At 40.4% G+C, this 288,358-nt stretch overlaps 2 protein-coding genes and 2 long non-coding RNA genes across 6 annotated transcripts; 1 reads left to right on the top strand and 3 right to left on the bottom strand.

Annotated features, from left to right (window-relative positions):
• Positions 1 to 63,284: 63,284 nt before the first annotated feature.
• On the bottom strand, positions 63,285 to 67,220 carry LOC132428068 (uncharacterized). Its single transcript, XR_009520064.1, has 3 exons — positions 67,179 to 67,220; positions 65,376 to 65,485; positions 63,285 to 63,550 (listed from the first exon to the last, which is right to left on the bottom strand). It is a non-coding gene; the product is annotated as an uncharacterized lncRNA (long non-coding RNA).
• A 22-nt stretch (positions 67,221 to 67,242) lies between these two features.
• Positions 67,243 to 70,339, bottom strand: LOC132428452 (uncharacterized). The gene is made up of 3 exons (XR_009520121.1): positions 70,314 to 70,339; positions 67,698 to 67,877; positions 67,243 to 67,306 (listed from the first exon to the last, which is right to left on the bottom strand). It is a non-coding gene; the product is annotated as an uncharacterized lncRNA (long non-coding RNA).
• Positions 69,230 to 238,665, top strand: SPATS2L (spermatogenesis associated serine rich 2 like). Of its 3 annotated transcripts, XM_060016346.1 has the most exons (13): positions 69,230 to 69,438; positions 91,238 to 91,286; positions 152,708 to 152,768; positions 177,336 to 177,444; positions 180,614 to 180,663; positions 183,373 to 183,619; positions 201,335 to 201,541; positions 202,897 to 203,032; positions 222,466 to 222,524; positions 228,788 to 228,897; positions 231,561 to 231,663; positions 234,352 to 234,572; positions 237,761 to 238,665. In XM_060016346.1, exons 3-13 carry the CDS (start codon positions 152,730 to 152,732, stop codon positions 238,154 to 238,156), a joined length of 1,677 nt encoding a protein of 558 aa, XP_059872329.1. In that variant the 5' UTR covers positions 69,230 to 69,438; positions 91,238 to 91,286; positions 152,708 to 152,729; the 3' UTR covers positions 238,157 to 238,665. The 3 variants fall into 3 exon arrangements, with proteins under 3 accessions (XP_059872329.1, XP_059872328.1, XP_059872330.1); XM_060016345.1 differs by lacking the exons at positions 69,230 to 69,438; positions 91,238 to 91,286 and adding an exon at positions 142,634 to 142,779; XM_060016347.1 differs by lacking the exons at positions 69,230 to 69,438; positions 91,238 to 91,286; positions 201,335 to 201,541 and adding an exon at positions 142,634 to 142,779.
• Positions 238,666 to 252,978: 14,313 nt separating this feature from the next.
• Positions 252,979 to 281,555, bottom strand: KCTD18 (potassium channel tetramerization domain containing 18). Its single transcript, XM_060015605.1, has 7 exons — positions 281,421 to 281,555; positions 278,813 to 279,048; positions 277,036 to 277,247; positions 270,975 to 271,168; positions 269,776 to 269,870; positions 263,535 to 263,637; positions 252,979 to 254,652 (listed from the first exon to the last, which is right to left on the bottom strand). The coding sequence occupies exons 2-7, from the start codon at positions 278,970 to 278,972 to the stop codon at positions 254,145 to 254,147; spliced, it is 1,272 nt and encodes a 423-aa protein (XP_059871588.1). The 5' UTR covers positions 278,973 to 279,048; positions 281,421 to 281,555; the 3' UTR covers positions 252,979 to 254,144.
• Positions 281,556 to 288,358: the final 6,803 nt, after the last annotated feature.

Genomic DNA, 288,358 nt, shown 5'->3' with positions numbered 1-288,358 from the left:
GGGCTTTCTCTAGTTGTGGCAAGCGGGGGCCACTCTTCATCGCAGTGCGCGGGCCTCTCACTATCGCGGCCTCTCTTGTTGCCGAGCACAGGCTCCAGACGCTCAGGCTCAGTAGTTGTGGCTCACAGGCCTAGTTGTTCCGCGGCATATGGGATCCTCCCAGACCAGGGCTTGAACCCGTGTCCTCTGCATTAGCAGGCAGATTCTCAACCACTGCGCCACCAGGGAAGACCTCCTCCAGCACTTTTAATTCCCGTCTGCAGTGTCTTCCCTCACAGTGGTCATCTCTAAACTAATCTTACCCCAGCACCCTCCTCTTCTACGTGAGGGCAGATAGCCACATACGCAGACTAGGTGTTTGTCGAGACATATTTTGGGTGTTGCTCCAGCTCACAGAGACTCTCCCTCCTTTGACAACTGCCACTGCCCCACACCTACTCCCATGGCCACCACCATCTTGTCTTACTCTGTGACTGCCCACGGCTCTGGCTGATGGACACCTTTCTCCTAGCTGACCTAGTCAGAGTCTCTCTTCTGAGAAATGAAAGTAGAATTCCAAGGCAGCATGTAACCTTGGGAGCTGTGGGCAGCCATATTTTACCACAAAGCCTGGAGAAGTGGTAAATGTCAGTCTGCAGTATGATAAAAAGATGGATGAGAGACGGAGAGAGGTTGTGATGACCTTCCAGCTGCTTGGCCCAACCCTTCCAGAGGCCAGGATGCTTTCTGGCACTTGAATTCTATGAGACACCTTTGATTTTTATAACTTGACCACTCTTAATTTAAGCTAATTCTAGCTAGATTGTGTTCCTTAAAATAAAAAGGTCAATATATATCTGTGGAATTTTATTTCACTGACCTGATAGATGGTCACAGATTGTTTAGTGACAAAGTGAGGGAGCTCTTCAGCTATAGCAATTTGATGGAACAATGACATGGGTTAAGAATTTCACACACTCTTTTTCTTTCGCCCTTGTCCCAAATTGTGTCCTCTTTTGGCTTTCTGTGATATTTGTTGTCTGGGGCACTCACTTGACATTTAGCATTTTCTGCCATATTTGGTCAGTCTTCACGTATAAATCTAGCTCATAAACCGTAGTGGGGCATGGCTCTACCTTACTTATCCTCCTTCCCAAAAAGTTGAATGAATCCATTGGTACGTTAGCTTTTCTATATTTGCATTGGGAATAGCCTGAACTATCACAGACCAGGTTTTGTTGTACTAATTAGGTTAATACCATGATTGAGTTTATTTATAATTCGATGTAGTAGAAAACTGAAGTCCACAGATGGCAAATAAAGAGAGAAAATGTTATACTTTCTTTACCACCTAAAAATCCTGACCTGAGAAAGAAGGAAACACTAGAAGTGAGAATGTTGAAGAAAAATAAATTTCAATAACTGATTAACTTTAGGCCTTAATGTGAAATTCTCTCTCAAGTGTGCTGTGCAATGGAACACGTATTCTTCTGTTTTCTGTGTTCAGCAGACAGCTGGAAACCCACACAGGATGCCAAAACTATGTGACTTACATTTGCAGCTAGACGGCCTTTGCTAAAATGAAATCTAAGATTTAGAATCTTTTAGTTTATATTTCTTTGGGAGTATTATGTGTCCTGGATAATGGGGTAACGGATGCATTCCTTTTTTTTTTTTTTTTTGCTTCCAGATTTTTAAAACCATGTTAATCTGTCTCTGCATTATTTAAAAACAAAACACAAAAACTCTCACAGTGGCTTTTTCAGGTACCAAATATTAATCTACTAAAATTTTAACCATATTTCTGCCTTTTGGGAATTAAGGTAAAATCTGAAATAAACCAAACTTTTGGCATTCTGATTCACATTGGCTTCTTGTTAGTGTGGACGAAATAAATAAAGCTAAATCATTAACATCACAGTCAGATTCATTTTCTGCTCATGCAAAAGGTTTGTGAGTACACTTTCAGAAGTTAAAAGCAAATGTTTTAAGGAATACACTACATTCCCATGGGATTCCCTAAATGAACCAACACAGATCTGGCAACTAACTCCTCAAAGTGGGCATAGAGTTCGTTTTGATAATTGTGGTCATGTTGGAGGTTGACAGAAGGTATTTTTCTCCGAGGCTTGGTCCTTGAGAGATTTCTCTTAAAAGTCAAGATCTGTTCTGAACCAAAGTGTTTACATCCTCTGACTCTCAATCCACAAATTGAACAAATTTAGCCTAAACCTGAAGTGACCACATAACCTTGCAGCCTTTGGTGTCAGCTCACTGTAAAATTTTTATTTTCTCAAAGTTTTAGATGAAATTAACAAGCCATTTCCACATTTCCATGGCTGTCACTTCTGTCTGGAATGTCTTTTCCACTCCTCTTTATTATTCCTTCCCTGCTCCCCCCATTCAACTGATCTGCTGAAATCTGTCTCAAAGGTCATTTATTTGGGAAGTCTTCACCAACCCACCCAAATTAATTATTCTCCCCTTAGTGACACCCACAGCTCTGCTTTCATGTCTGCAGCTCTTACAAATCATACTGGTAAATGATTCTGTTCCCTTTCCCAGTGGGCTGCCCCTCCCTAACCCCCTCTTCCAATATATGACCTCCTTTTGGGATGTGGTCCTATTTTACTCATCTTTGCATCCTTAGTACCCAGCCTAGTCTAACAGAGTTGCAGAATAAAAGTGAATTAGTTACTTTGCTACATCAATCATGCACTCTCTCTCCTATATCTCCCCTGGCTCTTTTTCCTATGCCTATAAACAGCATGTGTCTTTAAAAACAAACCGTAGTAAATTATTTTAACTCTTTGAATGAATAAGAATCCACGGGTCCACAGTGACATGAATGAATAAGAAATTTAAAAAATGGAGAAGGGAAAGTTCTTACTTAGACCATGCCAGTTAATGAATGTAGAAGGAATGATGAATTTAGAAAATTAGCATCTTGCAACCAATATAACAATAATTGAGTCAGGAAATCACCAACAGATGCTATAGCTGGGGTAAAAAAATTGAAGAAAAATGAGACATTTACATAGTCTCAAAATATCGCCCAGAAGATTCTTATTAATTACAAGAATTACAGGAGAAAAACAGTATGTTTACAGTGAAGAAATCTAGCAAATACCATCACATTGACCAAATGATTGAATTGGCCAAATGATTGAAAAGTACTAGGACCAATCAACAACATACACCTCCAGATACGACGCACTGAGAAAGACACGGCATCATTTCTACAGAATTCCTGCCATAAACGCATTACCAGGATATATTCAGGAGGAAACATAGACTGAGCAAGATCAAGAGACATCCTACAAAATAACTGGCCTATTCTCTCCCAAAATGCAAATTCTTCATGAGGTATGAAGAAAGACTGATGAACTATTCCAGATTAAAGGAGACTAAGAGACGTGACAACTCAATGCAACACATGAGCTGTGATTTTCTTTTGCAGTAGAGGACATTATTAGAACAATTGTCGAAATCTAAATAAGGTCTATAGGTTAGGCAATAATACTGCATCCTTCCTGATTCTGATCATTGTGTTGTAGTCAGGTAAAAGGGTATCCTTGTTTTTTAGTAAATACACTGAAGAATGAGATGTAAAGTAGCACCATGTCTGTGATTCACTCCCAAGCAGTTCAATAAAAACTATAATGAGAGGGAGGAAGAGACAGAGAGAGAGTAAATGTGTAAAATGTGATAAAATATTAGCATTTAGGAAACATAGGTGAGGAGTATACAGGAATTGTTTGCACTATTGGAAATTCTCTGAAGTCTAAAATTCTGTCCAATATAAAGTTAACAACAAAAAAAAAAGCAACAAACTAACAACCACAACAAGCCAACCAAACTTCGTTTCATTTCTGGTCCTCCAATCAAGGTTCTAGAAGGAGGTATCTGGCAGTGTCTGCACTTCTCATTGATTCTTGCCCGTGGCAATCCATTAACCTTATCCATTATCCAACTGAAATGACCTTGATTTACTCTCCAATGATCTCGGTGCTACCAAATCCAATAACATTTTTGTCCTCTTCCACTTTTCTTCTTCTCTGCAGCGTTTTATTCTCTACACTTTATTTCCAGAAGTTTAAGTCCTTAAGCTTAAACACAGCTTATGATCTCTTCCTCACCTAACTTTGTAGCTTCCTTCCTACCATTCCCCACAAGGATTCTTCTTTATCATTATTTGAAGTGTAATATCATTTATGTGTGCCTCTTTTTGTATATTTTAGTTTTAGTTTACGCTCGTCTTCAATTAGCAAAATCAAACTCATCTACCAATTGTCAGTGCACATAACACCTCCTTCGAGAAGTCTTCTCTGAATGCCATGTTGAATTTTTTCTTTCATGTTGAATTTTGATGGTACTTGTACCCTGTGATTCCTCTCCATAACACTTTGCATCATGTAATATAGTTGTCAATTTACTTATCTTTCTCCCCACTGTAAAATCCTGAAGGACAGAGACCATAGCTCATTCATCTTAATAATCTCAATACCTAGTACAGTTCCTGACACAAAGTAAGGGCTCAGTGTGCAGAGGATGAATAACTGATTGACAGAAGTGACATGCTGAATCTGAAAAGAGAATCTGGGTTTTTATTCCTAGACTTCAAAGAACAACATTCATTCTAAATCAGAATGTTGTAGTAGGAAGAAAGCATTAGTTGTGTGTGTGTGTGGCATGTTTTATAAGTGGCATGTTTTAAGTGGCATGTTTTTAAGTGGCATGTTTTATAGTTATGGCTATTTAGTACACTGAGACTCTAATGCCATTTGTGGAGCTACTGTCGGGCTCCTATAATAACAGACCAAAATGAGCGAGTAAAAGCTTTCTAAACAGACTTTGCTTGATTTGCGGGCCTTCTCAAGCTTAATGCCAGATATATTTCTTTTTACACTCTAGTTTTCTAGAGTTTTCCATTTTGTAGAGAAAATGAAGTTTGGCAGAGGACATAAAATTTGTTCATTAATCTTATAGTAGTTTCAAAATGATGCTTAGATAGTGGCTTTATTCTTCTGATATAATATTTGATCAAATTGTTGAAACAAAATGAAACTCTGGATGAGTTTCACGGAGAAACTACTTATTTTTGTCCCCCATAAGGATTCATCCCAGACACCAGCATTCATAATATCTTCTCCCAAGTATAAAATAATTTTTAAAAATCCTAAAATATAGCTTAACTCTAAAACCATGAAGTCGAAGTAAAGATAACACTTTAAGCCCTTGATGGAGGTTATACCAGGTGATATCTTACAGAATAACAAATTTGATGTTCCCGTTCTTTTTTAACAGTAACAAAATCGTTACTTTTTTTTTTTTTTTTCTGGTTATGAGGAAAGGCACATTCAGAGCTAAAATCGGCCTGGAGCCTAGTTTCTTTGGGTTGGAGTTAGTATCCTTCTGTACTTTTGCTTCCTCAGTTACCTTAAGGAAAACACGGCTTCAGCCTAGTGTGGTTTTGTGTTGTGTGGATTTGGATAGGCATTCTGGATGAGCAATAAACTATAAAAGCACATAAAAATCTCGGCACACTGGGAGGGAAGAGAATTGCTAAGAATTCAAGGGTTTTTCTCAAAGAAGAGAAAAATTTAAACTCACACCCAAAATTTAAAGTCAAATGTCACTCTTGCGCAACACTCTACACATAGAGAGTCAATATTTAGTGATGGTGTCGATTTAGAATACACACAGATTCCAAACTTATAAAACTGGAAGTGTAATAGAGCCATCTTTCTTGCACCACAAGAGTACAAGAAGGAGAAAAGGTGACAACAGGACCAGTGTGGAAAATTAAGTATTTGAAAACTAACTTTAAAAGGAGAGTACAAAAAACATAGGAGAACACTTTGTGTCCTTGGAGTAGGCAAAATTTCTTAAACAGGACACAAAAATTATGCTGAGCATAAAAGAAAGATGGATAAGTTAGACTTTATTAAAATATAGAACTTCTGTTTATAGAACAAGATAAAGAACTTCTGAAAATATCATTCACATAAAGAACTTGAATCTAGAACATTTAAAAAGATAAAGGAAAAACAACCTCCTACAAATCAAGAAGAAAGAAAACAGAAAACTCAGTATAAACACTGGTTATTGACTTCACAAAGATATCCAAATGGCCAATAAACATATGAAACGGTGTGCAACCTCACAAGTCATCAGGAAATTAAAATTGTTAGTTCAACTTCAAAGATAAGTATTTCTGTGTTTGCTCATGTGTATAACTAAGCCTCTGAAGATGTGGTAGTAGATCCTTCTACTGTTTCTATTTTATTTCATTCTTAACTTCATAGAGAAGAATAAAATGGATTCCAAGGTACTAAGGCTCTATCCCAAGTAACAATGAATGAGTCTTGAGAACAGATCTAAGACGGTCATCAACGGACATGGATTTCACTGAGGAAATAGTCCTCTGGTCTCTCTTTCACATGCATTAGTTTCAAAATAACCATATCTCAATCACATCAAACATCTAGATGAATATACTGTCTCAAACCATTCTCTTTAAAGTGAAAAGCAAAAAAATAAACAAATAAAAGCAAATCTTTAAAGTCTAAAAAGACAAATGATTTATCCAAATTCCAATAACAAATAAGAAACTTTAGAATTTAATGATTCAATTATAATTTGATCTTTCGTTCAAATAAATAATCATTCCTTGAGCATCTACTACCTACCAGGCACCATGCCAAGGGTATAAACTTGTATGGCAGATGTGAAATTTTCAAGTCACTCACTTGGATGAGAACAAATGCAATTTATTTTTGGCTAACTGGATTCAGCTTCTGTCTGTCTGATGGCATGTTCCTTAATTTAGTCATCTCCAGATAAAATCAGTTGTTTCAAGCTCTACTTCCAGACTTTCCCTTTCCCTCTTTTTCTTCTTCAGGTCATGAGGTTCTGATTTCTCATGAACTAACATAGCTGGTATAGTGGGAGGAGGAAGAGGGATCTGATTGGCAGCCACTCTCTACTCTGTGCGAGCATCTGCCAAGGTGACTAATCAATTGCTTGGTTTCTCAGGCATGGCCACACTTCCATCTGGCATTAATAAGACAAGTTCTGTCTTCAGTCCACACTCTTTTGGGTCCTCCTCATCTGGGTGTTACAAGCCTGTCAATCACTTGCATGATCCTCTTGGAGCAGAAGAACTTTCGGAAGCTCTCTTATGCCTTTGGAGGCAGTCTTAAGCCTCTCAGTGAGCACATACTATGATGAACATTTCTACTTTATTGGTACTACACTGTGGTAAATTGGATTATTTTTCCCAGTTGCTCTTTCCCACCCCTTGGGTGTGGTGGGGCCATGTTTGGTGACTTGGCCAGAGGAAGATCAGTGTTCAGAAGAAGAAATTCAGTGAAGTCCATGGTGGGGGTGGAAACCCCTTTATTAGTAAATCAAAACAATGCCCCAGTGAGTTGTCTCAGAGAACTGTATTAGGTACATGTATGTAAGGAACTCATTGGAATCCAAAGGAGAATGGTAAAGTCTATCAGGAGAGAGGAGTTGAAAAGTTTCATGGAAAATATGATTCCAAAATAAAATTTAAAAGGTGAGCCTCAATCCCCCGGTGATGAGTTAGGACAAAGACATTCTGGAAAGAAGAAGAAATATGCACAAAATCTGAGGGCTTTGTCCGAGATACATTCAATTTTGAAAGAAATGTATTAAAATCTCCTATTATAATTTTTATTGTTTTCATTGAATTCCCAATGGATTTTCCTTTATCTATTTTTTTAGGTTGTTTGGTGCATATGAGTTTATAAGTATTTTAAATTCTTCATAGATTGTGACTTTTATCATTGTATAATTTGCATCTTTGTCCTATTTAGCACTTTTTTTTTTTTTTTTTTTGCGGTACGCGGGCCTCTCACTGTTGTGGCCTCTCCCGTTGCGGAGCACAGGCTCCGGACGCGCAGGCTCAGCGGCCATGGCTCACGGGCCCAGCCGCTCCGCGGCATGTGGGATCTTCCCGGACCGGGGCACGAGCCCGTGTCCCCTGCATCGGCAGGCGGACTCTCAACCACTGCGCCACCAGGGGAGCCCCTATTTAGCACTTTTAACCTTAAATTTCAGCTTGTCTGATATTAATATTATACTTGTACTTTCTTGCTTTCCTTTTTATCTTTTCTGGTTTTTTTTTTTTTTCTTTTCTTTTCTTTTGCAATTGCCTGGTATTTCTTCCCCTAGTCCTTTATTTTTATCCTTCATTGTAAGTGATTCTCTTGTAATTAGTACATCACTGAGTTTTGTTTTAGCCCTAATTTAATAGTCTCTGTCTTTTATGGGAGAATTAGATTTATTGCCCATGTACTGTCATCACTAATGTAATTGATTTTATTCCTTCTATCTTATATTTATTTTATATTATCTCTTTTCCTTTTCCTCCTGTATTTCTGATTTGATCAAATTGCTTTTCATTACATTTTTTCCCTGGTGAGTTCACAATATTTTTCTACACCATTTAACTCCTACTTCTTTTATCCTTTTCTCATCATTACTCACCTAATTCTTCTATTATTTGAAAACAAAATACGCTTTTCACCAACATGATACACTGTTTCCTCATTGATAAATTCTCTTTCCCTTCTGTTTCTCTTCTGCTTCAGTAGAATATGACTTTTAGAATATTTTTACTTCCCTCTTATGCCCTCCTATTCCCAGTTCCTAGGTTTTTATCAGACAACTTAGCACGTTAAATCTTGGACTGCATTTGAATTTCACCTGAAGTGTGTCATTGAAGAGTTTTAATCATGGGATTGAAATGGTCAAATTTGTATTTTTAAAATTTGTATTTGTATTGCTCCACTGAAGCACTGTGGCTTCAGTGGAGAAGCTGAGATAAGAGAGAGATATATTTTATAGCTCACATTTTCAGATCCTCCATATGCAGAGTATACACTCAATAATAAATGATGCAAGCATGAATGAGTTAAGTGCAAAAACATGGATATTGTTTCCAGCGGCAGGCATGTTTTTATATTTTGTGCTTTACAAATATTCTCTCATAAACTTCATAAAGAAGTGGTAGATAACCTAGAAGGAACTGGTAGAAATTCAGATGATGATGGGCTCATGAACTGAGGAACTTAATTTTCTGACCCTTATCTTTAACTCTAGAATGCCATCAGCTTAGCTCTGGAGCAAAGAGAAATTAGAGTAGTCAGGGGGAAAAGCACTAGCCTAGAAGTCTAAGGATACCAAAGAGATTTAAATGAAATGTCTGATTTTACTTCTATTTCCTGCAATTTTTGCTTTGTTTTCATGGGATATGTGCATATATATCCTATGCTATATTTAAAGGAACCATGAGATATATTTTCTTCATAAAAAGAGTCACAACGTCTCAAGATAATTCTAATTATCTCAAAGGATAGTAATGATAGTAATAGTATCTAGTGTGTATTGGGTGATTACCATACGCCCAACGTTGTTCTAAGTGCTTTATATGGATGTTGTCAAATTGCTTGAGGAGCCTGAAACCACAAGCATTTCAATTCAGGCTAAGTAAAAAATACACTGTGCCTAATCTTTGTTGGAATTTAGCCTAATACAATGATTCAGAATATGGAAAATACTATTTACATTATTATGACATTGCTCAGAAAATGAAACAATAGGGAAATAATTAAGTAAAATATGGCCTATCCACTTGATAAAATATTAGTTATACATGTTAAATGATCATACAACTCATCATACTTTTTTGTGATTCTCTCTTTAATGCCTAACTGCCCTTATAGAATGTAACCAACCTATAATGTCTGTTTTCTCCCCTACCATATTCTTGGTAGCTGCACAGTGTCTTTACATGATTGGTGCTCAATTAAGGATTGTTAAGTTATTAGATGAGCCATATAGGTATATGAAAAGTGCTTGTAACCCAAAAGGTAATAAAACCTAGGGAAAAGGTCACAATACTGAGTTTACAACTACATAAAATAGGCCTGGAGTAGGAAAAAGAGTAGGAATAGAATACTTAAGATGATAATGTCCCTGTAGGGGCGAAATTATGGAATTTACTTTCTCCTATTTGCACAATACTAAGATTGTAACAGGAATCTAAATTCAGCTTTTCTAGTGTATAAATTGAGGCTGAGAGCAATAGCTGTTAAGTGCTCACATATCCTCATGAAGGTTCCAAACCATGTGTGTATGACTTCTAGGCTCTTCTGCCTCAGTCTCAAAGGTAAGAGTGAGGAGAAGGTTAGTGAAGAAGTATTTTAGGAGAGATTTGTCAGAGGGCTGTGCTTTCCCCAGCCACCTTCAAAGGAGAAGGGGATTTAAGGATACCTCTCAGGGGGCTTGATGTGGGTCCATGAGGTTTAAAGGGCATAGACCCACACCCCCTTTTCACTTAAATTTCAGTCTGCAGTGAGGACTCTGAGCACAGAGGGCTACAGTAGTAGTCTACACTTCCAGAGTGTGTCAAGGCAGATATTCCTGGTGCTTCACATGGAGAAGAGTGGCCATCACAACAGGTAGCCCAGTATGGTCTGTCCTGGGATGACCTCATCCCCGAACCTGTGAGAAGTGTACTGCCAGAAGCGGAAACTGTGAGTCACTGCACTGCGCCCCTCCATGTAAGATACGGTGGTTCTGGAGGGTAAGCCATGGGCAACCAGGAAGGGTATGGTGGAAGGCTCTGAGAGAGGAAGGTCACCAAAGAACCCCAAGACAGAAAAACATCACTTAGACCTCTGCCACACAGAGCCAGATAACTCAGACCGAAAAGAGAAAAGAGGACCCCTGTGTCCTCCATTCCTCTGCAAGGATTCAACCATGGATCAGGTGAAGGTATTGGCAGCAGAGGCAAAGCTTTAGATTGCAAGAGACATGAGAGATTTTGATCTAGATGAAGCTGGACTTTTTAATACCTGAGAATAGCACTGTTTATTAACATGTGGAAGTGACTGGAAAAAATGACGGTGTCTGCCTTATGTATCTTTCAGTGATGGAAAAAGGAGAGCAGGTAGAGCAGTTTTAGAATATTGTGGTGTAAGAAAATAAAGCTGTTTCACAAGGCCATTCCACAGACCCTACTCATTCATTAAATTGGCTCTACTGAGCGAAAGAGAAAACTATGCTTTATGCCTTTTAATTGTGTGTGCGTGCACGCACGTGTACATGTACATATATACCTTGTGCGGAGTTGTGTTTCCTACAGAAAAACACAAAAGTAAGTAACGGGCATCTTGATTGTAAGGAAAAGAAGGAGGAAGGAGGTGTATAGTAAATTATGGTATAAAAGTGAAGAGAATAAAGAAAACAGTCCAGTCGCCAAGTATTTATTTATCTTCCTGTGCTAGGACTCTTTGTTTGCCTCTCCAGACCTACTGTCTACTATCTCTTCCCCCGTTCTGAGTCCCAGGAGGCTGACTTCTTGAACAGTTTCACTCGGCCCCGGTCTTGGTAGATTCATCCAATTAGAGGCAATAATAGTAGGTCAATGGGCAGGAGGAGACAGATGCTGGAGTATTTATTTCCTGCCCCACACTCCCAAGCCTCTGCCAGTCCAAGGGTGTAGGCAGTGGTTGCATTCCCCTAGGTTCCTCCAGGCTCCTTTCTTTATGTCCTCAGCTTCTCTTAGATGGTTCCTTCTCAAGGACTCGGTTTGCACTCTGTTCCAGTAATAGCACGCCCTTTCCCCTTCAGGCTTAGGGAGGATGTGGATTCCTGCTAATTCCTGGGTGCCTCACCATCTCCTGTTGGAGTTTTTTTACCCTGCCCACATCTCTGTAAAGAGAATTTTGTTAAAATCTATCCTTAAGCCTCTTGAGTGGACCTTCTTGTTCTTTCTGGGAATCTAAATAAAATAGTACCTGTCCTCAAGATCTCTTACTATTATTCAAGAGAAGAAACAAGATAATTTCCTTTAAAGAACTAACTTGAAATAAATGAACAAGTTTACTGATGTGCCTGACATGATAGTAGGCACTAGGGTGGAGGGAGGCATGAGCAGCAGAGGTCCCTGTTATTATAACAATGAGCTTGTAATCAGAAGACCTGGGTTTGGGTCTCAGCTCCAACATTTACTGACAAAGCAATTACCAAGGAAAAAGAATTCCTACCCTAATTGTTTCATATGATTGCTAGAGGAAGAAAAGAACATGTTATACATGACAGTTCTTTGCACATCAGGCATCAGCATCTTTTCAGAGCTTTACAAGGATATGACCACAATTCATTGGCTTCCATTGTTCCCTAGCAGAGAGGGAAGCTAATTCTTAGTGGAGAGCACTCAAAATGTGGGTGAAATAATGGTCACGGGAAAATGTTCACATCACGGACGTTTGTCTAGGAAGGGTCAGGAAGGGATTAAAAAGAGCAGGAGAAAGAAATGTGACTTGGATTTCCTGAGGCTCCAGCCTTTAGGCAGACACTCCTACAACCTCACCCTGTAGAGACACTCACCCTCATGTCTAAAACCAACAGACTCTGCAGTAGCTCTGCCTTTGCCATCTTTCTTCCAGCATTTGAACGATTTCTTGCTTTTCCAGATTGCCCACCATTTCCAGACCTCATGTAAGCCACGAGATACAAAATTATCTGATGTAGATACCACGCATGTATGCATTTTGTGGACTGTAGGAAACCACTTAGACAGATGGTTCAGACAGAGAGACCTTCACAAACATGCTGCCTGCTGGGTCTGTGCCACTGCCATTCACATGCTCTCCGCTATCCTAAAGTTCCAAAGACACCGTCGCCTGCCTCCTTCAACCATGAGGGATGGCAGGGACCAGATGAGGTGACGGTCTCTGAACATATTTATTATGAGAATTTTTAAAAACGTACATCATTTTAAACCACTCAGAAAATTTTAAATGCTTGTGGTTGAGAGGCTATTAATTTTCATCACGATAAACTCAATTGGTTTAATCGCATGCCTCAATATTTAAGGATCTTGGGGATTGATACATGCCAGCAAGGAGTGGACTTTTTTTTTTTAGTAGATCTTTATTGGAGTATAACTGCGTCACAATACTGTGTTAGTTTCTGTTGCACAACAAAACAAATCAGCCATATGCATACACATGTCCCCATATCCCCTCCCTCTTGAGCCTCCCTCCCACCCTCCCTATCCCACCCCTCTAGGTCATCGCAAAGCACCGAGCCGATCTCCCTGTGCTATGCGGCTGCTTCCCACCAGCCAACTATTTTACATTTGGTAGTTGTATATATGTTGATGCTACTCTCACTTTGCCCCAGCTTCGCCCTCCCACCCCATGTCATCAGGTCCATTCTCTACGTCTACCTCTTTTTTTTTTTTTAGATTCCATATATATGTGTTAGCATATGGTATTTGTTTTTCTCTTTCTGACTTACTTCACTCTGTATGACAGACTCTAGGTCCATCCACCTCGCTACAAATAACTCAATTTCGTTTCTTTTTATGGCTGAGTAATATTCCATTGTCTATATGTGCCACATCTTATTTATCCATTCATCTGTCGATGGACATTTAGGTTGGTTCCGTGTCCTGGCTATTGTAAATAGTGCTGCAATGAACATTGTGGTGCATGTCTCCTTTTGAATTATGGTTTTCTCAGGGTATATGTCCAGTAGTGGGATTATAGTTTTGATTTGCATTTCTCTAATAATTAGTGATGTTGAGCATCTTTTCATGTGCCTCCTGGCCATCTGTATGTCTTCCTTGCTGAATGTCTATTTAGGTCTTCTACACATTTTTTAATTGGATTGTTTGTTTTTTTGATATTGAGCTCCATGAACTGTTTGTATATTTTGGAGATTAATCCTTTGTCTGTTGTTTCATTTGCAAATATTTTCTCCCATTCTCAGGGTTGTCTTTTTGTCTCATTTATGGTTTCCTTTGCTGTGCAAAAGCTTTTAAGTTTAATTAAGTTCCATTTGTTTGTTTTTGTTTTTATTTCTGTTACTCTAGGAGGTGGGTCAAAAAAGATCATTAATTTGCCCTTTAATTTTTAATCCATGTGGTTCTTAAGAAAGAAATTTAATATATTGATTTGAAATTTTGTTTCAATGAAAAATTAGCTCTCTCTGGGCTAAAATTAATCATCAGTGAATTTATTGAGTCCCAGCGAAGGACCGAAATTTCCATTATATGGGTGGTGGTGTGTCATTAAGAAGCCTCCTGCAAAGTGGAAAAAGATGCTCTTGCAATGCAGGGTGAGTGAAATGCTTCTAGAATGGAATGAACTTTATTGAAGGGCTGCATTGAGCATGCATACTTAAATAATGAGGAAAATAAATAGTAAGGCTATTTTGTAAAATAAGAGTGACTGAAAAAGACAGGTAAAATACCGCCACCACCCTTTTCTTTTCATTTGGTACTTCTTTCCCTTCTAAGATCTCTCTAAGAGCTCCAATTTTTAGGTCATAAGTCAAACCCAATTAAACTTTAGATAACTTATCCAAATTATATGCCATTTCTTTAAGTGAAATCCGTTCGTTTATTTAACAAACATGTATCCACCACCTTCAACGTAGTATTCAATGAGGTATCACATAAGAAAAATTGGGAAAGTAATTTTTACAGGATTGACTCTTGTGTACTGGTTTGAATCAATGAGTGTGGGCTTGCTTCCTTTGTTAAAATACCCTGGCTTTAAAAAAAAAGTATCACTTGAAACTGAATCTTCTAAGACATTTGTTTACACCTCTTAAGAATATCAGATAATTTACCCCTCTCTTCTTTAACTTGGGCTGCATATGCTTAGATCTGTGTTTGTTATCTTTATTTATCAGGAACAGAATGTAATCTTTAGAGTTATCTTCTGAGAGGGAGGGACACGAGAATCACCCTCCCCCAGCAAAGAAACTGATATTAGAAATAACAAATACTGAATCAAATCTGTCACTCCAATTCCTTCCTAAGATTAGTCATTGGATTCATTTTTCCCTTTTTTTTTTTCTGAGCATAATCCAATTACTAAATGGTTTAGAAAAAAAAATCCTAATGAAGTAAGAGGAAGTTAAAGGGGAAGGAAAATTAGACTTTGAAGTACAACCCCAAAGACTGATTTTATTTTTTCTGTTTCTTTGCAAGCATGATGTTTTTGCGTAATTTAATTGGCTCATTTCTCATTTTTTGTCATCTCTTTCTTGTTGCCTAGCCGAGGGGCAGAACACTGTGCTTTACATCATTGTTTTAGCCTCTATCAAAGGCCTTATTATGCACACCCCATCATAAGTAATATCAAAATCCATAATCCTTACCTTCAACTGAGTTAAATATAATTGGACTTAAAACAACCAATTATGTCCTCAATTCGGCTGGTGTGTAAGGTGCAGAATGTAATTTCCCTGGAGGCAGTGGCAACACCCTGACTCTATAAAGTACTTTTAAAAGAATTTTATCATTGTTCCTGTTCCCTGCCACGCCTGTCTCCCACTGCACCTCCCCAGGCACAGATTCCATTCATGATGTTACCCACTGGTCCCCAGAACACCCCACCTCCTCCCCTACAGTGCTTTTGTTCCTTTCTTCCTCTGTAGACAGAACGTCTTTCTGCCCTCCCTGTAATTCTCCAGCTGAAATCCCACTCATCCTTCCAAGCCCAGCTCAGCTGCTACAACCGTCTTAAAATCTCCCCCATCCCCAGAATTATTCCTCCCTCTTTTTTTGCTCCTATAACACAAAGCATCTCACATCAGGCCTGATTTTAGAGATGTTCGTGGTCTCTTCTGTTTCATTTTCTAAATTGTAAATTCTTGAAGGGCAGGAATTTAGAAATTTATGTTTAGATCTCTTTAGCCCCTCTCATGTTGCCTTTGGCCTGGGACGCATTCCACAATTGATTTTAGTGAACAATCAACCCGTCTGCATACTACATCCATCATGGTTCTCTTAAGTTCAGAATCCTTGCTGAATAGAATATGTTTTTCCTTCTCCCCTCAAAATTACTGATAAGACTTTTTTTTCCCTGCTCACGTTAATAGGAAAATATAAAGCTGATACAGAGGGAGAAGCTAATGTTGGCTTTTATTTCTTCCTGTAGCAAATGCATGTCTAGAAAACCATTTTCCTCTAATCATTGCAATGAACATGTAATGTACTCTGGTAAACACTGCTGTCTGATGTGAGCCTTTCCTGATGTAGTCAGCTCCAGCCGCGGTGTTCATTAAACTGTGCACCATGCTGGGAGCTGTATTTTGCATGTGCTATGACCAGGACGCTTTATAGGCACGTATAGGATGGTTTCAGAGTAGTGGTATTTTCCATCTCCTTAATTATTGAATGTGAAGGTAATTAACATATGTTTATTGGATTGGTAATTTCTTTTAATTCGGGATTCAAGAAGGAGTCTCTTAGAGGATGCCCAGCCCACGTGAACTCAGTCTCCGAAATGGAAACGTTGTAGACATCAAGGCATTAAATCAAAGAATGTGCCTCTCCCACCCTGATCTTTGGAAGAAACTATTAACGTGCACAGACATGCATACACGCAGACACACACACAAAATAAGTGATTTTTAGAATGCTTTATCAGTTGAGCTAATCTAAAAACAGAGCAGAACATTTGGCTTTTACATGTATTGCACTGATCACCAAACTAGATTGCTCTAGAATGAAAGGCACATTTCCTTATGAACCAGTTTGAGAGATGTCCCAGTTATAAAACATTTGCAGTAAGCGCCAAGCTCCCAGCCACCATTTTCAGACGCCTCAAACTCTCCTGTGGCAGTGGGCTGAGTTACCTCCAACTCTAGCTGTTAACTTTTCAGGTGAACTTCGGATCACACTCTCAAGAATGGATCCACTGACTCTTTTGGTTCTTCCCCAACAAGATGTGCCCCACATGGAAGCCAGGTTGTGCTGCTCCCCACTCCTCAGAAGATGGTCTCTGGGTTGTGCTACAGTCACCCTGTGACACAGCAGAACACTGCAGACGTTTCCCTGCAAGCTTGAGACTCCACTGTGTCCAAAAATAACTAGACAGGCCAGGTTTGGATCTAGGAAACTTTTCAGCTCATAGACATATTTAATAATGGAAACACTGGTCTGAAATTTCCTACAGAGACCTCTGCTTTGGAAATGGTTTTATTTATACATAGTTACAAAAATACCATTTCTGAAATAGTTATGTGGGGCTGAGTATTGAATATTTTGGGGATTTCTGGAAAAGTTCTTTCAACTGGTAAAATCAAAAGCTCTTCTGTTTTTCCTCAACAGCTACCTCAGTAAGTGTAAACAAGGCTACAGAAAGCAAGTAAAACAGAGCCCGTTCGTCTGCTTACGACTTGGCGCTTCATTGATAAGAACTTTTCTTCCCCAGAAAATCCGGGCGCATTTTGTTCTGTTTTACACCATCCTGTATTTAAACATGCAAAAATAGTTGTGGATTTTTTAATTTCATTTAATGCTTAACAATGCTGTGTATATTGTCATTATGTGGCTTAAAACAAATTCTGTAATTCCAAAGGAGTTTTGAATTCCCTGGAAAACCGTGCAAAATTGTTTAAATGTCATTAAATCCAAAAACTACTCTTTTTAATCAGCAAAATGTGCACCACTCCACTTTTTGCTTTCTAACACGACTTTAATTGACTCAGCTCTCAGGTCTGCTGTCAATGCCCCTTGTTGGATGTAAAAAAAAAAAAAAAAAGAGGCTTCTTCCTACTGCAAAGACAGGAGGTATTTGAGACCAAACCAGGGGAAGCAGTATGAGATCTTTATAACGTTCCAGGCTGGCGCTGGAAACAAACAAGACCCAGCCCTTTATGACCTCAGAGAAGAAAAGGATTTGGACTTTAAAGTTGTGGCATTGAGGTGCTGACTCCGCTACTCTTGGTACAAACCTTAAATTACTTAATTTCATGAAGTCTTTATTTTCTCATCTGTAAAATGGGGCAATTCATTCTTGCTTTCCTACCACCAGGATCGTTGACAGAATCAAGTGATGTATCTTATACATACAAGTGCTTTGTAAACTATGAAGGATCAAAGAAACAGAAAACATTACTTTAAAAAAAGACAAATGAAATGTTTTCAACTAAACCTACTATGATTTTCTTTAGATGATGGAATATATTATCTTTTATTTTCCTAATTATTTTTCTAATTGCTATTAAGAGGCTGTCTCAGCAGAAGAAGGCTATTCTGTCTATCCTCTAACTTTCTGATGGCTAGACAGAGGAAACAAATCTGTGTCCAGAAAGTTTTGGTCAAAAGGGTTATGAAAACACAAAATGACTGAACACATATTCTATTAGGCCTTTGACATGCAGCATAAGGAAGATATACCAGTAATTCAGTACTTCCAGCCGCTGGATGTCTCTGGATTAGTGAGAGTAACATTCTCCTGACAAGCAGACGCTCAACATGTATAACGGCCCTCAAATCAATGGAATTTTATTCCTTGCTCATGTGAAGACTGAAACAGGTGTCCCTGAAAGGTAAGGGCTGTTCTCCAAGCAGTGTCTGAAGCACCAGGCTCCTTCCATCTTCTGGCTCCACCATCTTCATTCAACACAGCGTTCCCAAGGTTGATATGTTTGTGTTGAGCCAAAGCAGACAGGGAAGAAAAGCGTGAGAAAACTCGCAGGCTCCTTCACCTTCAACCTGGAAGTGATGTATCATTCTGTTTACACTTCACTGGCAAGAACAAGTCGTGCGGTCTCACCTGGTTGGAACAGGAGCTAGGAATTATAGTCCCTGGGTGCACAGCCGTGACTTTGTGGTATGGAAGGGAGCATTAATTAGGGTTGACAATTTGTTTGCAATCCCTGCCACCCTATCACTTACACAACAAGCCTAAAGGATATCAAGAATGTCAGAACTAGAGGGCACCCTGGAAGTTATCTCCCTCAGCATTTCTCAAACTTTTTTGACGGTGACATACAGAATAAAATAAATTTTACATCATAACCCAGTACACCACACGTGTGTGTGTATCTGAAACAAAAGTTACATAAAATAATACTTTTTCCTCCTATGCATTATGCAGATACTTTCTACTCTTTGATTTTAATTTTTTTTATCACTACTTTTGACACATAACTTGATTTCTCAGCCTAATAGTGGATTGTGACCCACTAGATCTAGCTCATCACTTTAGAAATGACACACATGAAGTTCTGAGGAGTTAAGTGATATAGTGGAGGTCACAGGTAGTTGGCAGCCACTTTGTGCTCACACTTGTGAGCACTAGTCATTAGCCCAGGGATTATTTTTTTAAAACAGTATACATTTACTGGTTTAAATTTTAGATGCGAGTATCTTTGCTGGAAAATTTGAATGTATTTGAAGTAGACAAGTGCTTACCTTATCTACTTATTGTTATTATTGACTAATATATTATTCAATATATTATTGAATTTTTGAATAATATATTATTCAAAGTTATTATTGAATAATTATATTGAATAATATATTATTCTCTAAATCTACATATTTTTAAAATTTGAAGATGACTGCCTATAGAAATATCAGCTGTAGTTTATAAATATTTAGGTATTTTGAATCTTGAGTGAGTTGAAAAACAAGGATTCAATTTTGCTTTCTCTTTTATGCATCTGTCTTAATACTGAACTCAATTTTCTCTCAAAAATATTTAAATTCTAAAAACGTCTTGCCTCAGAAATTCTAAGTTTACTTCTGAATCTCCACTCTTAAAAGAAAAAAAAAAACCTTTCTAAACACACAGGTATGCAAAACTTTAAAATGATATGTGTGCTTCTTTCTTGTTTCACAATGTTATTTTCTAATTATAGGGTCACTTGGAAAGTTGAACTAAAGAGTAACCTTTGGAGACAGATTAGGACTATCCTCATCAGACACACAGCCTCTTGATCTTGAAGGAAGAATGATCATTAAGAAGCAAAAACAATCTCTGAAATGAACACACCCTCTTTAAATTCTGTTGTATTTTTATTTTTCTTACATTCTGTGCAAGGCTTATGATGTTCTTATGATCTCTTGCCAACTCTTTTGATTAACAAGATTGTGTGGGGAAAAAATGCTTTTCTGAGCACACATCATACATTTTCCTCAAAGAATTGTACTGCACAGGGTAATTAATGTTATAAATAGCGAGTGTTTATTCGTATGAGGAAGCTGCTAGGTGTGGGATCCAGCTGGCTAGGTGAGTGTTTACTCAACTGAGAAATTCACACTGTAGGCACAATAGCATCGTAATGCTACATGGGTGGGATGGAAGGGGGAAACGAAAGGACTCTAGGAGAAGAGATTCCCATCACTTTCTCCAAGTTACCAGGAATTGGCTTATGATCCTGGAATTTGACATCATTTTCTGGTAGCATCAGTGTGGTATCAAGTGGACGTGTTCCAGTCCTGACTCTTCTTACTATCTAGGTGACTTTGGGCAATTTGTTTAACCTCTCCGAATCCTCCATTAATTCTGTAAACCAGGAGTACCTACGTTATAGGATTTTATGGAGATTAAATGAGATAATGCATGTAAAGTACTTGGGGAAATGTCTGGTATATGGAAAATGTACAGCGAATACTATTGTTAAGTTAAATTTTAGGACCCAAGAAGGAATTTAACAAATAACTGTGAGGCTTTTTTTAAAATCACTCATGAGCAGATCCCTTTTGGTTAGAGAAGCATTATTATTCTTATAAAACTCCATATTTATTTAGAAAGGCCTCTATAGACTGAATTTGGCCCTCTCCAAAATTTAATGGAAAGACCCTTTACTGGCATCATGTGGCAAAATAATACAACAGATTAATAGATATTTAGAGAGGAAAAAGAGGCATCATCAGTGTGCTGTAGCAAGCTATAGATCATATTCCAGACTGTCATTCATTGAAAGGAGCCTGCCTGTTCTCTCTTGATCACTTGTCCACCCAGAATCCTTGACAAGGAATTCTTTGGGGATTTTGTAGATCTCAGCACGACACACTTCAACAGATTCACAACCCCTGGTTTGGTGATTTGATGCAGTTAACGGTAAATCTCCTTACATTGTTAGCAAATCCAGAGAACTAAATGACACTAAAGAAGTTTCACGTGATCTAGCTTATCTCTCAGGTCATCTTTCAAGGTTGAGAATTAAGACAATTATCTAGATAATCCACAAGTCACCTTGGTCTCCCGGAAGGAAATCAGGGCTTTTCTCGACATGATTTCCCTGTCGTCATCCGGCTGATGAAATCCAGGTTTTTTCCTGACTCCTAAGCTATTTAAATCTTAAAGACGTGGGAATTTCTGAACTTCAAAAATTATTTTCTATTTAAATGCATTACTTATTTTGAGAGAAGATTTCACCTGTATTAAAATGTGATCTTTTCTGCCTTGGGGGGAACTTTCTTTTTTACTCTAAGGACAAAATAATAGCGATCCTATATTTGTTGGTAACTTTCAATTCCTGCATTATATAGCATTGGATTGGCCCCATGAAAATACTTTTATTTCAAAGGCAATTTCACAGGAAATGCCAGCTTAACTCTTTGGCAATGACTCCACTACGGCTTTAACGGTTTTGTTCACTGCTGCATCCCAGCACCTAGAACTGTGCCCAGCACATACTTGGTACAAATAAATATTAGTTGAATATAATAATAATTCATTAAATCAATCTTAGACATATAATTATATCCCAAACCATAGTTTTAAAATAAAGTTTTTTATAAGGTCATATGGAATCAAAATAGAAATACTGATTATTACTCATTAAAATAAGACCATTGGAATACCTTTATTGGATGTCACGCATTTTTCAAGAGTCAGTAGTATATAATTGAACTGAAAAATCAGCCAAACTCTTTTACAGAAATAAATCTTTGATTCTTAAAGTTCAAAGTAAAAAGCATCAGACACTATAAATTCTTTTGATCAACTGAAACTATTCCTCTGCTCCAGGAACTGCTCCAGAGAACAGAATTTTCTTGTTTGCAATTTTCAGCTGGCAGATGAGAAACGCATGAAGCTTTATCCAAATGGAAAACTCAGTCATTCTTGGTAAAGTAGAGGGAAAGAAAAAAAAAAAAAACCTTTCAGCTCTTAGAATTTGTCACTGGGAAGAATATTAGGTGATGCAACTTATTTCTTTGAGCAGGAAGAGGCACAGACCGACGGACTCCTAATTTTCACATTTAACTTCACTCTGATCACGATTATCCTTCCTCACCCTTCTCCTGGGTCTCCTACAGCACAGAGCTACCCACACGCACGCTCACATCTGGGGATTTTCCAGGGATTTCTTGATGAGATTGCAGGATTCTCTCCCACCTGTGACCTCAGCCAGACCTGTTCAGCCTAGGATTCATGGAGAGGTGAGGCAAAGGTAGCTTTTGTGACACTCCTTCTGGATCAGTTTTCCCCTCACCCCCCTGCCTTCAAGTTACATGGGAAAGCGCATATTGCTGGTGATTGCAGAGGGCCTCCTGGGAGGAAAAGCAGTGTTTACACAATTATTACTGAGCTGGATTCCAAACTCTTTATTGTTTTAGTTGCCTGTTTTAAATCACACAGAGATGATTAGGAAGTACTTTGGAAAGCAGCTGAAAAAGAAAAGTGACATGCACTATTGCAGTGGTTCCCAGACTCTGGGGTTTCATGGACCAGTAATATGTCAAAAATAAAGTTGGGAAACCAAGAGACAGTGGCCAACTTTTATTGCCCAAGTAAGACATTAAAACAATAATACAGTGTCTTATTATCCACAATCACTAGGTTTTCCTAAAAGGAGCAACACTAATAACAAAAAAGCAGGAAGAATGTAACCTTGGAATAAAGGACTATTCTTCCTAAGAAAGGATGGCTGGTAGCCTTAAACAACAAAGAGAGATAGATAGAGAGAGAGAGAGAGAGAGAGAGAGAGAAAACACTGTCAGGGACTCCCATGGTCATCCCAGATCTCCTCAGCCCCCTCTTATTTGTTCTTTACCAACACCACCCCTTCTGTGCTTGGCTTCTGACCACATCTATCAGCAGCCTTCTTCAGAGGACTGCCCTTGGGCTTCTGGAGTTTCTTTGGGTTCATGTACAGAAAACCAGAAGTGCCTGGGCATGCCTGACTGCTGCTTGAGTGTGAAAGCCTAGATCCCTTCCTGAGAGGTGGACAACATCTGAGGGGTAATTTACATATGATCAGGCTGAGGCTGGGCTTGCCTCTGAAGCCATGGCCCTGCTTGGCTTCCCTCCCATCCCATCCTGCTTCCCCTGCTCCTTTCCCGCTTTCTCCTGGGAGCCATTCCTTAAAATTTCACTTGCATGTAAACCCTCAGGGTAGCTTCTGAGGAACTTGACACTTGGGTAAACATTTCTTCCCAGATCAGCGTCAGCATGTTCATGGCCTTTGAGGGAACCTCCAGAGACTAGACTTGGATGAGAGGAACTGGGTTCAAGTCCAAGCTTCACCACCAACCAGATGTTTGCTCTCGGCCAAGTCCCCCAACCCTCAGCTTTTCCAGTTTCCACTCGTGCTACATGATGGCTAGAGGGAGGATATGGAATGAGAGTGAAGTGGGACCAATTCCACAAACGCAAGTAAGGAAAAAATGTTTTTTTTATCTCCTAGAGCTGATTCAGTCTCTCTTATAAGGCCCTGTCCCACTGTATAAGGAGGACGACATGAAATTCCAGCCTAGTCAACACTGTCTCATCCAATCATTTAAATATTTAGACTCTTTAGATAAATCAATCTTTATTAGGCAACTGCTATTCTTTCAGATGTCCTACTCCTGGTCCGGGAGAACAGAAGGAGGGTGTGTTACCGCCGAGTGGCAGTAGAAAGGAGGACCTCAGAGCTGGGCATCAAGGGCTCAGACCTGTCTGCCTGCTGCCTGGTCTCTTAGCCCTTGTCCACTGGCTGCGGGGCACCCGGCTGGCATTGGGTGTTGATCTAGAACGCAGGAATGGGCAGTGGCTGCCTTGGCTCAATCAGGGGATAACCCACTCCTCTGCTGTCTACACACCCCAAGTATCTCCCTGGCATTAAGACATCCTGAAGTTTGGCTGTGACTTCCATTTGATGGCCACCCTGGATGGCGCTCTGTATAGGTCACCATGTCCCTGCTGTGGTGACACCCTCTGGCAGGTTTCCCAGCCAAACTCTCAGTCCCCAGGTGCTCTGACAGACCATACAGACCATTCAGATCTCTGCAACGCTGCTCAAAGGCAGAGCAATGCTAGTACAGTCTTCCTCTCTGCCCAGCCACACTGTGCCATCACTTTACAGTGAGTACAAGGTACGTGCTGCAAGGGGGTATCCTCCTAGAGTCCCAAATAGGAACAGGGGTAAATATCCCCTTCTTTGGGCTTTCCCTGAACTTATCCAAAATGCCTCACGCTCTGGGATTTCTCTCTGAAAAGGAATGATCAGGACTCATGGTTGATGCTTCTTTTACTTCTGTCTTTCTCCTCCCCACAACCCCCTAAGGACCAGAAGGATGAGCTATTTTTTTCCTTCTTCCAGTTTAGCAGAGTTTAGCCCTATGTTCCATCAGGGGCCACCATGGGCAGTCACACAGAATATGGCCTGTGCAAGAATGAGACAACGAGTGGGATTCGAAATCCAGGCTGTCCTCTGCTCACCCAGCAGCAGCCCTGGCACTGGGCTGTATCTAGAGCAAGAAGGTCCTTTTTCTACTTTTCACAAAAGCACTGTAAGTGCTATCAGCAGCTCTGGTCAGAAACATCTTTTCTGAAGGCATTACCCATCCCTTCCCTGGAGCTTACCATGGCTGTCAGAGGACACAATTTACGAGGAGAAAAATGACATGCACGTTGCTTAATACTTTCAAATATGATCCGCATTCCAGATGCTGAAGCACTTTGCCATGAATCAACACTGCGCAAAGACTGGGAGATGCAGGGGGATGGACCCCTCAAGAAAGGAAACTGGCGTGAGCTTTAGGGAACAATGCAAAAAAGCAAGCAATTAGGCAGCAGCCATGCAGCATGGGCTTCTGTCCTGGGGGGCTTCAGGATGGACACAGGCCCATGAGATCAGAAGAGTCCAGGGAAGGCCAACACCCATGACTGGAACACTGGCAGGGGTGACCCTGCTGGTGTCTTAAACACAGCACAATCTGAGTTCTCATTTCAGAAATCGTTATCAGTCTTGGACTTTTCTCTGTCATATCTATCTTTATTCAGTCCCTTAAAAAATGGAGACAGGGCTTCCCTGGTGGCGCAGTGGTTGAGAGTCCGCCTGCCGATGCAGGGGACACGGGTTCGTGCCCCGGTCCGGGAGGATCCCACGTGCCGCGGAGCGGCTGGGCCCGTGAGCCATGGCCGCTGAGCCTGCGCTTCCGAGCCTGTGCTCTGCAACGGGAGAGGCCACAACAGTGAGAGGCCCGCGTACCGCAAAAAAAAAAAAAAAAAAAAAAAAAAAAAATGGAGACAAACTCAGCTCCCTGAGGTGGCTGCTCTTCATAAACATATGTAGAACAGGAAGGTTGCTGGGCTTCTGTCATGAGGAAAGCAAACACTTCCACAGATGTCAAGCTTGATTTGTTTTTCCTGGTCTGAAAAAGAAACTCAGACCTGATTATTAAATTAAAACTTTAAGTGGAGAAAACAATGCCAAGCAACTGGGTGTTAAATCCCACCTCCTCAGTATGACGCAGTCCTTCCCCTACCATTTAGTTTGTCCTTCCCCTACCCCCGCCCCGCCACCATCTCATAAGACACGGGATGTCTCTAGAAACCTTGTTTGGCCAATGTTCATAGTATGGACATCTGAGCTGTTATGGCCAGGTCTCTTCCTTTTTCATCTCGGGTATATTCCTTGGGCTGTCAAGGGTCATGCCTTTAAGCACCCCCTATATACACGTATTGTTGCCCAAAGATAATTTGTGTCAGTCAGACCAATCAGTTGACCAATCAGAGGTGAGTTCTTAATCTGCATAATGGTCCCCCAAAACCTCACAGACCAAGGAAACGTCAGGTCATGTATCTGAACAGGCTGCAAACTTAGGAGAGTCACAGAAATCTATGAATGACTTGTTCTTTAGTGTACTAAGGTCCATATCTACTTATTTCTATAAATAAATCTAGTTATAAATCTATGTAATGTATATAAATATTACGGATTGTTTCTAATGAGGCGAGAGAGAGAAGAGAGAATAAAGAATGTTTTGCTAATAAGGATGATAAAAATGTATATTTATGGCTCTTCTCAGAATATGTTTTTGGGTGCTTTTTCTTTTTCTGTATCTATCAGAATACACGCACTACGGAAAAATAATGCACTACATAAATTCTAGTTATGTTAGCATAAAAATGAAAAGTAATCACAGGAAATGATTACAGTATAAGTGTGCTTATAAATTCAATATTTTTCTTTGTAAAAGATGCAGTGTGTGATTTCTAGTGGAAAAAAAGAGATGTTTACTTTATATCTGAATATAGACTTTTGTTAGTATAGAAATGGAAAAACTATCCAGGATGCTTAATGTGAGTTAATAAAATTACAGTTACTCTGAACAACTCTCCGTACTGCTTTGAAGCACTCACCAACATTTAACAGAAATGCCAAGCCTGGTGGGCTATTAAATGAGAATAGTAATATTCATACTTGCCCCTGCCCATCCCACAGGGCTGTCCTGGGAGATAAAATGAGCCAGTAGTATGTACAACAGGGGTCCAACCCTGCACCAGCACAAAGGCTTTTTTTCCATTCTATCACACAGCTTCTGGTTGTCAATGCCTGACACCATCTGTATATAGGAGGAGGGGTCCAAGTGTCTTGGATCATTGAAAAGGATGAGCAAACACACAAGAGAGTTTGGTTGGAGCTTGGCAAAGTCTCAGAGATGTGCCAGCTTTCTTCTGATGGGCAATCCAGGGCTACTGTGCAGGCAACTATGGATAAAAGAAACATACCTCACACCTCAATGTTCAGAGCAGCATTATTTATAATAGCCAAGATATAGAAGCAATCTAAGTGTCCATCAAAAGATGAGTGGATGAAGAGGATGTGGGGACACACACACACACACACACACACACACACACACACACACACACAGTGGACTATTACTCAGCCATAAAAAAGAATGAAATTCTGCCATTTGCAGCAACATGTACCATGGAGGGTTATTGTACTTAGTGAAATAAGTCAGACAGAGAAACACAAATACTTTGTTATTATTTACATGTGAAATCCAAAAAGTAAAACAAATGAGTGAATATAACAAAACAGAAACAAACTCACAAATATAGAGAACAAACTAGTGGTTACCAGTGGGGAGAGGGAAGGGGGAGGCGTAAGATAGTGGTAGGGGATTAGCAGATACAAACTACTATGTATAAAATAGATAAGCAACAAGGATATATTGTATAACAGGGAAATGTAGCCATTATTTTGTAATAACTTTAAATGGAGTATAATCTATCAAAATATTGAATCACTATGTTGTACACCTGAAACTAATATAACATTGTAAGTCAACTATACTTCAATTAAAGAAGAAAAAGAAAAAAAGAAACATACCCAGGATCTTGAAGCGACAGCTAATATGGCTCTTATCCCTGGCTAACGTGAAGTGCTACCTCTAAGTGTGACAATGAGAAAATAAAGATCAGTATTTTAAGATTTCATCTTGAAAAAGACTTACATTTTTGTCCTCTCAACTTCTTCTTCTCCCCTACTTTACAAATAGTCTTCTTTCTTGGCCAGCCCAGGTTCCAGGTTCTAAGAGTCAGAATGGGGTAAATGAACAGGAGAAAAATAGGACCAGAAATGTACGAGGAAGTGGGGAGGAGACCAGGGCCATGGGGGCTGAGACACAGACAGAGAGGAGAGCTGGTGAGAAGGTGAGGGGTAAGTTAAAAGAATGAGAATCTCCTCATTTCTTGGTGTTTGAGAAAACTGGAGAGGAAGAAAGACTCTCAGGAAGGTTTCTAAAGGTTGTGAACTAGATCATAAAGTAAAACCATTAAATAACTGGATGATAAAAGTTCTTTGAAAAACACAATTAAAGATGTGAATGGCTCTTTAATTACCTTTGGATGCTAGGCTGTGGGGTTTTTTGGATAATACACTAAGTAACATTGGGCCACGGGATGCTGTAGTTTTTATTAAGTCACTCTGGCCATAGTATTTTTTTTTTAATTTATTTTTGCCAGCGTTGGGTCTTCGTTGCTGTGCGCAGGCTTTCTCTCGTTGCGGTGAGGTGGGTGGGGCCACTCTTCACTGCGGTGCGTGGGCTTCTCATTGCGGTGGCTTCTCTTTTTGCGGAGCACGGGCTCTAGGCGCGCGGGCTTCAGTAGTTGTGGCGCCCGGGGCTTAGTTGCTACGCGGCATGTGGGATCTTCCCGGACCAGGGCTCGAACCTGTTTTCCCTGCATTGGCAGGTGGATTCTCAACCACTGCGCCACCAGGGACGCCCCATAGTATCTTTTGATGGCATATATATTGTCTGAATGATAACATATCACTGACAAAACTCAAATGAGAAATCTAGTGAGATTTTAGTAATGAGACCTACCTCACGGGCCTCAAAAATTCTCGAAATGACAACTAGAAACTCTTTCAGATCTCCACAAAGACACAGAAAGCAAAAGATTCTGTTTTACGTGAAAGTGAGTGTTTCTCAGGATGCAACATGGTTTAGTAGAAATTAACATGTGAGTCATGTGCCTTGTCATCTATTTCCAGTTACGACCACAGATTTTTTTTGCTTTGGCGAAGTCATCCTCTCTGACTCTTTATAACACTCCCAAAGATGTAGTAAGAGAACAAATCAGATTATCCTTTGTGTCTGTACCATTTGTGTCCTACTGAACATTTCAACAAAATGAGCAATACTATCACAAGGCTGGTACGTTAGTCAGGGTTCTAGGCACCCCATGGCCCAGTCAAGATGACCCATAAAATTAACCACAGCTGGGTTTATAAAATTTTAAATAAAACGATATTTTTATTCGAAAGAGTGTAGTATGAGATGTGTCTCTGCCTGTTTGCCTGACAACCAACCAGGAATTCATCTTCTGGGGCAAGGACATGCCCAACATTGAGGGATTCGCCTCACAGCTGTTTTCCTTCTTTCGGCATCTCTTCTGAAGGGCCCACCTTCCCACCAGTTGAAGTGAATGGATGACAAATGCAGAATCAGCAGCAGGCTGAGAGCAGGGTGGGTAGGGGGCACGGTAAGAGCCTCTAGGGGCTCAGTGGGATGTCCGAAGAGGCTTCTACCTGGGTGCCTCACTAGAGCACGTCCACAGAGACCACTTCTTCCCGCATGAAATGTCCCAGACCTCACACCTCCACACCAGAGGTTCAAGAGCTGGACAACCTTTGTTGGACACAGAGCTAAGGGAACAATGAGGCTGTTCAAAGACAAAGCAAAAGGGAGCTCATGGCTGGGCTTACGGGTCAGCCCTAGAGAGCCGATTTCTCTGCTTTGCTTGGTCCTTCACAGCTCATTTCATTTTGTTTTGCAGTCAGAAATACATTGCAGTCTAAAGTCATACCTGAGCTGCACCCTCCCTCTTACATCAGGGTGCACCAACTCTTCCCAAGGCTTAATCAGGCAACGGTATGCCTTGCATCCAGGTGAGGAATCCTTCCTGAATATGATTCTGGAGTAATAGCTTCTTTATAATAATGACTTACAAGTAACTCATTACCTTCTCACCAGCCAAAAATATGCACTTCTCTGGGGTATATCTACAGGACAGTAAGTAAATATGGAAGGAAAAAATTAACTGCTTTACATGGAAACGTGCATTAATTTCTCTTCATGCAAACCAATTAGACAAACTGATAGTTCTACCCTGATCCCCCAATAGGTAAGAGTTCTTAGTTGGTTAATTCTCATAACAAACAAGACTCTGGCATACTAACTTGTTGCTCAGTCCTCCAGCTGGAACTAGTTTCTTTTCTTTTTCCGTAGTATTCGTCTACACATCTCTTCTGGGTTATGGGCCTTGTGGGATAATTACTGAAGGTAAAGTCTTCAATCTCATCTCATCTTTATGCTTTGCACAGTGCTCAGCACCCTACTTTGCTTCTGTTAAGTTCTTTATAAATATAAACAATATAATGAGAATGTGTATTTGCCATGCAAAAGCCAACTAACACTTACTAAGCAGCTACTAAGTAACCAGCACTGTGCTATCCCTCTGAAAGGACATGATCTCCAACAAGGAGGGATTTATTTAAACGTTAGAGAAATGAGAGTTACTTATACCTGGGGCAACCAGATATTTTGCATAGAGGCCATTAGTGAGCTACCTTCAGCTTCTGTTAGTATCTTCTCCAGCTTAGTGCAAAGACAAATACTAGAAATTGTTCAAAATAAGGGATACAATATTATGTAATATATGGTTTTTATAAATATCACTGCAGTGTATTGAGAAATATTGATTTATGTATAGGCAAGTAAGATAGTAAATATAAGTTAACTAGCAAAATACTTCTGTTTTAGTAAAAAACATATTAAGTATGAGGGCTTTAAGCTGATTTTAAAGTTCATATGTAAAAAAACAAGCTAGAATAGCAGGGGAAAATCTTTTAAAAAGGATCAATTGTAGGGGAGCTGTAGTTGAATCAGTTATTAAAATATGTTACCAGGCCTCTATAATTAAAATTGTGTGGTATTGGCATATGAAAAGAGGGAAAGACACATGGAAAGGAATAGAAAATGCAGAACTGGACTCAATTGCATATGAGATTATAATGTATGATAAACTTGACATCTTAAATCAGTGAGGGGAAAATGTATGTTTTAGTCAATGGTTAGGAATAATTGGAGAATTACAAGGAATAATGTAAGATTGGATCCATTCCTCATACCAAAGACCAGGATAAATTTCAGATGGATAGGAGACTTAAATGTAGAAAAGTAAAGAGAGTTCCCTGACAGTCCAGTGGTTAGGACTCGGCATTTTCACTGCCATGGCCCAGGTTCAGTCCCTAGTCGAGGAACTAAGATCCCTGCAAGCCGTGCCACACAGCCAAAATAAATCAATTTTTTAAAATGGTAAATTTTTTTTAAAAAAGTAAATCCGTATAATAACTAGAAGAAAACAACATGAGTGAATTTAAAATCTGGGAATGGGGAAAACTTTCTCAACTAGAACTCAAATACCCAGAGCAGTAGGGGAAAGATTGATGTATTTGACTATATAAAGCAAAAATAACTTTTAAATGGCAAAAATACACTATAAACAAAGTATGAAGACAAATGACAAAGTTGGAAAAAAATTTGATATCACAAAGGGTTAATATCCCTACTACATTTGATGACATAAAGGAATCATTGTCAAATCTCTAGGTGGTTATGGTTTTGAAAAATAGTCTTTATTGTTTAGAGATACTTTTTCAAATATTTATGGATAAATTATAGGCTGTCTTGGATTTGCTTCAGAATAATCAAGAGGAAGGAGGAGAGGATAGATGAAATTAGCCTGGCCATGAATTGAAAATTGTTGAAGTTGGATGAAAAAGTACATAAAGTCTTATTCTACCATGATCTCTCCTCTTGTAGACATTTCAAATTTTCCATACTTAAAAGATAAGATATTTTCCAAAAAATATTTATCTAAAGCACACAGTTAGCTTCAAAAATCTCTTATCAGAGTCATGCTCGATTACATGTGTGTAAACATGTATAGAGTAAAAGAACAGGGTCTCGCACATTTGGCCTAATAAATCCTTGTCTATTGTATTTTTAAAACAAAGGTCATCACTTCCATCACTATGGCTAACTAGATGCTCTGAGGGACTCTCTTGCTGCTAAATCCTCTTGAAGGCACACTGAGACATGACTGGCTTCACAAGAGACAGGGGATGTGTTCAGAGATCTTTACCCCCCAAATCACCTGAGAGTAGAAGTAGCAGGAGCTGGGGCAGCTGGAAGGGACAGGGTTACTGAGGCTGGTTGGACAATAGCATGGCCCACTGTGGCAAGAGTAAAAGGAACTTGAGAATCCTTGTGCTAGCCAAGACCCCCAGGGAGGCTGAAGTGGTCCCCTGCACAGAGCCCGAGGCCACCAGCAGAAGCGAACCATATCTGGGGAGACACGGCCATGCCCATTTGTTTATATATTGCCTGTGGCTACTTTTTGCTGCAAGAGCAACTTTCAATAGTTACAACAGAGACCATTAAGCCCACAAAACCTTAAACATTTGTCATCTGGCCCTTCAAGAGAAAGTTTCCCAAGCTGCTTTAGATCCTTAAAAGTGACATCAATCTCTACTACCACTCCCAGAGAAGCAGTTTCAGAGGACTTCACTTTGCCTTCCCCACAGGCAAAAGATCCAATATGGGAAGTATTGTAATTGCCATGCATAGGAATTCTAACTATACATTCCGAGACCAAAGAAATGACTATAGAGCAGGTGAGTCCATGAACCCAGGGGACCCGCTGTAAGTTGACTTTGGCTAGGGCTTCATTCATTACCTGGCCTTACTGTTCTCCACGCTAATAGGCCATGATGACACCTATCCAATAGTCCTAGGAATATTTAGGTACTGCCCTTTCCCAAATATACAGTTACCAGAGTAAATGGCCATAGGTCCCTGTGGGGAAGCTCTGGGCTAGTCATTACCACGTACATTCGCCATGGCATACTTAGTTCTTCCTCCTGGGCACCTGGTCTTCTCTTCACTTTCTAGGTTCTAAGTTTGAAAACTGGTGCATGTACAGAAATTAAGCAAAAGATTATGACATTTTACTGGGGCTACTACCCTTAGTCTTTTGTTCCTTTATCTTTGTTTTTTTTCTGACAGTAAAAACTGAGTAGTACCCTTGTCAGCTGCCCATCTATTTCGTGTCTAAGAATGCCATGTTCTATTACCCTTCTCTGTAAGTCTTTGTAGGGTAGTCTCCTTTGACTGTCCCTCCAATCTAGCCAGTCATTACAATAATTGTGTCCACCTGGCTTTTTTTATGAGAGCCCTTCGTCAGCTACCAGGGAAGCCCTTCTGTTTTCATACCAAGCTTTTCAAATTACTTGTTCATCACTTACAGCGTTTCATCATTTTTTTCTAGGGCATCAACAGTAGCAATAGCCATCCAACCTCATTGCCCTTAAAGTTACCATTTCCCCACATACTTCTCAGCTGCCTGTTATGTCACACCAGCTAATGTTCTACACCCACCAATACAGCATCCCAATTCACCTCTGGTGAGAATGTTAACCATGGCTCGCCACCTTGGGCCAGGTACTGTATTTATTCCTCCTACCTCAGTGATGGGGACCTCATTGCCAGTAAGTAGGGTATGATCCAGCTTCCAAATCTCATCTTATCACCCATTTTCTCCAACCACTCCTGGTACCACAGCTGTCTCAGGTTGGATTACCTTTGCAGGAGAAATGGGGGCTATATAGGAAAGGAGCAAACAGATATATGGAAATTATAGCTAGTGTTCCTGTTCTTGGGTGGGTGGCAGACTTCTGTTGTTTATTGTATTATCTGGTAATTTACATATATTTACATACAACCTTTTGGGTATATCTAACAACATTTTTTAATGGTAAGAAGGCAAAAAATACATTGTTTATTAATTGTTTATATTGCATAACATGTCATGCTACCATAATTAGAAAATTATGAAAAAACATTACTGTATTTAAAATTTTTCTTTTAGGCTTCCAAACACTTTAAAACAGTATATGTGTTATTCTGTTGTTGTTCAAAGTATATACGGTCTGTTGGAATTAACTAAGAATAGTTAATTTTTTAAAATGGTAAATTTTTTTAAAAAAGTAAATCCGTATAATAACTAGAAGAAAACAACATGAGTGAATTTAAAATCTGGGAATGGGGAAAACTTTCTCAACTAGAACTCAAATACCCAGAGCAGTAGGGGAAAGATTGATGTATTTGACTATATAAAGCAAAAATAACTTTTAAATGGCAAAAATACACTATAAGCAAAGTATGAAGACATTATCTTTGTCACTTTTTAATGTAATTTTGGTAATTAATTTGAATAGAAAAATGACTCAACTTTTAATAATATAGTCTGCTTAGCTTTTAACTTATTAATGTTTTAAGTCTCCATTTTGAGGTACAGATAGAGATTGATATGTCTCTATAAGAAGTCATGATCTTAACAGGATTCTGATATAACTCTCTATGTAATAAAGGATAGTTTCCTAGGCTAAGTTCTAATAAATTGTGCTGATCTTGCTTCACTAAGTTTCACCTATCTATAAACTTTGTTGCAATATTAATGTAATGATTCTCAATTCTTTCTTAAATATTGAAAAGATTTTGCATGGACCAAAGTTATCAACAAAAATCTTGGATGACTATCTTTTGGTTTTTAGGCAAGGGGGTAAATGATTATATCTATGTTTGTAAAAATAACATTTCTGTTCCATGGATAATAAATGGGAAAGAACAGTGTAGGGAAGGAAGGAGAGAAGCCATGGTGAACTCTTACCAAATTCAAAGTGAAAAAGAGTTGTGTCTAAATCAGACAGTGACAGTGATAATGGAACCAAGAAACCATTTGGATATATCCTGGCGAAGTACTTGGTGATCAATTTGATATAGAGATAAGGGACAGGACTAGTCAAAGGTGACTCAAGCTTCTAGTCAGGTGGACTGGGTGGAAATAGTGCCATCAGCACAGTTTGGTAATCAATGATGAATTGATAGGTTTGGCAAGGAAAAGATTAACTCGAGTTTTAGCCATATTGATTGTGAGAACTCTATCAGGCATAGAGGAAGAGCCAACAGGAATTATCAAGCAAGGACATTTGCCAAAGGAATGTAAGATTTTTTTAACCCTTTTAAAAACTTTTCTCTGCCATTACCTGAGTTATGCCTTTCTTATTTCCCTAGAGGAAACCAGACAGATCTCTTAGACCTGTAGGAAGGAAGAATAGACAGCCATACAGATAGCCTGAGCTAGAAGCAGCCCTAGGCCAATCCTAGTACCATGTGCAGGTCTATGGAGGTCTAATATGGGACTGAATTTTTTCCATACTATTTTAGACTTTATTCTTCTTAAAATCATAGTACAAAACACTTTCAAAATTATGAAAATCCCAAATTTTTATAAGTTTTTATCACATAGCTCCTACTAAAAACAAATGATTATGTACTGAAAACCTCACAACCCATAATTTCCAGTTGGGCCGATACAGAAATAATCAACATATAACAACAGGCCTACCAGTTATCAATATACAACATCATACCAACCAGTCCTTTTATAAATGGAATGTATAAAGCATCAGCAGCAGGCCTACACTGGGCTTAGTTTACCTTTAAATAGATTAGTTTACCTTTAAATAGATTTGCATTGGGAGAAAGGTAAAACTTTCTCAAGTGTAACAGTACTTAATTCAACACAAGTCATTAGTGGTGGGAGGTTTCTCTGGAGAGACTTTTTATATTCCAATAACACATTTTAAAAAAAAATTTGATACTAAGCTATTTCTCTGAAATTTTCATATTCTAGTAAAGTTTTAAATGTGTCTTTGGGTTTAATAAAAATGTCACTGAATGGTGTTGCCTACTCAGAGCTGTTCTCACCTCTGGGGTTAGTTTTTTTCGTCATCTACTCTCAGGTGATGGTGTTTCACTTTGATAGCTATCCTTGCAATTTTGTTATGATACCACCAGATGGCGATAAAAATAATATTTGTGACCAAAGGTAGGGGCTGCACCCCAAGGATGCAAGATGGGCAGGAAATTAGTTGATTAAGGGACACATCCTCTCCACCAGTGATTTTAGCTTTTGTAGTCACCACAACACATTGTTGTGGGCAAGTCTTAAGTGAATGAATTTTTGTGGGCAAGTCTTAAGTGAATGAATTTTTTTTCTGGACCTTCAACTTTCTCATCCAACCTTTTACCACCCTAAGTACTTCTTCCATCTCCTGGCCCATCTATCAGTACCTGTCTCTGTTCCCTCAACAGCAACCACAATATCTGTCCATTTGTTAGGTACCAGATTTCTGAAATATTATTTCCATTATTCCACATATCAATCTGTGAGGTAGGTATGGTTGTTACCCTTTCACTGAGGATAATAATGAGGGGAAACTGAGGATCCAAGAGATTAAATAACTTGCCCAAGGTAGTCCAACTTACTGGAAATTTTATTAAAATTGGAAATTTTTTATTGAGGTATAATTGACATATTATATCAGTTTCAGGTATATAACATAATTTGATTTGATATTTGTATATATTGCAAAATGATCACCATAATAAATCTAATTAACATCCATCACCATACATACTTAGAAAAATTTTTTCTTGTGATGAAAACTTTTAAGATCTATTCTCTCAGCAACTTCAAATATGTAGTACAGCATTATTAACTATAGTCTCCATGCTGTACATTACATTCTCAGGATTTATTTTACTTTATAACTGGAAATTTGTACGTTTTGACCCCCTTTATCCTTTTTGCCCACCTCCCCACTCCCTACGTCTAACAACAACCAGCCTGTTCTCAGAATATATCTATGAGCTCAGTGCCTTTTATATTTTTTATTTTGTTTTAGATTCCACATATAAGTGCAATCATACACTATTTGTCTCTCTCTCTGTCTGACTTATTTCACTTAGTATAATGCCCTCAAGGTCCATCCATGTTGTCACAAATGACAGGATTTCATTCTTTTTACAGCTGAATATATTCCATTGTGTGTACATACCACATTTTCTTTATCCATTCATCCATCGATGGACATTTAGGTTGTTTCCATGTGTTGGTTATTGGAAATAATGCTGCAATGAACATGGGGGGTGGGTGCATATATCTCTTCAAACAAAATTTCAAATTTTGTTTTCTTCAAATAAATATCCAGAAGTGTAATTCTGAGTCATAGGATAGTTCTATTTATAATGTTTTGAGAAACCTCTATACTCCAAGACACTGGAAATTTTAAAACCAGGTCTAACTCTAAAAATTCAGCTATTGCAATATGCTGACCTCATATGTTATCTGCTTAGGCTCTTCAAAGGTCTTTAGCTAAAGGGAATCTTTCTGAAAAAAATCAAATTTTTGATATGGAAGAGTTTGGGGGAACTAGAAGTTCTCAGAGGATGTAGGTTCTTTAGCTATTGGATCTATTAAACCCCCAGACAACATGTCTGCCTACTTGATTCAATTCAACAAACAGTGATCTGAGGCCTCTATGTGCTAGACACGGTGCTCATTGTTATAGGAGAAACAAAGATAAAATGAAACCAAGTTCTATCTCCCAAGAAACTCATATTTCTGTCCATCTTGGTCTATCAAACATCACTGGAGGGCTTCCCTGGTGGCGCAGTGGTTGAGAGTCCGCCAGCCGATGCAGGGGACACGGGTTTGTGCCCCGGTCCGGGAAGATCCCACATGCCACGGAGCGGCTGGGCCCGTGAGCCATGGCCGCTGAGTCTGCGCGTTCAGAGCCTGTGCTCTGAAACGGGAGAAGCCACAGCAGTGAGAGGTCCGCGTACTGCAAAAAAAAAAGACATCACTGGATGACATGCTATCGTAACAGAGGAATTAGGTTTAATGAAAGTAGCAGCAACCTAAGGTTTATCTGTTTCTTGGATCCAAGAGTCCTGACTTTAAAAAGAAAAAAAATCTATAATATCCTTAAACCCTGCAGTTAGTGGCGCTGCAGCCTTAAATCTCTGAGGGTAACGAGATGCAAAAGAGAGGGCCTGGTGCATATGCCCTGCTCTTCATTTGCTGTGCCCAGAAGAACACCTCTCTTGGGTATGAGTTCACTGTGTTTCCCAGGTCTCTTCCAAAAAGACGTGGAGCAATCCCTGCCACTGTCCTTCAGTATCTAGGATGTTACTGAAAGCAGCATCTTGGAATCCTAAGCAACCAGGCAGCCTTCACCTCCCTATTAGCAATTTGAACGGTTTGCCCTCAGGTCTTGGGACTTGACCATTTTTCTTTGCTCTGACTCCCTGCAGATGCTGAGCAATGAATTGAGATCACTGATCTAAGGTTTCTACCTCCACAAAAAGAAATATTTTCCCATTCCTCTCTGTGTTGAATAAATAGACTTCCAACTATGAATAATCTGAAAATCAGCATTTTACAGGCCCTCACTGACCATTGTTAAATTGGTAAGTCATTAATCAATTTCAGTTACCTGGCAAGATGGGAGGATGAGGTCTGGAAATCATCGTCATGGCTGATAGGCAGTCTGTGGTGCCCTGGTCTGGAATTCAGCTACTGAAAACACATGCAAAAAGTAGCTGAGGTTTCAGCCTCACAAGCTCTGATAATTTACCGCTAAAAATAAACATGTGCTCAAGAGACAAATACTATGTCAACACTCCCAGAAAGATTTTTCAGCATCTGCATACAGAAGCTGCCATCCAATACCCAGGGATGCTGAGGGCACAGCACACAAAGAAAGCTTTATCTTTGGGGGGAGCCAGCATCTGCTGAGGTTGAAGGAAAGGCAGGACAAAGAGTTGCTTCTCTTGTTCAGGCAGGGAAATGAAACGTGATTCATTGTTCTGTCTTAAGCAGTCGCACGTTTACTGTTCCATAACCGCGCTAAATATTGTAGTTTGCCTTTCATTAGAAACATGTCCATCCTCAGCATTGGTGTCAGGCTGCAAAATACTTCTTGGAAGCAGAGTCATCAACACATCTCATTCTCACTGAGTGTGCCATGTCCAGCATATTACCTGACACTTAGTGTGTGCTTAATAATTTGTATTTCCCCCCCCAGTTTTCCGTTAATACCGTCTACTTTATGTAAATACGATTTGTGGAAATCAGAACCTCATAGGCTGCTAAATTAGGACACGAATACTGTAAAAGCAAAGGACTCTTTACTGCAGGATGATTTTAAACTGAAAGTTGCCTCTTTCGGGGTGCATTTAACATGCACAGTTCATATACAACTTTTCAGTGATACTTTGAGGACGTAAGAAACAGGGCACACATTTGTGTGGGCCATTTTGCTTCCATTTGGATTTGTGAAGGAAGGGCTAGAAGGAAGAACTGACCAAAAGAACAGCCGTTTCTTGAAATAGGAAGTTGAAAACTTAAAAAGCTTTTAACTTAAAATTAGGTTTGGGGATTATCTGAGGTCTTCAAATATTCATACAAATTGTATTCTTCATTATCACAGGTCATAGGAGAGAATGTGCAGTGCATAAGAATTTACTGCCCAGCGTTGTGACAGGAAAACCTCCAGAATCATCAATTCATAGATGTATGGGGTTTGAATATGAATTTTTGCCACAGGTCACACACTCATCGTGATGGGGAGTTCCTCTGGCTGAGCTGTGTGAGACACAAAGACCCCTGCCAACATGAGGAGGTCTGGGGAGTCCTATGTGGAAGGGAAAGGACTGTGTGCTACTTGATATCCTGCTTTCTTCACTTGTCTGGTAGTCTGGAAGCCTAAACTTGACCCTCAATGTAGATCAGCCTTCCTAGAATAGACTAGCCTCCCAGTTGAGCCAAGTTCCTTGCCAGCCCACCCCTGCCCTAGGCCGTGGTTATTCCCATCTGTACTACACATCATCATAGTGAAATCCTCACTCCAGACCTAGACTTGTGTCTCTATGGGTGTCTTTCTAAATTTAGCAGATGGTTTAGTTTCTTTTCTCTTGCTTTGAGTTTGTTTATGATTCTGTGATTTTATACTGTTACACATAACATTATTTAAGGAAGACTGAGGTTTTTCATGGTTCCTGACGACCTGAGGTCTGATTCTTTCTTTCAGCAGTTACTGAGTAACTAACATTTCTGACTACCAGCTAGCTCCTTCCCATTCTTGCTTCCCACATCAGAATTAATGAAAAACCATCACCTAATTCTAGTGTTCAGTAAGTCTCTCATGGGGACTAAATGTCAGAAGCCCAGAATTTCAGAAACAATCCTGACTAATTAAATCCATAGGCTTGAGCAAGTCCTGGAGTCGAGGACTCTTGTGATGGTTAATTTTATGTATCAACTCGGCTGGGCCACAATGTCCAGATAGGTGGTCAAATGTTACTCTGGATGCTTCTGTGAAAGTGCTTTTGCACTTTGTACTTGTGGACTTTGTACTTGTGGACTTGTGGACTTTGTATAAAGCAGATTGCCCTCTGTAGTGTAGGTGGGCCTCATCCAATCAGTTGAAGGCCTGAATAGAACAAAAAGACTTACTCCCTGGAGCAAAAAAGAGCTCTGCAGCAGACAGACAGCCTTTAGACTTGAAATGCAGCATCAGCTCATATCTGGGTCTCCAGTCTGCTGGGACTTGCCTGCCTCTATACTCATGTCCTTAATCTCTCTCTCTCTCTCGTCCTCTCTCTCTCTCTCTCTCTCTTTTTAAGTTTATTGGTTCTGTTTCTCTGGAGAACACTGACTAATACAACCCTCTTTTTTTCCATTTTACATTATGGAAAAAATTGAATCCATTCTACAGACATCATGGTGCTATGATGAGCTAAAGAAATAATATGTACAAAAGAGATTTGAAATAAACAAAGCACTGAACAAACACAGGATTTTTTTCAGTACACCTTGAACTCAAGAATTTATAGTAAATCAGCAATTTACTTAAAGATGAGCACCAGAAATTTCTTCTGCAAACAGCCCTTGCATGAATTTCTAACCTTGGATCAGGTCTCCACCAGTGGGCTCAGACAAGTCTGACCCAAGTGTGGCCTCAAGGGTCTCATGAAAAGTGGTGCTGTTTTAAGGTGAATGTCAAGGTTGTTCTCCCTGTGTCATTAACCCAGTTCTTAGTGGGAGGGTGGTCCTAACTTGTCTCTAACAGGTCCCCATTCGCTTTACCAGGGTACACAGAAGTTTGCCACATGACCTCTGATTTCATGTACACTTTACTCACTAAGACCAGACTGATGACACAGTGACCTCTTTGTTCATTCATTTTTTAAAAAAACCTATTCCTCCAACAAGGCTTTATAGAAAACCCATCATATGCCACACACTGAGCATCCAAAGATGATGAAGACAAGATTCCTGTCTAAAACAATGTCGGAGGGAGATGACCTGAGACATTCTCGTATTCCTAAAATCAGGAAAATGGAAATGCCTTTATAGCTTCGTTTTTTTTTTTTTTTTTTTTGATCAGGGTCACATAGAACCTCCTAATATTTTCACACCACAAGTAAACCACTTTTTCAACTTCAAGCTTAATATCTTTTATAAGGCAGTCACTCTTTCCTTATGCATGGAAACAATTGCTGTGTTTGTTATATGTTTGCTCCTTTTACCAGAGACATAACATAATCAGCGATGAGCAGAGGATTAGTATAATTAATGGGTCAGCAGTTTCATCCATTTACCTGATAACAAGCCTTGGACCTGAAATCCAAGCTCATAATTCAAACAATGGAGCTGATGCCTCAAATCTACATATTGACATTTTTCTGTCCCATAGTTGACAAAGTATGTGTTAAACGCTTGCATGTCATGAGTAGACCACAAAATACATCTTAGTTCTCCTGCCCAACTTGGCTCTCTGGGTGCTGATGCCTTTCTGTCCTCTGGGATCCCACACCTTGCCTGGTCATTCTTCGTGGTGACCTTTGCCCTCACCCACCACCAGTGGTCTCCATTTATAGGTCCCTCTTCCCACCCACCCTGCCTCCACCCCCAACTGAGAAGCTTTACAGATTTGCCAGATTCTGCCGGCTTGTTCCCTGTGCTAGTCACAATGTTCCATTTTAATTCAATTTCAAGCCCTGACAAGAAGCTAGGCCAACTGTTTTATTATATTTGAAGTAAATAGTTGATTTTCCAGCAAATTCTTTGCTTTTTTCTACTGTATTAAAATCTTCAATATTATTTTCCTTTCCAGCTTAGCGAGCAACCTTTTTATTTCATCCTTTGATGTTAATATGACACGACACAACGCAGAAAAATACCCAATCATAATTGTTAGCTCAGTGAATTTTCAAAAAGTGAACATATCTGGTGTGTAGCCAGCACCCAGATTAAAAGATAAAACATTATCAGCACCCCAGAAGAAGTCCCCCTTGTATCCCGTTCCAGACTCTACCTCTCCCTAAAAGTAACCACTATCTTGGCTTGTCTGTTTTTTAAATTGTATGTAAACAGACTCAAATAATATTATAATGGCCATGGATATGTGCCACTCAGATCTCCCTTTAGGAGAGAACCTGCAGGGAGGAGTGCAGTAAGCCGAATTTATACCAAGACCATGCTTTCCCTAGGCTGCACCCAGCCAATGACTTAGCAGGGTGGGAGTACCAGAGCCAAGCTATTTCTGCTCAAAGCAGGACCCTCTCATGGTAAGCTGTGCTCTAGGGAGCCCTATCGGCCTGGCAGTCCTACAGTCTGAGTCTCTTCTTACCAATACTCCTTCCTTCTCCTCTCCTTTCACAGGTGTCACAGGTGTCATTGTACCATGACAGCTCACCCTGCCTGTATTTCCACCCCCTCTTCCCTTTATTTCACACATTGTATCTCTTGGACTTTGATTCCATTTTGGCATCTGCTTCCTAGAGGACCTGAATGGACACGTTTTTGTGTCTGGCTTCTTTCACTTAACATTATATATGCTAATTCACCCATGAGCAATCTTTTTTAAAAAACCTAACTATATACCAACAAGGCTATTAAAATTATATATATACATATCGTATAACTCGCTGTAGTCTCTTTCTCATCTTTGTGATTGAATCTACTCTCCCAACTGCCAGCCTCCTTGAAACTCAGTCAAATCTCACTGAAGCTCTAACACAGCCTGAAGTGCATCTCTGATAAGAACAAGTCCCAGATCAGCTCACAGATTACTAACGACTCATTCATTCATATAACAAATATACATTAATACCTACACTGTGCTAGACACCAGGAGAGGTACTCCTTGACAGGTCAAATAAATTTCAAGTCCAGTAGCCTGGCAGTTGAGGGCCCTACAGTGTGGTTCCAGCCTTCTTTTCAGGTGTGTCTTCACATACCACACACTCACCCTCAAAGACATTATTTTCCACGTTCCAAGGATTCCTTAGGACTTCTCACTTGTACCAGTCTCAACCTCCAGGCGGGTATGGGCAGGACTGGAATCCCTCCCTGTTTGCAACACCAAAGGGAGAGCCAAGCTTTGACTTCAGCCCTCAGGCAGCACTTGTGATGCAGATAATATTGGAAAAAGGCCTTGGGAAAGAATGGGCAAAGCTCTGGGCTGAGAACAGAGAGAGCAGAGTTCAAGACCCTATGTTTCCTATTATTGCCTTTGTGATTTGAACTAGTCACTTAATCTTTCTGAGCCTCATTTGTATAATAAAGAGATCAAACTAGATTGATCTAAAATCCCTTATGGCCCTAGTGAAGACTCCAACCTAAATGATTAAAGAGAGAAGATGACGAGACAGTACTGGTACGTTAGACTGCATAATGAACCACAGCATTTACTGAATGGTTCACTTACTTTCATTTTGTCACTTACTTGGATATAATCTTCTGCGTTGCCTTGCCCCAAATACTTGGTAACCCTGATCTCCATCTGGTACCTATTCTGTGGGCATTTCAGGAACTTTCATTTCCTGTATTCAAGTCTGGAATCTTTGAGAGCCCTAATTTCACTTTGGAAGGGAGTAAAACTGGCCCAACATTTCTGAACTTAGAAAAGCTGAACATTCTATGATCCATTTGTGTCATAAACATGTTCACACACAAACACCCATAAAGTCCAATTTCATTAATATGTAACAGCTGTTCTGCGTAATAATAACCGATTTTTTTTTTAACTTGTAGGTTTATGCAATTGAAACTTTATACCATTTTGTATGAGTCTAACATTTTTAATTGGAAGAAACAAATTCATAATTCCAAGACTGCAAGATTAATCATTTTAATAATATTCTTTTGGTTAGAATTTCTGCCAATGATCTAAAAATAGTTAAAGAAGTTCTTTTACTTTTATTTTAAATATGAATTCCTTTTGACTTAATCATCTGTCATCTGAGACTCCTAGCTTCCCTCTGAATTGAATTCTGTGCATGGATTTGCAATGCCTGAAAATAGTAGTAGTTAAAAATGTGAGTATCAACAACATACACACAACTATGTTCAAGTTAAAATGCCTACCATTAATGCATGTGATTATGTAATATTTTAAGCACTTAATAGCACTTAAAAGGTTTTGTCTTCATATAGCTCTAATTTTCCCTTGAGTTTTAATTCCGTTTTCCAAGCATATTTACTTGCTCTTTTAAAAATGGCTAGAGAAAGCCAAGATAAATATGTGACCAGAAATTTAATAAGTTTCTTTAAGTTTGTTATACAACAGGGAAAGAAAGGAAACAAACATTTATTATGTGTATATATGCTAACTTTTATGCTAGGTACTTTCATACATTTTCTCTCTTTTAATTATAGATAAAAAGCTTAGAGTAAAACAAAGGAAAAGTAATGAACTTTGAGGATATAACAGAAGTCTGATGATTCTTCATGAATTCATGAAGATTTTTTTAATACCTTATTCACTTATTTATTTATAATTAAAGTATAGTTGTACAATATTATGTTAGTTTCAGGTGTATAACATAATGATTTGACACTTAAACATATTACAAAATGATCACCATAAGTCTAGTAGCCATTGGTCACCATACAAAGTTATTACAGTATTATCGACTGTATTCCTCATGCTCTAAACTACATCCCTGTGACCCATTCATTTTGTAACTGGAAGTTTGCACCTCTTAATCTTTCTCATCTATTTCTCCCCTCTCAAGTTCTCTCTGGCAAACACCAAATTACTCTCTTTACCTATAAGTCTGTTTCTGTTTTGTTTTGTTTGTGCATTTGTTTTGCTTTTTAGGTACCACATATAAGGGAAATCATATGGTATTTGTCTTTTTCTGACTCTTTTCACTTAACATAATACACTGTAGATCCATCCATGTTTTTGCAAATGACAAGATTTCATTCCTTTTTATGACTAATATTCCATTGTGTGTGTGTATACACACTATATATATATACACACACACACACTATATATATATATATATATATATATATAATATATATTATATATATCAGATCTTCTTTATCTGTTCATCTGTCAATAGACACGTTGCTTCCATATCTTGGTTATGATAAACAATATTTCAATGAACATAGGAATGCATAAATCTTTTCAAATTAGTGTTTTTGTTTTCTTTGAGTAATACCCAGAAGTGGAATTGCTAGACTGTATGGTGGTTCTACTTTTAATTTTTTGAGGAATCTCCATACTACTTTCCACAGTGGCTGCACCAATTTACATTCCCACCAACAGTGCACAAGGTTCCTTTTCTCCACATCCTTGCCAACACTTGTTATTTGTTGTCTTTTTTAAAAAATTAATTAATTAATTTATTTTTGTCTGTGTTGGATCTTTGTTGCGGTGTGCAGGCTTCTCATTGTGGTGGCTTCTCTTGTTGCGGAGCACGGGCTCTAGGCACGCGGACTTCAGTAGTTGTGGCACGTGGGCTCAGTACTTGTGGCTTGCAGGCTCTAGAGCACAGGCTTAGTAGTTGTGGTGCATGGGCTTAGTTGCTCTGCAGCATGTGGGATCTTCGCGGACCAGGGCTCGAACTCGTGTCCCCTGCATTGGCAGGCAGATTCTTAACCACTGTGCCACAAGGGAAGCCCTGTTGTCTTTTTGATAATAGCAATTCTGACAGGTGTTAGGTGATATCTCATTGTGGTTTTGATTTGCATTTCCTTGATGATTAGTGAAGTTGAGCATCTTCTCAAGTGTCTGTTAGCTATCTTTATGTCTTCTTTGGAAAAAATCTATTCAGGTCGTCTACCCACTTTCTAATTGGAATTGTTTGGTTTTTTGATTCTATTGAGTTCTATGAGTTCCTTACATATTTTACATTTTAACCCTGTATGGAATATATAATTTGCAAATATCTTTTCCCATTCAGTAGGCTACCTTTTCATTTTGTTGGATGGTTTCCTTCCCCTTGCAGAAGGTTTTCAATGCCTACATAAAGGTCAAGTTGAATGATGAGTATTTATTTGAACTCCCTAAAAACATTACCTCTAGTGTATAATTAAAATAAAACCTCCTCGGCTACCCTGGATAACTAAAAATGTGTTCAGCATTTTGACTCTATTTCTCCTATTCTGTCATGTTCATTCAATATTAAAATTACATTTTATTTAGTCCTCCCTTTGTTCAGCTTATTTTCTAGGAAATCTGAGAACAGATTTACATTAGGTGTGATATGTTCTTTGAGTGTTGCAAAAGTGGATTTCATTTCATTGATATCTAATAGACTCCATTGACATAAAGTAAGACATTTTTAGAGAAATATAAATCAAAACTACAATGAGGTATCACCTCACACTGGTCAGAATGGCCATTATCAAAAAATCTACAACAATAAATGCTGGAGAGGGTGTGGAGAAAAGGGAACCCTCTTGCACTGTTGGTGGGAATGTAAATTGATACAGCCACTATGGAGAACACTATGGAGGTTCCTTAAAAAAACTAAAAATAGAACTACCATATGACCCAGCTATCCCACTACTGGGCATATACCCTGAGAAAACCGAAATTCAAAAAGAGCCATGTACCAAAATGTTCATTGCAGCTCTATTTACAATAGCCAGGACATGGAAGCAACCTAAGTGTCTGTCGACAGATGAATGGATAAAGAAGAGGTGGCACATATATACAATGGAATGTTACTCAGCCATAAAAAGCAACGAAATTGGGTCATTTGTAGAGATGTGGATGGACCTAGAGTCTGTCATACAGAATGAAGTAAGCCAGAAAGAGAAAAACAAATATCATATATTAATGCATATATGTGGAATCTAGAAAAATGGTACAGATGAACCTATTTGCAGGGCAGGAATAGAAACATAGATGCAGAGAATGGACATGTGCACACAGCATGGGGGGGAAGGGGAGAATGCGACGAATTGGGAGATTAGGTTTGACATAAATATACTACCATGTGTAAAATAGATATCTAGTGAGAACCTGTTGTGTAGTACAGGGAGCTCAGCTCTGTGCTCTGTGATTACCTAGATGCGTGGGATGGGAGGGTAGGAGGGGGGTCCAAGAGGGAGGAGATATAGGTATACATATAGCTGATTCACTTCATTGTACAGCAGAAACTAACACAACATTGTAAAGCAATTATACTCCAATAAAAAAAAATTGATCATCAGAATTTGAAACTCAAAAAAATAAAATAAAATAAAATAATCTGTGTAACTGATGTTCCTAAAAAAAAATAGAAAACACAGATAAGCCAGGAGGAGAAAGCAAAAATCATCTGTTAACCTCCTGGCAAATATCTTTTTTCTATGATTAGATACATAGAGAATACTTTTGTTTTATTAATAAAATGTTCTCTTACTGTAAAAAAAAAAAGTAATAGCACTTAAGTAGATCCATTTGTACCTTAAAATTGTACTGAAATTGACCAAGCATGTGACCATAAAATAGAAATTATTAGTGGGGTAAAAGCTATTTTATCCTGATTGGCAATGAATAGTTACCAAGATAAAAGACTTTTAAAAATCCTTCCTTGTAAGGAAAAAACAAAACAAACCCTACCCCTTCTAGGAGCAATTTGTGGAAGGTATAGTATAAGAAGGTATTCTTTAATTATCCATAAATAGAAAAACATGGATAAAAGATGAATAAATATTTTCAAATATTAAAATTTACAATAGCAATGTCAGTGGCTTTTTTATTGATTGAAAGTTGGCATTATGAGAAATTGATGCATACCATTTAGTTTACTAAAGTGGAAATTTAATAAATGGGATTCAAGTGACTCAAAAGATTTATGTTATTAATAACTGTTATTGACATTTGGGAGGAAAGAACCATCACATTAGTTTCTCATTTGATTTTGCAAGAGCCCAGTAAGTTCTCTACCATCATCACCATTCCCTTTTTACAGTTGATACTGATGTTAGAGGCAGGCCAAGATAAGAGTGGCTGGTAACTGATTTTAAACTCCCTGTTGGCCCCATTTTCCAAGAGGTTTAATTGGGGGCATCAGATGGACACGATTATTTACTTTTGTTATATCTCACCTACATTCAACTCCTGTTAGCTTAACCAAACTCGAGAAATTTTGTGGATTATAGGCAAGTGCTTCTCAAACTTTAACCCATGTAAAAATCACCTAGAAAGCTTGCTAAAACACAGATTCTCAGGCCCAAACCCTAAGGATTCTGATTCAGTAGGTCTAGGTGAGACCTGAGAACCTACATTTTAACAGGTTCTCAGGTGACGCTCTTGCTGTCAGTCCATGGTCCACTATTTTTATTTTTTTTTGAAGTATAGTTGATTTACAATGTTGTGTTAGTTTCTGGTGTACAGCAAAGTGATTCAGTTATATATATATATACATATATATATATACTTTTTCTTATTCTTTTCCATTATGGTTTATTATAGGATATTGAATATAGTTCCCTGTGCTATACAGTAGGACCTTGTTGTTTATCTATTTTATATATAGTAGTTTGTATCTACTAATCCCAAACTCCTAATTTATCCCCCCTGACTCCCTTTCCCCTTTGGTAACCATAAGTTTATTTTCTATGTCTGTGAGTCTGTTTCTGTTTCGTAAATAAGTTAATTTGTGTCATACTTTAGATTCCACATGTAAGTGATATCACTGTATTTGTCTTTCTCTTTCTGACTTACTTCACTTAGTATGACAATCTTTAGGTCCAGCCATGTTGCTGCAAATGGCATTATTTCGTTCTTTTTTATGACTGAATAGTATTCCATTGTATATATGTACCACATCTTCTTTATTCATTCATCTACTGATGGACATTTAGGTTGCTTCCTTATCTTGGCTATTGTAAATAGTGCTGCTATGAACATTGTGGTGCATGTATCTTTTTGAATTATAGTTTTCTCCAGATATATGCCCAGAAATGGGATTGCTGGATCATATGGCAACTCTACTCTTAGTTTTTGAAGGAATGGCCATACTGTTTTTCATAGAGACTGTACCAATTTATGTTCTCACCAACAGTGCAGGAGGGTTCCTTTTTCCCATGGTCCACTCTTTGAGTTATACTTTATATGCTACTGGTTTTATTTAATGTAGTGCCTAATAAAGGAATAGATTGCTAGAGCCATAAGGAGATATCCAACAGGTCAGCAATAATGGCTTTAATGCTAACAGGGCCATTTGGTGTGAGTGTGAGCTGAACAACTACCACTTCAGTTTGCTACCAGGTTTGACACCTGATACAAACCCACAACTCTGAGTATGAAAGCATCAGATGAGCAGGTTTTGCTGAACTCAAACTCACTGACTTGTCGAAACCATCCTCTCTTCCTCCTCCAAGCTTTCATTCCTTGGCCCATAAAGTCCACTGCTTTGAAGGTAATGGGAAGAGAGTGTCTGTCTTCATTTCACCTCAAGGAAGGAGGAGTGATGTATCTAACTGATGAATTTGGGGAAAGGAACAGAACTGTTCTTAGCTTAGTTCTTTGTGCTTTTGGTATGGTGAGTCAGCAGGAAAAACAAATTATCCTCTTCTGCCAGGAAGGGGCTTGCCTTCCATGGGGGAGAATCTTATACTTGCGTTGGGGAGCTGAGTAGGTAGTCTAGTTCAAAACCGTTTAGCTGCTGTTGCAAACCACATTCTCCCATTGGGGTCCCAAAACAAAAAAACAGATGGTGCACTCAAATGAGGATAATTTGAAGAGGGTATATTTACAAAAGGACAACGTACAAAGATGGGAGCAGAGTGTAGGAAAAGTGCAAGGGATTGTGCCAGCACAGAGCTCCCCAGCGTGGGTGGCAATCCTCCAATCTGTTGAGGGGCTGAAGAGAACAATAAGACAAAATGTTGAATTTGCTCTCTGCATGAGCTGAACATTGGTCTTCTCTTGCCCTTGGTATTCCTGGTTCTCAGACCTTCAGAGCCAGACTGGAATCTACAACATTGGTTCTCCAGCCTCTCAGGCCTTAAAACGACACCGCTGGCTTTCCTGGTTCTCCAGCTTTGCAGACAGCAGATTGCGGGATTTCTCAGGCTCCATAATCACATGAGCCCATACCTTATAATAAATCCCAGCCCCACCCCCATCTCTTGGTTTTGTCTCTTTAGAGAATTCCCACGGATACAAATATGGTAGGGGAGTCCCACTCACATTATCTTGCCATTTTGGCACCGCCCATTTCAATGCGTGCTACTCAATGGCATCTAACTGCAAGCAATTGCAACTCTTTGTCTGATGGATTTCTCAGACCAATAGAATCTACTTGACTTGCATACTGAGTCGCTGAAAGTGCAGACAGAGAGTGGGTTCTGCTTGAACCCCTCAGTCAATGACTGAAAGGAGTTGAAGGACAACTATCTCAGCCCCTTGCTCCTCAGGAATAATTCCAAGGCATCTTCTACACTATCTTCCAGAGTTCCCCAGTAGGATTGAGTCCTAGGTGTCCACGTTGGCAATATGCTTGATAGTACACTCTTTATTAGGCTCCTTGCCCTTCCTTGTCTCATTTCCCCATTGTCCTACCTGTACTTCTAAGGATTACCTCCCCAATAAACTATTTTACTCAAGTCTTTGATTCAGGTCTGCTCTGGGTGCACCCAAACTATACCAGTAGTACATACAGGGTGAAAAGAATCAATAAATAATTGACTATGGGAGTCTAAGCATATTATTTAGAAACATAGAGGACAGCACCAGAAGAAAGAAGTGAAACAATTCAAAGTGATTGCTCTGGGGAGGGGTTTTGGGAAAAGGCTTGGGAAACAGGTGGGTAAGAAACAGCTGGTGTCTGTTAAAACTCTGTAATATTATTTGACTATTTGATACATGTACATGTATCTCTTTTATGAAGATAAAAGATAATATTAAAACATGCTTTTGATTTACTTTCTGAATGGAGCAGCAGGGGAGTAAAAGCAAAATAAAGAAATATAGGCTGCTTAAGCTGGAGGAGGAAAGAAATTTCCTTGGGAAAAATGGGATCTTAGTAATCAGGCTAGAAAGATATGAAGAGAAAAATAATATACTAGAGGCCAGACAATCTATAAAGTATGGAAAGTCTAACCTGTTATAAATATAGGAGTATAAAACAGGGTGATGTTTTAGTCATGGCTAGCCCTTGAGAGGCTGATGGGGCCCAGAAGAAATGTGAAAGAGGAAGACTCAAGATTTCAGGGAGCAAACTAGAATGGCATTCCTTGAGAGAATTCAGATGCAAGAAGTACCGAACAGCATTCCCTTAAAGCTATAAATAGGATGCCCATAAAAGTGCAAACTGGGAAGTACCCCTTGGAGAATGAAATGGCTCTACCAAGTGGTAACAGAAAACTTGGACAACTTGGAGAGAAAATGTGTGAAAAATCAACATAGAATATACAAAACATTGTTAGGTACGTGAATTTCACAGTGATCCAGTTATCGTAGCATGAATCCAGAAACTGCCTGTTTTATGAGAGAACACATTCCAAAAATTCAAGAAGTAAGACATTCTGCTTCTAGAAATAGGTGAGTAAGCTCCTATGAGACCATAGATGATAATTATAAACTCCAGGAAAAATATAATAAATAACAATCTGAAGGTTAGAGAGTGAATAAAAGAAGATAGATTTTGGAAGGGAGAAGATGCTTGGAAGAAGAGAATGGCATACGGTGAATTTTCCATTGTTATGGCTTTCAGCCCAGGGATAGGCTGCAGTTGGCACCAGGCAGAGCAGCTAGAACTCTGATAGGAAACTCAGTTATTCTGCCCTAAAGAACCAGAAGACAGAGTGTAGAGAAATACAGCCGCAAGAAAATAAGAGAATTATCCCAGAAAGTGTTTAGATAGATGGAGTTAATAGTCTACACACATCTCTGCCAGACCCCTCAAGTCTAGATAACAATCAAAGAACTGAACTGAGATTTGAACTGCCACCTAAGGAATGGAGTTTGAACTTTGAGTCTGGCCAAGTCAATTGCCTGATAAACCAAACCCAGATGAGAAAAAGTGAAAAGTCGACACTCTTCAGAAGAATTTATTACAATCTAGTCTCTACAATGTAATACAATGTCTAGGATACAGCCAAATACACCCAACATATAAAAACCAGGAAACTGTGACTCAGCCTCAAGAGAAACAACAATCAATACAGACCAAACCCAAAATGATTCAGAAATTAGAATTAGGAGACAAGAGTTTTAAAGCAGCGATTAAACTAGTTACAGATTGAAGAAGCTCAGCCAGGTCAAGCACAATAAATATAAGGAAAACCATACCCAGATGAGAAAACCCACACCCAGCACATGATAATCAAACTGCGAAAAAGAAGAAAATAAAAGTCTCGAAAGCAGCCTGAGATAATCACCACATTTCATCTAGGTTATTGCTAACTTTGTATCTGAAACAATACAGGACAGAATACAGTGGAGTGACATGTTTAAGGTGCTGAAAAAAAATGTATATCCAGTGGAAATATCCTTCAAGAATAAAGATGAAATCAAGACATTTTCAGATTTAAGAAAAGGAAGCTAAAACGATTCATCATCAGAAGTCCTGTACTACAAGAAATACAAAGGACGTTCTTCAGGCTGAAGGAAATGATACTAGATGGAAACTTGGATCCTCAGGAAGGAATAAAGAGCATTGGAAATAGCACAGAGCTGGGTAATTATAAAAGCCTCTTTTTTCTTCAACCTTTAAGAATTCATACAGTTTAGAGCAAAAGTTATAACACTGTCTTGTGGGACTTATACTATATGGAGATGCAATAAATAGGGCCATTATAGCATAAGGAAAAAGGGGGTAAATGCAACCTCTATGATTTCAAGGTTTCCTCATTTTACATAAAATAATAAAGAATAACCTAAGAGGGTCATAAAAAGTTAAGAATGATATTGTAATTGCTAGAGAAATTAGTTAAGACATTTAATGCAAAGAAGTATAGCCAAACAGCCAATAGATAGATTAAAATGGAATTCTAAAATATACGTGATTCATCCAAAAGAAGGCATAGAAGGAGAAATGGAGGAACAAATCAGCCACAAGAACAAACATAAAATGAATAACAAAGTGGTAGCATAAAGCCAACTATATCAATTCAATGGAGAAAGGAGTCTTTTCAATAAAAGACACTGGAATCTGCATTATCCATATGTGGAAAAAATTGACCCCTAGCTCACACTGTACACAATTATTAATTTGCAGTGGATCAGAGATGAAAATATATAAGCTAAAATCATAATGCTTTAGAAGAGAATCCAGGAAACTGGATCCATGATTTGGGGAGAGGCAACATTTTCTTAGGATGCAAAAGCAATCACTGCTTTGGAAAGATGATAAATTAGACTTCACCAAAAACAAAGACTTCTGCTCATTAGAAGACACTGTTAAGAAAAAGAATAGATAAGCCACAAACTAGGACAAAACTGAGATTTATTTAGCAGAGGACTATTTATAAGGGTGTAATAAGGATATAGAGGAACCAAGAGAGATAGTGCCAGACCAGAGCTGGTAACAACGGAGGGCAGGGGACAGTTACCAGAAACCACAAAAAGAGACTCATATAGAAAAGGTCGCCTTGAGAGGAGCTGTGATCTTCAGACTGCAGAGCAGTGGCCTTTGGTCGAGGGACACAGCCAGCCTAAGGCAATCCCATAGGATGGGAGCCAGGGGCATAAATAGCCTAATATTACTCTCCTCCATTCTCTCCCACCTTTCACGATGGCTCCTTCTTGACTGAACCCAATCAGGAGACAAGGACAGGAAAGCTGGTTGATAGAATCATAGGAGACACTGTCAGGACCCTGCCCACATCACCCTGGCATCTACATTCCCATGTGATTTTTGTCAAAATCATATTTCATCATTTTTATCATATGATTACATAGGAATTGCCAACAAGACCATTCCAGAAGTTCCTACACACACAGTCAGATCCCTGGCAACTCTCAGCTCCCTGGCTCCTTCAGGTCTCTCACAGTACCCATCACAAGTGTAGGGATTCCAGAAAGCACACTGCTTGGCACAGCCCACGCACGGTGCCTAACAAGACTCCCTCCTGAGAAAGCTTGGAGTGACTTCCACACCCACAGCCTACAGCTGAAGATTTCCTTACCCCTCCTCACCCTGCTTTTTAACCCTGCACCTGATTATCCACCAGGGTGGAGTGGGCCAAGCAGATATCTATGTTTGCCAGTGATGTTTGAGAGGGGTTCTGGAATTGTAACCAACTGACTGAACTCAAATATGAATGTGAAATAGAGTAGAAGAGAATCAGGTAACTGGTAGTATTTGGACCGGAAAGCAGCTAAATCACCAACATAGTAGAGCATCAGAATAAGGTTAGATACTAATTTCTGAGGAGATTTAAAAAAATTAGATTTGGGCTTCCCTGGTGGCGCAGTGGTTGAGAGTCCTCCTGCCGATGCAGGGTACACGGGTTCGTGCCCCGGTCCGGGAAGATCCCACATGCCGCGGAGCGGCTGGGCCCGTGAGCCATGGCCGCTGAGCCTGCGCGTCCGGAGCCTGTGCTCCGCAACGGGAGAGGCCACAACAGTGAGGGGCCCGCATACCGCAAAAAAAAAAAAAAAAAAAAAAAAAAAAAAAAAATTAGATTTGCTCAAGCTCATCTGTTTCTTGAACCAATTTTTAGTTTTTCAGGAGACCTGCTGAGGTGTTGTGCTTTATCCTCATAACCCTGAGGAAACCTGAGCAGATCTCAGTTCCTTGCAGCCTTAAGCTACGCCATTGTATCTTTCTTTCAGTTAAGTGACAGCCATAAAAGAAAAAGGAGACGTATTGCCTCACACAGTGGAACAATCTTGAAGTAATCAAGTGAAGTTTGGTCCAGCAGCTCAATTATATCACCAAGAACTTTTCTCATTGAATATCCCTTCGGCCATCTACAGTGTTGGCTTCATTTCCAAGTTTGAGATAGAAGTTTTCCTCTCCTGGTGGCAGCAATTTCAGCCCTTACAATTTTACAATCCAGTGCTTGGAGGAATAGGGAAGAAACTTCTGGTAGTTTCCACACATGTCTTGAGATTCACTCTCACTGAACCAACTCGTGAAATAGTCCCATCTGTGAACCAATCTCAAGGGCCAGGAGCATTGAAAGAGCTAATTGGTCAATGTTCCACAGCTGAAGTTAGAGGTGGGCTCAGCTTTTATGGAACTTCACGACTTCCCAAAGATACTGGGGGCTATGAAGAATGGGATAGTGGAAAATGAACGCTTGGAAGTAACACAGTATCTACGTATGTCCACTACCTAGCCTAAATGGCTACCCAAATATATACCTCTTCTATTGGCTTATTGAGCCCTAGTATTCCAACCTTAGAAAGTCCTTTGGTTAAGGCTTGGTCCTCTGCTAATGTGCAAGTATCCCTGTTACATAATACATTCAGACATAATCATCAATCATGGGCAGGTGTAGATTTGTGAAAGGGAGAGAGCACTCAAAAGCATGAGAGGCTTCAATACCTGAAAAGGAGAAGAAACTACCAGAAGGAGAAGTGAAGAAGAGACTTAGGATGCTAATGACAAATTGTGTCTCATTTTTAAAGGTGGATACTTTTTTAATGGTCAAAATTATTTCCCAGTACCCACAATAAGGTTCCTCGCAGCTGCACTGAGCAGGCAGTGTCATCTCCAGTCTGAGAACGGCTTTAGGAATTCACAGACCACTCTAGATACTTGAGTCATTTTTTATTAAACTCTGGTGGGCCATTCCAAAGAAGGAAGATGGGTTTGTCCCAGGACTTTTCTCTCTACTCAACTGAAATAAACGAGATCTGTAATCAGCCATCTTCTTCCTGCCTCCTAATAAAATACACAGACATACACATACTGTTAAAAGTATTCCATTCTCTCCTGGGTCAAAATCCGTACAGAAAAGATGCTTCATGCAATAATCCTGGAGGCCCCCTAATGTGCCAGTTCAGAGTTATGAGCATTTTAATGAGGCATCAATAAGGTACATTTATCCCTAGTTCATGCCTACCCTGCTTCCCATTACTCTTCTCCCACCCTGAAAGGCCTAGGAACAATCTGGATCAAAGCAAGCTAATAGAACTCAAACTTGATAAGCTGATAAGCCAATAGGACACAAGACATAAATGTCGACTTATTCTTTTACTATAAAAATTTAAAAGTTTGTCCTACTGTATAGCACAGGGAACTCTATTCAATATCCTGTGATAAAACATAATGGAAAAGAATATGAAGAAGAGTGTATATATATATATATATATATATATATATATATATCTGAATCACTTTGCTGTACAGTAGAAATTAGCACCACATTGTAAATCAACTATACTTCAATAAAATAAATTTTTAAAAATTTAAAAGTTGAGATACCTTGAAAATAGAATAAGTAAAGAGTATGTTTTTAAAAACTAGGCAAACAGTTTGGGCTGTTGGCACATTATTATTATTTATTTTTTTATCTTTTGGTTGCATCAGGTCTTAGTTGCAGCTTGAGGGCTCCTTAGTTGTGGCTCGTGGGCTCCTTAGTCGTGGCATGCAAACTCCTAGTCTTGGCATGCATGTGGGATCTAGTTCCCTGGCCAGGGATCAAACTCCCGTCTCCCGCACTGGAAGGCAGATTTCCTAACCACTGCAACACCAGGGGAGTCCCTGGCACACTATTTTTGATTTAAAAATTTTAAAGTATAGGTTTCCACTGATTTACAATAAAGACAGACACCCTTATAGTTTGTTTAAATGTATATGTTTCAACAAATTAAATATCCACATGGAAAACAATGAACTTCAATTCATAGCTCCCACCATATACAAAAATTAACTCAAGATGGATCATAGACCTAATTATAAAATCTAAAATTTCTGGAAGAAAATATAGGATATTTTTGTGACTATTCTTTAGGTAAAGATTTCTTGAACGTGATACCAAAAGCACACTCCATAAAAGAACAAAATGAACTTCACCAAAATTAAAAATTTCTGCTCTTCAAAAGACACAGTTAAAGGAATAAACAGACAAACCACGGACTGGGAGAAAATATTTGCAAACCATATATATATGATAAAGAACTTATATTCACAATGTATAAAGAACTCACAATAACACATTTTTCAAATGGGCAAAAGAAGTGAACACTTTACCAAAGAAGATATACGGATGGCAAATAAGCTCATGAAAAGATACTCAACATCATTAGTCAATAGGAAAATGCAAATTAAGACCACGGTGAGATACCACTTCACATTTATCAGAATGGCTAAAATTAAAGCCACTGACCATACCAAATGTTACTGAGGATGTGGAAGAATTAGAACATCACAGACCGCTAGTGGGAAAGTAAAATAGTACAAAACATTAGGAAAAGTTTGGGAGTTTCTTATAAAGTCAAACGTATACCTACTATATAACATAGTTATTCCATTCTTATTTATTTACCCAAAGGAAATGAAAGGATATGCCACACGAAGACTTTCCCACAAATGATTCATAGCAGCTTTATTTGTAATAGCTAAAAATAGAAACAACACAAAGGTCCATCCACAGGTAATAAATAAACAAATGGTGATATACCAACATAACAGAATACTATTTAGCAATAAAAAGGGAGGAACTCTTGATACATGAGGCATAAGTACAATTAAAACAATTATGCTGAGCAAAATAAGCCAGGCCAAAAAAAGAGCATATAACGTATGAGATAATTTACGTAACATTATAGAAAACGGAAACTAGTATAGTGACAGAAATTGGATCACTGGTTGTCTGGCAGTGGGAAGGAGTAGGGAGGACAGAAGGAGGGTTCACAGAGGGGCACAAAGAAGAAAATTTTGGGGGTTATGCCTTTGTTCTGCATCTTGACTGTGGTGAAAGGTATACACATGTTAAAACATCAAACTGTACACTTTAAATATGTGCAATTTACTGTATATCAATTGTACCTCAGTAATATATTAAATAAATAAATGAAATTTAAATATACATTTGTTGAAAATATCCAGCCATATTGTCATTTGACAATATTTGCTGAACCTTCCATGCACTGAGGCTATAAAAATAGGCATGAGTTGTAATTCCTATACTCTAAAGGCTTTGGAAGTTGTTGGAGAGTTCTAATTTTGGACTTGTGGAATGGAGTTGTTTGTGGGACATAATTACATAGATTTAGGATCCAGAAGTCTAGAGCCAAGGACAGAGCTGTGAGCTGAAGATAAAGATACTGGAGTTATCATTCGTACAGAGCAAATGAAATTACTTACATGGAGGAGGTCATCTAGAAATAGAGTAGAGACTCAGGAGTGAAAATACTGAGGACAGAACACTGGGAGTACCAACATTTAAGAGGCAGGAGAAGGAAGATGCCCTAGTGTGAGACCGGAAAGAGACCATCCCAGAGCTTGAATGAGCTCAGAGTGATAACACAGGGGAGTAGAGTGTTTTCACAAGGAGGACAGTGTCAGATCACTCGAGGAGGCCAGGGAAGATAAGGGGTAGACACTGTCAACTGATTCTGGCACATAGGAAGTCTCTAGTGACCTTGGTGGAGAGAGACACTTCGTGTGTCATTGCAGAGAAGAAGCCAGACACCAGTGCTCTAATATTCTCACCTTGCAGTTTGGTTATTATAAAGGAGGCAGAAAAGAAGCAGTTGGACATTTGAATCGTCCCTTCTCAGGATGTTACAGCACACTGGAGCACTGAAAAGATGACGTCTGTGTGTCTAGACTTCTAGCTTTTATTTCTCTGCTTTTTCTTTTCCCCAGATAAACACAGTCATACTCCTAATTTTGATCAGAATTCATGGCAGTCGTCACTTCATTATTGTTTTTCCCCTTCACTCAAACCCCTAGGTCACTTACTTCTTTCTAGCTCCATCTCTCCACTTCATGCTGCTAGAAAAGGTGGTCCATGTCCATCGTTTCCACTTCCTCACACTCCCTCTGCTCGTCACCATCTTCAGGCATCCAGAAATTTGGTCCTGATATGTTGGGGGGGTGGGCAGGGAAAGGGTTGTACTGTCAGATCAGGGGTAGCCTAGAGAGTTTGGTCGCTAAGCTGTGAGAAGCTAAGTGTGGTTTGATTTTCCAGCCGAGAACTATACTGAAATGTCTGAGCTCTTCACAACCAATGCTCTTTACTCTTTAGTATAATGACCTACCTGTTCCCTTGCCCTGAGATGGCCCTTTTCTGCTAACAGCTGCAAGCACTTGATCGCTATCTGTAGACCATCTGTTCTGCTTGTGGCTTACTGGCTAAAGGGGATCCTTGGTGGAAGCCTTTCAGATTTGGATTTAAGTAGCTCTCTTTCAGAGAAGTTGACTTTGAGTAGGCTTGTTATTTTAGGTTTTATCTTATGTCCTAGTCTCAGTAACTGTACTTCCTCCTTCTTCCTCACCTTGTACTAGAATTTTTGGAACAAAATCCCCACTCTGCTTCCTATTCCTTAGTAGCTGGCTTCTTAGCTGGCTGTATCAGACAAGAATTTCAATCGGTACGGAAACACATCTGGTCTGAGGTGAGCGGATCCTCACCCTACTTATACTGCAGCATCTTCCCCCCTTCTCCTCCTTGTCCAATCAGTCATCATCTCTGGGATATGCCCCTGCGTCCAAGCCTTTCATCCCCAGTTTGGTAACTAGATTGCTACCTTCCAGAATTTCTCCTCTTTGTGGCCTCCTTGGCTCAAAATCAGTTCTGGCTATAAGTCTTCAGTCTTGGACTTCATCTTAGAAAATCTGATTTCTTGACTTTCTCCTTCACCTGCCCTGTCAGACACTCATTCTCATTAGTAGCATCTCCCGGCTCCATTCTGAGACTACTCATAAACAAGTTAGTTTATCTCCAGGGATTCGATGGAGCAAGCTTATGCTGGCTTGATAGAGCCAGCTGTAAAATATAAATATATAGTAAGGTAAAATAAACATAAATATATAATGTTGTCAAACTGTTGGTACCTTGAAATTGGCCATGGTAGGAGTATTTGTAATATGGAAATCGGCAAATGCTACAACTGGGGCCTTTTCCCCTTCTTAAAGGTGGTTTACTAGCACACCAGTGCTTGTTTCTCCCCATAATTGCCCCTGCAGAATTGCGCACGCAGTGGACAGCCCTAATTCCAGATCCGCCAGATTTCAGTCTACCTTAGCCTCCAGCTGCGGAGAACCCTTTCATACCCACCTACATCCAGGGATTTGACATTTTGTTTCCTACTTTAAAACATTCACTTTTAACATTTAATAATGGAATATATATTTTGAAAATACCTTCGGGACTTTAACTAGACGTATCCAAAACTACTGACCACACTATTTGAGAATGCTAATGTAGTACATCTGTGTCTTCAGAATAGATTTAATCACATGAAGCAGTCATTCGTGGGGGGGAACCTACCTACTCTGATGTTTCATTATAGGGAATTCATGTGTCAGTATCATAGATGACTCATCACAGAATATTAACTTCTGTGAACTTCAGAGTGGAAGGAAGAGGACCAGTTAATTATTATAGTTATTTCAGAAAGGCTGGTACAGACTGTGCGGTGATGAAACTGCATGAGCCAACCAAAACATCAAGTTGTTTGCCTTTGACAAGATTCTTCTAAGATCATGCTGTTAGTTCATATTGATCTGGAGTTCTGTTACATATTTCTTCCATTAATAGCAATGAAAAATAAATTATTACTTATCATTGCAGTATTGTAGTAAATAAAACCATTCAAAACACGGAAGGAAAACAATAATAAAAAGGATGTTGAAAGGCTGGGGGCCATTAGACTATGAAGTTTTAAAGAGCATGACAATTTTTTATTTTAAAAAAGCTAATATTTAGTTACTATAAACACAGAGAGGTTGCTAGTTTAGTGACTAGACACACAGGCTCTGGAGACAGACTGCCTGGATTTGTATTGGGGCTTTGTCACTTACTATATGATGTGGGGCAAGTTACTTAATATCTTTGTGCCTCAAGTTTCTCACCCGTAAAATGGAAAAAAAAGCACCTACCTCACGTGATCGTTGTGAAACCAAAATGAAATAGCACATAAGGTGCTTAGAATGGTGTCTGACATGTAATTAATTAATTAATTACAATTAATTAATTAATATTTGCTCTGTGTTCATTATTTATGCTATTTCTGGAGTGCTTACAATGTGCCAGGAGCTGTACTACATGCTTCATATTCAATCTCCTATAACCCTCTGAGGTAAAAATTAAACCCATTTTATGAGTAAGGAAACAGACTCTCAACGAAATGATGTAACTTTTCCAAGGTCTCATGGCCAGTAAGTGAAAGAGCTTGGCTTGATGTATTTTAGGAGTTTTCATTTAAATGATAGAAAGATGTAAAACCACAGCTTGTATTGGAATCCAAGCCACCCGGATATTTAGTATTCTATTGGGAAACGCTTCCTTCATAGTCAACCAAACCCTTGCATGCTGTGGCATAAACTATGCTGGTTCTGTCTTCAGCAGAGACAGGAACGTTCATCAACATCCCTGTGCTTCCACTTGAAGACTGTTGCTAAGTTGCCCTTCTGACTTGGTTCTGTGTTCTCTTGGTTTTAAAAACACACAACTCCCATAGGCCTTCCTCATGAGCTCTATTTATTAACCATAGAATAATCTCCACAGAAGTATTTCCATTTTCTCTAACTGTAATTTTTAACTTAGACTTTAAATCTGAAGTTCATTATTAATGTAAGTAGGGCACAGTATCCTTTGGCTGAACTTGCTTCACTCATGAAGTAGCTGCATGTAAGGACACCCCCATTTTGGACTTCCTTATTCCACCATCCCATCTAGAAGCTTCTATCCACAATGTGCCACAATATACTTAATAAGGATTTTTAAATGTTTCAAGTTTTCATGCCACTTTGTTTCACAGGGCTGAGTCTAGATTCACTTATATTTAGTTGTGCAATCAGGAAGACGAATGTGGCAGTGTGGACCGGCAGTCTTTACAAGATAGATGTTGTTATCCATTCAATCACCTTGTCTGGGTCAGGCACGGTGCTAGACACAGGAACAAAAGACACAGTCCCTGCTCACAGCTAGTGCTGAAGTCTCATCAGGGAGATAAATGCCCAATTACCTCATTATTACATTAGAGAAATGCACAGGTATCAACAGGAACCCAGGGAAAAGGGCAGGAAGACAGCATGGAATGCAGAGGTGCGGGGTCTGATAAAAAAGTCCTGGGTAATTAGTCAGAGAGCCAGGCTCTGACCCCACTTTTACTATTAACTTCATTATTATGCCATCAGTTGTTGTTGAATTGTCCTTGCTTCCCTGCCCTGAAAAAATAAAAAAAAGAAAGAAAAAAGATATGTTGGGGTCCTAAGCCCCAGTAGCTCAGAATGTGATCTCATTTGGAGATAGGGTCTTTAATATGAGGTCAGTAGGGTAAGCCCTAATCCAATATGGTTGGTGTCCTTATAAAAAGGGGAAATTTGGACATAAAGACAGATGCATATGGAGGGAAGCCAATGTGAAGAGACACAGGGAGAAGTCAGCCATCTATAAGCCAAGGAGAAAGGCCTGGAACAGATCCTTCCCTCACAGCCCTCGGAGGAATCAACGCGGCTGACACCATGATTTCGGACTCTTAGCCTCTGGAGTGTGAGACAATAAATTCCTGCTGTAAGCCACCCACCTCGTCTGTGGTACTTTGTTATGGCAGTCCTAGCAAACTAATGCACCATTTCCTTGTTACCAGCATACCCCCATGTCTCAGGTTCCACGCCAGGCAAGGCCAGTCCCACATGTGTGAAGATCTGGGCAAAAGTGCTCAGAGTACAACCAACAAGAAAAATGCCTGAATCTGCCTGCCTTTGGCTCATTCCTATGCTGTGACCCAGAGGAATCGCGAGATTTCTTTAAATAGTGGGTTTGGGTTTACAACAAGTTTCCTTTGTCCTCTCTGGTGTGGTATCCAAAAGCGGCACCGGTGGGCTTTTGTTTATAAGGTAAGTAATATACAATAATGTGGGGAATTTTAGTGTACAAGCTATATCCAAGAGATAAAATAAAACTTTCTTTTAAGTAACACATCAACAAGGCATTACTTAAAATAAATGGTTAATAAACGTACAAGATGTTCCATCTCACTACTAATCAGACTTGTGACAAAACTACTCTTGGTCAACAGAAAATGCTAATACACATCAGAGAACGAATGAATGAAGGCATCCTGAATTAGTGACAGTGTGTACACCTATAACACACACCGGGGCCATTTGTCTTCCTGCTGGCACAACTAAGGTTGAATGAACCTCAAATTATCTTCCTAGAATACACAGTGACATGTAACCTTTAAAACCAAAAAAAAAAAAAAGAACCCCTTCTATTAGGTATATATTCATTTCAGCTCCTGAGAAGAGAAGATTTTTAAAAAAATCTGAAGAAGTGAAAAGATAACCTAATATTTAGCACCTGTATAGACTAAGAAAGTTCAGCCAAGGGACATCATTTGTTTTTTGTGTTTCCAACATGTTTTGCCCTCAGGCCGGCAAGGTTATCCTTTCTCTTCTCACCCCAAGTTTTCCGCTTTCCTGGAAAATTTCCAAGCAGAACCCCTGGTTCCAGATCATAGCCACTCAATCTGCTGCCATTGGAACGCCACGGGAGTGACTCATGCCTTTGGATTTGCCTCAGCAGGTCTTCAACAAGTCTTTGTTCCTCTGCCCATCCATCTCTCAACCTCTCGGCGTTGGCCAGGGTCCACAATGGGCTTTTCTTTCAGTCTCTCTTGACTTCTGTCCTTGTACCTTTTAAAGAAATTGTAATTATAAAAATTATATACAAAGGGAAAAAGAGAAGTGTACAAAGTTAAAAATGGAAAAGCCCTACCCCAGCGGCTACCAATGTCAACAGTGTGCCTATCCTTTAAGATACGTAGATTTCCACCCTCCTTGCCCTCTTTTTAGAGCACGTACTGTACATATTGTTCTGACTTGCTCTCATCACGCAAAAATATATCATGAACACAATTCCATGTCAACACATGCATAGCTCCCTGGTTTTCAACAGTTATTTACTATTCCACAGTGTACATACACTCCATTTTTTTTAACAATTCCTCTATTCATAAATGTTGAGGTGGAGTCTAACTTTTTTCCTCCTGCAAATAATACTATAATATTTGTATTATATGTATATAGACATACATGTAAATATATTTCTGCACACTTAGTATTTCTGTAGGAGAGACTACTTGTAGTGGAAATGCATGGTCAAAATATATATGCATTTTTAATATTTACAGATAATACAAATTGCTTTCCAGAAATGTTTATCAATTCATACTATAGTCAGTAGAGTATGAAAGTTGTTATGTTTTTATACACACTCACAAACACCTTATATTAAAACACTTCTTTGCTAATCTCATAAGTAAAAAATGCTGTCTTGTTCTTATTTACACTCTGATCATTGATGAGGTTGAATATGTTTCTATATGCTTATTGGCACATATTCCTTCTTTTGAAAAATTACCTCTTCATATCCTGTGTTCGTTTTCTTATTTTGCTGGTTCTCTTTTTTGTATTGATTTCTAGAAGCTATTTGTTATTTTGCATATTAACTCTTTCCTATTGTATATATATGTTGCGTATAGTTTCTCCCATTAGTTAATATTGTTTATGGTTCCTGTCACTGTATAGAAATGTTTGGGTAGTTTATTTGTTTTGTAGTCAAATCTGTTTAATCTTTTCTGTTATAGTTTCTGGGGGTTTTATCATGATATTTCTAACTAGTTTTATTAAGATAACCAATACTGTAAAAGAGTTTCCTACATTTTCTTTTAGTATTTTATAGTTTTCTTTGTTTAGATTATTAAGCCATCTGGAATTTTTTCTGGAATCTGGAATAAGATAGCATATTAGTTATGCTTAACTCATCAGAAGGCTGCTTTTTTCACTCAGATAACATTTCAATGTGTGTGTTCAGCAAGTAAATACCATAGAGTGACTCAGAGATTCAGGCTCCCTCCATCCTGTGTTTCTACCCTCCTCTAGGTAAGGAGTCAGCAAATTACCACCCCCAGGACACGTAGACCCACTGCCTGTTTTTGTAAATAAAGCATTATTGGAACACAACCATGTCCATTTGTTTACAAAGTGCTTATGACTACTTTAAAACAGCAGATAGTTATGACAGAGACCTCATGATCCACAAAACCTAAAATATTCACCATATGGCCCTTTATAGAAAAAGTTTGCTGACTCCTACTCTGGAGTCTCAGAACCCTTCGTTTCCATATGGCAGATGGAGACTGAGAGATCATGCAGGAGGTTTTCCACGGTTGGGGCTGGAGGTGGAGCACAAAACTTTCATCTACATTACACTGGGCGCAGTTCAGTCACATGGCCTCACCTCACTACACAGGAGGTTGAGAAATGTGAATTAGTTGTGCACCAGGGAGAAAAGAGAAACAGAGTTGTGGAATTATTAGCCATTCTCTGCCACAGTATGCCCTGCAATTATTTGTTTCTTTTTCCCTCCCTACTTGTAATCAGAATAGGCTAGATTATACTGCAGAAACAAACAACCCCTAAATCTCAGTGGTTTAAAACAACAAGGTTTATTTCTCACTCATACTCCTGTCCAGGAAGGGAAGGTCAGCAGGGGTGGCATTGCTCTTTATCATCATGCACTGCAGTCCAACGGAGCAGCTACCACCAGGCACCTTGCTGATTGTAGTGCTACAGGGGAAAATAGAACACACACTAGCTGTTAACTTCTGCCCAGAGCTGATTTCATTGGCTGCAGCAAGTTGCAGAGCTACCCTGTACTTCAGTATGCTGGGGACACACAAACCTACCATATGCTTTGAAGAAAGCAGAGCTGGAATATTTGTAAACAGCTCTAATGAACACCACACTCACACACACAGAACACATTCAACTCCTCCCAAAGGGAGATCCCTCAGATTGTACCCAGTCCCTGCACCTAGTCAAAGTCAAGGATCTCTAGATGAAAGGCCTTCCAGTAGGTCTGGATAGCGGCCTGGAGCCCAGCGGTCAGTGGTCTGGAGCCTAGCAACTAAAAATCACTCTCTGTCTCCATACTTACTCGGATGCCAAAATTCTGATAAAGACAATTGACCATGGCCTAAAACTGGCTTCTGGGATCTGAGCTGCTTCCATGAATGTGAACCCTGCTCTGAATGGCCATGGCTAGAGAATCAGGACAATCTAGGAGATGGAAAATAGGAAATATGGCATTTTGCTGAAATCTTTCAAGGAAAAGGTCAGCCTCATTGCAGGATATGCATTTTTCCCCCACGCTTACAATTATGCACATCAGATAAGGGGTGTAAGTGACAATATGGAGGAAAGCAGCAGACACAGATTAAAAATACCTATATGGAAATATTATAATATACAAACTAACATACTCTGTTCATCTCTCAGAAAATGTCTACTCTTTTTTTTTTTTTTTTTTTTTTTTTTTTTTTGCGGTACACGGGCCTCTCACTGTTGTGGTCTCTCCCGTTGTGGAGCACAGGCTCCGGACGCGCAGGCTCAGCGGCCATGGTTCACGGGCCCAGCCGCTTCGCGACATGTGGGATCCTCCGGGACCGGGGCACAAACCCGTGTCCCCTGCATCGGCAGGCGGACTCCCAACCACTGTGCCACCAGGGAAGCCCAGAAAATGTCTACTCTTAACGATTCTTGTTTGTTTGCTGAAGAAAAGACTTTCACTTTTCCATTTAGCTTAGAAAATAGTAAAATGAGATTCACAGATTATAATCATAGAGAATCATTTTGAAAAAGAGTCATGTTAGCATTATACAGATAACCTTCTGATCAAAATTTCAAATAACGTAATTTTTCAAATAAATTCTCAATATCTGGTGTCAGCACCAATACATATCTTTTTCATATTTTATTTCTTTGGATTTTTATATCTCCACGTAATTATAGGAATGTAATTCATATATTTTAAAAATCACTTATGCTTGACTCATCAAAATACTGCTTTGTTAGTTATTTGATGTCCAAGAAATTTTCAAATGCTTATTGAATAAACCCTCTCTCCGAGAAAGTTTTCACTTTTTTTTTCCTAAGAGTAGATTAATTTGAACAGCAAAAGGTTTAAGTTTTATTTGAAACTCACTGTGTATAAACTTTTAAAAGTCTGATTTCTTTTGCTAGGTCCCTTAATAACCCTTGAAAGTTGTAATTATTTTCTTTAGTTACTTTATAATTGTCTTTTCATGGACTAGGCGTCCACTCCATTCCCAGTAGAAAATTAGTTTTAGTCTAGTTTGTGGTACAGTGGCTACTACTATACACCCATTCTCCATTTATTTATTTTTCATCAAATTCAATGCTTTAATATTTTCACTCTCCATATACACACCAGTTATTCTTGTGGTTACTACCTACTTACTGGGAAACAGCCCTTAAAGGTAAAAGGCCATGTATGGGCTTCTGAAAACCCTTTCTTCCCTCTGGTCATATTCAGGTCTTGAAGGCTTTCTTCTTTCAGACTTTACTAAACAAATTAGATTTGGAGTCCTAGGAAGTAATGAAGTAGTAGAAGAAAGGAATGAAGACTGAGTTCAATGTTCTTTCCAAAGCCCTTCCTAGGAAAACAATAATTTATTACTCATTTTGGAATTCTAATTATGAGGAGAAACTCCCCAAAACTTAAGTGAATTATTTTGCCACAGGACCTAAAAAGTGCATCAAATTCCAAGTCAAATTGTTACAAGTTACCTTTCCGTCTTAATTCAATAAGCAATATGATGTTTATCCTTTATATTTACATGTAATATGGCTTCTAGAAGCAGGTTTTCCTTTCTGTAGCATAGGGGGGCCAGATTGTGTAGGTTCAAACCCTCCCTCTAACATTTCTCCTCTCCATGCCTCAGTTTCTTTATAAAAAAAGTTCAAAAATACTACCTACCTGATTGAACTGTTTGAAGGATTAAACAAGTTAATACTGGACTTCCCTGGTGGCGCAGTGGTTGGGAGTCCGCCTGCCGATGCAGGGGACACGGGTTCATGCCCCGGTCCGGGAAGATCCCACATGCCGCGGAGCGGCTGCACCCGTGGGCCATGGCCACTGAGCCTGCGCGTCCGGAGCCTGTGTTCCGCAACGGGAGAGGCCACAACAGTGAGAGGCCCGCGTAACGCAAAAAAAAAAAAAAAAAAAAACAAGTTAATACTTATAAAGCACTTACAAATATTTTTAAATAAATTATATGATCCATACACCCATCCAGTGCAACAAGAACCGCCACCACAAGTCACAAAAGAAAATAGGTTCCTTGGCTTTCGGCTCCTTTATCCCTTATTAGGGCTGTGCTTTGTCCACAGGGGCACACTATGTTAGAACATTTGAACTTTACCAGAAAGGTGTTTGTATCTAATTTCAAATTATGAATTCCTAAACATCGGATCATATACCATTCTGCTGTACACTCAGGGGCCCCTTAGAGTTTGGAGCGCGAGAGGCGTTAAGTAACTCCGGCCTGCGTATTTGCAAGGGGCTTTGACATCCAAGGAGCCGCTGAGAATCGGTTATTGGTATTGAGAAAAAAAGGAGGTTAAGTCACCCTGAAAAAACAAAACAAAACAAAACTGGAGAGATGCCTGCATTTCACTCTACTGCCTCTGGAAGAGGTGTGTTATCTAAAGTGCTTCCATCATGAATAATGATTGAGAAACTGCCTTTACTCTCCCGACTACTGTACTCCCAGGCAGAAATCCATGGGCTGGTGCCCACGGTGTCTATCTGGAACTTCGTTATCACGCACGTTTAGAGCAACCCGTCCTCCAGCCTGAAAGGCAGCGAAAGGGAGGAGCCGGGATACTCCCGGTTAGCCGCGTTTCTAAGGTCAGACCCAACCAAACCCAGTACCGCGTCTGGTTCTTCAGGTCATTTCGGAATCGGCTACCTTTGTTTACATTTTGAGCTTGGCTCAGCACCAGAAAGCATCAGTGCTTTCTAAAAATAAAAGCATCTTGCATTTGTAGACGGTGCTGGGGGGAGCAAAGTTCATTCTCCTGGGTACGGGAGGATGTCTCTCCTGCAACACGTGCGGGGTGTGGCAAAACCTTTGAATAACAGTGGCAGTTTAAGTGAGGCGGGGGTTCGGGGAAAGGCGAGGAGGTTGGTGTGGGGCAGGCAAAGCGCGGAAGCTGTACGGGGATTCTTCTAGAAAGTGGGGTGGGAAAGGAGCTAGGGAGGGCGTGTGGAGGGAAGGGATCTGTGTCAGAACGTGCGTGTGAGCGGATACAAAACCCGAGAGAGGCGTGAGCAGCGCTGTGTGTGCGAGCGGGAGCGAGGGGCGCCGGCTCGGGGTGTGTGCGCCTGGGTGAGTGACACCGAGGGGCGGGCTGGCCGGCCGGCCGGCGGGCGGGGGCAGCCTACGAGGGGCGGGAGTGTCCCTGCGTGGAGCGGGCCGACCCGGAGTTGTGTCAGTGAAGGAATCTAGCCCGGGGGCCGAACCGGCTGCGCCCTCCGCCGCGAGCGCCGGCTGCGCGGGGCGAGCTCCGGACGGCGCGCGGCCCAGGCAGCGGCTCCTGCTCCGCCCGCCCTCCGCGCCGCAGGGGCCGCCACCGCCGCCGCGCCTCCACCGGCGACCGCGCCCCCGATCCCTGTTCCCCGGCCCGGGACGGAGCGGACGGCGCTTGGCACAGAGGTAAGCCCGGGATCCCCGGCCGCCGCCGCCGCCCGGGACCCTCTCCCCGCCAGCCCGCCGGGCCCGGGCCGGGACGCGGGGCTCGGGCGGACGCGGCGGGGCCTGCGCGGCCGGGACGGTGACTGAGCCTGGGCCGCGCCATCCGCAGCCTGGGCCGCCCAGCCCCAGCCACCTCCCGGGGCGCTGGGTGTGGCCCCCGCTCGGCGCCGAAGCGGGCTGGCCGAGCGGACCGGACGCGGAGGTCGCCGTCCTTCCTTTCTCGGGCCGGCACGGGCGAGCTAGCCGGCTGGCGGGAGGAGGCGCCGGGTGCGGCGCAATTCGCGCGCCCGGGGCGAGCGTGTGGCCGCCGCGCTCCGACGTGGACCCGCCCGCCCCGGATCTGAATCGGCCGCGGTCCCTCGCCTGCCCTCCCCCGCGCTAGAGTCCCCTTCCACCCGCCCGGCGGACGGAGACCCACCCCCTCCCGCTCCGAGCCGCCTCCGCCGGCAGCGTCTCGCCCTTGATCGCCGCCCGGCCCGGGGGCCGCGGGTCCGGGGAAACCCGCGCCCCTTGGGCGCCAGGCGGGAGTAGGATGCGGCGACCCCCGGTGCCGGCAAAGTCGCCGCAGTTGCCCGCGGCGTGACAGGAGTAGATGCCGAGCGACCCGGCCGCGGGACGAAGCGGTCGCGCTGCGGCGTCTGAGCGGGCGGACCCGGAGTCGGCCGACAGCGGCCCAAGCCCAAGACAGCGGTGGCTCCGGAGATGCGAGAGGGTCTTCCCGCTCTCTCTACATGCTCGACTTTTCCGAGTCTTGGAAGATCGGCCTCGCTCTCTCCCACTCTGTTCGGCGGTTAATACTTACTGCAGACGTAGGAGGTGAAGGGCTGAGACTTTACCTGGACGGGGATGCGACTGAAACCTCCCATCTTCTCAACTGGAGGTTTCCACCTCTTGGGGGTTTGGTGTGTGTGTTTGTGAACTTCCTGAGCCTTCAATTCCCAGCAGTCCAGGTTTTAGCAGATGCCAAGGTTTTGGAGACCTGACATGTAAAGATTCTTTCTGTGCAGCATTTTCCTTTGAGTGTATTACAGAATCTGTAGGTTGAGAGCTAGTGAAAAACCTTGAACTTCAAACACAGTCTCTTTCTTTACATAAAATATTATGTGTAATATTTTTCACTTATTTACATTTAAAGAAACATTATATTGAAAACTTTTACCAATCGTCTTGCAAGTAAGAAAAAAAAAACGACTCTGAAATTTTAGAACCTATGCAGAGGAAGAAGCTTTATGCCAGTATTGAAAAGGGTAAGGTCGTGTAACCTTTATGACCGGTTTAGTTTGTCTTCAAGGAACGATTCATTGCCATTATGATTGATTTTGTTTTCTAGAGATAAAGCAGATGTGCAATATGGCAGGGAAAAGAAGGGACAGGAAGTCAGAAATTGCTTCATTCTGGAAAAGAAAGAAAAGAATATTCAAGTAACAAATACAGTGACTTTGAAAGATACTCTGAAAGTGAAGTCTGCAGTTGCCTTCTGGATAAAGTATTTGATTGGCCTTATCAAATTGTATCAACCAGAAAGCAGTGTGTTGTATGGGTGGGGGCAGTTTTTAATCAAGTAATTGTAGTGTTTTTTTTTTAATTGTAGTGTTTTTTAAAAAATCTGTGTGTGAAAATATTTGTTGGAGCTCTAAGTGGGGAAAAATCAACTTTGGGAATGATTTTCTATTTGGACAAGGCAAATACTGCTGCAGTCTCTAATTAGAGTTTTGGATTAAACTCAAGCTTTGTTAAAATCTATTTTATGGGGCAGCAGAACAAAAAATATGTCCGATTCTTTGTGTGGCTTTAAACACACACACACACACACACACACACACACACACACACACACACACACACACACACACGACTAGCTCCAAAGGATAATTTGCATAAAAATACAATCACTTGAATGCAGGGAATATTTCAGAGGATAGTAAAAAAACCTCAACATCTGGGGAAGGAGTATATTAATTGGAAATTTTCTTTCTTTCTTTAATCCTTGCCTCTGAAAATATTAAATAGTTTTTCTAGGAATCAACTTAGTTTAAAGTACTTAGGCAAAATGATCAAGACTCCTTTTGTATTCGTTTTGTTTTAGGGAGCCCCATAATGAAAGCCTTCAATTGACTGTTTCTGTGCTTGCACTGATTTTCAAGTGGCCTTTGTGGGGATAGGTGTCTGTGGGGTTGTGAGGCTGCTTGGCCAACCGCTGTAATGATCAGGAAAAGAAAATGCTTAGGCCACACCATTTCAGTCTTTGATGCGCTGCCAATAGGAAGCGTCTCAAAGACCTGCTTTGCCGTGCAAATGGAAATACTTTCCATCAGAAGTTAAGCTTTAGAAACGTTTCATTTTTGGTTCTAAGTTTTATCAGTTTCTCAGCCTCTGATCATAGAGTTGTGCTGTTGTCATCAGTGAACATTCATTTATGGCTTTTGTGTTGAAGGCACCTAGGTGGTCTTCATCCTGTTTACCTTTACACAGCTTTAATCAGTGTCTCATGAGGCAGGACAAGAACTTTTGGTTACAGTTTGATAAATGGAAGAAGTCGAGGTTGCTCACGGTAAGATCTAAGCTGCTACCACCTGTCTCGCCATATGATTAGAGTGGAGTGGGTTTTGGATTAGACAGATACTGCTTACTCACTGCTCCCTTGTGCTTCTTTCCCAGGCATCTTCTGTAGACCCTTTACTGTTATTTGACTGTGATAATTGAATCAGATGGCTGTTATAGTTTTTGTACACAGAACAGTTGCTTTCACAAGCATAACATAGGACATGAGGGCAGATACATAATATGGGCAGATTTAAGTGATGGAGTCTGTTTATTGATCTCTGAATGATCGTGCATAATTCAGCCAATCAATTCATTCCATCACTGTTCTGTCTTAGAGTGTAATCACACAATTGAAATGTGATTTTCACGATACAAACAGTTAAAAACCCAGTACACATAATTCTAGAAGAAAAACAAACCTTTCTTTTTTCTTCCATTTTCTTGAAGTAGTCTGCTATGAAGGTGTTATTTCCTTGACACATCAAAATGGCTAATTTGGAGTTGTGATGCTTGTTATGTAAATAGGCCATATGTTGAATTTCTATAGAAGTTTATTCGTTCAGTGTTGTGATAATGGATAGGATCCCCTAAGTACCATAGCTAAGAAAAATATCTGTGAGGATGCATTTCTCTCTACTATTTATATCCTTCCCATTATTTTTGTTTAACAGCTAGAGTTCTTATTTTCTAATAAAAATATTCTTAAATGTGATGGTGTTATTTACCCTTATACATACAAATCTTTCTCTCTAGTCCTGACACAAACTCTATTCTCATTTATGCACCTGTTTAATAGTTTTCATGGTTGATGTCCTGTTGTTAGGCCAACGGCTGCATGCCTATCAACTTTTTATATCCTCTGCTAAACCTCTTCCTTTCACACTGTAAAGACTTTTCTTTTCTTCATACTGTTAGCGTTCTCTTCATCACCCAGACTGGAGACCTAGGAACCATCCCTGACTCTTCTCTCTCTCTCGTTCATTCCAGTAGTAAAATCAGGCACCAAGTCCTGTTATCTCTTCCTTTGTAAGAGTTTTTCCGAGCCAGCTCCCACATTTCCTTGGCATTCCTCACTCCCCACACCCCGATAGCCCAGGCCCCCGGCCATCCCTATTCTAGGATGATTGTAATCTGCTACATACCGTCTCTCTGTAATTGAGTTCTCCCCATGCTTCGCACTTCATCATATCAACCTTCCTAAAGCCTCTTCTCCTTAGAATTCTTATCCAAGGATTGTCTCACAGGAAGTCTGAGTTGAACTCAGATTTGTCGGATTCCAAAGCTAGTGCTCTTTTCACTAGTTCAAATTCTTTTTATACCCTTCCCCTCCCCTCTCCCCTCCCCTCCCCTCCCCCCTCCCTTCCCCTTCCCCTCCCCCTCCCCCTCCCCCCACCTTTGGTCCAAGGTCTCAACCTGGTTTTATTATTTTTTTAAATTAATTTATTTATTTTTGGTTGTGTTGGGTCTTCTTTGCTGCGCATGGGCTTTCTCTAGTTGCAGTGAGCGCGGGCTACTCTTCACTGCGGCGTGCAGGCTTCTCATTGTCGTGGCTTCTCTTGTTGCTGAGCACGGGCTCTAGGCGCGCAGGCTTCAGTAGTTGTGGCACGTGAGCTCAGTAGTTGTGGCTCGCGACCTCTAGAGCACAGGCTCAGTAGTTGTGGTGCACGGGCTTAGTTGCTCTGCGGCATGTGGGATCTTCCTGGGCCAGGGCTCAAACCTGTGTCCCCTGCACTGGCAGGCGGATTCTTAACCACTGCGCCACTGGGGAAACCCCTCAACCTGGTTTGGATATACCTCACTCTTGCCCAAATTTTACTTACTAACCGTATTTTCTACTTTTCTAACATGAACCTTCTATTCCTACTAATTGGATCTCACTGTCCTTCTAAGATGACTTTGTACCCTTTTGTTCATGCTCTCCCTTTTAGAATGTCTTTTCCTTTTTCCTCTGACCTAAGCACAATCTCCAAGTTAAGTCTGCTCGCCCTAATCATGTTACTCTCATTGGATTCTTCCTCTTCTGCCCTTTTGTCCACATCATTCTTTAGACCAGTAGATACTCTCTTATAGTATTGTGTTCACAATTCTTGCTTTCCCAATGAGATTGCAAGTCCCTGGAGGGCACTGATGTACCTTGTATGCTATCTTTGAACCATCTACAAGCTTTGGGCATAGCAAGCCCTTGATAAGTAGACCTATAGAATCAATAAACTAGAAAGGTGAATTTTTTTTTTTTAAAGATGGGCTTTGATATTGCCTGTGTACTGCTCATCAGCATGTCCTCAGAGCCTAGCTTGCAGCTTGACACCTAGTCATGACCTCAATAAATATTTGTTAACAGAGAAATTAATGTTGACATTGGATAAAAGGGACAAGCGTTTGAAGGAGGCATCTGTCAAGGAGTTTTTTCCCCATTTTTCTTCAGTGGTTCTAATGAGCCTCTCCATTCATCAGCTGTGAGGATTCTGAGGCCTTGGCATTTTCCAGAGTTGAGGTACTGATGGAGGCTGGCAATGTGAGTTAGAATTAAGGAGGCTGTCATTATTTTAAGGTGGAGTGATGAGTCCCATTAGTTAGCAAAAATGAAAGGATTGAGGCCTTATGCCAGTATTTTATACATAAAACAATTAATCAGTTTTATAAACATTCAGCTAATCGGCTCCAAAATCCAAGACTGTATTGCAGAGCCACCCAACTTTTTCATTTAAAAGCTTCTTGTACATTAAATAATAAATCATCTGGGGATCCATCTAGGGATGAAAAGTGAGGTAGGGAAAAATTGCCACGCCCATCATATAGTATTCAGGACAAAATGCAGTTCCTTCAACTTTTAACAAGACTCACTTTGTACAAGGCACTGTTTCTGCCAGGAAGGAGTTTATAGTCCAGCAGGAGAAATAACACATGTATCTCAGAAACAAAGGTCTAAGAGAGCTCAGAAGGGAAAATTTCCTTCAGATTGGAGGGCGGTGGGGACCTTCCTAGAGTGACAGTTATTTGAGCTGATTATTGAAAGGCTTTGGGTCAGATTTCAATAGCTATTATTGGGAATATAGAGATGAGGGAAGGGCAGCAGGGTTGGGAGGAAAACAGGCCAGGCATTCCAGGGTGTTTTGACTCTAACATCGGTCCTCTAATATACTACCACTGCTTCAAAAGCTGAAATGCCACTAGGACTCTCCTGGGTACTGGTGGTCTGCAGTGTTCCGTAATGAAACTTAAAGGAGATACAGAGACCTGAAATAGGTACTTTGGTGCCAAGTGCTGAACTGACCATGACATAAAGCGCAAAATAAGTCTTGTAAGCCGTATAACTGGTGCGTTTCTGGGTAGCATCCAACTGGCTTAGAATGCTTGAAGAGGTCTCCTGCGGTATGGAAACACCACTGAAGATGGACACTTTCATAGTAATGTAAATAGGAAGAGGTCAGCACTGATTGTGGTCCCAAGTAGCCAGCCATCTGTGGGACCCTGCCCAGTGATCCTAGCAGAGCTCAGGAAATGAGTAAACATACTGTTATAGTTCCCAGATTCTGATTCTGTATAACTACTCCATGGACTGTAAAACTAGGACCGATGGGTGTGAGTTTCAGGGAGACAGATTTGGGGTCAGTATAAGGAAGATGGTGGTCCTGTTATGGACTGTGCTAGTTCATGAGGTGGTAAGACCCCATGATTAAATGTATTTAAGCATGAGCTATACCATATACCAGGCAATGTCTCAATACATGCATCATCTCTGTTCTTCCTCAAAGCAGTGCTACTGCCCCCCACCCCCGCCATTTTACTGACGGGCAATACTGAAGCCTAGGAAGGTTGAGTAGTGAGTACATTGTAGAGCAGGTGTCAGCCCAGGCAGTTTGAGGGCAGCAACTGAATATGTACTGGATGAAGAAAGGATGCAAACGTCAGATGGCCGTTAGGAATTTTAGGGGCCCTTCCTAACGCTAGGATTGAGTCTTTAATTCTCCTTGGGGGATCAAGATGCTAATTGTTGCCAAGCACTAATTCATTAACAGCAGCACGCAATTCCTAGAAATTCAGAACAAAGTGAATACGATCATCGTCATCATCCTGATGGCCACCACTCAGTGATCATCTCATTTAAACCTAACAGCTATCTTGCAAGGTAGAGATTATGTATCCTTTTAAGGAGGGGACTCTAGGAAGTTACATAGCTTGATCAATCTGCAGAGTTGATCAGTGGCTTTTTTCTTACACCACCTTTTAAGGTAATTCGTGGTGATACGGGAAATATTTACCTATCAGTTCGGCACAGACACCGACCAATCAGAGAGGCCACCAGCTATATACCACGCTGTGGCCCTTCCCAGTGATGAACGTCCCCTGAGGTGATGTGGAGGCTAAGTCCACAGGGATGTGAAAGATTTGGTAATACACCAAGACCACACATCTGGAGCTCCAGAAAACTAGTGACTTTTATCTGATTTTATACATGATGTGTAGTACTATTAAAGAAAAAAAGCCTTCACCTGTAATTATATTTCACATATATTTCTAAATAAAGAAAAGTCGTTTTGCAATGGTCACGTTGTATCTTCCTTATAAATGGCAGGCCCTTCTTCCTCATTCCTTTTCTACCTTTTACTTTCCTCCAGTCAGAGGCTCACCTGTCTGGACAGGGATCTTGCTCCATTATCTCGCTTTCCTTCAGGGTCTCAACCAGCCCTCTCTCTCGTCACATAAGCATTCATAAGCCTTTCCGTTCTTTAATAACAAGAGAAGTCAAAAACAAAATCCCTGCGGCCCCTTCCCTGTTGGTCTGGTCACGTTGCATCTCCCTCCTGGGCTTAGAAGGCAGCTCCTTGAAGAACAGGTCCTCACACAACACCCACACCTCCCCAACCCTCTACAGCCCTGTCCTCTCATAATGGCCACCTCTGTCCTGCAGACCGCCAGCTTCATTGTGCAGGAGTCTCTGGTGTTACTGATCACTACTCCTTGAAACCTTGCCTACCTGTTTTCTGAGTCATTCCTTTCCTGATGTCTTTCCTGTTGCTCAACTGCTCTGTATTAGACTTCTCTGCTGGTTCCTCTCCTCCTCTCAGACCTCGGTACCCTCTAGGGTTCCCCCTTCAACCCTCTGCTCACCTACTCTTTCCTTCTGCTACCACCTATATGCCATCGATTCCTAAATCTGCAACTCCGAACTCTTCTGACATCTGCTCCAGATGTCTTAAACTCAGGGAGTTCAGAACCCTTACTTCTGCAGCCAGCATGTTTCTTCTGTGTTCTCTACCTCAATTAATGAAACCCACTTGACCAAGTTTAAAATCCGGGAGCTGTTCTAGGATCCTCACTCTTCCTCAACCCGTACTTTTCATTGATGACTAAGCTGTGTAAAAACTGTCTTCTCAAACCCTTGAGTCTGTGCTCACCTCTCTAGGCCATTACCACCACGACTGCCTAGGTTCGGGCCCTCATCACTCTCTTGAGGGTTACTGCAGTAGCCTTGTAACTGGTCTCCCTGCCTTCTGCCTGGCCTGCTTCCAATCCCTTCCCCACACTGCCGCCTTTCTAAAAGGCAAATTTGATCATGGACTCTCTGCTGCTTAAAATCCTTCAGCAGAGTCACTGTTTCTCCAGGATAAAATCTAAGATCCCTAGCCTGGCACAAAAGCTCCTTTGTGATCTGGGCTCTCCCTTCGGGTGTGTATCAAAGTCTTCTCTAATGATCCAGGTCCCCACTGACTACCCCTCCCCACAGCATCCCTACTAAAGGAAATGAGTTGTTACAGGAGAGGAAGGAGAGGAGGGATGGGAACAGACAAGAGATTGAAGAACTATGCTGTCCAGTACCGTGGCCACTAGCTGCCTGTGGCTGCCGAGCACTTGAAATGCACCCGGTCCAAACTGAGATGTGCTATGAGTGTGAAATACACCACGGGTTCAGACTTGGTACGCAAAAAGGAATGTAAAATAGCTCATGAACAAATTTTATTGACTACATGTTGAAACAGTAACATTTTGGATATAATGGGTTAAATAAAATATATTATTGCAATTAACTTCATGTTTCTCTTTATGTTATTTTTTTTTTAACATGGCTACTAGGAAATTTTAAACTACCTGTGTGGCTCGCATAATAGTCATATTGGACAGCATCGTTATAGAACATCTCCTTGTTCCCAGGAGATGCATCCTGTTATGAGCCAAGCCCAGGAGCTTTTTGAATGATTAAGTCAGCCCTACAGGTATAGAGAAGCAGCAGTTGCTCAGTTTCTTAAGTCCACAGATATTAAAGTGTTTTAGATAAGATTCAGAATCAGAGAGACAGTTTGTGAAAACTACTGTCCTTCACACAGTGTGCACGGGGCTAAAATCACGAGTCTGGCACATCTGTCTCGCCAGGCCCACCCAGTCACCATCAGGAGAGGGAAACGGGGATACTGTGTGCTAGAGGGAGGATTTGAGGTAGACAGGAGGAGCTAGGGCAGGGCAAGTGGAGTCCCGGGAAGCCTCTTGCTTGTGAGGTACAGACAAAACACCGAGAGCCACACCTAGGTCTCTGAGATTCCCCCATCCTGCCATGGACCCTTTCCCAGGGGGAGAAGTCCCAGGTCCTCCAGTGTCTTGAGCCTCAATAATATGTACATGATAAAGCCATTGTGCATCAAACAAAATGACGTGCCCAACAACTAGTACTCCTCAGTTATGCCTTAAGATACTGAGGGCAGCAGTCTGTGGGTCATTTGGCCCAGAAGGCTTGAGGAAGGTATACAGACCTTCCTCAGGGTCCCAAGGACCTTGTCGCAAGGACCCAGAAGATCATATGTCCTTAGAGATCTGCAGAGCTTTGTTTTCAAGTGGAAAAGCCAACCAGTGATGGGAAACCAGAGCTTACCAGGATGGAGCATGAGGGAGAAACCTGGAGGTGAGGGGAAGAAACCATGACTATCACGGGAAAAATTCAGGAATCAGGTGCGGGTGAGTCTGATAGGCAGTGGGACTCAGCGCCTCTCTCCTGGTGGTTTGTGCGCTGTGTTCTGTTGAGCCCTTTGGTTCTGAGAAGAATGCCCCTGGGCAGTTGCTTTGATTTGCTTTTACATGTTAGACATTAGTATAAGATTCTGGTAGGAGGAAAGGTTCTTAGGCTAAAAATAAAAGTTTGAAAGTCATACCTGTACAGAGACTGGCCTGAGAAAGTGGTGACCACCCTGGTGTGGTGATTGCTCCCCCAGTTGCAGGATCTGGGACCAGTTTGGGCGCTTGGCAGGAGCTACAACTCCTTTCCACCTGTACCCGAGTGACTCTCCATTGGGTTAACCATGCAGTCTGTCTGGCCTTACCTGGGAAGCCAGAACTGTCTCATTCTTGGGTACCATATTTTCACTTTGTGCCCCAGGTTCTCTCTCACATTTCCAAGTCCTGATTTGAGGTCTTGTGTAGGAATCTCAAATTGCCTTGCGTAAGGATCCCATCACATATCTCCACGCCTTCTTAAGCCAGTAGTCTTGCCTCTGAGATACAAGCCCTAGAGTGAGTGCCTGCTGCTCCCTTTCAAGCTTCTATAACACCGGCCAGCAATGGGCAGGAAACTCAGCTAGTTTAATAGGTATTTGTGGAATTGAAGCGCTTGCCTGATACTGGCTCTTCCCTGATTCCAGACCCCTGACACCAAACACTGTTTGGCTGCCCCACTGGTCTCTGGGTCCCATTTGTACCACATGTGCAACTTGGGAGGGGAAGGGGAAGGCAAGTGTAGGGCTGATTTTCCTAAATTATGGTACATCCACTTCTTTGTTCCCTGTGAGAAGGCTGGTCTTAAGTGTGGGCAAGAAAAGTGGCTGCCTTTATGGTGTGATTTCAGAATTCATTCTGCTCAAAAGGGCTTTTCAAATATCAACACCTTCTCTTTCCTGCTCTCTAATATGCAAAAGCCTGCGTGATAAAAACTCTATTCTCTTTCCTAAGACCAGTATGGTTTAGAAGAGAAGGAAAACAGATTTGATTTGATGGTTGAGAAGCCTGGTTTTGACGCATGTAATTGGCTGGCTGTAATGAACTTGAGCCAGTTATTTAATCTTCCTGAACCTCAGTTTTCTCATTTATGGAGTGAAATTAATAATAGCTACTTGCTTTGTTATGATTTTTTACGACTAAATAAAACAAGGTATAAGATGCCCAGCACCAGGGCGTAAAATGCAACGCTATGAAAGTGGTAACTTAAACTGGTCAGACATGTGCTCCCTAGACTGAATGATTTTATAGACCCTTCCCTGAGACTGATAAGAAGGAGGTAAGAAACCTGGGCCAGGAGGGTCAGAATTCAGCCATCCCTGGGTGAAAAAGGACAAGAAGGAGGTTGCCTTCACATTCTGCTTAAGGCCTGTCCTGCCTAACGGTTTGCATTTGTGAAAATATTCGTCTGGGATTATGAATGCAACATGAAGCCATGGGAAAAAAAAGGCATGTTTACATCCTCTGCCAGGGTAATATAAGAATAGACAAAGCAAGTTTTCGAGTCTCTGAATAGTCAGGTGCACTGCCATCAAAATAAATTTTTATTTCTATTCTTTGCTGATAAATTATAGATAAAGGAAGCCACTAAAATACCCTGAAAAGGAAGATTCATATACAAATTAGATACCAGGGACAGATTTCACACTTACTTTGTAGGAGCCATTCTTTCCTTAACTGTGGGTGTTTGGGAAGTTCTTTTATTGTAGCCTTTGTTGCTTACAAGAAGGGGGAAAAAGCTTTAGTATACTCAGGAGAGAATGGTTTTGATTGGAGGCAGTGTTGTTCTCAGTGAGGGCTCACTTTCCTATATTGTAGTGTTTGCTAATATATAACCGAGAAAACCCATACGCGACAGTAAGATAGTCTGATCTGACATACCGCCACTTATGATCGACCTGTTTTTATTACAGGAACGTGGGCAGCCCTATAATTTTTAAAGGGGAAAGTGGAAGATGTTATGCTGGCTACTGTGACTGCTAATGTCCTGATCTAGAAGGTCTTTGTCCTTTCTCATTCATTTCTCCTGTGAAGTCTGAATGGTGGGCTGGATTCAGTACATGCAGGGGGCTGCCAGTGACTTCCTGGGCTCTTGATGTAATCTTGATCGCCCCACTGCAATACCACAGCCTCAGTATAGTGTCATATTCAACCTGAGAATACTCAAGGAGAGAGTATAAACCTACTACCTCTAAAATTAAAAATAAAAGCATTAAAAATAGTATTTAGTGCTGGTTTGTGGCACTGGATATATAAACTCATTTATTGTTCTGGTAGCCCCAGAGCAAGAACTGTTGCAGTTGCAATGGGTGATATCATCTAAGGTTGTCATGACAACATTAATTTATCATTTCCAAACTTTGGTAGGATTTCACCTTCTGAATCTCCTGGATTGTCTTTAAGTTTATAGTTATTTCTCATTTATTAAGGCGAGGCATATTTAGCTATTGCTTACATAAATGCACTGAGTATCTTCGTGAATTTTACTGATGTGAAATTAGAAGCGTAGAAGGTGGGCACTGGAAAGAGACAGTGGATGCTGTGGCCTAACGGTCCCCCCAGAAGAAGGAATCCCTTCCACAGTATCCCAGTCAGCCAGCTGCCGTTCGAACCCTGCCAAGAATGAGGTGGTCACAGTTTTGTGACACTGAGGACTGCTGCCCACGGTAGCCTGCAGTGCTCCTAGATCTTGAGCCCCTTTAGATTTGGACCTTGTCTCATTTGTGGTTGGACCAATACTCATTATCACGCACATCAGTTACTGAAATCTGCCTCCCTGTAGCTTCCCTGTTCATCTCCTATCGCCCTTTGGAGTGCCACAGAATAGTCATGCACCTGAGTGTGGTAGGTCTTCAAATATTTGACCATCGCTATTGTATCTCCTGTTCGAAGTCTTCTCTTTTCAGGCTCACGTGGTTCCAGTGTTTCGGCTGAGATTCGCCATCCTGTTAACACTCTGGTCGCCCACCACTCTGCCTGTGCCATTTTAAAAGCGAGGCATCTTGAACTCAACACCCTGCTCCTGAGTTCTCTGAGTGGCGGAGGACACACGGCTGCCGCTAACTCCCCGTCCAAGGCACCTTCTTTTGCTGATCTGGTCAGATCCTGTGTTGGCCTCCATTTTAAATGAGGGGCAGCACATTGTTAGTTTATATTCAAAGTCAAGTAAAACTTCCCAGTCTCTTTCTAGATAGCCCCTACAAAGCCAGCTCTCCCGTATTCTGTATCTGTGCAGTTAACCTTGGGAACACACGTAGAGGACTTTACCTTTATTCTTGTTACATTTTGTCCCATCTCGGCAGATCATTTTTCCTCTCCATCAAGACATTTTTGAATACTAATTTCTAAAAGTTCAATCTCTCAGTGGTCCATTTTTCACTTATTTGTCAATTACACTTTTTGAGAAAGGTACTTCCTCTGTCATTGATAAAATGTGGACCAAGACAGAGAGAGCCCTGTATCTTTCTGCAAGAAACTTCTTGACATCCATACATGAATTGTATTAGCTGTTTTTTGTTTCTTTGTTTGAACTAGTTTGATCATCTCGCACTTGTGTTTACTTTCTTGCCCCCAAGCTCTCTAAGAGGATACAGTTAGGAAAGACTTAGTCAGATGCCTCAGTGGCACTATCGTTATTGATCCACTTATTGCCAATCATAGAACTATATTACAAAATGAAACGAGATGAATTGGAGTAACTTTTAGATTGCATTCATTTTTCCTTAGAAAAGTTTACTAAAAAACATATGTAAATATTTTTAATTTATTAAAAAATAATTTTGTAAAGTAAATTCATACTTATAAAGTAAATTCATACCTATAATTTCAATTCACGTGAACTTGTTTGGTTCAAAGGAATTGCTTTTTTGTATATCATTCAGTTCTCTTTATGGAATCATTGCTTTGGAAACTAATTGGTGGTGGGACAGGAAATCACTCCTTAGGTGTCACTCCAGCACATCATTATACTCACATCTCCTGGGACAGACAGTAATCAGGCTGAATCATGTCCAAATAGCATGCTGGAGTCTATGTAAATGGATCCATGACAGTTTCACTAACTGTGACCATGACAGAGGATGCACTGATGGCATCATGTCACTAATGGATGTGTTTTCTCTAAATGGAAAATCCTGTATTATTCAAAGAGGGTTTTTTTTTCCTTCTCACACAAACTCTTTGACTTTTATATTAATATCAAATGTCTGTCACTTATACATATGGTGTTTGTGTACTATGTTTTGTTTTACTTGTGTACAAAATAGTCTTTTACACACTTTTTACCTTGGACTGGATGGAAAGAAAAAATAATTTGAAAGAATAGTAGCACGAGGAACTTAAATCTGTAATAAGTCAAGGAATAAACTCTTGCTTCTTAAAAATACTACTCTTTGGTAGTGCTTTAGATTTTCCAAAATACTCTCACAAGTTTTTTTTTGAAAAACGTTTTTGCTGACTGTAAAAATAATTGCATACTCGTTGAATTTGGAAAAAGTACTGAAATGGATAAAAGAGAATTAAAAGTCAGCTAAAATTTCACCACCCAGAGATTGTCATTGTCATTGTATCTGGTGTGTTTTCCTTCCAGACATGGATGTATGTGTAGTTGTGAGTACGTGCATACGTGTGTGTGTGTGTTTAAACTAGCTTCATGGTGGACCTAGGCAGTTTGTACTGAGCAATCAGTGTGACATAGTAGTTAAAAGTGCTTTGGAATCAGACACTTGGAGATTTCAGTCCTGGCTATGCTACTCATGTAATGACTGTAAATTGCTTAAACTATCAAAACTTCAATTTCTACTTCTATAAAATAGGGATAATAATAGCATGTATCTAGTAGGTTTATTGTAAGAATTAATAAAATAATGAACGTAAAGTACATAGCATGGTGCATGCCTTATAGTAAATGCTCAGTAAATGTGAGCTATTATTGTTATTATACAGGTTTTCTTGTCTGTTTTCCTCAGTTAAATTCTAGGGTAGTAATTTCTCTTGTCAAAAAATGTTATTTGAGAAATATTTGGAATGACTGCATACATTTCAATATGTGAATGTACCTTAATGTAATCATTTCCCTATGCTTAGACCATTTCCAGTTCTTTGCTGTCATAAAGAGCAGCACAGTTAACATCCTTTACATTTTTTGTGTGCATAGACAACAAAATGAATGACTAATGGCATTTTACAGAGAGGCAGAAAAAAATGATCAATTCTTTAGTATCTCCTTAATATGCCAGGTTATATGCTTGTTTTTTTAATCTCAGAATTCTCATTGAACTCTTCCACGACCCCGTTGAGGTACATCTGTTACCCCTATTTTTGGATGAAAAAGCTCTGAGGGGAGACAAGTAGTTTGCCCAAGGTCACAGAGATAGTGGTGGTAGAGATGGTATTTGAAGCCAGCTGTCTGATTTCAAAGCTTAAGCGTTTCCATTCTGGCAGGCAGTTCATGCCTATCTTTTTAAGGCTGGCGGCATGAATAGTTACCATTGTGCTTTTCACAAAATGTCACTTGGTGCCACATAAAAGATAGGACACTTGGCTGGAACTCTGGGCTTACTCAATATAGTACCTCTTGTGTGCGTATGTTCTTATATGTTTTGGAATCAAGCCTCATTAAAATAAGGTGCTAACTAAAGGAAATCAAACATTGGTATGATGATTTGATGAAAGCAAACCTCAGGGAAGAAAACATTTATTTAGTCAAAAGCACAAAAGTCATCTTTGTTTTAGTTGGATGGACTAGGCCAGAATTACTTATCTCGCTAGGAATCAGAGTATTTCACACAAATCAGTATAGGAATTAAACAGTAACAGCCAAAGTAAATTGATGCTGTCAAAAGGGGTTATAAGTTTCATTACTTGTATATTAGGGGTTGAAAGGAAAAATCTTTAGCCTTAGTTGTAAGATGCTGCATCAGGAAAGAGCTGTAACAATTGCTGTAGGTATAAGTATAGGTATAGGGGAGACATAACATTTACTGGGACAAACCCCCAAAGAATTATTTGGTGAACTGACAGGTTGTCTTTAAAAAGTCAGCCATTCGGAACATTTATCTTGGCAGCTCTCAAATCTGACTCACAGCGTGTAGTGTGGCAGTCAATTTTTGAAGGAAAAACGCATAATTAATATGAAAATCAAGGTATAAGGTATTGCCAGTCAGTACCCAACACACAGTTTCTTAGAACAAAGGAGCAATTGAAGTTGTCTTTTAATAGGGTAATCCTGGTTTGTCATTTTGTAGGTTTCAGTTCTTAGTAAAAATGAAAGAAAAAAAACCCCTAGTAGTAATATTTCATATCCAAGAGCTACTTTGTTGCAGAGCTCATACCCAACTCTTGTCTAGTCAAGAAAGTTATCTTTGGTTTTTGAGTTCTTGAATTTTCATAGCCCTTGAGCTTACACATTTGCCTCAGAAGTGTCCCAGCGTTCCTTCGGTCATTTTAGTTCTTACAAGGGAGGAACGGTGTCCGTCGTAGCCCAATGACTAAGAAGGTTTGTATCGACACAGCACGCCCACCAGCTTGGCCTGTGGAGAGCCTGTGCCCCATCGTGGTTTGCAGGTGGGAAGGGCCCAGCGAGTTCAGTTTGGGCTTGCTGCACAGCTAGTGAGTAGGTAGAACTGTGCACAAGACGGTGGGTGTGAATCTGTGGATGGGATCCGAGATGTGACTCCGTGCAGCGCGCGCTCCGTAGCTGTCTAACACTAGGCAAAGTGCTTTACTGTCTCTGAGCCTCAGCTCGCTCTGCTCTCACGCAGAGATAATGACTCCTGCACAAAGGTCATAGGGAGGATTAAATGCATTGAGCAAACCAGTGGGTGAACTCAAAAGTGCTTTCATGGTTAGCTCCCAAGTTATTAATTAATGGCCACAGGTCGTGCCTCCCAAGGAGAAGCCAATTTACCATTTAAAATATTTTCAAATGAATAATGGGAATATTTGTAAAATATATATTTGTAATATTTGTAAAATATATGTAAATATAATATATGTAATATATTATATGTAATATATGTAATATTTGTAAAATATATGTAAAAATACACCACTCCTGGGGCTAACCTCTCCAGACCCTCCTAACTCTTTGCTTATACTCTATCCAATAATAAAGGGACAGGCCCTTTCTCTGCCCAGGAAGCCCCCAGTGCCCAGCGAGCTTGGCATCTCTCAGAGCTTAACTACTCACTCCCGTGGCACATCCCTCGATGAGGGAAGGAAGCCCTTGGCATCAGTAGGTGGTTCCTTTGAACACAGAACAGACCTTTATAAAAATAGCCATTTAGGTCTATTATGTTGTTCCAAGATAGAAGCAAAACTTGTATATTTGATGCATTATTTTAGCTTTCAACTAAAAAAAGGCTCACAATAAAAGACTATCAGATAGAAAAGCATATTCCAACAGGGTTGCATTATAAACAATGATAGGAAACTCTTTGATTATTAAAGCAATCATTTTGCCAGAGGGGAGAATGAAAGAGAAGAAGTTAGGAATTTTGACACTGGACATCACGCATACTTTCCTGAAGTCTCCTGTGGTTTTCCCCCAGCCCCTGGTAACGTAGGCAAGGGCTCAGAAACTGCCTTTGAGTCAGGCTGCCAGAGAGTCAATCCCACTCCAGGGGCTGCGCTCATTCCCTTTCCCCTGGGGCTGCTGCCGGCTAACCTGCCTTCCCTTCCTTGCCTCCCAGGTGGTCGTGGTGGCCCTTTCTCTCTGTCCTTTAAAAGGACAGGATTTGTTCATTGGCCACCCCAGCCTGGGCTCACTGTAGGACCCTTATGAAGGTGCTTCAGGTACTTAATGACTGAAATGTCTCCGTGGCATTCCTCGGAGATCGGCGGGGTGTGGGTCAACCAAGTGCTGGATGTTTTATACAGACCCCCATGAACACTTAGCAGTAGGGAGCCAACAGAGGGCCCACGGAGCCCCGGACTCCTTGAGCCCGCTAGCTGGGAATGCTAACCCTGCTTGCTATACTCATCTTGAATCAATTTCTAAATTTTGTTTCTCCTTCTATGCAGGAAACTATTCTGAATTTCCCTTATTTGCTTTGGTACCGCATTTCATTCAGCTCATTTCTTCATCAGCTATGTTTTGAGCGTCTGCTCTGTACTAGGCAAAGTGAGAGGAACAAAAAGCAACCAAACGTTGAAAAGGAGAGAACAGTTCACACCTCAGGTAGAAAGCAAAACATGCCTCCAGGGTTGAGAGAGAGGGAGAGGTTAAGTATGTCATGATTTTTTTTTCTTTTTTGAGCCGTACTTTCTACAATAAATTGTACTGCCTAAAAATCTATACCAGTATTCATTTATGTAGCAAATCCCATTGTAGTGAGAAGTCCTGTTATCTATGATTGGGACAAGCATCATTTAGAACACAATTTTAGGGAAGCAGAAGACTTTGGACTGTCCCTTGGAGTGAGTTGAAATGGGATTTGACCTATATATCAAGCTTTTCCTTGATATTTTTCATTTCCATGTGTCAACAAATACTTGACTTGATACTAAAGCCAGTTAAATCAATATTTCTTGCTGTAGTCAGGTACAGCAACATATAACCAAGGGCAACATACCCCCACCAGCCATATTCTGTTAGGTACATGTATTTTATCCTAAACCTACTTGACTGAACTACTTTCATATGAATAGGATGAAAATATCAACATAACTACCATTAAAAAAAAAGAAAAGCCAGAGAATCTCTGATCTAGTCCCTCGCCCTTCATTTAAGCAATCCCATAGTTTATTTTGCTCACTTTCATCATAAGGAATGACAATATGGAAAAGATCTTGATTGTGGTAGCTGTGGTTTCTTTCTCTTTTCTCTAAAGTGTTCACTGTAACCCATTCTCCCAACTCCCATCCCAACCAGAGGATTTCTGAACACAGCCGCAAAGTGGCAAATACCAGTAAGCCCAAGTCTCAGACTGTAGGAATCTAATCAATGTGATGAAAGGGAGAGTGAGGTGGAAGCCTCTTACTTACTCTTTTTCTGAACTTTTAATTGTTAGAAAATTTCTGAAAATTATGTAGTAAAAACTCAGTGTTTCCATAAACAAACGGCCTGAAGCATCAATTTATAAACACCAACAAATTTATTTACTGTTATTAGAAGAGCCTAACTTCTCTTGCCTGTGTACTATCAATGGAAGAGTGACTGTCATTTATTGGGCTCCTACTCTGTGCTAAGCATGTACAATATCTCACCTCTAACAGTCAAAATGATGCTTTAATCACGTATTATTATTTCCATTTCATGTTCAACTTCGGCTGCTGAGTAACTTATCTAAGGGCACCAAGCTAGAAAGGGTATAAGCAGGGATTTGAACCCAAGTTTGTCTGGTTCCAAAGCCTTTTCACTTTTACATCAGGAATCTTGAGAGTGTAAAAAGATTTTGTTTTCAAATTGTTAAAGTTACACGTGCTCATTATAGGAAGTTTGGAAAGCAGACAAAATTATAAAGAAGAAAAAAATCACTCAAATTCTTCACCCCGGGGATGATCACTACTAAAATTTTATTTTTCTTTCTAGGCTTAAGAAAGCTATAATTTATATATCCAAGAGGGTATTGTTCCTCAGAGCTGTCATCCTTGAAGTTTATTCATGTTCTCTAACAATGTTGCCATTGCTTAAAGCATTTGTGGAACCAATTTAGGAACTAAATTCTCTGTAGACTCCCATGCACTGGGTACTTCGGTAGAGACATAGCAAAGAGGGTGTATCCATTACCTAAATACCTGTCAAAATAATACATTTTTATGTTCTACCTTTTTGTGCCTTCTAATGTTATATGCTGCAAATATTTGACCATCCTGTAAAGAATACCGTCATTGCCCTCTCTAAGAACCATAAACATCTTCTGCGACTTCAATTGTGGTAGGAGATGGAATTTACCAAAATGCTGCTTCCTCCCATGTCAAAGATTGATGGACATTTTGGGTTATGTTTAAAAGTCTTTATTAAAAATTAAATCAATAAATGTTTAATGTCTCATTTGACAACTCATGTTATTTGTTACATTGTCCACACAACAATGTTTGCCTTTTGTGGTACATAAAGAAAATCAAAGAATTGTTTTTGTCAGAGTTGGAAAAGCACATTTTAAAATCAATTTCTTTTTAATGGAAGTGTTATACTCACTGAATTATTTCCCTCCAAGGAGTTTCTGTGAAAGCAAATATATCTTAAGTGTGATGAACTGATCTTTAAATAAAGTCGGTAGCATCTTTTGTCGAAGTGTTTCGCAAAGAAGCAGGCACGCGTGCGCACTCACACACACATACATAAAAGATCGCTATCAAAATGGCCATTGGTGTACTTTATCAAAGTGAAGAAAGTCAAGTAATTAAGTGCCGGCTGAGTTCTCATCTCTTTGGTTTATTGCACACAACACTATTACTTTCAGAAAACAAACCTAACCCTCAGCTCAAGCATCTCCCTGGTTGTCTGGCTTGTGCCTTATTTTTCACAGACATTCTTATCTGCCCCATAAGGTTAGCATGCCACCCCCTTCCCAGATTGCTGGGCACCTGGGACACCGGGACCCTGGGTCCTAAGATTGGTGCAGAGTCCTTCGGGGCCACACCCAGAGCCCCGATGGGGGCCCACCGGGCACGCGCAGGTGTCCTAAGGGCTGCCCTCTTCCCTGGTCTTCCGATGGCCGAGATTTCCCGTGGTGAGACTTCATCGTGCTCTCAGAGCTCATTACAAAGTGTAGGCTTTGTCTTGTGTTTTAATCCTGGGCGCTATTCACAGTGCCTGGCATTGTGCTCAGTCAGTGTGTTAGAGAAACGAAGGGTTACAATATATTCTCGCAGAAATGGACTGTTCGGAGGAAAGGGAGTCTGATTACAAGAGAGTCAGAATAGAATGGTGGATTCGAATCTCAGGGCTTAAGGGCCTCTAGGTCAGTCCTCTCGCTTAAAGATGAAAACCGGAGAGGTCAGCTGACTTGGAAAAGGTCACCTAGAGAGATGGCGCCAAGCCAGGCACAGCATCCAGCATCCTGAGGTCCTGTCCTGTCCTTCCCAGTGCTCCCTCCTGTCCTCGTTCCCCGGTTGTTTCATGGAGGTTGAGCTGACTTTGCAGGATCAGTGACCAGAGCATTTGAAGCCCCACGCGGTGCTTAACAGAGCAACGGATGCAGAGGGGTTCTCAGGGAACGCTTGAAGAGATTGTTGACTTAGTGAGTGATTGCCTGGTTGACTTAGGAGTCCAGCACCTGTCTCTGTGCCTAAGTGGTTACTAGCTGAATGGTGAGTTCCCTGGGCTTGTGTGGATATTACAGGCTATGTTTTGGAAAGGAGATCATTACAGAAACAATAATGATAATAACAGTAACTAACATTTATTTGTGGTAAATTAGGCAGCATATCCCTGTGGTTTAAAGTCTAGGCCCTGTGGTCAGATGGTCACAGAATCCCAGCTCCATCACTTGCCTTGTGTATGTATATATATATATATATATATATATATATATATATATGTATATTTTTTAGATATTGGGGGTAGGAGTTTATTAATTAATTTATTTACTTTTGCTGTGTTGGGTCTTCGTTTCTGTGCGAGGACTTTCTCTAGATGCGGCAAGCGGGGGCCGCTCTTCATCGCGGTGCGCGGGCCTCTCACTATCGCGGCCTCTCTTATTGCGGAGCACAGGCTCCAGATGTGCAGGCTCAGTAGTTGTGGCTCACGGGCCTAGTTGCTCCGCGGCATGTGGGTCCTCCCAGACCAGGGCTCGAACCCGTGTCCCCTGCATTAGCAGGCAGATTCTCAACCACTGCGCCACCAGGGAAGCCCCTTGTATATTTTTATGAGACAGGTGCTTTCACCTTTTGGCGCCTCATTTTCTGTATCTGCAAAATGCCAGTGGTAATAGTGCCTACCTCAGAGTATCGAAGAGTTAACCCATTGAGGCCCTAGAACAACGCCAAGCACCTTGTAAGAAAGTAATAAATGTTAGCTGTTGTTATTAAAATATCACTACTATGTGTGCCAAATTCATTGCACAAATTATATACTATCCAGTCTTCCCAACATCTCTGTGAGGAAGCTACTATTATTGATATTGTCCCCCATTTTACAGTTGAGTAAACTGAGGCTTTAAGTCACAGGTAAGACCCAATTCCTTGTCTGCCTGACTCCAGAGCCTGTGCTTGGGTGTGGGTGTGAGGGAGATGAGTGGTATGGCTTTGAAATGTGAGATCTGACTTCCCAAATTTCTTTTTCTCCTAGAGCACTGCAGACTCTGACCACTGTCAGGAATATCTCCGTGGATTCCCAGGTAAGCAGAGCTGATCCCTCCCTTCTCTGTATCCTCCTGCTGCCCACATGGCTGGCTGCCCCTGCACCTGCAGCTGACTCCCACAGCTCTTGTCACAGTCTGTCAGCCTTTCAGGATTTTAGCACCACAGTGCTCCTGTCTAGGTGTACAGACCGAAGAGACAAGTCGCTCATGATGGGGTGGGGGATGGGGGTTGGAGGCAAGGAGCAGAGGACTGGAAGCAGTCCTCCCCCACCCACCTGTGCCCTCTCCACCTACATCACCTACATCGACGTTTCTATGGATTTCTGTAGTTTCATGCATGCGAAATACCTCAAAGTACCAGGGGAGAAAAGTCTTTATTTATAGAGATCGTTGTGTTGTAGAAAGGAATTATGGTTAAGAGTGGTGGGCTCTGGGGTCAGACTACTTGGCTTTCCCTCCTTGAAGTGATGACCATTTTTGCTGTTGTCGAAGAACTTGGTCCAGTGAATCTGGAAGTCTGGCTTGCAGTCGTCAGTGCTCACTCAGCATTGAGTGGGGAGTGGAAGGACACAGACTTTGAGCCAGACAGCCTGGCTTTGAATCTTGCTTCTGCTGCCTAGTAACTGTACAGTCTCTGCATGTCACCTGCCTCTCTGAGCCTCAGTTTCCTCCTCTTTAATATGGGGATGATTATACCCATCTTGCAGAGTTGTTGGGATATTTCTAGCTCATGTATGTAAAGTGGACTATATAAGATTGACCTTCAGTTAAATGGTAATTATTATTGTTATCAGTTATTGGTATTTGACTGGGTTCATCACAAGTATTTGTTGGAGGGGAAACATGTTGTTATTTTTCGTTCCTCATACTTTACAAAAATATTTTTATTTTTATTTTTTTCCCCCCAGCAGTCTTGCTTGTTTAAAGTAATTTGCTTAGCAAGCCATTTTTCACTGTGAAAAGATCACCTCTGGTCTAGATCCTGTCAAATGATTGTAAATTCCAAATTGAATTAGTCCAAAATAATGAGGTCTTATTGTACCTGGATGTTTCCATGAATGTTTAAACTTGATTCTTTTTACATAACCCTGAAACTTCAGTAGTAAGATGACTGTAACTTTTTGAAAAGAGCCATTAACGTTGGTTGTTTTCCATGAATGGAATAGAATACTTTACTTCCTCATATCCGAAATCTGAATCACCACGAAAACATTTTCTTTATTGTTGTTCAGAGAGAATTATTATGGAAACTACTGGTTGATTCTTCCTCTCTGTCTCTGTCTCTGTCTCTGTCTCTGTCTCTCTCTCTCTCTCTCACACACACACACCCCCCTTAGTTTTTCTTTCACACACACACACACACACACACACACACACACACACACACAGCTTAGTTTTTCTTTCCATTAGGCAACTGAAGAGTTACTATGTAAATTCTGGCAGCCTTCTCCCCATCAGACAAGCAAGGGCACAATCAATTCCTGTTTTCTTGGAACGTACCAGATAATCAGAAGCTCTGATTATTCTGATGGAAGGCAACAAACAACTTGATGGAAAGACGTACCAACTGAAAACAATTCTGATCATATTTTTGTCAGGAGAATGAGATGCCTCCAGCTGCCTGTCACTCATTATATTAGAGGTAGAAAGCAGGAACGTTTTGGCCTGCGAAAGATTACGGTTGTCTCACGCTGGAACGCCGGTTTTACTGGCTGCTCATCCCCGAACAGTGACATTGGACGTCCATTCTGTAACTCATCTTGCCAGTCGGTCGTAGTCTCAAACCCATGTCACATGAGCACACTTAAGGAATTTTCTAATTATAGTTCAAAGTCTTTACTTTTATCTTTTTACGCTCATTCTGCAGACATCACTGATTGAAATGATTTCTCCCTCAGCATAATCCTATTGCCGGCAGTCACAAAAGAACAGGGAGATGGCAAATGAAACCCACAGTAACTGAAGAGGTGTCCGAATTCAATTAGGAAGCGACCTCTCCCATGCGGACGCATAAGCCATCTAAATGCATTTTAATTGTGAGCTGTGGTACTTATCTGGCCATGTTTATTTGGGATGCAAGTGCCAAAGCTGGATTTAGACCAGAACTCCGATCTTCAAGCTCTAACGACTAATTTGGGTATCCATCGAATCCCTTAATTCATTTCTTAATTAGTTCTCCCAGAATTAGAGTTGCTTGGTTACAATCATTTCCACAAAAATTTCCAATAAAAACAAACGTACATAGATTTTTTTTCCCCCTTTGGTTCACACATTTGCCCTGGTCTTAAAGAACTATTCTTCTTGGTAATCAAAATTATAACAACAATGACAACAACAAAACTAACATGTTGCCAGGCAGTAGAGTGTGAACTGAGGCACCAGGAACCGGTTTGATTCCCAACTCAACCACTTACAGCCATGGGACCTGGGTCAAGTTACTTTCCCTCTCTGGGCTTCAGTTTCCTTTTATAAAATGGGAAGGATAATAGTACATAGCTCATAGGGTTGTTTTAAGGATTAAAAAGGCATTGCGGGCTTCCCTGGTGGCGCAGTGGTTGAGAGTCCGCCTGCCGATGCAGGGGACATGGGTTCGTACCCCGGTCCGGGAAGATCCCACATGCTGCGGAGCGGCTGGGCCCGTGAGCCATGGCCCCTGAGCCTGCACGCCCGGAGACTGTGCTCCGCAACGGGAGAGGCCGCAACAGTGAGAGGCCCACGTACCACACACACAAAAAAAACAGAATAAAAAAGGCATTGCATGTAAGAACTAATAGGCAGTCAGTGCCTGGCATTATCATAGATGCTAGTTATTACGTTTTTTGTCAATAAGACAGTGGGAGACGGAGGAGCAGATTTGCTGGTGCCACAATGTTGTCATCCAAGTATGTCCCATTTCTGTAGTCCATTTGGAGGTCACTCATGATGGTCATGAAACATTGGAGACTCTGAGGTTGGAATTAATCTCTATTGTTTGTATTTGCACTCCTCAGTTTAGCTCAGGATTAACATTTTTGACTTTCCATGCTTGATCAATATGAGTGCTAACTTGAAACCTTTTGGTGCAAACTTGCTTTAAAATTTGAATGAACATTTTGTTCTCTCAGTAGACACAATATTGGCCCTCATTAAAAGGAAAAATGCAATTACAGTATGTAAAAAATATATATGTGGTGGGGAAAGGAGATTTGGGGGTATTGGCTTCAGTAAATTATTGGAAATTTTCAGACTATTTTTTAACAGAGTTAAATGCATTTAATGTCTTGGTTCAAATTTAGTCAGTGTGCAGAAGTGAAAGTCTAGGGAAAGATAAATCTAGTAATTTAATGAACTTTCCTCATGGCTACATAAGAGTTAGTTTATATTAAAATTGATTTCTAAGTGATTCACTGGAATTAACCTTTCTTAGGTTTTTGTTTTGTTTTGTTTTGTTTTAGAAACTAAGGTCCCATCCAGCAATTCCACTCTCATGCATGCACAGGTGTGCACTTGTCTGTGTATTCTAGAGAAATGTACACTTGCGTACATCCAGAGATGTGTAAATTGTTCTTAGCAGCATTATTTGTATTCATCTCAAATTAGAAACACAGAATATCCATCAATAGTAGAATGGATGAATAAACGGTGGTGGAATCGTAAGGAATTATGATGCCTATAACTATATAGCGGAATATTATGCAGCAATGAAAAAAGAATAAATTAGTGCTACACACAAGAAGAGGGATACATCTTAAGACGTAATGTTAAAAGAAAGAAGATACTAAGTATACATAGCAATTTTATTTCATTTATGTAAAGTATGAAAACAGACAAAACTAAACTCTGTTGCTAAGGGTTACAGACATAAGTGGCCAGGAATTTATTACTGAAAGAATCAGGATAGTGGTTCCCTCTGAAAGGCATGCTGGGGGAGAGAGAGGAGTTGCGGGGCTCCTGCAAGTGCTGACAATGTTCTGGTTTTTGACAGGGGCTGGCAGTTGCATGGGTAATACACAGTATATACATCAAACATTAATGTTTCATGTGCTTTTCTGGTTGTGGCTTAGAGTTCATAATTTTAAAAGTTTTTAAAAAGGCAAAATAAACTCTTTCCAACCCAGGTTGGTTTATCCTTGTCCTGCATAGTTTTAGGCCAAGAGATTCCTGTGATTATAAGTGACTCTAGAAGTAAACTACTGCCTCACTGCCTGGCAAAGTGGCCTCCAAGATAGGATATGTACCCACAGGGAGCTCTTGAGAAGATTCATTTGGTTGAGAAAGACAGTGATTAGAATTTTCATTTACATTCATTTTATTATCATGAAGCATTATGATAACAGATGGTGACTATATTGGCACTGGCATCATTCCTGGGTCCACGTGTCAAATGGTCGAGTATCACCTGGAGAGAGGGAGGTGAGGCCTCCTCTTCACAGTGGCTTCCCCTCTGGCTCATCTGCTTTGGTTATTTTGCGGAATATATCATGCCTGGTCAACTGTATTTACAAATTCTGTGTTTTAGTTTTAACAAACCCTCACAGAGTCTTAAAAAGATTCTACAAAGAATTCCCATAAATTGAAGATAATTTTAATATTGCAAGCAACAAGAAAATGTCAAAGTTTAACATGAACTCTGTCGGCCCTGTTATGAGGTAATGACAGTGTTCATCTAATCCGATCTTGCAAGAAGCTGGCCACCAAAATTCTAAATTATCTGGAAGACGTACAGATTTATATCCACTGTGGTTAATTAGTCATGAATCTCGTCCTGGGTGTATTTGACTTGAGACATCATGGTTAGCAAAATAGTACATCAATTCTGTCATTCTATTCTATTTTTTTATGTTTTATAATGTATATACAATAATACATGTATATGAATTGTAACAAATGATTATATGTAGTTAGTACAATAATACATATATATGAATCATAAACAAACAGCCAAACCTTTTTTTGTTCAAACGTGTAAGATGAAAATACCTTGGACGCCACTGCCCTGTAGTTCAAAGGCTACTCCCTGCTAATAGTTAAAATGTGTAGGAGAAGGTAAACTTACTATCCGGGTCAAAAAGAGGCACTTCTTGGTCTTAATGTTTTTATTGACAAATATCATCATAAGGCAATAGTTTATATTTTTTACTTTATTAAGACTTTCCCCAAGCCCTTGGTTTGGAGTTGGGTAGGAAAAAATGAAAAGATGTATATACTCAGAATAGCTCTGTTTTTCTGTTTTGCTTATATTCCCTGTAAGATTCCTTTATGGTTACATATATACATACACACCGAGGTGTAGTGGGAAGGGTGCTTGACCAGCATTCAGGAGACCTGGTTCTAAGCCTAGTTCTGCCACTTGCCAGCAATCAGGCCACAGCACGGAGGCAGTACCCTCTCTGAGCTGTCCTTGCCTTTTCTCTCTCCTGAGGGGATAATAGCAACCCTTCCCTGGCCCTGACAGTGATCACATGTGAGAGCATCTGTAAAATGGAGTTTCCTACAAACAGAAGGAATTATGGTCCTGTCCCTTCTACTTCACCTTTAACAAAACGTAGCTTCTTATTAAAGTACTAACGTCCTTAACCTACAGGGCTGTTTTGATTGGAAGCTACAGAAACTGACTGGCTAGCTTAAACCAAAACAGAATTATTTTTGAATTGTTTTATTGGCAGGATCCTGGGGCATCTATAGCATTGAAGGGATGGTAGAACCTTCAAACTGCATGAAGGGCCACCACCAGGGAAGGCCTTGCAGACTCGACATAGGGCTTTGTGGTCTCTTCTCTAAGGCACTGCTGTCAGTGTGATGGAGTGCTGATGACGTCTACGTGCTGGGGTTCATAGTTCAAAGTCTGAGGCTCCAAGAAGAGGGAACCTAATTTATCCAACTTAGGTCGATGACCGCCTTTTGACCAGTCAGCCTCAGGTGAGGGGAAAAGGTCACATAGGGTAGACAAGGTTCCTGGGAGCTCTAGCCCTGCATGTCTGGGCCATCTCAGGAAATGAGGCATCCCTGTGAGCTTCTGCCTACCACTGGTATTAATGTTTCTATAGTTGCTACTGACTCAACTCTCTTTAAGGGGTTTGAATAAAAGGAATCAAAGAAATTTAAATACGGAAGTATATATGAGCATTTTCTTCAATACATGTCAATGCACCTAACTGAGTCTGGGCTTCTATTTTTCTTGAGGTGAACACTGAAGTTGAAATCACTTTCATTAGATGTTGAAAATTCTCTGTAGGTCCCAAGGGGTCCTTCTGCCCAGGCTGCTTCTCTAAGGTTTGACTCCACTTCTACCTTTAGCTAGTGCTTTACCTCTGGTCAGAAAGAAGGCATTAAATGAATTTTAGGATTCTTAATGCTGATGCAGTCTTCACTGACAGCCTGACTTGACCTAAAATTTTATGCCAATGTGGAAAGAAGGTAAGAGAGGTACACAGAGACTGTGTACCACAAGCAAGTCATCATACCACTAAAGGACCTTAATTTTTTTCTCTTGTGAACCTATTAAAGTATATTGGAATATATCACAGCCATTTCTAGACAGACGTATCCAGCTGTTCCTCACACCAGTGGGTATTTGATACATAGCATTTGTTCTACCAGGGCTCAAGCAGTTACTTATAATATTTTAATAACGGAAATGATGAAAATGTTTATATCCCTGAAAAATCGATGCATATCTTCCCAAACAAGTTAAATATTGCTATCAAATATTGCCCTGGCAAGTCCTAAATAGAGTATTGTCCCCTTTGGAACATTCACTATATAGCTATACAGAGTGCAGAAATTCTTTGTTTTTAAAGCACATACACATAATGTAAGAACCAAATTTTATGTTGTTAACAGACAGTGAAGTATCTTTATGTAAAAAGAAAAGTTCTTTCTACCACCGAAGAAAGAGAAGTGGTAACAACAATCATTATTTTACCCGGTCTCCATTTTCCCAAGTGCTGAGTTATAATGTAATCTGTGGTTTATACTTTTTAAACCAACTCTCAATAGATTACCAACCCAGTGCCTCACACTGGTTAGGTTATGAGGATGATTTATTATTTGTCAGATTATACGTGCTGACCCATGAAATGTTAAACTTGTATTGACAGCTGTTGTCCAAAGGTTTGCAGGTGTCCTGACTAATGCTTTGAAAGACCAGCATTAGCAATAAATCACAGCGTACATAATTTTTCGATAAAGCAGTGGAAAGGATTTTGCCTTCTAGGTCCTCTAAGCTTTGGTATTTGGAAGTTACTTAAACGGGAAATTAAAGTAAAGGGGTAAAACATTCTCAGGCTTTAACTCTTGAATTTTGGGCCAGCCATAGGCAACAGCTAAAGCATCTTGGTAGCTTTGTTCTCCTAACCCTGAGATCTCTTGGCTCTGGGAACTAACGAAGTGCCGAGCATAGGCCTAACTGCATTCCTAGTTACTGAGACAAAAATCTCACAGGAATTTTCCTTTTTTTTCAAAGGCGTACCTTGCGCATTAACATTTTCTGGAATAGCAGAATTGTTTATAAGACTTCTGCAAAGCTTTCTGAAAAGAGAGCTTGAAGAGGGCTCTGGCAGCCAGTTAAGAGGCATGCAGTTGCTCACCTAGAGTGACAAAGAGTTAGGGAGAGGAACTCAACAAGTAGGAGAGATGTGGCTTTGTCCTCTAAGCTTGCTCTCTGCTAATGAGTTAATGTTCTCTTTTCTTCTTCTTTCTCTATGGTCTGCTCAAAGATTTAGCAAAATGGTGCATGACCTAGTCAGCTAGCCCCATGGTAGACCACCGGCTGACTGTAAGTTCTGTTCACTAGTATTTCCAGTGCTGTGACTACTGCTTGATACATAAGAAATGTTCCATTAGTATTTGTTGAATGAAGGAATATATTCAGGTAGGTCTTTCTGTGATCTGTATATTGGTGATTTATATATTGGGCCAGATATACTCTGGGCCACATTACTTCTGATCAAGGAATCAGTATCCAAATTTAGTAGACTGGGACCTTCCAGTATGATGGAGAATAAGGGCTTGGAGAAACCCAAACTTGGAACAACCTGAATACTCAGCAGTATTAAAGGAACTGATACAACCTTCCAGGAGGCTTAATTTACTCCAGAAGTTAGCATATCCAGTGAAAAGTTTTAGCTTATCACAGTTTTTCTTAATGTAAATAGGTTTGCAGAGTTCTTACCATACTGACAGTATCAGTTTCAACTTTATAGAATTTTGCTTTTAATACATCAGTTGGCACGCACCCAGTGCCAAGACCAAGGGTTAGCTCGCTGCTTCACTTCCTTCCTCCAAGCTGCAACTTCTCTCACAACGCCAGGCAGCTGTCTCCCAAATGTATGCTGTCAGTAATGTAGGAAACCAGATGACCCAAAGAGGGTAAATCAGCACAAATTTATCATCAGAGCTGAGAGAAAGAACCTCAAAATGAATGCTCTGCTAACTGTAGGTCAGAAATGTTATCTCTGTATCTCAAGGACAGGACGTTTTTGTTTTCTTGGCTGTGTTGGGTCGTTGCTGCGCGCGGGCTTTCTCTAGCTGCAGCGAGCGGGGCTACTCTTCATTGTGGTGGCTTCTCTTGTTGCGGAACACGGGCTCTAGGCACACGGCTTCAATAGTCGTGGCATGTGGGCTCAGTAGTTGTGGCTCGCAGGCTCTAGAGCGCAGGCTCAGTAGTTGTAGCACACGGGCTTAGTTGTTTCGTGGCATGTGGGATCTTCCTGGACCAGGGCTCAAACCCATGTCCCCTGCATTGGCAGGCGGAGTCTTAACCACTGCGCCACCATGGAAGTCCCTCAAGGATAGAACATTTAATATAGATTTGGGTACAAAGTACACATCACCCTCCAGGCATGCTCAACTGTGTCAACCAGAAAAATTTCTTTAGTGTTTATAATTTTCCCTTTTTCCTAAATTAAAAAATACTAACGTGAACTCTTGACTCTCAACAACACGTTATTATTGTATATAGGGCAAAGAGTAAATAAGACACTTGCCTAATGACAAAACAGTTCCTTTTAACTCAGCAAACTGGGAGTAATATTAGCGTGTTATCTTTTTTCCATGCTTCTTTGTGGAAATAGGCCACAATCATTGTTATTCCATCATTCTTCATTACCTTATAGCAGGCTTCCTGTTTATGCTATGAAGAGCTGTTTTTAAAGACCCTTGAGGGGTCTTTCACCTATAGTACCCCTTTAGAATATCTGAGGGTTTGGAAATATAGAAACTTCTCTTAATGAAATATGCTTAATGGTCTGTGCAGAGTATTGCAATATTTACACCTCGTTCAGGTCATGTAAATTATATTTAATTAGTCATTCTGGGAAAGTAGTAGATATTTTAGAATAGATTCAGTACCTAGAACCCACTGTTTGCCTATTATGTATAGTACTTCAGCTAAAATTCTATGAGGACTATTTATAGATTAAAAAAAGTGTTTGCAGTAGCATAAAGCCAATTCTTAGGGACTCATAATAATACAAAGAACATGTCATGTTGGGGCATGAAAAGCATCCACGTGGGACAGACTTTTATAAAACTTCTTTGTAAACTTTAAAGTGCTGTACACATGTAATCATTATTTTTACATTTGTGACATGCAGAACTTCTGGGCTGAATGACAGTCCATAACTTTGTGTTTTAATGCTGAATATGTTCCTGTTTCAAGTGAGATTTCCTTTTTCACATGTAACCCTTGTGTCAGAGACTCCCTGAGTTCCTTAATTGGATTCCTTCACACTGTACTTGACTTTTGAACCCTCCAGACCATGCTTGTGCCAGGAGAAGCACACTTCACATGTTGCTTTAGAAGGTGGTATGATTTCTAGGAAGGAACCTCAACCTGCATCACAACTGCAATCTATAGATGACGGCTAAGAGCCCCACCGTGGTCATCTCCCAGTCCCTCCTGCGTACTGGAATAGGACTGAGAAATCACTCATTCCTGGCCTTATGTGGCCCCCCTTTATGGGCCTCTGACATGCCTACTTTTCCAGAACTTCTCTGCCATGACACTCTGCTGCTTTGGTATCTTCTGCAGACTGGTCCTTTTTTGGTAGTTATTCCAGCCGCCTGCGCTTTTTTCCTGCCATCACCGTGTCTTGGTCGGTCGCTCTGTTTCTCTCTGTCCTCCCAACACCACCTTCTCTGCGCTTCAGCCTCCTTTTTTGCCCCCGTGGCTGCAAGAAACTAGAAACAAGAAAATGTGTCCTGGTAGTATTCCTCTGCCCATTTCCCACTGCCCTCTCTCTTCCCTGGGTGAAATTGCTCTTTTCTCCAGCACTCCAGCGTTGCCAGCTGCATCTTTGTTCCCCTCTCTTGCCCGAGAGCTCGCGTGGAGTGGGCGCAGGGCTGGGGGGAGGACTGGCGGGGGGGCACAGCCCCTTTCTCCGCGGCTCTAGAAGTGCCTCATTTGTCCGCACCCAGGACCAGGCCATGGGAAACAGACTCCCGGACAGTCACCATGGGCTATACAAATATTACTTCCATTTAGCTTGACCTTTCATTGTGCTCTAAAATGACTGAACATACTTAAATGGTATGCAGTATGTTTCCGGAAACAAAAATAAATGGGGTTCTTTTAAGAAGCCACACTTGAACTTTTGCCCTCTCCTTCCTTTTTGAGTCATTGTATCCAGTTCAAGGTTTCCTTTTAGCATGTCTTTTTCTTTGGTGAGAGATTGCTAATTTCTGTACTGATAAAAGTATGAATCATGGAAGCCACGTGAAGATAAGGATACCTCATCTGGCCTTAAAACTCTTAGCTCTGGGAATTGAGTCTTGCGAACATTTCTTAAGCGCCGACTGTGTGGCGGGCACCCGCAGACAGACGGACTAGTTCTGTAACCGCGTTAATGTACTAATTCAACTAATCCTCACAGCGGCCTTGTGAGGCCGGTAGTATTGTTATTTGTCTGTGTTTTAGGATGTAGACACTGAGGCATAGTGAAAACAAGTTAGTTGCCCAAGTTCACACAGTTAGCATGGGCAGGGCCTGGACTTGAACCTCGGGGGTCTGCCTCAGTGCCCACGTTCTCAACTACTGAACTAGCTGCCTGAGTGCCTTGAGTGCATCACGTAACCCCTGGGAGCCCGATTCGTCATCTCTGAGGTGGTACCAGTAACACCTACCTTACTAAACTGTGGGGAGGATCAAATGAAATGATTATTTGAAAGGGCCCGGTGTAGATTGTGAAATGCTAAAACATCAGGGTTAATTTTGGGCTAACTGTCGATAAGATATTTTCTATTGGGGGGTCTTATTGTTGAATCTGGCCCTTGCTCCTTGGATATACTGCTGGTTCAGATGAAACACTGCATGTTTGTCTTGAGGGTTTTTTTGAAATTTCAGAAAACCCCAGGTTTCACAATGAAAATGATCCTTTTATTCCTAAATGGTAGCATCTGGGAGTATTTAGAGCATAGGCAAAACTCAGTGTAACACTTTTAACATGCCAAGTAAGTTCAATGACATTCGTTCCCTTTAACCCCTTTAACATTAATGTAGCACTAACACCCCTCCCTTTTTTTCTAAATCACGCAAAATTTATTTTCTTCCAAGTCTTCTGTTTACTACATACTGAGTACTTGTCATGAAGGGTCCTTCAGTGTAAAACATGGGGTCTGGGACCATGCTTTTCAACACCCAGCCCTGAAATAGGAGATATCAGGCAAGATTTAGGCCAATGGAAGAGAGATGGAAATGGAGTCTAAATTTAGAAAGACCACAGGCTGGGGCTTCCCTGGTGGCACAGTGGTTAAGAATCCGCCTGCCAATGCAGGGGACACGGGTTTGAGCCCTGGTCCAGGAAGATCCCACATGCAACGGAGCAACGAAGCCCGTGCGCCACCACTACTGAGCCTGCGCTCTAGAGCCTGCGAGCCACAACTACTGAGCCTGCATGCCACAACTACTGAAGCCTGCGTGCCTAGAGGCCATACTCTGCAACAAGAGAAGCCACCGCAATGAGAAGCCCGCGCACCACAACAAAGAGTAGCCCCCGCTCACCACAACTAGAGAAAGCCCACATGCAGCAATGAAGACCCAACACAGCCAAAAATAAATAAATAAATAAATTTATTTTTAAAAAATGGATCTCCATTTCCTTATTAAAAAAAAAAATAGAAAGACCACGGGCTGAAAAACCCCATGTTTCAAAATGTGGGACAGGACACCAGAGCCAGACCCCCGAGAGGTCTGATGGGTGGTGCTGGAATAGAGGGAGGACTTGGGAAGAAGCAGAAAGAGGAGACTCAGAAGGACAAGCCGAGCGGGAGATGGGTGTTTCCTGCAGCTGGTCCAGGGGAGATGGAAGCTTCCCTCCTCCCGGTGATGCCCGGCCTGGCTTTCCCTGCTCTCAGGCCCCCCTGTGTGTTTTTGGGTCTCACAGTGTTCTCACAAGTCAAGATGCTGGAGCTCTGTGTATTTACAGTCCCTTGGGAGAAGTGAATCCCCAAAGGCCTGAACTTTTGTGATTTAATGGAGCTCTCATACATCCTAGAAATGGAGTTCTTCCTGGTTTCTTACGAGACTTGCATTTCATACCTAGGGCGTGCTGTTTGGAGGGTCTTCCAGGCAGGAGTCATGATCATAATGAGTTATTTTTTCCTCTTTTCTGGATAAGAACAATATCCTTGCCATTCAGTTTTCAAATATAGCAAGCAGTCACGGTAGAAGGATATCCTTATGTTAGGAAAGAAGTTGGCAGCCTCAGTGATGTGAAAATGTCCAATTTAGAAGATACTTTTAAAAAGAAAAGCTGCTTTAAGTCCTTTTTGGAACCAGGTAGAATAAAAATGAATAAATAAAAAATTTAAAGTACAATGTGCAGCCTGACAACACATTCTACTTCTTCTCTTTAGCCTTGTAGGTACTTGTCAATTTTGCCTGAACTTCAGGTGTTGTTTTTATCATTTCCTTAAAATGTCAAACTGCAAACCGGTTCTGCCATCTAATGGGGAGCATAAGTTGGATGATAGATTTTCTAGCTGATGCATGTAATCAGTGCACTACAAGAATGTTGCCAGGGACTAAACATCTAGAATCTCTTTAAGAATATTGGTAAGTGTGTAAAAAGAGTACTTACACAAGAGGGGGAAAAAGACATCAAATTCCAAAGAAAGAATCAAAATGGAGTGTATAAGTCAGCCGTGACTGGAAGTAGATAAAGAGAGAGCTTCTAGTAAAAACAATTATCTAATTGATTAAGGTGTTTGCAGTTAACACTCATCAGAATTATAGATAATAGCACATCTATTACACTTCACCAACCCAAGCCTATATGGTTTCTCTTCATGAAGTGCTGAACTGATCAGAGCACTTGATTTGCATGTAACTCAAGTAAATTAAACTATTGACTCAATTGGTGGAGGCAATATGTATTTCTAAAAGACCTTTAAAAATGTGTTCACTGTTTTGTCACAGAAGTTTTATTTCTAGGAATTTATGCTAAGGAAATAATTAAAGATATGTGCAAAGGTTTTGGCCACGAAGGTGTCAATCACACCATTGTTCATAATAGGGTAAATAGGAAATTACTTACATGTACAACAATAACAGATTAGTTAAATATATTATGTTACAAATAGTGAAATACTGTTCAGCTACTATAGATGATATAGTTAAATATTGATAATGAAAAGATGTTCATCATATATTGTTAAGTGATAAGATCCCATTATTAAAAAAAACAAGTATGCACAGAATGATCACATTTTGGTAATATATGGATATATTCTTAGAAAATGACCTGGAAATATATTTAAGGATTTTTTTTTTTTACATCTTTATTGGAGTATAATTGCTTTACAATGGTGTGTTAGTTTCTGCTGTATAACAAAGTGAATCAGTTATACATATACATATGTCCCCATATCTCCTCCCTCTTGCATCTCCCTCCCTCCCACCCTCCCTATCCCACCCCTCCAGGCAGTCACAAAGCACCGAGCTGATCTCCCTGTGCTTTGCGGCTGCTTCCAACTAGCTATCTGCCTTACGTTTGGTAGTGTATATATGTCCATGCCACTCTCTCACTTTGTCACAGCTTACCCTATTTAAGTGTTTTTATTTTTTTTATTTTTTTTATTTTTTTTTGGCGGTACGTGGGCCTTTCACTGTTGTGGCCTCTCCCGTTGTGGAGCACAGGCTCCGGACGCGCAGGCTCAGTGGCCATGGCTCACAGGCCCAGCCGCTCCACGGCATGTGGGATCTTCCCGGACCAGGGCACAAACCCGTGTCCCCTGCATCGGCAGGCAGACTCTCAACCACTGCGCCACCAGGGAAGCCCTATTTAAGTGTTTTTAAAGTGGTTCTCTGGGTAGTAAGATCCATGAGCATTTCAAATGTTCTTCATTTTTGTGTGTCTTTAATTTCCTACTCTAAACATATACTGCTTTTCCTAATAAGAAAGAACCAACAAAGTTTATTTTTAATTGAAAAGAGGAAAATATGAGTCAAACCGTATGAAAATGATGGGTTCTAGACACCTCATGTGATGCTCTTCAGGAGAATATATTTGTAAACGTACTTCAGCTGAATATGCCATGATTTGAGAACAGTAACTGCTCTTTCCTACACCTGATTTAGCAGAGATTATAAGCTTTCTTCCTAATCTCTGCAAAACGAAGGAACTCAACCTATTAGACCATCTCTGGGGTTCCTTCCTACTCCCAAATGCTAGGTCTGAGAAACTGCTGAGTGGGGGACTTACTGCATTTCTCATAATTACAAGCTGCCGTATGATGGAAGTGTATTAATAAGAAGGATTCATCTTATTATTTGTAGTACATTCAAACCAACCCACTCTGAAAGGTTTTTCGTGATTCTGTCTTCTGATGCTTTGGAGAGAGACCTTCACATGATCTAGTTTTTCCATCACTTGTTGATTACCCTAGTTTTGAATGTTTGGGGAGAGCTTAAGGTAAGGGTCACGTTGCAGGGGAATGTGTTTCAGGGGAACTTCAGCAGTAGGTGGGAAGCAGTTGAAGGAAAGAGTGACAGAGAATTAACCTCCACTAGAAAATAAAAGTCCCGCCAGCTGTTAACCCTTACAGCCCCTCAGCCTCTTCCTTTGGTATCAAGGAAGGCCTCTATGTCCATACACCCTGGGCCAGGTTTAGCTCAGTGAGGCGAGATGTCATATATTTTTCTCATTAAGCACTCTTGGCAGATGTCATGGTATTACAATCAGTTCCTCCTACCTGTAAAACTACAATTTCAGAATGAGTTCACAGTCAACATAGAGGTAAATTACAGTGCACATCTGGCGGGTTGACTTCTTAATTCTGTAACTTCTGAATGGAAGTTGGTGGAAAGACTATTGTGCCACGAGTTAGGAAAGCAAACTGTATTTTGATCCTGGCTCTTCCATGAATTAGTAGAACCTTAGAGTTTTTTTAGGTCCAAGTTTTTCTCCTCTGTAGAGTGAGAGGGTTGAATTCAGTGATTTTCAAGCTTCCTTCCAGTACTGAAATTATATGAAAATGATTTACAGACGCCATTTATTGTTGCCTGCATGACTCTAGACCAAAGGCAGGATGTCTGTTAACAATCCAGCCTTGTGAGTCCTCAGTCTCTTATCTCCCTTGGTGCAATAAATGCTGTTTTCTTGTTTATCTTGCTTTTCTTGTGCCACACTAAATAATTTCAGAGAGCACCTCATTTTGGCATGCCGTATATCCTCTAATGTATGATGTGTCTTTGTGACTAGTGAAAAAAAATTCTTAATAGCAGCTGCTTCTCTAGTTTTTAAAGCTATCGCCTGAGAACTGAATGTCAATTCAAAGATTCCCATACTTGTTACCATTTCTAACCTAACCTATAGAATTCTAAGGCAAAATTTGAAACAGAAAAATTCCTGCCTTGAGACAGTGAACTCATAAATATGTAGTATGATTTATCCCTATAATTTAAGAAGAAATTAGGATATTTAACATTTTTAGCAACATTTTTTTTTCAGTAACTACACTGAATATGCAAAATTGGGCCGCTGCACATGCCTGCTGATCCTGCACTTTTAATTGTAGATACCGTATTTTAAGATTGAGTAATGATTTCAAATGAATCTACTATAAAAGGAGAATCAGGTTACCCTAATGAAAGATTTTATAAATCAAACACTTGTGTGTTTTTACTTTATCTCTAATTTGTAGACTCCTTTACATATATAGGATCTCTGTTTTCTATAGTGAGCACAGAAAACCCAACCGAAACAGGCCACAGAGGAGACTACCAATTGCCCCTCCGACACCCTTTCTTTCCTTCTTCCTTAGTAGCACACCCTGGTTTTATTCAAGGGCATAGCGTGCCCAGCCAAAAGACTGCATTTCCACACCTCCCTTGCAGCTAGGGGTAGCCAGTGGAGAGATCGTTAGATGGGACTTTCAGGAAACCTCTTTGGCGGGGGTTGACTGGGCTGTGATTCTTGACTCCTGCTTCCTCTGTGTTCTTTTGTGTACTCTCCTCTCTGAGCTCGTGTTCACAAGATGGCTAAGGCAGCTTTAGTTCCATCGTCCTCTTCCATTCAAGCCTAGCAGAAAGAAAGTCCAATTTCCTAATAGCCTTAAGCAAAGCCCTGGATTGGCTTCTCTTTGGCCTGAGTGCCCATTTGGGGTTTTGTCGAACCCATAACTGAGACATATGGAATGATGTGCTGATGGGTTCATCCTGGGTCATATACCTCACTCCCCACCCTTTCTGGAGGTAGCAAAATGGAGCTTTTGTGGCCAGGAGAATTGGGAGTGAGTAGATACTGGATGATGACCAAACCACAAATATCCACCCCACCAAATCTGCCAGTTTCTTCTCTGAGTTCTAGTCTCTAGTAACGAGGTAGATGATCATTTGGTTTGCAGAGTTACACTGAATAATGATTTGGTCTTTGGGTTCACTTATGGTAAGTGAAATTGAAGTCTCAAGGCCATACCATGAATCCAGATTAAATATCAAAATATATATCTTTTAGTTTTCCAGATTAACGTCTTGCAATAAGCCATATAACTTCCCTTTTTCATTACCACCCTATTTAATGGCCTTCTAAAAGGGTAGAATCAAAGTTTGCCAAAAAAATGTTTAGACCCCAAATAATGGTATTTTCCAACACAGCTTGTTGATGCAGCAGAGGACATTGTCTCTAAACATAAAGTTATATAACAAGTTAGAGCTAAATGAAATTTAAAATGACTTGTGACAAACCCTGAAAAAGTGGTACTTTAAAATAGTAAAGTCAGCAAGCTGCCTATTGTGTAAGCCACAACACCAGTGCTCTGAGTTTAGGTGGAGGAGTTACTGGGCAATGACAAAAAATATCGTGGTCTGCTGTTTTGTATGAGTGAACATGTAGATGTGATTTGGAAGTGATTTACTGCATGATGGGACATGGTATGCCACAAGACAGATGACTATGGCCACAGTTCTGAAAATGTTGAGATGGCTTTCAATTAGCTTTGGGCAAGGCTGCTTCTTGCAGGAGCCAGTATTGATTTTTCAGAATGCCTCCTAGCTTTTCAGCAGAAGGGCCAATCATGTCAATCCTTTGAAGCTACTGGAAACATCACTGGAGGCTGGATTGCAGAATGCTCTCTTGCAGTGTCCAGGGGACTGGCTACCTGGGCCGAAAATAGTAGGAACAAGAGTGTGGCCCCCCGTAGTTTAGAGACCTCGGTTTGACACTGGCCCCTCCACGTGTACCAGTAGATGACTTAAGCTCTTGGAGCCTCGATTTCCTCATCTGTAAAATGGGGGTATTTGAGAATCTAGTGAGAAAAGACATGTAAACCTTCTAGCCCAGTACCTCAGACCCGTCCTAAGTGTTCAATAAATGTTAACTATTTTTCTGTTTTCAGAGTTGCCCCTTGAAAAGAGGGAGGAGTGTTGAGTTTTTCACTCTTTTCTTTTCTCCTGAGTTTCACTAAGAAAAAAAGAAAAGTGTGAGAGTAAAGCAGTTGAGTTTGGGTTAGCTGCACCTGACAATGCTTTTACTTTGTTATATGGATAAATGGAGAGTGGATACGGGCATATCGTAAGTGCCTTAGAGTCCTGTCCTGTACTTTTGATGCAAGTTTCTTGAAAACAGCCTTTTTGGAAGGATGACGTCATTGCATCACATCCAGGAATGGCAACCACCTGCTGTGGGAGCTGCAAGGACCCCGAGAAGTCAGTGAAGCCTCGGGCTGCACGGCACCATGTCAGAGACCCCTGAGACTCTGTCATTTTGGATCTGCTGGGAAGCGTGAGCATCTCAGAATAACAGGACCCTAGGACTGTTAACCCTTCATTTTACAATGAGGGAACTGCAGCCTGGAAAGGAAAAGTAAGTCAAAGGCTACATGAAGAGTCAGGGACACAGGCAGGATCTTAAACCCAAGGTTCCTGATGTCCAGGTCAAGGAAATGATGACAGTAGTCCCTAGACTTTCCTGGGTATCCTCAAAACCTCTCCTTCTGGTCTTCTGCTAATTGCTAGTCTCATCCAACCACTGAAGGACAGGAATTCATTTCTTTCAGCCAGTTCACTTTGTTAGAAGCCACCTTACTCCCTCCCCAAATGATCTTCCTATTGTGGCCACTTAATCTGCCACTAATGGAACCCACAACTCCTGCCTAGGGGTCTAAGAGTAGCCCCCATCCTCAGCTTTGAATGGGAGCAGGGCTGGAGGCGTCATGGTTACTATCCAGGCTTCCGCCTCAGCCCCTTGTTTTCAGCCCGGTGCCTCACACTGTCCTCTGTAATGTCTGGTCTCCAGCCTCTTAGCCTTCCTGGGCGTTCTTTGGGGCCCAACTTGCTGGCTTCTCCTTTGTATTCTTCTCACCTGCCTCTGCTGAGTCAGGTACCATTCCTCTGTTTGCTTTCTATCTTTCAGAATTGTGTCTCAGCCGTTTTTGTCTCCTCTCCCATTTGTTGTCCTTTGGGGCTTATACCTTGTTTATTTCTTTCTCTTTTTTTTTAAATTTTGATCAGAGGATATATTCTTTTTTTTTTTTTACATCTTTATTGGAGTATAATTGCTTTACAATGGTGTGTTAGTTTCTGCTTCATAACAAAGTGAATCAGTGATACATATGTTCCCATATCTCTTCCCTCTTGCGTCTCCCTCCCTCCCACCCTCCTCTTTCTCTCTTAATACAAGGTTTTAATGTGGACCCAAAGCCAAGTGGATAGTGACTGACCAGGACTGAGAGCAGTTAATTTTTTTTTTGGAGTGTTGAGGACTTTGGCCTTCAGCAATACAGAGAATGAGTTAAGGAAATCTCAGTTCTTGGGTGTAAGGAGTTATGCTCAGCAAAGAGTGTACCATATGTTCCTTCACTGCCGAGAACCTTCCGAAAAACAAGTCTTATCAGGTTTTGTGTTATCACCAAAAGTTAATCTCCCAGCATGGTTCCCAATCACGTTTATGAAAGTGTTTTGAAAATGAAATGCGCCACTATGAAGTCAATGGCTGCAAGTCAATGAGAACTGCTGAGGGAGAGGCGTGTTTGTATATTTCTTCTGTAGCTGAACACTTGCTGGGAGGAAGCGCACAACATCTCTCGGTATTTGTGTTTTTAGATGCACCAACCAGCAATGGGAAGCTTTCCTCCGGCTGTGTACATACCTGCAATGCAGAGGAAGAAGTGTTTGTTAAGTGAATAAACTTAATGTATGGTAGACGATTTTGTGACTACAGCAACGTGTTTGCAATAAAAACAGTGAAGGCAAGACGCTTTTCAAGATCCTGAGAAAATTAAATGAATGGCACGTATTTTATTTTATCAGGGACTAAAATTTTCCATTAAAAAATAAATATATTAGCCTGTCAGTAACCTTTATCCAACACCTGATGTATTTTAGTTAGTATTCCATTATTCCTGGTGTTCTGACATGCATAATTGTTACCAAAGGGATTCTCTAATATTGTATTCAGAATCCATGGTGGATTTACATAGCCTTAAACTGAAGGAGGAGGCATGAAAAGTTTTGTATTCACTCCTCCCCACACCATCCCTGTAGTGAGGGATTATAAATTGAGTTTTATTTTGATACAAGACATTTCAGCCTTGTGAAAACATAGCTAACAAGAATGTAGACCTTCAGAATGGCCGTCATCAAAAAATCTACAAACAATAAATGCTGGAGGGGGTGTGGAGAAAAGGGAACCCTCTTGCACTGTTGGTGGGAATGTGAATTGATACAGCCACTATGGAGAACAGTATGGAGGTTCCTTAAAAAGCTAAAAATAGAACTACCATATGACCCAGCAATCCCACTACTGGGCATATACCCTGAGAAAACCAGAAGTCAAAAAGACACATGCACCCCAATGTTCATTGCAGCACTGTTTACAATAGCCAGGACATGGAAGCAACCTAAGTGTCCATCGACAGATGAATGGATAAAGAAGATGTGGCACATATATACAATGGAATATTACTCAGCCATAAAAGAAACGAAATTGAGTTATTTGTAGTGAGGTGGATGGACCTAGAGTCTGTCATACAGAGTGAAGTTAAGTCAGAAAGAGAAAAACAAATACCGTATGCTAGCACATATATATGGAATCTAAAATAAAAAAAAAAAAAGGTTCTGAAGAACCTAGGAGCAGGACAGGGATAAAGATGCAGATGTATAGAAGGGACTTGACGCGGGGAGGGGGAAGGGTAAGCTGGGACGAAGTGAGAGAGTGGCATGGACACATATACACTACCAAATGTCAAATAGATAGCTAGTGGGAAGCAGCCGCATGGCACAGGGAGATCAGCTCGGTGCTTTGTGACCACCTAGAGGGGTGGGTTAGGGAGGGTGGGAGGGAGACGCAAGAGGGAGGAGATATGGGGATATATGTATATGTATAGCTGATTCACTTTGTTATACAGCAGAAACTAACACAACACTGTAAAGCAATTATACTCCAATAAAGATGTAAAAAAAAAAAAAGCAATAAACGGCTGTAAGAATTCAAAAAAAAGAAAAAGAATGTAGACCTTAGTGTAAAGTGGTCCTGTGGACTTTATTCAGGGAGTACTGGATTCTAGAAGTATCTGAGGAGTTTGGTTAGAAATCCCTGCCCTTTGACAGAGTTCTTTAAGAGGGGGGATCTAGCTCAGTATTGTTCAATTAATGGTTGCTTTCTATTGCCTTTTAACGGATTAAGAATGTTCATGTCTCTTCTCCAGTCTATTTGGCCACCTTTTTGGTTTGGGTCATTGCCCGTTTCAGTGTACATCTCAGCTTCATGTTTATGCGCTTGAAGGAAGAACCAGCGACGGATGCACTCCTGTGTCTGCACCTCTTGCCTAGATGACATTACAATGCCTTATGGTCTACAATCCTAAGAGGTGCATGCTGCATCTGTATTCTCAGTTTGTTTTCTTGTGTGAGCAAAAACTCATGATTTAAAGATGATAGAGAAGGACATACATTTAAAGACGTAAAATAAGTTTTGCAAGCTCTGTATAAAGTACAGAACATTTTGGTTTTGATGCCACTGTATAACCAGTAGAAGTTTAGGAGAAATAAAGACAAACAAGCAATGTTTCCCTCTCTCTCTTAAACATCCTCCCAGATAACAGGTTTAACTAGTATTTTCCCCACTATATTGATCAGTTGCTCTGGCCTTGTGCAGATACAGCTACAGAACGCTCTTGTGAACCTGCTGCCTTTTTTTTTTTAAAACCTTTAGCTTTAGAATAGCTGGATTTAATGGCAGGGGGCCTCAGCCTCTGTTCCTGAAGGCTCTTTTCCTCCCACTCCCTTGGAGAGGGAAGCATGATTAATTTCTCCCCTTCCCTTTTGATTATAGGAAAAATCGGGTGCAGGGTAACTCAGCGCCAGCACACCTGAATTCAGGGGGCAGCTCCCTAGACAATTGCTCTCTTGTTCCCAAGTCTCCTGGGCCTGGGGAGCATTGAGGGCAAAAGGGTAATGAATTCATCTAGGTGGTGATAAGAGCTACATTCCAAGAGGATTAACAGCACAAAAACCCCTATTCTAGGAGGAAAAAAAAAAAACACGGAAAAAGCGGGGGTTGGGGGGGAACACCCACATTGACACACAAACATAGCTGCACAGGGAGCTTTTTAGTGAATGCTCAAAGCCGCATTCCACTTTTAGCTGTCAAAACCCTGAGCTACACTGACAAGAGCATCTACATGTTGTACATGACAGGGACAGTCTTTAAAAGGCCGGGAGCATTCTTGTTCAAAGGAAGGGGCCTGTTTGGTCGTAGTCTTCACTTTGCCCTAAGAATTACGTCTGGCCCCCTATCAACTACCTCCTTGATCAAATCACAGAAACATTTTCAAAATACCTTGATTTCAGACTTTTCAACCTAGAGGAGCGGGGGCGGGGGCGGTGTGGAGGGGCTGGGGAGGAAATGTCCATGTAATTTGCTAACCACATCTGAGAACGGTTCTGCTAATGGAAATGTGGCCACGTAAACTTTCCTAAAACAGCACCAGCACTGCATTGAAATTTAGGATCTTGAGTGTGCAACTCAAGTGGAGGCCCCTATTCATATGTGTTTGGATGGATATATTTGGTGAGACATAAAGGCAGCATCATTTCTGTCTGCTCATCAAGGGCCAGAACCAGCCCACACACATCTGCCTAGCTTTTCCTCCCTGCCTGTTAGGAAAATAAACCTCTCAGTTTTCAAAAGAAGTCACTGCCCCTAAAGAGGAAAACCAGAGCCCATGGCTGTGGTCCCTGGATCTTCTTATTCTCTTCCAAGAGGCCTTCACCATCCCCCACCCCCAATAGCTGTCAGACCCTAAATTTTCAGACTTTAAATCTCAACACGCTTTGTCTTCCTGCATCCCTTCTTTCACAAAGAAATCTGACTTACTTTAGCTTATCCCTAAAAAAATAATTCCAAAGGTGTTTGCCACTCAGACACATTGTTCTTGAGAAATAAACAGGTAATCAGCTCTTATGGAAGCGGTGACTTTTACAAGTACCGTGCCAGAGTCTAAAACAGAAATGTACCACACTATTGTAGGAAACGACAGCTTTTACCTTTTCTTGGCCACGCTCTGGTTTTGTCTCCATTTGAGAACATTCCACAAATATCAAAATGGGCCTTTGGTAAAGACACCCCATCCACATTTTGCATGTCTGAATCCGTTGGAAATATACCCTCTTGATGTCATTCAGACTTAATGAAGTTAAACATTTGCCAAGTGAGTTTGTTTTTGAGAGGAGTCGCTTCAGGAAGGCATGTTGGAGCAGACCGAAGCTTAGCTGACCGTGAATAAGTGTTTGCCCACGTCTGTCATTTTATAAACACTGTGAATCATTAGCCCAGACCCCCTCTTTTATCCCAAAGAGGAAAAGATGCATTGGCCAACACCGTGCATTTTAGTGAAGGCTCTTTGTTCTCAGTAGAAACGGATATTGATGCCCCTCACCTTCGTGCAATGAGATGACTTCAGCTTTAGCTCGAGACGCTGGCAGTGGAGCTGTAGGGCTGGTGCAGTTAACCAGCCCCAGTTGAGTTGCATGTGGCCATCTCTTACCTGCTTCACTGTCGTGCCTCTGAGATCCTCACCAAAGTGGGAGGCTATTTAGTGCCAAGGATTCTTTTTTTTTTTTTTAACATCTTTGTTGGAGTATAATTGCTTTACAGTGTTGTGTTAGTTGTTGCTGTATAACAAAGTGAATCAGCTATATATATACGTATATCCCCATATCTCCTCCCTCTTGCGTCTCCCTCCCACCCTCCCTATCCCACCCCTCTAGGTGGTCACAGAGCACCGAGCTGATCTCCCTGTGCTATGCGGCTGCTTCCCACTAGCTATCTATTTTACATTTGGTAGTGTATATATGTCCATGCCACTCTCTCACTTCGTCCCAGCTTACCCTTCCCCCTCCCCACGTCCTCAAGTCCATTCTCTACGTCTGTGTCTTTATTCCTGTCCTGCCCCTAGGTTCTTCAGAACCCTTTTATTTTATTTTTTTTTTAGATTCCATATATATGTGTTAGCATACGGTATTTGTTTTTCTCTTTTTAGCTTACTTCACTCTGTATGACTGTCTCTAGGTCCATCCACTTCACTACAAATGACCCAATTTCGTTCCTTTTTATGGCTGAGTAATATTCCATTGTATATATGTGCCACATCTTCTTTATCCGTTCACCTGTCAGTGGACACTTAGGTTGCTTCCACGTCCTGGCTATTGTAAATAGTGCTGCAATGAACATTGTAGTGCCAAGGATTCTTGTTAATGTCCTTTCTTCCCATCTTGGGGGGTAGTTTATAGAAAATACAAATAGCTTTTAACTGTCTGTACATGTATTTTAATGCACTTTCTGGTATACACATGCTTTTGTGTTTAAGAGAAAATAGCCATAAGTTTGTTAGTTATTTACTGTGACTGAAGAAACCAGATTTCAGCAACAAAGGCAGCACCTTTGACGTCTTGCCAGGGTTGTGTTTTGTAGCTAAACATGACATTTAGGAAATGTCAGCCGTGAATGGCTTTTTAAAAAACTAGTAAAGTATGGTTGGATATACGTACAACCTCTGATTTACAAGAACTTGACAAACAAGTTTCCAGGAGACATAAAAGGCTGCCCCTCCTCCACCTCTCCCCTCTCAGGATCCCTTTCATTTCTCCTCTTTGCCTTTCCACTTCCTCCCTCCCGTCCCCTCAATGCCAGAGCCATTTCAGCACTGCCATGGAAACTGCCCGTGGAAAAGCTTGGCTACTCTGGAAAAACTGTCGTTTCTAACGTGGAAGAAGCAGCTGAACACAATGGGCACAGTTGGGCTTGACCCCAGAGACAACTCCTGGGCAGGACCAGGTGGACACCCCAATATTTTTTCTAATGTGGTAGGAGTCTTTTAAATACCATTTACTTTTATTCATTTGGACTTACGAGTATCCTTTTATAAAAAAAAAAAAGTGTCCAGATGTCTGTGAGAGAAACGAAGAAAACAACCTTTGTTCATTTGTATGTTTGTGTGAACTGGGTCAAGCTACAGTGACCACACACACAAACACACAGCTCTCACGTATGCTTAGTGCCTTGTATCTCACTGTTTACAAAGGGTTTCCCCACACGCATCTCTTCTTCACAGCTGCTTTGCAAATGGTGAGACTGGGACTTAGAGAGCTTGAAGTATTTGAGGTGCTGCAAGCAGGACTTTAGAAACTGCAAATTTAAATTCAGAATTGGGTTCTCCTTGCCTTCCGTATCCCATTGTGTGTTTATTTCTATACATGTCTGGGTTTTGTATGTACACACACATGATCACATCTCTGCCTTTTTAAATAGTGAAGCAGACACATTTGCAGGTGATCAGCAAACAATTCAGAGAAGCTCAAACCATCTCTTACCTAGATATTCTGCTATTTTATAAGATCCTTATACCTGGAGGGTGAAAATTAGATGACGGGGTTTCATTTCATAAGCGTTAGAGATTGAAAGTACTGCGTGTACCTATAAAACACACTTAAAGCTGAGTGTTAAGATTTTACAACTTGACTTAGAACTATCTATGTAATGGTTGATTAAATAATAAGACTCATGAATTATATCTCTGTTTACAGGCCTAATTCCAACCCTGATAGTATATTTACATCTGTGGTTTTGAATTACTTATAGTAAGTCAGTCCACTCTTAGTAAATGGGTATTATTTGTAGCTACAAAGTATATTTGAATTCCATACCCTAGAGCCAGGTTCATTAGATATTTTCATGTGATAACCTTTCTGATCAGGGCCTAAGTAACACAATTCTGAGATTGAAAATAATAGACATGCATAAAAGTACACTATACAGGTCAATTTATAGTAATAATAATGGTGGCTCTAAACAAATTATCTCACTAGCAGTGAACATACAATGGGAGCGTCATAAGAGATGAACTAATGTCACTTCCTGAGATAGAAAATTCTCACATTTTACATAAAGCCAGAAGTAAAAATGATTCCAAGAAAAAAGCATGTGTTAGGAATTCTAAGAGTTTAGCTTAGAAGGAGGGAAAAAAAATTGGTTTATCACAAACATTGCTATTTTTCCTCCCAAAGTATAGAAACAGTTTCCCTTCTCTGACTCCATGATGTCATGCTCTGAATAAGAAATGGTGAAGGAAATGGAATTATACAAATGAAAGATAAACTTACCAATTAGATTTAATAGGAAATGAAAATCTGAAAACAAACTCGGTAAATATCTAATAAAACCTTAAGGATCATGGAATTATTATTTGCTAGAATCTTGTTCTTGATTAGAATTGTGTAAAGTTCTACCTGAATATTTCTTGAAAACTATAGTATATCATCTTCTAACATTCTTAACAGATGTTGTAAGTTTTTCCATTCACTTTTATTGTATGGCCAGGTTTTTGGGGTTTTTGACCTATGTTGACCCTTGTAATCTGCCTCACTGGGATGGGTTACTACTATTCCTGATGGCGATTTCATTGGCAGAATCTATAGAATTATGCTTTGGGCTCTGCCGCAGTCTTCAGCGCTGCTACTTAAGTGAGACCACTGAAAAATGAAGCCAGGCCTAGAGTGTGTTGAAAAGACTCTCCCTATCTGAACAGGGCAGGAGTTTGCAGGCTGTGACTCCCTTACCCTCTCACTTTCTTTGGAGGCAGGGAGGCAGTTACAGACACCAGCAGTTTTTGCCTGAAAACCTGGCAAGGAGAAAAAGCAACTATGTAACTGATGTGAGTTCTTTTATTAAATGCCTCTTTTCTTCATTTAAACAGGATTTGAAAAGCCAACCCAGACCAAATTACTTTTTCCATACTTTAATACACCCTGGATAAATTTTAAAGCACAGGTTGTATTTTATATAATAACAATAGGGAAACTTTATTCCTATTTCGCGTGAAATGACAAGTACGGTGACTTGGTTTAGATCCGTTTACCTTCAAGTAGACCATCATCACGTTAACCGTGAGCTAGCACTGGGTTTTAAAGTCTTCGTAGTTAATTTGAAGGCATCAATATATGTACAGCAGCAGTACCTGTCTCAAAGTGCACTGCAGACATCATCTTTGAGAAATGACAAGGATAATCAGTTTGGCTTCATAGCTGAAGGCACCTGAGCACACAGAGCCTGGGAGAGACTTGCTTAACCACTGAGACAAGGAAACTGCCCTCGTGTCAAGCAGCTAATGTTCTGTCACTTGCCAGACATTCCTGCTCAAGATTCATGTTGTGAAATGTTCATGAACCAACTAGACGCACAAACTATGTGATCTGGATTAAATAATATCTGCCTGAAAGGAAAGAAGTGAAGTTAGCCAGAAGGCCAGATGGCAGCTGTATTTTCTGCAGAACTCTATTTGGAAAGTGAGCTTTATGTAATTTTTGGTCATTTCTTACCATCTTAGGAGACCACTTTCAGAATGAGTCATTGAGGGATAAAGCACACAGGTTTCGAAAAAATGAGCTGCACAGACATAGGCATGTCATATAACCTGTCCACAGAATTATAGCTATTTGGTGGAAATGCTTGGATTTCTTTCTCTTCCAGCATTGTTATGACCTACTCCTCTATCTTATCTTTTTTACTATTCAGCAGGCTAAATTACCCCAGAGCTAAACTCCTTAGCTTACAATACTGTGGAGTTCACATAAAGGAAAAATGGGGCTGAAAAGGTCATGGACTTATTACTAGTGTTGTCTTTGACTAGATTGTTCACCCAAGTGCAGAAAACCAGCAGTTCTCAACTGCATACACTCAAACGTGATGTTTCCTTTCTTTTTGAGGCAGAGTGCCATTTCTAAATTGCATCTTCCAGCAAACTAGGTACCTTGGACTCATGAAGATTTAGTTCATGTTCTGTGTTTAAGAATTTTACTTTGAGGTTGTAGGGTGAGCCCCAAGCTTTTAAATAGGAGCAAAAAACCATCAACTCACACTGGGATTATTTAGACCATAACAATTCAGGTTAGAGAAACATTTCAAGAAATCACTTAAGGTCGTTCATTTTCCAAATGGTGGGATCATCTCTAGGCATATTTGGTTTCTTCTCTTTCTTCCCCCGTATCTCATTGGTTACCAATGCTTGATTCCTATTCCTTCTAATGGACTTTTAGTTTCATACTTTTTTTCCATTATTACCTTTGTTCCTCTAGTCAGACTCTCACGGTCCCTCATTCTAGACTCTTCAGAGCTGCTCAGACCAAATCCAAATTTTGTTCCATCGAATAGCATCCTAATTCCAGTGTAATCTTCATAAAACATTGAAACCATGATGATGTTCAAAATCATTCAATAGTATCCTATTTTGTTTTACAGCACTTAGATCTAGATTATCTCTGCCTAGATTTCATGGTTCAGGATAACCTGCTACCTTCTGTCTTCTCTCTCTCATCTAATAACTGACTTTATTTCCTGCTACTCTACAATGTACTGGTGCGCAAGCCTCTATACCATTTCTGTGATGTCTCTTCTTGGAATAAGGTATTCCAAGATCAGTCTCACTTGGGATACCCCTCCCTTTCTCCTTCTAGCTTGATAAACACCCACTCACTATCTCCTCCCCATTCATTTTAACACATACTGACTGAGCACCTGCCATCAAATTGAAAATCACGGGCTTCCCTGGGGGCGCAGTGGTTGAGAGTCCACCTGCCGATGCAGGGGACAAGGGTTCGTGCCCCGGTCCGGGAAGATCCCACATGCCGCGGAGCGGCTGGGCCCCTGAGCCATGGCTGCTGAGCCTGCGCGTCCAGAACCTGTGCTCCGCAACGGGAGGGGCCACGGCAGTGAGAGGCCCGCGTACCGCAAAAAAAAAAAAAAAAAAAAAAAAATTGAAAATCACTTTACAGTGAGTACATGGTGAGGAGTACAAGGCTGTGTGAAACAGGGTCACACTGGACTGCTCCAGACCTCCACATCCTTCTTTTCTGAACTTCTAAGTACTTAAAGTCTAGACCAGAAGGCAACAGAGTGCAGTTCTCAAAATAACTCCATGGTGCAGGAAGAATCTCTTGGAACTTATATTTACATTTTTTCATATCTCTAAAAATGCCTATTTTAGAGTATTTTTATAAAGTATATTTAGTACAAAGATACATGTGTAACATTTACTAATAGAGTGAATGATCAAAAAATATATAAAGCCTCAAATTCAGGACAATTTCATCGGGGTTTTAGGAGGTCAGCAAACTGGCCCACCCAGGTCCATTCATTCTCTCATTCAAAAATTGTTTACTCTTCCCCTACAGCGTGCCAGGCAGTTGGAGGAGAAATGAGGCAAGATCAAAATGTCAGCTTTATTTCTGAAAAAAGCTCACTGGCAAATATGGCTTTAGATCAGGACCAGGATTGTTTGCTAATATTTCACCGCTGGGGTTAGCAGACAAGTCACAGGTAAAGTGGGTGGGCAATTACAGCTCCTTTTCTACCTCCCTCCTCCCCAGCCAGGGGCTGCACCTAAAGCTTCCTTCGTGACCAAGAGCAGGTGAGCAGGCCAGAGGCTCCTAACAGAGGAGAGGGGGAGGGCTGGAGTGGGGCAGGCTCAGTTTATTCTTTCAAATATGCCTATGAGATAGGCCACTCCTTCTTGGGGGAAGGAAAGGAGGTAGCAGGTGAAGAGAGGTCTCTCCTCATAAATATGCCACTGTTGCTTCAGCTTTTATAATCTCCTACTAAGTAAGATTTCCTGTTCTTTCAAATGTATCTGCCTAAAAAAGAGCACTCCTCTCTTTTACCAAAAGAACAAGCAAAACACATAAACCTGTTGACCAGATTTTGAATTGTGTACTTGAAGGTCTAAGATATGCCATTATGTGGCCCTGCCCCAGAGTTCATTACACAGAAAAAAGTGCTGTGTGTGTGTGTTTCTTTGAAAAGGATGGTCTGGCTGTCAATCTCATCTAGATACATCATGTAACTCCTTTCCGAGCTCCACTCGCCCATTCCCCACCATGCACAGCATGCCGCCCCGACCCAAGCTGTCCCTACTATTAAATTTTGCAGTCTGTGGCACATTGTGGAAGGGAAGACATAGGTCAAGGCATGTGGTCATGAGAAACAAAACAAAGAGAAACAAAAGCTTGTTGCTTCTCATTGCTCATAAGCAGAAAACAATATTGTGTCATTCTCGAGAGAGAGAGGAATGCATTGGAAGCATATCTGGTCCCTGGCTGAGGGACTTCGTTGAGGTCATTGAGTCCATCTGCTCTCCTTCTTGCCTGCCCTCATAGGGCAGAACTCTAACATGACATTCTAGAAGATTAAAATCTGTCCAGTTTTTAAACATCTACAGAGAAAGATTTCACAACTGCCCTCAATAACTAATTGAGATGATTAACCGTAGGCTCAAAGAACACCTTCCTCAAAACTTCAAGGCTTTCTTGCTTCAATTTAAAATGGTTTCCTTTTCATAGTGGAAGGGACAGTTTATCACCATCCTCTGTCTGATTCAGTGATATTCAGCTGACCACTAGGTTTATGACTGAATAAGCCAATCATAGACCTACTTTTGTTTACCTTGATTCATCTATGTGGTACCTCTCGGTATCCTTTCCAGTTTTCTGTATTTCACTTTAGTTGTGGAAACTAAATACAAGGATGGTATGATGGTTTCTGTGTGCTTCCATGTGTTTCTCCCAAGTCTTCAGCTTTAAAAACACAATGCTAATTCAGAACCAGCTCTTTACCTGTCCATTTGGATTTCTTTGTGGTATTAGGACATTTATACCTAAGTCTTCAGGCTATGGAAACCTTTTTAATTCAAAAATATGAATGCTGGAAATTTCAGAAAGGTCAGTTCAGGAAATTTTTTTTTTTTTTGCGGTACACGGGCCTCTCACTGCTGTGGCCTCTCCCGTTGCGGAGCACAGGCTCCGGCCGCGCAGGCTCAGTGGCCATGGCTCACGGGCCCAGCCGCTCCGCGGCATGTGGGATCTTCGCAGACCGGGGCACGAACCCGTGTCCCCTGCATCGGCAGGCGGACTCTCAACCACTGTGCCACCAGGGAAGCCCCAGGAAATCTTTTGACTAAATATTAGTTAGGGTTCCGACTTGGCTGCTGCGATAAACACCAAATGACAGTGACTTAAAAAACTTGAAAGTTGATTTCTCCTTTATGAACAATCTAAGTGTACAGGCCGATGTGGAGGCTCCACAGTGATGGGGACCAGTCTTACTATATTGTTATGCTGTCCTCCTGTCTTTATGGCTTCCATTTCAAGATCTTGTACACTTTAGCCAGCAAGAAGGGGACAAGAGGAAGTGGAAAGCACAGCCCTTCTTTTTAAGAGTACAGCCCAGAAGTTCTGTGTGTCCCTTCCATTCACATCCCATTGGCCAGAACGTAGCTACATGAACACACTGAGCTGCAAGGGAGGCTGGAAGTTGTCTCCTTGAGCTGGTTGGTCATGTTCCTAAGTAGGACTTAGAAGTTCTATTACTAGAGGAAGAACGAGAGAATGGATGTGGGAGACAACAGTTAGCTCTGCCTCTGGTTTGGTAGAGCTAGCCTAGAGAAAGGTGTTTTGACCATGATGTCAACTAGGGAACTTGTAAGCAATGTAGAAGATACCTAAGGATATAAAGAAGGAGAGAATCTTGCTCTGCAGTAGAAGCCCAAACTCTTGGCTAAGCCTGGTGTTGCAACCTTGGGGATATCAGGCCTGGGGTTAACAATAAGGCATACCTCTCCTGCTACTAGGAAAGAAATTGAAGCTAAATTCCAGAAATGTCTTTTACTACTGTATAACTGAATTAAAATAGATTATCTAGGTGAAGTTTCCAGACTAAATAGGTTCAATATAAAACCCAGATCACACATTGCTTCATTACTGTGATTTCAGGCTCCCAAAGCCATGCTGCCCTATCACCCCTCGATCCAAATCATCCTATTAGTCTAAGATAGTGCTACACTTCTCTGAAAGGAGCAGTAACATATATTTGAGCCCTGTCATGGTAAAAATAAAACTTGTTAAAATCCTAGTAAATGCAAATTTTAAGTTTAAAAAATTGTACTACTGCTACCACCCCATTGTAAGATCTGCATTATTTTAAGAATGTTCTAGGAAAATAATGGTGAAAAGACACTTTGCTGATTACAGTGCTATACATATTCCATCTGGGACTCGCATGTCATATTTGCTTACTTGATTAGCCAGGCGCTTTTTCCTGTTAGTGTCCACATTCATCTTTTTCAAATGTAACCCTGGTTTTCATCTCAACCTGACAAGACCAACTTGGATTTTGACAGTCACACGGATTTTTATCTATTTAAACTGCTAGAAGCAAAATCTGATTTTGTCCCTGGCTTTTGTTATTAAGAAAAGTAATAAAAACTGAGGCTGAATTAGATCAGGGACATTCATTATTTTTAACCAGGAACAAAAAAAGAAATATATGGCTCTACCTAAGTATTGGATTAATTTAAGTATACAGGGGATGTTAAAAATTGCATTTAAAATGTGTTTCTCAGCTGATCATGTATTCGGTATACAAATCTTAACATTTTCGTCGCTTATTGTAGAAATAATAATATAGTAATAATAAAAACTCTCATTTGTTGAGCGTTTAGTGTGTATCTTCCCTGTGCCAATTTCTGTGGTCAAAGCTTAAGCCTTGACTCGGTCCCACCCAAACTGCATGGCCGCTACACAGCAGAGGAAGGGATACTGGGGAGCTTTGGGTGGAAGATAAACAATAGGTTCTACTTCAGTATTATTATTCCTGTTTGTATAGATTGTGCATTCTCAACAGGGGCTGTGTTTCCCTCATGAGGGTGAAAATTGCTTCTTGGGGCTTAAAAAAAATCAGATATTATGGCTTGAAGTCGGAGTGTGAGGGAGATGTGACTATGGGATAGTCAGAGAGATGCTACCATGCTGGCTTTGAAGATGGAGGGAGGGGACATGAGCTCTGGAATGTGGAGAAACTACAGAATCTGGAAAAGGCAGGGAAACAGATCCTCCTCTGCAGCTACAGAACTGTAAGATAATAAATGTGTGTTGTTTGAAGCCACCGAGTTTGTGCTAATTTGTTCCAGCTGCAGTAGAAAACGAATGCACTCAGTTTCCTCTCCTGTTCACTGAGAAGAATAGAATGATCTATGTCACAGGTTTGTTGTAAGCACTAAATAAAATAATTTGTGAGTGGTACTTAGCATAGGGAACATAGTGATATATGCTGGCTTTGACAGTACTCAGACAGGCAGGGTTTGCACCCTCAGTGTACTTTCCCATGTTGAGGCTGCTGAGAGACTTCTTTCTCTGATTATTTCAGTGACAACAGTCAAGCCTCAAACGGGCCGTTATTTTAAGGAGGTTTTGTAGATTTCTCAGATTCATCATGTATTGATTTTATTTTATGTTTTTAACTTTTATTCAAGTATAGTTGATTTACAATGTTGTGATTTCTGCTGTACAGCAAAGTAACTCAGTTTTATATATATATATATATATATATGTATATATTTGGTTGGCCAAAAAGTTCGTTCGGGTTTTCTGTACAATCTTACGGGAAAACCGAACAAACTTTTTGGCCAGCCCAATATATATTCTTTTTCATATTCCTTTCCATTTTGGTTTATCACAAGATATTGAATATAGTTCCCTGTGCTATACAGTAGGACCTTGTTGTTTACCATCCTATATACACTAGTTTGCATCTGCTAATCCCCAACTCCCAAACCTTCCTTCCTCCACCCCCCTTCCCCTCAGCAACTGTAATTCTGTACTCTATATCTGTGAGTCTGTTTCTGTTTCATAGATAGGTTCATTTATGTCGTATTTTAGAGTCCACATATAAGTGATATCATGTGGTATTTGTCTTTCTCTTTCTGACTTACTTCACTTAGTAGGATAACCTCTAGTTCTATCTGTGTTGCTGCAAATGGCATTATTTCATTCTTTTTCATGGCTGAGTAATATTCCATTGTATATATGTACAGCATCTTCTTTATCCATTCATCTGTCAGTGGACATTTAGGTTGTTCCCAAGTCTTTGCTCTTGAAAATAGTGCTGCTGTGAACATAGGGGTGTGTTATCTTTTCAAATTATAGTTTTTTCTGGGTATATGCCCAGGAGTGGGATTGCTGGAGCATATGGCAACTCAATTTTTCGGTTTTTGAGGAATCTCCATATTGTTTTCCATAATGGCTGCACCAATTTACATTCCCACCAACAGTGTCAGAGGGTTCCCTTTTCTCCACACCCTCTCCAACATTTATTATTTGTAGAGTTTTTTTTTTTGTTTTTTTTTTTTTGCGGTACACGGGCCTCTCACTGCTGTGGCCTCTCCCGTTGCGGAGCACAGGCTCCGGACGCGCAGGCTCAGCGGCCACAGCTCACGGGCCTAGCCGCTCCACGGCATGTGGGATCTTCCCGGACCGGGCCACGAACCCATGTCCCCTGCATCAGCAGGCGGGCTCTCAACCACTGCACCACCAGGGAAGCCCTATTTGTAGACTTTTTAATGATGGCCATTCTGACCGGTGTGAAATGGTATCTCGTTGCAGTTTTGATTTGCATTTCTCTAGTAATTAGCAGTGATGAGCATCCTTCTATGTGCCTATTGGCCATCTGTATGTCTTCTTTGGAGAAATGTCTATTTAGGTCTTCTGCCCATTTTTCGATTGGGTTGTTTGTTTTTTTGTTATTGAGTTGTATGAGCTGTTTGTGTATTTTGGAAATTAAGCCCTTGTTGGTCTCATAATTTTCAAATATTTTCTCCCAGTCCACAGGTTATTTTTCTGTTTTGTTTATGACTTCCTTTGCTGTACAGAAGCTTGTAAGTTTGATTAGGTCCCATTTGTTTATTTTTGCTTTTATTTCTATTGCCCTGGGAGACTGACCTAAGAAAACCATCATGTATTTCTTTTATATTTCAACTGTGGGATGTTTCTTTCAGTGCCTTCCAGGTACCACCAACTCTTAGATCCTTCCCCTAAGCAATTCTCCCCCCATTCTCTTCCCCTCTTCTGCTCTGTCTGAAACCTTGGTGGAGTGTATGGAGAAGGAAATTTCCAGCAATAGCAGAGAGGAGAAAAGGGCCAGCTGCCAAGCACTCCAATGAGGGAGGGGGAGCCCCAAGTGGGCTGCCATTCCCGAGAGGCAGTCCAAGTTAGACCCTGCCTGGGCTGAGAAGAATGAACTCAGATGCATTGTTTTCTTTTTTTAACTTAAGGACAGTGTGTGTGTGTGTGTGTGTGTGTGTGTTCGTGTTCATTCTTGTTTTTTTTAATGACAGAAAATTCTGCTGAAAATGAGAGTCTTCACAATGTAGCATTCACTGACTTGCTTCATTAAGTCAGTTGCGTTGAGCCTGGTGTAAATGAAGTGAAGGCCACAGGTTTTTCTCTCTTGGTTATTTTCACAGAGAACAGCTTTTGCGTTATCACAGGAAGAGAAACCAATGGAACGGTATTCCTACTACTTAAAGTGCTAAAACTATGTGTGTTTACATATGTTGTCTTTTAATCCTCATAGCATCACTGTGAAATAGATATTATTACTCTCACTTCCCACTGAGGAAGGGCGAGTATCCTCACAATATCACTATGAAATAGATAAATAGATATCATGACCCCCAATTCCAGCTGAGGCCCCAGGGGCTCAGGGAGGGTGACCGCTGTACTGGTTTGGCTGGGACAGCGATGTGACTGCTGTGTGGGGCTGCTGCGAGCTGATTGCCTAGGCAGGACCTTTCCACTGAGGCCTTGTTTCAGAGCCCAGTTTTTAGTCTTGGAGGTCCATACATTGGACTTTTTTCTGTGAGCTCAGAGATGCTCAGACTCTATATGACATACTCAGGCTAACACAGTTTTTCTATGGACGATGGATCAACCAGAAAGCTTATGTCTTTATTATTAGGGCATTTGTTCTTTCTAAGGACCAGGACATCCTCTTTCCAAAATCAAGAGCTCACAGACTTCTCTTGCCCTTAATGCCAATCTGATCCCCTCAGTGCCCCCAAGTTCTTTCTGAAATATGCATCCGGCCATCTCACTCCCTTGCTGTAACCCTTCAGGGACTCCTTGCTCCCCTCAGGATAAGGTTGAGGCTCCATTACTTAAGTCACAGGCCTCTCTCTCTTTGGATTCATCTTTCCTCCCTTCACTCAGTGTTAAGGATACTGAACACCCCTGTCAGCCCTGAATCTTTTTTGCACCTGGACTTTGGTGTATTTTGGTCCCTCTGCTGAGATCATGTCCTTCCCCTTTTTTTCCTCTTCACTGTACCCCATTCATCTGGCTAATTCAGGGGTCAGCTTAGCTCTAACATCCAACTGGAAGCTTCCCTTGATCCTCCTAATCTCGGTAATTTGCTCCCACCCTCTACCCCCAAGTTAAAGTGATCTAATAAAACCTTGTACTTCCTCTATAATAGCTTGTGTTGACTTGTGTCCTGTTTATTTGTCTGGTAACCCTCACCAGAATCTGAGTGACCACATCTACTCAGTTCTCTGAGGCCAGGGTCCATATTTCATTCACTATTACTCTTCTACCTACTACTTGGCACAAGCCTATGTATACAGGAAGTGCTCAATAAAATTTTCTTGAATGGCCTATTGTTGAAGTCTTGGCCTTGCCACTTTCTAGTGTGCGTGCGTCCTTTGACAAGTTCTTTACATGCTTGGGGCCTCAGTTGCCTCATTTTTAAAAAGAGAAATTTCATTGAGATGATATGAAGTTCTTTCCAAACATGAACATATTGGGATTCTAATGCAACTCATTAGCCATCCAGAAAACACAAATCGACAGTCAGTCATATCTTGCAAATGATAAGTTGGGAGCATTGCCATGGAATTCATTTCTTTAACATGGATTGATTATTTCACTTCATCTACTTATATACATTAATGGTCAATAGATTCATACCTGTACTTGTGTTGATATTTACGTCCTTAACTCAAGGGTTTATTTTCTGCTGGATACTCTTCATTTATGCCGATAAGCACATCCCAAAGGAGCCTTTTAAGCCTGAGAAAATGATAAATTTTGTTTCTGTCTACTTTTTTGTTCTTATGTCCATCTGTTTTTACCTAGAGAGGGACTTAATGAAATCTTCTGCTGTACTAATAATTTCAATTGAAGGTAATTAAATAAACCATTATATGGGAGCAGCGGTATCAAATAAGAAAACAACTGCAAATTTTGCTGATTATTCGTGAATGTGAGTTCGTAATGGACATAATACCATATATTAACAGTGTGGAATATTTGATATGAAAATAAAAGGAAAAAAGAGAACATGCCAGCAGTAAGAGTACGAATGTGAAATATAAATCATTATAATAGCTCACACATGAGGTCTGCTAGGTTATCCCTGAAGAGGGAATCCACACCAAACTACAAGATTGCATCTGAGATTACAGATTTTGGAGGTTGCTTCCTTCTACATTCCTAACGTTTATTATCATACGTATCAGAATCTTACCATGTCTCAAGTACTTCTTGCTACTAAATTAAACATGCTTGGGTATTTCGTTAATATAGTACATGTAATAATGTGAAGTAGTAATTTACTAAGAGTTTCTGTAGATGCAATTAATTTTTCCTAAAATTTGCTCTGTTTCCTGGTAATTATGACTAATTCAAGACTTAAAAATAGACTGTTTTTTTTTCAAAAATTACTTCTTAGCCTTACTACAAAGTCTTGCACAATTCAATATTATTGGAATGATATACCTGATGGGTTAAAACAGCAGTATCATCAGTATTCTAAGTAAACTCACTACAAATGGATTTTATTTTCTGTTTTTAACTGAAAGCTATCTTGCCCAATGCAGAATTTCTTTTATCTTTGGACAAAACTGTATTTGGCTTAGGTTATAGGCTAATTACCATTAGGGTTCTTTTCCTCTCTCTCCATTACTTTTTTTTTTTTTTGCGGTACGCGGGCCTCTCACTGCTGTGGCCTCTCCCGTTGCAGAGCACAGGCTCCGGACACGCAGGCTCAGCGGCCATGGCTCACGGGCCCAGCCGCTCCGCGGCACGTGGGATCCTCCCGGACCGGGGCACGAACCTGTGTACCCTGGATCGGCAGGCGGACTCTCAACCACTATGCCACCAGGGAAGCCCTCCATTACTTTTATGTTTGTTGCTTATTTAGCAATCCATGATGATCTTTGACCTCCTGACTCAGCAAAGCCTGCTTCCAGGTCAGGTGGCCATGACCTTGTGTGGATAGAGCATGGTCTGTTAGCAGCACATCAAGAAAATACCAAAGACAAATGGATTTGTTGTTTCTCTACTGACAAGTTAACTCTGAGCTCAAATCATAACTGGTAAAAATGATTTAAAGACTCAAATATTTGGTACAGAAACCTTGATGAAAATCTATACTTTTCAAGAAAATAAGAGTATATCTTTATTTCATATGGAAGATAAATTGTGGTGGTTTATTTGGGACAGCTTTTGCATTTTATTATAGACTACTTAAATTACTTTGCAAAAAGTAGGTTAAAGAAATTAAGAAAGTAATGCTCATATTTACATGTGCTATTATTGGAAGTGAATTCCAATTTTTATGCTAAACATGGGGTATATGGATAAGTAACTTAAAGTTCAAATCCTGAAAGTTACTCATTATGTTGATAATCAACTGAATATTGTAAATTTGGCCATATTCTTTTTTTTTTTTTTTTTTTTTTTTTTTTTGTGGTACGCGGGCCTCTCACTGTTGTGGCCTCTCCCGTTGCGGAGCACAGGCTCCAGACACGCAGGCTCAGCGGCCATGGCTCACGGGCCCAGCCGCTCCGCGGCATGTGGGATCTTCCCGGACCAGGGCACGAACCCGTGTTCCCTGCATCGGCAGGCGGACTCTCAACCACTGCGCCACCAGGGAAGCCCGGCCATATTCTTTTTAAATGTTCATTATTTCCATGATTAAGGTCAGTGATTCTTAATGGTGGGTGGTAAGGGTCTATTTTATAAACAATGTAGTACTTCTCTCGTAGCTCTGATTTTTTAAATTACTATCCTTAATTTGGTATTTCCAATAGCATTATAGGAAAATAAGAAAGGTTTTCATTATCAAAAGATTGAGAAACCCATTTTAACTAATGTGCAGTTAAGAAAAGGTTGGTCCATGGCATAATTTTTGACAGGCAAGAAACAGAAGGAAAATGAGTTGTTCTCATTGAGCAGAAATCCAGACATTCTTGGGGAGGCAGAAGGGTACATATCTAAAGACCCAAGAAAGGACACACACTTGGAGAAGTTAAAAGGAAGAAAGAAGGAATACAGTGCCCAGAAGAGTCCTTTGTACATAGTAAGCACTCAATAAGTAGTTTTGAGTGAATAAATGAACTTATACCACCCAACCATATGAAGCATTGATCGAATTTACTTCTGATATAGCATACAAAAGTGACACAAAGGTAGTTAGTAGGAGTGAGGAGAGACTTAAGCTCTTTGGGCATTGCCAGAAGTCTTGTTCATGTTTAAATGAAGACAAATCTCAGATACCAATTTACCTAACTGACATTTTCCTTTTTAGAAAGGTAAAGAAAATGAAGGAAACTTCTATTTAGGGATCAAATTTTAACCAAGAAGAGATTGCTTGGTGAAATAGAAGTGGAAGGAATGTGTATCCATTTATTCAACAAATATTTACTGGACGTCTGCTATGGGCCAAGCACTTGGAAGACTGTAGCCGTGATGTCATCTTAGCTTTTGTGATAACCAAGGAGCAGGTTCTGTACATACAGCAGACTTCAGGAGGGAAATTTCAAATAGTCAAAGAAGTAGATGTGATTCCATAGTCTGAGACCCTAAAAGAGGAGATGACAAAGGAGATGAGAAACCCAATCCTTAAGTTCAGATTAGGGCCCTTTCTATGTGTTCCTGAGACTCCTCAAAACTCTTCTCAAATCCAGTACCATGCTTGGTCATAATTCCCCTGTGCTCATCTCTATTTACTCTGAAGCTTTAAGCTTCAAGACAGCGGGGCTGCATCTATCATGTTTATCTTTATATCCCAACAAATAGGACAGTCCCTGACACATACCTTATATATGCCCAATAAATTATGTATACATACACACCCACAATTCATTATATATATAATGAATTAAGCAATAAATAGTGATGAAATTCTGATAATATAATCATGAATATTTTTCCAAATTATCAAAGATAATGTATACACCCACACACATGTTCCAAGTCTAACAATTCACAATTTTTTGAACAATTCGAATTAAAGGTTTGAAAGTTCTAAATAATGAGGAAAAGAAATGGCTGTGGCTGCAAAGGGAATGCTCAAATTAACTCAAAATATAAAAGACCATTTCAAGAAGAACGCAAGGAGAGGCAAATAACTGAGAATACCAAAGAGAGAGATAATCCCATTAGAATAGTGTCAGGAAGTCTAAAGTCCAGAGTGAGCTGAAGTATGTAAAAAATTCTAAAAACAACAAAAGAGACTTAAAAAGCTGGTAAGGAAAAATTCTACAGAAAATGATGGTGGCAAAACAAGCCAGACATAGAAAACTGGAATGCTTGTGATGTTCAGTATTGTGCCCATTTTTGCTAATGACATAGTTATAATTTCTGTCAAGACTAGAATACCATTTTTATTGTAGACTTTTTGTTTTACTTTTGTAGAGAAAAGAACAACAAAGGGATAGGACCTCTGATGAGAAAAACAAAGCCTATTCATCTCTTCTTATTTTTGCCTTTTAATTGAGGATCATGATTTCCCACCTGGTAGGGTAGAACAAAATGTGAACAAGAGGGAATTGAGGCCCACAGCAGCATAACACTAGATCCTTAGCTGTTTGGCATGGATTGGGGTCTCCTGGCCCAGACTGTATCCACAGTCCTGAGAACACTCATGCCTGTGACTGTCCCACTCCAGCTAGCCACACTGGAGGCATTTCAGCGAATGGAAAAGTCCCCCAAAGCCTGGAGATTGACAAAAAGAGAAAATATAAAATCCCAGCAAAATTCTAAAATTTATTCTGAAACTTTTTGAGAACACTCAAAAGAGAAAGAGGTAATCATTAGGCACCAAAAGGAAGTCAAGCAGGACTAAATGATTTTCCTCTTCAGTAGAGTAACTAGAATGCAGGATGAAGGAAATGTGGTAGATTCAGTATGTATGAATTTCATCAAGGCAGTTTTCACAATATCTTATGATCCTATTAGAATTTAATGGAGAAATATGAACTGAATGACAGAATAGTCAAGTGGATTCACAGCTAGGTTTGCATAACCAAACCCAAGGAGTGCTAAAGAATGGGTCCATGTGATCGCAGGGGTGATGTATAGACATCTGCTTCTGTTTTTCTCTAGATCTCTCTGTATCAGCGGTGTGAATGATGATTAATCTGATGGAGATAATACAAATAAGTGTCATCTTTTGAACTCTTAAGTGTCAAACACTTTTCTATTACTCTATGTGTATTTTATTTAATCCTTACAACAAGGAAGCTGCACAGCCTCTTAGATAGCCTCATCCACCAGCAAGAAGAACGACAGGTCTGCAGCCTGTGGAAGGAAAACCACAGTCACAGAAAGACAGACAAACTGAAAAGGCAGAGGACTTTGTACCAGATGATGGAACAAGATAAAACCCCAGAAAAACAACTAAATGAAGTGGATATAGGCAACCTTCCAGAAAAAGAATTTAGAATAATGATAGTGAAGATGATCCAGGACCTCGGAAAAAGAATGGAGGCAAAGATCAAGAAGATGCAAGAAATGTTTAACAAAGACCTAGAAGAATTAAAGAACAAACACCTAGAAGAATTAAAGAACAAACAAACAGAGATGAACAATAACTGAAATGAAAAATACACTAGAAGGAAACAATAGCAGGATAACTGAGGCAGAAGAATGGATAAGTGACCTGGAAGACAGAATGGTGGAATTCACTGCCGCAGAACAGAATAAAGACAAAAGAATGAAAAGAAATGAAGATAGCCTAAGAGACCTCTGGGACGACATTAAATGCAACAACATTCGCATTATAGGGGTCCCAGAAGGAGAAGAGAAAGAGAAAGGACCCAAGAAAATATTTGAAGAGATTATAGTTGAAAACTTCCCTAACATGGGAAAGGAAATAGCCACCCAAGTCCAGGAAGCACAGAGAGTCCCAGGCAGGATAAACCCAAGGAGAAACAGGCCGAGACACATAGTAATCAAATTGGCAAAAATTAAAGACAAAGAAAAATTATTGAAAGCAACAAGGGAAAAATGACAAATAATATACAAGGGAACTCCCATAAGGTTAACAGCTGATTTCTCAGCAGAAACTCTACAAGCCAGAAGGGAGTGGCACGACATACTTAAAGTGATGAAAGGGAAGAACCTACAACCAAGATTACTCTACCCAGCAAGGATCTCATTCAGATTCGATGGAGAAATCAAAAGCTTTACAGACAAGCAAAAGCTAAGAGAATTCAGCACCACCAAACCAGCTCTACAACAAATGCTAAAGGAACTTCTCTAAGTGGGAAACACAAGAGAAGAAAAGGGCCTACAAAAACAAACCCAAAACAATTAAGAAAATGGTAATAGGAACATACATATGGATAATTACCTTAAACGTGAATGGATTAAATGCTCCAACCAAAAGACACAGGCTCACTGAATGGATACAAAACCAAGACCCATATATATGCTGTCTACAGGAGACCCACTTCAGACCTAGGGACACATACAGACTGAAAGTGAGGGGATGGAAAAAGATATTCCATGCAAATGGAAGTCAAAAGAAAGCCAGAGTAGCAATACTCATATCAGATAAAATAGACTTTAAAATAAAGAATATTACAAGAGACAAGGAAGGACACTACATAATGATCAAGAGATCAATCCAAGAAGAAGATATAACAATTATAAATATATATGCACCCAACATAGGAGCACCTCAATACATAAGGAAACTGCTAACAGCTATAAAAGAGGAAATTGACAGTAACACAATAATAGTGGGGGACTTTAACACCTCACTTACACCAATGGACAGATATTCCAGACAGAAAATTAATAAGGAAACACAAGCTTTAAATGACAGATAGATTTAATTGATATTTATAGGACATTCCATCCAAAAAGAGCAGGTTACACTTTCTTCTCAAATGCTCACGGGACATTCTCCAGGATAGACAAAATCTTGGGTCACAAATCAAGCCTCAGTAAATTTAAGAAAATTGAAATCATATCAAGCATCTTTTCTGACCACAACTCTATGGGACTAGAAATCAATTACAGGGAAAAAAATGTAAAAAACACAAACACATGGAGGCTAAACAATACGTTACTAAATAACCAAGAGATCACTGAAGAAATCAAAGAGGAAATCAAAAAATACCTAGAGACAAATGACAACAAAAACATGATGATCCAAAACCTATGGGATGAAGCAAAAGCAGTTCTAAGAGGAAAGTTTATAGCAATACATGCCTACCTCAAGAAACAAGAAAAATCTAAAATAAACAAGCTAACCTTACACCTCAAGGAACTAGAGAAAGGAGAAAAAACAAAACCCAAAGTTAGTAGAAGGAAAGAAATCATAAAGATCAGAGCAGAAATAAATGAAATAGAAACAAACAGTAGCAAAGATCAATAAAACTAAAAGGTGGATCTTTGAGAAGATAAACAAAATTGATAAACCTTTAGCTAGACTCATCAAGAAAAAGAGGGGGAGGAATCAAATCAATAATATTACAAATGAAAAAGGAGAAGTTACAATGGACACCGCAGAAATACAAAGCATCCTAAGAGACTACTACAAGCAACTCTATGCCAATAAAATGGACAACCTGGAAGAAATGGACAAATTCTTAGAAAGGTATAACCTTCCAAGACTGAACCAGGAAGAAATAGAAAATATGAACAGACCAATCACAAGTAATGAAATTGAAACTGTGATTAAAAATCTTCCAACAAACAAAAGTCCAGGACCAGATGGCTTCACAGGTGAATTCTATCAAACATTTAGAGATGAGCTAACACACATCCGTCTCAAACTCTTCCAAAAAATTTCAGAGGAAGGAACTCTCCCAAACTCATTGTATGAGGCCACCATCACCCTAATATCAAAACCAGACAAAGACATGACAAAAAAAGAAAATTACAGACCAGTATCACTGACGAATATAGATGCGAAAATCCTCAACAAAATACTAGCAAACAGAATCCAACAACACATTAAAAGGATCGTACGCCATGATCAAGTGGGATTGATCCCAGGGATGCAAGGATTCTTCAATATACGCAAATCAATCAATGTGATAAACCATATCAACAAATTGAAGAAGAAAAACCACATGATCATCTCAATAGATGCAGAAAAAACTTCTGACAAAATGCAACACTCATTTATGGTAAAAACTCTCCAGAAAGTGGGCATAGAGGGAACCTACCTCAACATAATAAAGGCCATATACGACAGACACACAGGGAACATCGTTCTCAATGGTGAAAAACTGAAAGCATCTCCTCTAAGATCAGGAACAGGACAAGGATGTGCACTCTCGCCACTATTATTCAACATAGTTTTGGAAGTCCTAGCCACGGCAATCAGAGAAGAAAAAGAAATAAAAGGAATACAAATTGGAAAAGAAGAAGTAAAACTGTCACTGTTTGCAGATGACATGATACTCTACATAGAGAATCCTAAATATGCCACCAGAAAACTACTAGGGCTAATTAATGAATTTGGTAAAGTTGCAGGATACAAAATCAATGCACAGAAATCTCTTGCATTCCTGTACACTAACAACGAAAGATCAGAAAGAGAAATTAAGGAAACAATCCCATTCACCATTGCAACAAAAAGAATAAAATACCTAGGAATAAACCTACCTAGGGAGACAGACCTCTATACAGAAAACTATAACACGCTGATGAAAGAAATCAAAGATGACACAAGCAGATGCAGAGATACACCATCCACCATTCTTGGATTGGAAGAATCAATATTGTGAAAATGACTATACTACCCAAAGTAATCTACAGATTCAGTCAATCTCTATCAAATTTCCAATGGCATTTTTTACAGAACTAGAACAAAAAAATCTTAAAATTTGTATGGAGACACAAAAGACCCCGAATAGCCAAAGCAATCTTGAGGGAAAAAAACAGAGCTCGAGGAATCAGACGTCCTGATTTCAGACTATACTATAAAGCTACAGTCATCAAGACAATATGGTACTGGCACAAAAACAGAAATATAGATCAATGGAACAGGATAGGAAGCCCAGAGATAAACCCACACACCTATGGTCAACTAATCTATGACGAAGGAGGCAAGGATATACAATGGAGAAAAGACAGTGTCTTCAGTAAGTGGTGCTGGGAAAACTGGACAGCTACATGTAAAAGAATGCAATTAGAACACTCCCTAACACCACACACAAAAATAAACTCAAAATGGATTAAAGACCTAAATGTAAGACCGGACACTATAAAACTCTTAAGAGGAAAACATAGGAAGAACACTCTTTGACATAAATCACAGCAAGGTCTTTTCTGATCCACCTCCTAGAGTAATGGAAATAAAAACAAAAACAAATGGGACCTAATCCTTACAACAATCCCTATGCAGTTGCTATATTTATCTCCACTTTATAAATGAGTAACACAGAGAGTTGAAGTAACTTCCTCAAGGTCACACTGTTCTTAGGTGGCAGAGCTGCCATTCAAGCCCAGACTGTTTAATTAGTGGCATAAGTTACATAAATGATGTCCATTAAATTGTGGATGACCAAAGTGATATGTATAGCTAAAATTGTAAAGTTATAGATTTGGTATCCAAAAAAAGAAAAAAAAAAACTCTAATAGACTGGAAAAATTAGCCAGATGAATAAAGATAAAATTAATTTGAGTCAAATATAAACTCATACACTTAAGTTCCAAATAACTCAACTGCAAAAGTAAAGATTGGGGAGATGGGACTTACTAATAGATCAAATGAGGAAGTCTTGGGAGTTTCCTTTAATATAGGCTCATTATGACCGATGTACAGTGTGATTATCAACAAAATGCAATCTTAGAGCAAAATTTAAAAACATTGTTCTTCTTCCCATTCATAATTTTCCACCCCATTTGACTTTCTTTTTTAACCAAGTCAGCTTTACATTTTTTATTCTAATTCTAGGGAATACTAAGGTTTCTAATTTGGAATGAACCCACTAAATAATTTTCAGACGATTCCCTTTATTTTCATTGAACCAAAATAATGGCAGCAGACTAGTGGAATAAGCACAAGCTTGGGAGTCAGTCCCAGAGGTTGAGTCCCCTCCTTGCTGTTGACTGGCTCTGGGATCTTGGCCTTAACGTCCGTACGCCTAGTTCCCTCATCTAGAAAATGGCGATAATAATGCCTACCTTGCAGGAGCATCCTGAGGACTCAGGGAAATAGACATAAAGAGATAAAATCATCCAGCGTGGTGCCTGAGGGGGTTTCATTTGGTTCACCGTTGTAGCCCCATCATGTAGGCCAGTACCTGGCACAGAGGAGGTGCTCAGAGGTGTTTGCTAAGTGAATACTGAATGAATGAATGAATGGATGAGTGAATGAATGTGTTCAGTAGAGGATAGTTCTTACTAAAGTCATGGCAGTGTTTTCAGATGTGAGAAGTCTTTGTAAAGCAAGAGACTGATTATTCACAGGTTTGAAGAAGGGGAATGCTTTGTCATAGCAAAATTTACTTTTTCCCATCATGCAGCGTAGCTTCAGGATTTTTTGAAAGCTAAAGTAAAACTGTGACCATTAGGTCGTCTTTGTAGTGTTTCTTCAGTCCTTACACTATTCTTCCATGAGGTATCTAGAGAGGTCTCATTCTGCCTAGTCAGATATTGTTTGAAAGCTTGAAATGAAAAATGAAACCAAGTTAAGTCTGGCTGGTAGCCATTCAGAAATAGATTTTTTTTTTAAAGTAGATTAATTTTCAAAGACATTTTTCCTCTTTAAGACTTCCTTGTTTTTAAAGAAGCATTTAGTAAAACAACAGGAACATCTTTTCAGTGTCTGGTTATCTCTTTTTCAAGACTGAGTTTGGTAAATTACATAGTATTAGCTGTTGGTCATCTTCCGGGTAAAAAATAAAACCAAATGAAGTCTTTAATGTAATTTATGAGTTTCTCTCCTAGAGCTAAATGAAACTCAGCTTCATAGCTTTTATTTGTTTTGGGGCCTTTAATATTAGTCAGATTAAAGCTTATGTTTTTATAAAACTATAAGGACAAAGAATTGTGTTAAAATAGCTAAAAAAACAAAAAAAATATCTCCAGTGTTTGATTCTGCATGTCAAGAATAACAGAGAAAATAGGGTCTGATTTCAGAACCTTGTAACCAAAAATGACAGTGTGGTTATTTTGACAGTGGGATGGGGAGTTGGTGTGGGGTTCGGCAGAAACTCTCGCATTCTCTAAAAGGAAAACGAAAGAAGGATGTTAACTCTTTGCTGTATTATGAACAGGACGTGTATAATTGAAACCAAACCATTAACACCTTTTCACATACTGCCTTCTGATGTCATCTAATTACTTACTGCCTGCTAATCTTATCTCCCTCAGGAGCCGATCTTAAAATTACACTGCGTTACAGTTAGCTAAACACATTGCACCTAGTCAAGGCACATAGTGGACTCCCAGTAAATATTTGTTGAATGACTTCTGTGCACTTACGCAGGTGGGTTTTCTTTCTGATCTCATGCATGACTTACTTGTTTCCACCAGAGAGGTTTCAGTTTTGCTCTTTCTCTTACCTGAAATGCCATTCTCATCATTGGCAATACTGCCTCAATGCAGTGCAAAAGAACACCTCCTCCTAGAAGCCTTCTCTGATTAACCCACCTGAATTAAAACCATCTCACCCATCGAGAAGCCCCTTTTATAAACATGGCTATAGTCATTTCAGAATGATTTAAGATTCTTATTTCTCTTGGCTCTGACATCCCCCATGCCCCACAATATACACGCATCAAGAATAGGCATTGAGTCTTATTTCCCACAGGGACAACCCTGCACATGCAGTGTCCACCTATGGAAAGCACACTCAAAGGACGTGTTCTATAGTTAGGTAATGAAATTTTTAACATTAGTGTAAGAAACCAGACAACTCTGATTGCTTGTCTCTGTCGGTCTGCCAAGAATGGGTATAAATGGAGTCAAGGCTGTGAGAGATGGATCTTTTTCATCAGACAAGTGATCAAAACCTAATACATTTACACCTCAGAATTGCTTTAAAGGAGATTGGATGACTAACAGAAAGTCTTCCAAAGGGAAATAATATATGGTATTATATTTAATTGAGAGACCTGTACAATATTTGAACTACTGTACAAAAACTAGTTTCGATTCATTCAATCTTTAGAAAAATGATTTGGAAGAGATTAAACTACATATTGCTATGGCTTATAGACCGTCATAAGCCTTTGGTACCTTCCAAACTTCCCCCAATGTGAGTTGAGCCATAGGTCAGGCTGGGACTCAGAGCAAGGTGTATGCTTTAAGGCAGGCCTTTGATTGCTGTAAACTAAAGGGATAAGCAGACAGGTCGTGAGAAGGTTTACAAAGAACCCATAGAGTGCATAAGTGTGTCAACAGCAATAAAAATCCCTATCTATAGGTGGAGTTACAGGGTATATATTGGTGAGGTTAGTGGTTAAATGTGTTTAGCATTGGGTTGGAAACCACTTTTTTCCCGTCATATTCCACAGAAAAGATAAATTTTTGGCCTATCTCTTTTAGACAGAGCATACGCTTTGGTGCAGGGGAACTAGAGGGCTAGCCTAGTGACCTGATTATCCCGAATACGAGGTTCTGAGTTAAGAAATAAAATAAGTAGGAGATGTTGGGGATGTTACCTGGTTAAAGACATGGGCTACGGAGGGTCCAATACAGGAAGATGTAGAGGGCTTCAGCACTCATGATTCGACCTTGACTCTGAGAATGACTGAAAAACTACTGGGTTGGAGATATGGGGGGAGGAGGAGAAGGAGTGGATTGGAGGGTGTGTAAAGCGATGTGACTAGAGCAGCATTTGACAATGCTGGTTTTAATGGTGGCATTTAAAGTGATACTCCAGTACTAGATGTTGAAACCTGGGGAATAAATTATTGAAGACTCGGGCATCCCTGGTGGCGCAGTGGTTGGGAGTCCGCCTGCCGATGCAGGAGACACGGGTTCGTGCCCTGGTCCGGGAAGATCCCACACGCCGCGGAGTGGCTGGGCCCGTGAGCCGTGGCCGCTGAGCCAGCGCGTCCGGAGCCTGTGCTCCGCAACGGGAGAGGCCACAACAGTGAGAGGCCCGCGCACTGAAAAAAAATATATATATATTGAAGACTCACTGAAACCAAGAAAGGAAAAATAAAATGAGAGGACATTCACTCCTCTTTTCCCACATGTCTTTATTGAACATTTAAAAGGTCAAAGGCACTCTCCTAGGTACTTTGGAAAAGGGAAAGGAGAAATGGAATTGATCAGAGACAGGCTTTTTAAAAGGAAGAAATTCTTTTTGTGATTCATTAAATCTATTAATATCTCATATATTTGAAGCACTTTAAAAACAGTTATTAATTTCCCCAAAACAGCATATATTTCAGGTGACACATTTCTATTTTTTTATTATATTTAGAAGTTGAAATAAAATTCACTAAGGCAGTGAATATGACCTCTAGAATTTTGACCATATCATAAAACGGTCAAAATGAGTTTTATTATCTGTGATTGCATTAGAATAAATTCAAGGGCATTAAAATCATGTTAATTCTCTCTTTTATCCATCTTGATACAATTACCTGAGATCAGCACATATGAAAGGAGATTTTGTAATTTTTAGGCTGTTCTGTTATTAGCTCTAAGACTTTATTTGAACTTTGTTCTTTCCATGTTATAACTGCTTATTGTCTTCTAAAGACAAGTACCTTAGCTGTGAACTTGGTCACTAGAGCACTGACCACATCTGGTAGCCACAAGACAGGAAACCGTGACCTGGCATGGGTTTCTGAGCCATTCTACAAGGAAGAGGTATTATAGTCTTGGATTCACTTTTGCCTGTGCTGAAACTTTAAGAACATGATAAACAAATGACCCTGTGGACACTGAGCCCTGGAAGTCTCTATCCCTCTCAGCAGTGCTGCAGTCAGGCCTCAGCCTTGGACTGCTACCCACACCTCTCTAGAATTGCCCTAGGCTTCCCTTAAGGTGGCAGTGTCCATGGTGAGGGAAAGGTGTATCCAGATGAGGGCAACTTGTGGTCAGAAGGTTGTGTTTCAAGGGCCAGTTCCATCACTGGCTAGATGCATGTCCATAACTTCTTCCACCTTAGTTTCTCACCTGCAAAATGAGGATGGAGGGGAAAGCAACCACATAAGCTATGGAGGAATCGAATGAGATTATTTATTTTTATTTATTTCATAGCACACATTAATTGCTTTACAAATATGAACTCATTTCATCCAAATTACTATCCCATGAGGTAGTTACTATAATCATTCTCAGTTTACCTGTGAGGAAATGAAGATGTAGAAAGGTTGAATAACTTGCTCAAATCCCCAAACCAGTAAGAGGCAGAGTTGAGATTCAAACTTGGTAAATGGTAATTACTTATTTTCTATCATAAGGGGATAAGGAAGAATCTGAATAGCAGAAATGGGCAGTGTTTCCTATTTGTGATCATTTGGGGGCCCAAGATCCTGTGTGGTGGTGACAGAGGCACAGTAATTAATGCAGATGTCTCTGCCACAGGGCTGGCTATAGGGGCTCCCGGGCTGACTGCCTGTGGCTGGTGAGCAAGATGGTGGGTGAGAGGCCTGACCCTAAAGAGAAATAGTGCCTTTCTAAGAACATGTTGAATTTACGAGTTAATTACGTGGGTCTCTCACTGTTGCGGCCCCTCCCGTTGCGGAGCACAGGCTCCGGACGCGCAGGCTCAGCAGCCATGGCTCACGGGCCCAGGCTACGCGGCACATGGGATCTTCCTAGACCGGGGCACGAACCCATTTCCCCTGCATCGGCAGGCGGACTCTCACCCGCTGCGCCACCAGGGAAGCCCACAAGTTAATTTTTTTAAGGTATCAAACCAGCAAACAAACATAGATAGGGCTAAGGTGCCTGTAGGTGGCGCAGGCCTGACAGGCCTTCTCCATTCTGCTGCCCAGTGGTTATCCCCACTCCCATGCTCCTCACACTAGCTTTTTCCCTGGTGAAATTCACCATGAAAACTTCATTCCTTTGGGTGAGGGCATGACCCCTAATAAACTGTATATACCCCTGGACACAGTAGTACCTTATTCATTTAGCATAAAATTGGCCAGCAGATGCCTCTGGTTAAGTCTAGAACCAGGAACAGGTTTTAGAATGGGGAGGGGAGAGAGAAAGGCTCAGGGTGCAGTGCTAGGAATGTTTGCTAATTGATTGATCTGCCTGTACTGCTGTCACTGGAAGATTAGAAGCCCTTAGCTGACGCCCATTCTCAGGAACTGACCTTTGGAACGATGATGCGGTCCCAGCCCATACTGTCTCTTAGCCTCCGGGCAGTCTGTGTAAAGTTCGCAAGTTCAGTCTTACAGCTATGCGTTCCCCAAGAGGAGAAGAATGAAGAGCTGGGCATTCGCTACCAGAGGCCCGAAGGCAAAAGCACAGGACAGTTTTGCAAAAAGGAAACAAGTATTTTCGAAGTAGGTGAGTCTCTCCGAGCCTCAGGTGGCCTCAGCCACCCCCAGGATCCTGCTACCTACCCCAGTCTCTGACTCCACCTGCCTCGCTGTTGAGATGACTTAAGCAAGTTGATAAAGGTGGCCAGTTCAGGGACGGGGCTTTTCTGTCTGTCGAGAAAAGGCAGTCAGGCCATGCACTGGAAGCCCTGATTTGGAACACCAGGGCAACTTACCAAGTGAGTCGCGGTGGATTTTGTTGGAAAGGCTTAGGAGCAGTAGTACTGGGTGGGGGGAGGAGGCGTGAGAGGGGCTGGCTGCCTGTAGTTCTCTTCTGCCTCAGTTCCCTAGCACTGCTCTCCCAGCAAACGCCAGTGCCCGTAAGTTAGAACATCACAGACCGTTTTGATTCAGCCAGTGCCGGTGACGGACGTTTCAAGGAAGTAGGAGGGACCTGACTTTCTCTGCTACTTTGAGAAAACCATTAAATGTTTACTAGGAGGGTTCTGACTTAATGAACAAGGAATATTGTGAGTTCCTTAGAACAGAGGTTTTTGAAACCAGAATATCCTCAGGAGAGACCGTGGCTTCCTTTACCAGGTGTTTATTCCATGACAGATGAGCGCGCTTGCCCAGAGTTGGCTGTGAACGTAGAGCTTTTGTTTGCCAGGTTTTGTCAGGATTTCTCTTTGCCAGGCCAGAGCTATAGTGCAGAACCACAGTGCATGTTTTCTTTGGAGATGAATATCAGTGTTTTCCTTCAAAATTTGCTGTAAAATCTTTTAAAAAAGTATACAGCCTCCACTTCCAGCCCACCCCCTCTAATGGCAAGCCCACCTCTAACCCTTTGGGGAGCCCGGTCTCTGGGGTGAGACTGGCCAGCTGGGCAGATCACAGCACCAGCATTGCTCTGCCCAGAGCCTTGAACCAGGTCAATTCCTAGTCTAATTTCCAGAGTCCACACGCTGATTTCCTTCCCCACCTCCTCTTTTCTGTGTTTTTGCTTGTATATCTGTCTTCATCAGAGGGTTTAAGCTCCTTTGGGGGCAGGAGCGCTGCAGTCAGGAGGTCCAAGTTCAGATCTCAGCTCAGGCACTTACTGGCAGTGTGACTCTATGCTGGCATTTCTTTTTCTATAAAATGAGGGCTGACATACTCCATAGGGTCTTTATGAGAATTAAATGAGTTCATACATGGAAGGTGCCGGGCATACAGCAAGAGTTGCATAAGTGGTATTTTGTAACCATTGCCAGCATTCCCCATAGAGCCCAGCACATTGTAGGTGTTTAGTAAATGTTTGTCACATACTAATAAAAAACATTGCCCTGTGTGTAGGAATTGCCATCGCTGGTTGAAGAGCTGGGGGAAAGGAAAAAAAGAAAGAGAAGGCATGGTATTTCCTTTTCAACATTTGGGGAGTTGGTGTGAGGTAGTTTGGTGCTCAGGGGTGTAAAGGAGAACTGTGCTTAGTCTTTTGTCTAAACCCCTCTGGAGTTTGGGATTTGTTCTGCGGGCGGCAGTAGGGGATGGTGGGCAAGGCGGTGTGATCTGTGGGGAGAGAGCCTATTATGGCGTGCTTGGAGAGAGTGGAATTTATTCTTCCGAACCTTGTAACACTGCCCACTTCACCTTTCCCGAGGCATCTCTGAGGATAGGCCTGTTTTAAAGACTTGAGCTGACATCATCGCATCTTAAAAGAACTGAGCATAATTGAATTGCTGATACAAGTGGGTACTTGCATCGGGCCCGGGTCACCCACATCTCTATGGAAACACATGTTTGCTTGAAAGCCCAGCAATCAGAAGCAGAGCCTTTCAGGAGCCAGCATCGGGTCACTTTTAGAAAAAGGCATTTATTTATATTCTCGAGCTGTCAGAGACCTATGCAATGAAATAATTTCAAATTAAATAGAGAAATCAGGCCGCAGATGAATGCCTTAATAGAGCCTGCCGTGCGCCCTCCCCCTGTGCCCCCCCCCCCCCCCCCCACTGTGCTCGCAGTGCCTGAGATCTGCACGTTTATTTTAGCTGTCCTTTGCTCTTTTCCGCCCGTTTGCATTCTGCTGCCTTGGGGAGGTGGTTTGGCACTTTATGCAAAAATGGTTAATCTTCACTCATACGCGTGTGCCAGTACTAAGATGGAAAATGCAAAGCCGGGCCTGCCGTAGAGCGTGCGTTGTGCTCTTCCTGGCGACTGTGTGTGCAGCATGTCCAAGGGCGCACAGTCCTGATGACTCTGCTTCCTACGCAAGCACTCGGGGCTGTTGAGTCAAGATATTCTCTCAGAAAGGTCTGAAGCTTGCGTCAGCACATCTTGCCCTAGATGTGCTCAAGTGATATCCTAAGTGATTGGGAGCTTTTATCTGCCTCTGGAAGCAGGATTTTTCGAGTCAGTATTGACTGTTAATGACCTGTTTAAAGAAAACATTCAATTTTCTTTCTTCCCCCCACAAAGAACTTAGTAGGCAGTGACATTTCTAAACCAAAGGCTAACCCTGCTTTTCAAAAGGGGCAGAGACAGGGCTTTTAAATGTGAAATTTTTTTTTCCTGACATTTGCCCTTAAAATGCTTTTCAGTGAAGTTGTTCTAACAGTGGGTTTAGAACACTGAAGTGTCTTTGAATAAAAATGCAACCTTGAGATTTTTTCCCCCCTTCAAATTAAACAAAAAAGTTTAGGTAAGAGTCTTTATATGAAATTCATATTTCAGTCACTATTCTCTGTTTCATTGTTTATGTGTCTTCATTCCCAATAATTAAGGCAACTTTCCTCCGAGGAGCGAGGCACTGCACATGAACCTTTATTAAACTGTGGGGATTAAACCACAGAAAAAAGAGCTAAAGTACTTAGATTATGAGAGACCTCAGTAATTACAAGACCAGGTAAGGAACAGCTAAGGTAGGAGTGAAAGGGAAGAGGACACAAAATGGAAGAGAGAGAAGATTAGGCAATGGAAGAGTTAAGCAACAGAATACCTATATGATGTTATTGATACATTTAGGCAAAGTCCCAGTTTTATAGAGGGAGCACTGTTTTCCTCTCCAGTTGGCATGTAAGTGCCCTTGACTGTGCTTAGGGGACTGGACAGTTAGTCCTTGACCAGTTTAAAGGTGATCTTTACAGAGAAATAGCCTAGTACATGGGAGACAGCACCCACGTCTTTTATTTTATTTTATTTTTAAGGTGAATTTTCAGCTTTCAGCTACCCTGGCTACTAAGGGCTTGCATCACCTCCAGGGCCCTTACAGACTTGAATACCTGAGAGCTGGAAAGGACCACAGAGGTCCTGTGCTCTGAAGGCTAGAGAAGATGCCACCCCAGAATACGGCAGTGGTGGTTCAGGACATGGTACCCCAAATATGCCGCTTTGGCGTATTGATTATTGTGAGGTGTGGGCACTTGAAAAACAGCAAATGCAGGAAGAGGCTTTCTCCGAACTCCCCTTTTCTGCTTAAAGACAGATCGTCCAAAAGGAGCTCAGTTGTCATAAATTCCCTCCCCGGGAGTTTCACCAGCCAGGGAGGATGTTGACTTTCATCGCAGGAGGGGAGGCTAGAGAATGGACACCACACTCAGCAGACTTTGTCACAAGCTACCATAACTCCATCTGTTCTTCTAAGGGCCCATTCATCTTTCCTAAAAGTCATTTATCCTCCCCTCTGCTTTTCCTGCTAAGATGGTATTTAATCCTGAATTCTAGGCCACCTCGGGGGAGTTCTTCATTTTTCCCTGAGTATCTCCCATGTGTATGTGAGATATACATGTTAATAGACATTTGTTTGTTTTTCACGTATTCATCTTTTATTACAGGGGTCCCAGCTAAGAACTCAAAGGGTAGAGGGAAACTTATTTTTCTTCCTCTACCAACTCCAATCTCTTTTTCTGCAACTGAATACCTGAGGCCCTCGTGCTATACTCTGACAATCTAGAACCTTTACTCCGATGTTCCGTCAGGGCAAATGGTGGCCCACATAAACAGATGTGCAGGCTTCCCCAAGCTCTCTGTCAAAATTTCCCTGTCCTGTTTCCCATTCTCTCAGAGCACCTCTCTCTGCTAAGGGCCAAATGATGGCAGTAGAGAATGAAATAAATTAATGTGTGAAATTGCACCTTCTTCCAGAGGTGGTGGTAATGCATAAGCTGAGTAAAAATGTAGACCTCTCTTAAGAAGTTTCCCCAGGTTAGGAGCTGGCTCTCTGGGAGACTGTGGGACGCTCTGTTTTGACGGAGAGGCTTTTTGCTGCTTCTCCAATCACATCGCATAACTGACTTCCTCCCCACAAGATCAGTCCCGATTCTTCCTCTCTGAGGCAGCCATGAGAAAATGTCTCAGGATCTATGTGATCACAGCACTGTCTAGGCTGTACCAAAATCAAATACACAGGCACTTTAATTACTTTAGCTTAGAAAGATGGAGTAGTTAAACATTAGACCCTGAAACGTCCTGGAGCCTCTGGGCAACGTTGTAGGACCAGGAAAGCAGCTTGTTGGTCAAGGGCCCACTAAATGAAGCTTCTAACATTCTCATCTGAGGTAGAAGCCGCAGGAAAACAGCCATCTCTTTATAACAGGTACATTCCCTCCCATTCCTGTGAGAGTTTAGTGCTTTGCTCTGCAGTCTGTGTGCCCTGCGAATGTACAGAGCATACATCACATGCCTGACCGGCTGCAGAAGGCAACACCCGGGACCGGTTTTATTCTCCTTGCAGAGTTCTTACTGCAATTCATATACAATGAGCCCCGTGACTTGTTCATGATGCTTTTGAGGTGCTATCAGCCCAATGGCTCTGGGCTCCAGAGCTTCAGACTGCCTGGGGTTGAGTCCTGGCCCTGCCACTTACCGTGGGACCCCGGGTTGGTTACTGAACCTCTGTGCCTCAGCTTTCACGTGTATGAAATGAAGATAATCACAGTTCCTACTTTATGGGGGGTATGAGGGTTAAATGGATAAATATGTGTCAAGCACTTAGCAGAGTGCCTGGCACAATCTAAGTGCTCCATATTATTATTATTATTAATATGTTGGTGAAAAGACCATTCCCTAACGAAACTAGCTCCCCACCCATTTATCCATCTAGGCATCTGGAGAATCTGTTTGTTGTGTGTGGTGATTGGGATCAAGGAAGTGGCCCATTCTTATTATTCCCAGGCCAGAGACTATAAAGCAGTGGTTCTCACAGTTTGGTTTGCGTGTGTCTGAATGCCCTGGAGGGCGGGTTAGAGCACTGACTGCTGTGCCCCCCTCCCAGAGCTTCCTGATCCACTCCTTCTGGAGAGGGGCAGAGAATTTACATTTCTAACAAGTTCCCAGATGCTGCTGTTGCTGCTTCTCTGGGAATCCCACTTTAAGAGCCACTGCTCTAGGACAGCAGTTTCCAGTAGGAGTACGATGTAAGCAACATAGGCCATTTAAAATTTTCTAGTAGTAACATTAAAAAAGTAAAAAGAAATGGGTGAAGTTAATTTTAATGTTATATTTTATTTAACTCAACATGTCAAATATTATCATTTCAATACACAACTGACATAAAAATCTACTGAGACAGTTTACATTCCTTTTCTGTAGCAAGCCTTTGAAATCCAGGATGTATTTTACGCTCCCAGGACATTCTGGTTCAGACCAGCCGCATTCAAATCTGACTTTGCAAGAAAATGACCCGAGGAAGTTTCTTTTTTCTGGCCTCCACCTCCCCCCCCATACCAACTGGCATTCTCTATTTTTATGTTTTTTTATAATGGGAAAACTTTGCATAAATGACCTTGAAAAAAATTGTGAAAATCATTATTTTAAATTTTTTCTTATGTATTTCCTCTGGCTCTCTAAATTCCATTCAAGAAAAGCCATATGACATCTGAGAACAGGAAAGTCAGTCTAAGAGCAGTAATAGGTTTCAGAGAAACAAAAGTGAAACTTCATTACTGTCTACATAGTGAAACAGGAGGGAAAACGGAGATTGGTAAGTCAGAAAGCAATTGGCATTTCAATATACTGTTTTAACTTTTTGTAGTTTTTATGATTGCATGAGAAATATAAACATATACATATCTTTTTTAAACTCCTAGTTTGGTAGTTGATCAGATTGTGGTATATATTAAACTTCTCTGAATTGTATTAATTAGAAATACTGAAACAAATGTATGTGCTGGAATTTGCACTATTCAGGTGTATTTTTCATAAAGAATATTTCTTTTTTACAAACTAATAGATTTTCTGACTAGCATTAATACCTATTAAGATCTTTGCATAAGTAAGTTCAGTTTGATGGTAACTATAGTTGTGGATTATTAATTTTACACTGGAGATGTGTATAGATGATATATTGGTGATAGATAAATGGTGAAATGCTTTTCTTTGGGATTGACATCTTTCCTAATAAGTTTCTGACTATGGAACATATATCTAAACTGAGGTGAGAGATCAGTCTGAGATTTCCTAAATAAAATTTCAGTCAACAGTTTCCTTGATCTTTATTTTTCTCTAGGATATATGTAAAACTTAGATGATGTATATGTATATTTGTAATGTTATTACTGAAAGCTGAGATGTAATTATAGGGAAAACATTTCAAACAATACCTAAGCTATTAAAATGTTGCACCAATATCAGGACTTGTATTTCTGTCTGTCTTCATTTTCTATTGATTATTTATATGCATGGGACATGTATGTGTGGATTTGAATAGTTAGGCCCCAGTAATTGGTCTGTTCTAAGAACAATTGTAGTGATAATAGGAATTAGAAACAGGTTCTCCCCCAAGAAGTCAGAGATCGTCGTACCTTTCTTATGGACTTAAAAGCTCTCGAGATCAAGCTATGTTAGAGATAGACCATCAAGCATGGTGACCAAGCGTGATGAGAAGGAAATAGGAGGTCCGTTGGCCCCAAACATGTCAACTTACTCACAGCATCAAAGGCTTCTCGGGTTAACCCAGGGGGTCTGCAGCTTTGAGGGATGGAGTTTCAAGTTGCTGAACTCTGGGCCTGTCATTTAGGAGGAGGTGACAATATATTGTTTCTTAAAGGAAAAGTTCCTTAACTATTTTTTTTTTTTTTTTAGTTCCTTAACTATTTAAGTTAAACAGTTGAGATTCAGATTAAGTGGATCTGGCTGTCCCGATATAGTTCATAGCAGAGAACAGAATCCGAGAAGAATAGGGGCACAGCACAGTTTCATTTTCCTAGGGGCGAGGGAGCCAGAGGAAAGGTAATGGGCATGTGATGCCATGCCAGGGCGAGGTGTGCTTCTGAATATTCTGGAAGGGCTAGTGCCAATCTGAGGTGTGGACACTCAGGAGGGGCCTTTGACACTGAAGGTCAACCTTGTCCCCGTTGTTTGTCCTTATCAATAGAACCCAATGTAACTATCTAGCCACTTAAATTCTTAATTCTTAAGGCAAATCAGATATATTTTCTATTTATATTGAAATCTTTCATTTAGTTTCCATAACTGGAGCTGTAGCTGATTTCCCAATCTCTCTGTTACATACTAGCCAGTGGAAAGCCTTGATGTGCAAAGGCCATCGGAATCCAGCTGGAAGGAATTGCCTGTAGAGATAACACACGGGGGGAAAATAAAGAGTAAAATGGACAAAGAAGAGCTCCTTACAAATTATTTTTATCTTATCTTCCCATCTGAGGAACCTGTAATAGCCCCATTCTACTCTCACAGCCAGCCTTTTCCTTCCACAATAAAAATAATATTGTAATCAATCTTACTGGCATCACAACCAAAGAAGAGTCTTCCTTGACTTAGACGCCGAAGCAATGAGAAAGGGAATTGCCAAGGAAATATATATATTCCTATGAATCTAGCTCACCATTCAGTACTGCCACTTACTCAGATCTCAGAAATTTTCTGTCCTCTGTGGAATTCCTCCCTGATTTCTCTATAGATTATAACACTCCAGCTTTAGAAAATGCTGCACACCCAAATCCTAGACATCAAAGCAAAACAAAAACAAAACGCTTTTTCTGTCAGATTTCACACATGTATAATGGCAGGAGTAGATGTGTCCGGAAGACATAGCTAATCCAGTCTAATGAGAGGAATTGTGGCTCAGATCCATCTTAACAAATTGCCCCAAGTGCTGCTGTCTCCTTTGAGCCTTCCTCCCTCCATAGCTGCAGGCTGTGTCTCTTTTCTCTGTCTTCCCCATCCTCATTCTCTCACATACATACATACACTATCACATATAGAAAAATCTATGTATACGCAGTGTATGTATACATAATGCCAGAACTTCCATTTGAATAAGAAAATCAACCATTCAAATGTCTTCAGATATCATGCTTATAGACTATCTTGCAGGCATTGTGATGACTGGTCAAAGGTTTCACATCTATGGCTTGTAAACAAAAACACCTGATTATTTGTGCTTATTCTTCACATACCATCTCTATTCACTGTTATGGATAATCAGAAAATAATCGTAATGTCTTTTACTAGTAACTCTCAGGGGCAAGAATAGTGAGAATGAAATTCAGACATTATTTGCCAGCTAGCGTTATATACTTTCTCCCTTATGCCAAGGCAGAGGATATAGCATTTACCATTGGGAAGCGTTATTTAAATGGAAGGTGTATCCAGTGGGATGGGCACTCTTTGCAGAGTATATGGGAAGGAGCTGTCTTACTGGGGATTGAGTATGCAGGGTCTCCCCTGCCACCGTGCCCAAATGCATGTATCAGTGGCAATGTCATTTGGAAACTTGTAAAAATAAAATTTTACTGTTTCTAATATTTAATAATATAGTAGATAATAGTATATGGATTCCTATTTGAGTGGTAATAGAGTTAAGATTACATATTGCCAAGCTTTCATCCTGAACCAACAAAAGGTAATGGATCTGAATTTATGCTTTATTTAAGACCTAGGCTTAAAAGAAGTTTTGGTGGGGAGAAATCAGAGAATTTTTGCAAGTTATCCCTGAAATGTTATCAATTCTAGATACACTCTTTGTAGCCAAAGTCAAAAAGGATACAAGAAAGAGTTTCAGTGGTTCCTGATTGACAAAAAGCATTAAACATGCAAATAGGTAATATATTGATATCTCGGCCTGTCTAGCTGCTAACTTCTGAACCAATCTGTTTGCCCATTGTAAGTCAGTTATGCCCTATTTCAAAAAGAGATTGAAACTATTAAAGACTTAAGATGTAGCTTCTATAATAATGGTAAAAGATTTAGACCGTATGAGAAGAAGAAAAACACCACAGCTTGATATTAAGAATACAGATCTTCTCATAGTGGGCAACTTTTCAAAGAAGATTGGACACCAAAGGCTGAAAACCTAAAGAATTTAGGAAAACAGAAGGGTTATGGGCAGTTTTAAGAGTACGTTTGAGACTACAGATCATGAATTTATGGTCATTAAAAACACGATACAGGTATATATGTGTTGATCTGGAAGAATGTTCATATATTGATAAGTGAAAACGCAAGTTTAAAAACTATTATGTGTTTCTTATGTTTTAATCTGGAACCTTTCTCTTGTTTCTTCCTGGAGTGTTTTGGTGTAGTTACATACGTGCAGGAAATTCTCAATCAGTGTTTGCTATATTGACTAGAGACTAAAAAGAACATTGGAACAGTAAAGATTGTGATGACAATGCTTAGTTAAAATAGGTACACTTTTCCTCCTCTCACCGTTTTTGACCACCTTTCTTTTACATAATAAGAAACACAGTTTAGGTGCATACCCATCTGTGTTTGTCATTTTCCATGTTGGTACAGTATGAATAAAATATTTTACATTGTCGTCTGGAGTTATCATAACATGCTTTTAGAGCGTATCTAAGACAAGTGCTTAGCTTGAAAGTATTTTTATATTCTAAATTGGTATTTATGATTATGGCTGAATGAAATTGTTTACTATATTGGAAGAGAGCATAAAAATAACACATTGAGAAATCAATTTTAAAACTTTAAAGTTAATCATTTTTTTTTCCCCTTCTTGGTAGGGCTTATTCCATTAGAAGCAAGATGGCTGAACTCAATACTCATGTGAATGTCAAGGAAAAGGTAAGATATAGTTAAATATTGGCTTGCAGATACTCCAAACTGGATAATGTAGTCTCTAGCTAGTAAAAACTCAATTATAATGGAAGAAGGGAAAAATGGTTTGGGAGAATAGATAGTAAGCTTGACACACGAGAAAACCATTCCACAGAATCATAAGTAGCATTTACTAAATGGGTGTTATGCATATTATATTCATTTTCTCATTTAGTCTTGACTATAATGCCATGTAGTTAATTTCATTTTACAGAGGATGGAATTGAGACACAGAGAAGGTAAGTACTTTGCCTGAGGTCACATAGCTAGGAAGCAACAGAGCTGGGATCTGAACCCAGCAGTGCTATTCTACAGTTCATACTCTTAGCCACCATGCTGGGTTCCATCTAAGAGCGGGGGTATTATGCTACATCTCCAGAAACAGCCTCGTAGAGATATCCAAAGCATTCCCTAGTGGTCGTGCTGGGTAGCCTTTACAGTTTCTTTCAACACTGAGGGCTCATGACTCTGAAAATCCCCCCTCCTCATTATTCGTTGGAGGCTGAGTGCACTTCAGAGCCGTTCCAAGTCTTGTCCTCCTCTGTGAATTTTCTCCGCTTAGGGTCACAACCCCTCCCTTGCCATATATGCTCCCTTGCACTGTTAGCTCTTAAATGATCATACACTGTAGACCCCATGAGACCAGGGAGTTAAATTTGTCCAAGCCATTCATCTGGCACCAGGGGAGCTGAGGCCCTGGAAGGGGTTCGTCCATGGTCACACAGCAAAGTGAGAGAGCCTCACCTGGAACTCACTCCAGCCTCCCACAGGGCCACCTCCCACCTCCATTAGGCTAACTACTTGGGGGCCATAGGTTGTCTTTCACCTCTTTGTATCCCCACAGTGCCTAAAACCCTGAGTGAAGGATGAGAGAAGTAACATTACTGGAATCCTCAGTAATTTTTCTTTCCTTTAGCCAAGATGTAGCAGACTCCTGTTTTGTCCCAAACACTGTCTGGATGCTGACGATGTGGCACTGAACATGTAGATGAGGTTCCTGCTCCCATGGAGCTTGTTTTCTAAGGCAGGGAAACAGAAAGTAAACACAAGAACATATAAATGAACACGATCATTTCATATAGTGATGTCTACGATGAGGAAAATACAGCAGGGCGGCACGGGCAGGTGGCTACTTTAGATGGAGTTGATTGGGGCAGCCCTCTCAGAGGAGGTGATATTTGAGCTGAGATAGAGAAAACAGGAAAGAAACACCATGCAGTGATCCAAGGACAGAGCATTCCAGGTAGATAAGCAAAAGCAGGTGCCTGAGGAAGACTGAAGTTCACCGTGTTTGAAGAGCTAGTGGTTGAGTGGCTGGTGTGGCCAGAGTGTGGTAGGCAGAGGGATGGTGATGGGAGATGAGGGCAGAGAGTACGCCAGGAACCGGAATTGGTAGAATACTGACTCTTCACCTGTCTCCTCAACCTCCACAGCATCCAGGGGTGGAAGCCAGGGTTTCACAAACTTGGATGAAAACAAACATGAATTTTCATCTTTACTCGTATCTAAATGAAATTTAGCATTTCCTTCAATCATGAATCTAGGCAAGGGAGAAAAACAACCCACAGGAGTAGCAGGAGTACCTGTGACTTTCACAACTAGAAATCACAGGTGTCTTCATATCAAATTACATTTGTTGCAGATATCCTGAAGAGCTGTTTGTTCATCACTACTTCAAAATTACTGTAATTACAGAACCTGCCGCTATGTTGTGTTATTTGATATTGACAGAGAAGCACGTACATTACTGTAGCATAAAATTTTTTATTAATATTTTAATGTTATTTCAATATGAGTGGTTTCCTCTGTAATCGTGTATGTTTTATTTAAACATTATTCTGAGAGGGACCCCCGAGGCTTCACCAGACTGCCAAAGGGGGTCTGTGCCCCAGAAGGTTTAGAAGCTGAGACAGAAACATGTAGGGTTTTATTCAAAGGGCAAAAGTAGCCGTTGAAAGGAATTAAGCAGGAACATGACTTATGGTATATTTTTAAAACCTCCCCCAGCTTTGCCAGCTGCTGTACTACTTATTTTATAGATCTTCATATTAAATAACTTTTCTGTTTGATGAGGACACAGAAGCTTGAGATAAAGTGGTTTGGTCAAAGTCAGAGTCTCAGGGAATATGAAAGAGCAAGGATTCAAACTCAGCTCTGTCTGGTTCTAAAGCTCATGCTCTTTCCACTGTATTACTGCTTCCCAGAGTTTTCCACTAAAATAACCCCAGGGCACAGAAGAACAAACTTGCTACTTTGGGACATGGTCAAAACCAACTTCCACATATAATTTCTTTGGAGTCTTCTGTGTGATCTTAAAAATGGATGCAATTTTTTTATCCATTGTATTCCGTAATATATTCCATATATTATGTTAATACAGAACTGTTTTCACTTATCGACCATTGAGCAAACAGTGGCAGAAGTCTGGGCCCTTTTACATTGTGGCTTCGTGTTCTCTGTGACTCACAGTCATACACTCGGGTGAGACTGTGTGTTCCCAGTTTGAGAAGCTGGGTCCGGCACCACAGTGCTGACCAAATATTGGCCCCTTTCCAAATATCTGTTGATGGATGGGTTGAACAGCTCCTAAAGTTGGGTTATGGGAAGGAAAAGCACTTTAAAGAATCAGTCATAGTAATTGATTCCCTGCAAAACATGGCCAGTGGACAGACCAATATGGTAGGCTCAAGCAGATAGAGTGTCTTATTCAAAACAGAGGTGGCCTCGAGCCAAAATGGGGAAGGAGGCTGATCCGTGATCTCACAGACCACAGAGGTTCAGTGTGAATGCTCCGTTGCATGGGCTCAGGCGCCACATTCATCCACTTGTCATGACCAGTGTCACGTACACGTACGAAGAGTAACAGGAGATGGTGTTTTTGCCATTGCACTTCAGTAACTTATCAAAATGTTGGCATCGTTTTGAAAGAGGGTGATGTTTAAGTTGTAAATATTATCCATCTGCATGACAATGGAAGTAAAGCTCCTCTAACTCAGTTAGTAAATTCCATCTTCCCGTATCAAAAGGTTAATAGATTTCTCAGCTCAATAAAATAAATCATAATAAACAACGGAAAATTCTGATCATTTGTAATTTTACATTGATTTATTTTCGTACTTTTATTTCCTTTAGTGATTAGCTTTTATGGCCTTTTTATGATTAGTTTGTTTCCCAATCTGTCACACAGCAATGACATTTTAGTTCTGAAAATTAAGAATAATAACTGTTATGTCTTAAGTTATAAATTATAAGCTTTTAAAGATGTGAGAACAGATCCGTATGGTGTTTTTATACACTAGCTAGTCAAGCACTGTGGGAAATTAAATACTCAGTAAAAGTCTTGCAGTGAAAAGAGTTCATCAGTTATCTCTAGTGGGTCCACTGTTGGATGAATTGGAAAGGAAGAGGTGCTTGGGTGAGAGAATCATTTCTGTCCTCATGCAGCTTAACTTAAGGTCTCTCATATCCAAGACAACTGAAATTTACAGTTGACACTCTTTGTGACTCTTTTAAAGTATCTCTATATTATTGGACTATAACTGAAAGGATTTAAATTGGAAATATCCTTGAAGTCAAAGTTTGATCTCCTTAGGAGTGTGACATCCATCCTCTGTGTGAGCTGACCCTGTTTACATTTCCACCTTTATCAGTAGCCACTTCTCTACTCTCCCTTCAACACAGCCATCCTGACCATGAATGTTGCTGCCTCCAGGCTTTTGCAAAGGTAGTTTCCTCTCTCTAGGACATCCTCCACGGGGACCGACCCTCACTCACCTCCCTTTGAGGAAGCCTTTCAGATGGCTCCTTTCTCTGCCCTCCTGCCCCTCCTGAATTATTGGCCCTTCCTCTGTTCTCCTTTGTGCTTCAGTGAGGCTCTCTGCCTTCTGCCTCCATACCATGATGGTTAGTGGTCTGTCTCCCCAAGGGAGATTGTGTGCTCCTTGGGGGCAGGCACTGGGCCTTTCTCATCTTCGTACTCTTGGGTTTGACACATAGTTGACCCCAGGTCGAGTTAGATAAATGAATGGATAACGAATGAATGAACACGCCTGCTTGAATCGTTACATTCTTTAGGGACAGATTTCCCATTCACGATATTTTGCAAAACCTCAAGCCTTCTTGAAAACTGAAATGTAGGTTAATGGAAGTGTCATCTCATTTTAGTACTCTCTTTGCTATTAAATAAAGCAAGTTTTAAATTGCTTCTAAAAACAAGCTTAGGTTACTTAGGTTGACTACCTGTGGTTCTGCAGAAAAGCAGCGTCTTTATGAGATGGTTATCAAATACTGGTGGTCTCAGGTAGGTTTTGCCAATAACAGATGAGGTCCTTTGGTGAGTAACCAGTCATATCCCACTGTACCCCCTCCAAAAAAAAAGAAAAAAATCTCCATATCTCATTTTATTAAGGAAAGATACCAGAACAAAATCTTCAGGCTAATCAGGGATCCTATATTTAGGGCCAATTCAATTTCTACAGCTCTTTTCTAAGTAACGGATTTTTTTTAAAGAGATTTAACACTAGAACCTCGTAGATGATTTGAGGATAGGGCTCAGTAGTGACTATTACATTATTCTCATGTGAAGCACTAGGGTACCAACCTAAATTGATTTATAAAGTTTCAGATGTAATTCTCAACTGAGTAAGAAAGGATTATTGGAACTGTCATGCACGAAATAACATTTTCAGTCAGATATTTTCATGCATTATTGTAAATCAGTTTAAATAGAATACAATTCAGCAGTACAATTTGGTGACGGAAAGCCAAGGGGATCCTTGTTTGTAAAACGGGAATACAAATGGAGTTACAAAATAATATTTGCTGAATGTCTAGTTATGGTCTGATAATTAATTCCAACAAAAAGCGATCCTTAAGCCACTGTAGGACACCAAGTATGCTTGGGAAGTGATCTCCAGCAAGGTAAAGTCATGGAAGGAGATTGGAGTTTGGAGACAGCAGCAGAGATAAGTAGCTCCCTGATTACTAGCTGAGCAGCCTAGAGCAAGTCACTTAACTTCTCTGGGCCTCAGTTTTCTAATCTGTAGATTGGACATGAAAACAAAACCTACCTGACAAAATCATCAAATACAGTAATAAAAGTAGAGCTGCTTTATGAGCTCTTAATCCTATAAACTATAAAGGATCTGGGGGAGCTCATCTGTGTATTTTACAATTGAAAAATGGAAAAGGAGCCTTAGTTAATGTTTTTTTAGTAACTAAAAATATAAATTCACATAGAACTGAGATTAGAAAGAAAACACAATTAAAACCCTGCAAGAGAGAGAGAACATAAAACTGGACTTGACTTTTTAAAACTTTTATAGCTATTGCTGAGCCTCACAAAAAATAAGTGAGATTAGAAAATATGATGATATGGAAATGGGGAATCACTTAGTCTATAATATCCTCCCTGCAATGTGCCACTTATTATGAATAGCTTTTTTTTTTTTTTTTTGCGGTACGCGGGCCTCTCACTGTTGTGGCCTCTCCCGTTGCGGAGCACAGGCTCTGGACGCGCAGGCTCAGCGACCATGGCTCACGGGCCCAGCCGCTCCACGGCATGTGGGATCTTCCCGGACCGGGGCACGAACCCGCGTCCCCTGCATCGGCAGGCGGACTGTCAACCACTGCGCCACCAGGGAAGCCCTATGAATAGCTTTTTGAGCTGTTAAAGTTATGGAGGTAAATTGGGTTGTAAACAATATTCATATAGACTCATTAAAATGGAGGAGGAAGACTAGGCAAGGGGAGAGGAACCTTTCGTCCACCGTGGGAACAGGGAGGGGCCATCTCAACATTTGTGCAGGTGACTGACATAGACTCTGTGTCCTGGAGTCTGTCCTCAACAGGTGGACAGATGTCCCATTTTATTTTATTTTTTCCTGTAACTGTCTTGATTTATGTTTTATAAAGTACTGAAATATGGTTCAAGTCTTTATGTGGGGGAGTATTGTCAGAAAAACCCAAGAGTTTGATTAAAGAGATTTTTACCAGGATCAGAGAAAGTACAAAAGAAACCCATCATCAAGCATCTTTAAAATATTAACTCCATTTAATAGTGAACTCATTTTATGGGCTGTGGGACAAGTTTTAATGATATGCAGTTGTTTTTAAAGACCAAACCATGCAAGCTTTGGAGCGAATCTTAATTTCATGATTTTGTACGAGTGTTTAGGTCAGTTTAGCCCAGTCCTTGGATTCCAACAGCAAAAACACAAACCACACACACAGCTTTTAGGTTTCACCATGAATAGGTTCTTGTCATCATTTTCTCATAGGAAAGGGTCATTAAATTTCCCTTTCAAAGAACGGAGAAACATTGGCAATAGTTATTGCCTAACGCTTATGTACAGAACTGCTGTTATTGTTGCTTGGCAACTAGAAGAGATCTGACAAGGAGTCTAAAGGAACTGAATGAATAAATGGAAATGTCAGCATCAGTTTCTGCAGATAAGAAGAAATTTACTATTGTAGGATTAGCATCACATTGTTTTTTTTTCCCCAAGCTACACAATTGGAATTCACAGTGTTTCTGTTCTGCTTCTCCTGCCCTCCCGCCCCCGCTGCTTCCAGCCTTTCATCATAGACCCTTTTGCACTCTGGCTGAGAGTTACATACCAGGTAGAGGGTTAATGCTAAACAATACAAGAGCATGTCAAAATTAAAACCTCTGGTGACAGGAAAAAAGTTACCTCTGTTGGCAATCCCTTGGAATTTATGTGTACTTTACCAATATTCTAGTTATTTTTCACAATGATCCTTCATATTAAATTATCCACTTTTTACAATTTTTTTAAAAAAATGATAAAGCTGCAATGGTTTCTTCTCTTCTGACCTTGAGCATTAAAAATCTATCCAGATGGGGCTTCCCTGGTGGCACAGTGGTTGAGAGTCTGCCTGCCGATGCAGGGGATACGGGTTCGTGCCCCGGTCCGGGAAGATCCCACATGCCGCAAAGCTGGCTGGGCCTGCGTGTCTGGAGCCTGTGCTCCGCAACGGGAGAGGCCACAACAGTGAGAGGCCCACGTACAGCAAAAAAAAAAAAAAAAAAAAAAAAAAAAAAAAAAAAATCTATCCAGATGGATTAGATAGGTAGTTAGGTAGATTGATTGAGTCACCACTTAACAGTATACTGCTTGTATTATTATTATTATGTTAAAACAACTTTTTCTCTGTGATTTATCCACAACTTGATTACAAGCTCCTTATAAGCACAAATGGGTTTTCAATTTATTTGTGTACTCAATAGCTCCTATAATAGTAATATCATAGAATTTATGCCCCCAAAATACTTGTTAATCAATATTTAGTCAAATAACTGAGCCAAGATTCTATAATGGTGATTCTCAGCCAGGAGGAAGAAAGGAGAAGAAAGTGGAGCATGCCTCCCTGTGTTGGGACGAGCATTAGAATGTCAGTAGGGAAAAGATGGGAGTAATTAGAAAAAGCATATTTGTGTTCTTTTGAGTCTCCAAGAGCAGAGGCCAAGGTGGGATTAGATGATTAAGAGGTGCCTTGGGAAAAAAAAAAAAAAAAGAGGTGCCTTAGGGGTGGAGGCAGGTGCTTGTAAAAGAGAAAGGGGAGGAAGGATGTGCGGGCAGGGAGAGTCTGCAGACTGCCAAGCATGCAGGTCTGCCGTAGCTGAAAGAAGGAGAAGGGAAAAAAAATTGGGTGAGAAGAGTCTCCCTGGGCAGTGCAGTTCTAAGAAGGTTTGTGCAGGTCGATGGGGAGCCTTCATTCCCCGGCTGGGGAGCTCCCATATCCCTCAGAAATGAGCTTTCACTAGCACCCCCTACCTGAACCATTGACTGGGTGCATCCTCGGTGGAGTGAGGCTTGGGTGGACCCAGAGGGACGGTAGCTAGGCTGTCCAGTCAACGCTGTTTCCCACAGAGGGAGATTTCTGTGCCACCACAATATTTGAGAGTATAACAAAATTTTATGTTTAAAAAGGAAATTGAAATATCTATTTTGGAATTCAATCATATAAGAGAAAGCATGAGATTTTAAAATTTTTTAATAAAAATTTCAAGAACCTCTGTTAATTAGTAAATTAAAATACAAACTCTAGAATTTCCCTTCCCTTAGCAAGGTGAGCCATACTGCCACTAGTATAGGGAGTCGTCTTAACTTCTAGGGCAAAGGATAATTTAGGAGTCTTATTTTCTATCAGAAGTATACTCTCTAACCACATTTAAGGAAACAAAGGGACATTAATTTTACTGAAAAACTGTGTGTCCTTTGGTACATTGTGGAACCTCACGGGGCTTCAGTTTCCTTATCCGCCAAATGCGGGGTCTCCTTTATGTAGAGGATCTCCAGAATCCTTTCCAGCTCTAATATTGGATGAATCCATGGTCTTTTCCACCTCACAGGCCCCATAAAAGACTGAAAACGGGAACTGTATCATGGATCAGAGAACCTGGGGGCAGCCTTAGTCCTGATACAAATCGCTGCCTCAATTTGAATGTGGTACACAACCTGTCCAGGAACTGAGGTTCCTCGTTTAAAAAAAAAAAAAAAGCGTCTTCCCTGGTGGCGCAGTGGTTGAGAGTCCACCTGTCAATGCAGGGGACACGGGTTCGTGCCCTGGTCCGGGAAGATCCCACATGCCGCGGAGCGGCTGGGCCCATGAGCCATGGCCGCTGAGCCTGGGCGTCCGGAGCCTGTGCTCCGCAACGGGAGAGGCCACAACAGTGAGAGGCCCGCGTACCGCAAAAAAAAAAAAAAAAAAAAAATTTGATTAAACTATTTATAAGGTACATTTATGGCTCACTGGTATGTCATTTCTGATGCCTCCCTGTCTACAGACCCTTCAGAACTCTGCTGCTCAGTTCTTGAAGATAACTATCAACAAACCTGTACTGAAATGATGATTGAGGAGCAATGCTATACTTTAAAGTTAACCTTTTTCTTTTTTCAATTGTGGTAAGAGTGTTTAACAGGAGATTATTCTCTTTAAGTGTCACTGTGGTGTTGTTAACTCTAGCACAGTATTGCCCAGCAGATGTCTAGAACTTAATTAAACTGCATAACTGAAACGTTATACCATTGAACAACAACTCCCCATTTCCTTTTCCCCCAGCCCCTGACAATCACTGTTCTTACTCTCTGCTTCTGTGAGTTTGACTATGTTAGATACCTCATATAAGTGGAATCATGCAGTATTTGTCCTGTGTCTGGCTTATCTCACTTAGCATAATGTCCTCAAGGTTTATCTGTGTTGTTGCATGTGAGAGGATTTCCTTCTTTTTAAGGCTGAATAGTATTCCATTGTGTGTATATACCACATTTTCTTTACCTACTCATCCATGGACATTTGTTCATGCTTGGTTGATGTTTTTATTGGGTCAAATTGTAATTGTAGCTATTCAACTAAGGCTGAATCCACAAACTAGTTTTAACCCTTTTTACTGCCTTTAGAGAAAAAGCAAACAAGCTCATAAAATCATTGGGAAAACAAGATCTGGTCAAACAGATCATAATGTTTACTGATGTAAAGTCACCATGCTTTTTTAAATTGGTCAGACCTGTTAAAATAAAAAAATGATATGTGGGTGAACAACAACACTTGCCCTAAGGAGAGAGCATGTTCCTGGTTTCCATGGTGGTGAGATGGCCTCCTTCCTTCATGCCACAGTGAAGAAATACCCAAGATTGGTATAATTTAGAGATTAACCAAACTCCTTTGTTCAGGTATTGACTAAGAGGTAACTAACTCCCTTATTTGGTATTGATTAAAGGGTAATAGTGACTTGTACTTTCATGGTACTCTTTATCTGAAGAGTTCTGTGACTGAGCAGGGGGAAAAAACCCACAGGGAGAGTAGATGTCAATAATTAGCTTCCCCCCTCAAGTTCCAAAGTAAGTGAGGAAATATTTTTACTGAATATTCTAAGTTAGAAGCAGAAGATAAACTAAAAATATCTTACTATTCTGATTAAAATACCAAAACCAAAATGCCTTGTAAAAATAAAATTCCCTTTTTCTTTTTGTCTTCACTAATAAATCCAAATATGGATTTCATCAGAGAAAATAGCTCAACAGAACATTTACCTAAGTCCTAATACTGTGTGGGTATAAAAGGCTGGCTGAAAATAGACTTCCAATGGACTCAGAGGCTCACCCTACCTAAATTATGTGCAGGTCTAACTGGTAGTTCTGGGAAAATATGAAGAAGAATAAAGCACAGTTATGGAGAACGTGCAGGTATACACTGAATACATGCTAGTAGCTAAGTGACTGAAATGTGTATTAAGTCCATTGCTTGTCTTAATATAGATTAGAAGGGCAGCTGCTACTAATAGCAACCATTTGAGATAAACATTAAACCTACATGTGCCAGATTAAAGATGAGAATTCTGATATGAAAAATGTGTCATGGACTAAATTAAAACATTTAAGACACTTTATCTGATTTTAATTTTACTATTTCTTGACATAGGAGAAGCATTCATTTAAGTATCAGATACTCAACAAGTCAATTTATCAGGCTTATTTCTAGGAATTAGAGAAGTTATATAACTTCTTTAAGCTATCAGTTTTCATTTAGTATTGTAACTGTTACCTTAATTTGCTTTTTTTTCTGCCCTCAAATGCTCAGTGACTTGAGAAAGTATGGACTGTGAATTGATGGAAAGAAGTCTGGGTTGTTGTTGCTTTAACCCTTTGAGCCAGATTGTATTCTTCAATGGCTATAAAATATCTCCCCCATTAAGAGGTGGGGTCTGAGCCCCTCCCCTTAACATTGGGTAGGCTTTTGGAACTGGTTGACCAGGATAGTGGAAGGAAGTGACTCTCTGTGGCTTTCATAGTGGGTTACTGAGCTTCCTCCTCACTAGTTGGGCCACTTGTGTTGGAACTCTGGGCAGCCATGTAAACAATCTGACTGTTCTCAGGCCACCATGCTTTGAGGAAGCCCAGACTTAGCCCATAAGGACCACGTGGAGAAGACCTGAGAATAGTACATGAAGAGAGAGATGGCCAGCCGGACCTCAGCTGCACCTCCCCCACTATACCAGCTGCTCTCTCTGCCTGCATGAAAGACCCCAAGGTAGACCCACTCAGCCGAACTCCTCTTGAACTTCTGACCCACAGAAACGTTGAAAAATTACAATTGATTGTTGTTTTAAGCCACAGAGTTTTGGGGTGACTTGTTATGCAGCACTAAATAACTGGAATACCCTCTCAAAAATTAAAACTGTTCAAACTAGAACTGATATTTTTAAAATGACGATGTTGCCTAAATAATACAGAGGCGTGGATGTTTGCATGCAGGTAAATTAGTAAATAGGTGAGCAGCTATACCTGAAAAGAGGTCTGTCCTAGTAGCCACCTTCTTTTCTCTTCTTTCCACACTATCCCTTAGCTTCCAAGCCTCCCCTTATATCTCTCACTCACGGTTTTCAATTCAGAGTGGACATTAGAACCACTAGGAAAACTTTAAAAAATAGTGAATGTCCAGGCCCATATTTAATTGGTTGAGGTGGGACCCGGATGTAGGTACATTTTAAAACTCACCAGGTGATTTCCAGTTTGCAGCCAGGGCTGAGAGCCACTGTTAGATGCTGACAGTGCCCAAATCTGTATCCCTGGCTCAGTTCTTCCTTGGAGCTGCAGATTCATAGATTCGACTGTTCTCTAGATGTCTGGACGTGGATGCCTCCCAGCCCCCTCAAGCAGAAGGTTCCATTTTCACCACTACTTCTTTTCTCAGGAAATGACAGCGCTATCGACAAAAATGCTCAAGCCAGACACCCAGGAGTCATCCAGATTCCTTCACCTTCCGTCTTCCTCATTCCTCGCGACACAAATCAGTCACTTCCCCCCAAGTAATTTGTGAGTCCTTCTCTCCACTGCTCCATCTTGGTCTACTTTCTCTCCCCTTGATACTGTATTAGAATCCTAACTGGCGTCCATTTGCTCTCCTCCAACTCATCCACATAGAAACCACAGTGACCTTCTTAAATATGCAAATATCACACTCCTCCTCTGAGTAGATCCCTCCAGTGGCCACCTTTAGGATAAGGCACAGGATCATAAGATGGCTTGCAGAGCCTTGCACACTGTGCCTCATGCCTCTTTGATCGAGCTTCATCTGAAATCCCATTCCTTCTAACATTTAATGCTCCAACAATCCTGGGTCTTCATTCCTTTGAACGTGCTTCCAGTCACTCGGTCCTGTCCTTGAGTAGATGCTGTAACTCTTCCTGGAATAATTCATCTCCTCTCCCCTTTCCCTCTCCTGGCTTGGTCTTATTACCCTTCATTCTCAGTGTAAACAAACTTCAGATGGAGCTTCCCTGATTCTCTGGGTTAGGATAGGTCCCCCTGTTACAGGTGCCCAACTCACCTTTACCTCCCCTTCTGTAACACTTATCAAACATCTGCCTTCTTAGACTATAAGCTCCAAAGCAGGTCAGGGAATGCATCTGTCACTGCTACACTCCAGCGTCTAGCATAGTCTGGTCATTGTGACTGACTGAATGAATGAATAAACAAGTGAATGTGGATTAAGAGCAGTATCAACTCTGAGGGAAGTTCTTGTGGTGATACTGTGGCCTCTGTACTTGGCTCTGGCCCATCTAAATTCAGATCAACAATTCGGATAAGATACAGATGATGGCAACTAATGTTTTACATGATATAAAATTGGAAGGAATGGCTAATGCATTCCCTGTTTTTGATGGCAGAAAGCAAGGTTCTAAAAGCTAACAGCTGACTGGAGTGATGGGTCAGAACTTACAGACTGAAATTTAATAAAGGTGAATGCAATATCCTACCCGTTGCGTTCTAGTCACTATACAAGTATAGGATGGGGGACGCTTGTCACAGAAACAATCCAGGGTGTGTTACTAACATAGTAAGCTCTGTTTGAACCTGTAATTGATGAGGGCCCCGAAAGTGCTAATGCCACCTTAGATTCCTTTAATGGCTAAGTAGGGCCCCACCAAGACAGGTGCCGGTCCCACAATCCTCTGCTCTGATCCAGCCACCTCTGGAACAAGGTCCTTCATTTATAGGACCACATTTCACCAGGATGCACTCAGAGGAGCTCGACCAGGGTGGTGAAAGCTTGGGAAGCACAGCTTACAAAAAAGAGAAGAGCATAACCGCTCCGTAGGAAATGGAATTCTGAGGAACACATTCGTTCCTTGAGAAAAAAAAAAATGAAGGGCTGGTCTTTAGGAAAAAGATTACACCGGAAGGCAGAACCAGGACCAAGCACTGGCAACATCTAACATCCCCTCTCTGGCCACATTCTTATCATTGACCCCTCTTATCCTCTCGTTCTGTTGAGCATCTGCTCTGTGTTCTCAACAGGATCTCTCGTCCCTTGGTCTCTCCTTAGTCTCCCAATTCGTCATCCCCCTTCATTGCCCACAGATGCCTTGATCATCTACCTTATGATTCTCAGCCGCCGTATCCCCGAGTCCTAGGATCTACCACTAGGTTTCTTAGAGTTCATAACCTTGGGTCCTTCCTTTTGTCTGCTTCTACCTCTGGCCTGTTGAGGAAAGCCACACCAGTTGGCTCCATGACAAATCCGTGCGACCATCCGGCATTAGTGGCCCTTCAGTCCAGCTCGGCCCTCTTTCATTCATCCAGGCCGTTTCCTATCACATTCCCATAAGGCAGCTCTAAACCTTTCTCCACATTTTAGCCCTAAGGCAAACTCTAAAACTCTCAGAGGAAATACCTTCCTTCAGTTGTCCTCTTAAGGATCTCAAATTTCTTCTCTATCTTCACTCTTCCTTTCTCTCCTTTCTTCCTTCCTCAGAATTCTGAGGAAGAGAAAGAATCCGCCTTCCCTTCCAAAGCTTGCTTTTCCACATGGATTTTGATACCATTTTCTTTCATTTCGTCTGGGACTTTGTTTCATAATTTATCTCCCGTCTTTCCTCTCTTCAAATTCTGTCTCACTGCCGGCTCCATTCTCCCGTCACTCAACACACTCAGGCACTCTGTGGAGATGAATTGTGTGGTGATTGTTTTAAGATGGATTGGAGAGAGCAGAAACCAAGCCAGAGAGTCCAATTAGAAGGCTTTTTCCAGAGTCCAGGCAAAAGGCAAAGGAAACCTGTCCAGGGTAGTGAAAGAAAAAATAGAGAACAGGTGAGACTCAGAGAGGATTTTTGTTGTCAGAATGACCTTGAGTTAGTTGTTATTTATGACGTTGCCTTATTTTCCTATGGTTTTGTCAGCTCCTTGGGGGCAAATACTGTGTCAGATTCATCACACAGATTCATCTCACTTTCTCTCATGCAATCTGGCTTGGAATGAATGGTTAGAATTCCCTCAAAATGTGTGTGTCAGGGGGAGTGCGGGAGAGGGAGAGCCGCACTCTGGAAGGTATATTTTTTTAAAAAGAGGATAGTTGTTGAGACAGGGAAAGATGGCTCCATATTAGGAGGAAGAAAAAAGTAGACTTTGTTCCTCAATGTGTGGTCTGTTGTAGTATTTTCCCATTGCTGTAACAAATGGGGTTTGCTATTACAAATTGCCACAAACGTAGTGGCTTAAAAGACCACAAATTTACTATCTTACAGCTATGGAGATCAGAAGTCTGAATGGGTCTCATTGGGCTAAAACCAAGGGGTCAGCAGGGCTACATTCCTTTCTGGAGGCTCTAGGGGAGAATTCGTTTTCTTTTCTTTTCCAACCTCTAGAAGCTGCCTGCATTTCTTGGCTCGCGGCCCCCTTTCATCTTCAAACCCAGCAATGGCTGGTCAGGTCTTTTTCACAGTGAGTCAGTCGGACATTCTCTTCTTCCTCCTTCTACTTATAAGGACCCTCATGATTATATTGGGTCCACTGAGATAATCCAGATAATCTCCCCTTCTCAAGGTGATTTGATTAACAACCTTAATTCTATCTGCAGCCTTAATTTGCCAGTAGCCTAACATATTCACAGGTTCCTGGGGATTAGGGGGTGGTTGCCTTTGGGGGCTATTACTCTGTCACCACATCCTTGGACAGTCAGCATCTCCAACACCTGGTAACTTATTAGAAATGCACTCTCGGGCTCCACCCCAAGCCTCTGAATCAGAATCTGCATTCTAATCAGATCCCCAGGCGAATATACTTTAAAGTTTGTGGAGCCACTACTTGACTATCTGTAAGATTCTCTCAACTTTAAACTTCCCACAATTCTGTGAAAACTGCACTTTTTTCCACCTTCAAATCTTCATTATTCCTTCTAATCCTGGTTTCCTGCCAAAAAAAAAAGTTAATTTTGATTTATATGCCTGGTGTTAATTCCCCAGAAGCCAGCCAAGTAGAACATGACAACACTTCTTGCATATTTTTTACTGGTAGAAAGTAGATGTTAGAAAAGGCAATTAAATTATAGAATTATCCATGATGCAAAGGTACTGGTCTGCAAAGAATATTTTCTTCCCCAAGAAGATTCATAGGCGAACTGCCTTCATTAGAGTGTAGATAATATTAGTGGCCCAGCAAGTGAAGCGAAACGTACACAGATGAGCTGTTTTTAAGGCATCTCTGAACTGCTCAGCATTTGAGAAATGTGACCAAAGCTGATTATAAAATTCCTTTCAGAGCTGCAGGAACGGCAACCCATAAATAACTCTGGTTCTCATTGGTGCAAAAAGGAGGTTGCAGGCTGTTTGACTGCTGTCCTTCTTGTAGGGGATAAGATTAAGCTCACCTCCAAGATTACAAGGTCCTCAAGGCTGGGACCAGCAGTGCCTGGGACCTAGGAGGCGCTTCATACATTTTTGGACTTGAATACTTTTTACTACCATATAATATATTAAGCTGAATTACAGAGATGCACTGGGAAAATAAGCTGGATAAACAAAAGTAATATTTCAATGATCATCTTACTAGACTCCCTACTTCCTTTTATTCATTCATCTATCTGAACATTTATGAATCATCTACTCAATGCCACCCATTGTTCTAGGCCCTCTGGATATACAGCTATGATCCCTGCCGTTTACAAGCTCACATTCCAGTGGAGCAAATAGTCATATAAGTAAATAATTAGGGCAACATGAGTGCTAGATGAGGTCTGTGAACAAGGCTCATGGGCCTCTCTTCTCTGAAATGTCATTCCCATTCTATCCAGATTTATCTTTAAAATCGCCCATTTCTCCCCTTTGCCAGTTGGATTAGTAATCTGGCTTTATTACTTTTATTTTCAGCCCTAGTTACTAATGTTGCCTCTAGGCACTCGCTACTTGTTCTAGAAAATGAAACCTCTCCGACTAGTGCAAGTGAAAAAGAGGTTACTCTAAAGATCTGGTAGGGACTCATGGGACTGCAGGACAAGTTAAAGAAGCAGGAAAGCAGGAAGTAAGGCAGCTCCAAATGGCCCCTCTTCATCTCCATTCTGGCTTCTCTCCCTTTGTGTGGAATAGTCCAGATGCCAAGGCAGAGAATCTGATTGGCCCACTTTGTCTTTTCAGACCTGACTGCTGCGATCATTGTCACTATACTCTGCTTCCTTCATATCGCTCACTTAGCACGAGTTGCAGTTGTATATTTTTTTAATTTGTGTATTTCACATCTGTTTTCCTCTCTAGGTTTGGTAGTGACTGTGTCTGTTTTATTACTGCTGTCTCCAGCCACTAGTGCAGTGCCTGACCATAGTAGGCATTTAGCAAATAAATAAATGAAAGAATGAGACTTGGGCAGGAGGTGGGGGTGGGGTGGGGGGAGTCTGGAAGCACGTGCTGTTAACCACCCTAGTGACGGGCTTCCTTGTGGTGCCACTCAACTTGCAGGAGAGAAAGAGATTGAGAAGAGCCTTGGGTCCACTGACTACTCAGCAAGGCTGAAGGGGAAGGTTCTAAAGAAGGGAAGTATATGGGGGAATCTCCCCCAAATAAGTCTTGGCCAACACTCTAGACACACATTCTTTTCATTTCAAAGACACACCAACCTTTATACCTAGAGAGACCCTTCTCCTTCATGGCCCAATGTAAGTGCTCCCACCCTTTCCTTTTAAAAATTTATTGAGCAGCTAATATATGCCAAATTCTATATCAGACACTTTACATGCATCATCTCTTTTCAGTTTTACTGAGACTCTAGCAGGTCATATCCTCATTTTACAGCTACAGAACCAAGTTTCAGCAATTTAAGCAGCTCATCCAAGGTCATAGAACTAGCATATAGCAGAGCCAAGATTAGAAAATAGGTCTGTTTAATTCCAAAGCTTCTTCTGCGACGTTTGGCTGTTTCCTCTATATTCTCCCCTCCTTGGGCAAACTTAACTGCTCCCTTCTCTGTGATACTACAGCCTTTTCCATAGAGGCAGCACAGCGTTTTACGTGCTTTCAGGTACGGACAGTTCTGGAACCACTGCTACACTGTCCGTCTTAGGGCAGGGACTGTAGCTGGCTCCCTTTTGTGTCCTCAGTGCCTGTTACCTTGTGGAGGCTCAACCAATACCTGTCTGCTGGGCTGAGCTTTGGAAGGATAGGCAGTTACTATGCTATTTTGTATTTTTAAAACTCCACAAATACCATGAGTATCTTATTATACAGAAGTCTCATAAATATTCTTCCCATCTCTGTTATTGAAAGTTAAAGAACATATGTCTATTCTCCATAACCATATAATGTTTAGGTCATATCACAGTCTACAGAGACTCACCTGCCTGTTATTGTGGATGGTAAATACAGAGTGATGGGATGGTCCAAACACTGGCAGAATATTCCTTTGACTCAAAAGAGCAGCCTGAATAAGGACCTACTGTATAGCACAGGGAACTCTACTCAATACTCTGTAATGGCATGTATGGGGAAAGAATCTAAAAAAGAGTGGATATATGTATAACTGATTCACTTTGCTGTACACCTGAAACTAACACAACGTTATCAACTCAACTATACTCCAGTGGAAAAAAAATGGTTTTAGAGGGTAGAGAATGGAGGAGAGCGTTATAGCATATTTATATACAATTAGCAAAACCCCACTGGAGCACAATTTCACATATGAATTAATGGAAAAGTAATAAAAATATTAGCATGACATGTCAAAAAAAACAGAGCAGCCTGGTATAGGTGCAAATTGGCATTCCCTCATTCAACAGATAGTTATTAAATACCTACTATGTGCACATTGTTAGTCACTCGGGGTGCGCTTGGTGACAATGCAAAGATGACTGAGAGGAAGGTTTTGCCCACATGTTGCTTACCGTTTAGAAGACACACCTTACCCAGACACTTAGGCTGTGACGTAGAAGATGCTAAGGTTAGGAGGCACCCACTGATAAGGTCTGTGAGAACCGAAAAGAGACAGAGATGACTTACAGCAGGGATGGTTGAGATGGACTTCATGGAACACATGGCATCTCAGCTGGAGTGTAAGATTTGGGCAAGGGCACACATCTCAGGTCAAGGGCAAAGTTCACACAGAGGTAGGGGGCCAACACTGGGCTTGTGCTTATCTATAAAGGGCAGAGCAAGAGGGGCACTTGGAAAAGCAAGTGGGTGCCCAGTTGTTGATGGCCTTGAATCCAGATTGTAGACATTTAACTTTACTCTTAAGGAAGGTGGGGAAATAGTCATGATTATACTCGAAGAAGAGTAGTCTGGCAACAGCCTTGGGGTGAATTTGCAGGGGAGAGACCAGAAGCAGAGGGAGCTGTTATTTTCTGTTTATTTGATAATACTGGGTCTTTACTGATCACACAGCTGTGTAGGTGGATTGAAAACTTCTGTCAGAACCATTTTTTTGAAACTCACACATAGTCTAAGTGACTCATCAGTAAGCCAAGAAGAATTTCTAAGGAGTCATCGTAGACAGGCTCAAGAAATGTGCAGTGTGAATGAGGAAATCTAACAGCTCTTAAACCAGACAAGTCAGGTCCAGGGGAGGTAGGTTAATGTGGGAAGCTGAAATCAAACGGTGAAAGCCACACTGCCTTGCTGCTTACTGCAGTCAAAATGACAGCAGGGCGGGCCTGAGGCAGAATGGGGCAAAACCTGCCAAGCCAGATAGAAAGCCCCAGAGAGAGGAGAGAAAGGGAGATTAGAATGCTGACGTTAAATCAAAACAATTTTTTAAATGTTTATTTTTTATTGACATGTAGTTGATGTACAGTATAAGTTACAGGTATAAAATACAGTGAGTCACAGTTTTTAAAGGTTATACTGCATTTCGAATTACTGAAAAATATTGGCTGTATTCCCCACGTTGTACAGTATATCCTTGTAGCTTATTTTATACGTAATGGCTTGTACCTCTTAATCCCCTACTCTTATCTTGCCCTTCCCCTCTTGCCTCTTCCCACTGGTAACCACTAGTTTGTTCTCTATATCTGTGTCCACTTCTTTTTTGTTATATTAACTAATTTGTTGTATTTTTTAGATTCCACATATAAGTGACATCATATAGTATTTGTCTTTCTCTGTCTGACGTATTTCACTTGGCATTGTACCCTCCAAGTCCATGGATGTTGCTACAAATGGCAAAATCACATTCTTTTTTATGACTCAGTAGTATCCCATTATATATATGTGTATGTGTATATATATATATATATCACATCTTCTTTATCCATTCATCTGCTGATGGACACTTAGGTTATATCCATATCTTGGCAATTGTAAATGCTGCTATGAACATTGGGGCACATGTTATCTTTTCGAATTAGTGTTTTTGTTTTTTTCGGATATATACCCATGAGTGGAATTACTGGGTCATATTATAGTTCTGTTTTTAGTTTTTTGAGAAACCTCCGTACTGTTTTCCATAGTGGCTGCACTAATATACATTCTCATCAACAGTGTACGAGTGTTCCCCTTTCTCCACATCCTTGCCAACATTTGTTATTTGTGTTCTTTTTGATGATAGCCATTCTGACAGGTGTGAGGTGATAGCTCATTGTGGTTTTGACTTGCATTTCCCTGATGATTAGGGTTGTTAAGCATCTCTTCATGTGCCTGTTGGCCATCTGCATTTCCTCTTTGGAAAAATGTCTATTCAGTTCTTCTGACCATTTTTTAATCAGGTTGTTTGTTTTTCTCTGGGGTTGTGTAAGCTGTTTATATATGTTGAATATTAACCCTTATTGGTCATATCATTTGCAAATATTTTCTCCCATTCAGTAGGTTGTCTTCATTTTATCAATGGTTTCCTTTGCTGTGCAAAAGCTTTTCAAATCAAAACAACTTTTGATGTGCAAAAGGAAGATTTCTCAATAGCAAATTGAATTTGCCAAACTAGATTTAAATTAGTAAAAGCAAAACAGAGGAATGTGATTTGGGAAAGGTAAAGCAGTTGCTAAATGAACCACTAACTAGTGGGCCATACTGTCACCTGACATCCTGCGCCGCTGCCTGGTTGACCCCCCTGGAACGCACTATTTATGGCATGAGAACCCTTGAGGGATGCACTCACGTGCAGCTGCAAACGGTGACCTTCGGGGTGAAGCTGCAGCAACAGACTCACCAGCTTGGGCTGTGGCAGTGAAGTAAAGACCATGTGTCTGAAGCATCGCCGCCAAAGACAGCCTCTGCAAAACAGCCACTGCAGGCGTGAATTTTATGAGTTCTCCACATGCAAACTACCATTAGTCACGCATTGATTGATCCATTGCTCCAGGAGCTTCATTTCCAAATGCAAAGGCAGCTTTTCAGCACAACCTCACTATAACACTGCCTTTGTCATCCACTCCTTATATTTTAAACCTCCTTCATAAGGAGGTTTTTTTTAGATTTAAATGCTTAGACCCCTTATGACTGCTGCATCTTGGATAGTGACACTGTGAGGTTCATGTATTTTTTTTTTTTTTTTGCGGTACATGGACCTCTCACTGTTGTGGCCTCTCCCGTTGCGGAGCACAGGCTCCGGACGCACAGGCTCATGGCTCACGGGCCCAGCCGCTCCGCGGCATGTGGGATCTTCCCGGACCGGGGCACGAACCTGTGTCCCCTGCATCGGCAGGCAGCCTCTCAACCACTGCGCCACCAGGGAAGCCCAGGTTCCTGTATTTTTATGCGTGCATATGAGTGCCTGGATTTCTCCATCTTTCTCAAACACATTTTCATAGAAAAATAAATGTAGTGAATTTATAAATAAGAAGGTGGAGAAACAATACTACTCTCTTCACATTAGGCAAGTACTGTGATTAAAGCAGAAACTTGGCCCAGAAATCCACTAGAATTCAACATTACTATGGAATATCTAAGAATAGGCAGAAATTATTTTTTTCCCTTTTTTTCTCTTTTCTTTAAAACTCGACATTCCTGTTTTAATTGTGTCTTCCTCCAGGAGTTGTATGCAATATTCATAGTTATATTTGATATCAGAACTCAGTTACTGACAATATTCTAAGGATATGTTCAGTGCTAGGATATATAAAGTGACAAGGATAGATGTTTTCTATATCCTACCGTGGTTGATTTTTTTTTTTTCTTTTAAAGAGGGACACGCAAAAGTAGTATAAACATCTAAAGAAGAAGTATCTCTATAAGCTCAGGTTTATATTATATTTTGCCTTAACATAATAAAATAAATTATGTTTTGCAGAGGAGAGACTGGAAACAGGGCAAACAACTATTTTATGTTTATTCCATACTTCTAGGTCTTTACTGATCACACAACTATGTAGGTGGATCGAAAACTTTGTGTTTTTTTTTATTGACACATAGTTGATTTACAACATTATATTAGTTTCAGGTATACAGCATAGTGTTCAGTATTTTTACGTATTATACTCCATTCAATGTTATTACAAGATAATGGCTATAATTCCCTGTGCTGTTCAATATGTCCTTGTTGCTTATCTATTTTTTTCATAGTAGTTTGTATCTCTTAATTCCATGCCCCAGTCTTGCCCCTCCCTGCTTCCCTCTCTCCACCAGTAACCACTATTTTGTTTTCTATATCTGTGAGTCCATTTCTGTTTTGCTATATACATTCATTTGTTTTATTTTTTTAGATTTCACATATAAGTGATATCATATGTGTTCTCTGTCTGACTTGTTTCACTAAGCATAATATGCTCTAGGTTCATCCATGTTGCTACAAATTATTATTTAGAAGGGCATGACTGATGTGGTAATAATGATGGTAATTATTATCAAGAAATTTTATATAATACTAACCAATTATAGTGGCTTGAAATGCTAGAATTTTATTTAAAAGAACTACATTAGAAGGACAACACGTAATGTTTACACATAACTCCAGTGCACTGGTGCCTGCTAGGCCAATTGTATTTAGTTTTGGACATGCACTGTTAATGATTCTCCCGGGTCAATGCAGGTGTTTTTGTTCTTGTTTTTCTCCCCATCTTGGCTTCTCTTTAAAAAAAGAGATAAATGGGGAGATTTGGGTCAAAGGGTATAAACTTTCAGTTACAAGATTAATAAGTTCTGGGGATCTAATTCACAGTATGGTGATTGTATACTGAATCATATACTTGAGAGTAGATCTTAAATGTTCTCACCACAAAAAAGAAGTGGTAATTATCTAATGGGATGGAGGTATTAGCTAATGCTATGGTGGTAATCATTTTGCAGTACATAACTGTATCAAATCAACATACTGTACACCTTAACTTACACATAACTTAAATATAATGATATATAAATATACATTTATCTACATATAAAATGTGTATATGACAAGGATAAATTAGAGAGAGAGAGAGAGAGAAAAGAGAGAGAGCTATCTTTCTAACATGATGAATGAATAAGAAAGGACAACACAAAAGGATGGTTATGGGATGCTCACAAGACCTAAGTCTTTTGCAGAGCCTTGTAGGCTGCATGATCTGGTCCCTGCCCGCCTCTGGCCTCATCTTTGTATTTTGGAAGCCTCAGCCTCTGCCTCCCTCTATACTCCCTCACCTGTGCCTTCCTCCTCATTCATGCTGTTCCCTCTGCCTAAGATGCCTTTCCTCTTAACCTCCCACCCATCTCTTCTCCCCTGTCCTTCAGATTTCAGCATACCTATATAAAGTCGTCTCCCTGCCCTATGATTTATAGCCTTTATCACAATGTATAAGTATGTATTTGTGTGATCATTTGAACAATATGTGCATCCCCCTCTAGTCTATAAGTTACAGGAAGTTTGGTGCCTTGTCACACAATAGACATTCAAAGATTATTCACTGAAAGGATTTTTAAAGAGAGCAAGCGAAAAAGTGAGAAAGAACTTAGGTTTGAAGAAGTTAATAATATTTTTTAAAATAGAAGCTAGAAAAACTAAGAACCATAAAGTAGAGAAAAAAATCAAAGGACTCTTGTCACATATATACAACTCTGTGTGTGTGTGTGTGTGTGTGTGTGTGTGTGTGTGTGTAATTAGAGTCCTTGAAAATCCCTACATATATAGCATTTCTGAATGTCAAGATTCAAAGCCAGCTTTCTATAATGTCAGAACCTCTCCAAGTTATAAACCCATATCTTGTGCTGTTTTCTCATTATAATCTAAATACTCTTACATGTACATCGAAATGGAGTAGGCTGTCTATTTTCTAACATAATTAGGAAATAGGCTATGCTGCTTAATTGAGTGTTCTGGGCAACAGAATCACATTACACGTTATCATACACATATAATCCACAGTCCATGAATCTGATTACAGTAAATTGCATGTAATTCTAAAACTCAATCTAACGAGGTAAGGATTGTGCAGTGCTTTTGTGGCCATCATTGTGGATGCTACGCACCTTGGCACCAGGTAGTACTCTCATACTTGTCAGTAGTGGCTGCAGTAATCCCCTTGATAGAAAGCTGGGGGAGCCAGGGTTTGCTGAAGTGGATAGAGCGTCCTGTAGTAATTGCAAGTTCTGTGAGATAAAGGTCCATTAATTCTATTAGGCAAAAAGAAAGAACATGTGCAAAATGTGATTAAGAAATACCTATAGGTCATTAAAAAATTGAATATCAGCTTAACCTGTTGAAGTCCTTAGCTCTCATACATGTATTTACTTTTACTGTTTTAAATGTTTGATTTTCAGAAGTGTGTTGGGGAACGTTTTCCGTATTATGGCTAAGATTGCTATTTCAAAAATACAATGCCCCACATTCTATATCTCTATAAAAATTAATGGAGTTTCACACCACACTTCTGTGAACCTCACTATGACTGTCTCCACTGTGCAGATCAGAGAAGCTGAGGCATGAGGCTATTTCTGTAAATTTTCCAAAGAGCTGCCCTGAGCCCACGGAGAAGAGAGCCTGAGACAGAAAACTATCTGTGTACTCACTGAAAAGTACTCACTGAAAGTACACCTTGGAGTCTTGGGGCTGGGTTGGTGGGGGGAGTGGGTTGCAAAACCAGAGTTGGCTTTTCCCACGTGCTACTCCAGTCCTAACAAGGACGTCTCTGTAGAAATGTGTATTCAGGTAAAGAGGCTATCAAGGTGGTCACCAGGATTAATTTTTAGTGGTCTGAAGTGCCTTGAGTATGCTTGATGGCAAGAAGGTAGATTAGTTGGCTTTTCAAGGCCTTTCTAACAGATATCATTCTATCCAGTGAGAGACTAATGTGGTTGAAAAATATTCAAAACGTTTACCTTTCTTTTTCTTTTCCTCTCCTTTGCAGATCTATGCGGTTCGATCAGTTGTTCCCAACAAAAGCAATAATGAAATAGTTCTGGTGCTACAGCAGTTTGATTTTAATGTAGATAAAGCAGTGCAGGCCTTCGTGGATGGTGAGTATACACGTCCCCTGAACCCGAAGACGTTAGAACTAGATATTCCATATATTCTGTATTTTTTTCCTTGAATGCATTGAATACCAATTATTCACTAATACTTTAATTTTCATTAAAATATGCTAGGTTTTAAAGACATATCTACATATTAAGAGCAGAATTTGGAAGTTCTTTTTTCCTCATTGGGGAAAAAAAAAGACAGACTGTAGATAGTTTGCAAAGGATACATATTGTAATGCTACTAATTCCGTTGTCAACCAGTCTGTCCAATTTGTTACTAAGCACGTCCTTTATCTGATGGCGCCCTTGTTAATGGAGGATAATGTACTTTACTCCTGATCTGGGAAGCCTTCTCAACTCTTCAGCCAGCATAGTTCTACTTGGCCTTACGACTGGAATCCTTGAACTTGATGCTTATGTAGCCTGAGAGGACTGGTTTAGTCTTTAATATCCTTAGTTTATGATTTTGAGATTACCTACTTAGTCAGAATATCAGTTCATCTTATCTACCTCTAGAACTTTTTGCTGTCTAAAAAAAAATTGTTTTTTTGGACAGCCCATTGCCAGTGACGGTATAGAATCTAAAGTCTCAGGAATGTATTTATTCTAGAAATGGATAACCTACTGCTTTAGATTTCCTATAAATTATGGGAAAGTCTTCTCTCCTACTCAAATTAAAGTTCCATTTATAAACAGAGATCTCATACCTGTCCTTAGTTATCATATGTCTTCTGTCCCAGCATTAGTTTCTGTTTTGTCAGTATGGACTAACTAAACATAATCTGACCGAAAGGTCAGGGAAGACCTATCAGCACATTCCTCGGGTTTATCCTAGTTACACTTTATTTGTTAAGGACGGTTTGATTTACTTACTTTCCTAGGAGTAGAATAATCTTCCTAAGTTTCTACATATAGTACAATTGCATTTCAGGCAAGGTCTTGGAACCAGGCAACACACTCACATTCTGATATCTGCAGTCAGGGTTTAGGGTCCTAATTGAATTAAAAATGATTATCATTCAAAATAGACCTGCAAGCAGACCCACGGTGCATAACTTTTCTGACTGTTTTTCCTGCTTCGTGTACAAGAATCTTTACTCACCAGATACAAATACAGAGAATGTAATTTTACTCCACCTTTGCAGCATTTAGTGCAATTCATCTCAAGAAAAAATTGGGGGAAACATGCGTATCCTGGCTCAGATAAACTCTTTTCAGGTTTCACTTGCCAACATCACTCACATGGAAAAAAGCTTTAGGAAAGGAAAAAGGTTATTATCCCCATGCCTCCCCAGCCTCAGTTGGATTGAGGCCCCGACGTTCTCCATCATGAAAGTTTTTATTACAGAATGACCCCTGATGAGATGCGCAGATACTCAGTAACTGATGGACTGTCATCAAATCCGATCATATTTAAATAGAGCACCATGCTTGTCCTTCTTGACATTTTCACCTTGTCGGTATTGAGGTCTCATTTTTAAAGACTCGTCGATTGCTGAGAAACCTCATATCATTTTGGATGGGGAGCAGTCAGAAAACTTGTTTAAAAATCACTGAAAATCAGAAATAATTGTTAAGAATCATTTACGAGGCACACTAAAAGCGGCTCAAAGAACTCCAAGCAGTTTCAGTATAATTAAAGTTTAATGACAACAATTTCAAAATTGTCTGTAAACATAGTTATTTCTTCTTCAGAATTACCCTCTAAAAGCTTGTTGTCCAAATTGCAAATAGAATTTATGTCAAAATATGCAAATTAGATGTATAATTGAATATTGCAGTTGAAAGCAGTAAGCAACTCACCTCCTCCCTCTGATTAAAAAAACAGTATTTAACATTTTTTAAAATTTAATTTTATCTGGAAAACTGAAGTTGAGCTATAAGTAAGAACTACCCTAATGATTATTAGCCACTGGTGTGACTTACGAAGTAACCTAGTGAAAGTGACTTCCTAAAGTTCTTCAAAAGGAAAATACTGTGAAACATTAATTCTCCAGCCCAGTTAATAAAAAGACTGAATTATAGCTTACTTTTAAGTGCAGTCTTATTATTTCAAGTACATGTAACGCAAAAGGCCTAAGAGGGGCATTGAATTGGAAACTGTGAATGGATAGGAATAATTAGGCTTTCTGAACATTAGTCCAAACACTATGGCCTTCTGGTTATCAAACAGTAACAGTAGACTCAATAATTGGGACCGTACTCATTTGAAATTTGTTATAACGACCCGCCTGAAGTTTATCTTTGTTTAGCCAACACACTCATTGTAGAGAACTATTAGTATAATGAGACTGTATGAGAATGCCTAAAATTGTTAAAAGGATACATGTAAGAGCTACTCTTTTAGAAGCACCTATTTAAATGAGAACAACTGGTCTACTCATTACCAATAACCGATTGTTGAAATTACCCCCAGCACAGTTGGAATGAGTGAAGAACTTACTAAGACTACATGAAGATAGTGTAGCTGACCAGTGGTTAAGCATTTCTTTTAAAATGTTTTCTAATTTAATCAAGTTAGGCTTTTCCTCTGCATCTGAGCAATGCCACGTATGCATGTGAATGACATTGACAGAACCTAGGACTCAACTTATTTGATGAGCTTCTTTTGTTTCAAAGCGGAACCTTGCAAAGACTGCATCCCATCCCTATTCACAGTGATGAGAGCAAAGCTAACATCAGATCGTCTGTCCTTATCACCCTGCAGGTTGTGAACATAATGAGTAGAGGCAGAAAATGAGCAGGAATAGCCAAACAAAAAGTTAGGATTCACATGGTTAATAATATTCAAAATCTCATGTTTAGCCTGGAAGATTAGAGGTATTTTGATTCATATATCAAACAGAACAATTTTAATTCTACCTATGGCAATGAAGCTATCAGAAAATTCTCGATCTATTTCATTTTCTCTAAGACAACATAATGATAAAACAAAGTAAGCTTCATGTAGTAGGGCTTAATACTTTGATAAAACCAAGATCATGCAGTGAATTTAATGAAAATCTGGAAATAAAAAATGAAACTGGCATTTTTATTAAGGTAGGATGTATCAAAACAAATGAAAAAGCCGGAAAAAAAATCACTACCAAGATGGAAAGACAGAGATGAATTTTGTGTGGTGCTTTATTATGTGAATGCATGTTGAAGATTCTTTGTCTTTGTCTAGGCAGTGCAATTCAAGTTCTGAAAGAATGGAATATGACAGGAAAAAAGAAGGTAAGATTGATATTGATTGTAAATTAGCAGCTTCCATCAGAATCTTCATGGTTGTTATCATTTTAACAAGGCTGCCAATTTTGTGCTTCTTTCATATATGTTAATATGTACACCCAGGAAGCTTCCAGATTCACGACTCTCTTAAATTACCGGCCACCCTCCCTACTAATGCCCTTGTTTTCTGTTCAAGTGTTTTTAACCACCAGGTGTGCTTTTGAAATCCCAGAGTTTTCTTTTTAAGTATTAAGGCGAGCCCAACCGGAGAATTCAAAGGATTCTAGACGTTAACTTGCCTGAACGTATCCTGTAGCACAAAGGAAAAAATTAAGGAGTGTTTTAAAGATACTTGAAAAGCCCTAAATATATTTTCACAGAACAGAGGGGAGATTTTACTCTGCCCCTCTCACGTTATTTTGCTTTCTTGTCTAGTCACACAGTCTCGACTTACGGGCACACGTGCCGTGTGCAGCGCACACACTGGCCTCTGTCTCCAGAACGTGCCTTTCTGGTCTTGTGAGTGACCATGGAGCACTGGAGCCCTCACTAGCTCCAGTGAGGTGCAGCTTCCTTCTTTATTTTTTTATTTTCTTTTTGCAGTATGCGGGCCTCTCACTGCTGTGGCCTCTCCCGCCGTGGAGCACAGGCTCCAGACGCACAGGCTCAGCGGCCATGGCTCACAGGCCCAGCCACTCCGCGGCATGTGGGATCTTCCCGGACCGGGGCACAAACCCGTGTCCCCTGCATTGGCAGGCGGACTCTCAACCACTGCGCCACCAGGGAAGCCCGCAGCTTCCTTCTTGTTCTTGGCCTGTAACCTGTTGCATGACTTTCACAAAAAGTCTGCTTCTCTTTTCAAAGTAACTTCCCCACCCATTCCCACTATTCCCAGAGAGGCCTTGTGTTTTGGGAATCCCAGGATATACCCTTCCCACTGAGGGAAGATCGCAGGCCTGTGGCACAGGTTTTAAACAAACACAAGAAAGCAGTATTGCTTTCATAAAATCCCGAGATTACTGAAATTACTAGAATGATCCGTTCCTCCTTTTTCTCCTCCTAGCTTCATGGAGAATAGGAAGAATTATGAAAAAATTTTTAAATCTTTGTATGCCACCGCCTTTGACAATCTCTGCTTATCTTTAATCATAGCTTCCCAGGCTTCTATGTGAGATGAAGACAATTTACAGGTGATTGAAAGGCAGTATTTATACTTACCTGGAGGAATTTCAGATGTGTGGTTTGGGTATGAAATTTCTCTGATGTGAAAAACAGAGCAGACGGCAGCTGCAGACCCAACTCATTACTAAGCCTCCCTCTTAGAGGTTCAGTGGGAAAACTGTCTCCCCAGCCCAGGAGACGCAGGGCTTGTGTGGGAATAAGTGCCCCTGGGCCTTCCTTCACCCAGTCAGTGCATTTCTCTCCCCTGGAGGAGCCCTTACTCAGGGGCATGATTGTGGTTTCAAAGGAAACGAAGGAGAGTGGGGTGGAGAATCAAGAGAAAACTGTTTCTTTTTATTTAATTAATTTATTTATTTATTATTTTTTTTGCGGTACACGGACCTCTCACTGTTGTGGCCTCTCCCATTGCGGAGCACAGACTCCGGACACGCAGATTCAGCGGCCATGGCTCTCGGGCCCAGCCGCTCCGTGGCACGTGGGATCTTCCTGGACCGGGGCACGAACCCATGTCCCCTGCATCACAGGCGGACTCTCAACCGCTGTGCCACCAGGGAAGCCCTTCTTTTTATTTTTTTTTCCAAATGTGTTGAAGAACAAAGCCGGGCTGATGTTCAGCTGGTGGGACACTGATGCAACAGGCGGGACAGGGTCTGCCCTGATGGGCCCCATGTCTGTTCTCATTGGCTGAGGCTTGCACCAAGGTCTAAAAGTTTTCAATTATCTAGAATGCAGGGTTGCGTTATTTTGAACTAAATGTAACTGAAGTCTCGTAATGCCGTTCAGGTAGCAGCCGAGAGATCCAGATACAGGTGCACAGTGCGAATCCAGGTGGACCCACGTGGGTTCGGTGTTCCTTTGTAGCCGTTGTCCACTCCAGCTTAAGTATTCATGGGGATGATTCCTGGACAGTGACAGCAATCCAGGGATCTCCTGGTTGGTTGGTGCCTTTTCCTAGATCCAACCTGGACTTTGGGGATCTGACTCTACTTCCTCCTTTCAGAGGGACTTCCCTGCCTCTTTTGTACCAGGCCTCCCCCTGCCTCTCCTCCCCTCAAGAGGATCAGAACCTTAGTGTCCTCCCTGATCCCCCCCGCCCCACCCCCACCCCCACCCCCACCCCCCCACCCCCGTCCATCATCTCTTTAAGAAATGAGACCTCTTCTCCAATACCACAATAGCTGAATTCAGGTTCTTCCAGGGCAGTTATCACAAGACTCTACTGTATGGCCATTCAGATATGTAGCAACTCAATGTGCTCAAGTAATGTGTCAGCTATTGAAGCCATTTCCTGCTGCTTTTTTCCTTTTAAAGAAAACTTTTTGTTTACTATGCTTACGAGGTACAAGTTTATACAGCTCATTGTAGGAAAGAAGATATTTACATTAACTTGGGTGGTTAATAAAGACATAGGCGTTTTCACCCATTCTATTAGAAGAGCCAGAAAACAAAAAAAGGGTAACATATCTTATTTTGGTCTCTGGGGTTCACCTTCTATTTCAAGGATGTGAGCTTCTCATTTGTTTCTCATTCTAGAACAATAAGAGAAAAAGAAGCAAGTCCAAGCAGCATCAAGGCAACAAAGATGCTAAAGACAAGGCAGAGAGGCCCGAAGCAGGACCTGTGCAGCCACCACCGCCAGAGATACAGAACGGCCACGTCAACGGCTGTGAGAAGGACAGCTCATCCACTGATTCTGCCAGTGAAAAACCAGCCCTTGCCCCCCGTGAGAAAAAGATCTCAATACTCGAGGAACCTTCAAAGGCACTCCGTGGGGTCACAGGTCAGTTATCCTTAAGTAAAGTTGCTTAGGCAGACATAGAAGAAAAGGATGCCAAGGGACCCACTGGGACAGTCATTGCTACTGGTGATGTTGGTGGAAGGGAAAGATTGTTCTTTTATGGTGTCCACAGATTCAAGCGGTCTTCTCGCAGGATGGTGGAGGCAGGGAGGAAGGTGACGAGGCTAGAGAAGAAGTGTGCAATCTAGCCCTGCACTAAGTCAGAGGGTTTTTTTAACTAAAAAATATAGTTCTAGTCTGTATTGGGATCATCAGGAAAAAGGAAATTCCAGTTTAAAGAAATTTTTCACTTTTGCTGGGATAAGGGAGGGATAATTGGTGACCAAAGGAAATGTTATTAAAGGGTAGGCCAAGTTATTTTAACTCCTGGTATTTTGTATTATGTGATAGAATATATATCCCAGGGTGTTAGAATCTGGAATGTTAATTACTTGTGCTATAGCTATACATTCATTACTTGACAAAAGGCTACTTAATCAACTGTATGACCTTGGGGGCATCATTTCATCTCTAGTGTCCCATTTCTTTTCTGCAACATAAGGCAGCTGTACAGGAATCTACTGGATCAGTGGTCTTCAATACTGTCTGACCCGATGCTCCATTTTTATATCAAATACTAAAATAAAATTCGTAGATAATATACTCTACCTAGAAACAAAATGTCAATAATATAAAAACATAAGAAGTTCAAGAACAACTAAAATAGAAGGCCTAATAAAATGGCCAGACGTTCACACCCAATTATAATGAATCACTTTGCACTTAAAAGAAGGGAGACAGTACTCAACTGGGTAACGTGAACACTCTTTATTTATATGTGATATGTGAAGTAAGAACTGAATAAGTATATTTTTATGTAGACATGGGATCACTGTGAATGCAGCTGCTACAAATACAGACTGACAAGTGCTGATTGTCAACTCAAATAATGTGACTGCCCATGTGATTGGCCACGGGATTTTCCAAATGGTGAAAAGCTCTTGGTAAAGTTCTGAACACCAAAGAGTCCAATTTTCTCTTAATTTCCACAGTAGTTGAACCCTAGAAATCCAAGTAAACCTTGGAAGTCCATAGGAAAACTGTACAAAAAATACTTGGGTTTACATGTCATGTGTCTAGGAGGATGTGAGAAAGTTCAGGTTACAGGGCAGTTCTTCGTTGTGTGGGATTCCTGTGATTGTAAGTCATTTAGCATCCTGCCCCCAACACCCACCCATACGCAATCATTTAGATAAATTTTAAAAGTGCCCTGTTTTTCAAAATGCCTCCTAAGATAGACCAAGGATGAATAAGACAGGGGCCCTACCTGAGAAGAGTTTAGTCTAGCAGAAAAGACAAGTACAAACAGAAAATCACATAGTAACCAGTATTGAATCAGGGATACCATGAGGAAGCATTAAATAACACACTAGGAAGTTTTTTAATTGTTCACAAAGCTCTAATTTTCTTCCATAAACACATTACCTAACAACACTATTAATAGTGCTATAATTCAGATAATCCTTACTACACAAGGATTTCTTAAAAACAAACAACGAAAATCACCTACTTCTATTTAGAATCTGGATTTTCCAGTAATCTTTTCATTCAGCTTTTCCTCTGCCTACAATTTTGAGAATGTTTTGGTTTATAGTCTGGGCAGGAGAAAGACATTAAATAATCGAGTGGCACATTCCCAACTTTGCTTGTGATTTGCCTTCACACCAATTATTTCAAAAGCTAATTACTCAAGTTGCTGTTGTGATATCAATCATACACTAAAAGCGCAGCACATATAGTTGTTCATTTACTTATAATTTATACCTTCTTCCTAAAGCAATTTCAGTAACTCTATCAAGTATATGACATTAGAGCAAATGCAGTAGTGAATCGCTTCACTTCACGGTGGATAGCTACCTTGAAAGTTAAGTACCCATCCGACGAGTTCTCTGTACCAGGGGGCTTTTGTGAACCCTATCATGAAACTTTTGGCAAAGAATACTTTATTGCACAAAGAGCCATCCCAATATCCCTTTGGTTTTATAAGCTTAGCATGAAGGCATTGAGGTATGTCAGTATTATTTGTTAGTAATTAATAATACAAATCTATCACTCATGTAAATTTTTCTGTTAAAGAATAAAATGATGATAATGGAAGGTTATTAGATGTTTTTGCAAAAGGCAGGGAATCCTCCTGGTTGACCATTCATCAGCAGCTCACTTATTGTGATCATAAATTTTAAAATGAGTTTATAACTAGTTAAGTTTTCCTTCCCAAAGATAATGAAGGTTCATCGGGAAGTTGATGCCAAACTGTCAAATGACTCTGAAATGCTTATTCAGTCTGTCAGAAATCCTGAGACCTCTGCTAGATAGTTCACAGATGAGTGTTGGGTCTTGGGCATTCCACACCCCATTTTGAGTAGACCTTTGGAACTGAAAAGGATGGGAACGATTCCTTACTCCCCTCACTTTATAGCTGAGGAAACCAAGGCCCTTGGGTCGAGAAACTGAGAAGACCCACACCCGGGGGTAACTCTCTTTGGTTAGCAAAAGCCTGACTCAAATGGATGCAATTTTATGCACATGTTAGAGAGTTATTGCTAAAACCACAGGCTCCCTTACTCCCAAAAGATGCATAATTGAAAAATTAGGAAAAAGTAATCGTAACAAAGCTAGATAATGGTATTCTGTACTTGAGTGAGTTCGAAGTATGAGCATAAAAGAAATCTCCAGTCTGCTAGTGGTGGAGCATTTATCAAGCTTTCCAATAATGAAACTGCCTCAGGAAAGCCTGTTCTGAATGCCCAGCTGGGCAGCAGGCTGTGAACATGTGGAATGCATGTTTTATCTTTTTATAACACCTTGACATTCAAGATCTCTCTTTTTAAAAGTTTTAAAAGGATCATTTTCTGGTAGGAGAAAAGTTAACTTTAAGATATATGCAGGTGGTTCCAGGGTGTTAGTGTGACTTCCCACATGAAACATAACCACCCAAAGCATCATCATTTCAGGCTGTAAATATAGTACTGTCGAGTGGGACAACACTGCATGTCAGCATATAGCTTTGAAGTTGGGGAGTTTGATTTAAACTTAGTACAAAATTACTTTTTTAAGCCTTGGAGTAGTTTTTTCTGTATTTCAGAATTTTTAATAACAGCTCAAATTAGATCTTTTACATAATCCGATCAAGATCATCTGCGTCCAAGTACAAACTCAGACAAGGAGTAGATCAAGATTTAGTTTTACCAAATGTAATGCCAAGGATTACTTTTATTTCTAAGGCTCCATCTAAATGACTAAAGCACATTATACCCTTAGGGTTCAGTTATCTTAAATGTTGCTCCTGCACTACTTTTCTTAGGGCTCAGATTGCTGAAATGTACAGGCGCTTATCGCCGTAGGGGCCAGAACAGGAATTCAGATTCCTGTGTTGTCTTTCTCCCTCTGGACACAATTCCCATCCAATAGGAAAGGAGCAGGATTATGGGCCACCAACTGGCTCCATTGAGATAAACTTGGGGGCGGGGCTTTCCTTGTCTTCAGCTTCTCTTCCCAGCAGGCTTCCTTTATATCCTCTCATCTTGTCAAGCATCCTGGGAAGCCAGCTCTTCTGTTACCTGTTACTTGTCTCAAACAGAAGGCCCCATGCAGTGTTCACTGACCTCCACAAACCAGACTTCGCAGTCTGCCCTGTATTGGAGGACAGGAGCAGCTCCATCGTTTTACCTTTGCAGTGCAGATTCTGTGTTTGGCATGCCTCTGGCACAGAACTGCTTTCTCATTCTCTAGGTGAACTGAACCAAATGTGAGAGAAAGGGTCCTGTTGTTTTAGAATGTTGGCTGCTTGTCCTTCATTTGTGCTTCTTATTAAAAAGCAACAACAACAACAGACTGTTTTACAATATTTTTATGGTGTGAGGTTCCCTACAGGATTTCCAGGCAGATTTTTTAATGCTGTTGTTGGCCCTAGCTACAAGATTATTTCCCCTGCTTTTCTAAACCCTATATTGGACCAGAGGATTAGAAAAGATCAACAAGAAGAAAGCAGCTTGCCGAGAACTTTAATAGAAAAGCCAAACGTGTATATTCCAGGATCTCAGCCGTGCCAGCTCTGAGATGGAAGCAACATAATATCATAGCTAAGAACCAGGGCTTTAGCATTAAACATGTTTGGATTCAAATATTGGCCTTGTCACTTACTAGGTGTGTGACCCTGGACAAGCTAACCGCTCTGTGTTTTTATCTTCACTTGCAAAATATTCTACTTTACAAGATTGTGGTGAGCGGTAAATGAGATACATGAAGTGATCAGCACAGCATCTGGCACAAAGTAAACCCTCAAATCATTTCTTTATCTATCCAGGAAATGTTTTAAGCATCTAACATGCGCCAGGAATTCTTCTAGAAGAAGTAAACAAAATTAAAAAGGTTTTGCCCTCTTGGAGAGATGCACAGTAAAGCAGAATACAGCTGAATGATTATAGATTATAGTAAATGTTGTGAAGCCAGCAAGTAGGAGAGAGACTGGGGCAGGAAGGGAAGTGTGGGTAGCAACCGCGGATAAGGCCATACGTGACATGAGTGGATGAAGAGGAGATGTGGATGCTGAGACATTGAGGCTGAGGATGCCCCTGTTCACATTCTGTCACATCAAGCTATCTTGGTCTGAACAGCCAATGTTTTATTTAAACTTTAATTAAGGATTATTTTAGGTGAAGCCCTTGTAGAGTTATAACCATCGGTTTTTAATTAAAGATATAGTACTTTATTCGTATATATAGCTGACATTAAGTACTGTCATGTGAACAGGCGTTTTAAAGCTTATATTTTAGAGCACATTTATCATTATTCTCACTCTATTATTTTGGCATCAGATCCTTGGTGTTAACTCTTGTTTGTAGTTGTGCGTTGTCCAGTCTCAACACCTGCTTCCAGCAGCACTGTGTCTGAACTGTTCAGGTAGTATTAGGGGTGGCCTTACATTGTGTTTTCAGTGGCTTAGGCCTCTGCTTCCTTTCTGTGTGTGTGATAAAGCAGAAAGAGATGGAGACAGACATAGGATGTATCGACGTGAGGACACAGGATATGAAAACCCCTCGGGTGTTTTTCTGTTACCTAGGTACAGCGAAATCCAGAGCCCTCTCCCTTCTCTTTCTCATTTGAAAACTACTTTTGCTACATCCTTACAGCAAAACCACAAACCTACTCATCTCTGAATAGCTGATACCTTCGTAACTTCCCACTCAGACCTTGTTACGGCAGTTTTCAGTTAAAAATAGACTTAATTAAATGGAATGCACTCCTTGCGAAGAATAAAAGGCCTTCCCTTTTTTTTCTTAATTTTGAACAAAGATCTAAATGGTTCTATCAAAATGCTATGAGAATTAAGCCTGTTTTTCAGAGAAATAAGTCTGCAAAACAAATCAAGTTAACATGCCTACCTTGTGTCATTGACAGCTTATTAATCCAGCGACTTTGTTATCTATTATCTTTTAATGTAAATAAACCTGTAAAAGTATTAATGACGTATGAGACCTTGTAAAGACAATGTAAATTAAACTAAAAGATTGGCTTCCAATTAGAAAGTTTCCAGCTTTTATGCCCTCTGAGCTGATCAAGTCTTATAGAACATGAATGAAATAATAAAGTCTATCTGTATTCGATAAAGAAGTTACGAAAAGGCAGAACTGACTGACATTATGTCTTCTGAATAAACCTGTTTTGGTCTCTGTTCCAAAGTTATTGGTTCCTCTGAATTTCTGTTAATTAGCCTGTCATGTAGAGATAGAAGAATGATGAAAAATGCAAATTAAGGTGCACAATAATTGTAATGTGAAGACTTTTCTTGGGGCTTCATCACTGGACCGTTATTCTGTGACATCTTAAAAGAGTTGTCTTTACTCACGGTCTCCATTCCTTTACCTCTTTCTCACTTATCAACCTATCCTATGGCTTACAGCCCCATTAGTCCAAGGAAATTGCTCCCACCAAGTTTACCTCTAAGTCTTCTCTTACTGGCTGTTAATTGTTGAGTCTCATCAAGGCTGGGTTAGTTCCAAATCCTTTCTCATATAGAGCTATACTCTTTTTGTAGATCATTTCAGCCATACCCTAGCCTTAATTATGTACACTGGCTCACAAACTCATCATCCCAGTCGAGGCTACTCTCTGAACTCAGACTCTTACTTGACATTTTCACTTTGAGATTTCAAAGCACTTTAACAACATGCTCATAACAAACTCCTGATCTCCCTTCCCAGCCTTAGCTTTCTTTTATTGTTCCTGATCTTAGTGTACTGTCCATCCATTCTGCAAGCCAGAAATCCAGGCATCAGTCATGACATCTTCCTCATCACCAAGTTCTGTTGATTCTCCTTTTCAAATATTCCTGGAATCCATCCATTTCTCACTGTCTCTACCTCTACCTTCCCATCAAAACCATCCTTTCTTGCCTCTGCTGCTCTAAATGTCCACTCATTCATCTCCTGGCATTCACTCTGTTCCCCTCTAAATCATTCTCTATCCTGTAATCTTTTCAGATGACACATATTTGAACTCTTAAGATAAAGGCCAAGAGTCTTACCCTCGCCTGCAAGCCCAGCATATTCTGGCCCCTGTGTCCCGTTCCTGCCTCAATGCACAGCATGTCCATTCTTGTTCTCTGCTTCAGCCGTACTGGTGTCCTCTTAGTCCCACGTACTGGCCGTGTATAACAGTCAGGTTCAAGTCAGGAGAGAGAAGCCACACCAGTTATTTGGATGGGAGGAATGTAATAGGAAGAACTGCTAACTAAAACTGTAGGAGGTGGCTAACTACTAAAAGGGGTAAGTAAGGAGTCTCAGGGGTCTAGACGTGTCAAGAGAGCAGTTACTATCTCCAGGAAGACTGGACAATAAAGGAACTAGGACTGGGAGAGTCCCCCAGTCTAAAACTGAGACTGACCTCATCAAACAAGGTGTGTGGCTACCCAGAGGAACATGCATGCCGCCTCGCGGTGGCAAGAAATCTTGGCATAGGGCCTGGCCCAAGCTGTTCTGTAGAAGAAGCCCACCATTGCCATAGGGTGTAGATAGACTGGAACTGCTCAAAGCCACTATCAGGGCTGGGGAGCCAGAGAACGTGGCATGAGAGTGCAGCTGGAGCTCCTCTGCATGGCTGCTGGCTCCTGTGGTGAATAATAATAATAATGAAGGACCAGAACCTAGATGGGAAGTGTATTTCTGTCTTCATCGCCTTGTGCGACCCCTTTGTTGCCCTCTACCGACAAAGCTAACGTTCTGCCAGTTGGCAAAACAGAATTGTTTACAGCGTCCAGCTCCAGTATCACAAAGTAGGGCAAAGAAGAGTGGATTTGGAGTTGAGAGACAATAACTTGATAACTGCCTCAAATACTGTCTTTGCCTGGAATGCCCTCCTCATCTGATTAGTTTTTCATGTAATTTCAGGTGAGCTTAGTTGTTACTTCCATGGAGAATTCATTCTTGATATCCCTAAGTCAAATACTCCAATTGAGGATTTCATATACTGTGTACTTTTCTTTCATAACACTTAACACAGCTGTAATTCTACATTTGTTTGTGTGGTGGTTTGATTTATGTCTTCCTATGAGACTGCAAGTTCTATAAAGATGGGAACCACAAATGTCTTTTACTACTGTTGTGTTTTTGGCGTCTAGAACAATAACTGCACATGATAGAAACTCAAACAAGCCTTTTTCCTGGTTGTTTTGAATTATTAATGATAAAATATGTGGATAAGTGTAGGTTAATTAAAAAGTTTAAGTTTCTGTGCTGCTTTTTAAAGATAATTATGGATTTTGTATTTCTGGTTTTTAAAAGGCATTTATATTAATTGGAGAGATATGAAAAATACAGTAAGGTTTAAGGGGAAAAATATCCTACCTCTCAGAAAAAAACACCGTAAAATTTTATTTCAGAATGTTTTAAATGCACAGATGTATAGGGGTTGTTTTTACAAATATTACGTAGCGGGTGAACTTTTATATTCTGCTTTTTATTTAACATGACATTACAAACATTACCTCATCATTGTATGTTCTTTAAAAACATGACCTTAATGGCTGCAATTTGCCATGTTTATTTTAATTATTCCCAAACTGTTGTCCATGTGCATTGTTTCCATTTGTTTGCTATTATAAGCAATGCTATAGCAAACATTTCTTGTATATAAATCTTTATGAACAATCATGATTATTTCCTTGGCATATTTTCTTAGAAGTGGAATTATTGGGCTCAAAGGGTATGGATATTTTTTAAGTGCTTAATATATTGCTGTCCAGAAAGATTGCACTAATCTCATTGTTTTTATTTGTAAAACCGATTAGTAGAAAGATGGAACATTTTTGAGACGTTTAATTTCCATTTACATTTTTTCTTTTGTGAGTACTTAAGAACACTAAGATCAATGATTAAAGAACTACCAATTACTTTATTATTGGTTATTATAAAACACTATTGAATTCACTTAAGTATTGATACTTTTAAGAGAATGGTAATGCTTTAAGTAACACAGATATTAGCAATTTTAGGCATTATTTTATAACAACAAAATTATTTTTTGTTTATCGGTTTTTTCTAGATAGAACTATTTTACAATACTAAGTTAATTGTCATCAAATGATGTGATTTACTGAAATTACATTTGTATAGGAGACTATGAAATCATCTAAACTCAATGGGTTAAAATAATTGTTTTAGAACTACTCTGTATTTAAGACATCCTTTAAATTTAGATTTGAATTCTGCGTATACTTCCTTCAGTCTACTTTTAAGTACATGAGGCTTTCACTAAAAAGTAAAAGCTAAAGAGAAAAAGGAGTTTTCAGAAACTTTCAAATCTGAACACATACATGGCTGTACATATATTATGAAAATCTTTGAATCTAAGTTCACATATTTCTCCCAAAAGGAAGATTTGTTTTCTCTGGTGCTGTTAACAAAAAACAACCACCACAGTTCATGTTTTGCTCTGTAAAATAAATTAAGTCAAGGACAAGTCCAATATGTAAGTTGATACAGAGATTTAGTAACTGGAAAATTGATAGTTCTCAGTATTGGCAAGAGTTAAGTGTGAGAACAATTGCATGCATTACAGCTGAATGTCAGTGGGTCCAAGTGACTGGAAAATAATTTGGCAAAGCATATCAAGAATTTTTTAAGAAAAAGAAAGGCATAAATTTATATCTTCTTCATCATAAACCCCACTGAATTATAGTAAAGGATTTTTAAATATAGAAATCCACAATAATGAAGAAAAGGGAAAAGAGGGCCTCAATTTCTAGAGGAAGGAAAGTAGGTGGAAGAGGATTGACTGATGAAGCAGAGTATGGGAAACTGCAGCATAGAATTCAGAGGGAGAGAGCTTTGGGAGGGAGGAGGCTGACTGCCTGTCAGAAAATGGGGAAACTCTGCATTTGGAGTCAGCAGATAGGATGGGGGGCAAACTTAAGAAAAGAAATATAAAACAGGGTAATTAAATAAAGGTATTTTAAAGAACAGTCTACTATCCCCTTACCTACTTCCAGTCCAGCTTGTTTTATAAGATGCCTAACATTTGTCTTCAAGGCAAAAGGCAGGGTGGGGGGAGCAGAGAGTGATATGCTGGTATTTTAATGACTTATTAGAACAAAATACAAAACTCTTTAGAGGAAAATAACAAAATCCAGTGTTTCTCAATGTGTCATTCACAGTATTCAGTATCCAGTTTAAAAAATTACTAGACATGGGAAGAAGAAAATGTGACCTATAGTAAAGGAAAAGATTAGTCATTAGAAGCAGACCCATAGACAACCCAGATGTTGGAATCAGCAGATAAGGATTATAAATAAGGATTTTAAAATTTTACCAAAAAAAGGTGAAGAGAGGAGAATTTTAGGAGAGATAAAAAGAATAAAATGGAAATCCTAGAACTAAAAAGTACAATAACTGAATTTTTTTTTAAAGTCATCAGATGCCTTTGGCAGCAGTTTGGACAATAAAGACTAAAGGATCAGTGAACTTGAAGACAGGTCAGAAGAAATCATCCAAACTGAAGAACAGGGACCAGTGGTTAAGACTCCACGCTTCCACTGCATGGGGCATGGGTTCGATCCCTGGTCGGGGAACTAAGATTAATTAATTAAAAACAAAAATAAACAAACTGAAGAACAGAGAAAAATATTAAAAGAAAAGACAAAACAGCAACAAAAAGCAGAGCCTCGGTGACTTAAGGGGCAGTATCAAGCAGTCTCACAGATATGCAATAGGAATCTCAGAAGAGAAAAAGAAGAGAATGGAGGGAGGGCGCTTATGAAGAAACAATGGCCACAGTTTTTACAAACTCAGCATAAAACAACCACCCACATATCCAAAAAGCTCAGCAAAATCCAAGCAGAGTAAATGATAGAAAATCACACCAAAGCATATCATAGTCAAACTGCTGAAAGTCAAAAGTGAAGACAAAAATCTTAAAAGCAGCCAGGGGAAAAAAACACACATTGCAAACAGGAAACAACAAAAAGAATAAAGGTTGACTTCTCATCAGAAACAATATGGGCCAGAAAGCTCTAGAATGAAATCTGTAATGTAATGGGAATAACTGCCAATACGGAATTTTATATCTAGTGAAAATATCCTTCAAAAAGGACAGTAAAGCTAAGATAATTTCAGATAAACAAAAGCTGAAAGAATTCATCACCAGCAGACTTGCACTACAAAACAAGCTGAAAGATATTCTTTAGGCTGAAAGTAAATGATACCAGATTGAAATTTGAATCTGCTGGAAGAAATGAAAAATACTGAAAATGGTAAATATATGGATAAAAAGAAAAGGTTTTTTTTCTCTTATTTTTTTTAAAAAAACAATTGACTGTGTAAAGCAAAAACAATAACAATGTATTGTGAGGTTTACAACAAATTTAGAGGTAAAATATATGACTATAAATATACAATTGACAGGAGTGGGTAAGTGGAATTATACTATTGTATGGTTGTTACCTTATACATGAGGCAGTATAATATTGATTCAAAGGACACTGTAATAAATTAATGATATATACTGTAATCCTTGGAACAGTCTCTAAAGACAAAGAATGAAGAAGTATCACAAAAAAAGATAAAACTATTACTTGAAAACAAATTCACCTAAAAGAAGTAAGGAAAAAGATCAAAGAGATAAAGAGTAGACACAACTCAAAATGGTAAACATAACCCAATAATATCAAAAATTACATTAAATGGAGATGGACTAAAAATTCGAATTAAAAAGCAGAGATTGACAGCCTGGATAAAATAGCAAGACCCAACTATATGCTGATTACAAGAGATGCACTTTACATAGAAAGAGAGACAGGCCTAAAGTTAAAGGAGAAAGGAAAAGATATACTATCCAAAAGGTAAGCATAATAAACTTGGTGAGGCTATATTAACGCCAAAGAAGATTTCAATACAAGGAATATTACCAGAGATAATTAGGATCTTTTCATAATAATAAATTGATCAATTCCTTAAGAAGACATAACAACCCTAACTTTACATGCACCTAACAACAAAGCTTCCAGACCCATGAAGCAGCAATTGATAGAACTAAAGAAAGAGACAAATCCACAATAGTTATGGGTTTTATCACCATTTTCTTAGCAACTGATAGAGCAAGTATATTAAAAATCAGTAACAGTGTAAAAGATTTGAACAATATTATCAACCAACTTGACCTAATTGACATTTGTAGTACACTACACCCAACAACTTCAAGAGCACATGGCATTTTCACCAAAATAGACCAATCACTGGACCATAAAATAAGTGTCAAAACAAAAGTTAAGTTTTGAAATCTTTAGAGTATGCTCTTTGACCAAAAATAGAAGTAAATTAACAATTAATAGCAATAAGATATCTAGAAAATTTCCAAAAATTCAGAAGTTAATCAGCCTTCTAAATAATTCATTGGTCAGGAATTCCCTGGCAGTCCATTGCTTAGGACTCCCGCTTTCATTGCTGAGGGCCCAGGTTCAATCCCTGGTCAGGGAACTAAGATCCCGCAAGCTACATGGTGCGGCCAAAATAAATAAATAAAAATAAATAAATAATCCATTGGTCAAAGAAAAAATTCACAAGAGATACTAGAAAATATTTTGAACTACATCGTAATGAAAATACAATAACCCAATTACCAATATCGGTAATGAAATTGACCCTGACCCCTCGTTCATTTAAAGACTAACAACAAACAGGATATTATAAGCAACTTTATGCCAAAAGGTGAAATGGACAAATTTCTTAAAAAATATGAATTACTAAAATATACGTAAGAAATAGAACATTTGAATAGCCCGAAACCTGTCAAAGCAATTGGTAATTAAAATTCCAGGCCCAGATTGCTTCACCAGTGAACTCTTAAAAACATTTTAGAAAGAAATAATAGCAATCTTAAACATATTTTTATTTTCTGAAATAGTTTAGAAATAGAAGGAAGGGAGCACTTTTCAACTCTTTTAATGAGACCAGCATAACCTTATCAAAACCTGACAAAAATCATTACAAGAAAAATTTAGGAACCATATTGCTCATGAGTAAAAGAGCAAAATCCTCAACAAAATATTAGCAAACTGAAGTAAGCAATATTTAAACCCAAGATAATACACCATGACCAGGGTACTTTTTTCCAGGAATGCAACATTAATTTAGCATTTAAAAACCAATCAGTGTAATTTACTGCATTAACAAAATCAAAGAAAACAACAGCATGATCATCTCAAATCACTTGACAAAATAAAAACTCCCAGAATATAAGAGAATTTACCGATAAACATATGAAAAATATACTATACAGCTAATATAATACTTGATAATAAAATATTGAATGTAGTTTTCCTAAGATCAAGAACAATGCAAGGATGATTATTCTACATTGTACTAGGATTCCTAACCAGTCCAATAAGACAAGGAAACACTTGAAAGGAAGAAATTAAACTTCATTTACAGATGTCATTATTGCCCATGTAGAAAATTTTAAGAAAGCTACAAAACAAAACAAAACAAAAAACTAATAAGGAAAGTAGCAAGGTGTTTTAGGTACAAGCTTAAATATATAAAAAGTTAATTTGTGTTTTTGTATTCTAGCAACCAGCAGTTGGGAAATGAAATTTAAAAAAAATTATATACAGTGACATTTTGCATGTCATCTAAAATACCTAGGAATAAATTTAACTAAAGATGCACAAGACACTAAAAACTATAAAACAATGCTGAGACAAATTAAAGAAAACCTAAAAAAAAGGGAAGATATATCATGTTCAGTGATCAAAAGATGCAAGATTGTTAAGAAACCAGTTATCTCTAAATTGATTTATAGATTCAATGCAAACCAGTCAAAATCTCATCAGACTTTTTTTGTAGAAATACACATATTGAAATGCAAAGGGCCTAAGATCTTGAAACAGTCTTGAAAAAGAAGAGCAAAGTTGGAGGACATGCATTACCTGATATTAAGACTCATTATATAGTAATTAGTAAATAAGGTAGTGTGGTATCGGGGTGAGGAGAAACAGTTAGATCAGTGGAATAGAATAGAGTTCAGAAATAGAATACCATGTATACAGTCAATTGATCTTCAACAAAGGTGCCAGGACAGTACAGTGGGGAAAGGTCAACTCAGATTTATCATGCTGGAGTCTTATATTACTTTTTCAATTTTATATACTAGTCGTTAAGGGCAGAGAGACTATGTCCCATTTAACTCCTGTGAATTAGCCAAGGCAAGCACATAGTGAGTGGGCACAGGTCTGTGGAGTTAAATTGAATCAGAAACCAGAACCATACTCAAGAAGTTATGTAAATATTGGGATCTGATAAGTATTTTTAATAAAAGGAAGGCTTAGGTAATAGATTCAGAAACACATAAGCTTCTAGGAGCAATTTTTTAAATACATGGACAAGGATTAAATTAAAATGTATATAATTTTTATTGAAATCTGGGCAGATTGGGTGTTTCCAGAGAGAACTTTTCTTTCCAAGATGTAGCTACTTTGGTTCAAGTATTTGATGACTGTAGGATAAAGACACAACCAGAGACTCACATCAAACTAGGCTCCCTGTAATTGGAAAGGCCCCAGGCATGCACAGTACCAAAGTAATGCTGATTCAATCATTCATGCATCCATTCAGTATTCATAATGTACTCACAAGGCACCAAGCATGTAATGATGAACAAGATAATACATCACTGTCTCTACTTTTCTCATGTAGAAATTGCAGAGGATATTTTAAGGTTGCACTAAAATCAATACCCTCTTAGTCTAGAGAGACCAACAATCTTGTGCTTCTTTTGGTGTATATTAGTGCTTTTCAATAGAAATGTAATGTGAGCTATATATGTAATTTAAAATTTTCTAGTAGACACATTAAAAAAGTAAAAAGAAGCTGGTGAATCAAATTGAGTAATATATCTTATCTAACAACATACCCAAAATCATTTTGACATGTGATCAATATTTTTTTAATTATCAAAGGAATATATATATATATATACATATATATATATTTTTTTTAAAGAAGATGTTGGGGGTAGGAGTTTATTAATTAATTTATTTATTTTTGCTGTGTTGGGTTTTCGTTTCTGTGTGAGGGCTTTCTCTAGTTGTGGCAAGCGGGGGCCACTCTTCATCGCGGTGCGCGGGCCTCTCACTATCGCGGCCTCTCTTGTTGCAGAGCACAGGCTCCAGATGCGCAGGCTCAGTAATTGCGGCTCACGGGCCTAGTTGCTCCGTGGCATGTGGGATCCTCCCAGACCAGGGCTCGAACCCGTGTCCACTGCATTAGCAGGCAGATTCTCAACCACTGCGCCAGCAGGGAAGCCCCAAAGGAATATTTTTAACTCTTCTTTTCTTGTATTGAGTCCTCAAATTTCAGTGTGTAATTTACACTTACAGCCAACTTGATTCAGACGAGCCATATTTCGAGTGTTCAATAGCCACATGTGGCTAATGGCTACCTTAATGGACAGTGATATGAAACAACTCCAAGTCAACTATAGTCTATTGGAGTTTACAAGTGGATTCCAGAAAGGTGGAAAACTGATGGTACTTCTAGCCCATAATGTTAGAGGAAAATCACTGTATCCAGGAAAGAACTCTTGTTATTCTGTTGCTAGAAATATCTGGATTTGTGGTCAAGATGAACCTACTTCTATTATGGTTCTATAACTCTCTACCAGTTTTCATCTGAAAGAGTCCTAGAGTTTTACTTATTTGGAGACAGATCTGTACAGCCAGTGTGCAAATATATCCAAGTAGTCTTTGAGAATTCAGATCTTTCCAGCATTCAATGACCTCACTAATGAGACAGCTTTTCAGGACCTAAAAAGATACTGCTACTCAAATTTCCCAATAAATAGTTTTTGGTTGGATGATGAGCCAATAGCCCACATATCAGTTCTGTGATACACAAACAAAAATTTTCAGCTCTAGGTTAATGAGCCCAAGCTCATTTGCATGCTTGTCCTCCTTTAAAATGCTTTTGCATTCAACAGAGTAATATTTTCCTCTGTTCTAAGGTCTTTATTTCCACTAGGCTATAATAGAAATCCCCTTATTTTCAAGAATAACAGTAATTTACTATACTATGTACAATGAGCTGTATTTTAGATTCTCAATTTATAAAATTTCATCAGGCCTGAATCTCAGCTATGATTTAGAGAGGGAGTGAGGTGGAACCAGCCTATACTTAATTACTTTTAACAAAACATTTATAGATTCATCAAAAAATTAGTTTTTCGAGACTTCCCTGATGGTCCAGTGGTTAAGACTGCACACTTCCACTGCAGGGGGGCGCGGCTTCAACCCCTGGTCAGGGAACTAAGATCCCACATGCCATGGGGCACAGCCCCTCCCCCCCCAAAAAAATTAGTTTTTCATCTTTCACAGTAGAGTTTCTTCTGGTGGGTGGTACTACCTAGGTACCACCCATCTCCACCCCAACAGAAATACCTAGGAAGTTGAATCCTGGATCTACTTCTGAATCGAAATCTCTGGAGGTGGTGCTGGGGAATTTGCATTTGCAGTAAGTACTAGGGGAAAAACTCATGCACACTAAAGTTTGACAACTACTGCTCTACAGGGAGGTTCCAAACTTTATTATAACTAAAGATAAAATTGTATACTACCATTTAAATCTGTTTTATTACTGGAGGAAATGATGTTTTCAGTACTTATTTACTTTGTTCACCACCTGGGCTGAACATTTCATTGGATGCTGTAATTTCCCTTTAAGTAACTTTTAAAGGGCACTCAGTATTCAGCCCATAAAAACGTATCCTGTGCCTTTTTAATATATAGGTAGTAAATGATGGATCCAACTAAAGTCAAATTTACCCATCAAAAATGGGCAAATGTCTAAAATCAAATTGACGAGGACCAGATCGTATTCTTTTGTACTTTCCAAGTGTAGTCTCTGTAATGTTTGTGACAGTGTCAGGAAAGGTATTTTTTGTTTCTTGTTTTTTTCCTATGAAATCATTTTAAGAGTACTTTAATTCAGTCACAATTCTACAGATAGCCATTGACCTAGACACAAGTACTGGAGCTTCAAAAAGGAATATGATTTTAGCATCTGCCTTCAAGTGCGTCATAGCCTCTGCAAGGAAGGGACAGACATGGAAACCTTGTGTTAGAGTATAATGCACTAAGTTTTTACAAGGCACCACGGAGTAGAGAGAAGTGAGGCAGGGTGACTATTTGAAAGGGGGCTGGGTGTCACAGAGATGATGTTGTGCTCTGTTTGGGTATAAGCTGCAGTTGGCCAGAGAAGTGCAGTCATTCCTACAGGGTCATCCAGACATCGGGAAGATCAGAATGTGCCAAACCTGCTCTCTTTCCACTACACCCAGCTTTCTCTAAGAACCTGACCTGCAAAAGCATGCCGGCTACCCCTTTTCTCACACCCAAAGCGCTCTCTGGTTGTGAGTAAGATGTTAATGGTGATACATTTCCTTTTCAGGCCACTAAGGTGCCATTTAATTCACTCCGGCAATAACTAAATAGGGACCTACCTTTAAAAGACGCTGAAAGCAATGCACTGCTTAATTTACTGCCACATCTGTTAAAGCTCCAGAGAGAATCTGACTCCCTAGATTTTAAATATAGTTGAGTTACTGTGATGATGTTTCCTGATTTAATCCTTCTATAAATTAGATGAAATGATCATAGAACCTGTTGTCACTACATTCTTGCCCTATCTCCAGTCACTCTTCTGCCTTCATTAATTCTGAATAAAATACCACAAGACATTGATGGAGCACTTGGAGGTGGGAGGGCTATGTCTTTATAGCCTCAATACGAAATCATACTTAAAGACGCCTAAGCCTTTACTGAATGGGGGAAAACAAACTGTTCACCTCATGTAAGGCTCCTAATGGCCTTCCTGGGTGGTTATGGGTGAGGAAACTAAGGCTCAGAGATAAGTGGCTCGCCTGGGGTCACTCTGCAAGTAATTACTGGAGCCAAAACACCCACCCAGGTCTTGTAACTCCAAGTACAAGGTTCTTTCCAGTATACCCTTTCATCTCCCGGGGCATCTATTAAAACAGTTTCTTGACTGTTTGCAGTGAAAGGCACTATTGCCAACATGTAAACAAAAACAAAAATCGCGGCATCCCCCGTCACTTTATCATCAGTGTTTTTAGTTTATCACTTCACAGTCATTATTTGGTGTTTTCTTACAGAAGGCAACAGACCACTGCAACAGAAACTATCCTTAGATGGGAACCCCAAACCTATACATGGAACACCAGAGGGGTCAGATGGCCTACACTGGTCAGCTGAGCAGCCTTGTAACCCAAGCAAGCCTAAGGCAAAAACTTCTCCTGTTAAGTCCAATGCCCCTGCAGCTCATCTTGAAATAAAGCCAGATGAGTTGGCAAAGAAAAGAGGTAAAGTGATTTCTTTTGCACAAATGATTCAACATATTTTGTACACACAGAGGAGTACCCGAATGACAGAACTTTCCAAAAGATGCTGCTTAGTGAAGAGAGATACACATGAAATTGCATTTCTTTCTGTGAGCCACATAGGTTGAAAGCCAGATGTGATTCCTTCATTGTTAATTAAAGGTCTGGAATGTTTAAGTGGAATTATATCGCCTTTTTCTGCCCCTCTGTGGCCGTTCTTCTCTTTGTAGGCATGGATAAATTTGCACCACAAACACTTTCTCCCCTTACATCCTATAAAGCAAATGTTGATGCGGGAGCTCTTTTAGCGATGTGAAGGCTGAATGTTTCCCCAATATGTGAGCTTGTAAGTGCTGAACTTGCACTGAATGAAGATGAGTTTAGAGGCTGCTGTGTCTTCTTCTGATATGACCTTCCTCATGTAAATTCAGTTCTGTGTTAGGACTTGCAGACGATATACACTGAAAGAGAGTTTTATATTTGACACATTATATTTTTATCACTTTTTGAGCTTTGATATACTTTACACATAACTGGTATTAAAAATGAAAGGGGCTAAATCACTTCCTTTCTGATTGCCAGAAGATTAAATAATACTCTTCTCATTCAGCCTCAGTTGCATCTGATTTCCTTGGCTTGGGTTTGATTATACCTTCTCACTTTTCTTGAGAGAGATTTCTTTCTTCTAAGAAACATGCCCTTGTTGGGATAAGTACAATTTGCCTGTTTGCTCTGCACTGTCTGTAAACCCTAGTGACAGTTTCAGGAAATCAGGCAAGATTGGCACCCACAGAGCTGCTTTAAGTGCTGCTGCTATAATTACAGGCCTGGCTCAGGACTGATGGGGCCAGAGCCAGTGTACCTGGCAGCGATGCTCTGTCCTCTCTCTAGCCCATTGGTACCTCTCCCAACCTCTCTGTCATTTTCCTCTTCCAAAAGCCCTGCTGGCTTTAAACTACGCAGAGTGGTGTCTATCGAGAGAGCCAGCAGCACAAATGGTCTTTAGATGTATCAGATTCTAAGAAACTACAGTTTGCAATAGAACATAATGATCAGAGCCTCTTTCCAAAGGGCAGAGGAGACACACGTGCCCCAAATGGCCCATCCAGAGAGCCCACTGGTGAGATCCCAGCTGTCCCAGGGGCCACACAACCACCCAGTCTGGGTTGTAAACATCCTCTTAAAGGAACTTTTTTTTTCCATTGAAAAACAAAAGACAAATCTCTCTCTTTTTATTGGAAGGGGGTGAGTTAGTTGCTTTTGTTGTTGCTGTTTAGCTCCAAAATAAAAAAAGAAAGTGCTCACTTTAACATGCTTTCTCTCGACATTAATTTTAGGCCCAAATATTGAGAAATCGGTGAAGGATTTGCAACGCTGCACCGTGTCTCTAACTAGATATCGCGTCATGATCAAGGAGGAAGTGGATAGTTCAGTGAAGAAGATCAAAGCTGCCTTTGCTGAGTTACACAACTGGTGAGTAATTTGACTTAGAAACTATAAATGTATGGCACTTCAGCTATTCCTATAGGTAAAGACATCAGATGGAAAATGTTTATTTAATCCATAAACATCACAGAACAACACTTCAGCAGATTTTCTTAAGCCCTGCAGACAGATGCCTATATCTTGGGAATAAAAAAGAAGAGCAAATGTTGGAATAAAGAGAAACCTGATAGACATAATTCATTGGAGTTTGAAGCTGGCCCAAAAGTATGTGAATGATGTAGAACACAACCTCAACAAAGAACAAAACATCAAAAATGATATTTTTGACAAATCTTTGGAAGGTTAACATCATGAATGCTACTCACAAGAAAATACTTTCCAGCCTGATATCATCATAAAATAAGAAAAACTCCTTTAACAAAACTGAGAAACGTCTTACGTAAGCTTAGTGATAGAACCCCATTCTTGGGTATCTTTAAGACTGGAATTAAGAAACGGTACACCAGTGTGGTTTGGGTCCTGCCCTGTCCTGCTCTGCAACAGATTTTGATGGAAGACATTTCTTTCAGCCCTCTGCTTTTGCTCATGTCCACAACTAGAATGAAATACCTCTTAGTAAAAAGGTTAAGTTATTATCAGCAGAAAAATGTTACCAGTGTATCCATCAGGACGCTTTCACTTTCAAGTGACAGAAACTGAAATCACACTAGTTAATGAGAAAAGAGGACTTATTGACTGATGTACATGAAAATTCCAGGAGATTCCTTTAGGCAAATTTGGTTCTAAGCCCAATATGTTATCAGGATTCAATTTTTCTGTCTCTGCCTCCTTTCCTCTTTCAGTGTCTCCCACAATCTCCTGGTTCTGCTTATTCTTGGCTTCATTCTTAGGTACTGTCTCCATGTAGCAGCCAAGATGACACGCTGGCAGCTCCAAGCTTACATAATCTTTAGCCCCTGTGATCTGAGAGAGGCCTTCGTTTCCAGTAGTTCCAACAAAAAGTCCAAAAGGCCTAATTCCCATTGGCTGGGTTGGGTCAGGTATCTGTCAATAAACAGGTCCCTGTGGCTAGAGGGACAGAGTTTTCCCACTAGCCAGGCCGGAGTCATGTGCCTACCACAGAGTTAGTGGTGGGGGGAGCCCCACTTGAACTCCATGAACTGAGACTTGAAGAGCCATGGTTCCCGGGAGGAAACATGGTGTTAAAGAAGAAAATATAGAACAAAGAAAACACATGTGTCCACAATGCCCAGGCTCACATAACATGTTCCACAATGCCCAGGCTCACATAACATGTTCCCTATATTGGCGTCCTGTGATTCTAGAATTTGTTCACATCTTCCACATATTCTTCCCATTCTAAGTCCTTTCCTTGACACTGATGTGCTTTTTTGCTAATTGTAGAGTTGCATAAAACTAAGGATTACGCCGAGCGCTAACCTAATCTAAAATTCTTGAACTTTAAACCATCTGCTACATATAATGTGAGATTCCAAGAGTGCATAGACACCAGGGACTTGAAAGAAAGCCTGTCCTTCAGTTATTCAGTGAGGAATCATTTACCCTCCACCCCGTCACACCATCTCAACCTTCGTGGAACACTTCTCTGTTTGATCAGATTATAACCTCACTAATTGTTCAAAGCAAACTCCGAGAATACGTTTGAAAGTACTCGGAGAAGGTAAAGATGCTATACAGATAAAAGGTGTTATTATCATCATCATCATCGTTGGTTTTCAAATTTTACAGTTATATGACTTTTACAATTTATCCTTATGCTACCCTAATCTATAAAAGCACACTCGACATCCAGGCCTGTTCTCGAGAGCCAGAGTCAGCCCACTTCACCTGGAAAGGGCCAGCTAGTGAAAATCTTGAGCTTTACGGGTGGTGAGGGCTGAGTGCACCTACTCAGGCCTGCTGTGGTGGCGTGGAAGCAGCCAGAGGCCACGCGGAGAGGCCGTGGGCCGTCTCTGGCTCGTGGGGGTCGTAGTTTGCCAGCCTCTGTCTGGAGGCATTAGTGAGCTGCTCGCAGAAGACCACTCTGTCTTGTCCTTTTGTGTGGCGTTTTAGAATAAACTCTTCCTCTGAGGCCTCTGTATGATACCTTCCAACTGAGTGACTCACGCACTAATTGACAAAGTGTAGCAATGACCTCAAATTACCTCTCTCCTCCAGCTGCTCTGAAGACTTTTATTTTTTATTGTATTTTATTTCCTTAGTAAAATGAACATCACATGGCTCACGAGACATCTTGACATTTAGAACAGATTCTTTGAGTGCTTTACTCCTCAAGAGCTGGAAGTGTGAGGCCAGGAAGGTCAGCACCCGGGGAAGTTGTGTATCTTGTCTCTGCTGGTAATTCGTTTTGTGTTTTAAACTGATGGGAAGCATCACTTCTGACTGAGCCCTGCCAAGCAATACGGCTGTTTAAAAGTCACCTACCTGACAGAATGGAACTTTTCCTCCAAACTGAAGAAGAAAAAATTTAGATCAACTATTTTCTATTGCTGCAAAATGAGAAAACACCACCACTTGTTTTCTGACCTAACCCTTCATTAAAATGATCCCAAAATAATTACATAAATGCTAACTTAAAAATAAAACTATTTTTTATCAACCATTTACATGCATTTATGCCAGAGGGAAAAACTTTGCCTCTGTTCCAATTAAGCCTGCAGTCCAGGCAACAGCGTGATGTGCTTGAATGAAGCCTCTCTCTGATTTTCTGAGGAGCAAAGGATGGATTTTAGGGATTGTGCTGCTCTTGAGAAATAGGGGTCACGGAATCGAAGGAGGCAGCTTAAATGCTTAAAAAATGAAGCTTTCCTAGTGGTGGTGAAATCACAAACTCTAGGCACTAGAGAGAATTTTGAATACAGCCCTATTCATTTAATAGAATGGAAACCTCGGGGTAACATCGTAAAGTATATCCAGATTTGGAGGATGTGGAGTCCTCTGGAGATTTCCAGAAAGAGTGCTGTTCTGAGGCAGATGTTGACTCATCTGGTGCACAGGCGACAGGGAGGTGGCATACATCCCCCTGCAGGTTCTGCCCCCTTTCCTCGGGGCCACCCCATTCTCTCACCTAAGCACTCAATAGGCAGTGCGTGTAGTTTAGAAATATAGACACCCTTGGTAAAAAAATTCTCCACATTCACTTTGCTACCAAAGCACCAACTTCAGGAGGTGAATCCTGCGTGACTAAATTCCCCCCAGATCCCACTGGAATTCACGGGAATGATGATTGTGTGAGGTTGGGAGAAAGCCCTTGTTTGCATATGCTCAGTACTGAGTGAGCGGATATCTGAGTGAAATGAAGGAAATTCTTGTCCTTCCCAATCTGGCTGTGAAGAATATTTTGCTCATTATGTTACTGAAGAAAACCATTAAGTAGCTAAATTATAATATCAGAGTTGGCACTTAACCAAGACACAGTTACACAGGGCCAAATGACCATTACATGACTCCTTCTCATTTTTCCAGAAAGAACTGGGGATTTAAGAGGGGAACAAAGATGACACAATGCCCTCATAGTATGTCTTCACAGAAAATAAATTTTGCAACATGAGCGTCTATGTGAAAAGTCAACATCAGGAACTAACATGAAACAGCTGGTTTCTTTCCTATATGATTGGCCCCTACCACAACTGGAAAATATTCATCCTTTCGAATCATAGCTGCCAGGTTTAATTGCTTTGTGTGCAAACTAGTCTAGCTTCTCACCACAAATCTGTGTGTGTGCATGGCCAAGTTGATGTTGACGGCTTTAAATGAGCAATAAAACATTAAATTCAAAAAACATTGAGGAAGGAGAGTAATACTTGATAGTTTTTCCATATGCTGGCGGAGAAAGGATTCCAGAATAGAGCTGTAAAAATTGTTAGGTGCTATTGTCAATTTAACATCTAATTAAAAGCACTCCTAAAGAAAACAGAAGATGGTAACAAGCCAGAGGGTTACGGTGTGTGCTGGGGTAATGGGGGCTGGAGGGGATAATATTTTTAGGCTGCTTTGCTTTCAAAAAGGAAAGGGACATCGGTCAAAGCATGCCTTCTGTAAAAAAGGGGCCAGAAGTCTTCCCGGACCCGGTCGGTGTTTATTTTCTCTTGAAGCAGTGCCAGGAAATTGGAAGTGGGTCAGGAGTCTCCCAGCTCCCCGACCCGAAGCCCTCCCCCACCTCCCCTTTCTCTGCCGACTCACCCTCCATCTTGGAGTTTCCTCCCTTCCAGCAAAGGCAGGTGAGCCTCCTACTGCCCCCTACAGGCTAGGGGCTCCTCACCATGACCCCACTCACTACTCCATAGGACCTTGTAGCGGACTCCCTGTATCCTTTTCCTTTCCTTCCTTTTAACGACTGAAACTCATTTTCGTGTAACTGGTAACCTCATCCTTTTGATGACCATGTGTCAGCCGTCCCAAAGTGACAGATTTGCATGTTAACCAAAGTTGACAGTCTGTTGAGACTCTCCACCAGCCAAAAGAATTACTCTAAAAGTGAGAAATGCAGGCTGAAGAAATAGCAATTTTGAGATAAGTATATCTTCTTCTGCATCCCTCAAATCCCACTCCAGAGGAGGGCTCTTTATCTGCTACTAAAGCCCTGTTGGTATCCAAGCAGAATCACACACAGACCACCAGATATCATTGCTGTGACATTTTAAATATTGTGTCTTTTTCTGGAATATCAACTCGAGAAGGCCTCCCAGAGAAGAAATTGCCAGTGGGGTTCTTGCATTTCAGAGCAAGGCAAGCAGCAGTCTGTCCCATATTCCCACTTTACTGCTCCTCGGGTACCCAAATAATATCAAATTCTAGGAGCATGCAGCCTTCGAACTACTTCAGTTTGAGTCCAAATAAGAGCATTTTTCTTCACTTTTGCAGATTTATCACATAGCAGGATTCTTTCTTTGTTGGTTGTTTCCTCCCTCCCCCCAAAATTCCCTAAACTTTTAGCTGCTTTTTTTTTTAATACCTGGCTTTCCATACAATGCTAAAAGCCTGGTTTTTCTGTGCTCTTTAGGTTTTTTGTTTGTTCTCTTTATGAGTAACTGAACATTGACTGAAAGATGATGTCTGTAAATTAATATGTACTTCTCTCCATACCAAAGTGTATGTGTCTGCACTGTAATTACACACTCTCAGAGCTCTGTGGTCATCCTTTGCCTCGGTACCACCCGGACAGATGCTGATTTCACTGAGCATAAGTGAACCCAGAAAGAGGGGGTTCTTTTGTTTTTAAAGAACCCCAGGCGATTCTCTTGTGCATCTGCGGTTGAAAACCATGGACTGAGAATCCTGCAGAGGAGGTGATATGTCTGGGGCTAGAGCAGTGTTTGCAACCAGATGAATTTGCCCCCCGGGAGACAGTTGGCACGTCTGGACATATTTTGGGCTATCACAGCTGTGGAGAGGTAGTACTACTGGCATATAGTAGGCAGAGGCCAGGATGGCGCTCCTTATCCTTGTATGCACGGGACAGCATCCCCCGCTCCACCACCCACCCCAACAAAGAATGATCTGGTCCAAGGTATCGGTAAGGCTGAGAAAGCCTGGATGAGAGGAAAGGGAGAGGAAGACTGCACAGCCCTTCTGCGTGGTCTGCTGTAGCTCGTGAGCGAAGGATGGAGAGTCCTCCCTTTGCAACACACCTGAGTGCCTCTCTGCCCCTCCCCCAGCCGCCCTCCTACCCACCACTGCAGACCCGAGGGGGGAGATTTCCTTTACCTGCCCAGATCAGGTGCATACCCCAGAACACAGCCATAGTGTCTTCCCTTTTCACATCAGTGCAGTCGCGAGATATTTTTCCCATACTTCCTGAAACATAAACCTTCTAGCTACACATTTTAAAGGTCAAATTACATTTTTGTTTCCTTAAGACAAGCAAAAACAATTACACTGGAGTGTAGAAAATTGAGGTCTTTGCTGCTTTGTCTATTTTTCATTATGGAATTCAAGTCAGTCCTTAGGAGAAGATGGAAAAATTAAGAACTGAAGGCTGTGGCTAGTGATAGGCCATCACTTCCATTCACCATTCTGTCTCTGCCTGAGTCTTTTTTTCTCGCTTTGCAATAAAACCAAATATCACAGTGGAGACTGGGATTAGGATGAAGATCCGAGGCATGTGAAGATAAATACAGTAGGGAATTGTTCCATTAAGTGTCTCTTTGGGGGGTTATTATTTTCCTCGGGCTTTAGTCAAGCAGCAATATTACTTGGTGTTCCTGGCTACACATGGTATATATCCACCTACTCTGATACCAGTGACATCTTCAGGTGCACCTGCCCTTGTGCTATTTAAATTGAATGACAACAGAAGGTTTTTGTTTGTTTTTGTTTCGGCTGTACTGTGCCACTTGCAGGATCTTAGTTCCCCGACCAGAGATAGAACCCGGGCCCCCTGCAGTGGAAGTGTGGAGTCCTAACCACTGGACCGCCAGGGAATTCCCAACAGAAGGTCTTTTTGCAATCTTATGGTGCAGTAGTGGTTGGGCAAATGCTTGTTGACCATTGAATTACCCTCTCATAATTAGGAGAATATTGAAATTATGACAGTCTGTCTACTCTGATAGGTAAGTACCGGGAAAATATGCATTAGGTGAAACAGGTCCTAGAATCAGATCTGTGTCACAGAATAGGTGCTGTGAAAACAAGCAAACGGGGTTTTTGAGCTCAGTCACGTGTAGGGTGTGGGTGTAAGCATGAGTGATGAGTTGAGCCTCCTTTGTAAAACAGCATGGCTGAAACAGTAAGCATTCTGAGCATGCCCACGAGCATCGAGTGTCTGGAGCAGTGTGTTGGCCAGTAATAAAGTGATGCTCTTCTCTGTGCCATTCAGCAAGGGATGTTACCACCAGTAGGAGAGCTGACGTTAGGAACCTTTGCAGCCACTTAGTATTGTCACGTGATAACTTCACCAGAACTTCGGTTCCCTATTACAGTAACAACAACGTGTTAAATGATTGCTAGATTCTGCCAGCGCCTTAGCCTATACACGAGACACAAGCAGAATCAAGAGTTTAACATTACACTTTTTTATGGTTTTTAAAAGAAATTTAATACAAGGTCTCTACGTCCTTCTGCTCTGGAAAGGAATACATACTTCCCATTGATCAAAACCTATTGCAAACAAAACTTTCTGACTAATCTCTTTTCTTCTCAACAGATGGTTTTTCTAAGTGCCCACCTGCTAGTGACTTGTACTGTATAGTAGAAATTAAACAAACCCATTCCTTCTCCCAACACCCAATATTGGAGATTATGCCAGCATATTAAAAAACACACATTGCTGAGCTGAACATACACCTGCAAAGGATATCAAGAGACAATAATAGAAGAGGCCAGTAAATATATTTATGCCTCAGGAGAGCCATATGTATGGATTTTTGTCCCTGTCCTAGCCGACAAACTGCCTCAAATGGCTCTTTTTCCTTACTCTGTACCAGTCCAATAAACAGAAATCAGCTCCAGGAGCCATTCTGAAATCATGAAAAGGGTAAATACCGTATGCCAGGGAGGAACTCAAGGTCCCTGTGACTTTGGGTCTATGGCAAGTCCCCATGGTACAGGGCCTTTCAAATCTTGCCTTGTTTGTGACTGTGTGTCATTCTAAATAGGGGTAGCTCGCTCTTTGGAGGTGAAAGCTTCTCTTTTCCTATTCTCTTTCCTCCCCGAAGTTTTTCTCTGTGTTAGATGTTTCCCCAGGGCCACTGCAAGGACCTAGTGAATCAGTCAACATGAAGGAAGAGCAGGCTGATAAATACAGAAAGTACAGAACTGGCCTTTTCAGTTTGGTGTAGTCCCCAGGAAACTAGCATAAATTGTGCCTTGTATTAATAGCTTTTCTGAGCTCCATGTGTGATTACCTCTATACGTCATGCCAGTGGTACACTTAGCGTTGGGAGACAGCTTTCCTTCACTGTAGCCTTCTTGCAGAGTAATAAACCCACAAGAAGAGCTGGAGGATAGAAGCTGATTCTGATTTCAGCTTGAAATCGGAAAAGATTTCTGAATCTTTTCAGCAAATGAAGGCGACCCGTCAAACCAGCTTTGTGACATGCTCCTGAATAGGAATTGTTAGTTTTCATCATAGAACAGAAATATAAAAAGAATTAACCAAATTGTTCTAGCTACACAATCCCAGAAGGAAAGTATGTATCATTTGTGTGTGTGTTTTGAATTTACAGTATAATCCATTTTCACTGAGAAAATAAGACAGATTTGTTCCTATATATTAGTAGAAATATAAACACATTATAATTTGAAAAGTGGAATATCCTAGATCACAGTTTCAGAATGGATCTTGGAGCTTATTTCTATCTATTAGACTAGGACAGAGTGAGATTCTGTAGTCTCTTAGAGTGAGACCAAGAAGAAATTTTGGACCATTTGTCAGCTAGGACAGCAACAAATCATACAAAAAACTGCACCCGAAGCCAATAGAATAGAATAGCCAATTCCATATATGTATGTTACATAATCCTTCCAGTGACCATGACCGTTGATTCTTAGTAGGCCATATTCGAACAAAAGTGACATTTTCCAAGGTTTATTGACAACATAATTAGGAGGCGTGGGGTGTGGATTTAGACAGAATAGGGTTTAAATCTCATCTCCACGTGTTCCAGCTCTGAACATGGTTGAGCTTCTTAACTTCTACTCAGCTACAAAACAGGTGTACTGCTGTCACTTTCTAGGGCTTTTGTGAAGATTCATGGACAAGATATGCACTTCTCAGATTATTCTAGAAAATCTCTTGCCTGGCCCATGATAGAAGTTCAATCTAGGCTGGTTCTCTTCTCTTCCAGATAAGCATTTAGTAAATGTCTTTCCCTCTCTACCAAGACACTGGGAGGAAGTTAATCTGTTCCACCTTTCTGTTTATTTAGTTATGCAGTAGATGCCAGCTGTAAGATATGGGTATTTCTTCACAGCTTTTTACTGTTTACTGCCTGGTGAAGAGAGAAGTAAGGCAAAGGGGCCCCTGATTCTGAATGGCCACAGTTGTCACCACATCAGCCCTCTTTCCCCTTTCCCGTCTTGCCACGCCTTCTCTCTACCTTCCTTTCCCCTCTCTCCATTCATCCACCCAATAGAGCCCAGGGGCTAGTGGGTGAAGACAGAAACAAGTGTGTAATGCACGATAGGAAATACTGCAATGGAGCTGGGGGTGGAGGAGGGGAAATCAACACTGGCTGGCTGGTTAGGGAAGGGTCCACCGCAGAGGTGACATTTGAGCTGGTCTTTGAAGGGAGACTAGGAATTTGTCAGCCTGAGACAGGAGAAAGGATTCCATGCAGAAGAAACAACACAAGGAACCAGAATTAAGAGAGACCTCAGCGTGCTCTAGGAGGAGTGCGTTTCCTGGGTCTCACTCCATCAATCAATAAATTTTGAGCACATCCCTCTCAAACCAGAATATTTATTTATAAATCATATATGTGTGCTGTGGTTAATCTGTATATGAAAGATTAGGAAAGTCTACTTTTTAGAATAAAAAGTAAGTACATGGGACTTCCCTGGTGGTCCAGTGATTAAGACTCCGCACTCCCAATGCAGGGGGCACAGGTTCGATCCCTGGTCAGGGAACTAAGATCCCCCATGCCGCGTGGCGCAGCCAAAAGAAAAACAAAGTAAGTACATACAGTTTACTGTTTTCTTTGTTGCCTCCATTTGGGAAGCCACTGGCTAGGTCAGGTCCTAAAGAGGAGGGGTAGCAAGTGAGCCTGGAGATGCTGGCTGACGAGAGCCTTTCGGCCCAAACCAGGAAGTCCACATTCTCTCCCCTCCCCTCTTCACGGGAGAGCTAAGGAATTCAGGAGACCCCAGGAGGCCAGAGCAGTGGAGGCTGAGCCTGGCTGCCTTGGGTTGGAAGCGGGCCGGCATTTCTATGACTTTCTGTGCCACATCAGTCTCCTCTAGTTTCTGTTCCTGAGTTCTTCAGGTTCAGTCACCATGTTGGCTTCTGCATAGATCCCCACGTCACCCAGAATTGGAGGGAAAGGCGACAGTGTTCAGAGTGGTTGGCTCTATGTTGGGTATGAAGCAAAGAGAGATTTTGCCTTGTTTTATTTCCAAATTTGTTTTATTTTATCCTGCTTTCTACGTTTCCCAGTTTTTTTTTAATGAGCATGTAAAATGAAGTAAATGGAGAAGAATGTTACTTCCTTCATTGGGACCCTTGTGCTATAGGACAGTCAACACCCACAGATGGAAGTTTGCTTTCTTTTCCGCATATGTAGTTTGGTTGTTTTTTATTTTTTTAAAAAGGAGATGGTGGTAAGTCATATCACTTTTATAGCTATAGAAACTGAAATACAGGTAAATTACTTTCCCTGAAGAGTGATCTCCATGGAGAGAAACAAAACTAAAAAGTAATCAGCAAAGATAAGAAATTAGAGGTATACAAGGAATACAGATTTTTCAGGTGAACATGTGATGTTGTGGGATTTGTAGAATTTGCAGGATTTTGTAACTCTGATGTCATTTTTTAAATTCCAAGAAGAAAAAGGAATCCCTGTCTGTGTTTGTTTGTTTTTTCAATTAACTGTGTCATCTGTGAGGAACTCCAGGATTTTACAAGTGTTGGGAGTTAGTCCTTATGCTACATTTGTTCGTGTCTCATTCCAGAAACACACCTCGGACAGTGTGATGACATATTCATTAACTGTAATTTAAATCATTGTTGAATTCCAATATAAAATATGCAGACTAAGAGATATTAACATTAACAAGTTATATTACCTCTGATTAAAGACATAGAAAGAAAATGGGCTCAACCTGATTGGCCAATTGAGTGCACTTGCCACATTCACTGGCAGAGGGGTGTAACTCTGCTGTATATGTTAACAGTGATTCATGCTTAGAGACACTCTTTGACCCTGAGAGTCATGATTACTAGGCAGCTTCAAAGAGTTGTGTCCCAACCCCAGCTGACAGGCTGTAGTAGACATGTATATTGGGTTTTATATGTTTATCACATAATGCTATGGAATTCAAGAAATCTTTAGATCAATTTGTCAATCACTGCTGCATTCAGAAAAAGAATTCCAATTATAAGAAGAATGCAGGTTGTTGTGAAACCGAAATGCAAAAGTGTACAGAGTAGAAGGTAACGGACCCAGGAATCCCAATATAAAACATAAATAAATGAGCATAGCCAGCTACTTGATAATGAGCCTGAGGTAAATTGGCAAGTGGAGTTGGGTAGGAGAGATATTTCTGGGGTAGACTTGGGAGGACTTGATCACGTGGGAAGTGAAGGAAGGGGAGTCGTGAAAACTGGTGAGTGGTAAGAGCAGCAACCAGCAGACAGGTGTAGGAGTGGGGACAGGATGGACGTGCAGGGGAGGAAGAATATTTTCCCTCTGCCCTTCCGGGTTCTTGGCTGAGACCCTGTAATAAAAGACAGGTTAACCAGAGAGAAGCAAACAGAAGTTTATTAACATGTACGCCTCATGTACACATGGGAGAGACCCAGGGAAATATGAAGAACTCCCCAAGGTGGCCTGGAATTCAGCATTAAATACCATCTTCATAGGGAAAAGGGGAGAGGGGTGTAGGCCTCAGAGGGGAGAGTGAATGACTTTTAGGAAAGATGAATGGGTCCTTAGAAGAACAGGTGGAGGTATGGTAGCTTGTGACAAAGTCTGCTGAGTGTGGTGTCCATTCTCTAGTCTCCCCTCCTGTGATGAAAGTCAACATCCTCCCTGGCTGGTGAAACTCCCGGGGAGGGAATTTATGACAACTGAGTTCCTTTTGGACGATCTGTCTTTAAGCAGAAAAGGGGAGTTTGGAGAAAGCCTGTCCCTGCAGTTGCTGTTTTTCACATGCCCACAGCTCACAATGAGCCATATTTGGGGTGGCATATTCTGCTAGTCCTCAGGGAGCAGAACAGAGAAAGGAGGAACGGGGAATTGACAGCCATGCAAGAGCAGGGGCACCATTTGTAGGCACCTGTCGTGTTAGGGCTGCCTGTCCTTCTGACCCTAAGAATAGAGAACCATACACAGTCTTGATGTCTTTGTGCCTGTCATGCCAGGGACACCTTTGTTGACAGCAACAATAGTTGAGAAATGGGTGGGCCGAAACCCCATTGGACTAGAAATGGTACCCATGGTAACAGCAGAGTACACCCCAAGTATATAAAGGGAGTTTTTCTGCCCTCCGCCTGGTGGGCACAGTCCTCTCAGCCAGGGCAAGGGACGTAGAGGCCTAAACTCCTGGGCAGTATGGGTGGCCTCTTCCATCAGTGCCAGCTCCCAGCTCAGGATCCACAGAGCGGCCCCTGGGTGCTACTAGGCTGCCAGGCGCTCAGTTGGCATTCCTCCCATGGGCACAGTTCTTACTCCTGGTGCAGCAGGTAAGGAGCAGAGCCCGCAGTGGGGGGAAATGTTTGTACATTACCCTCTCTCTTTAGTGAAAGAAACAGAAATTCTTGAAACAGGAAGTCTGGCTTTACGGCTTATCACTCAGTCGCATGCTTTATAAACTGTTTGTTACGGGCCAGGAGGGCTGAAACATCCCCTTAGCGTTCGGTAGGATCCTTCCTCCCCGGCAACCTCCACATTGTCTTCCTCTCTAACGGGCCGGCGGTCTGGAGGCTCTGCGCCACGATCACCCTGCCGGCCAGCGCGGGGCTCTGTCTGCTTCCTGAGGCTCTCCATCTGCTTTGTTCTGCTTGTCAAGCGAGGAGTTAAGGGAGCTCCGCACCGAAGCCCTTCGTCCACCAGAAGGTCCTGAAGCAAAATTGTCTGGGATCAGATAGTCGCAGGCCGTTTCTCTCACGATGGCCTCCCTGAGGCCAGCCCAGGAAGATGAAATGCAGCCCAGTTTTAACTCTCTAACGTCTGACTCTGGCTGCTGTGGCAGGTTGATCTCGTTCAACTCCTACTGAAATCCTACTTTCATTCCTCAGTATCCGCCAGAAGCGTCAGCTCTCCAGCTTCTCACCCACTGACAGTCCTGTGGCCGCTGCCCATCACGGCGTCTTTATTTATGAAGCGCACCAGACTTGACGTGGCTCCTTCCAGCTGCCAGATGAAGCCGTTTTGTCTCTCAGTGTCTCGTCTCCACATTTAAAGGAGAGTCTTTCACAGAGCAGAAAATGATCAATCTCTTCCTGCTCAAGTGCCTTTCTGGTTCTTTTTACTATTGTTATGATTAGGCCTCTATAGAAAGGAATCAAGACAGTGGAAACATTTTTATAAAATGACACTTTATCTCTGTGATTAACAATATAATAAACCATAAAGGCTCTGCCATGGTCATCTGCCTCTCCTGACACCTTATTGCTTTAATAATAAAAGCTTTTTTATGGCAAGAGGATAAAATTTTACTATGCAGGCAGTTTAGATAAAATGAGAAGATGTGTTTTTGGAAGGATAAAGGGCACATCTGAAACATGTGAGGTCAGCCTGGGTTTTATGTGAGCTCAGTTTATGTAGAACACGTTTGATGTGTCTTCAGTCTGGTGCCCTCCTGAGGACTTTATCCAGCCATTTAGAGAACTTTCAGTGGTCAGCAAAAAGCCGATTAAAGAGTTCTGTGTTTCTATCAAGTACGGAGGATCACCGCTGAAAAGCAAAAATGCCCCAAACCTGAATTGCAGATGATTCGTGGGGGAAAGTACAAACTTCAGTAATTTATTACCATCCCAATTTACAAACAGAATCATTAACTATGTGTCTTGATTCTGAGCCAGACCCTGTGTGGTTTAGTGAATATCGTTGTACTTTTATTCATAAGCTTATGTCTCAAATGATTAGATTCTGTCAGTGACAAAAGTTATATAAATTTTTGCATAAAGATGATTTAAATGCAAGCACTACAGTTTACCAATTAAGGGGTTTCATTATTGTGATGCCACAGAAAAACAAATATGCTATCTTCCCTTCCGTTCATCACTGTCAAGCAGTTTTTGCCGAGCAGCCCACCGTAGTCGAAGAGCATAACGTTGAACAGAAGTTTTCTAAAACTCCGTCAGAGCTTCTCTGAAGAAGGGCTGATTAAGCAGAGACCTGAAGGAAGCCTCAAAGTGAAGGAGATGAAGAAAGGCAGGGCTGGGGAGGAGAGCTGTCCTCTAGCAGTGGGAAGGGCACGTGCCAAGGCCCTGTGGTGAGGGAGAATTAGAGCTCATACCTCCTGGGGTGTTGGGAAACTTCGGTGAGATCATTCCAGTGGGGCACCGGTGCTCTCGCTGATGGCCTCGCGCAGTAAGCACTCAGGTGTTCGTTACGAGCAGCTCTCATTTTGAGGCTGTCTACACAGTGGTATCTCGAAAGCCTGCATGTGACCTTTCTGCTTCTCCAGTAGGAATGGGGACAGTGACACTGCCTGTGATTTTTCTGTGAGTCGTCTCCTCCCTCTGTGCCACTCCTCCCTCCTGCCCTCCATATCTGCTAACTCCCTACTGGGTTTTGCCCAGCACCCTCCTCTTTTATCCAGCCTGCAGAGTTGTTCTGTATCAGGCAGCACTTCAGTGCGTATCTCTGTCCTGGGGTCTCTAAGAAGATTCAGTGGGACTTGTAAATGGCACTGATGAAGTTACTCAGGAAGCTGGGTGTGGCCCCCAGCACTGCGGGCATTTAGAAGGTGTGAGACACAGGGAATTCCCTGGCAGTCCAGTGGTTAGGACTCTGCGCTCTCGCTGCTGAGGACACAGGTTCGATCCTTGGTCAGGGAACTAAGATCTCGCAAGCCCCGTGGTGCGGCCCAAAAAGGTGTTAGGCGCGGCCTTCCCTCTTGGACCTTCCTTTGATCTGGCTCTCAGCTTGCTGTGATGCTGGGTCCTCACTGTCTGACAGCCTGCCAGAGGACCGGCTGGCCTCCGCTACTTCATCCTCTTCATCTTCCACATCCTCTTCTCTTAATATTCCCTCCCACAAGCCTGCTGCCTTGAAAGGAAAAAAAAAAAATCCAGTGAAACTCTGAGGTGCACCTTATTGAGACTCTCATGGGAGGTCCTGGGGCACTGCCTCGAGCTAGCACCTTGATGCTGGTTTGCATCCAGTTCGTGGGTCCTGAGCAGGGTCCTGACTCAGCAGAGATCCCTTGGATTGCTTTTATGCATGAGTTTTGAAAGCAATCATACATAGCAGTGCTTGAATTACTAAGATGCTTGAGGACAGTCTTTTGCCGAAATACCCAGAGGAATGGAAGCATGGTTTGATGCCAACTTCAGAGGCTTTTCACATCCTCCAGTGGGCATTAAGCAGATTAACAATTGATTGTGTAGAGCCTTCATCCCTCCTGTTGCTAGCCCAGGAGGCCTAAACTAACCATTGTGTGCATATCCACAACGTTTAATGTGTTAGACCTGGGGATACGGTTGCACCCCAAATGTCCATCTTGTAAACTCTCTGGGCACATAATTATATCAACAAGTTTAATCAACAAAAATGCACTATAATATTATAGCTGGTAAAGAAATGAGCAAAGGCCCCTTCCTATACCATCCTTCTCATCCAACACACACAGAGGCTGCAGGGTCCGTGGCCCTGTTTGGGGACTGAGGGCGTGGGGACTACATGAGGCTGTCTTGGCACTCTCACTGTGGTCTACCCCCTCCTGCCCCCTGAAGTCTAAAGTACCCCATCTTGTATCACGTGCATGTATTTGCTTTGGTTGTGCACCTTGCATGCTCTCAAATCCTGGAGACTAATTACAGCCTTCTGGTTGATGGAGGGTGGGGAAATCCTAACTTCTTCCTCCTGCCATCATCGTTTTCTTCCCTCTCCACCTGTTTTGTGCCATTTCCCCAGCAAGTTCGGCAGGTCCTTTCACCCTCTTCCTCTCAGCTCACCCCAAAGAATGGAGGCTCCACAAGGATGGCAGGAATCTTTTTTTTTTTTTTTTAATCCACAGCTGTATTCCCAGCTCCACCCTCGCCTGGCACGTGGCAGGCACTCAACCAATATTTGTCCAGTGGATGAATGTTTTGTCAGTCTCTCCAGAGACTGGAGTCTTCTAGTGCTCTTTGTGACATATTCTGTACCGTCACCCCACACGTGTGCAAGCCGGCTTCACTCCATTGATTAAGAGAATGGAGCAAGTCTCACCTTACCTGTAGCCCATAAGTCAGTGGAGTCCCAGCCCCTTGGACTCCCGTTTCATGTCCGCCAGAAGTCAAAAGACCTCTCTAAGATTTGTGCCGGTTCAGGGATGCGGGTGAGGCCCAACATTCTTAATGCTCACTCTACCTTCAGGCTGTTGCTCTTCCCATTTCTCAGCCCTGCACTGACCCAGACGTGAAACCCAGCCACTTCCTGTGTGTGTGTGTCTGTGTGTGTGTGTGTGTGTGTGTGTGTGTGTGTGTGTGCGCGCGCGCGCACCCACACACATTCAGACCATTCACACCAAGCGTGGTGAAGGTCTGGACATCCCAAGCAAGGCTCACATCACACGCCTTACAGTGGATATCGCACAGTAGCGTATGTGGTCCTCCCGCTTCTGCAAGCTCCTTTGCTTACCCCACTACTGGTGATTTCTCCCAGCCTCTTCACCCTACACAGCTCCCAGCGTTCTCGCTGACTCTCTCTCTCTTCACCTCCTTTTCTATAGGGAATAAACATTCAAAACATTTTCTCAGGTAGAATAGCTTAGCCGTGTTGTTATAATTTGGGCTCCTGACTCCAAATCTCTAGGTTCTCACCTTATCTCCCTACCAGCTTATCCATTAGCCTTGTTTTTCTAAACTAACATAGAACTGCCCTCTCCAATCGCTTGTGGCTACATTTGTGAACTTGACAGGAAAGCTAAGTATACCTCATGATCACAGGAGCACAAGCCTATTGACTTAACTCAGCATTTCGTACAATTAACGAATATATGCTGGTTTATGACTAGATGATCTCTGGAAAGAAACACAAGAAGCTGGTGACAGTGGAGACCTCCAGGGAGGGGGACTGAGTAAACTGGGACAGAGTTTGGATAAAGACTTCCTTCTCGCCGTACACCTTTCTGTATCGTGTATTTCCTGTGTTTAAAACACACTGACATTGTATGTGTTTAATGTCAATAAATAAGGTACAATTCTTTTGATACGCTAGTTACACCAAAGTGGTTATAGCCAGTGACCTAAAACCACATGCGTCATGGGGAGAGCTGATGTCTATGCCTGATGGATTAGGCTTCGAGCCCAGTTCTGGAGAGTTTGCCGTTCCTTGTTCACGTCAGCTCTTTCCATTAGGATTTCCTGGTTGGAAAGAGCCAAGCTCTTCAACACACAGTCCTTACTGTCCACGTGTTTAGGTTACATCATTTGGATGAGGAGACCCAAACTCTTAGAGATACATCCCAGGAGCCGCTTCGTACCTTGACAAATACTACAAAATATTTCCTCTTAAGGGGAAATAGATTTTCAACACACTTTAAATTTTAAGAATACATCTGATGGAGAAAAAAATGTACATCTGTTGGAACAATCTGAGTAGTAATAAATAAGGATGTTTTAAGGATAATAATTGCAGTGTATTGAAGCACATTAAATATGAGTTCACAATTAAACTATACAAACAAGCAAAAAAAAAATCTCATTGGTTACTTTTGGAGGAAACCAACTACCGTTTTGAAAACTGATAAATAAAAAGAGAGAACCAAGCATTTACCCTGCCTATGCAAACTGTACTTCATGATAACCAAATAGTTGATCAAGGAAAATTTCTCTTTATGGAAGTTTTCAGTAAATAAACCAAGGAGTGAGAGAATTTGAATATCCTCATTTCTCAAATCCTCTTGATCTAGGCAGTGATCACCAATAGCTGCTAATATCATAAAAAATAGAGATGTTCTTTTTTTTTTTTTTTTTTTTTTTTTTTTTTTTTTTTAACATCTTTATTGGGGTATAATTACTTTACAATGGTGTGTTAGTTTCTGCTTTATAACAAAGTGAATCAGTTATACATATACATATGTTCCCATATCTCTTCCCTCTTGCGTCTCCCTCCCTCCCACCCTCCCTATCCCACCCCTCCAGGCTGTCACAGAGCACCGAGCCAATATCCCCGTGCCATGCGGCTGCTTCCCTCTAGCTATCTACCTTACTACGTTTGTTAGTGTGTATATGTCCATGACTCTCTCTCGCCCCGTCACAGCTCACCCTTCCCGAGATGTTCTTTGTATTTCCTGTACATTTATTTTGAGATGTATAAAGTTGAGTACCTTCAGGTTTAATTTTTTTTCAGGAGCAGTATTTATAAGTGTGTCCTGTCATGTGTCTGCTGATGGAAGTACATAACATAATTTCTCCTGAAATAAAAAACAAATCTGAATTTAATCAAATTTCTGTATCTCATAACGAATTTATAGAAAATATAAAGGAATGGGTTACATAATACCATGGCCGTGGAGTCAGCAAAATTCAGACCTTGGACAACTCTACAGGACCTGGTTTCTTTAACAAAGGGAGGAAAAAGAAGAAAGAGAGATGGGAGGGAATGTATAGATTAAAACAGATTTAAGAGACAGTCAACAAATTGTCACGAACAGACCTTATTTAGATCCGGGTTCAAACAAACTGTTTAAAAAAATTGTATGGGGCAATTAGGAAATTTTGAATATTGAGTAGATATCTGATAACATTAAATTATTGTTCATGTTTTTAGGTATTATAGTAATACTATGGTTATATTCCCCAAAAGTCCTTATCTTTGAGATACCTATATTGAAATATTATGGTTGAAGTGAAAATTTTTAAAATCTGGCATCTGTGCTTATTTACACATAAAAATCTATGAAAGGATACATAAGGGATTTGTGATGATGTGTTGATACTGCAAGGGGAGCGAAGAATCAGGATGGGAGAGAAATGAACTTTTGGACAGAAAATTATTACTTTTGCAGGTAATACCTTTTCAAAGGACTAACCAAAAATATATTAAATATAATGGAAAAAAGTTAATTTAACCTTGAAAGGCTTATCTGGGGGAATGAGAAGGCATAGACTCATTATAGAGCATGTGGATGGATTGACCCAGAACCATATTTCTCAAAGTGGGTCCTAGGACCCTCTGCATCAGCATTGGGCCCACCTCTCTCCCTCCCAGCCCAAATCTGGGAGAGTGAAGCAGAGACATTTGAGAATTATAGGCCTTGATAACCTGAGTGCCACCTTTTAAATACTTATTATATTGTTCTGGAACTTCAAAAATTCATAGGGCAAAAATACTCCCAAATTGAAATTCAAAGCAGTGCAATTCTGAAAGTCTGAAAAGGCTTTTTTTTTTAGATTTGCTGACAATGATTTAATCAGCAGATGTCACTATGTAACACTGGGAGCATCCCTTCCATGTTGCCTCATTTTTGGAAAGGCAGAGTCTGCTGCTGGCAATGTAACATAGAAATATTTATGGTAATCTTGTATTTTGTTTAATGAAAATAATTTTCCTTTTACTTCCAGTGCTTATTAAAAGTTTATCTTTGATTAAGCATTCTTTGCTTTTGTTTTTGTTTTTTTCCCCCAGCATCATTGACAAAGAAGTTTCATTAATGGCAGAAATGGATAAAGTTAAAGAAGAAGCCAGTAAGTAGACACATGGTTGTTTGATTAGGAGCCTCCCAATCAGAAGTAGTCCATAGGTCAGATTGCCAATGATACAGATTCTGAGTGGGGTCCAAAAGGATGGAGTAGTAGCACGCACTGAGCGGAGGACAGAATAGGCATGCAGCAAAGAATAGGTGCCAGTTGAGTTTATTTAAAGTCCAGGGAGACTTTTGTGCCTACAGAGGACTACTTATAGTTAATTGGGTTTAAAATGACATTGAATGTAGTATTAAATCTTAAAACATAATTTTTTATGCCTTCGCACCCTACAAATCTTGCTATACTACTTATGCAATCCTTTTCACTTGTTCTTTCAACTAACTCAAGTTTACCAAGTTAAGTTCCCCTAAAAATTGTGTTCTATTTGAAAGTTACTTCAATTCCCCTTAACATTTTGAATTACATTTGTAAATTTAATATATCTTATTTTTTTCAAACACTTCGGATACCTGACAAGGCGAACTCACAAACCTAACCAGCAAAGTATTCCAAGCTCTTAAGCAACTCTTATAAGATTAATAATTCAAACTTAGAGATGTACTAAATGAAGTTCTCTTAAAACGCTCCAATTCTGTTTACAAACTCAGCCAAATTCGCTAACACCTGCCAACTTAACACCTCAGAAGAAAATCAGTTACGTGTTTGAAATCACAAGCGAGATTGCGTAATATACAGAATACTCTATATTTAAATAATGAACACACGCAGACAATCTTGATCATTGCAAAACTTTTTCTGAATTTAACACAATATATTAGTACTCTGGGTTTGATTTATCTTACTATTTTTATACCTATTTCTAAACCTTTCCACTGCTGTAAAGTTAACCCAACAGCCATTAGGGTGGATTTGCCATCTCAAATAGGCTGAGGTTCATGGGTTGGAAATTTCAACTGAGACAAGATTGCTCAGTCAGATTCAACACAAGTGTACATGCTGACCCCTCTTTTATTTTTAAATTCATTTGCTATGTTAATGGGAGCCCTAAGACCATTTTTTTTTCTTTTTTTTCCCCTAAGACCATATTTTTCGGCTGGGATTTAGTTTTACAATCCGTATCTCCTAGGCATTTTAAGTTCTTCATCCTTACCCAAATATTATCTCATAAATTGGATAAATGGCAGTCTGCACCCCCAGCCAGGTTTCAGCTAAATTCCTTTACTTTTGACTTCAGTGCTTTCCTTTTAACAGTGAAGGATCAGACCAGATCCTTCATTCTTTTAATATTTTTCTTGCCTGGCCCTTGGCCATAAATTCAGTAGTTATTTTATGGAAAATAGCTATCATTATTTTTGTTAGACAATTTTTCCAGATAATTTTAAACAACATTTTAGAATCTAAAATACAGCAGGTTTTATTAAATAAAACTAAATGTGATCCAGGGTTAAGCTGTGGAATATATAGATAGTTACACAATTCCTTTGACTGTGAAATTATTTTATTTTATTGACATTTGTTGATTTCTTCAGTAGCAGTAGATTACCCCATGACTTGGGATCTTCCCTGTTTCTCAGGTACAGCTTATTTTCCCTTTTCAGTTTCATATCCTAATGATAAAAATGTAACAGCCAACACAAACACAAATGTTTCTCTAGCACCAAATAGAAAGTTACCAGCACATCACTTTCTCAGAGTTTAACAGAGGGCCTCAGATTTCAAGCGCTCATTCTTCCTTCTTGGGACAGTAGTATTCAGTCCCAAGACCTGTGGAATTTGGGCATCTCTGGAGAGCATCCCCATTTTAAAACTCATTCAATCAGTAAACATTGACTGTGTGCTTCCTTGTGTGCTAAGCACTGGCAGAGAGAGGGACAAACGAGCAAACAGATGAATCTGGGACCTGCACTCATGGAGCTTTCAGGCTAGCTGAAACGGCTAGCTTGATTGACAGGGTTCCCCTAACTTCAGGAATCGGTCCTGGTTTAGAACTGCCCAGCGCCCTGGGGAAACCAATTTGCTTACCTTGGAGGTGAACAGAAATGAAATCAAATCCAGGTTCCATCTAGTTACTGGCTGTGTGACATTGAACTATTTTGTGAATTTCTAAAGTCAGGCTCCTAATCAGAAAATAGGGCATAAGAAGAGTGTCTATATCAAATAGTTATTAGCACAGTGCCTGACATGATGTGTATAAAAAGAGAAAAGCTCATCTTAGTAGAGAGGTTAGTCCAACCCCTCAGAAAACAGAGGTCAGGGGGGTTATGCAGCCTCTCTCAGGTGACACACCTATGTCAACCATAAGTCTTCTCCATCGATAGAAAGAACCATTGAATTTCTCCCCACAAAGTGCTGAACTGTCTTTGCAACCACCATTTGGAGCTTCCTTATCTATGGTCTCAAGAGTATTTTCCACGTTTTCCATTTCCTGCACATGATATAAACCATATTTCCCCAATTATAACATAAGCTCCTATATCCCTCATGGCACCTAACACAAAGCTGAGAAGACTGTGGGTACTTCATTGTATTTCTTAAAAGAATTATTGTAATTAATTCAGTATCTACAGGCTGTGGGATCCAATATTAGTGAACGTGAACGTAATTGCAACAAGAAGGAGGTATATTCTAGATAAATATATCTCACTTTAAGAATAGTATTTGTGGGCTTCCCTGGTGGTGCAGTGGTTAAGAATCCACCTGCCAATGCAGGGGGACATGGGTTTGAGCCCTGGTCTGGGAAGATCCCACATGCCACGGAGCAACTAAGTCTGTGTGCCATAACTACTGAGCCTGCGCTCTAGAGCCTGGGAGCCACAACTACTGAGCCTGTGTGCCACAACTACTGAGCCGGTGCTCTAGAGCGCATGCACCACAACTACTGAGCCCACGTGCCACAACTACTGAAACCCACGCACCTAGAGCCCGTGCTCCTCAACGAGAGAAGCCACCACAATGAGAAGCCTGCGCACTGCAAGGAAGAGTAGCCCCCGCTCGTCGCAATTAGAGAAGGCCCGCGTGCAGCAACGAAGACCCAGTGCAGCCAAAAATAAAATAAATAAAATATATAAATTTATTTTTTTAAATTAAAAAGAATAATAGTATTTGTAGTTAGGGTTTTTTAGGGTACTATTCTAAACAATTCACATAGGTTATTTCATTCAGTTCCACAATAACCCTGTGAGGGGTATATGATTATTACATTTTACAGATGAAGAAAGTAAGGATGCTGTCGTGCTATGATCTCAAACTTTGCCTGCCCAGGGAATTGGAGGCCTAGACAGGTGTGTTCTCAGAGTGTCAAATTTACTAGAGATGGGAAGAAAACATTACTTTATATTAACAGGAACATAGATCTATTATGAAGTAAAATGCAAAATTCACAAGAATTTTTAAGGAATTAAAAGGATTCCAAAGAACCTTTGTGCTTGAAGAGCTACTTGGGCCCCAGATTCTGGCCCCCCATCCCCCAGGATTTCAAGTATACCCTCTGCTAAGACATATTATTCAAGAAGCCCTAAAATTTTCCATGGTTCAAGTAATAAGAGCAAGCTTCTAATGTGTTCCAGAAACTTGAAGGAAATTATAAATCCTACAGAGCAAATGGATTTCAGCATACCAGATACTACATAAATAATACTAATCGAGTGTTGAATGCAGTGAAAATCTAAAGCCATATGGGACTGTCTCCCTCTACAAATTTCCAAAAGGATGGTGCTTTCAAAACATACTTACTATTCTATTTGAAATTATAGGATCAATGAATTTTAGGAACTGATCTGTTTCGGTTTTGCTTTCTGTTTCTGTGATTGATGTTTTTGAGGTGAAAATGTTGGCTTCCCCCCAGAGAATATTGGCTTTTGATCTCAAGTTTTAGGACTTTTTCATAATGAAAGTCTTTGAAATGTTAATGAGACTATATGTAAAACTCATCCCAACACTTGCTGATGCAAAGTGTTCATTCCCATGCACATTTGCATGAGTGTAAACTCAGAATTTATTGGTGATCTTGCACCTGCATTTCTATTTTAGGGCCCATTTATATCTATTTCTACAAAATCTTTTGTTTGGTATGAATGCTCAAATTCTACTTAATCAAAAAGAACAATTACCCCTAATTGTCACCAGTCCCACAGATGATCTGTTAAGAAAAGTCAGATCTGTTTATCCATGTAGTCACTCAGGGTCTGTTGACCCCTTTACTAGCTGCTCATCAAAGCTGAGCCCTCAGCATTCTTATTTATCTTACTTTGCAAGAGGAAAGTACCTCATTTCATCTTCCTACTCAAGAATCATTTTCTCATTCTCCAGGCTTTAGTCCCATCCATATGTTGAATTATATTGGGAAATAAATAATCAGTCAAAGGTATGAGTCCTAGATATTCTCAAGTGGTCCCTGTAGAAAAGGAACTTCTGCCTTTCTTTGCATATTCCTTTTAAGTAATGCATTGATTCATTCTTTGAATATTCCTTTTAAGTAATGCATTTATCCATTTGTTGGAATCGTTCATTCAGCAAACATATTGGGCACTCACTGTGTACCAGGCCCTAGGTATCCCAGACACAAAGAACTAAATGTGCAGTTTTTGCCAGGACTAGAGATGCCTGCTGTAGCCAGAAGTAACAATATTTTAAGAGCAACCAGAAATCCAGCTTTTGAATGGAATCACTTAACTTTCAAGTGTGGGTGATTTATCTGTAAAAGTAATGTGTGGACCAAACAAAATATATGTACCCTGTCACTGAAAGTGATAGCTGGCTACCTTTTTGTGACCTCTGGTCTGACTGGGTGACCTGGGACATCACTCAGTAATACATTTTCTACGTTCAGATGAAAATTCCTTTCGCTCCCATCATCAGGACAAGTTTTTCACTAGCTTCTCTGTACTCTGAAATCCTACCAGACACAATTCAGTCTGCCTAGCTACCTGGAATTGTACGTGGGAGGCAGGGGGCGTCCCGGTAAATAATTAAAGCGTGATTAGAGTAGGTTGGCAGATGGTTAGGCTTTATGAGTTATAGATTAGTTATTTTCTTGACATCTCAACATTGGTATCAGCATAAAAAGATATTTCTCATCCTGTCTGAGGAATGGCTTATGGTTTGCAGGAAATCTTAACTCTTGATTGACTCTGAACTTCTTTTGGGGCTTCTGAAGCAACTATTTTTGACATTTATAAATTAAGAACTCTTAAAGTCAGAAAGCACCTTGTTTGGGCATTGGGCTGTGAATCTGGTCTAATAAAGCAGTTGACCCTTGTCCAGCCAAGAATGGAATGTGAATTCCATGTGCACATCGTATTAGTTAGGTGGACTTTTCTTTTGTTATAACTCAAAATCTTTGTCCAAAAGAAATGAAGGCAATTCATATGTGACTGGAATGAGAGAACTACAAATCTTATCTATTATAAAACCAAACTTCTTGTTTAAATCTCACCCAATGTATTTGTATTCATTGCCTTTGAGCTCCATGGTCTTTTGGGAAACACACACACACAGACAATTAACCTGTGGGCTCCTACATCTACTTGAACCTTGAGTAGTTCATCTTGACAGGTGTGTGAAATGTGATGCCGAGAATTCCCTTGTGACTTCGCTGCACGTGCAGATGCTAGAGTGCACACGAATTCAGCTTAAGCAAGCTTTGACTCACCCTTGAAATTTTTCCATTGTGGACACTTATAACAAAAACTCTGGTCTGCAACTTCTCTCTGGTTGCAAAATGGAAACATATCTGCAGAGTAGCAAAAGCAGAGGCATTTTTTAGCTCACAAAAAGCTAATAAAGGAAAACTTCTATGTCATCTTCCAATAACACAGCTAGTTGCCCTAAATGAATATGTGTTAAAGTTCAGAGGGTCTGATGTTGTTAGAATTTGATAGTACAGCACATACAGAATAATGGCTTTTGCTGAGTGGACTCACTGTCTTTGCATTAGCATTCAGATAGGATTTTAATGGTTTTTTTTTTTCTTCTTGGAGATAGTTGTTCTGAGTAATGCACAAATCTAAAAGTCCAAACTAAGTAAGTGAGATCAGATGCCAGTGGGGAAAATGAAGACGATTGTGGGTGTACAGTGAATCAGAAAGGACCGTGTTTGGTTTGGGGCTTGGTGGATAAAGACATAAGGAAATGAGTGGTTGGTGATGAGCATCAAGGGCCAGCCCAGCTTAGTGACCAACTCAGAAAACAGCCATGGCCCAACAAAGCGATCAGTCTGTGGAGAGAGAACTGATCCAAGAAATTAGGTCGTTTAATATGTTTACATCTTTGGCCTTAATGTATTATTCTTTCTTATCTGGCAGTGGAAATCCTGACTGCTCGTCAAAAGAAAGCAGAAGAATTAAAGAGACTTACTGATCTAGCCAGTCAGATGGCAGAGATGCAGCTGGCCGAACTCAGGGCAGAAATTAAGGTCAGTTCTAAAATATCACAGCCTGAACCCTGAGCCAGAGTTCTGATCCCCATTATGTCTGTTCTGCATCCATAGAGTGCTGTTCTCTGAGGATCTAACATCAGACACCCAGCTGTCTTTCACAGGGTTGAAATCGAGAATGCAGAAGGGTTAAAGAAACACCTAGTCACTATATTTAAGTAGACTATGTGTTGAAGGGCTATATCATTACAGAGGAGAGGTACAAGCTATTCTTTTAGCCAGTGGAACTGACCCAAATAAAATGTATTGAACCATAAATTATAGCTGGGAAGGGGAACATTATTTTCACCATATGTAATTTATGCATATGTATATAAACACACACACATGTGAACACACACTAAGTATGAACTTAGTATAACAGTAAGGATTCTAAAGAATGAACAATATGTGGAGACTTCTTTCCTATATCCTTTTCTAGCTTACTTGCCCTTTTATTAAGAATACCACCCACAAATATGTATTTAGTGGATTTCTTTAGTTGCACGCAACAGAAGCTGACCCTGGCTAACCTCAAGAACAAGTAGAATTGGAAAGGACATGAGGGTAGCTCACCAAAGCAGAGTGTGCTCTGAAGACTCCAGGTTATAACTGGGCAGAAATGTTGGCAGCAGTAATTACCAGACACTCTTCAGGGCACCATCAGAGTGAGTGGCCTCCAGATGTCATCACCCCTTGGGCCACCCCACTGGATTCAAATCCCAAACAGAGAGATTCTGATTGGCCTCCACTTGGGTCACATCCACCATTTGACCAAGAGAGGTCTTGATTGAAAGACCCACCAACGCTGTGAATCTTGGAAACCGCATTGGGGTACAGTTACCAGAAGGAGAAATTGTTAGCAGAAAGGCAAAAACAAGTATCTACAACAAAATAGGAAGTTACAGTTTATACATTTTCCCTTATCCTCATTTTCCCCAATACAGTAAACATACACACATGCACACGCACTCCAGCTTCTGACCGACTTCTAGGGAACTAGCGTACTTTGAAGTCATATTTGTTGCTAGCTTTATAAGTAGGATTGTCTGCTCATCCCAGCATAACCACTGGTTGGGTATGGTAGAAAGTGGCAAGTGAGTTTGGTCCCCTCCATCCTGGTTAGGCATAAAAGAGAGCCCCATGGGGATGAGGATTTCCCCTGAAGGTTCTGAGAAGTTCTGTAGGTCTTTCCCTTCTCACCTGCTCTCCTGGTCTTTGTTTCCTCCAACCCAGTCAATTGCAGTGGCCTCCTGACTAGTCTTTCTGCATCCACTGTCTCCCTCCAGCCTGCTCATTCACCCTGAGACCAGAGTTATTAGAGCAGGTCTGGTCTCCCCCACTATGGTCTCCTCTTCCCTTCAAAATAAAATCCACCACTGGACTCCAGTATATATTTATTATGGCCACTGCTAATTAGTTTCAGTAGAACAAAACCCTTTGTCTTGTGGACAGAGATGCACTTCTAATGTCACAGATGTTCCCTGGTCCCAAAGGAGATTAGAATGGGGAATGGGGCTGGTTGGCAGAACCCATCTTGATACCCAGAAAAACATCCTGGAAAGCCAAACAAACAAACACACACTTGTTTTGATAAATATGAAGTTGCCAGCTTTCTGGTCAACTGAAATCCACTCATCTTCCAAGTTTCACTTCTACCCATCAAAATCCCACTCATCATAAAATGGTTGATAGCACAGGCTTTGGAGTGCAACAGTCCTGCTCTTGCAACCTTGGATAAATTACATATTCTCTTAGATTCTTAGAACCTCGATTCCCCCTTTGTAAATTACAGTTAGTTAGTACTGACTTCATAATAATGTGATCAGCTGAAAATGAGATTATCTGTTAAGAATTTGGCCCATGTCTGGTAAGTGTTCAATATTTTTTTTAATGTTCCAGCTAAAATGCTTCCTCTTACATAACTCTTTACCCATTCCCCTCAGTAGGAAATAATTTCTTCCTCTTTCATATTCCTAAAGCACCTACTACATTCTACGTTATATTGTATCTTGTGGTATCTGTCTCTCTTGCCATGTGGTAAACTCCCTGGTAGATCACAGAGGGACTGACTTATAGTTATTTCTGTATTGCTCACTCTGTCATCTACACATAGATCTTAATTTTAAATGAACTGAAAAGTAATCTCTTTCCCACTTCCTTTAACAGCACTTGAAATTCTACCATTCAAGATAATGGTTTCTAGTTATCGATACTGAAGGCTTTTTGGACTTCCTGGTACCCTATTAAAATGGAGACTGACGTCTAGGAAGGATGACATGCTTTCTCATGAGGAGTGATACCTTAGGAGACCATTGGCCAGATTAGGAAGACTGCCAGAAGGCAATCCCGTAATTTACAATAGGACAGGAAGTGCTAGAAGGAGGGCGTGGGGTGCTAAAAGGTTTAAGTAGATGAGTCCAGACACACATTTTGCCTGTACAGACAGGACCCACACGTGTTTCCCAGAAGAAGAAGGTGAACGTGCTCCAGGCAGGCCAAAACCAAGCCTGCTTTAACAGAGCCTCCCAGTGACAGAGCTGGCATGCTTCCCCACCTGGGGATGCTTTCACGTCATCAGTGGTGGCGGGAGAGCCGAGAATGGATCAGCAGCATGCCTCAGTCATTTCTGCAATCATGGGTCTCCTGTCTCTTCCCTACAGCACTTTGTCAGCGAGCGTAAATATGATGAAGAGCTTGGGAAAGCTGCCCGGTTCTCCTGTGACATTGAACAGCTAAAGGCCCAAATCATGCTCTGTGGAGAAAGTGAGTTTTGCATACTTGCTAAATAATTCTGTGTGCATAAGCCTGGTGCTATTTGGAGTTGATATCAGAAATGTCAGGTGTGCGGTCCCCCAGGGGGCTAAAGTGAGGTCTAAAGAGATTTAATGATCTAAGGTCATGACACAAGTCGCTAAAAATGTCAAGATCCGAACTTCGAGTCTTCAAATGCCACTGCCCCATCAGTAAATCCCCAGGATTTATTAAGCGGAACAGAACAGGTCAACTAGTTTATATCTTTCGCAAACTTTTCTTAAGCACTGCCAGATCAACTGCCTCTCTGATTTCAAACTGCCTGGTTCTATAGAGACCTGTTACAGGGAGAGGGAGTCTCCCTAACGAGTCTGAGAACAATGGGCTGCTGTCGTGAAGGGCCCAGCTGTCGTGTGTGTGTGTGTGTGTGTGTGTGTGTGTGTGTGTGTGTGTGTGTGTGTGTGTGTGTGTGTGTGTGTGTGTGTGTGTGTGTGTGTGTGTGTGTGTGTCACACACGCTGCTCAGCAGTGCCTGACTGAGCCTCTCCCTTAATTAGAGCAGTTAACATGCAACAAAATTGCCTGATCCTTTTTTCCCTGCTCCAGCCCACCCACCAGGGGAGGTGGGAATGAGCACCAAAGTGGCTTCAAGGACGCCACAAGGAGGAAGGAACAACTGGTGAAGGACATGGAATATCTACAGCCTCGTAGTGAACTGAAAAATTGAGATTTGGCTTCACTTTTTTTTTTCAAAGTGGAAATTGCATTTTTTTCTGAGTATAAAAAATATAAGCTTGATCTAAAAATTACAAACTATAGAAAATAGAACATGACATTACTTTTGTGGCCCCATCACACTTTTTATGCACATAACTCTACTGTGTAAATTATACAGTATACTTAATTATACTACATCATTTACTATACTATACAATATACATATATAGTAAGAGAATTTGCTTTTATCATTTCACAATATATGGCTGACATTTTTCCATGTCAATGTATTTAACCCATAATTTATTTAAATATAATTGGCATAATCAGTCCCTTGATTGTGGACATTTAGGTTGCTTCCAGTTTTTCACCATTAAAATAACACTGCTGTGAGCATCCTTGCTCACATATCTTCGGCAATTATCTGAATTTTTGACTGCATTTCTTTTAAATTATTTTTTTTCTATACACTCCCTCCCTTATGAATCTACCCCACTTGCCATTCTCCATCCCCAGATTTTGCCTCACCTCTAAAAAACCAGACTCTCTGATTCACAGTTGGAAATTTAACTGCCTATCCTAGTTGCCACTCCAGGCTGATAATGGGCAAGACCCTGATGCCAAGTGACTCTGCCACCATCTGAGGAGGGGAGGGCGGTGTAGCGTCACCTGCTCTCCTCCAGAGCCCTCCAGTGCCATCTAGTGGGAGGAACCATCCCTTACCGAATCCCAGGTGTCCACATTGGAAGCCAGCCTCCCTTGTTGGAGACAGGAGTCCTTGAAAGGCCCTTTTCTTCTCAGCTTTGTCGAGAGCACATGGAAAGCCCACAGCTACTGAACCGGAAATAGTAATGACCCCTGTGAAAGTGAATCTAGTGAGCAGAGAGCCACTAAAATCCCCTCGTCATGTTTGGACAGTACCCGACGTGCCATCACACCTTACCTGTCAAATGAAGGGACTGGAGATTCATCCCTGTCCTTTCCATTTCTAATGTCCTGTGATCCCTATTCACACTCCAAATCCTCAGGAAGAATGCTAGGATTAAGTCTGATCCAACACAGGTAGCAGAGAAAATTGCTTTTAAAAACTGGTGACAATTTTTGAAGATTCAGAGGTCTTGCTGTCCAGACGGGCAGTCAAATTCTGGTGAACTACGAGAGGAAAGTCATGATTATGTCCTTAAGTTGATTCCCTCCGGCCCTGATTCAGCATAATCACACAGAAACATCCCATCAAAAACCACCCCTTTCAAAACCAGTGGGAAGACCTGTCCGAGCCCTGCCGGGGATCTGTCTGATTAGCCTGCGTGGACTTTAGCATTGGAATTGTTGCAGATTTGCAGTGGGGCTGTAGAAAATGGAGTTGATAAAAGGCCAGATAATGTAACTCTAATGGAATATAGAAGATGCTTTGGGGCATCTTTTGGGCCGGCAGGCATGGCCGTAAGGTCAGGGGATATATACCACCCCAGGGTGACAAAATTCCTGACACCTGGCATCACCCCGTTCTGAAGCTCTCAAAATATTGTGGCTCTGACCAGCCAAGTGTCCGTGTACCTCTAGGCTTTTCTGCATCTCTGCAACACCAACGGGTCTAGGGATATGACAAGAACGGCAAGAACAGGTTTGGTAATGGGGAACCCAAGAGGCAGAGTACCTTTGTGGACAGGGCTGAGAGGGCACTTCGGGGTTTCATTATCCCTCTTCCGTTGGTGGTTCTTGACCTAAGGCATAATATTAAAGGTACTCAGATCTGTCTCATTTCCTACAAATGTCTCCCAACCTGAATGATTATGCTATTCAGTGATTCTCACAGAAGACATTTGGTGGTCTCCAAGCACCTAGGTGCTTTTTCAAACGATATCTTTCCAAAAGAAAAACAAAAACAAAAACTTAATGTTTTTGTGAAGCTCCTGCCAATTTCTCCATCTCCTAATGGGTTACCGAGGCACAGCCCCTAACACCAAGTGCTTTCTTGTTGCAGTTACACATCCAAAGAACAACTATTCCTCAAGAACTCCCTGCAGCTCCCTGCTGCCACTGCTCAACGCTCACGCGACCACCTCTGGGAAACAGAGTAACTTCACCAGAAAATCATCCAATCACAACAAGCCCTCCGAGGGTAAAGCAGCAAACCCCAAACTGGCGAGCAACCTTCCCAGCACCGCTGACAGCTCTCACCAGGCTGTGCCGGCTAATAAGCAGGTAAACTGCTCCAGGGAGACCACCTTGCCCTGCTTCCAGGAGTCCCGCAGACCCTAGTGCATTGCCTGGGCAAGAAACCACTCGTTTGCAAAGAAAACAGCCACCACTGGTCACACCCAGGCTCCGCCCACCCCCAGCAGCAGCCCAACCTCCAGAGCCTCCTTCTGCCAGTCCGGCCTCCCAGAGCTCCCCCGGTCCCATCCGGTCCCCATTTCATAGGCGCTGTCCCCTGTGGAGGAAGTGGTCTTCACACACTTGACAGCATCAGCAAAGAGTCCACCTAAATGAGACGGTGCTTCTCATGCCTTGAGTGCCACCCAGGTCCTCGTAACTGGCCCACATGTGGAAGGGACTCACACAGACATGGGAACAAGATTCAGAACCTGGCCACTGACACCATTAGTGAGAAGAAATCTGACATGTTTTTTATGATCCTTTAACTCCCATTTATGTCTAGTTTTTCTGTAAGAGGCCAAAGTTAGTTCAAACTGCACTTTCTTCTCTTGGGCTTTCAGTAAAGAGAATACATTTCAAAATGACATTATTAATTCTTATCTACTATGACCCTTAAAAATAGAAGTATCCAAAAGGACAGTCTTCTCTCCTTCCTTCTCCACTATATCCTTGAGAAGTGATTTCCTCCTTATCATTAGAGAATGACCAAGAAATGGGTTTTGATGATTCAGAAGCTGGGAATGCTATAAAGACATTTTTCCTGAGCTCTCAGAAAGAGAGCTTGAATAAAGAGACTTTTTTTTTTACGCATTCCAAAATGCTGGTTTTCTAACAAGTGCCCTGTTGGATTTTGTGGTCTTGGTCTTTTAGAATTCTCATTAGTGACTGTGACAGGCATTTCTCTGGCCCCAGATGTCTTCATGAACTTTAAAATAGCACTTGGACAAGGAGTATTTCATACAGTCATAGATTCAAGATCATAACCAGATCTGTTTCACTTGTCTAAATACAGCTTCATAGCTTTTTTTCTTTGCTTATTATTGTTTTTTTTTTTTTTTGCGGTATGCGGGCCTCTCACTGCCGTGGCCTCTCCCGTTATGGAGCACAGGCTCCAGACGCGCACGCCCAGCAGCCATGGCTCACAGGCCCAGCCACTCCGCAGCATGTGGGATCCTCCCAGACCAGGGTACAAACCCGCGTCCCCTGCACCGGCAGGAGGACTCCCAACCACTGCACCACCAGGGAAGCCCTCTTTGCTTATTATTAAACCCCCTGCTAAAATTAAGTCCAAAATTTAGTCTGAATTTCTCTGTCACAATTTTCTTAAAAGCAAAGGGGGCCAGATTAAATGCTGTCCACATAGATACTTTTTCAGTTCACTGTTTCATCATTTTCAGCAAAGCATTTCAGGTGATGGCCTGTTTAACCTTAAACATATATCTGAGCCTCAGAAGGGCCCTTGTGCTGGGTCCTGTGCTTTAGCGTAAACCCTCGTGGCCCATGGCCCTCCCTACGGAGCGAGACCAAGATGTGACTACCCAGAATCTACACTCTCCCTCCTGGAAAGTGATCCAAATACTCGAGATCCTGGAATTCTATTCCCAGATAGCCCCAAGCCTGCTCTCGGGGTCTGTTTGGACTACTTCCCTGGATGCCTCACCTTGAGGGCCGAGCTGACCACACTACCAGTTTGCACACCCCTAGATCCAAAGGGCGATTATTTGTGGAGGTGGGGATGACGCTTAGGTGAGCAGGCTGGAGTGTCCACATTCCTGTAGGCACGGCCCCTCACAATGTGGGATGGAGCCAGAGGTAGGAAGAGAAAATATTCAGACACATGGTACGTGGGCCTCTGCCTTTGTACTCTTGCCCTGGGCCCTGAGTTACTAGGGGCGCGTCTGCCCTAAACCAATACCATCCAGTCACAATGCACAAATTAAGAACTTGATATATTTGTAACTCAAAAAATTACACATTTTAGTAATAGAGGTTTGATTTTCAAAAAAGGGTCTGTGTTCATGTAACAACCTGCTTATGAATCTTGTCTGGAGGGAATATGTGAAGTGAGAATGGCTCCACCGCTTTCTAACTGTGGACCTTGGGCAAGTCCCTTAAAACTCCTTATCTTCATCGATAAAATGAAGTGCATCATAGAATCTCTCTTAAAAGGTGATGGCAATGACAAATGAGGTGGCACAAGGTCAAGTGCCTCACTTGGTGCCTGGCACACTTAAGCACTACATACCTGTTGGCTGGTATTGACCTCAAGGAGTTCAGAAATCTTTCCCTTGTATGAAGACACACAGGCTAACCCCCTGCTTCCTTTTTACTTGTCCATTTATGTTCTTGGTTGCTGATTTGTTGAGCGTTGCCAGTTTTTCAGTCGGATGCTTCAAAATTCATTAGCTGAGAACTGCAAAAAGTTTAGAAAAAGAACAAATTATCTCTTTGAAAATACACATCACCTCTACATCTCACCAAGATCTACCAGAGACACCTCATCCCTGTATTTACCCAAGATAAGATTTCTGAACTATGGTATTTGTTTTGAAATAAAATAGAAAAGCTGCTTCAGAGACGAAAAATGACAAACAGAATTTTACGTTTTTCTTCATATATGTCATGAGAATTCATATACATAGTCTAGAGAATGTCCTAGAAATGTTTATGGTAGAGAATCATCGTTTCCCTGCCTCTGTGTTACATTTCATTCTGTTTTATTTCAGGCATTCTTTATGGGGTTTATTTGGCCTGGTTCTGGAATTGTCTCTCTTACACTTCTGTAACCTCTCTTTCAACATCAGTGATTTTATATTCTTGGAGTTCCATTTACAAGACAGTCCGCTGTTTTTTGGGGGTTTTTTTGCGGTACGCGGGCCTCTCACTGTTGTGGCCTCTCCCGTTGCAGAGCCTGATGCGCAGGCTCAGCGGCCCATGGCGCACGGGCCCAGCCGCTCCGCGGCATGTGGGATCTTCCTGGACTGGGGCATGAACCCGTGTCCCCTGCATCGGCAGGCGGACTCTCAACCACTGCGCCACCAGGGAAGCCCCGCTGCTCTTTTAAGCTCGAGGATTCTATCAGCTTGACCTCATTTGCATGTTGTCACATTCTTCTGGGGTGTAAAAAAGCTTACCTGTGACTTAGAGATTTGGTTTCCCTGATGTCTACTGATGTCATCTGAGGTTTGTTGGCATCTAATACCTCTTTTTTTTTTTTTTTTTTTTTTTGGTAGAATGGGTCTTCTAGCCAAAGACGAAGATTTAATCCACAGTATCACAACAACAGGCTAAATGGGTCTGCGAAGCCCCAGGGCAGTGGTAACGAAGCTGATCCGATGGGGAAGGGCAACAACCGCCATGAACACAGAAGACAACCACACAACGGCTTCCGTCCCAAAAACAAAGGCAGCACCAAAAACCAAGAGGCCTCTTTGGGAACCAAGACCCCCGAGGCCGCAGCCCATCCGGAAAAGCCCCGACGAAGGCAGCACGCTGCAGACAACTCAGAGGCCAGGCCTTTCCGGGGAAACGTCTCCAGGGTTTCACAGTGCAATCTCTGCCCCACGAGAATAGAAGTTTCCACAGATGCCGCGGTTCTCTCCGTCCCAGCTGTGACGTTGGTGGCCTGAGCTAGGAGAGAAAAAAAAAAAAAAAAGCCGTTTTCATTCAGTTTCTGTTCCCTGCCCGAGGTGCTGACCCAATTCGCTGCCAAAAGAGAGTCAATCCGAATATACAAACCCTGTACGGCTGTGTCATCCTCTCTTAATCATTTTTTCTAATTCTAATAATCAGCTCTAGCTTGCTTCATAACTTTCATGGCTTTGCTTGATATGTTGGCGCTTTTTCTCATCAAGACTTTGCAGCATTTTAGCCAGGCAGTATTTACTCATTTGTTAGGAAAATCAAGTTGTGGCTAAAGATCAGAGGCTCAGTAGCAACCTATGTTGTAGCAGTGATGTCAGTCCATTGATCGTCTTTAGAGAGTTAATGTTGAAAACAAAATTCTTATTGATCAGACAAACTTGATCTGCTGAAGACACGTGCGCTTTTCTAGAGTTTAACATCTGGTGTTTTTCTGAAAAATATATATATACATATATTGCTTTATTTGAAACAAATTAAAATATGCTGCATTTGACACCTGGCTTGTTTTTTTTCTTTTTAATTTATGCCCACTTTATCATCCAGTTTACTAGGTAGTACTTTCAAGAAAACTTTAGAGACTAGAAGTTGTGGCACAGAGCTCTGAACAATACTGTTTCTCTCGGGACAGGTAACCTTTTGGAAAAAACAATGCCTGGCAATGGCCCTGCCAGTACGTTACACGCATATAGATGGATGTGCACCCCGATCATCTTAGACACAACACGGTAGTTTGGAAACCTTGGTTGCAAGTAATATAAACCTTAGCCTCGTTGAAACAATAAAGAAAAGGTATTGGTTTAGTGGCTGCAAAGCCCAGTATCAAAGTATGCCTTGGGTCCAAATGGATCAGGACTCTAGCCCCTTTCTCCTGGTTATCTCAGCTCTCCCTTCCTCCTTGGGCTGACATTGTATTCAGAATGGTGGCAAATAGCTGCCTCACTCCTAAGAGTCATGTCCACCCCTACACTTTCGAGAAGAAAAGAGAAGCTCTCCAGGTAGCGTCCACATGGAGCAAGTGTCTTTCTCAAAAGTCCCAGTGAGGGTCTTGCATATCATTGGCCCAGACTACTAGTAGGCTTGTCCCTCAACCAATCAGCAAATGGCATGCTAATTAGCATAGACTAATCAGAGCCCACCCCCAAGCTGGGTTGTGGCCGGCTGCCCAGAAGCACAGGGGCTGTGTGCAGCAGGGCTCCTGTTACCTGAGGAAGGGAGAGGGGATACCGGGGGCCCACATCCCAAGAAGCCCCAAGGCCCCTGTCTTGGAGGGCAAGGCAGCTCAGTTTGGCCACTGCTTCCATCGAAATTCCATGTGTCCTACAGATGTGTTGGCCTCTTTCAAGTTCAAATGCTTATTTTCAACTCAAAGTTAACATTTTTTCTGGCAGCCCAGGTTCAGTGGCTCTCTTCCACAGAGCAGCCCCGAGCACCTGAGCCTGCACACCACACAAGCATCCGTTTCTTCTTTTGCCAAGTGCAAGGAGGATGTTTGCTCTCTCTGGAGAGAACCTTCTGAGGTCTCTGGGTGTATGTACCCAGAGATTTAATAGGAATTTTATTTTTGAATTTATTTTATTTTTTTTATACAGCAGGTTCTTATTAGTTATCTATTTTATACACATCAGTGTATATCTGTCAATCCCAATCTCCCAATTCATCACACCACCACCACCCCCGCCGCTTTCCCCCCTTGGTGTCCATACATTTGTTCTCTACTTCTGTGTCTCTGTTTCTGCCCTGCAAACCAGCTCATCTGTACCATTTTTCTAGGTTTAATAGGAATTTTAAATGTTAAGTCACATTCCAGGAAGGAAGGAAGGTTTGTTCGTTCAAATAAGAAAGATAAATGTTCAGGACTGCAATCTCCATTTATTCCATCTGAGGCCCTGGATTTATATTTTATAAGACAGGAGGACTTTGCACAAATTTTGTGTGCCAAGATTTGGCTCACCACAGAAAAATGTCAGTTCAAATATAACAGCTTTAAAGATGAGTCAAATGATTATTGCAACAGGAAAATGACGGGTTTGCCAGGTCAGGAGCACACCTGCCTTTGTCAGGGTGGACCCTCCACCCTCAACCTTGACGCACCCATCATGCTGTTCTTAGGGTTAAGAAAGCCCAGCCACATTCCTAAGCACGTAGCAAACACTCCAGGTCACTGAAAAGAAACAAAAAAGAACGCTAAGAAATATTCAGACCTGTTTATGTTTTTTTCCTAGATTTTTGCCTTTCATGTAGACCCTGGGCATGTAAGCAGTCACCAGTGTGCATCTTTGAAATGGTAATTTTATATTTTAGTCCCAGTGTCAGTCCACTGAATTACTATATTACATATCTTCATCTGTTCCGGTGGAATCATTGGTGTGATCCTAGAAATCTGGGTTGAATTCTGCCATTCTTTTAAGATATTTTAAACTTCTTCAAAAAAAAAAATCCATGGGCTATGGGCACTCTAATCTCTCTACTTAATGCACAGTAGCCAGAAGAATAGATTCTTTTCTCTTAAACACTTCTCTAGTAGAGATTAAACCATTTTGATACCTGTGAAGATTGAATAACTTCAAAACTCACCTACATTGTACCACCAAGACTCCATCCGTTAAAGGCAAAACCTCCCTGTTGGGTTCCCAATTACATTCCAAATTTACATTTCGTTTGAGAATCTCTACATACGCCAGCTCTGTGCCGTTGACCCTATTCTAGGGGTGCTGAGTACAGCAAGGCTCAGAAGGTTAAACACAAGTTGGTGCAAAATTCACCCTCAATAAAGGCTATACAAGAGTTGTGGGGAAGAAATTAGCCCATACTATATCCAATTTAGAGCTCAGTTCAATTCTGCTGGCATCAGAAAACGAGATTTTAATTTAACATTCTTAGGGAAGCAACATCAAATGAGGTTAATGATGTAAGTTAGCAGAGGAAAGCGACATGCAGATTTTTACTGAAGTAAGAGATTTGGGAATTCTGACTCTGAAAGCCTCAATCTCGATTTAACCATGAGAAGAGGGAATCCGGCCTGGACAGTTCTTTTCCTAGGGCAAGGTGGGGGTGGGGTGAGGTGAGGGGCGGGGAGAAGGGGGAACAACGGAGACAGCTAGGGAGATGCCTGAATTCAATAGTACCTTTGACTAAGCTTCCTCCTTCCCTCCATCCCTCCCTTTTGATGCTGTATCCTACGCTGTCCGTTTAGAGTGCCCTCTTGTGTCTGGAGACGGGAACATTTTCATTTCTCAGCAGACATTCTGGTGGCAGCATCCATAAAATATGTAATGGCACCTTTCTTTTAACCACACTTGCTTCAGAGCCTATACCTGGAATTCAGGCACAGGTGGGCTAGGGTTCCAGATTGCCCCCAGGTGCCAAAAAAATGAAGCAAAGGAGAAAGAAACAGTCACTCCCAAATTTCCTAAACAAACCATAAAATAGCAAAAGATAATAAATAATAATTATTCAACTGATTAATACATTGCTCTCGAATTTTCCTGAAAGTACTGAGCCATCTTAACTGATCTAATTTTGTAAGAAAAAATATGAAGAGTTGCTAGGTCCCAGGATTTCCCTTGTTAGCTCAAGGATTTGAGGCACAATTTTAATACTACTCATTGTAAACTGTTAAAAGGATTTTTTTTTCATCCTTTTCCCAACAAACCTTTATAACGCCTAAAGAAGTTTTCTGTCTGTTCTTTGTTTCCAAGAACCAAGTCCCCAAGCCTTGGAGGCAGATCAGCCCAAACCAGAGTTTAATCTCATTACAGCAGCCCCTCAGGCAAAGGAACTCCCATCTGTACCCAGTCATGCTATCTGAGAAACACACAAGTTTCTCACAAATTGTTTTTGGTGATTGATTTTCAGAAGTCCCCTTGTTTGTGAACTCTACAGCTCAGAAGAGTTTTCAGCTACCACTAAGTTCAAGTTTCACAGGAGAAATTACTGCACACAGTTTTTAGAGAATATATAAATTCAATGGCAAATTTATTTGCTTGAGAGAGTATGTAGATTCTGGCAAAAAAAAAAAAAAAAGTATTTCAGAACCATGACTACAACCAGGACCAAAGACTCTCTACAGAAAATAAGTGTAAAAAAGCACTTCCTGGAGCGGTCCCACCCCCTGCGCCCAGAACGGAGCCCGCATTTCCGCAGAGCTGGAATTTCTGGCTTGGGGACTCTTCCCTCTGCCGTCACTGAACTGCCCCGGAGCTCTGGAGGGGCCTCAGCAGCCGAAGCCACGACAGCCCTGGGGACCGTGGGCCAGGAAAACAGCAGAAGCAAGAACTACAATCCTGCAGCCTGTGGAACAAAAACCACATTCACAGAAAGATACACAAGATGAAAAGGCAGAGGGCTATGTACCAGATGAAGGAACAGGATAAAATCCCAGAAAAACAACTAAATGAAGTGGAGATAGGCAACCTTCCAGAAAAAGAATTCAGAATAATGATAGTGAAGATGATCCAGGACCTCGGAAAAAGGATGGAGGCAAAGATCGAGAAGATGTAAGAAATGTTTAACAAAGACCTAGAAGATTTAAAGAACAAACAAACAGAGATGAAAAATACAATAACTGAAATGAAAACTACACTAGAAGGAATCAATAGCAGAATAACTGAGGCAGAAGAACGGATAAGTGACCTGGAAGACAGAATGGTGGAATTCACTGCCACGGAACAGAATAGAGAAAAAAGAATGAAAAGAAAGGAAGACAGCCTAAGAGACCTCTGGGACAACATTAAACACAACACATTCGCATTATAGGGGTCCCAGAAGGAGAAGAGAGAGAGAAAGGACCCGAGAAAATATTTGAAGAGACTATAGTCGAAAACTTCCCTAACATGGGAAAGGAAGTAGCCACCCAAGTCTAGGAAGTGCAGAGAGTCCCATACAGGATAAACTCAAGGAGAAACACGCCGAGACACATAGTAATCAAATTGGCAAAAATTAAAGACAAAGGAAAATTATTGAAAGCAGCAAGGGAAAAGGACAAATAACATACAAGGGAACTCCCATAAGGTTAACAGCTGATTTCTCAGCAGAAACTCTACAAGCCAGAAGGGAGTGGAATGATATAATTAAAGTGATGAAAGGGAAGAACCTACGACCAAGATTACTCTACCCAGCAAGGATCTCATTCAGATTCTATGGAGATATCAAAAGCTTTACAGACAAGAAAAGCTAAGAGAATTCAGCACCACCAAACCAGCTCTACAACAAATGCTAAAGGACCTTCTCTAAGTGGGAAACACAAGAGAAGAAAAGGGCCTACAAAAACAAACCCAAAACAATTAAGAAAATGGTAATAGGAACATATATATGGATAATTACCTTAAACGTGAATGGATTAAATGCTCCAACCAAAAGACACAGGCTCACTGAATGGATACAAAACCAAGACCCATATATATGCTGTCTACAAGAGACCCACTTCATACCTAGGGACAAATACAGACTGAAAGTGAGGGGATGGAGAAAGATATTCGATGCAAATGGAAATCAAAAGAAAGCTGGAGTAGCAATACTCATATCAGATAAAATAGACTTTAAAATAAAGAATGTTACAAGAGACAAGGAAGGACACTACATAATGATCAAGAGATCAATCCAAGAAGAAGATATAACAATTATAAATATATATGCACCCAACATAAGAGCACCTCAATACATAAGGAAACTGCTAACAGCTATAAAAGAGGAAATTGACAGTAACACAATAATAGTGGGGGACTTTAACACCTCACTTACACCAATGGACAGATCGTCCAGACAGAAAATTAATAAAGAAACACAAGCTTTAAATGACAGATAGATTTAATTGATATTTATAGGACATTCCATCCAAAAAGAGCAGGTTACACTTTCTTCTCAAGTGCTCACGGGACATTCTCCAGGATAGATAAAATCTTGGGTCACAAATCAAGCCTCAGTAAATTTAAGAAAATTGAAATCATATCAAGCATCTTTTCTGACCACAACTCTATGGGAATAGAAATCAATTACAGGGAAAAAAATGTAAAAAACACAAACACATGGAGGCTAAACAATACGTTACTAAATAACCAAGAGATCACTGAAAAAATCAAAGAGGAAATCAAAAACTACCCAGAGAAAAATGACAATGAAAACACGATGATCTAAAACCTATGGGATGCAGCAAAAGCAGTTCTAAGAGGGAAGTTTACAGCAATACAAGCCTACCTCAAGAAACAACAAAAATCTCAAATAAACAATCTAACCTTATACCTAAAGGAACTAGAGAAAGAAGAACAAACAAAACCCAAAGTTAGTAGAAGGAAAGAAATCATAAAGATCAGAGCAGAAATAAATGAAATAGAAACAAAGAAAACAATAGCAAAGATCAATAAAACTAAAAGATTGTTCTTTGAGAAGATAAACAAAATTGATAAACCTTTAGCCAGACTCATCAAGAAAAAGAGGGAGAGGACTCAAATCAATAAAATTAGAAATGAAAAAGGAGAAGTTACAACAGACACTGCAGAAATACAGAGCATCCTAAGAGACTACTACAAGCAACTCTATGCCAATAAAATGGACAACCTGGAAGAAATGGACAAATTCTTAGAAAGGTATAACCTTCCCAGACTGAACCAGGAAGAAATAGAAAATACGAACACACCAATCACAAGTAATGAAATTGAAACTGTGATTAAAAATCTTCCAACAAACAAAAGTCCAGAAACAGATGGCTTCACAGGTGAATTCTATCAAACATTTAGAGAAGAGCTAACACCCATCCTTCTCAAACTCTTCCAAAAAATTGCAGAGGAAGGAACACTCCCAAACTCATTCTATGAGGCCACCATCACCCTGATACCAAAACCAGACAAAGATATGACAAAAAAAGAAAATTAAAGACCAATAACACTGATGAATACAGATGCAAAAATCCTGAACAAAATACTAGCAAACAGAATCCAACAACACATTAAAAGGATCATACACCATGATCAAGTGGGATTGATCCCAGGGATGCAAGGATTCCTCAATATATGCAAATCAATCAATGTGATAAACCATATTAACAAACTGAAGAATAAAAACCATATGATCATCTCAATAGATGCAGAAAAAGCTTTTGACAAAATCCAACACCCATTTATGACAAAAACTCTCCAGAAAGTGGGCATAGAGGGATCCTACCTCAACATAATAAAGGCCATATATGACAGACCCACAACAAACATCATTCTCAATGGTGAAAAACTGAAAGCATCTCCTCTAAGATCGGGAACAAGACAAGGATGTCCACTCTCACCACTATTATTCAACATAGTTTTGGAAGTCCTAGCCATGGCAATCAGAGAAGAAAAAGAAATAAAAGGAATACAAATTGGAAAAGAAGAAGTAAAATTGTCACTGTTTGCAGATGACATGATACTATACATAGAGAATCCTAACGATGTCACCAGAAAACTACTAGAGCTAATCAATGAATTTGGTAAAGTGGCAGGATATGAAATTAATGCACAGAAATCTCTTGCATTCCTATACACTAATGACGAAAAATCTGAAAGAGAAATTAAGGAAACACTCCCATTTACCACTAAAACAATAAGAATAAAATACCTAGGAATAAACCTACCTAGGGAGACAAAAGACCTGTATGCAGAAAACTATAAGACACTGATGAAAGAAATTAATGATGATACCAACAGTTGGAGACATATACCATGTTCTTGGATTGGAAGAATAAATATTGTAAAAATGACTATACTACCCAAAGCAATCTACAGATTCAGGGCAATCCCTATCAAATTACCAATGGCATTTTTTACAGAACTAGAACAAAAAATCTTATAATTTGTATGGAGACACAAAAGACCCCGAATAGCCAAAGCAGTCTTGAGGGAAAAAAACGGAGGTGGAGGAATCAGACTCCCTGACTTCAGACTATACTACAAAGCTACAGTCATCAAGACAATATGGTACTGGCACAAAACCAGAAATATAGATCAATGGAACAGGATAGAAAGCCCATAGATAAACCCACACTCCTATGGTCAACTCATCTATGACAAAGAGGCAAGGACATACAATGGAGAAAAGACAGTGTCTTCAATAAGTGGTGCTGGGAAAACTGGACAGCTACATGTAAAAGAATGCAATTAGAACACTCCCTAACACCATACACAAAAATAAGCTCAAAATGGATGAGAGACCTAAATGTAAGACCAGACACTATAAAACTCTTAGAGGAAAACATAGGAAGAACTCTCTTTGACATAAATCACAGCAAGATCTTTTTTGATTCACCTCCTAGAGTAATGGAAATAAAAACAAAAATAAACAAATGGGACCTAATGAAACTTAAAAGCTTTTGCACAGCAAAGGAAACTACAAACAAGATGAAAAGACAACCGTCAGAATGGGAGAAAGTATTTGCAAACGAATCATGGACAAAGGATTGTCCGTTGTCTCCAAAATATATAAACAGCTCATGCAACTCAATATTAAAAAAGCAAACAACCCAATCCAAAAATGGCAGAAGACCTAAATAGACATTTCTCCAGAGAAGACACACAGATGGCCAAGAAGCACATGAAAAGCTGCTCAACATCACTAATTATTAGAGAAATGCAAATCAAAACTACAATGAGGTATCACCTCACACCAGTTAGAATGGGCATCAACAGAAAATCTACAGACAACAAATGCTGAAGAGTGTGTGAAGAAAAGGGAACCCTCTTGCACTGTTGGTGGGAATGTAAATTGATACAGGCACTATGGAGAACAGTATGGAGGTTCCTTAAAAAAGTAAAAATAGAATTACCATATGATCCAGCAGTCCCACTACTGAGTATATACCCAGGGAAAACCATAATTCAAAAAGACACATGCACCCCAATGTTCATTGCAGCACTATTTACAATAGCCAGGTCATGGAAGCAACCTAAGTGTCCACTGACAGATGAATGGATAAAGAAGATGTGGTACATACATACAATGCAATATTACTCAGCTATAAAAAGGAATGAAATTGGGTCATTTGTTGAGACGTGGATGGATCTAGAGACTGTCATACAGAGTGAAGTAAGTCAGAAAGAGAAAAACAAATATCATATACTAACGCATATATGGGGAACCTAGAAAAATGGTACAGATGAACCGGTTTGCAGGGCAGAAATTGAGACACAGATGTAGAGAAGAAACATATGGACACCAAGGGGGGAAAGTGGTGGGGGAGGGTGGTGGTGGTGTGATGAATTGGGAGATTGGGATTGACATATATACACTAATATGTATAAAATAGGTAACTAATAAGAAACTGCTGTATAAAAAAAAGAATTTGTTTTGCCAATAAAAAAATATAAATAAAAATAATAAATTCTTTTTCAGCTTCAAAAAACAAAAAAGCACTTCCTGTCAAAAACAGAAAACTATTCTATTTTTTTAACTTAAGTTTGAGTTAGATTTACTTATTCCCAGCCTTTTGAGAGAACACACACTTTTTGTAAATTATTGTCATCAAGCTGTCCAATAATGTCATTACCCCTCTGCTAATGCCTGAGACACAGTAGGTACTCAGTAAATACAAGGAAGAGAGAGCAGCTATGAAAGAATGACCCCTAGTATTTCTCTCATACTCCTAGAAAATTCTGGACTCTAAGTGGCTCGTGCAAAATAATCCAGTACATCAATTCTAGAGAAGGTGGGAAGAGAGCAGCAGCAAAAGTTCTGACCCTGGTGCAGACTGCCTGGATTCACATTGGGCCTCACCACCTGCTGGCTGTGTAAACACGTTTCTAAACATCTCAATACCTCCATTTCTCCATGGGTAATTGAGACAAATAACCATACCTACCTGGAAGGATTGTTACAAGGATTGAATAAATTAATCTTTGCAAAGCACTTGGAGTAATGCCTGGTACTTTGTAGGGAGACAGCAACCACAGAGTAATGTGACTGGAGACACTTTATAAATTTATATGGGGAAGCTTTATATAGAGAGAAATGCATGTATATACGAAGTAATTATTAGTAAGGGGATTAGCTACTAAAGAAAACAGGAATAGCAGGTACTGGGATGGCTATTACTAGAGCTTGAGGCAGAGGAAAGAACAAGTTTGGGAGAACTCCCTGCCCCACCCACCCCTGCCCCCAAGGCTGAGACTCTGACCTTGTGAGGGAGGGTGACCCTGTGGCCCCAGTAGAGGCCAAGAAGCCCCCTGAAGTACTGGCAAGGGAGAAGCCCCGCCCCCCAGGGCACTGGAGCTTTCCCTGGAGGAGCTGGCCGACTCACCAGGGGGCCACCTGCAGGGGTGCCACGGAACCCACTGGGAATCCTGCTGGGGCGCCAGCAAAACTTGCCAGGAAGCTTCCTGCAGGAGTGTTGTTGAATTATCTGGGGAGCCAGCCAGGAGACCCACGGGACAGGAAGCTGCTGCTGCTGAAACTTGGACCCGTTGGGGTTCCCATATCCCAGCCAAGCACCCGTTGCAGGAGCAAGAACACAGGGACACTCATGGAACCAGGAAAAAGCCCCCTCCTGCTGCAGTGTCCCTCCAGTGACAAAGCCAGCTGGCTAAAGGGAAGTGCTTAGGGGGTCCAGCTCCAGGATCACAGCAGGGCAGTGAAGAGTAGATTTGGAACCAAGAGGCAAAGAGTTGATACCTGGCATACCCTTAGAAAGCACTAGAACAGTATTTGATAACTAAATCTAAAACAAATAAACAGTATTTGATAAATAGCTATGAGGCACACAAATTTTCTAAGTCCTGGCTAGCTCATCTCTGGGAGGAATGTCAAGCTCCTATAAGAAGGGGCCTAAAATAGTGCTTAAAGGCCTGGACTCGAGTAAGATGACATACACGTGAATCCTGCCCTTGCTTCATACTAGATGCAAGGCGGCTTACCAAACCCCTCTGTGCTTCAGTTTCTCCATCTGAAAAATGGGGATAATAATAATATACCTACATTATTGGGTTGCTGTATTAAATAAGTTAACAAATAAAGGGCTTAGAAGGGTACATCTTAGTTTTTATTAGATAGTTGCTTGGTTAGAACAGCAAACAAAAATGTTTCTAATATTATACCAAAACCAGAAATGTAAGTGAGAGCTAACAGGATCGAATTCTTAAATTGGCAGGCTTGAGACATCCTTCAGTATCATTCTCCCCCTCAATTCCCAGGGTTCCACTCTTTCCTGTGATTGACAGCTCTAATATTCTCTTACTCATCCACACCCCGCAATTAGGAGAAATAGTTACCAGTATTTTGCACAGGTTAAGTCACCCAGCTAATGCAATCGTTCTCAACTGGGGGTAATCGATTTTGTGTCAACCCCCCAACCCCAGGAGACATTTGGAAAAGTCTGCAGACATTTTGATTGTCACAACTGGGGCAGGGATGCTGCTCAATAACCTACAGTGCACAGTACAGTCGTCCTCAATAAAGAATTATCCAGTCCAAAATGCCAACAGTGTCACAGTTGAAAAGCCCTGATCTGGAGGGTCCAGGGGCTTTGGAGAAAGAAAACTGAAACGGTGGATGAGCAGAGACACTGTGCCTTGTTCCTCCAGCTACTCTGGGTTCCTGGTTGGTTCAGCCTATGTCATCAAATCCAGACTGTCTGGCCCACAGCAGGAGTCTAAATGTACAATTTCTGATGTCCTTGGGCTATTCATGTCATCTACATAGAAGCTGGGTTTCCACATCTTCCAAACCAAGAAATTAGGGCATAAGTTCTTGAAAGAGCTGCTATTGAAGCAGAATGTCCAAATTTTTAAGAAATCTTGGCAGAAGGAAGCAATATTTGTCTTTTTCCAACTTTAGCAAACCTTTCCAACTTTTTCCAATCTCTTTCTTTCCATAAAGTGCTGTTTAAAACAAGTTTCTCTTCTAAGCTTCAGGCCCTCAGATTCATTCCTGTAGCTGAGCACAATTTTACTAAGGTAATGAAGGTTTTAGGGTCAAAGAAAGGAAAGTATGAGAAGCAACATTATAAAATGAAAAGTTGTTAAATAAACAAGTAGGACAGAATATTGATTGACAGTTACTGTGAAAGTATGTTTGTCTTAGCCACAGCTTACATCAGGAAGTGTCTAGCCAGCAAATATGAAATGTGTATGGGCTGTCTGAGGCAACACATGTGAACAAAGAAAAATTAGCTTTTCTGTAACAATATAAACCATGTGTAGCTCATGAGGCTGACAGGACTATAAGTGAAAACGGTTCTTTGGCTGCTCTACCAACCAAATTCCGTGGATATGAAATTCTGAAAACAGCTGGAAACCAATCTTTTTTTTCTGTTAGTTATTCATGATGTTTCCTTTTCTGGCTGTACTACATGCTTGAAATCCTGCATTTGATTTCATCTGAGTGAAAACTGCAGCCCTCAACAAAGAATCACTCATCCACTCCTCACTGGCTGAGGAATTCAGCAACTTGTTGACAGTTTCCAAGGGAGAGTTTCAGCATATGGGAAAATGACAGTATTTCCCATAATTAAAAAGTTCCTGGTTAACTTAGGAATACACATATGTAAATCATTTAAAAATATTTTTCATTTGCTATAGTAAAAGCTCTTTCCCTTCATTTTATTAAGTTCATATTTTCTACTTAGTTTCTAACCAACATGCTACCAAACGTAGATTAAAGCTGTTCAAAGGGATTGCAGGTATAAATAAGGTAATCCTTTATAAGGTACCTCATATTCATATAACTGTTAGCATTTTTCCCTTTACTGAACAATTTACTACCTCAAGTTTTTGTGCACATTCAAAATGCTATTTAAATAAAAATTCTTCTATGAACAATTTCTCAGGAAAAGCCAAATATGCTTGTACATTAATTCCTTCTTTAGAAATCAAAGTATAGTTGATAATAATTACACTGTATTTAACCATAGATTGGGAAGTGAATCAACAACTTTTTCAATGTTAGCACTCGCTAAGGAAGCAATAGGATTCAGTCTGTGAATGAAAAAGAAATTGCATCAGCAAGTCTAGCAGGGGCAGTAAAGCAGGAGGAGAGGGGCCAGACTGCTTTTTTCCTTTCTCAGAAGTCAGGCAGTATCTGTCTGACCTCTCTGGGGTCTCACGAGCCATGTCTCTGAATTACTTTAAACAACTTGACAAGTTATATAACTGTTACCATCATTACTAACGGTAATTGTGGTCATTAGCAACAATCACCAAATTAAGGGATTTCCGCCAGCATCTCCTTTGTTCTGACAGGATAAATTTTGCAAGGTCGGAAATCAGTTTCTGCGCCCCCAAAGACCGCTACCAGGTACAGTTTATAAAATAATTGCGGGAGGGGGCGTTGCCCTGTCAGCAATTTACCCGAGGCCTACGGTGTACCAGGCATTGCAAGTACAGAGGTGGCAGTCACTCTCTAGTAGAAGTCAGACATGTGATCCTAACACCATAATACCTTCCTGTTCAAAAGCTTTAAATATTAAACAAATCCACAATTTGACATCTACTTCCTCCCTCTGGCTTTTCCTTTGATCAGTGCTGCTGTGGCATTCTGTGAAATTAGATTACGTGGCTAAAATGTGTGTGTGAAGGGGCGGTCATTACTGTACAGCCTTTATGTTACTGAACCTCATTTTCTCGATCTCTAAAGGACTGGAAAAGACTACCTTCATTATGTTGTTCTGAAACTAAAAAGCAAACTGAACACAGTGAAATAAAATATATGAAAATACTTCATAAACTAACATAAAGCAATATTGAAACAAAAACTTATTATTTAAAAATACAAATGAAACAAATCCTTCAGTAGATTCCTACTGCCAGCCTTAGCCTCTCCACCTTATAATTAACCAGTTTTAATCAGGGCAAACCAGATTTCAACACAGATTGCCTGGAAGGACATAGTCAATTATCTTTTTTAATATGAGCGGTACCTAAATACTCTACTTACCATTCAGAATTTCTGTTGCGTCCTCTGATCCAACAACTGCACAAACCTACTTTTCCAAAGTAATGACACTGAATCACTGTTTATAAAACATGCTTTCCTTTAAAAAAATTTTTATTTTCCAGGAAGACCAATGGGTTATGATGAGTTACCAACTCTTATGCTTACAGAGTCTAGTATTAGGAAAAACGTGTCTTCATGCGAATGAACCTAATCCCCAGGGAACCACACCCAAATAAAGTAATGTTCAAGTTACTGGAGCATTCTGAAGTTGATTTTGACTCCTGATACCCATAAGGGATGGTTTGTCCCTATCCACCTCAGCTGAACCATGGCCCAATAGTTATTCCAAAAACTCTCCTCTTATAAAAGCCAAATGTGCTCAATAGACGTCCCTTAAACTACTTGATGTAAAGAAATGCAGGCTGTTGACTGAATCAACCATGATTAACCTTCAACATGTTTCCTTTCCAGACAAATGTTTATTATGTGTAAAATACACGTCTATTAGTATAAAATTTTCTTACATGAATCAGCAATTCAAAATGTTGTAGATCAAACAATACCAATAATATCCTAAACGGAAGTTCTCAAAACTCACTATGGTCTTTAATTTTCAGAAGATCTGGATTCTATGTAATAGTATTTTGCAAGGTGACTGAATATTTTATATATTCCCCAGGGGAATATCATTCATGAATCTTTAGTTTTAAATATTCACTTTTTCTAGCCAAATAAACCACTTACTTTAAAAAGGCTGCTGGTATTTGGATAGCTATCCAAAATCGGTTTAACGATTTCATACATTAACTAGATAAGAAAGCAATTTTGTGAGCAGAAATAGATAACCTATATAAACGAACAAGCTTTCAAACTACCAAAGGGCTCCAAGGCTTAAAAATAAGTACAGTCACAGAAAAATGTCACTTTTTACGGAAAGGGTTTTTTTATTTTGTAAAAAGTAATGTTTTGAGTATATTTACTTTACTCTTTTAAACCAGTAAAAGTACAATGATAAGCACTGAGTAAAAAGTACCTTGCTTTATGAACTTATTTTTAACACACTGACGGCATACTGCTCACTGAAGATAGAAATATGTGATCCAATTATAAAACATAACATGTACGTGTAAACACATACAACTAAATAGTTGTGAAAAAATAGAAGATTAATCAAAATACTCTGTTTTAAAATATTAAATTCAAGTTATGTGGAAACTGTATGATAAAAAATCATATTGTATCATCAGAATAACTCTTTAATGGTCATTTCTGAAAAAAAATATTAACTTTAGTTAAAAAGTTAAACTTTCTCTTCAAAGTACTTTCAAAACTTCACTACCCAAATGAAAAAATATTTTAACAGTTCATTCCATGACATGTTATATAGTTCTTATTCCAAGAAATCTTCTTGCGAGGTATAACTAAATCTGCTAGGAAAAGAGTAAGAAAAGCCAATCTAGGAAAGAAAATTGTTCCATTAAGTGGAAGTCAAAGTGTGATCTCAAATTATTGTCTTTTTTTCCCCCTCCCCCTCATTTCTTTTCATGCTACCTTTTGAGACTGAGAGTGCCCTGCAGGGAGTTCACCTTGATCTACATTTTCTCTCAAATCTCCCCCCATCTGGGACATAGCACTGGGAAGCACTAATATCACCCTCTCTATTTCACCAGACTGAAAGCTAAGCCCAAATCTCACTCCTATCCCTGGGCTGCAATGAGTAACATTAAATAAGTGCCTAAAATCTATAATTATTTCAGCAACAAAGTGGACTTGCTAGGGATGATTTTGCTCTACTGTTTTGTTGCCTTAATACCAATTAAACATTAAAAAAAAAAAGCCCACACACATTAAAAAACCTGAAATTAAAACCATCCCTAGACAAATAATTTAAACGTTGGGAAAATGAGAAGTAAAAATAGGCCCAACCACTTACAGTCTCCCTCCTCCATTCCTACTTCACACAATTCACCCTAAATAGAAAGAAACAAGTTTTCATCCTGACTGCATCGGGAAAGAGTGCCGCTTATTTGTATTAAACAGGTTGTAAGCTCGGAGAGGCAAACGGGACACCCTGAGTCCCCGTTTCCATCAATCGGCCTGGCCCTGCCCGTTCTCAGTCCGCGTGCCCAGGGCGCTGGCGGCGTCGGGGTTCGGCTCTGTGGGCCCTGCCGGCCTGGCCACGGTGCAGGCGGGCGTTGAAGGCCCCGTAGCGCACAAGGGAGTCCGCTTCAGTTTTATCACTCGGTGCGGGGTGGCCTTTTTGTCGCAGAGCAGAACCTTAGCTGGAGGTGGGTGCATGGCCCCGTTCTCAGCACCCCCGGTCTCGTGGGCAGCCTGGGGATGCCCGGGCAGGCCTGTGCCCACCGGGGACGGGGCTTTCAACGGTGCAGAGCGCTGAGCTGCCCTTCCTCCTGCAGCCGGGTTCACGGATGCCCGGGACCAGGGCTGCGGTACACTGGCCGGAGGCACCCTGACGGAAGCCGAGTTCTTGACTTTAATTTGGGTGCTGGTGGAAGGCCCCAAAAATCGTACTGGCTTAGGACCAGTCTTACAGTTCACGCCTCCTTCTTCCTCTTCATTGGGCGCTATCAGTCGCCTGTAAATAGAGAAGCAGGTTCTTGTCAAACAGCTGGTCCTGTAAACCAGCAGTTACAGGTTATGTAACTAATGAAAACGTCTCCAAAGTCTACCTTCAGGGTGAATAAAAAGGTTTTCGTCAAGAATTTGAGCCAAGAGGTATCAACCTACCTCATCTCTCATCTCCCACCAAGGTCAATAAGTAAATTAGCAAGTTTACAAAAGATTGTTTCAACTGGAATACACTCTTTCAAACTCACACATAATGTTAATACCAGCAAGTTAAAATTTGGAGCATGACACTGGAATTACACAGCACATTACTCAGTTCTCACAAATTCTGATGTGATCCAGAGGATAACCAGGAGTATCTCAAGTTGTTTTTCCCAGAATAGCAGTTTCAAGAGATTTACTGAGGAAAAAAGGGTTTCACAAATAAACTTGAGAAATGCTACTGCATATGTTATTCTCCTCCTAAAGCTTTAAACTCTATATTAACAAATTAAAGATTCTATACTAAAGACACCTGTTTAGCTTTGTTGAATCCATATTTCCCAATCATTCTGTAATGCACCCTTTGGCACCCAGTAAAATTATCATGCTATGGAACACATTTTGGGAACTGCTAGAATAGTCGAACTCATGGTATAGTTAGACGGTTTTTGAATTCGAGAAGTATTGGACAAACCTTCAAAGATTCCTCAGCTGAGCTGCCATTCACTATAAAAAGCCTGAAGTGGAAACACTGTTTTACCTTATTTAATTTATTTTTTATTCATTTTGTTTAAACTAAAACAAACAAACAAAAAACAGTTCACCCATTTCTCCCACTGCCCCCCCCCCCACCTCTGGCAACTACCAATCATTTCCCTGTTTTTTTGCTTTGGATTTTGTTTGTTTGTTTGTTGTTTGTTTGTTTTTAAGATTCCACATAAAAGACAGCTCATATGGTATTTGTCTTTCTCTGTCTGACTTATTTCACTTAGCATAATATCCTCAAGGTCCATTTGTTGCAAATATATATATATATATACACACATACCACAATTTCTTTATATCATCATCCATCAATGGACACTTAGGTTGTTTTTATATCTTGGCTATTGTAAATAATGCTTTAATGAACATGGGGGTACATATATCTTTATGAGTTAGTGTTTTTGCTTTCTTTGGATAGACACCCAGAAGTAGAATTGCTGGATCATATGTTAGTCCTACTTAGAATTTTTTGAAGAACTTTCACATTATTTTCCATAGTGGCTGCACCAATTTACATTCCCACTAACAGTGCACAATGGTTCCTTTTTTTCCACATCCTTGCCAACATTTATTTCCTGTCTTTTTGATGACAGCCATTCTAACTAGCATGAGGTGATATCTCATTGTGGTTTTGATTTGCATTTCCCTGATGATTAATGATGTTGAGCATCTTTTCATTACCCATTGGTCATCTATATGTCTTCTTTGGAAAAATGTTTATTCAGATCTTCTGTCTATTTTTGAATCAGATTGTTTGTTTTTCTGCTATTGAGCTGTATGAGTTCTTTATATATTTTGGATATTAGCCCCTTATCAGATATATGATTTGCAAATATTTTCTACCATCCAGTAGTTTGCCTTTTCATTTTGTTGATGGTTTCCTTTGCTGTGCAGAAGCTTTTTTAGTTTGATGTAGTCCCACTTGTTTATTTTTGCTTCTGTTGCTTTTCATGTCTGATTAAAAGATCATCACTAAGACCTATGTCAAGGAGCTTACCACCTATTTTTTTTTCTAGGAGTTTTATGGTTTACATTCAAGTCTTTAATCCATTTTGAGTTAATTTTTGTGTAGTATGGTGTAAGATAGTGGTCCAGTTTCATTCTTTTGCATGTGGATATCCAATTTTCCCAACACCGTTTATTGAAGATACCTTTCCGCATTGTATATTTTTGGCTCCTTTGTTGTAAATCAGTTGGCCTATATATATGGGTTTATTTCTAGTCTCTCTCTTCTGTTCCACTGATCTGTGTGTCTGTTTTTATGCCAATACCATACCATTTAAATTACTATAGATTGGAATATAGTTTGAAATCAGGGAGCATGATGCCTTCAGCTTTGTTCTTCTTTCTCAAGATTGCTTTGGCTATTTAGGGTCTTTTGTGGTTCCATACATATTTTAGGATTGTTCGTCCTACTTCTGTGAACGTCATTGGAATTTTGATAGGGATTGCACTGAATCTGTATATTGCTTTGGGGAATACAGGCATTTTAATAATATTAATTCTTCCAATTCATGAATAGGGACTATCTTTCCATTTATTTGTGTCTTCTTCAATTGCTTTCATTAACGTCTTACAGTTTTCAACATACAGGTTTTTTATTATCTCCTTGGTTAAATTTATTCCTAGGCATTTTATTCTTCTTGATGCAACCATAAACTGGATTTTCTTAATTTCTCTTTCTGATAGTTCATTATTAGCATATAGAAATGCAACAGATTTTTGTGTATTGATTTTGTTTATTAGTTCTAACAGTTTTTTGGTGGAGTATTTAGGGTTTTCTATATATAATATCATGTCATCTGCAAACAGTGACAGTTTTACTTCTTCCTTTCCAATATGGATATTTTTAATTTACTTTTCTTGCCTAATTGCTCTGGCTGGGACTTCCAATACTATGTTTAGTAAAAACAGTGAGAGTGGGGGTCCTTATCTTATTCCTGATCTTAGAGGAAATGCTTTGAGCTTCTCACCACTGAGTATGTTTGCTGTAGGCTTGTCATATAAGGCTTTATTATGTTGAGGTACATCCTCACTATACCTGCTGTGCTGAGAATTTTTATCATAAATGGATGCTGAATTTTGTCAAATATCTTTTCTGCGTCTATTGAGATGATCATATGATTTTTGATATGATATAAAAACCATTTGATAGATTGTTTCCAGTTCAAGATGACAACATAGGAAGATACTGAACTCACCTTCAATGGACACCCTGAGTTTACAGTTATATATGGAACAATTTCCTCTTAAATAAAACCTAAAGGCCGGCTGAGTGACAACTACATATTGGGCAACTGAGAAGAAAACAACATTGAAGCAGGTAGGAGAAGCTGGAACACAATCTTGCCATAAACCCGTCCCCCAATGCAGTAATCCGCAACCAGGAAGAAAGTCAAAACCTGCATCTTCTCCCTAAGGAGGGAAAGATTCAAACCCCATATCGGGCTCCCCAGTTTTTAAGACATGCACTTGAGAGATGAGCCCCCAAAACATTTAACTTTGAAAATCAACAGGGTTCAAGTCCCGAGGCCCACAAGACTATAGCAATCTGATAAACAGCTCTTCAAGGGTCCACATGCTCAGATTCACCCACCCCAGGGCCCAGTTCAAAAGCGGCCAATTGCACTCAGACTTAAACAGTAAAGTAGCTCACCTGCTGATAGAAAAGTGCTGGCCTGAGGGGCAGGCGTCTAATTTAACACACACATCTAGAAGCCTGCTGGAACACTCTCTGGGAATGAAGACTAGCAGGTACCATCTTCATGCTCTCCCTTTGCTGTGCCCCAGAGCACCAGTATTTCCCGGAAGAGAGCTTTTACACTCATCTGGAACCCTCACTTTTTATGGCTCTTAGCCAGGGGACAACTCCTGATTGCCTGGCTCTGGAGGCCAGTGGAGCTTGCATTCCTGGTCCCATGGGACTGTAACAATTGGTGTTAACCCAGAAAGGAGCTCATAGCCTTGTCTGGTACCCCAATTTTTGCAAATGCTGCCAAGAGACACCTCTACGTTGCATGGCTCTGGTGGCCAGTAGGGCTTATGCTTGTGGGTCCCACAGGACTGTAACCAATGGAGAAAGAGTTCTTAAACAGCTACCACCCCAGCACACAACAAGAGGCAACAGATCCAGAAGCTCAGTCTTTCCGTGAAGGAGGTCTGTTAGCTGATCATCATGACTGCAGCCTGAGGGGCAGACTTCTAATTAAACACGCATCTAGGGGCTGACTATAATCTTTCCCAGAGACCTCATAGGGTGGGTGCTATCTTCGCACCCACCTTCTGCCACACTCCAAAGTGCCAGTGTCTCCTGAAGGGGAAATTTACATGCAGCTGTAGAATACAATAACTGAACTGATAAACACACTAGAGGGGTTCAACAGCAGACCAGATGAAGCAGAAGAAAGGATCAGTCAACTCAGTCAGGGCAGTGGAATTCACCCAATAAAAGCAGGAATAAAGAAAAAGAATGGAAAAAAAGTGAAGATAATTTAAGGGACTTAAGGGACAACATCAAATGGACTAACATTCACATTATAGGGCTCCCAGAAGAAGACAGAGAGAAAGGAGAAGAAATTTTATTTGAAAAAATAATAGCTGAAAACTATATAGCTGAGAAAGGAAAGAGACATCCAGATCCAGGAAGTCCAGAGAATTCCAAACAAGATGAACTCAAAGAGACCCACACTAAGACACATTATAATTAAAATGTCAAAAGTGAAAGACAAGGAGAAAATCTTAAAAACAGCAAGAGAAAAATAACTTGTTATATAAAAAGGAACCCCCACAAGACCATCAGGAGATTTTCAGCAGAAATTTTGCAAGCCAGAAAGGAGTGGCATGATATATTCAAAGTAGTAAAAGAAAAAAATCCAACCAAGAATACTCTACCCAGCAAAATTACCATTCAGAATTGAAGGAATAATAAAGAGTTTTCCAGACAAACAAAAGCTAAAGGAGTTCATCACCATTAAACTGGCCTTACAAGAAGTGTTAAAGGGACTTCTTTAAGCTGAAAAGAAAGGGCACTAATTAGTAACAACACATATGAAAGAATAAATCTCACTGGAAAGGTAAATATATAGTAAAGGTAGTATATTAATCACTATAAAGTTAGTATAAAGGTTAAAAGAAAAAAGTAATAAAAATAACTATGATTACAATAATTAGTTATGGAATACACAATATAAAAAGATGTAAAATATGACACCAAAAACCTAAAACGTGGCAGGGGATAGTATAATGTTGAGCTTTACAATGGAATCAAACTTAAGTTGTTATCAACTTAAAACAGACTGTTATAGATACAAGTTGTTATATGTAAGCCTCATGGTAACCACAAAGCAAAAACTTATAGTAAATACACAAAAGATAAACAGAAAGGAATATAATCATACCACTAAAGAAAGTCATCAAACCATAAAGGAAGAGAGCATGAGAAGAAAGGAACAGAGACGAACTATAAAAACAATCAGAAAACAATCAACAAAATGGAAATAAGTACATATCTATCAATAATTACTTTAAATGCAAATGGATTAAATTCACAGAGTGGCTGAATAGATCAAAAAACAAGACCCATCTATATGCTGCCCACAAAAGACTCACTTAAGTGTAAGGACACACACACACTGAAAGTGAAGGGATGGGAAAAGATATTCCATGCAAACCAAAAGAAATCAAAAGAAAGCTGGAGTAGCTATACTTATATAAGATAAAATAGACTTTAAAACAAAGACTGTAATAAGAGACAAAAAAGGGCATTACATAATCTTAAAAAGGTCAATCCAACAAGAGGATATAACATTTGTAAATATTAATGCACCCAAAATAGGAGCACCTAAAAAATAAGGCAAATATTAACAGAACTAAAGGAAGAAACAGAGAGCAATACAATAATAGTGGGAAACTTCAATACCCCACTTACATCAATGGATAGATCCTACAGATAGAAAATCAATAAGGAAACATTGGCCTTAAATGACATGTTAGGCCAGATGGACTTAACAGATATTTACAGAACATTCCATCCAAAAATAACATAGTACACAATCTTCTCAGGTGCACATGGAACACTTTCCATGATAGATCATGTGTTAGGCCACGATATGAGTCTCAGTAAGTTTAAGACAACTGAAATCATATCAAGCTCCTTTTCTGACCACAATGGTATGAAACTAGAAATTAATTACACAAAGAAAACTGGAAAATTCACAAATACATAGAGATTGAACAAGTTACTGAACAACCAATGGGTCAAAGAAGAAATCAAGAGAAAAATCAAAAAATACCTTGAGACAAATAAAAATGGAAATGTAACATACCAAAATTTGTGGGATGCAGTGAAAGCAGTCCTAAGAGAGTTCATAGCAATGTTTACCTCAAGAAATAGGATAAATCTCAAATAAACAACCTAACTTTACACCTCAAGGAACTAGAAAAAGATCAAACAAAAGTTAGCAGAAGGAAGGAAATAACAAAGATTAGAATAGAAATGAATGAAATAGAGACTAAAAAGACAATAGGAAAGATCAATAAAACTAACAACTGATTTTCTGAAAAGATAAACAAAATTGACAAACCTTTAGCTAGATTCACCAAGAAAAAAGAGAGAACTCAAAATCAGAAATGAAAGAGGAGATGTTGAAACTGATACCATAGACATACAAAGGATAATAAGAGGCTACTATGAACAATTATATGCCAACAAATTGGACAACCTAGAAGAAATGAATTAATTCCTAAAAACATACAACCTACCAAGACTAAATCATGATGAAATAGAAAATCTGAACAGACCAATGACTACTAAGGAGATTGAAATCTCCTAACAAACAAAAGTTCAGGACCAGACAGCTTCAGTGGTGAATTCTACCAAACCAATTCTTCAAAGAATTAATACCAGTCCCTCTCAAACACTTCCAAAAAACAAAAGAGGAGGGAACTCTCAAATTCATTAAGACCAGTAGTACCCCGATACCAAAACCAGACAAGGATGCCATAAGAAAGTTACACACCAATATCCCTGATGAACATAAATGCAAAAAATCCTCAAAAAAAAATACTAGCAAACTGAATTCAACAATACATTAAAAGGAACACACATGATGATTTACTCCAGGGATGCAAGGATGGTTCAACATCCACAAATCAGTCAATATGATACACTATACCAACAAAATGAAGGAAAAAAGTCACATGGAACATTATTTTAAATGACCTTAAAACTGTCAAACTGTCAAGCAACCACTGTCAAAAGCCTGCCTGCTCCTTCCACTGCTTCCATCAGTTTCACTTCATGAAGATCACCTTCTGAACATGTGTAATGGCAATCCTCCAAGTCTTCTTCCTCTGACTCAGCACTGTTGTGTTTTCAGAGGCAAATATAAGATACTGAACTCTGATTTTTGGAAATGGGATCATAATAGCATAGTGATTTGAAATATAATATATTCAACCTCAAAACTCTACTGAACATAACTAAAATTTTGTAGGTGAGAAATGGTTCTTTGGGACCTCACAAGTGCTTCCAAGTCATCGTTACCTGGTCCATGAATCAAAAATGATACTTAATAAAATCCCAGAGGAAAAAGACAACTAACACAGAGGAGAGTTTCCATAAAACCATTTCTGCTTGCTTTATATTTTGTACACATTTTCCACTGGACTCTAGTCCAAGGTTGCTCCACCTGAGCACTATTGCCATTTGGGATTCAACAATTCTTTGTCATGGGGGGCTGCCCCCTGCATTCTAGGACGTTTAGAAGCAACCCTGGCCTCTACCCTCTGGATGCCAGCAACATCCCCCACCTGACAGTGTCTCCAAACGTTACCAAATATATCCCCTGGGGAACAAAACTGTCCCCAATGGAGAACTACTGCTCTAGACCCAAATAATATTTGCTAACTATAAGTTCGAACACCAAAATAAATGATAATAAAATGAGAGCCTTTAAGCAAAAAGATCTGTTTTAACGTATGATTTACTACTAAAAACTGAATAAAATTCTCTGCACCTCTGTGAAAGATCCAGAGGGCAAAAGTAAGAAAGCAGTCTGAAATTTCATACGGGCCCTGAATCAAATTCTAGAATAGATGATCAAGAAATCAGAATGTCTGAAAGTCATGAATACTACCCAGACAATGAAAATGAAATATAATTTTAAATGTACTTAAACCACAGTGAAAGACACAGATGTGGAGTGAATTCAGTGCTAATGATTTCATAGAACACAAGATAATACTACTAAATAAAAATGTTATTTGTGGTAACAGGAAGGAGAAAGGGATTCAGAATAAATCACAGGAAATTTCAAATATTAAGTCTAATAAATTTCTTGACTATTGCCAGTAAAATCTGGGATTTCACTTTAGTGGGGAAAAATACTTACCACAGCATTCTCACTGTGTCCAGTAGTATTTTTAAAATCATAGTCTCCCAAAAAGAACATACCATATAACTCAGTTTTAAAGAATTACTTCCACTTTTTACATAGTTCTGGTAACTTTGCATTTGATTTTTTTTTTTATTTTGGCCACGCCACACAGCTTGTGAGATTTTATTTCCCTGACCAGGGATTGAACCCGGGCCCTCGGCAGTGAGAGCACAGAGTCCTAACCACTGACTGCCAGGGTATTCCCTCAAGATTTACATTTTGGGGCTTCCCTGGTGATGCAGTGGTTGAGAATCCACCTGCCAATGCAGGGGACACAGGTTCGAGCCCTGGTCCGGGAAGATCCCACATGCCGTGGAGCAACTAGGCCCGTCCACCACAACTACTGAGCCTGCGCTCTAGAGGCCGCGAGCCACAACTACCGAGCCTGTGTGCCACAACTACTGAAGCCCGCACGCCTAGAGCCCGTGCTCCGCAACAAGAGAAGCCACCGCAGAGAAGCCTGTGCACCACAACGAAGAGTAGCCCCCGCTCACTGCAACTAGAGAAAGCCCACACTCAGCAACGAAGACCCAATGCAGCCAAAAATAAATAAATAAAGATTTATACTTTGATGGTAAGGCAGAATATTCACCTAGGTGATTAATAAGCTCAATGAGGTCAAGAACCATTATTCACTCCCCCAGTAGAGGCAGTAAAAATATAGGTCATAGATTAATTTTTTAAAAATCAACAAAGAACAGATAACCTCTTTCGAATTGGGGCCATGTGACGTAGGCTTCCATGTAAAGGCCGCTCTTCCAGAGTCCAACATTCTATCAGTTCATGAGGCACCCGCCAGTAGCTAACACCTGGAAGATAAAAAGACAATTTAGAGAACCACTGTCCACTGCCAAAGGCTCAGCAACACTTTTGTATAAGACCGGCCAGAAAAAGTTTAAGGTTCATGACTCCCATTTGATGAAGAGAAGTATAAGCAGGAAGTGCTCCCAAGAAGAGTCAGGGCAATAGTGGCATAGCTCATGACCCGGGTCCAGAAAGAGCTGGCTACCAGCCGCCCCAGCTCTGCCACTGATAACCAGAGGTCGTTATACAGACCTTGGGCAACTGAGTGTATGCTGGTTAAGGGCACAGGCACTGGAGCCAAAACTGCCTGGGTCTGGATCCCATTTCTGTTACTCACTAATCATATCACCTTGGGAAAATTTTCTCATCTGTGAAATGATGACAATAATAGTACATACCTTGCTGCGATAATTAAATGAGAAAATAAAAACAAAATGCCTAGAACAGGGCCTGGCACAGACTTAGCACTCAAGAGATGTTAGGTGCCTTTATTATAAGTCACAGTGTTGGTAGTAATGTGAAAGGATTGGACAGTAGGGGTTCTAACACTTGCCCTGTCTACCTCACTAGGTTGCTGCAATCATCAAATCAGATAAATTTTGTGAACCACTCTGTAAGAGGCAACCACTATATGAATATGAGGTATCAATACCTTATAGGCATCTTTTCAAACAAGAATAATCTGTGTTAATGTGGCAGGCCAAGATTCCAGTCAAATTCACTTAATTTTTAAATCTGATACGTTTCTTTGTTTAAATTTATTCTATTGAAGTATAGTTGATTTACAATGTTGTGTTAATTTCTGCTGTACAGCAAAGTGATTCAGTTATACATACATACATATGTGTATGTGTATATATATATATATATTTTTTTTCATATTCTTTTCCATTATGGTTTATCACAGGATATTGAATACAGTTCCCTGTGCTATACAATAGGACCTTGTTGTTTATCCATTCTATATATAATAGTTTGATATGTTTCTGATTGAAAGCTGAAAATGTATTCCTTTTTTTTTTAAATTTATTTTTGGCTGTGTTGGGTCTTCGTTGCTGCGCGCAGGCTTTCTGTGGTTGCAGCGAGCAGGGGCTGCTCTTCGTTGTGCTGCGCGGGCTTCTCAGTGCGGTGGAGCATGGGCTCTAGGCGCGCGGGCTGCAGTAGCTGTGGCACGCGGGCTCAGTAGTTGTGGCTTGTGGGCTCAGTAGTTGTGGCACGTGGGCTCAGTAGTTGTGGCTCGCGGGCTCTAGAGCACAGGCTCAGTAGTTGTGGTGCACAGGCTTAGCTGCTCCGCGGCATGTGGGATCTTCCCGGACAAGGGAACGAACCTGTGTCCCCTGAATTGGCAGGCGGATGCTTAACCACTGCGCCACCAGGGAAGTCCCTGAAAATGTATTCTTATGAAGCTTAAAAACCTTATGCTAAGTGAAAGAAGCCAGACACAAAAGGTTATATATTGTATGATTCCATTTATATAAATATCCAGAATACACAAATCCACTGAGACAGAGAGCTGACTGGTAGTTGCCAGGGGCTGAGGGGAGAGGGGAATGCAGAGTAACTGCTTAATGGATACTGGGTTTCCTTTTGTGGTGACAGAAGTGTTTTGGAACTAAATAGAGGTGCTGGTTACACACACTGTAAATGTAGCAAATGTCACTGAAATGTATACTGTAATTAATTCTATGCTGTGTGAATTTCACCTCATTTTTAAAAAAAAGAACCATAAAAATTATACATAGACACATTAAAAAAGGCTTAAAGAATGATGCTGAATAAAAACTGCTTGGTATTAAAAACAACAGTAACCTTTAAGTCCCAAGAAGGAATCTGGTGTCTTCTTTTTTAATCATTAAAGGGCTAGTAATAACAAACAACTTAGCAAGCTGGGCACATAAGTTATTATATATAATAGACATGTCCAAATACTCGAAGTCTATGGACCTCATTTTAAGACAACAACTTTCTAGAACTGCTTGATCATACTCCCAAACCTACTTATGCTACAAAGCCATCACCAAATCTCATCCATTAAGTTTTTATTTTTAAGTCAGGTTTATTGAGATATAATTTACATAAAATAAAATTCACTCTTTTTAAGTACACTGAGTTTTGACAGATGTATACAGTCATGTAACTATGGCCACAATCAAGATACAGAACATTTCTATCATCCCCAAAAAGTTCCCTCCTACCCTTCCACAGTTGATGCCCTGTCCTCCATTCCTTAGTTTTGCCTTTTCCAAAGTATCATATAAATGGAATCATACACCACATAGCCTTTTGTGTCTGGCTTCTTTACCATGATGCTTTGAAGATTCATCCATGTTGATATATGTATCAATAATCATCTCTTTTTATTTCTGAGTATTCCTTTAAATGGATATACTGCAGGCTTCCCTGGTGGCGCAGTGGCTGGGAGTCCACCTGACAATGCAGGGGACACGGGTTTGTGCCCCGGTCCGGGAAGATCCCACATGCCACAGAGCGGCTGGGCCTGTGAGCCATGGCCGCTGAGCCTGAGTGTCCGGAGCCTGTGCTCTGCAACGGGAGAGGCCACAACAGTGAGAGGCCCGCGTACCGCAAAAAAAAAAAAAAAAAAGGATATACTGCAATTTGTTTTTAAGACTTTCATTTTTTTCCTGCCTATAATTCACATTCATTGTACAAAACTTGGAAAATATAGAAAAGTATATATAAAAAAAAATAAAAATCACTTCTAATCCGAAAACTAGGAATCGTGGCTCATGACATTTTGATGTATCTCATTCCAGTCTTTTTTCTATTCGTATGATATGCACATAATTGAAAACACATTATATTTAATTTTGTTTTCTGCTTTTGACCATTTCTTACTTTATCATGCGCACTCATCAACATAAAAAGTTATTCAAAATAATTTTATTTTATCATTATTATTTTTTCAGCCACGCAGCATGCGGGATCTTAGTTCCCCAACCAGGGATCGAACCCATATTCCCTGCAGTGGATGTGTGGAGTCCTAACCAAAAGACCACCCAGGAATTCCCTCAAAATAATTTTAATAGCTATATCCATCTATAACCTGTGGATGTGCCAATGTGTATTTAACCCTGTATTATAGACATTTAGATTGCTTTTATTTTTTCCCTATTATGAATAATGTTTAGTTGAACATCTCTGTTCATAAGCCTTTGTCTGCATTTGATTTTGTCTTTAAGGTAGATTTCTAGAAGTAGAATTATTGGCTCAAAGAATATGAACAATTTTGATGCTATTGATACATACTGATAAATTATTTCCAAAAAAAGTAATATGAACTTTATTCCTGCCAAGAATTCATGAGATCTTTACTAATCTGGTATATAAAAAAATAGTTCTCATTTAATGTATAGTTCATTGATAATGAGTTTGAACCTCTGCCACATTTATTTCCTTTTCTGGGAATTTTATGGCCATGAACCTTATACATTTATTTGTAGTAGGGTTGAGCTGGTTTTCTAATGAATTTAAATAAACCCTCTTTATTATAAGGGTAATCTTTGTCCAGTTAATGCAACACTTTTATCCAAGTTTTTTATTAGTTTCTAAATTTTATTTATAATGTTTTATGTTTTAAAGTTAATACATTAAATATTATGTAATCAAACTTCTTTGTCTTTATGTTTTATTTTAAGCTTATAATTTCTTTCCCTATTAAGAAATCAGTTATTTGCTTACATTTCATTATAGTCTATAATAGTTTCATTTTTCATTCATAAATCTACCTGGGATTATTTTCATAAATGATGTGAGGTTAAAGTTCTGTTTTTCTCCCAAATAATCTATCCTTTTTTATTGGTATTTAATGCTTTCTTATCACATAGTGATTTTATTCTTATCAATTTAATGGATTTTACTCCTGATCTCTGCATCTATTCTTGTACCAGAAAGACACGGTTTTATTAGTATAGAGCTACATATAGTATTTTGGCCATCAAACAGAGTTAAACTCATCCCTCTAATGACTTCTACTTCCCAAAATGTTTTGGGGTATTTCACCTGTTTATTCTTTCAAAGGAATTTTAGGATCATTTCCTCAAGATTCCCAAAGAGGTCCATTGATATTTTGGTAGGAATTGTGTTAAACCTATAATTTAATCTGAGAAACACTGACATCTTTATAATATTCAGATTTCTCATTCAGGATCATGGTATGTCTCACAGTAATCTTCATCTCTTCTTTTTTATAGATGGATAGATGGATGGATGGACAGATAAATACATTTTAGCAGTTTTCTTCGTAAAGGACCCAAGCATTTCTTGGTGGCGCAGCCTAGTTATTTTTGTTTATTGCTATTGTGAATGGGATTTTCTCCTATAATTTCTAATTAATTTACCAAAAGTAAGCTGCTAATCTTTATTTATATTGTATCTAGCTAGTTTAGTCTACCAAACTCATCATTTGAAATACCTTTAGTCGATTATTTTCGGGTTTTCTACAAAGACATACTGTCCACAAATAACAATAACTGTCTTCTTCCTTTCAATAGTTCTTTCTCTTACTTCTGTTTCCTGTATTATGGCTTTCCACAGGCCCTCCAGAACTTTGTTAGATAACAATGTTACTCTATTGCATGCTTTCTAAAAAGTTAAAATCAGTCACACGCTTTGTTAAAGTCAGTGATCCCAGCTCTCTGCTCCAGCTTCCTGAGTCAGTGTAGAAAGAAACCCAGCCAGGCCCTCCCAAAGCTTCCCAGGCAGCCTGCTAGTCCAGCGGCACAAAAGGAGACAAGAACACCGGGGGGTAGTTCTTCAACATAAGCCCAAGTGTCTCAAAGTCAATTCAATCTCAAGTAATAAGCTTAAAGAGAATAGCATTTTGTTCAACACACTTCATCCTATCTGTTTGAAGGGCGTGATATGAAAAGAAAAAGGAGGAAAACTGAGTGGGGCAAAGTTGAGGAAAAAAAGGATTGGTACTAGCATCCTGCCTGAAAGAGGAACAGCTGATAGTTTTAAAAAGCCTCTTCCTTTCCTTATTCAATCTTACATGACTTGCAATGTCTGTCTCTACCAGCTTTTAAGATCATTTGAGGACTGAGATGTGTCTTATTTATCTTTGGACAATTTTAGGACTTAATTATAGTGCTTGCACCTAATTGACACTCAATACATGTTAATTAAGAAAAAAAACTTTGGCATAGAACAGTTAACCCTCTGTGATCTTTAAGCAAGTGGCATGTCTCTCTGAGACTTCTCCTCTTCAATAAAATCGTAAACCAGCATACAGGCTTGTTTTAGGACTAAGAGATACTGAATGTAAACTACATATCACACTGAATATCAAGCAGCATTACTATTATCAACTCACATAAGCAGCTTGGTAAAGACAGTCAAATTTCAAAGTGTGCATTTAAAGAATATTTGTTTTCTAAGGGCTCTTTAGATATCTTCCCAGCATGATTTTCATTTTCTCTCTCTCCCTTTATTTTTTTTTGATTACACATTTTATGCTTAATTTAGAGGTATACTTCCTAGGACAATGCTAGGTACACAGTAGGTGCTACAGAAACTCTTTTTATTATTTTTTTTGTAATAAATTTATTTATTTATTTTTGGCTGTGTTGGGTCTTCGTTGCTGTGCGCAGGCAGTCTCTAGTTGCAGCAAGCGGGGGCTATTCTTCGTTGTGGTGCGCGGGCTTCTCATTGTAGTGGCTTCTCTTGTTGTGAGCATGGGCTCTAGGCGCGTGGGCGTCAGTAGTTGTGGCTCGTGGGCTCTAGAGCGCAGGCTCAGTAGTTGTGGCACACGGGCTTAGTTGCTCTGTGGCATGTGGGATCTTTCTGGACCAGGGCTTGAACCCGTGTCCCCTGCATTGGCAGGCGGATTCTTAACCACTGCACCACCAGGGAAGCCCCAGAAACTCTTTTTAAATTGAACTAAATAAGCATAACTAACAAAAGTGTATTTTAGGTTACTGTATTGTAGATTATTAATAATACCTAGCAATTCATGGGGTTTAAAAATTTGTAAGTAAACTGCCTCAGTGTTACTATAAGGTGACAACTACCTGGACCCACACCAAAAACATTTTCTCAAAAAAAGAAATGCTGTATTTGAACTTGCTTTGTCTTATTAAGGAAAAGTCTACTTTCTGCCATGAAATGAAAGAATTGTACTGTACCTTTTCCTTCCCAGGCATCAAAAGCATCCATCATTTCCTTCAATTCTGCTACTGAATAATAGCTCCAAATATACTGAACATTATTTCCTGCCTCCCTAGAAATATTACAAAAGGTAATGAAAATATACTACCTAGGTATATATACAGCTAATAGACACTCAATAAGTACTTGTTAACTAAGGGAAAAAAATATGTAGGTAATGAGTAGTTGTTCTTCTGTGATCCTTAAGCATATATATATATATGTGTATATATATATATATATATATATATATATATTCTATATACGACATACTAGATGAGTATAATATACTATACTTACGTACTAACCTACATTTAGTCTCTTTTTACTGCGGTAAAGTATTTGTTAATTCCACAATATAAACTGTGCAGACAAATCAACAAATTCTTAAAATAAGTTTTCTTAAAAAAATCACCTAACTCCAGTAAAGTTAGAAAAGGTTCAACTTTGACTAAAACTTTCCTAGCACTATGTCAGGCACTTATATATCATATACAAACATCCCTGCCTGTAAAGAACTCAGAAAATGATAACATATTAATTATCTAAACAGCAAGCTCATGTGGTCGTGCATTAGTCACTGGCATGTGACCCAATCCAATCTCTCAGAGAATTAAAAAAAAAAATTTTGCTAAGTGAATTGACTAGTATAAATGAGTTACAGGGAAAATATTAACAGAATAACCCTTAAGAATTTAACATGTTCAAGGCATAGAATTTTAAAGTTGGGAGGGACCAGATGAAAAGTCTTTCAGCATTTCTCAAACCAGGACACCAAGACACAGGCCAGTGCTGGGTCCCTCAGTGGGCCTGCTGACTTCTAGGCCAGGCTTCTGTCCCTGGACTATAGTGGAGGGGAGATACCCAGGCATGTGGCTTTTCTTTTCTTTCTTTCTTTTCTCTTTTTATAATGCCTCTCAGGGGATTCTGATGACCACTCCCAGTTGAGAACCACTGTACTAGACCACGTAGATGGCCTATTGCTTATACAGATGTGAAATGGTCTGAATTACAACCTCCTCATGAAACAGGCCTATCTCGACAGCTATGAGATTCACTCTGTCTGTTGAGAGGTACTGGCTTCTTTCCTAGTCAACCACATATTCCATTCAATAACACCTCTTAGAAGAGACCAAGACTTTATTTTGTTCCTTTTCATATTTAAACGCAGACATACCTTTTAAAAACGCATTTACTGTGAATTCTTCCTCCCAGCTGCTTATCAATTGCATCTGTTCCATCAGTTTTTGTGGAATATACACCAATAATTCTACTCTCACAGCTTGCACCAGATGTGTTAAGATAGTGGAGAACCCAAACTGTTGGTTTATTGCAAACTAAACCATACGAATCACAGAAGTCTGTTAAAGCCTGGGGCAAAAAAATATATAAAATTTGAATTTAATTCTGGAGTAAAGTCAAAATGAATTTGCTCTATTACTTTCATGTAAAGCTGTAATTTCAGCTGGTCATAACGGAAATAAAAAGATTATATATCTCAGCCTACTGTTTATGCCTTTAAAAACCAAACCATTTGTTGAATTTGGGGTATTGGGGGAGGTGAGGCAAATTACCACCCAAAAACCCAAAACCTTCTCAGCTAGAGAATCTTTTTCCACATGGAAATTATGTTTTACTTCCTCTTCCTTTAGACTCACTACCAACATCATTTTAAAATCTTCATATAATAAGCAAAAGTTAAAATTCTTTCTTTTCCCTTTCTTTTCCCCCCGATTTTCCATTTGACTCAATCTTCCTTTTACCTCCTACTGACTTGCCCCATAGTTGATACTTATTCTTAACTCCAAATCCAATCATGGATTTACCAGATTAACTTGTTCTTTTACACTGAAAGATATGAATATATGAACTCGATATATACTGTCTGAACTCATTGGGCATTTATCCACCTATTCACTCAATCACTTGAATACTAAGTACCTATGTGTGAATAATAAGCACTGTCTAAGGCCTTGGAGACATAATGGTGAGCAGGAGACAGGGTCCCTCCTTGAGTTTACAGCTGATGCAGAAGACAGACATTAAATAAGCCATCAGCACACAGTGTAAGAAGTGCTACTAGGTAAGCCTACGAGGTGCTAAGGGGCACAGAGGAAGAAGGCTTCACCCAGTGGAGTGGTACAGGCCTTCCCTGGGAGAAACAGCATTATTGCTGTGAGCTCTCTGAGGACAGGCACTCTTTTCTGTTTTGTTTTGTATCCCAAGTCCCTAGAAAAGTACCTGATACAAAGGAGATGCTTAATATTTACTGACTCAGTGAAAGAAAAGAGGACCCTAACATGTGTTGCATTTTCATTTAATATTGCCATCTAACTCCTGTATTGGCTTTTATCTTCACTTGCACATCTATGAAAATCACCAACAACATTATAAACCATTCAAGGGCAAAAACTGCATGTCATATTTCTTTGTGTCCCACACAGTCCCTAGAACAGGGTCCTATATGTCAAAAACATGTGAAATAAATAGGAGTTGGCTGGCAGAATGAATGTTTGCATGCTGTGTCTGTTGTGCATACAAACCAAGAATGAAAGACTATAAAGGTGAATGTTAATCTGTCCCAACTTTCCAGTTAGGCTTTTTCAGCCCCACTCTGCAGATATGGCAAACAGCATCAAAAGACTGTTCGACAACTCAGTTTATAAATAATTCCAATAGCAGAACCCATACAACCATGCAAATTCCCAAAGGGGATCTGGAACCAAATCAACTTTCTCTTCATGCTGCACTCCTAATAACCATACTGTCAGCTTGCTCTCCTAAACACTGACATCCAACTCAAAGAATTCAAACCAATTCAAACCACTTTTCACTATGAACAATTATCTAGGAAAAATATTTTTCTTAGATGTTCAAGGTGCTAATTAATAGTAAATATAATACTTATCAATAAGACAAAACAGATGAAGCTGTTCAAGTCATGTAAAGACATTTCAAATGTGATTTAAAACAGAAGCATCTTAAAAAAAAGATTTACTGATCTCAAGGTGAAGTAATCAAACTAATGTTTTAGCTTAGTAACAAACTGCTACACTCACTAAATCAGGTAAGGGATTTTATACAATCTTTTATTTATCATGACCATCCTTTTAAAATATCATTTCAGTAAATGAATTAATCCCACTATACCCTCACATACTACAGTACTGCTCTTAATTTAAGAAGAACTTCAAGAGCAGAAGAGTTCTATTTAAAAAAGCCATCAGAAAGTGTTAAACATTCAATGAGGAATAAAAACTCCATAAACTTTTGGGTGGCGTGGTAATACACTTTCCTAGAATACAATTTTGGCCTTAAAAAATGAGTAGTGGTAATTAAGAAACATGTCTTCAAAAACTGTAGAGAAGTAACAATATGTTACTAAATAACCAAGAGATCACTGAAGAAATCAAAGAGGAAATCAGAAAATACCTAGAGAAAAATGACAATGAAAACACGATGATCCAAAACCTATGGGATGCAGCAAAAGCAGTTCTAAGAGGGAAGTTTACAGCAATACAAGCCTACCTCAAGAAACAACAAACATCTCAAATAAACAATCTAACCTTGCACCTAAAGGAATGAGAGAAAGAAGAACAAACAAAACCCAAAGGTAGTAGAAGGAAAGAAATCATAAAGATCAGAGCAGAAATAAATGAAATAGAAACAAAGAAAACGATAGCAAAGATCAATAAAACTAAAAGCTGGTTCCTTGAGAAGATAAACAAAATTGATAAACCTTTAGCCAGACTCATCAAGAAAAAGAGGGAGAGGACTCAAATCAATAAAATTAGAAATGAAAAAGGAGAAGTTACAACAGATACTGCAGGAATACAAAGCATCCTAAGAGACTACTACAAGCAACTTTATACCAGTAAAATGGATAACCTGGAAGAAATGGACACATTCTTAGAAAGGTATAACCTTCCAAGACTGAACCCAGAAGAAATAGAAAATATGAACAGACCAATCACAAGTAATAAAATTGAAACTGTGATTAAAAATCTTCCAACAGGACTCCCCTGGTGGCACAGTGGTTAAGAATCCACCTGCCAATGCAGGGGACACGGGTTTGAGCGCTGGTCTAGGAAGATCCCACATGCCGCAGAGCAACTAAGCCCGTGCGCCACAACTACTGAGCCTGCGCTCTACAGCCCGTGTGCCACATCTACTGAGCTCACATGCTGCAACTACTGAGGCCTGCGCACCTACAGCCCGTGCTCCGCCACAAGAGAAGCCACCGCAATGAGAAGCCCGTGCACTGCAATGAAGAGTAGCCTCCGCTCACCACAACTAGAGAAAGCCCACACGCAGCAACAAAGACCCAATACAGCCAAAAATAAAGTAAATAAATTTATAAAAAAGAAAACTAAAATTTAAAAAAAATAAATTAAATAAATAAAAAATCTTCCAACAAACAAAACTCCAGGACCAGATGGCTTCACAGGTGAATTCAAACAAACATTTAGAGAAGAGCTAACACCCATCCTTCTCAAACTCTTCCAAAAAATTGCAGAGGAAGGAACACTCCCAAACTCTTTCTATGAGGCCACCATCACCCTGATATCAAAACCAGACAAAGATATGACAAAAAAAAGAAAACTACAGAGCAATATCACTGACGAATATAGATGCAAAAATCCTCAACAAAATACTAGCAAACAGAATCCAACAACACATTAAAAGGACCATACACCATGATCAAGTGGGATTGATCCCAGGGATGCAAGGATTCTTCAATATACGTAAATCAATCAATGTGATACACCATATTAACAAACTGAAGAATAAAAACCATATGATCATCTCAATAGATACAGAAAAAGCTTTTGACAAAATTCAACACCCATTTATGATAAAAACTCTCCAGAAAGTGGGCATAGAGGGAACCTACCTCAACATAATAAAGGCCATATACGAAAAACCCACAGCAAACATCATTCTCAATGGTGAAAAACTGAAAGCATCTCCTCTAAGATCAGGAACAAGACAAGGATGTCCACGCTCCCCACTATCATTCAACATAATTTTGGAAGTCCTAGCCACGGCAATCAGAGAAGAAAAAGAAATAAAAGGAATACAAATTGGAAAAGAAGAAGTAAAACTGTCACTGTTTACAGATGACATGATACTATACATAGAGAATCCTAAAGATGCCACCAGAAAACTACTAGAGCTAATCAATGAATTTGGTAAAGTGGCAGGACACGAAATTAATGCACAGAAATCTCTTGCATTCCTATACACTAATGACGAAAAATCTGAATGAGAAATTAAGGAAACACTCCCATTTACCACTGAAACAAAAAGAATAAAATACCTAGGAATAAACCTACCTAGGGAGACAAAAGACCTGTATGCAGAAAACTATGGGACACTGATAAAAGAAATTAATGATGATACCAACAGTTGGAGACATATACCATGTTCTTGGATTGGAAGAATAAATATTGTGGAAATGACTATACTACCCAAAGCAATCTACAGATTCAAGGCAATCCCTATCAAATTACCAATGGCATTTTTTACAGAACTAGAACAAAAAATCTTATAATTTGTATGGAGACACAAAAGACCCCGAATAGCCAAAGCAGTCTTGAGGGAAAAAAACGGAGGTGGAGGAATCAGACTCCCTGACTTCAGACTATACTACAAAGCTACAGTCATCAAGACAATATGGTACTGGCACAAAAACAGAAATATAGATCAATGGAACAGGATAGAAAGCCCATAGATAATCCCACGCACCTATGGTCAACTCATCTATGACAAAGGAGGCAAGGACATACAATGGAGAAAAGACAGTGTCTTTAATAAGTGGTGCTGGGGAAACTGGACAGCTACATGTAAAAGAGTGAAATTAGAACACTCCCTAACACCATACACAAAAATAAACTGAAAATGGATTAGAGACCTAAATGTAAGACCAGACACTATAAAACTCTTAGAGGAAAACATAGGAAGAACACTCTTTGACATAAATCACAGCAAGATCTTTTTTGATCCACCTCCTAGAGTAATGGAAATAAAAACAAAAATAAACAAATGGGACCTAGTGAAACTTAAAAGCTTTTGCACAGCAAAGGAAACTACAAATAAGACGAAAAGACAACCCTCAGAATAGGAGAGAGTATTTACAAACAAAGCAATGGACAAAGGATTAATCTCCAAAATATATAAACAGCTCATGCAGCTCAATATTAAAAAAACAAACAACCCAATCCAAAAATGGCAGAAGACCTAAATAGACATTTCTCCAGAGAAGACATACAGATGGCCAAGAAGCACATGAAAAGCTGCTCAACATCACTAATTATTAGAGAAATGCAAATCAAAAATACAATGAGGTATCACCTCATTGTCAGAATGGGCATCATCAGAAAATCTACAGACAACAAATGCTGGAGAGGGTGTGGAGAAAAGGGAACCCTCTTGCACTGTTGGTGGGAATGTAAATTGATACAGGCACAATACAGAACAGTATACAGGTTCCTTAAAGAACTAAAAATAGAATTACCATATGACCTAGCAATCCCACTACTGGGCATATACCCAGAGAGAATCATAATTCAAAAAGACACATGCACCCCAATGTTCATTGCAGCACTATTTACAATAGCCAGGACATGGAAGCAACCTAAATGCCCATCAACAGACGAATGGATAAAGAAGAAGTGGTACATATATACAATGGAATACTACTCAGCCATAAAAAGGAACGAAATTGAGTCATCTGTAGAGATGTGGATGGATCTAGAGACTGTCATACAGAGTGAAGTAAGTCAGAAAGAGAAAAATAAATATCATATATTAACGCATATATGTGGAACCTAGAAAAATGGTACAGATGAACCGGTCTGCAGGGCAGAAATAGAGACACAGATGTAGAAAACAAATGTATGGACACCAAGGGGGGAAAGTGGTGGGTGGTGGTGGTGGTGGTGGTGGGATGAATTGGGAGATTGGGATTGACATATATACACTAATATGTATAAAATGAAAAATAAGAACATGCTGTATAAAAAAATAAAATAAAATAAAATTCAAAACAAAACAAATAAAGGTATATAATACAGTTAAAAAAATATTGTAAGAAGTAAAACGGTCTCATTTTGGTTTATGTTACAACATGGGCTATACAAAATAACATACACTGCTTTGTGCATAATAAATGTATAATAAATGAATATTAGATAAACATTCATACATATATTGTAAAATTAAGAAAATGCCAAGACCTTTTTAAGTTCTATATTTGACCTTAAAGAATATGTCTCCATTTCATTGGCCAAGTGGTCAGACAGGCTGTACGGATAAGGGATGCCAAAGTAATCAGCCTCTTCCTGCAGAGCAATGCGGGTTTGCTCCTCTGTGGGAATGTGAACTTCTCCGTGAAGATAATCCAAAAGGTATTTAAATAGATGTCCATCACGGTCAATAACACAAGCCCCTAGAAAATATTCAGTTCAAAAATGATTGAATAGATACAAATGACCACGGTAAAATTTCAACATGTCAAACTAGAATTAGACTGAAGACCTCTACAATTAGAAATGTTTCTTTCTCAAAAGAAAGTTAATATCTAGTGTTCAAATAGGTTTAGTCAAATTTGGGGAGCCTCTGTATTCTCACCTACAAGGAAAACGTATTCTGAGTTCCATTAGAAATCAAGGACTATATTCCCACTATGGCCTCTGCAAAAGCCACGGAGACCTTAGACTGCTGGTAGAAACAGAAGCTTACCACTAATCTCAACCCAGCTGGGCCAGGAAAGGTGTATGGCGTTCCTCCCTAATGAGGGTATAATGAGGTCCAGCATTTGTATGTCAGTGACCCTACAAGTCGACCTGCAGTGTTGCCGACAAATAAACCCTGGGTTCCTAGCTATGGGCATGCCATTTGTTCAGACTTATTAGGTTAGTTCCTTTGTATGAAACTGTAGAAAAGAAATGCTATACTGGTACTACTTTATGATAAAAGACTTTTTGTAGACAATTCAGCAGAATTAAGAAAACAAAAAAACACTTCTGTGTGAGGTTACTCAATGATTTCCTTCCTCCCTTGATTAGTTTAAGACGGGATTAAGAAGGTAAAAACTTAGGGGCAGAGGAAACAACTCAGTCCCTGCTTACCACCTTTATACCAACAAACTTTCTGTCCAGATGGACATCCAGTCCTGGGCACCAGACATCAGTGAGTTTTCCATTCTTCCAACTGCCATTCATCTGGCAAAGCAATCTCTCCAGACCCAGGGTTACTGACAGCCCCTCATGCTCTGAGCTCCTCAATCCCTTTTTTCTAACACAGACCAAGAGTGGGTTCTACGAGCCCCAGAATGCCTAAGATGTACAAAAAGCCTTACTTGCTCTGCTGAAGTTTCTTTACCACCAGTAGTAGGTTCAGTGAACCCCAGAGCACTCAAAGCAGAGAGTGGCCCCAGGACCCTAACCCTTGTATTTTACGGTTTCTTCTGAAACACCAATTTTCAGTCCTGGGTGACTGACGGTATCACTGAACTGATGTTTTCTTAGGCATACACATCTGCCCACACAAGGCTCTGCAGCTGGACTAGGTGTGAGTTTAACACTAATTCTACACTGACAGTACCTGCCCTGTCAGCTATGAGGGCAGCTCCTTTCTTCAGAGAAATACATTTTTTAACTTGAAGAACACAGAGAGAAGCTAATATATTTAATCAGGCTCAATATCTTTACCCATTGAGTTGTATGAATGGAACAACTTTCAAAATATGATTAATCCCCATAATTAGGTGATGGTTGGCCTTTACACACAGTCACTTTTTTGTCAACTTTTAGCGACAGCATCACAGATTCTAGAAACTGGTATTTAATTTCTCCATGTACTTAATGAATCTCCATACAGTCCCAATGATCTCAGTAATTAACAGAGTAAGCTAATACATTCTGTTGTAATTAGAAAAATTAAAGGGAATTTAAACTAGACTCCTATTTTAATGAACATTCATGATAATGCTTACAGACTTTAGATATTTACCTGATTCATCTGTTTTTAGAGGAAAACGACCACTGAACATGGATGCCAGCATTGAGTCCTTAAAGCGGCACAAGGACTGCCGCCTGGCTGTGTAAATACAGCCACCCACGTTCAGTCGAAGAATATCCAACACCTCTTCTTCTGCCTTGTGACCTTCCATTGGTCTCTCCGACGCCTGAAGTTTTGCCTCAAAACACTTTCAGAAACTGCAAAACAATGGTGGTCACAGTACCCCTCTGTAAAAACAAAGGACAATCACCATTGACATTTCCAACAATACATGAAATAGGTAATAAAAATAAATACATTCTAAAGTGGTTTAAGACAAATTCCTCAGCACCGGCAATACTGAATCGAAGGACTTAATGTAATACAAAAGAAGTTTGAGATATGCTGAGAAGCTGGAAAACTCTGGCTCAGAGGATTTGTAAATGATAATAAAGTATTACCAACCAAATCAGAGCTGTTGAAATGACTGTTTAAAGAATTAAATGAGATAATGCATTGTCTGTTACATATAAAGCAAAGGTGAGGCATGCTTATGATCTTCAGTATTCACATATCTTTTTAAACTACAGTAAGTCTGAGGGAGCTGTGTAGACTTGCAGAGGGGAACAGCATGTAGCATGGAATCAGGCTATTAGGCTCTACCACTTACTAGCCTGGGACCTTGGGCAAATGCTTATCCTCCTCTGCCTGTTTCCCCATCTCTAAATTGGAGGGAAGGATGATGCCTACCTCAAAGGACTATCAGAGGAATAACTGACAGAAAATATAAAAAGCATATAGAACAGTCTCTGGCTCAGAGTAAGTACTCAATAAATGATAAATACTATCTATAATAATATAAAAATTTACAAGAGGGTATATACTGAAGGACTTTATATTGGCTCTGGAGATTTAAGGAAACATAAGAGCAGAAATTATTAACAACAGTAGTTGTAATTCTTAAGTTAGGTAACTAAGGAATATATAATTTATCAACTGAGATCAGAATTCCATGTATACCAAAAGCCAAACTGGTCCAGAAGAACAACAGATGACATCTCTCAATCATGTGGCTTCTTCCCTCTGAAATAGCTGAACCTTTAGAGACATTTTAAGGATTTTATTTCTTAATCCATTCTGGAGATAGATGAACCACAGCTGACTGTGGCATTCCTACAGAACCTAAAACAATACCCTGAGGAAAAGTGTCCTCCCAATGTATCTTCACATTTCATAGCAAGTGTAAAATGGCTACCAATAGGCTCAACTACATGCATGGCCATTCACTTTGCCATCAACTTTGAGCATCTTTTCATAGATGCTCCAGTTTAGCCAATTTCCAATAAGAGAAGGAGACCATTAGAGTCTGAGGAACATCATGTGTGTGAAACACAGTAGACAGAAACTATTATGGGCCAACAGTCCAGCCTTCAGAACCCACTTATCAATGTGACTTTCTACACTGCCTAAAAGTCCAAGGAGCAGCCCAACAATGAACCATGTGAAAGAACCACTTCTGAGGCCTGGAATGGAACTGGTTCACGCTGTCCCTGTTACCAGCTCCCTGGAATCCTATCTATTCTTCAAAGCTGCAGGCAAACCTCACTGCTTACATGACCTTCCCAAGCACCCCCAGTTAGAATCCTTGCACAGTTGTCCCAGATATACTTTGTACCCCTGTCCACATATTATTCCACTTGACTAATCCCTAATTTGGGGGACTAAATTAGTCCCCTAAATTAGCATCACCCTTAACAATTCCCATTTACTGAACGCTATGTGCCAGCCACTGTAGGAGACACTTGACAGACATTACCTCATTCACACAAAAGCCCTACTGGGTAGGAGTTACTGTCCCTACTGACAGGTGAGGACACTGGAGAAAGAAACAGTAATGTGTGCAGGGCTAAGGCTGCCCTGCCATAAGTGGTGGAGTCAGCCCCAATCCAGGTCAGCAGGACCAACTCCAAGTTCTTCCAGCTGCACCCCACACCGACTCCTTCAGCACCGTTTCACTCCTAAGGCTCCTGACCTGGGCACTTCACTCACTAAGCATCTGTCCGTCTGAAGACTCCGGTGGATGGCAATAGGAACATAGCAGCACCCTAGGCGCAAGGATTCAAGAGATACCCCTAAGGCAGAGGACCATCACCATTTCAAGGCCAGTCACAGGGCCCCACCTTCAAACGCACCCACTTGCACTCCCTGCTGGGTCGACAGTGCCCAGCCCGCGGTTCCGTGACCACCTGCACCAAAACCATCAGGGACACTTTGCTGAAAATGCAGATTCCCGGACCACGACATAGACTCTGGTTCAGAAAGTCTTAGGTGGGGTCGGGAGTCCCCCCCGCGGACACTACTTTGAGAAACGCTCAAGGGACTCCCACGACGCGGGACGAGAGGTGAGGGGCTGGGACACCACAAAGCCCCGCGGGGGTCTCCCCGCGGTCCTGGGATCCCGAATCGGCCCGAAGCCCGAGCCTGCAGCCCCGGGCGCCCGTGTTAACAGCGCGGCCCGGGCCCTTCCTCAGGGCGCCCTGCCGCCTCCCGGGTCCGCGGCCCACCCGGCGCTCCGCTCCTCCGCAGGGGATGGGCGGGGTAGGCGGCCTCCCCGACTGACCTGCGGCCCGCCCGGCCCTTGGCAAGGGCGCCGGACGCCACGGGGCCCGACACGGAAGTGAGCGCGTCCCCGCCTGCTCGGCAACTCGTGTAGCAGCGAGGCTCCAGTGCCGCCTCAGCGCGTCTCAGCCTGGCGGCGACGGCCGGGAGACGAAGGCCCCACCCCGGACACGCCCAGGACACGCCCCTCCAGGGCCCCGCCCCCGGGCTGGTTCCCCCACCTCCGGCCGCCGCCGCCGCCTGCTTTGGGGAGGGCGCGAGGTCTGGCAGTCTCGGTACAATGCCGGGAAAGGAAAGGACACGCAGAGAGACGCAGGCTGGATCCCCGAGGGACGGTCTTGTCCGTTCAGAGGCGGCTCTTACACATGAAGAAAACAGCACCGAAGTTGCGATCGTCTAGGGTCAGTTAATAAGCGGTAAGAGTTAGGATGAGTTAGGTCTTTTCACTTCTAGGTGAGGGAGGGCCCTTCCCTCCAAACTGGGTTGCTCAATGCCAAGAGTCATTCATATATTGCACTTGAATGTTTGTGCATTTGGATAGTGTTTGTGGCTTACAAAGCTGTTTCACACAGAGCATTCTTGTTTTATTTAGTCTGTGTGACAGCCCTATATTTTTATTCCTGTTACAGTAAGGAAAATTGAGGCAGGAGCAAACCTTTATTGAATACTTCTGTACCCCTGAGATTCTGCTAAATGCTTTGCGTGCACTAATTTCCTCTTAACAGTAACCCCAAGAGTTCTTTTGGTTTCCAGCTGCAGCCTACCTTGTGCAAGAGACTTTGCTAGGTATTTCAAAATGAATAAAACACAGTCCTATTCTCAAGGTACTCTCCCAGACTCAATAATAATTGGTTCCTAATTTTTCTCACTGTGTCTCAGAAGGGAATAAGCCAGTGAGAGGTAAACCCCTCAGATATTGATAGTACCCAGGAGAGGAGGAAGGTTTGTTCAACCTACAATTACTGAGCACTAGCTATGGACCAGACACTGGGAGTGGAGGACTGAACAGGACAATCAATGTCCCTGACCTAATGTCCCATGGCATTTCCATTCTAGTGCAGCAGTCAGAAGACTTTATCTGTAAATATTTTAGGCTTTTATATATCTATATATAAAATATTTTTAAATATTATGGGTCATACATAACTACTCAGCTTTGCTGTTGTAGTGTTAAAGCAGCCATAGATAATACATAAACGAATGAGAGTGACTACGTTCTAACTTTATTTATGGATACTGAAATTTGAATTGCATATAATTTTCATGTGTCATGAAATATTCTTAAATATTTCAAACACTTAAATATGTAAAAACCATTCTTAGAGCGTGGGCCACCCGTGGATCATAATTTGCCTACTCCTGTTCAAGTGGCAGAAACAGACACTAAGCAAAATAGTTACAGACAGTGATAACCACTTGGGAGGAAATAGGATAATGTTGGATGGAGATGATGGCTTGGGAGAAGTTCTCGCTGATGAGGGGACATTTAAGTTGAGCACTAAGGATGAGAATGAGCCTATCCTCCAAAGAGATGGAGGAAGCATATTTTAGGAAAAAGGGAGACCAAGTGGAAAGGCCCTGAGGCAGGAAAGGACTTGACAGTTTGTAGGAAGGGAAAGGACACTAGTTTGTCTGGAGATTGGTGAGCTTGGGGACCAGGGGGAAGGTGATAAGAGATGAAGCTGAGAAGAGAGGCAGGAACCAGCTTTTAAAGCATCTTGTGTCAGAAGTAGTTTAAATTTTACTCTAAGCATATGGGAAACCATTAAAAGGTTTTAAGCAGTGAAATGGCATGATCAATTTAATATTTCTTAAAACTCACTCTGGCTACTGTGATGAGAATGGATTGAAAAGGCATAAAATGAATGTAGGCAGCTGTTGCACGAATCCAGGGGACAAATGGCATAGCTTCTACTCAAGTGGTGATGGTGATAGAAGTGGATGAGTGCAAGAAATGTTTTTAGGAAATAGAAATGACATTAAATTTGCTGATGATCAGCTATGATGTGTTAGTTCAGGTTCTTTGTGAAGTGGACAGCAAGATCAGATTAAACCTGCAAAAAGTTTAATGGGGAGACACCTGTGAGGAAAAAATTAGGGAGGGGTCTGAAGGGGACTGAGAGAGCCTTTAGACTAGATGCAAATTAGGAAAAGTGGATATGATGTAGTTCAAGAAAGTTTCAGGAAAGCCAATGAGGAGTTTTCAAGCCAATGTCCCTCATCAAAGGAGCCTTATGTCTCCTAGGAATAGGCCTGCCTTAGTATCCCTGCCATACTCAGTCACTGGCTGGGAGCAGTCAGTGGGAAGTGCAGCCTAGAACACGGTGATAGATTTCAGAGCACAGTATGTGGAGTACATCAGTCAGTAATGCTCCCTGTAATCAGACATCTGAGAGGTACGTTTTCGTGGCTGCCACATATGAGGGAAAGGGGAAATGCAGGATTATGTGTAAATTGTTGGCTGAACAGCTGAATGATGGTGCCATTTACTGAAATGATGAATTATGGGAGAGATCAGAAGCTGTATTTTAGACTATTAAGACTGAGATGTTAGACAGGCATACAAGTAAAGAGATCAAATAGCCATTGAATGAATCTGGAGCACAGGAGTGAAGTACGGTGGTGCTGAAGGTGTGAATTTGGAAGGCATCAGCATTTAAAGCCATGGAACTGGATGAAATCACCCACGTAAAGGGCAGGTAATTAAGAAGAAATAGGATGGAACACTGACTCCAATACTTAGATTTCAGGCTTAGAAGAAAGAGCCAGAGAGCCGGAGAGTATGAAGCTACAGGAACCAAGAAAGTAAAGTGTCATTTATGTGAAATGCTGCTAGGAGATCAAGAGTCCACCAGATCTGATAATATAGGAGTTCTTGGTGACCTTGACAAGAGCAGTTGCAGTGCGCTGATAAGGATGCAAGCCCAGAGGAAAGTGGGTTGAAGCGTGAATGTGAGATGGCAGACTGGATATAACTGTAGGTAAGAAAGAGAAGGAGAGAAATAGGGCTGTGGTTGAGGTGGGAGACAAAGTCAAGGGATGGAGTTTTAGGATGAGAGTCACTAGAGCAGGCTATGCTGATGGAAATGATCCAATAGGTAGGTAGAGATTGGTGACGCAGGGGAGAAGGAGGGACAACTGAGGGAATGAAATGCTTGAGAAGGCAAAAGGGTCCTGGAGCCAGAGCAGGAGGAATTTCTGTTTGACAAGAGCAGGGATAGGAGGTAAAACAGACAAGATAGATTTCAGTTCAGGTAAAGTGGTAGATTTCACAGTGGTAAAATGAGGAAATTCTGATTGAATGGCTTCTACTTCCTCAATTAAGTCTAAAGCAAGGTCAGAGGCTAAGAGTAAAGCTGATGAGGGGTGGAAGAGGTTTGAGGAAGGAGGATAATGTATGAATTAGTTTTCTTGAGAAATTGAAAGGGCAGACTTTCTATAGAAACATGACAGGATTGCTTGGAGAGAACTAGAGCCTGTTTGAAGATTATAATCATTATATATGGATGGCAAACTAGTCATCCCAGTGATGTGACTTTTACCCAGCAACACTCAACAGCTTCAGTGTAGGTGCTGCTGAGGAAGTAGATCATTGGACTCAGCTAATGTTGAGATTTAATCAAGTGATGCAATACAAGGAGAGAGGGGTGAGAGTCGAGGATGTTTGTAAGTGATTGAGTCCCATGGAGGACCATGGACTCTATGCTGGATAAGGAGGGAAATAACTATATAACGGTGGTGATGGATAGTGAAAAAGTAGTGAAGTTAATGGATTGGAGATCTCAGAGAAATTGAGGAATTATTTAAATAAGAGTACAAGAGTAAGTGAGCTGGAAGAATTGGAGGCAGTAGTCAAAGAATATCACACTTGAATTCAAGGTTCTGGAGGTCATTCAATGACCATAATGCCAAGGTTCCATGCTGAGATGGGGTGGAAGAAAAGTTAATGGAGGTGAGAATTTTAATGAATGATTATTATTAGATGAGTTTCCCCATAAATAGCAATGTCCACAAGAGTGGAGCAGGTGTAGAGAGAAAGATGATGAAACAGAAGCTAATGTCATCAATAATGGATGATTAGAAGAACCTTAGCAGACTACATTGCAGAGACAAAGAGAGATACTGTGTCCAGATGGCTACAGTTCAGATCAGCTAGGGCTTAGAAAAAGGAAGGAGGAAAAATTGTTTGTTAGCAGTGATGGGAGAAGAGAGGACACCAACCCTGGCCCTGAAGTATGTGGGGAGTGGAAGGAAAAGCAGTCACTTCTTGAGAGGGCTACAGACTACAGAGGAAGTAAGTAGGTCCTCTAGGAGCAGAGAACATGCATTAAAAGAAAGATGGGACATTTAAAAAAGGGAATTTTAAAGGACTCAGAGGAAGTGTTCGAGAGGAATAGGAAGAATGGGGGATTGGCTCAGAGGGGCAGACATACTGGCAATATGGGACTAGGACCCCAGATAACAGTGGACAACTTGAGGGTTTGGAACTATTGGGGTGATTAAGGTAAACAGGGATCCAAGCCATGATGAGAACACCTAATGTTCCATTAGTGCAAAGTTGAAGCCAAAACCCAGGTATTTAGCTGAGTAGTATTGGGTCACCTCACTCTCTGGCTGCTCCCAATTCTATGGTAAACTGAGTGAATGTACAGGTCTTATAAGGAACCCAAGCATTAAGAAAGCCTTTGGGTGACTATTCTCTCCACCAGCTCTCACAGAAGTAAAAGATAATCCTAACTCTGATGCATAGGAGCTTGAGAGGAAGGGAAATAGGAAGCACCAGATAAATCAGAGCCTGAGTCATAGACCTGATCAGACTCAAGACTACGCTCCTCTTCTGGTTCTTCCTGGAATGGGAAAGATAGGGACTTGTCATGACTGAGGAGGAGTAAACAACTTTATGTTCATCCTTTAGGAAAAGATTCCCAAACCATAAGCAGCCCCCTCCTTCCAACCCAGGACAAGGTATTGGAAAGAGAATGAGGTGTCTGGTTGCCCCTTTACTCTCAAAACCTGGATGAGCTGCATTGTTTTTCTTTTAAAAATTCCTTGTGCAGAGTGTTATTTTTCATCAAAATAACACTAGGGGTGGAATTCCTGGGTAGCCAACATAATAGCAGACATCACAGTGTAAATCTGAATCTCCCAAATCATTCTCCAAAAAGCTGAACACAGAATAGATAACAAATAAAACTGCACAAAACCCATGCCATCTGCATAACTAAGAATGCCCAAACTTCAAATTATCTGGAAGTAGAAAAATAAAAACCAAATCTTGGCAAGCTGTGTCCCATTCTCCTGCCACAAAAAAAGAAGAAGGCTCTTGGTGGACCTATGATTGATCTAAGATAACCACAAAAAAGAGAGAGTCTGCTTTTGTGCTAACATACTGATAAAGAACCCTCGTAGATCAAAGCACTTAGTATGTATTTTTAAAAATTAAAGCTGCACATAATTCAAGGTGACAGTGTGTGAAAACCATTGCTTCTGGTATCGAAGGGAAAAAAAGGAATGGAGAGGCACATTTTGGAACCTGGTGAAGAGGAAAAGAAGTAAAAGGAAATTTAGGGTCAAGTAAGAAAAACGAGATCCAAAGCTGTGAAAATATGCAATCTTTAGCCCATATCACTCACACACACACATACACACATACATACATACACGTAAACACACAAGAATCATCCATTAAGAAAGTATTTCACTGCAGAAGAGGATACCCTTGAACCTGAAATCTTATAAACCATTCAAAAATCTTTGAAATGAATAGATGAAAACAGAGTAAATATACACAAAGCTATTATAAGAAGAAAACAGAAAACAAGACAACTTCAGCTGATAAAAAGTGCTTCCCCCCAAAAAAACTAACCCAAAGCAGAAAACAAAAAACAAACTCCAAAGTGAATTAAATATCCACTTTGGGAATATGAAAAACCACCTTGAACCAGAAATTCAAAAATTCAAAAATAGAAACAAACAAACAAAGAAAGAAACAGGAAGAAATGAGAAGAGAATAGGTTGAATCCAGGAAAGAAAATAGGAATAAAAGACAAAAATTATCACAGAAGTGAAGAATAAATTGCAAAGATTCTGGGGGAAAATAAGATCAAGTGAAAATTTAATAAGGGAAATTGAAAAAGGCAGAAAAATAACCAAGATAATGAAAATGAGATGCAAAGTTAAAAGTAACTAGGATCAGAGAGAAGTGGTTGAAATGAAAGAGAAAGAAGAAAAAACATACAAATAATGGCAGTCCCTAAACTGCCTAAACAAAATGGTGAAACAGAACTATATTTAAAATCCAAAAAATGTTCAGAATGTGAAAGAAGATATATTGATAATTCTATATACCCATAAATTACATGGGGAAATTAAACCAGAATTGTCAGCTCGCAAACATATGCAAGTAAAGCTATTGGACGTCAAAGATAAAGAAAAAATACCTAAGCCTTGAAACAAAAAAGATAAGAAATGACAAGGACAAGAGAATTAAACTGGGACCAGCCTGCTCAAAAATAACATACAAGAAAGGCAGCAGTGGAATAGCATTTTTATAAAAACACAAAGAAAAAAAGTGTAAATCAAGGATATTCAGTCAACCTGTCCTTCAAGTATCAAGGCAATAGAAAATGAGTTTTTTGTTTTTTTTGTGGTACGCGGGCCTCTCACTGTTGTGGCCTCTCCCGTTGTGGAGCACAGGCTCCAGACGCGCAGGCTCCGCGGGCAAGGCTCACAGGCCTAGCCGCTCCACGGCATGTGGGATCTTCCTGGACGGGGGTACGAACCCATGTCTCCTGCATCGGCAGGTGGACTCTCAACCACTGTGCCACCAGGGGAGCCCCAAAATGAGTTTTTAACATGAAAAATTCAGGGAATTTTGTATACATGAGCCTTTCTTGAAGAATCTTTGAAAAAGTGATTTCCATTCAACCAAGTAGCAAA

This window comes from Delphinus delphis, chromosome 7 (assembly GCF_949987515.2).
Source record: "Delphinus delphis chromosome 7, mDelDel1.2, whole genome shotgun sequence".
Classification (NCBI taxonomy): Eukaryota; Metazoa; Chordata; class Mammalia; order Artiodactyla; family Delphinidae; genus Delphinus; species Delphinus delphis.
Note: the sequence above shows the minus strand (reverse complement) of the source record. Positions and strands in the feature narration are given on the sequence as shown.

Excerpts from the sequence above, each read along its gene's own strand:
- SPATS2L (XM_060016346.1), top strand. The coding sequence starts at position 152,730 with ATGGCTGAACTCAATACTCATGTGAATGTCAAGGAAAAG. Across the intron at positions 222,525-228,787 it reads TAAAGTTAAAGAAGAAGCCA|TGGAAATCCTGACTGCTCGT; the intron begins GTAAGTAGACAC and ends CTTATCTGGCAG. Across the intron at positions 231,664-234,351 it reads AATCATGCTCTGTGGAGAAA|TTACACATCCAAAGAACAAC; the intron begins GTGAGTTTTGCA and ends TTCTTGTTGCAG.
- KCTD18 (XM_060015605.1), bottom strand. The coding sequence starts at position 278,972 with ATGGAAGGTCACAAGGCAGAAGAAGAGGTGTTGGATATTCTTCGACTG. Across the intron at positions 269,871-270,974 it reads AGTAAATGCGTTTTTAAAAG|GGAGGCAGGAAATAATGTTC; the intron begins GTATGTCTGCGT and ends TAATATTTCTAG. Across the intron at positions 254,653-263,534 it reads ATGGCCCCAATTCGAAAGAG|GCGACTGATAGCGCCCAATG; the intron begins GTTATCTGTTCT and ends CTCTATTTACAG.